The 258,124-nt window shown below is 35.7% G+C and overlaps 6 protein-coding genes across 11 annotated transcripts; 3 read left to right on the top strand and 3 right to left on the bottom strand.

Annotated features, from left to right (window-relative positions):
• Positions 1 to 27,629: 27,629 nt before the first annotated feature.
• LOC126969333 (uncharacterized) lies at positions 27,630 to 30,877 on the bottom strand. The gene is made up of 4 exons (XM_050814689.1): positions 30,872 to 30,877; positions 30,214 to 30,499; positions 29,956 to 30,066; positions 27,630 to 27,652 (listed from the first exon to the last, which is right to left on the bottom strand). Exons 1-4 carry the CDS (start codon positions 30,875 to 30,877, stop codon positions 27,630 to 27,632), a joined length of 426 nt encoding a protein of 141 aa, XP_050670646.1.
• A 28,236-nt stretch (positions 30,878 to 59,113) lies between these two features.
• On the top strand, positions 59,114 to 74,992 carry LOC126969427 (transmembrane protein 104 homolog). The gene is made up of 5 exons (XM_050814835.1): positions 59,114 to 59,728; positions 60,266 to 60,478; positions 62,570 to 62,829; positions 63,746 to 63,957; positions 73,175 to 74,992. Exons 1-5 carry the CDS (start codon positions 59,627 to 59,629, stop codon positions 73,933 to 73,935), a joined length of 1,548 nt encoding a protein of 515 aa, XP_050670792.1. The 5' UTR covers positions 59,114 to 59,626; the 3' UTR covers positions 73,936 to 74,992.
• Positions 74,993 to 76,184: 1,192 nt separating this feature from the next.
• On the bottom strand, positions 76,185 to 137,141 carry LOC126969408 ((E3-independent) E2 ubiquitin-conjugating enzyme). 3 transcript variants are annotated; one of them, XM_050814804.1, is made up of 25 exons: positions 136,819 to 137,141; positions 136,229 to 136,456; positions 134,782 to 135,024; positions 133,625 to 133,739; positions 131,901 to 132,032; positions 130,608 to 130,744; positions 129,331 to 129,500; positions 127,674 to 127,793; positions 125,108 to 125,315; positions 123,467 to 123,589; positions 122,351 to 122,451; positions 121,437 to 121,572; positions 120,382 to 120,468; positions 118,674 to 118,836; positions 116,743 to 116,915; positions 112,826 to 112,915; positions 102,235 to 102,444; positions 99,927 to 100,041; positions 94,554 to 94,656; positions 93,852 to 93,941; positions 89,058 to 89,161; positions 87,131 to 87,363; positions 84,949 to 85,146; positions 81,555 to 81,705; positions 76,185 to 79,283 (listed from the first exon to the last, which is right to left on the bottom strand). In XM_050814804.1, the coding sequence occupies exons 1-25, from the start codon at positions 137,041 to 137,043 to the stop codon at positions 78,955 to 78,957; spliced, it is 3,984 nt and encodes a 1,327-aa protein (XP_050670761.1). In that variant the 5' UTR covers positions 137,044 to 137,141; the 3' UTR covers positions 76,185 to 78,954. The 3 variants fall into 3 exon arrangements, with proteins under 3 accessions (XP_050670761.1, XP_050670763.1, XP_050670762.1); XM_050814806.1 differs by lacking the exon at positions 93,852 to 93,941; XM_050814805.1 differs by lacking the exon at positions 112,826 to 112,915.
• A 185-nt stretch (positions 137,142 to 137,326) lies between these two features.
• Positions 137,327 to 164,771, top strand: LOC126969417 (TBC1 domain family member 16). 2 transcript variants are annotated; one of them, XM_050814824.1, is made up of 7 exons: positions 137,327 to 137,404; positions 152,718 to 152,914; positions 154,699 to 155,200; positions 156,834 to 156,978; positions 158,005 to 158,111; positions 160,020 to 160,201; positions 161,121 to 164,771. In XM_050814824.1, exons 2-7 carry the CDS (start codon positions 152,740 to 152,742, stop codon positions 161,312 to 161,314), a joined length of 1,305 nt encoding a protein of 434 aa, XP_050670781.1. In that variant the 5' UTR covers positions 137,327 to 137,404; positions 152,718 to 152,739; the 3' UTR covers positions 161,315 to 164,771. The 2 variants fall into 2 exon arrangements, with proteins under 2 accessions (XP_050670781.1, XP_050670780.1); XM_050814823.1 differs by lacking the exon at positions 137,327 to 137,404 and adding an exon at positions 143,167 to 144,341.
• A 3,777-nt stretch (positions 164,772 to 168,548) lies between these two features.
• LOC126969441 (nudC domain-containing protein 3) lies at positions 168,549 to 175,682 on the bottom strand. Of its 2 annotated transcripts, XM_050814866.1 has the most exons (5): positions 175,432 to 175,682; positions 174,898 to 175,349; positions 173,415 to 173,600; positions 169,415 to 169,530; positions 168,549 to 168,871 (listed from the first exon to the last, which is right to left on the bottom strand). In XM_050814866.1, the coding sequence occupies exons 1-5, from the start codon at positions 175,542 to 175,544 to the stop codon at positions 168,716 to 168,718; spliced, it is 1,023 nt and encodes a 340-aa protein (XP_050670823.1). In that variant the 5' UTR covers positions 175,545 to 175,682; the 3' UTR covers positions 168,549 to 168,715. The 2 variants fall into 2 exon arrangements, with proteins under 2 accessions (XP_050670823.1, XP_050670824.1); XM_050814867.1 differs by having other exon boundaries at positions 174,898 to 175,573.
• Positions 175,683 to 178,201: 2,519 nt separating this feature from the next.
• Positions 178,202 to 253,168, top strand: LOC126969444 (uncharacterized). Of its 2 annotated transcripts, none has more exons than XM_050814875.1 (7): positions 178,202 to 178,598; positions 217,236 to 217,365; positions 245,802 to 245,907; positions 246,744 to 246,886; positions 249,068 to 249,165; positions 249,423 to 249,588; positions 252,913 to 253,168. In XM_050814875.1, the coding sequence occupies exons 1-7, from the start codon at positions 178,473 to 178,475 to the stop codon at positions 253,014 to 253,016; spliced, it is 873 nt and encodes a 290-aa protein (XP_050670832.1). In that variant the 5' UTR covers positions 178,202 to 178,472; the 3' UTR covers positions 253,017 to 253,168. The 2 variants fall into 2 exon arrangements, with proteins under 2 accessions (XP_050670832.1, XP_050670831.1); XM_050814874.1 differs by lacking the exon at positions 249,423 to 249,588 and adding an exon at positions 250,430 to 250,595 and having other exon boundaries at positions 178,203 to 178,598.
• The last annotated feature ends 4,956 nt before the right edge of the window (positions 253,169 to 258,124 follow it).

The following is a 258,124-nucleotide window of genomic DNA, read 5'->3' as shown; positions in this document are numbered from 1 at the left end:
CGCGCTGCTCTGCGTTGCACGCGGTCAAATGGATCGAGCTGATACTGGGGTGCGCCAGACCAGAGATGACAGCAATACTCCATGTGTGGCCGGACCTGCGCTTTGTACAGCGCTAGAATGTGGGCCGGCTTGAAGTATTGCCGTGCTCTATTAATGACGCCCAGTTTCTTTGAAGCCAATTTGGCTTTGCCCTCCAGATGGCCACGGAATTGGCAATCGCTCGAGATTTCGAGACCCAGTATTCCGATACTAGGCGAGGCTTTTAGGGAAGTGTTGTCCAAGAGCGGTGATGAGACAAATGGGGTTTTTTTAGTGGTAAACGCGCAAACTTGAGTCTTCTGGGGGTTAAATTGGACAAGGTTCAATTTACCCCATTCTGCGACCTTCTCAAGAGAGGACTCGATAGAAGACACAAGTTTCTCCTGGCACTGGTCGACGATTTCCCGAGAGAGACGTGCATGGCCCGTGTATACGGCATCACCAGTGCTGTCATCTGCATAGCAATGAATGTTGGAGGTGTCCAACATATCATTGATATGCAGAAGAAACAGCGTGGGAGACAGCACACAGCCTTGGGGCACTCCAGCATTCACGGGCTTCGGGTTCGAGCAATATCCGTCGACAACGACCTGTATCCTGCGCTCAGTGAGGAAGCTGGAGGTCCACTTGCACAAGCTCTCGGGAAGCCCAAATGATGGAAGTTTGCAGTGGAGCGCCTTATGCCATACACGATCAAAGGCCTTCGCTATATCCAGGCTAACTGCCAGGCCTTCCCCCTTGCTTTCAATAGCCGCAGCCCATCTATGTGTTAGGTATACCAGAAGATCACCTGCCGACCGACCATGGCGAAACCCGTATTGTCGGTCGTTGATCAACTGGTGACCCTCTAAGTATACCAAGAGCTGACGGCTAATTATGCTCTCCATGATTTTGGAGAGCAGGGAGGTAATAGCAATAGGCCTGTAGTTTGCCGGATCCGAACTGTCTCCTTTTTTTTTGGATCGGATGGACAAGGGCTGACTTCCATGAGTCAGGGACTACGCCTTTGGAATAAGAGTGCCGGAATAAACGCGTTAGCACCGGCGTCAACTCAGGGGCACACGTTCTAAGCACGATTGGAGAAATGCCATCCGGCCCGCTCGACTTCCTGACGTCCAACGAAAACAGAGCTCGCCTAACAGTTTTCTGTCTGAACTGTACTTCAGGCATAGAGCTCTGACACCGCAGGATGGTCGGCGGTGTTTTTCCGTTGTCGTCAAGAGTCGAGTTGGAGGCGAAAAGAGCGCACAGGAGATCGGCTTTCTCTTTTGCCGTATGGGCCAGGGTGTCATTCCTCATGTGCAACGGCGGCATGGACGGCTGGCTGAAGTTACCAAGAGCAGCTTTCGACAACGACCAGAACTTGCGTGTTCCGGTCGGGTAACTGGAAAGCTGCTCGCCGATTTTGACGACGTGTTTTGACTTTGCACGGGCGATTTGCCGCTTAAAAAATCTGGAAGCACGGTTGTATTTCCTCTTTAGAACTATGCAGTTCGGATCCTTTGTGCCCAGCGCCGCAACCCAAGTTCGATACGCCTGTAACGGCGCAGGCACTAGGATCATCCGAAGGGAAACAAACCCAGCTCCAAGGGTAGGATGCAAAAAAGGAACGCATCCTATCCCAATCTGCTGACTTGTAGTGCCAAACGCGGCGGGTCACTGGTGGTCTGCGACGTGGGCGTCGTATAGGCACTACACTCCTGACCAGGCAATGGTCGGACGTTCCGAGAGGGGCGTCGAAAATGACCTGGTAACCATCGGGATGTGTAGTCAGCAGAAGATCTAATAAGGACGGCATGTGGCTATCCACATCCGGGAGCCGTGTTGGCGACTCAACCAATTAGGACAGATCGTACGCCAATGCAAAATTATGCACAGATCGCCCTGCGTAGTCTGGTACGCAGTCCTGTGGTACGTGATCCAAGCCATTCAGCATTGTGCCCGTTGAAATCACCCAAGACTACGATTTCAGCGGAGGGGATCTGTGCAAGCACGTCGTCAATTGCCGCTTGAACGCAGCCCATGAGATGATTGGTTTCTGCGTTACCACTATGGGACCTGTAGACACACGCATAGATGCGGACGCGGTCCTCTAAATCTACGCGGAGCCAGAGAGTGGACAGGTCCCTACCCTCAAAATTGCCGAGACGGCGACAGCAGATATCCTCCCTAACGTACACACAGACCCCGGCATGAGGCGAAAAATTGTGCTCAATTTTGTACCCGGGGTACGTTAAATATGACGTATCGCTAGGTCGAGATATCTGCGTCTCCGTAAGGAAACACAAGGCCGGCTTCGCCGTCTCAAGGTGGTGGTGGACGGCGTTGAAGTTGAATGAATTCCCCTGATATTGCAAAAGTCCACGTTGAGTGTGGAGCGGGGTGCCGTGGTGTTACTGCCTCGTTTGTCCTTAGTCATGCGCGGTACTGTGCCCTCCCCAGAATACGAAGGGCAGCCGAAGGGATTCTCCGACTCTGGTAGAGCCGGTACCCTCCTGGGGTACTATCTCTTTAGGGACCGCTTTCATAATCTTTGTTGGGGATGGGGGGGGGGGGGCTATGCGAAACATAGCGGCACTAGGCCGCTACTTCACGCCGGTATTCTGTGCGAGTGTGGTAATTAACCCGGACGAGTCTAGCCCGATTGTGCTGACGTCAAAAGACGGCTACGTGACTCTCCCACTTCTATAAATATAGACTTTGCGTGTTTATGTGGCTTGGACCGAAAAGTGTGGACTTTATTTATTTATTTACAGTTAGGTACAATAACAGATAATAGGATAAAACGAAAAATGTGATCCTGAGATCCAATTAAAGTTGTATGCAGCATTCACCAAATACAGAAAAAAAATATAGGAAAGTTGACACGACAGAAATTACATATGTAATAAAATTTAACTTTAACGTGAAATTATTTAACGTAAACTACTTAATTTTATAAAGAGTATTTTTGAAATATCAAAATCAGCACAAACTTCGTTAAATTCCTCTACAAATTCTCATAATCGGAATGTTATGCGATAAATTATTACTTGAGGAATTGATCGAAAATAGGCATGGAATACGCACAGTATTACGTATTACGTATATTCTAACGATCCAAAAATCGTTGAAGTTCAGAAGTCGTCCTATTGAAACTTGGTCCAAAATTGGTATTCACGTACTAATTCGATAGGACGACAACTCAATAGGACTGAAACTCAGCGACTTATCGACGACTTGCGATAGGACATTGCCAGTCTAAATCTACTATTCCTTTATTTTCTACCACATTCTTTTAAATATGTTTATTATGGTATCACAGTCTTTTCCTCAGTTACTAGTACTCAACCTAACAATATTAGAAGCCGTAGAGTAGTAAAAAAGTAATGTATAATTAATTTTATACAGAAAATAATAGGCTGAAAATGAAAAGTCGTACCCAAACGATTGTAATAAAAAAAACCGCCGTACATCAAAGTCAAACTGGATTTTCGCCCTAGTGTAGGTACCTAACTCTTTCTCGTCTCGTTTTGTTCAATTAAACAAAATGAGCTCGAAGAAGATTGTAAGCGTGCGTCACCTTGAATTACTTACTTAGCTATTTTAGTTTTTTCATAAAAGCTGTAATAAGTACCTATAATATTTAATAAATAATTAAGAAGGTAAAGGTAAACAAATACCTTCTCTTTATTTTATCTCTTCCATCCTGAGTAAGAGGAAAATAAATATGTTTTTTGAATAACTCAACATCATTGAGTGCTTTAGTCATCTGCCGCACTGCTCTAGACACTGTAGGTTGAGATACCTACTGAGTTGAAATTACTCTGACCAACAATGGTTTGGTAAGATCCTGTAGCATAAAATGCTAGTGCTATTAATACTTATAATGTAAAAAAGCACATGATTTTATAATTTATTTAATTAAAGTCTTAAATATAGTAAATATCTAGTCAGATAAGTAGGTAGGAAACTACTAAGAGATCTTTCTTATACCAAGCTAAATATGAAACTAAGTATAGTATTGGAATAAAATAAATTAATTTACCATAAATATCATTAACGGAGAGAATATCACTCCTACGCTCTCATGGAATTAGAAGAACGAGGTCTTTAATAAGAACGAGGACTAAATCCTTGGTAAAGCGAAATATTTTCACGAACTATCTGTCATTTCGAAAGCAAAATATTTGTTGATACTCATATTATTTCGGCGTCGAAGTTCTGTTCACCGGTCTTCCCTCTGGGAACGATCCAAAAGTAGTCAAGACAAGCTGATATTCATGTTTATGAAAAAACTTTCAACAGCCAACAACTGCAAATTACTAACTTCAGTTCAGCGACTTCTCAGACGTTCGATTTGACATTAAATCGTTGGTAACCGATTGTAAAAAGATAGCAGAATACCACTGACACAACGATTGAAGTCCGTCTAGATGACGTGAATACGCTTTAGCGATATTTGGATAGGATCGTTTCTCGAACGTGCGATTTAAATCACGTGAATACGAATCGTAGGTGAACGACAGATGTCGCTGCGATATCGCTCATATAAAATTACGTGAATCGGGCCGCAGATCGCGTGGGCACTTTTCACTATTCACAATGTTATGTAAAACGCACATATCAGATACCCACCTTCGCTTATCAAGACTATGCAAGTTAAAACGTAAGTGCTCGTGTGAGTAATCGGAAATTTTCCGCCGAACACCCAACCTGGTTCAAAGAACTCTTACAAACCGCCGCTGAATTGAATCTATTCTATCACGGTGTACATTATAAATTGTAGACCAAATCACTGAGAATGGAGGACCAAATACTCCAGGATACTTCTCACTAAGCCATTGTATAATAATATCCAAGAGCCTATCAATCTTTATAACAAAGCTGTTCATCTTATTTGCCTTTAGACAAATATAATGATAATGGCTTTTAAAGGATAAGTCCGAGTCAAAGATGACGCCGAAGTCCCTTATCACATTCACACGATCTAGAACATTGCATGAACATGACTTTTCTTGCGAGTGAATCAGTTGACACTTTTTTATATTCAGCAACATGTGGTTATTTTCACACCACTGCCAAATAGTGTATACGTCCGTTTGGAGTAATGAGCAGTCTTCTAGTCCATTTTTATCACGACATCGGATTTTGGATAATAAATCATTTATAAATGCCAAAAAAACAGAGGCGCAAGATTTGAGCCTTGAGGCACCCCAGACCTAGCAAGAATCGGAACTGACTCGAAGCCACTCAACGCAACTAGTTGCGTACGATTAGATACATAAGATGTGAACCGTCTGTGAGAATTACCATGAATTCCCAGGTGATGTAGCTTCATTAAAAGCACTGAATGATGAACGTAGTCAAAAGCTTTCGCAAAATCTTTATATATCGAATCAACCTGATTGTTATCGTTAAATTGTGTCACATAAGAAAGAAGTATATAAAAGTAAGTTTGAATCAGTTGAACGGCCAGCAAAGAAACCGTGCTGACATGAGCTTAAGATGGGCTTCAGATAGTAAAAAACATGTGTGTGTGTGTGTGTACGCACAAAGCCTTTCAAATATTTTGGCAAACCAACTTAGAATTGTTATCGGGCGGTAGTTTGCGACACCTGTTTTGTTACCTTAGCAATCTTCCATAAAGCAGGAAAGATTCCATTTTGTAGTGACTGTTGTAAATTAGAACGAGGGGTTTGGCGGGACTCACAGCGCGCATACGAATAAAAATGGGTCGTATACAATCTGGTCCAGATTTTTTTGAAAAATCAATGGTTTTTTTTTTTGTATGGAATAGGAGGACAAACGAGCTGTTAGGATGGACGCGCTGGTGGCCTTTTTAAAAAAAACACTTTTTGACTCCCGAATTATTTTAATTTCCACACACAATTTTATACAGAACTTACTCACAAGACCGAGTGTAGCCAACTCTCGGCACCGCGTGGCGGCTATCGCTTTTATATAAAACTAATATGTTAACTCGGCAATTTACCTCATATGACAATTGTTCATAACATCTCCCCCCTAAAAGACGGAGATATATCTAAGAGATAATCGAAGTCTCCATGAAACAAAATAAAATTCATTAAACAAAATCAATGTTGAATAATTACTATATCTGAAAACTTAATCTTTGACCAAAGCTCATGGAGTCTTAAATTTAAGTAAATTATCTTATTTAAAAATCAAAAATAAAATTACAAATAATTAGTATCTATATCAAAGTAATCAAATTATTAAAATCTACCCAAACCTCAAAAATAAATTTATAAACTAAGTTACTTCTAATACAAACTTATAGTTGTATGTTTGGTTAAGCCTAGAAATAGAAATAAAATGTTATCATAAATTTAAAATAGAATGAAAATAAAAATCAACTGAATTAGAAACTATCTAAGTTTCTATGTGATCTAAAATGAACTTTATGCTTTTTAATTTCTATTTCAGGAAGGCTTTTAATCGAATCCTTGTCACATTCATCTGAAATGTCTGTCAATTCAATCGCAGTGGAAGTTGACGTTATTGTCCTTTGGACTTTCTTATTATTGCATTGATTATATATTTGAATGCAACAAGCAGACGAGTTATTGTTACATTTCAACCATTTCTTAAATAATTTGTATGCTAAATATAATAAAATAAAAGTAATTATAATATATGTAAATATGGAATAGTAATTTCCATATTTTATTATGTGAGGCTGGTTTTCAGCTTTATTAATATCATTCTCCAAATGATCTAACTTATGAGAGGCAAATTTTAAAGATTCTAAATCAATATTCGTTAAGCTAATTGGAGACAATAATTTTAAACTTTCATTGTAAATATTGGGCTTACAACAATCATCTTCAATAATGTTAAAGTCCAGTGATAACTGGCTTGGTAAAATTGTTTTTAAGTTGATGCTAGAATAAAAAGTTAAAGTCTGAAAATATGCAATACAATTCTCTTCAAGTTTCAGGATTCCTGTACCTTGTAAAGTATAATCTTTAATATTATTATAACATTTAATAGTTAATTTATTAGGCTTAGACTGTACATAAATATATTGTCCATTATTTAACTTTTGCCATAAGTTAATATTGCCATAAATTACCTTAGAAACACAAATATCAGGTAGCGACAAAGTCACCTCGCTTAATAGCTTAGATTCACAAGATGGATTATTTATAGTAGACAAGATTGCAGGCTGAGGACAAATCATGTATTCAAAATTAACATTTTTACACTTACCTAAATCATCAAATAATGCATAATACAATCTATCATCAGTTACAGCAATGTAAGACTTAGAAGGTTGAATAAGAACATAAGTTTGGTAATGCTCAATTTCATGAGGTGTAGGCAATGGAAGGCTTTTATAAATATCAAACTTAGTCAAACTGATCAATGGTATCTTAAGTACAAATATCAACCTATTATTATAAAAATATGAATTTAACTCAGACAAATCAATAAGAGTATGTATATTTTGTAAAGTTAAAATTAATGGAAATTCAACATTTCTTTTTAAAGAAAATTTACTGTTTGAAAGTTCATCATAAAGCTTGCTAGGCGATAAAACATAAGGATGCAAAATGTTCGCTTTTGCAAACAAAATAGAGTTTAAAATTGCATCTAAAATATTCGTTACAGATAATAAGGAACCTTCAATAATATTCAAAATTGAATTAATCTTTTCTATATTAATAATCTTAGAATTTATCTTACTTTGATCATGAAATATAAAATTTAATTTCTCGATGCGGTTATTTAATTTTATCTCGTTATTATTTAATTTTATAATAGACTCATTAAAATTTCCTATAGTTGATTTCATTATGTGAATGTTATTTTTCATTAAAGTGTAGATTTCTTTCTCACTTTCTTGACATATTGAAATAGCTTCGTCGTATTTTCTCGCATCGTCGGCGTCTAGAGTACCGAAAAAAGAATTTTAAAACTTCACCACCGAACTCGAGGGCTCTTTTTGTTCGATTTTCGGGGTTCTCAGAAATAAGATGTGATAAAGAGTCATATTTAAGAAAACTAGCATTTATTAAAATTTCTAGGGGATTAATGGAATCCTTACAGTCTATACTAATGACCGCTAGGTTTTGAACCTTTTCACAAAAATCATTTAAATTGATTATAGACCTTTCAATTTTCAATAAATATGGTCGTAACCTTAAAATATCAATATGAGTAACGACGTTCCAGAAGTCATCATAAAAGTAAGCTTCTGAAGTGGGGTCAAAATAAATTCCTGGGCTATTTGAAATTGGATGAATTGGTTCCGTAGAACATGAATTGAAGAATAATCTGAAACAACAATAATTTATACTGGTTTTATTTCATCAATATGATGTTTAATGTGTTTGCGATTTATTAAAAGGGTAACATTATTTTTTCCGTTAACCTTTATTATTTTATAAGGCCCTTTCCACACTGGGGAGAGCGCTTTTCTTAATCTATGGTGCTGTTTTAAATAAACCATGTCACCTACTTTATACGACTTTGAGGAAGAAGAAGAGTCATAATAACGTTTTGATGTTTCTTTGCTTTTATTTATATTTTCAAGTGCTCTTTCTCTACTAAATCGCATACGATATTGAAGAGCTCGTATATACTCATCATAAGTATTATTGTCGTTTGTTTCGTAAACACTACTAGGTATAGTCGGCTTATAACCGTATAAAAGTTCAAATGGTGTATAAAGAGTTGTAGAGTGCGGCGTTGTATTATAAGATAATATTGCCGTCGCTAGATAGCAATGCCAATCATTTTGATTTTCGTTAACAAACGATTTTAAGTATTCCTTTAATGTTGCATGAGAACGTTCAAGGGCACCGTTAGTTTGGGGATGATAAGGAGAAGAATACAAATTTTTAATTTTAAGAATGTTGGTTAATTGCTTAAATAACTCTGAAGTAAAACATGTGCCTTGATCCGTAAGGATCATTTTAGGAAACCCGAACAAAGATATAAAATGTATAAGGCTTCTAGCAACCTCATCAGTAGTGCTCGTCACCATAGGGTATGCACATGAAAACTTTGTAAGGTCATCTTGAAGTGTCAAAATATATTTAAATTTCTGAAAACCTGCTTCAGGTAAAATTCCAACAATATCTAAAGCCAATCTTTCAAAGGGCTTAGTACTTGATGAAGTAATAACCATGGGAGCTTTATTTGATGCTCGTAAGGGTTTATTAATTTGACACATTTTACATTCTTTAACAAATCGTTCTATGTCTGAACGCATACTCTTCCAATAGAAGGATTGTTTTATCCTACTGTACATCCGTTTAATACCTGGGTGTCCAGCTATTGTAGTTCCATGATTTTCTTTAAGTATATTTGGGACTTCCGCAGGAGTCGGATAATATATTTTATCTTTATAAATATGTACATTTATATTAGTACCGTGAAAAATATAAGAAATAATATTGTAAATTTTGGTATAGTTTAATTTCGTAAAAGGGTCTGAAAAATCAGAAATAGCTATATCACTCTCGGTAGCATTTTTGCTAATAATTAAATCTCTTAATTTTAATAATAAATTGTATATAGTTCTATAATTCGTTTCCTCATAATGATGAACCTTAGTGTATAAAAAGTAAATGGTTCTATCACTTGTATCGACTGACTGTACAGTCTCGGATTCACGTTCTAATTCTAAGAAATCAGCGGGACTACTCAACATAGATAACAATTGCTCACAATGTGGCATAGAGTAATCAAAATCTAAAGATATCGGACAAATTATTATTTTATGTTTAGTTAAATGAAGACTTTCATTTAGTTCTTCAATTTTAGTATCACTGGAAACAGATTTAGTAAATTGATCTTTAAAGTATTGTTCATAAGTAGAATGCTTTAAATTTGAATGAACAACAGCGTTAACCGGGTTACGAGACAGAGCGTCAGCGTTTGAATTTATTCGACCGGGCTTATAAATAATCTCGTAGTCGTATTCTTCTAACTTTAACCGCCATCTTAATAATCGACTACCAGGATCTTTAGCATTAAATAACCAAACTAAAGGACGATGGTCAGTGACAATTTTAAATTTGTAACCATAAATATATGGACGGAATGTATTCACACCAAATAGAATTGCTAGAAGTTCTTTTTCTGTGGTTGAATAATTACCTTCTGCTTTATTTAAAGTGCGAGACGCATAAGCGATTGGTTTATCCATACCAATTTCACCTTGTGATAAAACTGCGCCAACTGCGTAGTTTGATGCGTCAGTGGTTACTATAAAAGTTTTAGAGAAATCAGGGTATTGAAGTAATGGTGCACTTATAAGTTTTTGTTTCAGTATATTAAACGCTTGTTCTTGTTCAAAAGACCAACTGAAAATAACATCCTTTTTTAATAGAGATGTAAGAGGTTTTGTAATATGTGAATAATTTTCAATAAAACGGCGATAATAACCAGTTAAACCAAGAAACGATTTAATATCTCGTGGATTTTTGGGCACTGGAAAATTAGAAATTGCTTTAACTTTTTCAGGATTTGGCGAAACACCGTTGTCAGTAATGACATGACCAAGATAAGCGACTTCACGTCGAAGGAATTCACACTTATCCGGCTGTAGTTTTAAATTAGCTTCTCTAAGCTTAGAAAATACAAGTTCTAACTTATTTATGTGTGATTCAAGGTCGTGGGAATAGATAATACAATCATCAAGGTATATATAGCAATGAAGACCTTGAAGACCAGTGAGGACAATATTCATCAAACGTTGAAACGTTGATGGAGCATTTTTTAAACCAAATGGCATTCTGGTAAATTCAAAGTGTCCAGATATACCATTTGTTGATACACTGAAGCCAGTTTTGGCAACGTCACTGGGATTTAATTTTAATTGATGGAAGCCAGACGCCAAATCAAGAGTTGAAAAGTACTTGGAATGACCTAATTGGTCTAATATGTCGGTTATTAGGGGTAGAGGATATACCTCGGAAACAGTCACATCGTTTAACCGACGGTAATCAATAACAATACGCCATTTTTGCTTACCAGAGGCATCTATTTTTTTGGGAACTACCCAGACAGGGGCATTCCACGGGGAAGTAGATGGTTGGATGATTTTTTGTTCAAGCATTTTCTTTACTTGTTTTTCAACCTCATCTTTGTGAACTTCGGGAAAGCGATAGGATTTTACATGGATCGGTGCCGAATCACCGGTATTGATAGAGTGCTGAATTACATCTGTACACGATAAAGGTTCGCCTTCAAGATGAAATATATCAGTATAATTTGATACGCAATTTAATAACTTTTTCTTCTCTTGAGGATTTAAATGTGAACAGCGTATTTGTTCAAGAACCTGATTGATCCTATCCTTTTTAAAATTATTAATATGATTTATTAATTCAACGGGCTGTGCATTTAAAGAGGAGGGTATCTCTTTTTTCAAATTCAAAAATTCAAAAGGTGTAACAGTCACCATAAAGTCATTAATCTCAATTTGAGAATCAGTACTATTCAAAATAGTAACATTCACTCTTTTATTATCCTTTATTCGGACTATGCAGTTTGCAAGATAAACTCCTTCTCTAATAGTTTGGTCTAAAACCAAAGCTTCTTTTAAATGATGCACTTCATCTAAATTTGCAACTTGACACTCGATCACGCTTTCTGAACGTGCCGGTATCGCATAAGAACTTTTTGTAAAACTTATTGGTATAGAATAACCTTGCACTGTAAGAGAGTTCGTAGAATATTGAACATCAATATTGAAGTGTTTAATAAAATCACTTCCTATAATTCCATCGAATTCTAAATTTGTTGTGTCGTTGATGGAGTGAAAAGTATAATTAATACGCATCTTACTTTTTGTTGAAAACTTATATTCAAGGTTTAATAAAATAGAGCCAAGTGATTCACAGTATGAATTACTATCATTGAGACCTTGAATTTTCACAGTATGTGAATTAAGCACTGGATGATTTGATAAACTCGAATATTTAATAATCGATATTGAAGCACCAGTGTCGATTAAAAAGCTGAGAGGTTTCTCGCTATTATTAACTATAAAATAAACATGTGGCAATGATATTTTATCGATTCTATTAACCACAAACTGATCCGTATTTATTAATTGTTTGGAATTATTATTTTTTTTATAATTTTTCTTTCCATTAGGTTTACCCTTTTTATTAACCTGTGCTAATAAGAACGGCTCAGAGACACAGGGAGAAGGTTTAATCTTATTTAATTTATTCTGATTATATTTATTTCTCTGTGGTACACTACTCTGTGCAACCGTGAATTGACCACAGGGCAGGTGTCCTTGAGAATCAGAAGATTCAGTTTGTTTAAACCTATAAGAAGACTGAGTTTTATAAAATAATTTCCGATTATTATTTACTCTATGAGGAACATTACTCTGTGCAACTATGGATTGACCACAGGGCAAATGTCCTTCAAAATCAGAACGCTCAGTATTACAATTAAACCTTTTATAATGACTTTTGCCATTATTTAATGTTGACCGTGATTTATAAAATTTAGAAACACGGGGAAAAGTAGAACCATTAGAAACATAATTTTGTTTCGTGTCATTTCTAATATGACAAGGCTTCGATAGACACGGAACCGAAGCCCTTTTTAGTTTAAATGGTCTTGATTATCATTACATCCATCTACATCAATAATATTCACATGGGAATTATTACCTTTCGGTGCGAATGCGGTCCGATTCGGTGCATGGGAAAGTTTCGAATTTCGCTGGGCATTCTTATGCTTGAGCGTGTGACACTCACCGATCAAGTGACCGCGCTTCTTACAATAAACGCATACTTTGTTACCGTTGTAAGAATTATTCTTTGAAAAGTTATTATAACTTTGATTATAATTAGAAGGATGCGAGTTATAATTATTAACTTTATGAGACTTTGTATGTCTATTCTTATTTTTATAGCACTCAGATATTGAATGACCATTTTTATTACATAAAGTACAATATTTAGAAGATTTCTGTGATAATTTATTTAAGTTAAATAACTTCTCCTCTTCTATCGCGTGAGTTATCGCGTCAGAGAGAGTTTTGGGGTTTCTACAGCGCACAATGTGTGAAAAGTTTGAATTCATGCCTAATAAAAATGTGTTGAGAGCTAAGTCTTCCATTGCAGCAATTCTACCGATGAGTTCTTTATCACTCTCACAACTATAATGTATATCAGATTGAAGCCGTGTGAGACAGGATTCAATCCTCAATGAATATTGCGTCACATCTTCATTGGGAAGTTGTTTGCAGTTCTGCAGATCAAGTAATAAATGAGTTGAGTGTTTCTTTTCTCCGAAAGTTGATTTTAAAAACTGTTTAATTTCGGGCCAACTTCCAAATTTCTTTAGACAACAAGCTAATTGAGCTTTCCCCTCAAGTTGTGACACGATATATTTAAAAAGAACGTTCTGTTGTTCTGTACTTGCTAAAGAAATTGCATTTTCACAATTCGTTAAAAATGCAGGAAGTGATTCGCGATCCCCATTGTATGGTTTGATGAACTTCGTCAAAAATGAGAGTGTGAGTTTTTCACTCATTTTAATTTTTGGCTTTTGGGGTGTCGCTTCTGAAAGAGAACTGTCTGAGTCGCTATTTGAATCGACTTCTACAGACTGTTCCGGTTTAATAGTTTTAGGCATTAGTTATTAATAAAATAACAAAAGCGTACAGAGCATCAGAACACACAGACAAAATTATAAACACACAATAAAATTTAAAATATAAGCTGTATAAAATAGTAACAATTGTAAAAAGTAAGATCTTTTTACTTTCAAAATCACATTTAAAATTATAAAATCAAATTATAAATAAAGTTCTAAATCTTAAAAATAAATCTTGAGAAATAAAATAGAAATTCACCATTCACTTTGAAATTCACTGAGTGATTCATTCACTTTAGGACTCTTAGTAAAGATTAGAAATAACTCACAGAATTAATAAAATCTTCATACTCGTCCAATGACCTGATGTTCTCCGTGGGACGGTCACGGGGAGGATGGCTCCAGGTGACCCTCTGGTCACTGGTCGGAGGTCTGATGTGGTGGAACTAGCAGGTGATGCGGGCTCACGCTTGATAGCGGAGGCTTATCGTCGATCAACTGTTAGGAGGTGTTTAAGAGATGCTGGCTTGCAACTACAAGGCTAAGACTTAATAGCTATCTCTTACAGGATCCAGGCGTAGCTCTTTATCCTTGACTCCGGGTCTTCCCTAACTATAGGCCTTCCCGAAATCCCACTTCTGACACCAATTTTGTTAGGATGGACGCGCTGGTGGCCTTTTTCACAAGACCGAGTGTAGCCAACTCTCGGCACCGCGTGGCGGCTATCGCTTTTATATAAAACTAATATGTTAACTCGGCAATTTACCTCATATGACAATTGTTCATAACAGAGCGTACGGGTCACCTGGTGTTAAGTGATCACCGCCGCCCACATTCTCTTGCAATACCAGAGGAATCACAAGAGCGTTGCCGGCTTTTAAGGAAGGTGTACGCGCTTTTTTTGAAGGTACCCATGTCGTATCATCCCGGAAAGACCGCACAAGGAAGCTCATTCCACAGCTTTGTAGTACGAGGGAGAAAGCTTTTTGAAAACCGCACTGTGGAGGACCGCCACACATCCAGATGGTGGGGATGATATCCTAACTTGTGGCGTGTCGTGCGATGGTGAAATTCGGCGGCAGGAATCAGGTTAAACAGCTCTTCGGAACACTCCCCGTGATAAATGCGGTAGAAGACACACAATGAAGCGACGTCTCTACGCAACGCCAAGTGATCCAGCCGTTCACAGAGCACTGAGTCCCCGACAATTCGAGCTGCTCTACGTTGCACGCGGTCAAATGGATCGAGCAGATACTGGGGTGCACCAGACCAGAGATGACAGCAATACTCCATGTGTGGCCGGACCTGCGCTTTGTAGAGCGCTAGAATGTGGGCCGGCTTGAAGTATTGTCGTGCTCTATTGATGACGCCCAGCTTCTTCGAAGCCAATTTGGCTTTGCCCTCCAGATGGCCACGGAATCGGCAATCGATCGAGATTTTTAAGCTAACCGAGGAAAGTCAAGAATATAGTTCACATTACTATTAGCATTCATATAGTAGACCGACGAGAAATGATCAGCAAACAGGTTTAAAATGCCAGGACCATCATTAGCTTTCCGGTTATTAATAACACATCTGTCTTGGGTAGGCATCGGTGACTATCTTATTTTTAGTGTAGCGCCAAAAAGCTTTCACGTTTATAGTCAGATTAGACTCTATGCGATTTATATATTATATACAAAAACATTAATCAAAAATTAAATTGCAAAAGTATCATAACGATTATGTCGTTAATCGTAGATTACCGTAAGTTTTAAATTTGAAATGAAATTTAAATTTTGATTTTAGCAATTATACTGGCCCAGCAGAGAACCAAAAGGGATAAGTTTTTTTGCGTACTTTGGTTTTGGGTGTACACTCTTCAATTATTGTATCCAAAGTGTTATAAAAGCAATGAACGAACTCAACACAATGAAGTTTATGCAACTTTTGCTAACTGCTCCTAATCGAAGTCTTGAATTCCCTATCTAATACAGCTCTTGGTCTAAGAGCTCGTGGAACCCAGACCTACATTATTTTATAAAAGCTGAAAGTTTGTCAGCGCATGCTCACAATACAGGTAAGAAAGATGGACGATTATGGAGTTTGGGTAACAGTGGCCTTGGCAGGTAAACGGTACTAAAGGTGTGTAAAATACCGATCTAAATATATCAAAGATAAAAGTGCGATTTTTCGGTATTAACTTCAGAATATTAATTAAAATCACGTTATTCCATTGCCAGACACTTAACATCGTGGCATCCCCTTGCCAGACACCCTTAATGTTTATGAAATTTTTATATATAATACTTGGGTAATAAGTAGATGTTTCCTCACTAGCCAGACACTTTTGATAGTTCCAACCCCTTATTTTAGATATTATTAGCTGACCCTCCCTTTGAGCTTACCCTACCGTACATAATAATTGTAGTAACTGGTGACGTAATCGACTTGCCGATGTAATTGGTGATGTTAGACATTTCTACCTTTACCCACATCTACAGGATGATTTTAAGTTCCTTCAGGCGTTAACTGACGTGTTTCATGTGCTCAAAAAGTTTATACCATATCTCAAAAGAAAATAGTTGATTAGCGTCATTTTGAAATTTTAAGATATAGGTACTTGCCAAATAATTCTAAAAATCATTACACCAGAAGAATGTGTGTAAAGCTAGTAGATACTTAGGTGTAAAAGTTTGTGAATTCTCAATAATAATATTACATAATCTTATATATTGCTTAACAAAGTATATTCCTTCAAATATTTCCACACTTGCATCGTTTGTGACAATTGTTTAATGCAAGAGTTCTAGTATTCCTGAGGGACGTCTTGAATCATTCAAGGGGCCTCTTGAAACATATTCAACGACTCTCTTCAGGGATTTTAAATAGACTACCTCTTAGCAATCTTCCCTTTTCGGAAATAAAAAAAAGGTGTGAGGTCAAGGCGATATGGTGGTCGTGACATCAGTTCAAAATTTTCGGCCCTCAAAGCCTCATTACCTTACATTACGTTGACGACTTTGTCGCGAAAACGTTTTTCGGATTTTTTTTCAAAATTTCTACGTAAGCAAGCATTTAAATAGCAATCTGCAGTAACTGTTCATTCATTTTCAAGCGTAGGTACGTGTAATGTGTGTTATCTGTTAAAGCTTGCGGTGTCCGTCGAGTGCAACTACAAGCTACCGAATCTCCATGAGTACTTACATGCATTTTTTTTTCAACTTGACTGACTCATACCAATTCCTAAAACATTCTTATTTATATTTAACTGAAAATCAATCAGTTCGATTGGAATTCAGCCGAAAAGTTCTACGGACAGTTATACACGACCGCACCTGTTACCAACAAGGCTGAAGACCCAAGAGCCAAATTAACCCGACACTATACCGAAGATATCCCAGACGTCAGCATGTACGAGATTAGTATGGCCCTAAAAAAGGTTAAAACAACAAGGCGCCGGGTGATGATGGAATTACAGCTGAGCTTCTGAGAGCTGGTGGTACCCCTGTAGACCCCTTAAGACCCTCCAGAAACTGTTCATTCCCTTCATCCTCGAGGGCAAAACGCCGCAAGCATGGCACAGAAGTATAGTGGTGCTGTTCTTCAAAAAGGGCGATAAAATGCTTTTTAAGAACTGTAGGCCCATATCACTTCTGAGCCATGTATATAAGCTGTTTTCTAGGGTTATCACGAATCGTCTCTTGCGCAGGCTCGACGACTTCCAGCCTCCCGAACAAGCCGGATTCTGAAAAGGCTTTAGCACCATAGACCACATACATACATACGCTACGGCAGGTTATACAAAAGACAGATGAGTATAACCAGCCACTATGCTTGGCGTCCGTGGACTATTAGAAAGGCTTTGATTCGATCGAGACCTGGGCGGTGCTTCAGTCTCTCCACAGGTGCCACATTGATTACCGATATATCGAAGCGTTGGAGTGTTTGTATAGAAACGCCACCATGTCAATCCGTCTCCAGGATCAGATCTCGAATCCGTCTGCAGCGGGGAGTCAGACAAGGCGATGTCATATCGTCCAAGCTGTTCACCGCTGCGTTAGAAGATGTTTTTAAGCTTCTGGACTAGAAGGGACTGGGCATCAACATCAACGTCGAATACATCACTCACCTTCGATTCGCAGACGATATCGTAATCATGGCAGAGACCATGGAAGGCTTAAGCCATATGCTCGATGGTCTCAATACAGTTTCCCAAGCAGTAGGGCTCAAAATGAACATGGATCGTCGTGGAAATTTTTGGGGGAGGCCTTTGTCCAGCAGTGGACGTTTTCCGGCTGATGATGATGACACAGTGAAACTTTCACTGCTAACCCCAGAAAGGGAAAAAATTGCAGTGCGGCATTTCGTAAACGTCTAGACGTAATTGCGGACACACACGTAGCGCATAATTTTTTTCCCAGACACGATTCCCAGCGTAAAATCAGATGACAGTCACACAAACTTCAATGTTCTTCTTCCAAATGAAACCTGCCCAATTGAAACTAAACTGTTCACATACCGGTATATGTAGCACTAGTGGCAGTGACTTTTATGTACTGAACCATGTCGAATTGATGTGAAATTTTGTTAAAGTTATGCCTATGCATTCTTCGTCAAACAAAGCGCACCGGGCACCAGCTAGTGTGTTTCAGCACCCAATGTGTTAAAAGATATATATAATTGTATACTTGTTTCAGGTATAATAAGAAATTAAAAAAGGTGTTCATCTGGTCATCCATCATTACCTGAAAAAAAATTTAATTCGTAACACAGATCAAATAACACACACTAAGCTTGGTGGTCTAGTGAAATATGACATCGGCTGAATTGTGGTGCCCCTTCCACAAGAGCCACAGTAGAAAGAATAGAATAATTTTACTTGTAATTTGGAGGATATCCAAAAGTAATACCTGTGTAATAATAATAATTTGAACAAGTATTAGGATAATTGTTAGGTACCAAATTAGTTTTTACTGTAGTAATTTTGAAAAATTCAGTATTTTCCAGCAAACAGCTTATCTCCAAATTGCTCATGAATCAAATCAAAGAGAATATAATCACTATATTCTAATCAAATATTATATACCTAATTTGTAAATAAACCGCCCTATAAATTGACATAATTACCAACAATCCAAGATATGGACAAGGACTAAGCCGCCGGCATAAACTACAGAGACGTTTCACGATTTTTTATTTTTCAATTACCATCAGGTGCGTATGTAGTATGTACCACATATTACAATTGAAGGCGATATTAATATGAAGTCGCAAGCCTTGGACATAATAACTTATCACACTTGTTCAACAATCACATTAAAATTAAAAAGGATATGAAATAAAACGACTGATTTTTATTTTTTTTTTATTTTTTTTACAATTAATCAGATAACATACATATCAAACCAGCCGAAGTATGGCTAAACCCATTTATTATCTAAACTTAGAACAATACAAGAAATTGATACATCTCAAATTCACTTAGTTTAAATATATAGATATATTATATAATAATATGCATCCACTCTACATAAAATCTACAACCTACTTATTCATAATCTAAGTTTGCATAAATTCAAAGTAAATATGCCCAAAAGAAATATTGTTGAACTATTAATATACATATATAACTTTTTGGCAATTAATTGAGTATCATTTCTGTGCATAGCAAAAATTAATTTTCTTTAACATGTAACTTAGATCTTATTTATAAAGAGGCCACAAATATAACATACGTTTCTGTCGTCAGTTCGATTACATAGGGACTTTTGTTTAACATTATTGCCTATATCTATAAAAGTTACTCTTATGAAAGGTAAGAAAAAATATCCTTACTCGTAACTGAATTAGCCTAGCAGCGCTGTGCAATGAGTCGAGGCTGTACGGCGTACGTGCCGTTTGTACGTGCACGGGCACGCCTAACATTACAATACCTACCAGACACCATCCGAGTACAACAAACACATCACATAATGATCAAAACAACTATTTGTCATCTACATAAAATTTTCTCCAAATGTTTTATATTAAAATATTTCTACTTATTGTAACCTCTAATTAGTGACAGCCAACTTTACAAATAATTGATACATTAGACTCTCAAATAGATCTCTACTAACTATTATTAATGGTAAAAAATAAAGAATAAAATACTTCTAAACATTGCATTTCAATCACATAAGGTTTAGTTATAATTATACAATAATAACATCTTTTTAAAACCCGAACATAAACAAGTATTACAAGAACATTGATATCGTTGAGTTCTGGAATGGAAAATAGCACACTTAAATTCACTAACTGTTACACTTACATAATAATTATTGTTCTTCTGCATTGTTTTGTAAAATACATTGCTTCTAGGTAGTCTCAGAAAAATAACAATAAAAATATATCAACTATGTTAAAACGCTGATATAGGTTCAGGATATTATAATAATCGTATGATAGCTTAATTAAAAATAACTTAAAAACGTAATGTTAATACCGTTAAGGTGGGTGTACCAAATAACAGTGCAGTGCGTTCAGTAAGTACGACAGGGAGATACGATACGTGAGTTAAATAATATAAATATGTAAGTGAGGTTATCGAATGAGGTAATAGATGAACGTGAAACTGCCGAGCGCTGTCGCTCTTATTTGGTACGCGAGGAAGCGAGATAGCCGACCGCAGTAACACGACCGGCGCACACTAACTAACAAACGACACTGCTGCGTGCGGAGTGCGGACCGCTCTACGACGCCGAGATTTACAGAGATTGACAATTAGTAAACGAGTTCACAAATAAATGCCGATTAATTAATTTAAAGAACAAAAAGGAACACTACAGCAGCAATCAAATTGCGAATACATTTGTACTACAATAAAAAACTTAATACACAACCATTTGCGCGAAAAGAGACTGAAAAAGTTCAACTTTTTGTCACAATGAAACAGGTAACGTGTACCGAGCGTAAAATGAGCTCCCGCGCCTTTGAGAGACTGCCCTTATTAAAATATTTTAAAACTCTATAACCAACATTACATCTATCTAACGCGCGAGATATTGCATCGTACCTGTTTCATCATTATTTAATACTAGATCTTTAGAATTAATTTCTCATCACAGAGATTTTGCACAAAAAATCATCTAAGTATAGCCTATTGATATTCAATTATGAAAAACAATTTTATACTTGTCTCTATACAATTAAGGTCCAATACGAGTACGAATATTATAGGTTGGGTTACACGAGACGAGACAGCTTACAAACTATACTAAAATTATTATTATTATTCTGATATTGTTACAATTACGACATCGAAACACGCTTTATATAAAACTACGTTGTACTTTAAAAACAAAGGTGGTACCGAAAAATATACTTTATTATAAAAAACACAACAACGCCAAAACAGTTTTAGTACACTTCACATACATGCCGATCATCAAACGAATTATCAACAAATTGAATACTTTCTAAAAAATACCGAACAAAAAGTTATAGCGGGTATCGTGGATTTGAAATTAAATGATTTACGGCCGTTTTCGATAACGTATCTCTAGTTACGGATACATTGCTATCACCGTTTAGTGACAAGATCTTATCTATCCATAGTTATGTACAATATACGGCCGTATCTATAGTTACGGATACATTGGGTACGATTGGATGGATATGATTTTTAGGGGTGCGGATTCCAGTTCCGACGAATCGAAACAACCATGGATCGTTTCGAAGAGTTTAATCCTACCGGTAATGGACGACAACGTTTTAACACCTTCCAAGGATACGGCGACATATTTCTATCAAGCAATCGAGGAATGTCTTCTTCCGATAAACTCCCTCGCTTCTACACTCTCATCTATCCAACGTTTTCGATGATAACAGAGTTTGTAAGTACCAGCTCAAAACGGACTACAAGGCAATCGCCCAGATATGTTACGCGTTATAAAAGGAAATATGATGTCGGTCTGAGCTTCGTTCCAGCTTAGCGCATTGGAGCCGACTAATTAGAAGGAAAACTAGAAAACCCGTCCGGTTATAATAGACGTAAAATGAAATAGGCTTGAAGCCTCAACCAACAAAATAAAATTTCTATCACCGTTTAATGACAACATCTCATTATCTATCCATAGTTATGTCCAATATAGTTACAGTCCAATGCTTATGACGATAGGTTATTGAAATGTATATAGATAGATTTGTCTACCTTAGTAAGTTAAACTAAGGATAGATAGATAGGTTATTGAAAACGGCCGAAAGTTATAGTCCAATGCTATCTGTCGATAGGTTATTGAAATGTTAGTAAGCCTAAAGGATAGATTTGTCTAACTCTATTAAGTAAAACTAAGGATAGATAAGTTATTTAAAACGGCCGTAAATTGAGAGATATCGGACGATATGCGTCGTTCGTTTGATGTGATGAACGGATGTCGACAAAGGTCCTATATGACATCGGTGGTCTTGTTTTTTTGTGATACCTATCAGTAGTCTATCAGTCTCACATGTTGGATGTCATGCGGGTTTGGTTTGCTACGACGTCTCGTCCGTCAACGCACCGCGTGTCGCTGGCAGTAGGAATAAGGAAACCTCTAATTAAATAAATATTCTCATCCGACTCACTGGATAATATTAAAAATATCTTCTTAATCACAGCTATCAGTCTGTCAAAATTTAAATTAAGTATATTTTCAGAATTGAATTAGTCGCGCCTCAATTCAGCGGGTTCAAGTACAATCAAGGTACAAAAGTGACTAATATATATTATAGCAACGAGTATTGTACTCACACGATTACAAGCTCTTCACCTAACTATTGTGACAGTTGCACACCAGAGGGGCGAATTTTAAGAGACGAGCGCTCGAATCACGTTAGTTTTCGCTAGAACGCAATTAACAAGTTTTTATTATATACTGTAATACTGGTGAGAAACTAACAATATTTAAGCAGACTGCTCGTTACTCGATTCTCTTCTAATTAGGTACCTACTTAATTTTTGAACAATATCCCTATAAATTATAAGTGTGAACACATCACAGCACCTTTTCCTTAAATAAAGCGCAAGCCCCGACAGGTTCGCGTATCCGCCTTCCTACCCGCCCCGCGATTATGTTATCTTTGCATCCGTGAGGTGACCATGCGTTGCACACTAAAATTCACTGTTTATTTAGTAGTCAATTAATATTTATTTATAATTTTATTCTATTCCTTCATAATATGTCATCCAGAAATAGGGTCTCACCAGTCATGCTGTATAAATAAAAATGTTTTTTGTACTATAATAAGCACTTTTTGTAACATACTGTTATATTATTTATGATCATGTGACATTTAATCTCAAAACTGTCCGATTTCGCCCCCCTGGAATGGAAAATTAGGGAAGTTGGTCGTTGATGTAAGTAATGTCGTACGACACGAGACCGCAACACTTCTAGAATACGATTGAACATTGAATATAACTTCACACAGGTACAAGAGAGATCTAATGAATGAATAATACGAATATAACTAGGTTCTATATAAGGATATGCTTTAATTATATGCTCGATAACACAGGCTCATTACAAGCCATGTTCGAACACGATAGACTAGAGAAGCAGTGTGTCGAGTTAGCGAGCAGTACCGGAGTCTACTGCATCAATTAACTGGTTTTTTGTTGCGCGTTGTGCGTTGTGGGAAAGTCGGCCGTACCGAGCACGCAAGCGCTCGACAGTACTGCCCAGTGAACAGACGGACTAACTAAACCTTTACTTATGGATCTACGATAACTATTAGTATAGCAGTTTAAAAATATCTTCAGCGATCACAATTATATTACCACATAGAGAAATTTAGCTTAGTTCAAACATTTATCAATGGCCCGCTGTTTACACGTAAAGTCACTCAGTACATTTTTTTTTATATTTTGTATTAATCAGTTATTTGTGTTTATCAACACCCTTTCACTTACGACTATATACCAATAATACAAAAATCCATTTACTATAATTAGGGTAAATTTTAGATATTTAAACACTAAAATGTAATATATGAAACATCCTAAATAAACTCTGATATTCCAATTTTTAGGCATTAGCTCAATTAATTAAATATATTATCGAGTGACTATGACGAAAGAGAAATAAATGCAATACAATAATACTACCCAACCATTCCCTTGTCACAAATATAGTCTCCAAGCTGCTCAGGGGACCTAACTATCGACAGTCGATACTCGTATCGATACATCGACACCCCGCTACCACCACACTACGCGCTACTGTCATAGCGTCCGTAAGTATATATTTGGTATTCACTTAACGCACCACGAAACAAGACTAGAGGAATGATTGCCTCTTGTGCGGACCTCTACCATATCCCTCATAAGGAAGACTAGTTAATGTAGATATCACTCAACGTGCTGTTGTATTACGAGTAGGACGTCAACCTCAACGTACAAAAATATATATAAACAAAGATAACAAGCAAACTTTACCTTATCAAATTAAAAAGGCCTTGAATATTGTGCACATCACTATACGACTAATTACATCGACATTACACAAATAATTTAAAATTAATTAATTACACAATATAGTAGGTTACGTGAATGTTATGTCTTTTAGTATGCATCGGCGGTAAGCGTTGTGGACGTATTGGGCTCAAACAAGATTTCGTGAATACATTTGGTCCCTATTAGACTGAACCGTGAGAGCTACCTGAGATCGCTGTCTAAATGCTTAAAGCGCGTTTAACGTTCTTTAGACAACATACTATCGCCCTTATCCGAAGAGATCACAATATACTTTGAATATATGATTTAGATAAATAAATACACAACAAGGTGTTCAAATACTTCAAAATACAATAATATAGAAAATGTAAAAATTTAAATTCCATTCAATTGGAGACGGCAATCGATTTGTAGTTATACTAACAAAGAATTGGGATAGAAGTATTAAAATGTAACTTTTGAAATTATATAAAATTAGCGACGGCCTGGCTAGTTTTCTATTTGCATTAAAAAACGGAACGAACAAGAAACAACAAAGTTAAAATTATTAGATTGAATTTATTATGACGAATATTAATAGTAAAATTATAATGTAAAATTTTAACGAGTATTCGACTAATCCTGGCAACATTAGATAGGCTATACTCTAATATGGTCCTTTTTATATTAAATAAAACTTAAAATTGTAGACGGTAATTAACTTATAGTTTTACTCCTCTCACAGGGAAAATCAATAATAAAATAAGAATAAAATAACAATATTATGAGCAAACTAAATACTTGAGCTAATATATGATACACTGACCGGAGCAGCTTGGATACGAAGAAGGCCGTCTAGCAGCTATACAGATAGCAAAAGATGACTCCCGTTTGTACGATACAGTTTGTGATGTCACAGGTCTGCCCAGGAGAGCGGCTGACGTCATAGTGGCGCGACGACATCGACTTTGGCATTCACTATTATGGAATAATTTCAGAGGAGCTCGCAGTATACTCGCGAGCGAACGACCCCAATAGAAGCAATACGACGAATTAAACCATTCAATTCGTAACTTCATTACAACCGAAATAAATAGATAAAAATATTTACACATAGGTATATATAAAATGTTGATTGATGACATAACACTTATAAAAGTAAAACAGCTAAGCTCATTTATGATTACACAAGGCGTTGGCCCGGGCCCCGATGCACGAAGGCCTCGTATTGTCTACACCGGCCTGTCTGTCGAGAACCAGATCTCCATCTCCATCAACCACGGCCGGTGCCATTCAATAGTTAATTTCAATCAAAGAAAGAAAACAATTCGACCTACCATCGGTTACGGTAACGTACCACAGTTCATTGAGGCACAATCATTGGTTTTTTTTACTTTTTAATTTTTTGTTTTTTTTTAATTTTTTTTTGTTTTTTTTTTTATTATCTCTTACATTTAATATCTACGATAGTTATTATAATTACTTTTAGGTACGTAAATTTATTCTAGATAACAGAAACAAGTCACGAAATGTTAGAAGTGAAAGCGTGAAGCGTAAATCTTTTAAGAATAAAATTTCACAATATATACACATTAGAGCATGTATATATGTAAGGTATTAATATACAACAACATAATAATAACACAGACTAAATTGCACGCGGCGTAATTGTGTGCTGGATTTATTGACGCAGTCCTTGAATCGAGTGGAGATTCAGTTGGCGGGGAAGAGCCACTCTTCACAACCTCGTCGGCTACTATTGGGACGCGGGCCCAAACTGTGCGCTTATAACGGATACCAACGTACAATATTTATTAGTTGCTCAGAAAAAAAAATGCACTGAAATACGATCGTCACGCCCCCCACCAACAAGCGTACTCAAAGTATTCAACAATTGTTTGTTTTTATTTTTATGCATGATTCGTTCATAGCACTGTCATTGCATGGTACGCTAGGGGTTATGGCGGGCGGACTCTTGCAAACCCCACATCCCACCTCTTTTGTTAAAACATCATTGAATCGTCTTTCTTTTTTTACTAGCATTAATACAAGTTAACTGTTTGTTGAACGTACGCGCGTATAATTGATTCGATTGTCGACAGTTTGGCAGCCCGCGCCCAATCGCCGGACCCTAATACCACCACTACACCAAACACCTATATAACGTCACATTAAATAACTTTTATTGAATATTAAGTACTGTTTACATAACTAAGACTTTCAAGGCATGACTCAATCGTCTTTATTTCTATAGGGCACTGGTTCATTATACTTTCGTTAAATTGGCTCGTCTAAACTTTAAAAATTGAAAATATTTTTTTTTTATAAAAAATTAAGTTTTTTTTCTTTTACCACCGTTATTGCTGTAATAAATTCATAGTTTAACACCAGTAGCAATCGAGGCATTGTGTGAACGTGGACAGGAATACACCGGACATATTTAAAAAATAATGTAATTTCATTAAAACTATCAAATCGTTAAAAAGAAAGACCCTCACATAAAAATTGAGCTTTACAACAATAGAATTGACATTGGCCTACATTCGCTAGTGCTATTGTTGCGTAACAAATATGGTATAGGAACATCAGATCAATAACCCGTACCGCAAATCAATTTGGAAGATATGTCTAAGCTTAGATGCGACCAATTTTGTTTCAAAACACAGTTACATATCTTTGATACTCATTCTTTGGCACCTAACATATAAACATGGTCATTATGGCCCCTACATTAAATATTCGATTGTCCGTTGCATATTGCGCCTCGGTTGCGGGTACGTGTCAACGCATGCATTTGTCGACAGGCAACAAATAATATGCAACAGAGAAGATGGCCGCCGCAACAGAGCTGTCGCCTGTGCGATGTCTACGAGTATGAGAGAAGTGACGTCACTAAATGAACACATGCTACACCGGACATTCAACACGACATCATCGCGAACACAACACTATGATCACTCAACTTATTTCATAAATTTGTGAAGAGTCCCGAGCGCCGGGCTCGATAAGGTACAGCGAATACTTACAGCTAACTTAGCACTAGTCGTTATTTAAGATCACTGGAAGATGTTCAAAGTACAATTTAAATAAGGCCTATACAGGTAGTGTTACGCTTCATGATCGATGCCCGGAGGTGGGGCGTGGGTCACACATCCGTGTCACTGCCGCGGGACGGCGACGATCCATTTTATAGCCCTGCACGCCGCCCCTTCACCGGCAGTATCCCAGATCCCATCCCATACTGGTAATGATATATTTTGGCAGAGTATCTCTGTGGCACACCATCAATAAATTAAATAAAGTAAATAAAAATTGTAAATAAACTTTGATATATTAACGAACATTTACAAGTGCGATTGTTGCAGTAAATATCAATATTACGCTTAACGGAATTAAACCTATAGGACTTACGTTAGAGCTTACCTACTACGATGTAATACCGAGGCTACTACCGACTACAGGTATATTATTAACAGAATATCTAAAGCATATGTCACTTTGAATAACGTTCAAATTGAGCCTATAGAAAATACCACAAATCTTTTATTAAATAGATATGATATGGCTAAATTTAAGTTACAACTTTATCCTTACCTATACACAAAAGTGTAATATTTCAATTACGGTCAATTATTATAGTACTTTTATAACACTTTTCACAAATGTATGCAATATAAAATGATAAAACAATTTTTCAATTTAATATATTAGGTTACCCTTACAATAATCGTATAATCTAGATAATCGTTTTATATATTTATTTTAAACATAAAGTGGCACTTGAATCACAAATACTGGAAAAAATTTGGGCTAACGGCACCCGCGGCCTCCTCTCTCCAATACTCTCTACGTCAGGCAAGATACGACACAGGAGCCGGCCCATCAGACTATACGGCTTAAAGGAATTAATCGCTACTAGAATGCACTTCCAATCTCATCGATGTTTATATATCTTTAACATTTTGTATTACTTATCAAATTTACGAACTAATAATAAAACTCATCTCTCACACGGCCGAAATGCACTTCAATTTTATTGCTGAATAAAATATCACTACTGGAAAACGAGAGCTCGCCGCAAAGCGACAATTCGAAAACGGAATAAATAATAATTTAAACACAAGGTAAGCAATAAAAACGAGAAAAAAATAATAATAAAAACCACGAAAGAAACTCGGATCGAAACCGCCCGCGCGGCGAAACATCAACAGCCCGCGGGCGCAACAAAATAAATATGCTAACATAAGGCCACGGAGCGAGTGACTGAGGTAGCCCGCGACACGATACACTACGACCGGCATTGGAGGCCGATAAGACATACTACATGAACACTTACGATACAGTAGACAGGTGTGGACAGTTGGCTACAGCGAACGGGGAGCCGTTCGCACCACGTGACTAGGCGAAAATATTAAGCCGACCCCAGCTGGGGCCGGCGAAGCGTAATTACAACTAGACGGCGGGCGGGGCGGAGCTCTTAATACCGGTGCTTAGTTCACTAGACACCTCGCAGCGCTCCGCTCTGTGGAACACGCCCTCTTCGCTTACTGTGATGACTTCACAACGGGCTTGTCCGTCGTGAAGTCCGTTGCGGCGCAGCGTTTAGATGGACTCTCCGCCGAGTAGGTCCGGCGGCAGGAACGAGTTGAGCGACGATGGTGTGGACCGTTGCTCGTGTTGGTCGGGCCACAAACCAGGGAATCCACCCCAGCCATCCTGAAAGACAAAATTAAACTATATAGTATACTATTCCGAATTCCAAACCACAATCATGTCGAAATTGAGTTAAGAACACAAAACTGTTCACGTGATTCATATTAACGGACTGACAAAAAATGGGAGCCCTACTGTCACTCTTTAAATGACATCATGACTTAGTAGCCGAACCGACGTGTATGGAACACACTAATATTTATTCAACTTTAAACACAAATCCCTCAAAATGCGATGTTTGTGGCTTTGAACTTTTTCAAGAAATACGTCCAACTATTGTGTATATTATGAAGTTTCGAAAACGTAATCGATTTCAAGTGATCCATTAAAATATTGGCACACTTTTTACACAAATTATCTTGTCCCAAATTAGGCATATATTTAGCCTGTGTTATGGGCATTCACGACTCGTGGTCACACCAGTTTGTCACACCAGTGTGACTACGAGTAATTTTTATTCCTCGTGGTCACACCAAGGGTTTTACTACACCCTGTTGGTAACTGATATTATAAGTGATGTGTCAATTTCTATTCTCATGATATCGACATTCTCGATAGTTTAGATAACGAATGATTAAGGATAGAAATTGTTTTTTCCTCGTCTTCACACCACGGGTTTAACTACACTAATTTATTAAGATATAAAATTAGTTACAACGTTCGTTGTGTAATAAGTACCATATGTAGAAACAGGCAAAGATGTTTAACTTTTGTACATAGGTATATAATTAACGAAGTATTTCCATAAAATGGCCTAAAGAAATATTATTATTTATAGGTTTTTTTTTGGGTATTAATGATCAAATTATCTTTCTCAATTTGTCTCTTTTTCCTTCGGCTTTTTTCAATGACAATTTCCATATCCTCTTTTAAGACAGTTAATAATTTATTAACTGTCACATAATTTTTGTTAATTATTTTGTTAAGTGAAGAGTGCCAACTTTCGCAAACATTATTTGTTCGATGTGGTTCTCCGTAAACGTTCCATTCTGCAATGAAACTTTCATGTTTGAGCCAGTATTTCTTCATGTACTCTAAAAAATCTTTTACTTTGCCAACGGAGGCCCCCAAATCTTTGGCTTCATTTTTTATATAATCCCATCGTTCAGTGGTAAAATCTGGAGGCACGAGAGGTAACACTGTGCATAAACCAACAATTCGTCTGTGTAACTTTCCATTTATACCAATCGATTTTGCTTTGCGCCACAAACTGTTGCAGAAATGAAAGTAGCATTTTTTTATAACTACATCAGAGGAAATACTTTTTATAGCATTGGTGACGCTAATCTCAAAATCTGCGTAGAATTTTTTAGGACACCAAGTGGGAAAAATGCTTTTGATGATGTCGAACAACGTTATATAAGACTCCTCATTTTTATTACTCATAAGCATATGAATCAACGGCACTACATGAGTCTTTTTGGATGTGGTCCCGAAATCACCGTGGATTGAAAATAATTGAGCGAAAGGAGGTGGGGGGACACTCTTAAAAGTAGCATCGCAAAAATACTCGCCTATAGTTTTCATTTTTGATTTGGCATCATTTGTCGCAAATATGATTATCCTACTATCGCCATTTTGATAATCTGCTAGCAAAAAGTCTTCAAAAGTGGCGGGTATCTCCACTTCAGCCACTTCTTTATAGATAGTTTTCTCAACTTTGAGTTTCGTTTTACGTGCAGTATAAAGACTACATTTAACGCTGTCAAAAGATGGTAGTGCTATGCCCTGCTTTTCTGCTCTCTTTTTTTTGTTCTCTGTAGATTGTTGGCATAGACTCGGCTGAAGTAGCTGCCACCTCTTTCAGTTCATTTACTGATAAAGCACCTTTATTTTTAGATTTATCTTGTTTGTAGTCAGACTTATGCTCAACTTCTTTAAAGACCTTTTTATCCTAGAATAGAAATTTCAATCAAAACAGAATGCATCTAAGAGATAACCAAAAATAACTAAAAATTTATTTCTAGTCAAATAACTAGAATTTCAATTATATACGTACTTGAATTGTTATAGTACCAGTAAATATCATATTAGTACGGCGGTTACGACACTACCAGATTTGTGACAGGTTTTTATAAACTTTTTGTTTGTAATATTGACGTTCATTATACAACAAAACCTCGTCTCGCTTTCTTTTAATTATATAAATTTCCATAATTATCCCAGCAGTATAAAATATTGCAACAAGATTGCACTGCAAAACGTGACATCGACAATGACTGACACATAAAAAAATCAAATAGGTCATATTAAATAGATTTAAAATGACCTAAGAGGATTTATAAGTGTTGTTATTTAGTATTTTTGTGAATATGTGGATATCCCTCACAAGGGATATTATGTGGACTAAATTAATAAATAAATAATAAATAAATTAATAATAAATAAGTTAATAAATTATTAACTGCCTTAAAAGAGGATATGGAAATTGTCATTGAAAAAAGCCCACGAAAAAAGAGACAAATTGAGAAAGATAATTTGATCATTAATACCCAAAAAAAAAACTATAAATAATAATATTTCTGTAGGCCATTTTATGGAAATACTTCTTTAATTATATACCTATGTACAAAAGTTAAACATCTTTGCCTGTTTCTACATATGGTACTTATTACACAACGAACGTTTTAACTAATTTTATATCTTAATAAAATAGTGTAGTTAAACCCGTGGTGTGAAGACGAGGAAAAAACAATTTCTATCCTTAATCATTCGTTATCTAAACTATCGAGAATGTCGATATCATGAGAATAGAAATTGACACATTACTTATAATATCAATTACCAACAGGGTGTAGTAAAACCCTTGGTGTGACCACAAGCCGTGAATGGTTATGGGTGGCAAGACAATGATATATTTAATACCATATACCTACTTAAACATATAAACATACATAAATACATTTAAACATCCATGACTCGGAAACAAACATCCATATTCATTATATAAATGCTTGCACCTACCGGGAATCGAACCCGGGACCTCTACCTTAGTAGGTATGATCACTAACCACTCGGCTATACAGAGGGCCTACGATCAACTTTTAATAAGCGATGCGAATCCGATGCAGTTCAGTTTAAGTACCCAAACTGAATCACTAAAATTCGTACCATGAAGTGCCTTTTACTGGATGGCGTTTGGATCGCTTATGAAGAATGAACGAAATAAAATTGCGTTTCGAAATCTAAAATGATATGATTTTAGCGGTTTGTTTGCGTAGAAAATACTAAAAATACATTTTAAATTTGCGCAATTGCGTCAAATTATAAACCATTAAGTCCTTTTTGCGATTTAATCAGTTGATTTGACGTCAACCTAAATTAAATAGCTCTAATCACGTCGTGGTACGAAATAGCAAAGCAGTTCATTTTAGGTTGTCAATTGAATCGCAATAAGAGTTCATGGTAGGCCCGCAGGTCGTCTATCCATTACAACATATAAGTTGTCGTGTGGTCACCTTGGCGGCGGTGGCGGGCGGCGCTCGCCAGCCTGCTCCTCCGCCGGAGCCCAGGTGCTGCAGTATGAGCTGCACCTCCGACTCGGCGGGAGACTCCGCGAATATCGTCGTGTTGCTCAGCACGCAGTTGTTCAACGCCATCTGCGCCTGCACACAAGCAATAGCTGGAAGTGTTTGTTTCGTTTCTCACTTGTCATGAGCATTAAAAAACAGAAAAAGACACTGCCACAAAACTATAACTATAATGAATTATATTCAAATATTTTTATTCAAAATAGGATGTGACATCACTTATTGAAAGTCAAAAAAACCACCCATTCCATAACGAATGCCTCAGACCTGAGAAGAACGGGCGCAACAAACTCAGCGGCCTTTATTTTTCATCGAAAAAATATGTTTACAAAGTAATATTGTACAATTAAACTATTATTTAATAGCCTGAGGGCGGTCACTCCACACTCTATCTGTGGTATCATTAAGAAAGTCATTTATGTTATTGTAACCTTTACCACACAAACGTTTTTTAACAATTCTTGTGAATAACGTGATACTTTTATTTGTAACATTTTCTGGCATCTTGTTGTAAACGCACTTAGCCGAGTAGTAGGCGTTATAAGTTCTATGACTGTTCCTGGTGTTGACATTATGGTTATGACAGTTTCTAGCAAATTCACTTATGTGACTATGAACATACATTACATTATAAAGAATATATTGAGAAGCAACATTCAAGATGTTTTAAGAATGCTTTGTATTTATTCCGGATTTTATATTAATTGAAATATTAAAGAGAAAAAAATCAAACAAAACTCTTGTATTACCTTAGCTGCCTCCTCCCTGGTAGAGTAACGCGCCAGAGCCAGCCCCTGATTTAGGTACAGATGGAAGTTCTGAAGTGGTCCGTGTTGGACGCACAGCGTTTTTAATGTGGATCCATCAATCTATAACAATAATTAAACTTTGCAAATTACATTCACATATCAAACACTCTTTGTGTTTTATTTCGTACATTAATAATTATTGATTCAACTAATGAAAATAATATATATATCATCTGACAGAACAAAGTTATTTTTCAGAAACATTCACAAAAAGTTTTCTAATAGTATGCATTTTTTTTTTTGTGTTATCATTTATCCTGAGCTAAGCAAAGAGTGTGGGCAGCGGTGGATTTACACTAGGGGCAGTTGCGGCAAGTGCCCAGGGCGGCAAAATTTTGAAAGTGTAAAAAATCTTTTTAGTCTCATCAAGATTGCTCAATATAATTAATTAATTCTGTTTAAAAGAAGGCAGACGTGTTACGTATATAAGTCACCCTTAGTGCCAAATTTATAATTGTTAGAAAAAACAAATATTTATTCATGTTTTTAGAATATATAACATATAATAATGTTTGTCAGTATTGGGGCGGATTTTTTTCCGGTGCCCAGGGGCGGCATTTAGTTTAAATCCGGCCCTGAGTGTGGGTGTAGATAAATAAGTAATTGAGATATATTCTATGTTAGATAAGCATAAGTTGAGCTCATAGTTTATTTTAAAATCTCGTTGGGCGATAGCTTTCCTTGCCTAATAATCATTGCTTGTTTAAGCCAGTTACATTGCTTGTGTCATAAGCCCACCACTATTTTAGTCTTACAACATTTCTCTTCTTGTACATTTGTTCCATATCATATCACATTTTTCAAAGTCAAAGTTTTTATTTGCATAAACATGTTAGATTGATGTTACATAAATATTATAAAGTAGATGTTTGCCACATTTATGACATGCAAATTTTATAAAATACATTTCTAAATCATTTGTAACAATAATATCAATTTAACAAAAGATTAGTAGCAGTATTATATAGTATATAGTCAAGTTTTTAGTTGAAAATATTCGTCTAATGAATATAAGCAGTTTAAGGTATATTTTCAATTTAGATGAGAAATTCCTATTTGACGATACCTGTCTTATTATTTTTGAAATGTGATTATAGATTTTTATGCACATACAAAAACAGTTTCTCTGAAATAATGTAGTTCTACAGCAAGGTACTTGTAGTTTGGTGGGGTCTCTGGATGGGAAAAGCGAAGTATTTTCCTGTTTACTGTATTCGCTAAAAAATTTTCGAACAAACATACAGCACTCAAATATGTATAATTCAACAATTGTTAATAAGTTATATTTTTTTATATATTTTTTTAAATATACTTTACCAATTTAGTTTGTGTAGTAATGCTTATTATAGAGCATCTGTTAGGTGAGTGTTAGTGAACCTTTATTACACTACATCTATGTCTGGATTTGTAAGCTAATAAGCTAGGATAAGAGACTGGTTCTGACAATTATTTTCAGGTTTGAGTATTCACTTTAAAATATCCCCTGAACAGAAAAGTACTGTATCCAAGTTTATTTATTTTTCTGTATACTCCATGTGTATGTATATATTGCTCTGAAATAGTGTTTAATTGTCCGCACCGTTTCCTCGTGCTCGTAAATGAGTGCAGCGAAAGAGCTGGTCTCAGGATGAACACCTCAAAGACTCATGGTCATATCTAAGAAAGAAATTGATGACTTTGACATTACAGTAGCAGGCCAAAAACTAGAAAGAGTGCGCAAATACAAATATCTAGGTACGTGGTTAAATGACAACTGGAATAGCGACCAAGAAATTAAGACCAGAATTGAAGTGGCTCGAAGCACCTTTAGTAAAATGAAAAAAGTACTGTGCAACCGTGGTCTTAAGATTTCCTTGCGCACTCGTTTACTGCACTGTTACATCTGGCCCATACTTCTATACGGATGTGAGGCGTGGACTATAAAAGAAGACCTCAGAAAACGCATAGAAGCTTTTGTGGGCATATAGACGTATGTTGGCCCGTATAAGTTGGACCCACAAAGTCACAAATGTGGAAGTTCTGCGCCACGTTAATCAAAAACGCGAACTCATGCAAACTATCAAGATGAGGAAAGTCGCATATTTGGGGCACGTGCTTAGGCACGAGAGGTACAAACTCCTACAACACATCATGATGGGAAAAGTTGCCGGAAAAAGAGGCGTAGGTCGCAGAAAAAAGTCTTGGCTGCGCAACATTCGAGAGTGGACTGGCATTGCGAGTGCGGCAGAACTATTTCGCCTCGCGAAGGACAAACAATTGAAACTACAAAGCTGACCGCCAACCTTCGCTAGTCGGAAAGGCACGCGAGGAAGAAGAAGACCGTTTCCTCAAGACTTGCCCACTGCCACTGTGTCCCATTTGTAAAAAAGGGCCTATATGTTAAGACCTAATTTCCTACCACCTAGATAGATAAACTGGGTTAATTACAATTGTGTATTTTTTACTGGATTTTACAAACAAGCTTGATGAGGTTGTGTGATAACAAGAAGTATTTTTAATTATTGACATTGACAAATTTACTTAATTTCTTGTAAATAAATAATGTGTACCTGTGCTGTAAGATTCTTCAGCAATAGCCAAGTGGATGTCTGCCAAGACGGCACTGAACGGGAGTTATTAGCGTGATGTTGAGGCCACTTGTTGAGACTGGGTGGTGCCACACGTCCCTTGTTGCCCCACGTGTCACTTTTCAATCCTCCAGAGTTAGTGACTGGTGGTGCATAGCTCCATGTTGAGGATGAGAGGCTTCGCTCCCCGCCGGGTGGTGAAGTCTTGCCTCCCAACATGTCAGTGTCTTTGATAGCTGTGAGTGAAAGCGGAGATCGCACGACTGACCCGGGAGTCATAGCCGGATCATCCTCTACGTTCTTCATTTGATTACCCTGTGTCAGTAATCATAACTTGTAATATATTTTTTGAGGATCCTTTTTTTTTTATATGTTATGTACATGTGGTTGCTAATATATATAATAAGGATTCAACAACCCCCCCAAATAAAGAATAATAGTGACTGATAAATAACTAAAAAGGCTTGGAAAATCCAAACCCCATAATTACTTTTTCCATTATATTCTAAGGTGAGGAAAAAAAATACAATAAAAAACTAAAGTAAAATGTAAGTCACAATAAAAACAAACAGCTGTATCTCAGTTTTTTGTATATAATAATTTAATTGAATTGAACGCTAATATTAATAAAGAAAGACCACAGTGTGTTACAATAAATAATAAAAGTAAATTATTCTGTTACGATAGTAATTCGACCAATTTCCCTGCCACATACCATAAACACACACACACAGACATCCAGAAAAGAATATTTTCAATGTTATTATTTACTACGTTAATACAGAATATTTGACAGTATACTTGATATAAGTGCACTCATGTTAACCTGTACATGCAATATAATAGTTATTTATGCAACTGTTGTGTAATAAAGGCTATTAAAACACGAATGTGGGTTTAACTCTCGAGGCGAAGCCGAGTGTGATAATAGTATCACAAGAGTGTTTTAATACCTAATTATTAACAGTTGCATACAAGACTTTATCTACACCCAGATTATAAATCCTCTAAAAGATTCTGAAATAGTTAGCTTACCTCTAACATTAAAACAGCCAGTCCTACTAGTAACCTAATATCATCCATTACTGATTATATACAAATAAACTATTTATTTTTGTAGTAATTTACATTTTTTATAGTGTAATAATTAAAATTCACTTAAATATTATGTTATTTTGCAACGTTTAAAATGAATCACTAATTTTTTAACAAAACAATAAAAATATCGAAGAAAATGGCGGGGATTCGAATAACCTGCTTTCTTTTTCGGCGCGCGACGTTCTGGTAGTGTGGAACGCGCGTAAACGAAAATGTTCTTTTTTTGAAATTCATACAGATACTTCGCATCATACAAATTCAGTACAACATTACAACAGTCGTTTGGATGATGTAATGGTTATTAGAACATTGGGTGTTTTAATGTTAGTAATAAGCTAACTGTTTCAGAATCTTTAATAGAGGATTTAAGGCATGGGTGTAGATAAAGAAATAAAAACAATTTCAGTTTCAAGAAAACTGCTTTTTGACATGTCTAGAGTAGAGCATTACCTAATAACCTACATTAATACATAACAATACAGCTGAAGATTTAACTTTTCTCTCTTCTCATTTATATGAGAAAAAAACTTGCATTTTGTGCCCATGCTACAGTTGGATAAACAAATGAACTTTTTGTCAAGCAATTATTTTATTAAAATTATACTGACCTTCCAAGGTTTACCGGGTTCAAACTCCGGTACAAGATCATAGACAGGCTGGTGGGTGTGTGCTGGCCAGTCCTTGCCGTCTGCCACATCTCCACTGTCACCCCATTCTGAGCGACCCCATGTCCTAAAAGTCACATAATTGTTACTGATGATTTTTTTATGAGAAAGGAGGACAAACGAGCGGGTCACCTGGTGTTAAGTGATCACCGCCGGCCACATTCTCTTGCAACACCAGAGGTATCACAAGAGTGTTGCAGGCCTTTAAGGAATACCAATATTTACATAATTCAATTATTTCATCCTTCTTCTCCATTCTTGCCATATAATATTATGAAAGCAAATTAGCTTAAATTAACAGAGAAGTAAAATATGAATGCATCTCTATACATGAATGTGGTTATTTTTATGAACCTGAAAATCATGCTTCCAAACACACAACAATATATATCACTATCTATAACAACCTATATAACATCCTAGAGGACACATCATTATTTTTTTATTCACAATAATTTGAAGAAAATGGCAGAAGAGAACTTATGATTCTTCATAACCTGAATGGGGTCAAATACGACCCACATGAGTAATTAAGTAAAGGTACAATGTGGAATTGAAAAGTAGTAGTTGTTTTTTATAATGGATTTTACGGTTCAGCCTTGTATTGTTTTACTGGATTGCATTATTTTTAAAATATACATGTTTAAACTTTTGTATAATTAACATGTATTTGAATTGAATTTTTTGAGTGACGTTGACAAGCAATTTTTTGATTTTATGTCAATAAAATATTTTTACTTTGACCTTGACTGATGAATTAAAATTTATTGCTTAAAGAAATAAATAAAGTACTTACGAATCAGGTTGCAGTCCAATCTGGTTGAGCTGCGGGCTGGTCGCAGACTTAGCAGTACCGGGCGCGCGGCTAAAGTCAGTTCCCTCACTCTCTTTGTCCACAGATGGGAGCTTCCACTGCGTCAGCCGGGACTGTTGGTTTCCACTGCCACTGTATGCCTGTAACAGTTGCTATTTAATACCAAAGCAGAATACATCAAAACAAACTATAAGTTATATTATACTATACAGTTTCGGAAAACTAATCATATCAAAAAGGGTAACGATGATAGATAAAAAATATCAATTGGATGTTTATTGTAAGCAATACGGTTATTCCTTCTCATTGTTATTTTCCACTAAGTCACATCACTTAGATCCTTAAACTACGCCTAAACGTGTAGGATATAATGATTTTCTTATATAAAATATATATAGCTACACTAACACTCTGTGGGTCCTTGCCAATGGTCATTTCAGCAAAATTATTGGGCAGCTGGGACATTGGATCGTGGCTCTGCTTGAAGAGATCCGCACCTCCGGCCTGCTGTTTCATATACAGAGCCTGTTGGGTTGCTATCTGCGTCTGTTTAAAAGTAACAAAATTGAAATTAATTAAATAAAAAGTACAGTCATCATTAATAATTTATAAACATTTATCATCAAAACTTACTTGCAGAGCAGTAATCTGTTGTTTAGTCTTGTTGATTTGCATCTGGTATTGCAATGCTAGTGTAGAATTTGCCTTAGAAATTGCCAGTGTGTGCTGCTGTACAAACTGCTGCAGAACTTTAATCTGTGTAATAATAATATCATTGTAAAATTATTTATATTGTGTTTAGTTTGTTTTATTTGTATGCCAAATACACTATTGAATACCCAAATTTTAATGTGATGTACATCACTTCTGGGATTAGTTATACATATAAAAATTGAAACAAAAATTTATGAACGATGCCGGACTCAAACCCGTAAACTTGGTTCATAAATCTTGGTATGTCATGTTCAACTCTCAGGATGTCAGCGCTCGGATGGAACCCGAGAGGTCATGGGTCTCGCATCGTATATAAATTTCGGTTACAAATTTAATTTGTACAACATCCCTGTAGTGTTCATTACTGTTATCACTATAGGGGAAACTCCATCATACCTATATAAGCTATTCTTTCTTAAAAGCAGATAAACGTTGAAGACATAGGACCCTTACACACTAGTGGTTAAAATGTTAGGTTGTCAATCACTAGTTCATGGAGCTAAACAATTTGTTTTTATTAAGTATTTAGTGAAACCTTTACCACTAGAAGAATCATTATGTAGAAGTGAATTTTGGCCCAAAAAGAGATGATCTATTCCTGAATAAAGATTACATTATAATAATTATGTACTTGTATAAAAGTATTCAATGTCGTAATTTTTTAATTAACTTGTCACCAATTTCAAATGCTATTGAAGTCAGTATGTATATTTTTCTTTTTTGGAATCTTAAAATAATTTTGTGTGCTATAATTATTCATAAAATAAATATCAAAGCATGACCAAAGGAACAACAACGGCACCATAGGCCCTGATCAAAATGTATAATTATTCGTAAGACTGACACAAAGTACAGAGTTTACTAAATAAAAACAATCATTTTATTGCTTAAAAACATTAAAACAAGTGAGTGTGTCAATCACCTAGAGTATAGAAACACAAAAAGGTGTATTATTCAAATATAGTGTTTCACAATGCATATTGCAAGTTAGCAATTTGCATACAATAGCGCTGTGGCGTCTATCGTAAAGACCATCATTACATCTAATACAACTCTTAAATCATTCGCCGTAATTGATAATAATTATTTTAGCCCTAATCAAACACCGAATATAACAACTGATAGTCTGATTTTCTGCATTCGGAAACTTAATGTTTTCAGTTCAGCAATTGAATAAGGGGTCCGTTTACAAACCTAACACTTAGCACTTAAATGGTAAACGAAATTTTTTTATAATATATATGCTAATTTTTATATATTTATAGCTTTTTAATTTTTTTATAATATATATGCTAATTTATTTGAAAACTGCTTTCTTGTAGGTAGCGACAGGAATTATTGGTGTAGAAATTTTTAAATGTATCAAATACCTTCATTCTTTGAAGACAAGATGGAAACAAACTTTTTCTCATTCGTTCTGTTTTTTAAATGTAAACTTTTTAATGTCATCATAACCAGCCAGATAAAAGTAGTACATACAAAGAGATTTTATTGCAAGTTTGTACATAATATACATGAAAATACTTTTTCCCAGACCTGTTGTGTAGGGTATACTATAATGCAAGTTTGAATTAACTGTAACTCTGGCTCAATGTCCTGACTATTAATATGTTAAGATATGTTCTTAATTTATGTTCTTTAGTAGTTTAGAGTAAGAAACCCTATTTAATTTTAATTAAGTATTTCCTTAAAGATTTAGCTAGTATTATAGAATTCTTGTTGTATTTTACTTCTAAGTTACTGTATATTACGATAATTGCTCTTTTTAATACATATAAGTGAAAACTGTATTGGTGTAAGCTGTAAGTTTTCCAAATAAGATAAAATACTTGAAATAAGTACTTCTGGGTTGAAATTATACTAGAAGCAAATAGTTTTAAACATCAAGACTTACTTGTTGCAATAACTGGTTCAAGAGAACCAGTGTCTGTGGGGCCAGCGGCTGGTTTAATATCTGATGGTTGAGATAACCCGCAGAAACTGCCATCTGAATTTGTTGCACGAGCATGCGTAGCTGAGCCGTGCTTGGCTGACTGCTGTTGCTGCTTCCACTAGAGCAAAACACAGAAACATGAATATTTGTATTGTAACACCTAAAACCTGATCAAATCTTATTTTTATTCTAATTCTTTTCATTCTAAAAATTAACTGAAGAGAACTTAGAAATAATTCTCCCCATTCTATAGAAATTTAGACTATATATCTAATTTAATTAATATTTATCATGGCACGTGTGTATAATAGCTAATACATATAAATATTTTTTACAAGAAAATGTGACGAGGCGTGCAAGAAGTGTACTTAATTGTTGATACGCTTGTCACATCTAATGTGTTGCACGCAAAATGGACCCAACTTAGTGTTTTAATTGCGGAAACAGGAGCCCCTATACCACATCTAATGTCTCGTTATTCAATATACCTCAGTTCCAAAGAATGGGTCCAGGGATGTGTTGCCGACTATACTGAGGTTTAATAATTGCTCTCAGCTGATAAAATCCAAGTTGAGTAACAGTTCTAAAATACTATAGTTGGCAATTCCAAGGCAATCGGTTTTCGTATGCGTGGATAGTGAGAGAAACGTGGTGTAATTGATATTTCACATAGTATAAGTAGCATAACAAGAACTTTTAGGTTAGGTAAAAGTCATTTAGTGGGTAACTTACGCGTTATGGTTGTAAGAAGGATGGTGTTGCACGGCATGTGGGGGCGGTTGGTTCAGTAACTTCTGGACCACGGCAGGTGATACCGACGGTACGGTGGGCTGCGGTTGGAACGGTCCATGGTGGAAGTGATCATCTCGCCTCCAGCCGTCACCTCGCGCCGCTGCGAGCATCTCCGCAGCTTCATCCAGATTCATATCGCGGCTACGCAGTGCCGCTTCGGCCTCTTCCTTCTTGTATCCCATCTCCACCAGATATCTATACAATAAAAAAAAAAACCTTGAATTAAACCTGTGACTAACACTTAATAATTATTTCAGTTAAGTAAAATATTTATATCATAAGATAAGTATTTTATAATATTTAACAGCATACGGCTTTCAAAGCTTTTTTGAAAAAGATAATCAATATGCCATGTAGTTTTATGCTGTTTATGTTGGACTAATATTATAAAAGTTGTTCTTCTCTTAACAAAATATGGTACCTGAATGGTTTGCTGTTCCACAACATCTCCTTTGGTAACTGCTTGCCAATAGGTCCACCTTGCGGTGGTTTCGGTCCGCCCCACTCGCCGATATCATCCGGCCATCCTCCAGAGGGTCCGGCTGGTTTTGGTTTGGGTACAGGCCAAAGTCCCGGTGCAGACGCGTCAGGCCAAGCTGGTACATCCCGATCGGGCCAGCCAGTTGGTGGTTCCTCCCACGAGCCGTTGCGTTGAGAATGTCCCCAGACACCATCCGGCTTGGTGGGTGTTGGAGGGATGCGTTGAGAAGCTGGTGGCCCTTGAGGCCCGCCGCGAGCTATACCGGCCATGCCACGTTGCGCCCACAAAGAAGTTCCATCATCGAAGCCACCGGCCGCTCGTCGGGAGGCGGGCGGAGAAGGTTCTTCCCACCCGCTACTTTTCATACCATCCTTTGTATTCTGCGAAAATTGTAACCGTCTTAGAACGACAACACCAAGATAAAATTTATCTCAAATACCTAAAACGAACATTCACTTTAAACATCCTATTATGGATATTTTTTTTTAAAATTAATAATTATAGTTAAATAAAAAAAATATGCTTACTTGGGCACCCCATTGGTTAACACCACTACTAGGCATCATCTTATTAGGAACAGCTGTGTGCTGGTGATGTTGGTTCCACATATCGCCATTAAGACGGCCAGAAATTCCTCCGCGCAAGTCTGGCGGCTGCTGTCGCGGATCAGGCGTGCGGTGCGGGTCAATTCTTGGATCTGAAGGCCTGTGGGGTTCGCCCCAAGCATTCCAGTCATCTTTCTTTGCCCATTGTTGAGAGTGTGCTGGCGGTCCACCAGCCCACTGTTGGGGTTGTGGAGGTCCGGTCCAGACATTAGCCGAATCCGCGGCATCATCATCTTCTCCCCAAGTTCCACCAATGTTAGTTGTTGGAGTATGACCCCATGGGGTTTTAGAAGCTGGCTGTGGAGGTGGCTGACCACCATTGCGTAGATTGGCTTCCCAGAGATCAGTTCCAAGAAAAGCTCCGTTGTTTAAATTAGGTTTCCAAGCTGGCGGGCCGGCAGCCGCAGGTTCGACCTTGGATCCAGGTTCTGGTGAACCAGGAACTTCCCAATTTGTATCTTGGTTAACGTGTTGCTAAAAAACACAAAAGATTAAAAAGTGTTCAGGCAACACATAACAACAAGGCAACTATTATCATCAGCAATGGTGATGGATGAAAGTGTCATTTAAAAATTTGTTAAATAAAAAAAACTTAAAATGAAATATAGTAAAAATTTATTTAATTAGTTCAGTGTACTTACACCACCCCAGCCATCTTGACTGAATAAAGCTTCCCTCATTGAATTCAGCTGTTCTATTTTTGCTGACGAATTGTTTGCATTATTGCCATTCGCGCCATTCGGTGAGGGGCCATTCGCGTTTCCATTCGTATTCGGCATATTGTTTCCATTATTTCCGTTACCATTGTTTGAACCTTAAAAAACATATCACATAACTATAGGGGCTGTCACATGCAAACGCCAGCATAATATAATTTTACAAAATTTATACAACAATCAAAATGAATGCATGAATAAATTAGTAAATATTATGATATTTAATTATTTAGCTACCAGTGGTCGACGATGCACCGCTGTTTGGTTGAGGATTTGGCATGTTTGGGGGGGCGCTTTGCCAACTTTGAGACGCCACATTGGTCGGCGGAATTTGATTACCCTTGTTGCTGTTCACTGCAAGAAATATTACAGCTCGTAAACAAGTCTCGGCCCAGAAACAATGTGACAATCAGCAATTTACGAGAAGCATTAACATATTTACGGAGAACTAACAATCAGCTTGCGATGTAGGCGGACGCTGTGAGTTATTCCACTGTTGAGTATTTGTCCCGTTATTGGTTTGGCCACTAGTATTACCACCCCAACTTCCAGCTGCCAAAAATAAATTTGGTATTCTTAGAAGGATTCTTATTTTGGCTAAGGAAACAAAAACATTCACAATAAGACTTAATATGTACCATTATTGCTTGATGGAGGGCTACCCCATCCAGCAGCATTGAGAGAACTCTCTCCGCCGCCGTGGAGACGCAGACGTCGAGGCACTCCCCAACTGTCAGATTTTTCCCTCTTCCTAATATCTTTTAAGATTCTTTGTTCGTTCTCCACCAATTCCAGCATCGCATCGAATGTCATTTCCCCATTCGTAAACGACTTCAACACCGGCGCTTCAGTCGGAGGTGTTATACCAACATCCAATTCCCTATTGTCATGGCATTTTGTCGACATATCGTAAGTAATCATTCGAGCTTTATCATTGCACATCATGTCATGAGCTGACCTCAGTGTCTTCATGCAAATTTCATCTCGTATAATACAAACTGAGAATTTAAAAGCGTAATCAGACTTGTTCATATACTCTGGCGCTCGTAACGCCATCTTATAGTTAAAGTTAAAGCTACTGAAATACGGGTCACTGTATGAGATACCCTGGACTGTTATGGCGTTAATCAAAGGAATGCAGTAGTTAGGCGTACCGCCAATCATTTGGTTTTGTTGGATACTATCAACAAATTCTACATTATAAATATTATTATTATTATCTAACATTTTTATGCTAACTCTCTGACATTCATTCTTCCCTTCGACTCGCTTAAAAGCACCAATTATATTTGTGATCACCACCGACATTGAGGTGGAGTAATTACATTGCATTGGTTCGGTAACAGTATCAATATTAGAGTAACAGTTATCCTTAAATAGACATGGAACACATAATATTACAGAAACATTAGACATCAGACAGTAATTATAAATAGAATAATTCTCTACAATATCCAGTTAAATTTTTACTTATTTTCACAGATTGCATATTGTTTCAATTAAAGACTAAGTAACAATGGTTTGTAGTGATGCAGTCAATAAGCAGGTAGCAGTGTTTAATGCCTCTGAGACAGAGACAGGCGAGATCACCAATATGCTGCTGCGGAAACGCCTCTTGCCCAAGTGGCCCAGCCCTGAAACAATATAACATACTCAATATCCACAAAACTCAGGCAACTTTGGCACAGCATTCGTTCATGGTTGTTCAATAATCAAACTTAGGAATATAATTATGAGAAACTTATGAGAATTCATGGAGCAGGTGCAAAGTGTATCATGGGGCAGTGTGAGACAAAATTAAGTCAAATATGTAGTAGTATACTTGTAAATCAAACAAAATTCAAAAACGCACACATGATGTGTCAAAAGCTGGAAGAAGAAATGGACTGGACTTATTCTGAGGGAAAAGAACAGAATCGAATAAAGACTGTGACAGAAAGGACGGGAAACGAAGGAAAGGTAGACAGAAGACGCCTTTGTCAATATACAAATAACTAGTTAATTTAAGTTTTTATGAATAAGAAAAAAATTATGTTAGTAGCTTATTTAATAAAATAGAAAGAAAACCAGTTTAGTTTAGAAATTAATTTTCAGTAAACATAAAAACGGGTGTAGTAGTGAATGAAATAAATGTACCTAGTGTGATAGTGTAACAAAAAATATATATTTTATTGCTATGATAATGTTGAAGTAAAAAAAAAACGATTCCGATATTGATAAGTAAGTGTTCACCCGGGCCGGTCTTTGGCACAAAGGCACTACCAAGTATCAGACTTAAAAAAATCGCTTATTCCCAAAGATCCTGGTAAGAAAAATGGGGCAGACTATATAAATTATTAAATTGACATCAGCTTTTGACCAGTGTGCAAAGTTTTAAATTAATCAGACAATTTGAAGGAAAATCATGTTTAAAGATTCCATTACATACACTACCAAACTAATAACAGTGGGACAGACTGTTTAAATTATTGTATTGTCATTAGTTCTTGATATGTGTAAGTTTCAATTCAATCTGGCATTTTAAAGTGAGATTTCCCTTGATACTTGACGGCCTCAACTTCAACTACAAGAACAGCTTCTCAAGGAGTAGGTCTCAAAATGAACATGGACAAGAAAAAGTTCTTGTCTAATGTCCATGTCGCAACTACTCCCATAACAGATGGGACCTGTACTCTCAAAATTATTGACGAGTATGTCTACATTGGACATTTTTTTTTTATGAAAATAAGAGACGGGTCGAGCAGGACGTTCAGCTGATTGTAATTGATACGCCCTGCCCATTACAGTGCAGTGTCGCTCAGGATTCTAGATAAACCCCAAAAATTCTGAGCGGCACTACAACTGCGCTCGTCACCTTGAGACATAAGATGTTAAGTCTCATTTGCCCAGTAATTTCACTAGCTACGGTGCCCTTCAGACCAAAACACAGTAATGCTTAGACATTACTGCTTCACGGCAGTAATAGGCGCCGTTGTGGTACCCATAATCTAGCCAGCATCCTGTGCAAAGGAGCCTCCCACTGGTAGGTAGGTAATCCAGTCCATTCATGTTTCTTATAATATGGATTTCTCATTCAAATTTTAAGGTAGACAATAGCTACAAGATTATATTATTGAATTTAATAGTGTATTCTCAAAGGTAGTATTGACAAAATGATCTTCTATTAAACAGTAAACAGTACACAACAAAATGTTCCATCCAACGATTACAAAATGCATGCGCCCGATTCTGCTGGAATATTCCGCCCAGGCAGCACATTATTCCATACTTAAAACACGTCAATATACTTAACATGGAAGGTCGGAGGTGTCTGCATTTAGCAATGTTGCTTTTCGGTATCATACACACTAAAGTACCCCTAAAGTGCTAATAATATAAAGACCAGATCTGCCTCGCAGATATTAGTGGTGCCCCGGCAACATTCAACAGCATTCAGGGGTAGTTTTCGATACAGTGCTACTAAGTGCTGGAATAATTTACCGCCACCATTAAGACTTAAAAAATGTCCAAAATTTTAGATTGAAATATAAAAAAAACTATTTTAGTATCTTATAAATTAACACAATTCTGTATTTTTATCATTATTTAATGTTCACCAATATATTCATATCTCATTTATAGTACCTAATGCCACCTTTATTATATACAGTTACATACAGTTTATAGTATGATTTAATATTTATTATTATTACAATTATTTACTTATTTTTATTTTATTACACTACTTACTTTCATACCTACGCAAATTAATTTGCAATGGGAAGACTAAAGGAACTTTCTACTTCAAATGTCACGAGGTGCTGCTGAAAACCAGTGTTGTGTTGGTGTTTCTGCACTGACACAACAATATACTGAGTCAGCTCCTTTTAGCAGGGAAACACGCTCACACTGTTATTTTTATTTATTTATTTTTAATTTTTTATAATATTTGTTACGTTATTTAATTTAGTATTTTAAGATTTTAATTAATATTGTAAATTATTGTTTTTTGTGTGAGTGTTTTTTATTGCTAACAAAGTGTGTTTCTATTTCTATTCAAAAAAAGTGGTAAGTATATATTAGAACATACATAGTAGATTCCAATCAACATACTTATGAATGGTGAGAGATTAGAACTGGACAGTAGTGACCAGTGACACATTAACTAACACTAGTGACAGTATTTTGTTTTTCAAATTTTATTTGTGTATTAATCCTAGAAGTGAGGGTTATCACTTAATAAAACATAACATATTGTTTAGATTTACAAGAGCAACATCTCAAGTCAATTTCCTAATATGCAAATATTAGGGTTGAGCAGGTTATCAACTGTAAAGTGGATCCTGTAGATGAAGCCACAACCTGAGAGTTGAACAAAGCAAACAGAATTTTCTAACGAGGTGGTACTCGAACGGTTAGCTCAGTAGGTTAGAGCACCGGCACGGAACGCCAGAGGTCATGGGTTCGAGTCCTCATCGTTTTTTTTTAATTTTGTTTTTCAAATTTTATTTGAGTAGTGACTTCTCCCTAGCTCTTGTGGAGTTCAAATATTGTCTGGAGTTCTGCTGCATATGCCATTAGAAGGATTAAAAAGTACACTAATGTTACTAATGCCAGGTCAGACACATGCTTGCTATGCTATGGTGGTTATGTGGCTAACATATATTAATAGGGTGTTCATTTTTTTGTTATGAAAATAAGAGATGAGAAGAGCAGCAGGTTCAGCAGATGGTAATTGATACAAACTAACCATTACAATGCAGTGCCACTCAGGATTCTTGGAAAACCCAACAATTCTGAGTGGCACTACAATTGCGCTTGTCATTTTGAGACATAAGATATTAAATCCTATTTTTCCCAGTAATTTCACTAGCCATGGTGGTCTTTAGACCGAAACAATAATGTTTACACATTACTGCTTCACAGCAGAAATAGGTGCCATTGTGGTACCCATAATCTAGCTGGCATCCTGTGCAAAGGAGCCTCCCATTTCATCATGCCATTAGCTGGGTCACTCAAAGAAAAATATAAATAAATATTATGATTGTTCATTGCCAGCACATATTTATGAATATAATATATTTTCTTGATAAATTGTTATATTTTTTTCTTCTTAAAGAGTGATTTTCATTAATGCATACAAAATGACTTTAAGGGTTAATATAATTATTAACATATTGGCTATTTAAAGTATGGAACTAGAAGATGGGCCTTATTGTAGTGGTTTGGGATCAGCACTACCAATTGTCCCTTTCAACACCAGACAATGTATCACCACTACCTTTGTATGATATCATTTTCCAAGCACAATTCTTGATAATGTAATGTATGTTCATAGGCACATAAGTGAATTTGCCAGAAACTGTCATAACCATTATGTTAACACCAGGAACAGACATAAGCTTATAATGCCTACTACTCGACTAAGTCGAGTTAACAAGTCTTTTGTGGGGCAATGTATATGCTTTTACAACAGGATCCCAGAGAATGTTCAAAACAAAAGTATTACATTATTCAAAAGAATTGTTAAAAAATGTTTGTGTGGTAAAGGTTACTATAACATAAATGACTTTCTTAATGATACCACAGATTGGGAATGGAGTGACCGCCCTCAGGCTATTAAATAATAAGTTTAATTGTACAATGTTACTTTGTAAATGTTACTTTAATAGTAAAACATATTTTTGATGAAAAAAAAAGACCGCTGAGTTTGTTGCTCCCATTCTTCTCCGGCCTGAGGCATTCATTTTGGAATGGGTGGTAGTTTTTTGAAGTGATTTCACATCCTATTTTGAATAAAAATATTTGAATTTGAATAGAATATAAACAAGAACAAATCCTCTCCATTATTTTAATACAAACTCTGTATATCAGACTTAATTAATAAATTAGCACAAATGCAGACTTAGCTGGTGTAATTGGCAGTGTAAATGCTGGCATCATGTCAACAGTTAAGGGGGAATGATATGCTATTGAACTGAGACCTTATTTCAAATGTGAGATCTAAAACTAACATCTATTCCATTATGTTTCATGAACTATAACTAAAGAAAACCAACTTGAATAGAGCAAAAATGAGAAAATTTATAAATTGATGTAGTCAAATGAGCAAATCAATACAGAACTTGACATACATAATATAAATTTAACCACTTTTAGGTGTATGAATTTTAAAATCAGAAGCCAGCCATCAGTATACTAATTATTTTAATATTGTTTTAGGGGGATCACATACTTCCAGATTTCTATTATAGAATAAAATATTATCGTACTTTTCAATCAAAAAATTATGTTTAATTATAAGTTTGCCTAATTTGACAACCTGGAGCTATTATTTAACGTTATGTTTTCCAGTTGGATAAAAATAGATAGGGACATACCTTTTAGGACGGACGAGAGGCTGAGCTGTATATCACAGATAATGAGGGCTCGGCAGATCCTTTATTGCAGCTTTGTAGGCTCGTGTCGTTTCACTTATCTGCGTATACAAAATATTCATTTTTATTTTTTGCAGAACAAATGTGGCACAACACAAGTCCGACACAAATTTAGTGAGGTTATACTAAAGGCTTTAGTACAAGTTTGTGATACAATCTTTTATTATTTATAAAATCAAAAGCAAATATGATCTGGAAATTGATTTGTTTTTTGTATAAAACATATTGCGTCGCAGACGTGATAAGCGCATATCAAATGGAGGCAGTGATTCGCGACATTTTCATTCGACGCTCAACAAAATCGCATTTACATTTTACAATGGTCCAGCTCATACATTGACAATCAAACAAACTTGACACTGTGCTTGATAATTTTCTTTTGTAATTTTGTTTACCAATAAATTAAATGTGAATTATTATCCATTTCGTGACAGGTAATAGGTAGGCTTGCGCCTTGTACTACGGCCTTGAGACTCGATGTTGAATATATCTATAGGACTACAGGCGCGTATATACACTTCTATTATAGGTATAATAATTATATTTATCTACTTTATCTATCTATCTACAGCTAGAGTGAAAGTTAGCACTACCTAATACACTTAATTATAAGCAGAAAACATCTAATAATTAGAGTTTCATATAAATAAACACTTCAAATTCACATAGGGCTCAAAAAGACACCAAATATCACATTTTGGCTTTACTAAATACAAAAAATCTTACGTGACACGAACGAGCACAACGGTGTTAAATTACTAGATAGAATGAGACGGAAGGCCCTGCGTTCTTGATATTCACCGCATATCAGAACGGGACAACAAATACCCCGACTCCCGAGAAAGCGATGCCATAAATGCTAAAAAGGTTTCATGACGCTTTACAAAAACTGTAAAAGTAAGTACGTATAGGGCCGTACCTCTATTTTGTATGATTATTGGCACAAACACTGGGCTTTAAATACAAAACTATAATTCCAAACCCCAAGAAAACTGCTTCAATGGCTGGATGGAATGATTTTGTCGTCGGGGTTCGCACGACAAACTGTAAACAAACTCAACCTATTGTAGAAGTACATCTTTTTCTGTAGGGTTGCCTAACTCCTATAAAACATTTTCTAATGGACGGGTAATAATGACCTGATATATATATACCTAGTAGATAATGTTATATATATTTTAACGCAATACTTGTATAGGTACTAGATAGGTACCTACTACTGACGAGATACATTGTAAAATTCCGATGCTGGATCGTAACTTGTAAACTGTACATAGGCACACATGTTACCATACAAACAATAGGTATCTAGCCTAGGCTAGTTCGTTGCTTAATTCGAGCAGTTACTGAGCAAGTGAGCAGGCATTAGACAATAAATAAAAATGATTAGTTAATGCTGAATTATTATTCTGAAATTCCCAATAGATATGTCAATATCAAAGAATATATAGGTAAATGTACAAGTTCGAGCACATGTGGTTGGTATACAATATTTATTCATTTTCAATTTGAAAGATTTTCATTGTGTGCATGTGCATTCCAACACATATCATATTTGAAATATATATTTAATTGAAAATTGAAATATCTCTTGATGTTTACGAAGCCAACTATGAATCAACACTACTAAATATTATATACATATATCATTAGTTTCGTGGAACGGAACATATTTCGTTTTGTTGTAATTAGTTACAGCTATTTAGATGATAAGGAATGGAAGATAGGGGCATGCTGTAAGTCTTACTACAGAAGTAGCGTCCTTAAGTGGTAACTTCATAACAAATAGAAAGGGCAAGCGATATACAACTAAGGCTGAGATAGAACGGGACAAAGCTATTGATCTTACATATCTATCGTAACCCCTGCAACTTCCCGCTAATTCCATACCTAAACTCTTCAAAATTGTACTTATGACGATTTTGAGCTCTTCGAGCTCAAATATATACTTAATTGGTTTTAGTTTGAGCTCTTGGAGCTCAAAGAGTTAGGTGTTCTATGTTTTTGAGCTCTTTGACATCAAAAATATAATTTGTATTAGTTTGAGCTCTTCGCGATCAACGAGTTAGCTGTTCTACGTTTTTGAGCTCTTAGAGCTCAAAAGTCTGATAAAGGTTTAATAATCCACTATTTTCAAACGGCATTGAAATATATATATGCACTATCTATATAAAAAGTCTTATAAGAAATAGTTTTCGATATGGAATAACGACCATGAGCTTTCTCATAAGGCCCATAGTTAGCGACAACGTCTGCGTACCGTAAGTCATCACTGGCAACACACACTGGTTGAAAACTTTCGTCTTCAGACACTGTGGTATTTGGGACGAGAAGATTTTACGGAGCTTCCCGAACGCTGCCCATCCGAGTTGGATTCTGGATAAAGGTCTTCCCAAAGATCGGTCCGCGCTGCCCTCAACGAACCTATTCCGGGCGATCTTGACTAGGATCATGGGTCCATAATATCTAGATAAATAATTATTTTGATAATTTAATAAAAATTGTTGAAATAATTAGTACTTACTTAAGAGTCTACATTTAACATGAAATTATAATTAGGCAAGAGGCCGATCAGTATTATTAGTTATATAAGCTGATTAGAGCCATCTATGCACTCATCGAAACGTGCGAGCCATTGTAATTCTACGTCAACACTGCGTGACTGCAAGTCGTCGGTCAGATTGAAGCCAATTTAGTCATGTGTGATCACGGGCTTCCAATCCCGCAGTTACAATTTTCCAGCAAAAGATTTTATGCAGATTGAATAATGTTATAAGTATTTAATCGACTGTCGAATTGTGGCATACTCTCCATAATTTTTAATGTCGACAAATCGATCGGACCGTCTATTTAATACATATTATTACATGAATTTAATTGAAAAACAGAGGCTGAATTTTGCTAAAATAATTATTTTAAGTAAACCAAAAAAGATTAACTACGCATATTTCGCAGTGAATTCGATTGCTTGATAGGTGTGGTAAGTGTTGGCGTCATTGTTGCCAGATGTAGGTGTTGCTTTACTCCACATTTACAGTTGCACATGTAGTTAAGCTATGGTGGAAAGCATTTCATGTTACGATTTAAGTACAATTTATTAATAATAACTTTAAAGTAATAAATATATTGATTCCCATACGACCCTGAGAGAGTAATAATTCCCTAATTCGTCCACCATAATATTAAAAAGACAGACAAACGCTCTATGAAAAAAACGATTCACTCGATTGTATGAAACATGCAGTCATTGATAGATATACAATAATCTTGTAATAAACGGAGACAGCCGAAATCCACTACGTTTTAAGAAGCTGTTCGCTTTGAAACTTGCCGGCTTATACTTCGTGGCCAATCGCCTTATTATTGTAATTACTACTTTTCAAATAACTGCACGTTTCATACAAAATTTCAATTTTTACTTAGGCAGTCCCGCCTCTTATTTACGTGGTATTTACATACTCTTTGCTGAAAGTGTTGCTATAAAACCAGGAGGAAATAAACTTTACATGAGTTGGAGTATCAATCCCGGTGCACTCTCGCCATAAACTTCGAATTTAAGAGCGTATAGACAAACAAAGAGTGCGGGAGAAGATCTCGCGGTAGACTAAGACAGAAAGGGAAAGTGAGTCTATTTTTGACATTTAGCTCCTCAGTGTTTTGCATGTTAAACCCAAGCTAAACCTCTAACCATATCGGGCTATACGCCATAACATCTTCACCTGGGGTATAAATATATTCTACTGATCTTATTCATAATGACTTATAGAAGGTTGACAATGTCTTTAATGTACGCTTGTTAAAAATGGTATTCGTATTCACATATAAATGCTAAAACATTCATTATTTCTTCGATAAATCTCATGTACCTAACATTATAGAATGAGGAAGAATAATCATTTATTCGCTACTTAGGTTTATCTATCTATCTATTCGTCCTTTTGTCATAGCCTACTTTTGGGGAATTGGCACCGCAATTAAGCCAATGATGTTAAGTTTAAGTAGACCACCAATATTTGAGTATATATTTGATCAGTGTTAACGAAATACGTGTTTACGTTTATGGTCGATGCCAAGATTTAACAAATTTTTATTTTCTTAATAAACCTGAAACAAGTACACATTCAGTTAGATTATAATTGACAAAAACAGATAATTTTCCTTAAATATATCTTTATTGATAATATTACTCAAACATTTATTCTGTTAGGCATAACATAATATTATTGTAAATATTTACAAAAAAAGTGAAAACTGGGCAGAGGAGGCTTCACTTAGGTCAAAATGACACATAAGAGTGTCAATGATTTTACTACCACTTCGGAAAAGCTAAGCTTAAATGTAACGTGCCAAGCTCAATTCTAATAATTTGTTTTATTAATTCTATATTAACAGTGTCAGCATTTTACATTACATTTTAAACTATGTAATATGTAAAGCTTAGAGTATTGACACTATAGAAGTAGTCTCCGCGTGCCCCTTTTAGTTAGCAATAGTTTTGACAGGAGTAGTCTTACCCCTCGTTTACACCAAGAAACATGTCAAAAACTTGTTTTATACAAAACTTGTAGCATACTTGTCAAAACATAGTTGTTTTAAACATGTATTGAAATTGTATGAAACATACTTTCGTTCACACTGTGTTGCAAACAAGTCTACATACAAGTTTAATACACATTTGCGTTCACATATAGATCTGAGATGTTTGATCTAGTCTGATACATTGACAGCGTTCACACCAACATAACGCATGCATGTTTTTGACAAGTATTGTTAATTTTATTGAAGTTTATGTATAATACATATTTAAAACAAATTTTATACTCTATCCTTGCTGTAGCTTGTTGGATAATGTTTTAAACATTTGCCAGACGAGCCACGTTTTTTTAAAAGATGAAAATAAAAAGATAAATGGAGTGGTCAAAAAACAAACTTTAGTAGCAATATTTATCTTATCTTACATTAGGATACTCTTTCGATAATTATATAATCGTTTCGCAAGTATCAGTTATGCATGGACTACTTTTTCCTTTGATATCCGATGCAAATACAATAAAGATGAATATTAATCACCAATGGCTAGAAATCTCAAACAAACAGCCAACAAAAAAAGCGCGTACACCTTCACTAAGAGCCGGCAACGCTCCTGTGATTCCTCTGTTGTTGCAATAGAATGTGTATGGTGGTGATCACGTATCACCAGGTGACTCGTAGGCTCGTTTGTCCTCCTTTTGCGTAAAAAAAATAATTGCTCTGCTGGAGTGATGGTCTGCTAAAAAATGTATGGAGCAACTTTTCGAAGCAATTTCTCAAAATTTAATGGTCTCATTCAATCCACTTCTGTCTTCTATTCTTAAATCATTAAAAAAGGAACGATAGGCCCCTTCTTGGTGTCGTCTCCTCAAAAAAGAATCGATACCAGTACTTGCGTGGTTTTCTTGAATTTCCTTAATTTTTTATGATGTACAAGTATACTGCACTCATGAAGCAAAGTTCCGCAGTACCTTCACTTTCTATTGTCTGTACCAGTAATCAATTGAACAGAAATGTTCATCAACTTCTGCACTGGCATGTCAAACAAGTTTAGCTACAAGCCTACAACAAGTATAAAACATGAGACCATACACATGTAGACAACTAGTAGGTGACAAACAATACCATCAGACAAGTTTCATACATATTTTGTCTACTACAAGTTTAATGTTTTTGTATTTTGAAAACATTGCACACAACTTATATTTAAAATTTGCATGCAACTTGTCAAATACGTGTATAATACCTTGGTGTAAACGAGGGGTCAATCCTTGTTTTATGTACCTATTTGGTTTTTAAAGTATATTTTGGTTATTTAATTAATTTTGTATTGTATGATTATTATATTAACTATACTTCTACTAAAAAGAGTACATGAAGCAACTGTTTATTCTTTCAATACTTTTTAATGAGTTTTATTAATCAGGAACTTTCAGAAGTTTCACTTAGCTACCTTGTAATTTTTAACAAATAATGAACTGAGTGGAAGTCAACACGAGTATAATATAATTATAATATGAAACAAATACGCAATCGAAACATAATTATTTAAGACAGATGTCAACACATAAAACATTTGACAATTATATCGTCCGTTTACCAAGAAGGTGCGTAGGCTAAAGGCTTATTAATTTAATTATAATTAGAGCATGGGTAATAAGACCATTAGCTCAAACCAATATACAATATAAGATAATATCGATAGTAAGAAAAACCGCTGTCAGGTTTATAGGCAACAGAAAAATTCTTGTTCTATATCAAGAATATGTTTTGCCGATAAACCTTTCGGTCGCGGTTGGACGTAGACCGCAAGACCTTAATATTTTTGGGATAAGAAGCAAGGGTACGGCGACATTCTGCAACGTTAGACAATAATAATCAGAGAAAAATTATTAAGACAACTTTTCCTATACCATTTTTGTATGAAGAAAATTTACTAACATAGTAGTTTAAATTTAATTGCCTTAGCAAAAATACCGGTTCCTTACCAATAAAAAGTTTATCGAGCTCTAACCCGCCTTAGAGAAGAGCGACGGACGGCACAACCTGATCGACGTCGAGCTGATATAAGATCGTGAATACGAATTTTAACAGCGCTAAGCTCGACGGTGAGTACAGCTACTAATGGTAACATTATATAATACCATAGCTATTTGGTTATATGAGTGATTACGATCGAATCCTGGTCGGACGGAATTAGAAAAATGTTTTTTAAAGTCGTGCAAAAATCATAAGGATCGTCGACCATACGAAAATTATTTATGTGTAAGTAGACCCATTACTTAAAAATTCAATAAATTATATTTTATTTCAGGCATTATGCTAACCTATTGAAGAAGCACATTTTACTAACCGTTTATTATAGAACTAAATTATTTATTTAGTTATAAACAGATTTAGCTTTTAATTTTGCCTTTTCGTGCTTCCACAAGAAAAAAACGTTTTTTTGTTTTGCGGTAATATTAATTTCAATTCCCACAGACAGCAGTAGTGAAAATATATAGATGAAAGCTGTTCAATGAGAGATGGAAAAATGATTGGATACCCTGTTCAACGAGAGACAGGAAAATGATTGGATACCCTACAAGACATCTGAAAAGAAAACTTCATTTCAAAAATGAAGATTTCTATTTACGCAAATACGATTTTGTTTAATGACATACTTAATTTCTTAAAAAACACACATCATTATTTTTTTGTGAGATGTATTGCTTAAGGCACGATGTACCACTGCTTATAAATGTTAATCAAGTTTGTAAACACTAGTATGCACCACAAAGCAAGAGACACCTAGCTTTACTCATCTCACCAGAAACTAAATATGTTTACGATTTTTCGGGGAACATAAATTCTATGCTCGTGATATAATTATTTCAAAGTTATATTCAGTGTTGTAATTAGGTTTTCTACATTTTTCTTTGTGGCAATATGGATTTGGTTTGTACGTTTTGTGTGCATTCTTTTGGTGATTTTTAATAAATATTCTAATGACTATTCATTAATAAAAAACATAATATTTTAAAATTATCTTACGTAATAATCAAAATTCATTATTTTCTTGTTTTATTCAGAACCTTCCCTTTGCGATAAAAAATACCGAATTTTACTTTTTTCTTTGCACAATATATAAATAAATATTGGTAGGTATAAGAAAAAACTCAAGACAAGTGGCGGAGATTCAATGACTGAGATCATATACAGACGCAGACATTGAATTAATTATTTTCAAGTTGTTCGTAAATTTTTGTCAACTCGTGCACTAAGGTTTGTTTGTTTTGAATTTGGAATCTGTCATTTTTAAATGATTGTTCATCAAGTTTTCTCATTTTGGCGTCAATACAATATACAATATTTTGCGATATTAAAATCGAGTGGGGTGATAAAGAGAACCGAATCGCTGTGATTGCATTACGTAAAGTAGGTATAGAGCTAAATGCAATTTTTAACTATGCGTGGTATTAGTAAAATGTTTGTGTACCGGGCTATTATGCTGCATTGCAAAAGGACAATCCCGATCCTTGTATGAAAATTGGGCTATTCTTGCGTCTTAACCAAATAATATAAAAACAACAACAATAAGAAATAATAATAAAACGAAATTCAGTGAGATATAAACAGGGAATTTGTAGTTATCTAATTTTTTTAATTTAAATTTACAACGAGCTTGTCAGTTTTAGTGTAGGATTGCTGGACTTGACGTTAAACTAAGTTGATTGATGACAATGTTATTATGACAAAACATACAGATATAGACGAAACCAGTCTATATATGTTTTACCCTAATTTCAACGGTGGCGACGGGTAACCTAGTAGAATCGTGTCAATGATTATTAGTATTATGAGACCACGGTATTATAGTATATATTGGAAATCATAGTATTTTATTAATGTTAAATGAATAGCTTTTAAGCCCGTATGAATTTTTAGTGATCTAGATGGTATGTATTATATTTTCTTCAAAATTAGATACGCGTTAAAAAATCAAACAACACGATACATGTATAAATAGTCCGTTGTAGTGGTAGAGTAAATACTCTGTGGCCTTGCTTGCTGCTGTTTGTCGCAGTTAAAATGTTCGGCGAAGCATACTTTGCTTTTCAATAAACAGTTCTGAAAAAAAGTTGAAGAAACATGAAGTGCAGATCTAATTGGCATACCAAAGCTACCAGTTAAAAAGATACCGATACCTATCCATATTCTATGTTTATATGAATACTGATATTATTTTTAATCATTGTGCAGTTTTTTAATATTCGGCCAACGGAACATATTAATATGATTTTATTAAATAATATTTCACCAGTGATGTGGGAAAAAGTTAGGTTTGTTACGGTTTTCATTCGATTTATTTTATATAATATATAGTTATCCTTGCTTTTCCCGTTCAAAAGGGAGTTCATAATATACTGGTATCATTCGGTGAGTGTTTTAATGACAGTGACGTTTCCGGCCTAATATGGCAGTTCCGCTTGTTTCGAGACGATTATTTACTTTCTATTCAAATAACTTTTAAACCCCTGTTCGCATCTGACTAAAATAAATATATGTGAAATTATAATTTAAAAGAAAATTTTGTATGCATACCTGGTTCAGACGCATGATAGTGAGCAAAATAGCCCATTTTCCGGCATTCTCCTTTAGTAGGCCTGCACATATTTAAAATTTAGTCATTATTTGTTAGTGTACTTCAGATTCACTAAAAATAAGAAAAAAACTAAAATAAAAACAATGGCGTGCGTACAAAGTACACATGTCAGAAATGAAACTTCTTTGGAAAACAAATTTTTAAATCTCGTTTGATCAATTATCCTAATCTGTCCCCTAAACCAATTGTTTTTTGTCAATATTAGAAATTATTATTCTACTTACTTCTGTAATATTCACTAAACAGTAAAAAAATAATTGCGTAAGTTTGACTTTGACAACAAACACATCAGCTGACAGCTGGCTTTGGCTGTTGTTGGATGTTACAAGAGTAAATACTAAATATTTATAAAGTAACACTAACTTAGTAACACACTTAGTAAGTACTAATGGTACAAACTACAAGAACAATTATTATTGTTTTTTAAATAAAGAAACTATGACATCAAAAAAGCATTTATAAATAAAATAAACTCAGAAAAACTTAAATAAAATACGTAGTAAGTGTTGAATTATTTGCATATTGCTATGAGTGTGGTGGATGGTGCATCCTCCATCCAATACTACCCACAAAGGAAATAAAATCAATACATTATATATAAAAATGCCGACCTTGGATTCTGGTGATCAATACTCAGTATGGGTAAGTTCGTAGAAAAGCGTTGTTTATGATCTTAAATTATTTTGAATTAATTCTTCATTCACTTCCTTAATTATCAGTATGTAAATATTGCAGTAAAATCATATATGTTCTAATTTAAATCAAAAGTTATGGAATATTAATGTATGCTACATTTAGTAGCTGGATAACCTTAATTTGATGACCCCTATAGCCCAGTGGTTAGTGACCCTGCCTACTAAGCTAAAAGTCCGGGGTTCGAATCCCAGTAGGTACAATAATTTATATGATGAATATGAATGTTTGTTTCCAAGTCATGGATGTTTATATGTATGTTTAAGTATGTATATTGTATTAAATATATTGTTGTCTTTGTACCCATAGTACAGGCTATGCCTCATTTGGGGCTAGATAATTTGTGTAAGAGTGTGTCAATATTATTATTATAATCTATTAATTTGAGCCACTAGACTATTTTGCCACTATTATGTAAAAAACTGAAATATCTGTTATCTTTAATTGGCATATTTTACATGATAGAAACATTAACTATTTTTTTAGGTGGGCTTAATATACATCTTCAATTTAATAGTTGGAACAGGAGCACTAACACTTCCAGCTGCATTTGCACGAGCCGGCTGGGGGCTGAGTACAATATCACTGGTATTCTTAGCCTTTATGAGTTTTATGAATGCAACATATGTCATAGAAACAATGGCCTGTGCTAATGCTGTGTATAAATGGAAAAGATTGCAGTTTATCAAGAGAAACAGTGTAAGATTTACTTATGTTTTGGAGCTCAGTTGTTACAGTCCACCAAAAATTTCATGTCTCAGAAATATGGCACAGCAGTATAATAGGGTTTTTGAATGTTTTTAGTATACCCACATTTATTACTATACCCAAAAAGTTATAATTTACATGTTTAGTAAGGTAAACATAATACATCTTACTATAGGTATATGCATATAAAATATTTAGTCACTTTCACATTATAATATGGTATAATATTATGGTGTAAAGCTGCTAATATTCATTAGATTTTTTTTAGTATGTATGTCATAAAAATATTTTTAACTTTAATGTTAGATATAAATACTTCCTATTGATATTCTATTATTACTGGCAATACACAATCATGAAAAAACTTTTGTAAATGTAAATAAAAGCAAAATGGTAAAATTTTAAGTAGAGGTGTTTATTGAGTGTTGTTGAATATATTTTAGATGAACATTCTTGTTTTTTGTTATTTGGTTGAGTTCTGAGTGGCAATGAGTTTCTTGCTACTTCATCTCATTAGCTCAACCCTTTACGAAGTAGCGGTAGATTCAATAAGAAATTTTGTTTTTTTTGACATTCATAAGTGTCATTTCCGTGACCTACGTGAATTAACTGATTTTGATTTAATTTAACATTGGCATAGTATTTGGTAGGAAATATGCTTCCCAACAATTTTTCTGGCAAAAATTGTCAGCTCTCTTCAACTTGAAGGACATTTAAGTGGGAAATTAGCACCAAGTGAAACAGCAAATATACACACATTTTGATACACATGATATATATTTTTTCTCTATCAGTTTCACCAGTCAACTGATAACATTTTAATTTACCAAAATAAAAATATAAACAAAAAATAATAAAATTCTTTTAATTATGGTATTAGGCCAATTCCAGAAACGGAAGAGCAGCATTTAAATTTTATTAAAACTAACCATATAGTCTGTTCAGGACTGAGAACTCCTGCATGACTCTGTGAGTGAGGCCATGTTGCCCAAATTCGACTTCATCAGCATCTTTAGTATTGAATTCTCATCAAAAGATGACCGTTTAAACAACCAAATATATAACCTTATATGTAAAATTATGAATTATGAGTGTGTGCTCCTATTGATAACTGCCTCAACATTTAAAGGACTGTATTGCAGCCAATGGAGATCACTTCAAATAAGCTTTTTATATTTAAAAAGTCATTTATATTTTTGTATTAAACTAACACACTGTAAAAGTAATTATTTGTAATAGAGAATCTATTTTTTCTTTATTTCAGTATTTATGGCAAGACTAGGTACATGTCAAAGCTTTTTAGCATCTTGATGAAATTAACCATTTTATGATTAAATTTGCCTGCTCGGCTTAGTGTAATATTTTTTAGTATAAGTAGTCAAAGTTAAGAGATGGTAAATTTAAAGCTCATTTATCAATGATATTTAGTTATTTTTTATTAAAAAACAATTGTTTCCAATTTATTTGATTTACCAACAACTAGTTTAGAACCTACAATTCAAAACTCCAAGTCATAATTCTGAAAAATTCCACTTTGGGTAGTATATTTTTAATTTTTCAATAAAATGGTTGGTACTCTTTTACTACTGTGTGTAGAACACTGATTTTTTACAAGCTCATCATAACAAGCCTTTTCCACCAATGTCAGGTTATCATTTCGTTCTGGCACTCACTGTATATTGGTTGGTACATATATATATTAATAAAATAATTTATGTTATAGTAACCATATAAAAGTTATTTTACAGTTCATTTGTTTTTTGGATAGTTACAATTAGTCTTTTTACAAGGGAGGCTCCTTTGAGCCTATTTCTGCCGTGAAGCAGAAATGTGTAAACATTACTGTGTTTCGGTCTGAAGCGCGCCGTAAATAGTGAAATTACTGGGCAAATGAAACTTAACATAAGTCTCAAGGTGACGAGAAGAATTTTTGGGTTTTTCAATAATCCTGAGCGGCACTGCATTGTAATGAGCAGGGCATATCAATTACCATCAGCTGAACGTCCTGCTCGTCTCGTCCCTTATTTGAATAAAAAAGGCAATGTTTTATAGTACTTATTAAAGTAATTTTAAAATTTTCAGATTCAAGAAGATGATAATTCTGATGAGGATGCACAAATTCAGATTAGTCAGTGTGAGCTGGAGGATCCACTTGTGTGTGGAGACACGATACCTTCACGCTATTACAGTCTAGACAGGCGGGTTGAGCTCGGAGAAATGGCTAATTTGTTTCTCTGCAAAATGGGCCGCTCTGTATTCTATTGCACACTATGTGTATATCTGTATGGAGACCTGTCTATATACTCTGCCGCAGTTGCAAACTCTATGATGGATGTATTATGGTAAATATTATGTTTAATATGGGATGAAGTATTAATTGGCTTTGCCATGCCCATACACCCAGAACGGACAAAAATCATGGTGACATGGCATTTTCACACATAATATTAAAAATGTTGTGGAATTCTTTATCACATATTAATGAGCTATTTGATCTTATTTAATTCTTTCTACAAATATATTCGTTATTTTATTTATTACTAGCTGAACCAGCAAATGTTGTATTGCCGATATTAAAATCGGGATACAAAAATAACTGTTGATCGTAGATGAGTGAAAATTTGAAGTTGTATATATTTTTTAATGCTGACTCATAGTCAAACGAAAAAAAATTAAAAAAAAAAATTGGCATGTTGTCCGATTCTCAGATCTACCCAATGCACTCAAAATTTCATGAGAATCGGTCAAGCCGTTTCGAAGGAGTTTAACTACAAACACTGCGACATGAGAATTTTATGTATTAGATTATTCCTAACAGTTTTTGTATATTGTGATTTCGTTAATGTGCGGTATTATTATTACTCATTTAGGTATATACTTGATCCAACATTTAAGTTATCTACAATTATTGTAGATAATTGTAATTGTAATAACACAATATGGTTGGATTTGGTACGGCCGGACCGGTTGAGCGGTGGGCGATTATCAATGATTGCTATAATCGAATGTCGTTACTAATTAGTATTACTAATCCTGTTGCAATAACTCGAATAAAGAGACTCGAAGTCGAGAGTCGCTGACGGCTGCTTGGCTTAAAGACAGAAACTGGCCTTGTGACCTTTATGGTATTTTTATAATCAATAGGTTGGATTTATTTATACTTAAACTTCACAGCGCTACACTAGCGCCACCTCTCCGACAACCGCTCCTCACTTCACTTTACTCGTTACAATATAAAAAAAATTTCAACATTTTCAGTTCAGCAGTACCAGCGAACTTCACCAATTCGTCAGACTGGGACACACTTCCCTGTTTCAACGTATCTTCGACAGACACTCATATATACACCAGATCAGATTGCTACCATGTAGCACTACTTACATTCTTCTCAGCTATGGGACCATTTGTCTTCTTCAATGTGCAAAAGACCAAGTATTTGCAGCTATTTACATCAGGAATGAGGTGGCTTGGTATGTTACTTTATAGACTCCATATTAGTATTTCTAATTTTTAGTATCTGTTCGAAGTAATTCCATCGAACAGCATTATATTACAAATATTGCTTAGTAGATAATATTAATTACTTATAACCATGTGTTGCCTTTGGTAAGGCAGTACGCGAGTAAACATTTTTTTTTTTTTTTTTATGGAATAGGAGTCACCTGGTGTTAAGTGATCACCGCCGCCCACACTCTCCTGCAACACCAGAGGAATCACAAGAGCGTTGCCGGCCTTTAAGGAAGGTGTACGCGCTTTTCTTGAAGGTACCCATGTCGTATCGTCCCGGAAACACCGCACAAGGAAGCTCATTCCACAGCTTCGTGGTACGAGGAAGAAAGCTCCTTGAAAACCGCACTATGGAGGACCGCCACACATCCAGATGGTGGGGATGATATCGTAACTTGTGGCGTGTCGTGCGAAGGTGAAATTCGGCGGCAGGAATCAGGTTGAACAGCTCTTCGGAACACTCCCCGTGATAAATGCGGTAGAAGACACACAATGAAGCGACGTCTCTACGCAACGCCAAGTGATCCAGCCGTTCACAGAGTACTGGGTCCCCGACAATTCGAATTCTCTGCGTTGCACGCGGTCAAATGGATCGAGCTGATACTGGGGTGCGCCAGACCAGAGATGACAGCAATACTCCATGTGAGGCCGGACCTGCGCTTTGTAGAGCGCTAGAATGTGGGCCGGCTTGAAGTATTGCCGTGCTCTATTTATGACACCCAGTTTCTTTGAAGCCAGTTTGGCTTTGCCCTCCAGATGGCCACGGAATTGGCAATTGCTCGAGATTTCGAGACCCAGTATTCCGATACTAGGCGAGGCTTTAAGGGAAGTGTTCTCGAAGAGCGGTGATACGGCAAATGGGGTTTTTTTAGTGGTAAACGCGCAAACTTGAGTCTTCTGGGGGTTAAATTGGACAAGGTTCAACTTACCCCATTCCGCGACCTTCTCGAGAGAGGACTCGATAGAAGACACAAGTTTCACCCGGCACTGGTCGACGTTTTCCCGAGAGAGACCTGCATGGCCCGTGTATACGGCATCACCAGTGCTGTCGTCTGCATAGCAATGCATGTTGGCGGTGTCCAACATATCATTGATATGCAGAAGAAACAGCGTGGGAGATAGCACACAGCCTTGGGGCACTCCAGCGTTTACGGGCTTGGGATTCGAGCAATAACCGTCGATAACGGCCTGTATGCTGCGCCCAGTGAGGAAGCTGGAGGTCCACTTGCATAAGCTCTCGGGAAGCCCAAATGATGGAAGTTTTGCGAGGAGCGCCTTGTGCCATACACGATCAAAGGCCTTCGCTATATCCAGACCAACTGCCAGGCCTTCCCCCTTGCTTTCAATAGCCGCCGCCCATCTGTGTGTTAGGTATACCAGAAGATCGCCAGTCGACCGACCATGGCGAAAGCCGTACTGCCGGTCGTTGATCAACTGGTGACCCTCAAGGTATACCAAGAGCTGGCGGTTAATTATGCTCTCCATAATTTTGGAGAGTAGGGAGGTAATAGCAATAGGCCTGTAGTTTGCCGGATCCGAACTGTCTCCTTTTTTTGGGATCGGATGGACAAGGGCTGACTTCCATGAATCAGGGACTACGCCTTTTGAATAAGAGTGCCGGAATAAACGCGTTAGCACCGGCGTCAACTCAGGGGCACACGTTCTAAGCACGATTGGAGAAATGCCATCCGGCCCGCTCGACTTCCTGACGTCCAACGAAAACAGAGCTCGCCTAACAGTTTTCTGTCGGAACTGTACTTCAGGCATGGAGCTCTGACACCGCGGGATGGTCGGCGGTGTTTTTCCGTTGTCGTCAATAGTCGAGTTGGAGGAAAAAAGAGTGCACAGGAGATCGGCCTTTTCTTTTGCCGTATGGGCCAGGGTGTCATTCCTCATGTGCAACGGCGGCATTGACGGCTGGTTGAAGTTACCAAGAGCAGCTTTCGACAACGACCAGAACTTGCGTGTTCCGGTCGGGTAACTGGAAAGCTGCTCGCCAATTTTGACGACGTGCTTCGATTTCGCACGGGCGATTTGCCGCTTAAAAAATCTGGAGGCACGGTTATATTTCCTCTTCAGAACTTTGCAGTTCGGATCCTTTGAGCCCAGCGCCGCAACCCAAGTTCGATACGCCTGTTTTTTGCAGTCAGATGCTGCTTTAACTGACGCATCGAACCAGGGCTGTGATCTGCCACCGATCGGTACTACAGAGCTTGGTATAAAAATATCCATGCCCTGCAGTATCACATCGGCTACTGCAACGGCGCAGGCACTAGGATCATCCGAAAGGAAACAAACCCTGCCCCAAGGGTAGGATGCAAAAAAGGAACGCATCCTATCCCAATCTGCTGACTTGTAGTGCCAAACGCGGCGGGTCGCTGGTGGTCTGCGACGTTGGCGTCGGATAGGCACTACACTCCTGACCAGGCAATGGTCGGACGTTCCGAGAGGGGCGTCGACAGAGACCTGGTAACCATCGGGATGTGTAGTCAGCAGAAGATCTAATAAGGACGGCATGTGGCTATCCACATCCGGGAGCCGCGTCGGCGACTCAACCAATTGGGACAGACCATACGCCAATGCAAAATTATGCACAGATCGCCCTGCGTAGTCTGTGGTACGTGATCCAAGCCATTCGGCATTGTGCCCGTTGAAATCACCCAAGACTACGATTTCAGCGGAGGGGATCTGAGCAAGCACGTCATCAAATGCCGCTTGAACGCAGCCCATGAGGTGATCCGTTTCTGCGTTACCATTATGGGACCTGTAGACACACGCATAGATGCGGACGCGGTCATCTAAATCTACGCGGAGCCAGAGAGTAGACAGGCCCCTACCCTCAAAATTGCCGAGACGGCGACAGCAGATATCCTCCCTAACGTACACACATACCCCGGCATGAGGCATGAAATTATGCTCAATTTTGTACCCGGGGTACGTTAAATATGACGTATCGCTAGGTCGAGATATCTGCGTCTCCGTAAGGAAACACAAGGCCGGCTGCGCCGTCTCAAGGTGGTGGTGGACGGCGTTTAAGTTGGAGTGAATTCCCCGGATGTTACAAAAGTCCACATTAAGCGTGGAGCGGGGTGCCGTGGTGTTGCTGCCCGGTTTGTCCTGTGACATACGCGGTACTGTGCCCTCCCCAGAATACGAGGGGCAGCCCGCGAATGCTCGGGGAGGGATTCTCCGGCTCTTCAAGAGCCGGTACCCTCCTGGGGTAATTTATTTTTTAGGACCGCTCTCATATTTTGTTGGGGGGGGGGGGGGAAGGACGGGGGGGGGGGGAATGGCCTCCGGTCCTCGACACTAACCTATGCGAAACATAGCGGCACTAGGCCGCTACTTCACGCCGGTATTCTGTGCGAGTGTGGTAAGTAACCCGGACGAGTCTGGCCCGATTGTGCTGACGTCATAAGACAGCAGCGTGACTCTCCCACTTTCAAAAAGCCCGTAGTCGCCTCTTACGACACCCTTGGACCTGGGACTACCCTATTCTTTTTACGCCCCGAGGCAGCACAGGGCAAAGGCAGCACATTGATCGGTCCGGTCCTAGTTACCATTAACCATTTGTCTATAACCATTACAGGACTGGTCCGAGTAACCATTTTAACCAATTAATAGTAGAAATCCGCGTACAAACAATTAGAACCATTTTTTTTTAATTAGGACAAGCAAACAACAACAACTTACAAAGTAGATACATAAAGAAATAACATATAAGTCTAATAAAATTGTAGTCAGATACGCTATCCACATCTTACTATGAAAAACTTTGAGGTATTCAATGTTAGGTACAAAAAGAAATGTTTATACAATACTAATTGAAACCAAAGAGAAATAAACAATGTTCTTAATACTTAATGTATTTTGGCTAGTTGGAGTAAATTAAATTTATAAAAATCAAACAATTAATAAACACAAAAAGGAAAACAAAAGAAATAATTATCTACACAAATGTACACTAAATTATGACTCTATTTACAATGACATTAACCTAAAGTACTTATGATGTTCAGTAGGTATTTAAAAGAATGTATGTAAATAAATCAGATATTATCCAGTATTTTTTTAATTTGGCACTTGTACTGGCTCTCGGATAAATGGAAAATATCAACACTAACGAATTCTTTGTTGTAATTGTCAACTAATTGATGCAGAGGTGATCTTATTCCTGCATTAGTACGAAATTTACCAGTTGCAAAAAGTTTACGATTACACAGTCCTCGGATATGGGCTGATCTAGGAATAACATAATTTAATTTGTTGGTCAAATCTGTACAATCAAATTTGTTATGTATAATGCCGTGCAATAGTTATATAACAAGTGTCATAGATTAATTTAGTATCTTAAGTAAATAAATACTTTTACCATAAAAACAATATATATATCTACCCCTAAGTGCACCCCTTTTCATGGTCCTTCGAGAATAGTTCGGTTCGCGAGTGTTAAGAGGTATTTTCGTGAATTCGAAGCAAACCAGTGACATAGCAAACAGTCTTCTGAGTGTAGCTGAAGTTGTCCAAGAGCTGTCGTAAGGAGTTTATAAGATCAGATCAATCCATTTTACTTAACTTTTTGTTTATTTTAATTATGAGCACCATGGAAAATATTTTATGAACCAAACAGAGATATTTGACACTTTAACCAAATTATTAACTAACATTAAGAAAGATGGGTCCGGTAGAAAAAACTTAGACTACTGTAAAAGACGTTTGGTAATGTTAGATAATTATTGGAGTGATTACCAGGATAACCACAGAGAAATGAACGATTTGGGTCAGTTGGAGCATGTTTATTTCACCAAAAACTGTTTTGAAACAGCTGAAGAGCTGTACCTTACCATAAAAGATTTAATTAATAAGACCATTGAGCAGTTGCGTAAAACAAGTAAACCAGAAATTATGACACAGCCAGGCAGTAGCCGCCTGAGACCAGCGGTTGAAGCAGTACAGCGATCTCCTTTGGCCGAAAACGAGAGTAGCTGGACGAAATGATAAGAAAGCAAACCATAAACTTTAGAGCTTTCATGAGAACAGTAGGGAATATTGAAATATACCAGATACAGAGTAAGTGGGAATTTGATGATGCCTTTAAGTCGTTGCAATCTCGATGGAGTATTATTGATAATCTTCATTGGGGAGAGGAGAGGGAGAAAAGGGGAGAATGGGGAAGATATTTGGTACCAAAATGAATTTAATAGGTATGAAAAAATATATAATGATATGAAAAAGACCATAAGCACTAAAATGTGGTCGGAGTCGTATCGGGAAAGATCGACGCCACAAATGAAGATCGCAACATTTAATGGAAATTACCAAGACTGGGTCGCATTTAAAGATTTGTTTACCGAAGCTATTCACAAAAATGCTTCCATATCTAGTGCGCAAAAAATGCAATTTTTAAAAAGTAAGGTGACAGGAGAAGCAGAACGTTATGTCTTATACACCATTTAAGTATTAGTTCGGATAATTATAAGGTATGCTGGGATATTCTTAACCATCGATTTAATAATAACAAACTTATATTTACATCTCACATGAACATACTTTTCGGTCTACCAAATATGCAACATAGAGTGTCTTAATTCTATTAAAAACTTGGAGTGGATATAACAACTTGGGATCCGCTTCTAGTTCATCTGTTAGCCCAAAAATTAGACAGTGAATCGTTTGCAGAGTATATTAGTTCTGTGAAAAAACCCCGGGAATTACCCATACTTCAAGAATTTTTGGATTATTTAGAAGCAAAGTTTACTACGTTAGAAGCATCATCACGTCGTAAGCAAGACCAGACCAGTCATCGAATGATAGTACAACCCCTCTCACAAAATAACCATTTCCGGTCATGCCAAAAATTCTCAATTAGAAATAATAATATTAAGTCCAACGGCAATATTTTACACGTGTCGAGGTCATCGACTTGCATATTATGTAATGCTGAACATGCAATGCATTTCACAACATGCCTGACGACAAGTTGGAAACAATTAGCAAACATCGGTATTGTTCAAATTGTTTAATTGACCATTTTAATAAACCATGTTATTCGGAAAAACGCTGTCGCATATGTTTAAAGAAACACAATAGTTTGTTACACACTGCTATAATGAAACCGTGTCAAAATTTGTCAGCAAGTTCATCGACCAGGCCATAGTTCCAGAACAAATGACAGAGGTTCCGGATCCAACTGTGTGTGGACACGTGACCAGAGATTATTGGTCAGAGATACTTTTGGCCACCGCTTTGGTAAAGGTTACAGGAACCGATGGCACGCAACATACTATTCGAGCTTTGATTGATCAGGGATCACAGATTTCATTAATAAACGAAAAAACCGCTCATATATTAGGATTGAAACGCAGTCAATGTAAAGGAAAAATTTTCGGAGTAGGTGAAAAAGAAAATAACTGCAAAGGGATGATAAATATTGGGATCAAGTCCTTATACAATGAATTTAATATCAGAACGAACGTATTAACCATGAATAATTTAATTAAAAAATTGCCTAATAATACTTTTACTAAAGCATCATGGTCTCACATACAAAATATACCATTAGCCGACCCTGAGTTTTATGTAAATCGTCCTGTTGATTTACTTCTTGGGGCGGATGTTTATTCAAAGATTGCATTGGAAGGCATTATAAAGAGCGAAAACTTACCTATCGCTCAGCAAACACAGTTTGGCTGGCTGCTCTGTGGCAGCATGAATCCGTTTTACAGATGTAATGTTGTACTACACATCGAGCAGACTGAAGACTTGCGTGAGTTGTGGGAGGTAGAAGATATATCTCAACCAAATGAAATGACCAGTGAAGACCAAGATTGTATAAATTATTTTATAAGGACCACAAAAAGATTGGCAAATGGGAGATACGAAATCCGCCTTCAATTTAAAAAAGATTTTAAAGAAAAGTTGGGTTCAACCAAACCTTTAGCCTTAGCCCAATTTCGTAGCTTAGAGAGAAAATTTAATAAGAATTTAGAATATAAGATGGAATACCATAAGTTTATTAATAATTATATAAACCTAAAACATATGAAACCATGCACTACGTCTACTAAATCAGATTATTATCTACCACACCATGGTGTTATCCGATCGGAATCCACCACCACGGTATTTAGGGTAGTATTTAATGCATCCATCCGTTCTTCGTCAGGTTACAGCCTCAGTGATATCCTGTGTCGCGGTCCTAATCTACAACAAGACCTTTCCGAATTAATATTGAAATGGCGACAGTATAAATATGCTTACAGTGCCGACATCAAGAAAATGTACCGGCAGATTGAGTTAAGTATTAATGACCAAAATTACCAAAAAATATTATGGAGGGATAGACCTAACCAAAAAATTAAAACCTATCAATTAACCACCGTTGCTTATAGAACCAAACCAGCACCATTTCTGGCAATGATGTGCTTAAAGAAGTTGGCAGAAGATGAAAGAGTGAATTATTCTGAAGCTTCCCATGCACGAGAAAATCATTTCCATATGTACGATTACTGCGGGGGTAGTTTTACACTAGGAAAATAAAATCAACCAAAGCATTGGGACTAGGGTGGAATCCTCTACAGGATAGTTTTATTTTTGAAGTTAAATAGAATCAACTTCACTATAATACCAAAAGATCTAGATAGCTACGGCAATTCTATTTTAACGTTGTTTTCACCAACTTATGGGTTGTTTAAAACACAGGAAATGAACCCAAGAACCAAAGTATTTATTCCGATCCAATATTTAAGTTACAGCTCATCAGAGACAAATGGACATTGATTGTATATTATGATATGGATGATATATTGGGCAGGTATAGAAACCTATAATAAAATTACGAATTATTTAGATAAATTATGCAATTCCCGTAATAACACATACAGTAATTGTGACCTTATTACTCACCAGTTACGTCATGATTACAAGGACACTTTAGTGTGACAATTGTATTTTAAATTTATTGCAGTTTTAGTATAATTAGTTTTATTTAAGTATATTTTGTACATGCGTTTTTTCTTACATTATTACTATTATTGTTGTTTAAAATAAGCAATAGTTTTATAATTTAGAGATATTTTCATATAACCTGCTATTGTTAATTTTTCTTTTGTGCTCGGGAGTATGTTTAACATTGATCGGTCCGGTCCTAGTTACCATTAACCATTTGCCTATAACCATTACAGGACTGGTCCGAATAACCATTTTAACCAATTAATAGTAGAAATCCGCATACTCACAAATTTACCAAGTGTCATAGATTAATTTAGTATCTTAAGTAAATAAATACTTTTACGATAAAACCAGTATAGATATCTACCCCTAAGTGCACCCCTTTTCAGTATCTATAGGGAGAAAAAGCTTTGAATTTCCTGATTTTCACTTGTGTTTTACTGGCAGTAATTGAAATGTAATTATTTTGCAAAATGATTTAAAACGTCAAGTTAGTACAACAATATTGTTATTTTAAAGGGGCACTTACCTGAAATACGACACTCCATCTTTTTTATGTTTGGATATTATGCTGGAGATGCAGGTTTTCACTGAACTTTCTTTGTCATTGCGTGGCGTTGCTATTCAAAGCGCGGTCGTAACACAACTGAAAGAAAATTCTGCCTCTCAAACTCTCTCTGAGTTTTGTATCAGACAATTTTTGAGCGTGAGACTATTTGTTTATTGTACGTGAATATTACGTACCTATATTCAATTAAATTTCCTAACAGGTATTTATGCCTTGCATTATTAACAGTGTTAGTTATCACCTCTCTCAGAGTGTATGTATTGTTTTTTTTATGAAAAGGGACGAGACGAGCAGGACGTTCAGCTGATGGTAATTGACACCCATGCCCATTATAATGCAGCGCTGCTCAAGATTATTGAAAACCCAAAAATTCTGAGAGTCACTATAACTGCGCTCGTCACCTTAAGACATAAGATATTAAGTCTCATTTTGCCCAGTAATTTCATTAGCTATAGCGCCTCTCAGACCGAAACACAGTAGTGCTTACACATTTCTGCTTTACAGCAGAAATAGGCGCCGTTGTGGTATCCATAATCTAGCCGGCATCCTGTGCAAAGGAGCCTCCCACTAGTAAATATTAATAGCAGTAACCTCAACTTTACAATGAAAAAGAGGCCATTGAAATAATTTTACTAATATAATTTAAATTGTTTTTTTTCCAGCATTTATTATAATGATATCAATGGCAATACATCTCTTGATACATAACGGGCCTCAAGGAAGACCACCAGCATTTGATTTCACCGGCTTGCCAACATTATTCGGAGCCTGTGTCTATTCCTTCATGTGTCACCATTCACTGCCAGGCCTCATAAGCCCAATAAGAAGAAAATCATACCTAGGGCTCCATATCTCTCTAGATTACATGTTAATTACCATATTCTATCTCCTCTTGGCATTTACAGGGGCTTTTGCATTTGCAAACTTAAGCGATCTCTACACTCTTAATTTTATACCAAAGAATAATGAGAATATATTTCTAGAGATTGTTGAGTACTTTCTGGCTTTATTTCCTGTATTTACACTCTCTACCAGTTTCCCCATCATAGCTATTACTCTGAGAAATAATTTACAAAGTCTTTTCTTAGACACAAGTCGCCTAGACACATATAATATAATATTAAGGAGATTATTGTTCCCAGTTCTAGCTGTTGTTCCGCCATTGTTACTAACGTATTTCCTGGAAGATATAAGTATACTTATTAAGTTTACTGGTTCGTACGCAGGGACTGGGATTCAGTATTTCATTCCCACATTTCTAGTGATCTCAGCGAGGCGACACTGTAAGAACTTGTTGGGTCTTGGTGTTGTAAATAAGTATAAGAGCCCATTTTCGAACATCGCGTGGGCAATATTCGTGCTACTGTGGTCATTAATGTGCATTATTCTTGTTACAGTAAATATGTTTCAGAAGCATTCATGACATAAAAGTTAGTATATAGCTGATGTATTTTAAACTTACCCTTTTACTGTGTTACCAGCAACTAATATAATTATTATTAATATGTTTAAAACTCGATATAATAACAGATATTTTCTATAGAATAATCAAAAGAAAGCTGCTATTTATTTACTTTTAAAATAACTCCTGTTTGTATTTCGATTATAACGGTTAAGTTCAGTTTAGAAGTGGTATTTCACATCAAAAATATAAAATTTTATACAGGTATAATAGGCCTAGCTATTTCTGCGTATATTATTATCTATTAGTTATAATTGTAAACCTGTAATGCTGTCCATTTAGCGCAAATCTTTATTTATCAAGTATACTTCATAGACAAATTAGAATATTAGTTAAAATTATACATGTACTGCTTCCATAAATAAAACCATATTTTTATGTCTTCTTATACTTAAGATGTTGTTAGGGCGTAATTCATATGTGCATTGTTCTTAATGTAACTATGATAACGTTTGTAACAAGAATATTATATATTATATGTATGTGTAACGAAATATTGTTTAAATTTGTGTAACGATAGTCGAGAATATTAAATTATAGGCAATAGTATTCTTTTGAACGTTTGATTCCATTAAAAGAATACTTTTTATGCTTTGTCTATACACGAAGTACAATTAAAAGCATGTGGGTACTTAGCTATATTTATTAATTATTAAAGACAATATACTGCCGAATTTAGTAACGCATTTATGTATAAGTTATACTTAAGGCAACACACACTGATTCCGTCGCCATATTAAAAAATCTTGGAGTATGTTTGGGTATATCTCTCTTATGAATTGTATATGTGACAGGCTGTCACATGTTTTGTGGGATGCCTTGAGTCAAACTTAGTATTGCCAAATAATGCGTTTATAATAATTTTTCTATGTAATTATTGAAATAAATATAAGTATTGTTATATTTCTGTGATAGAGCAACCATTTATAATTAATTAGCGTATATAATATAATATATCGGCAGACTTGCTATTAATTTATATGAAGAGTTTTTATACAATAAAATTATTTTGAAGTTTTTTTTGTGTTTATATGACCGTCTGATGTACCTACCTCTCAACTGCCATGACACGCCCAGGATTTAAGTTTAGTTTTTAACTGACTTCAAAAAACGAGGAAGTTATCAATTCGTCGGTATTTTTTCTAGTCTAAGCATTAGTTCAATCGGCTCTGCATATATACTAATTTTGTGAAGAGGAAAGACTTTGTCCAGAAGTTGCGAATTCGCGTCGATTTTGCACGTTAGTGAAATAAAAGGGGCCAAAACATCGCGTCCACAAGCATTGCACGAAATTAAATTACGCGCGTAAACCGCGTGTACTCCGCCAGACTCTCGACTCGCGCGGAATAATGTACGGAAATAATTAATGCTCGCGCGTTGGTACTGGGGTCGCCCCTAATGGACAAGCTCAAATTTTTTTCATTAAAAATTTGTTTTTTTTTATGTATTTTCAGTAGAAATTAATAAATTTTAAAAGTAGCACATCCTCGTGCCCCGTTCAAGGACAAATTGTCTACTCCCTGGCCGTCACCGCAGGATTTCTAATATTTTACATATTATAAAGGAAATGCGAATTATAAATCTCAAAAGCTTCTACCATTTAGAACCACTTCGGGAAAGGATGAGTTCTAAAGTGAATTGGGATGAAACTCATTGCCACTCTTTTCTTCATAGTTTTTTTTAATTATCTACAAGATATTATGTACCTATGTGTATGATTACAGTGAGTGTGTAGGATATGTGAAATGATGCAATGAACATACACAAACGTCAAATACCTACTCCAAAGCCTTACACGATTATTGAGTACAGGAGGTGAATTAATCTACACACACTATTGATAAATAATTAGGTACTACAAATTATAGTAATAAATTTATGCTTTCATTAATAAATTTTTAAGTGGGAGGTTCCTTTGCACAGGATGGCGGCTAGATTATGGGTACCACAATGGCGCCATTATTTGCCGTAAAGAAGCAATGTATAAGCATGAATGTAATAGGCAAACGAGACTTAACATCTTATGTCTCAAGGAGACGAGCGCAATTGTGATGCAGACCAATTTTTTTTGGAATTTCAAGAATCCTGAGGTACTACATTGTAATGGGCAGGGCGTATCAATTACCATCAGCTGAACGTCCTGCTCATCTCGTCCCTTATTGTCATATATAAAAACAGTCGAGAACTCGTTACAATAAAAAAAACACCAGTATTGAAGAATTACTTTATTTCAAAACTGTCACTTATTGAGTACACAAGTGACGTAAGCTGTTCATAGCTCAATTGACTTTGGCATGAAAAGTACAGAGTTATTATTTTACGCACATAATGACGAGGCAACCGCGCGGCTACACTCGCGAAATATATACTCCAAAGGATATAATATAATATATATACGTTGAATAATTATGAATCAACACAGATCGCAGGCTGAGCAGTAATTTATTTAGATTTCATTTCATTTTTATAAGCATTTTCTATTTATTATTTTAAATAAAAATATTGGTATTATTTATTTTCTAGTAAACACATAAAATAGGTATCTATAAATTAAATTTCATTCACATCTTTCCCTGATGGAAAAATTACAAAAAAGTGTGTATTATATTGTAGATGTTTTTTAATCTTAACGAGGAAACATTAGGTACCTACAAATTTGAAATTTACCATTCGTTTTCTATGAAACTTAACAACTCGAGTGCTTTTTAAGTCATTACACTAATAATTAATTTGATTAATTTCTTTTTTGTAGCTTTAAGTCTATAATTTTCGAATAGAACCCCAAAATATTTTTAGGAATGCATATTCCTCTAATAACTTATAAAAAGTAAAGCCTGTAGTAATAAATAAAATAAAAACAAAAATTATAATTAGATAAAAATCAGTGCACTTTATTATACACACATAAACAACACGAACCGCATTTCATAACAACATAAATTATAACGCAAGGGAAATTCGAAATATAAAAAAATACACATTTTGAAATATATTTTTAAAATTATTATTTCATGAAATTATATACATATATTATATTCATGGCTGCATAATATACAATGTCCGGGAAACTGATGAGTTCCATTACACGAAATAAAGCTAATATTTTAATAAATGTTTAATTGACATGTACTAAAAATTTAATTTAGAATAACTGGTTGTTAGAAAACCTTAGCATTTACTGATGGTATTATAAGTATTTTTCTAACATGACAGTTGATGACATAACAAAAAGAGTATGTACACATTCTACAAACTCATCGTTAATCCGTCAAACTTGTGACTGCTGTCATAATTGAAAGCCGCCATTTTGAGTACCTACAAACAAGGCCAGCTTCCCGGTACATTAAATAATATATTATACATTAATAATACAATATATTTATCTTATCGAAAGCATGCAATGTAGCCGGTATTACCGTATATATTTACTGTTCGCAGCAGTTCAGAACAAATAGTGTAAATATAGACCAACACACAATACACACGCATATGTAGAACGCACTTCATGAAACGACTTCCAGTTTCACACATCTGTCTGCAGGAAAGTGTACCGTCAAAGACTAACTACAAAAATACAGATAAGACATAGAGAGTCTGATACGGTCCTGCCAATATCATCTGTCATTCTTGAAATGTCTGCGAAGTAAGAGCACTACGGTATGGTAGGTAAGGTGCGTGCAAGTCACACGCATGTATATTGTCGTCGTATAAGAACGTAAACCGGTGAACAATAAACGTAACAAAATGAAAAAAAAATTATAATTATTATAGGCGTGAAATCGAAGTAATATTATTTAAATTATAATATCATTATTAGATTATCACTGAATAAAAATCAACTGTTTGTCTCATATCGCCGTCGAATATGAACAAAAGTTGGGCATGCTCGCTAAGGGTGAGTACACACTGGACAACAATTACATCTGCAAGTTACAACAGTGCCACTGCCAATTTTAAATTGCCTCTATTAGTGCGACGAATTACAAATCAAATCTACAAAGAACATCCACGAATCACTAACGTCAATGAACATGCGCCACCCAATCCGTTCAAATGGATTTAACTAAATTTGTGCGACAAAAATAACAAAACCACAATTCATGCAAGCTTGTTCACCCTACAAGTGCAATATGCATCGGCATCCAGTGTAAACCCACCCTACCTACCACTAGAGATTAATCGTATTGGAATATAAATTTGGTAATACAACATAACGCCGGCCGGTTATGACTATTATCTAAATCGAATTATAATAAATAATATTAAAACTAAGTGCTCGATGACAGGAGCTCAGTATCACTTGAAATACTTGGGTCTATGCCTTGAAGGTATGCCTGATGAGGCCGATTAATTACATTAGCTGCTAAACCGGGTAATGATTCAGATCAAAACTATTTAACAACAATTGTTTACCCAATTGATACACATTCACATAAATATGGACCAACATACGTGTTATTTCAGTCAACACTTGTATTTTCATTCAGGTTGACATAAGGTTTAACGAATATTGATCGAAATATGCCCCATATTTCTCAATATCAAGTTATCTGTGAATATTGTTGGAAAATATTTTAAAAATTCATACAAACCCAAGACCATATTTGAGTACCACCTTTTTTCACCTTATATAAATTGGATAGGCAGTTCTAGATGATCATGTCTTTGGATAAGTATGTAAATTTTAGTAATTTAACCCGACTGTGAAATTTATATAATTCAAAGCATAGAAAATTAAGGGTTTTAGAGCGTATAACGAACTTACTTTTAAATCAGACGTTTTTGTTATGGGGATATGAGTAAAATATAATTCACTTGGTTCTAAATGGTAGTATCTGCCCATAAACAGTAACAACACATTATAGTCACTATCTTACGTGCTTGTAATAATTTGAGCTAGAGTAGATCAAGTGTACCTTCAAAAGGCGCAGACCCCCCAATTAGTTCCTAGTGCTATCTATTGGTAGGCGTGGTGTTTGGCTATAAAGTGGAGTCGGGAACGGGCACGTTACTGCGGCGTAGGGCCGCGCGGAAAGATTGGAGCGAAGAGCAGAGCGTGAGGCAGAACCCTCGGGACGCTGGCACCAGGGGATAGTCCGGAGGCTGCACATCGGTCTGCTGGCCGTTGGAGAGCGCCACCAGCCCCTCGAGCCGGCGACACAGGCCGGCCGCGGTGGCGTTGAGGTGCTGAAGGATCTCCTCGCGGAACGGCTCGGGCGGGTTCTGCGTCATCCGCGTCATGGACTGCACCAGCTTCAGCAGTACCATCTCATTGTACATGCGGGAGTTCTCCTTGCCTTGTTGGGTACCTGACAATTTGAATTGTAACAACATAAACATATTGAAGAAAACCAAAGTAGATTCGCACGACACGCCACAAGTTAGGATATCATCCCCACCATCTCGATGTGTTTTTCCTCCACAGTGCGGTTTTCAAGGAGCTTTCTCCCTCGTACTACAAAGCTGTGGAATGAACTCCCTTGATTGGTGTTTCCGGGATGATACGACATGGGTACCTTCAAAAAAAGCGCGTATACCCTCCTTAAAGGCCGGAAACGCTCTTGTGATTCCTCTGGTGTAGCAAGAGAATGTGGGCAGCGTTGACACTTAACACCAGTTGACCCGTACGCTCGTTTGTCTTCCTAATCCATAAAAAAAGTTATTATTTGGAAACTATCAACAGGGTATTCTCGATCTCTTGCAAACATCTATACAGGATGTCCCAAAGTTATGGGACATGAAGGGAAAGTACCTTAAATATCGTATTTTACTGAAAGAACACTTTATGCTATTTTTAAAAGTTAGTAATTCTGCATTCAAATATTTTCTAAAAATTACTTGCCTCGTCTGGGACTCGAACCGACTTTAATGTAAATAAAAACACCCCTATTTTTATGATGCCAATTGAATGAATGGCTAAAAACTAATAACTCTTCTTAAAAAACATAATATTTTAAAAGAAAGGAGCAACGTAAAATGTTTGAGTCAAATTTCAAGAAAGTTATTTATTGCCGACGACGACGTTCGATGAGTAGAGATACTATCATTCCATAGATAGCATTGATTATTCGTAAATAAGTACACACTTCATAATTAAAATACTTTATAGCATAGTTTTTTTTAGTTTAAAAGCTATACGAGAATGTGGGCGAGTTACAAACAGAATTGTGCCATATCATATCGAGTATTCACCACAAAATGCAGCGGACCCATTTGAAGATTGGCGATTTGCGTAAGACAGGAGGGATCACATTTTGGGCATTTAATTAATTAATTTACAAAAAAATACTCACTTAATTGACTACTTTCTAATATGTACATATCATAAAAGTAGGGGCGTTTTTTTTTACATTTAAGTCGGTTAGATTACCAGACGAGGCAAGTAATTTTTTGAAAATCTTTGAATGCAGAATTACTAACTTTTAAAAATAATAAAGTCTACTTTCAGTACAATACCCTACAATATTTAAGGTACTTTCCCTTCATGTCCCATAACTTTGGGACACCCTGTATATATAAAATAATATTTGAAATCACCGCATTACTAAATCATAGCAGCGTGTTCTTCTTTACTACAATAGTATCGTTTACGCACAAGCGTTTCAGTTTGTAAAGCGCCGCAAACTAGTGAAATTAATGGAATTGGACGGGTGTATATCTTAACACCCATTCATTGCTCGACTCGTCACTTCTTATTATTACAAAAAAAAATCGGAATCAGGCTGAGTTTCCAACAGAGATGTCGAAGGTAGATGAGCGGTGCGAAGATACATAAACGACGTTGTGCAGATGATATGCGTGTGTGACATCCCTCGAACACACCCTTGATAAAACCTCGGTCCTCTCTACATTCTACTTGAAAGATAAATAAAGTGATTCTATAGGTTCTTCACACATATATCTCTGATGAAAATGCAGCTTCTTAATGGCTCTGGCTCACACGGAAGGGGGCGTTGAGCATGTATAATATGTGTGGCAGCATATGCCGAGCTTTTTTTTTTTTATATGAGAGGGGCAAACGGGCAAGAGGCTCACGGGATGGGGAGAGGTGAGGGAACCGCCCATGGACATCCGCAACAACAGGTGTGTCAAGAAATGCGTTGCCGGCCTTTAAGGTGGGAGTATACTCTTTTCTTGAAGGTCCCCAAGTCGTATCTGCTCGGGAAGACCGCTGCCGGTAGTTGATTCCACAAAGTGGCTGTGCGAGGCAAGAAATTTCGGTCAAAACGCGCGGTTGTGGAATGCCACACGTCTACGTGATGCGGATGGTACTTTGCACGTAATGTCCGGTGGTGGAATTCGGCCGCTGGAATCAACCCGAACAGCTCCTCTGAGCACTCCCCGTGATAAATGCGGTAGAAGATGCAGTGAGAACCCACATCTCTACGCAATGCTAGAGAAACAAGCCGATTGGAGATGACTTGATCGTCGATGCTTGAGCATATTTACGGCAAATGTGTACCAAGTCTTTTATAATATGTATGTTATGTTTTAGTTTAATATATGTATATTTTTTAATTTTTGTGCTTTTTTAGCTGCAAATAAAATACATCATTATTTTTTTTTATAATGGTATATACCCTTCTGCTTCTCGTAGCCAGCCTCGTTGAAGTAGGGCTCGTCGTTTAGGATGAGTCCCTGCAGCGACACGATCACCTGGAGCAGCGAGCTGTCCTTGCCCCAGACCTCCACGCCGCGACCAGACCACGTGCCCAGCAGCGACACACAAACCTGGCCATCATCAAACACCACACTTGTACTTCAATATTTCAGACAGATTATTGGGTTGCTGATATTCAGACACTCGAAAGTGAATAGACGGGGTGTCTTTTCACTTTTGAGTGTCACTGTACTTGTATGGGTTAGATAGTATAGGAGTAGGCGACTAATCTTGCCATCTTATCACCTATGACGAGGTGTTTCAAGTAAATACATCGAACAATATTATCTAATACTAGCTGACCCAGCAAACGTTGTATTCCCGATATCAAAAGCGCGATACAAAAGTAACTGTTGATCGTAGATGGGTGAAAATTTGAAGTTGTATGTATTTTTTAATGCTGACTCATAATCAAATGTAAAAAAAAATGGCGTGGGTCACACATTTAGGGGGATGAAAAATAAATTTTGTCCGATTCTCAGACCTACCCAATATGCACTCAATATTTCATGAGAATCGGTCAAGCAGTTTCGAAGGAGTTTAACTACAATCACCGCGACATGAGAATTTTATATATTAGATATCAAATTCTCGGTGTCGCGGTGCTTGTAACCAAACTCCACCGAAACGGCTGTGCATATTGGGTAGGTCTGAGAATCGGCCAACATGTATTTTTCATACCAAAATATTTTTAAATGCTATTTTTTTTATTCATTTATATGGCAATACAAGGTGTGCTGGGCCAGCTAGTATTATATAATATTCTTATATTGATTAGTAGATATAAAATTAATTACTTACTCCATGTGCTGTATTGCCGGTCCCAGTTACTAGTAATCATTTGTCTATAACAATTGACAGGGCCGGCTCGAGAAACCATTAATAATTGTGAATAAAGTGAATCACGCGAACAAGATACAAGTGGAATAATTCAGAGAAAAAGTTAAAAACTTTAATAAAACTATTACAGGATCGACCAGTGACCTCATTCGGCACAAGCCAACTTTGTTTATTATGATTAGGAAATATGATTGCATGATCAAGATGTTCAATGGTAAGTGTTGTCTGACTTGTACATTAATGCAATTCCTCTCACTTTTCTTGGAGGTCAAAAACTAAAAAACTCGTGGAAAAGGGCGCACTTAGGGATATATATATATTCATTTTTATGTCAATTATTAGTTATTTATGCAACTGTTGTGTTATAAGGGGTATTAAAACACGAATGTGGATTTATCTCACGAGGCGAAGCCGAGTGTGATAATAGTAATATCACACGAGTGTTTTAATACCCCATAATAGTTGCATACAAGACTTTATCTACACCTAGAATATGAATCCTCTAAAAGATACTGAAACAGTTAGCTTACTGCTAACATTAAAACAGCCAGTCCTAGTTGTAACCTAATATCATCCATTACTACAAATAAACTAAGTACTTATTAATGAAAGAATTATTTATTTTAGTAGTAATTTACATTAATTGTATAGTGCAATAATTAAAATTCACTCGAATATAATGTTCTTTTGCAACGTTTAAAATGAACGGCTCATTTTTTGTAAACAAAACAATATAAATATCGAAGAAAAATGGCGGGGATTCGAATAGCCTACATTTTTTTTACGGCGCCCGACGTTCTGGTAGTGTGGAACGCGCGTAAACGAAAATGTTCTTTTTTTAAATTCATATAGATACTTCGCATCGAGCAATAAGAAAGTGGCTGTCTGTTGGAACTCTTTGCTCATGAAGGGATCGAAAAAAAACATAGGAGTGTTGTTATGAAATTCAGTACAACATTACAACACTCGTTTGGATGATGTAATGGTTGTTAGAACATTAGGTGTTTTAATGTTGGTAATAAGCTAACTGATTCAGAATCTTTAATAGAGTATTTAAAACATGGGTGTAGATAAAATTATTAAATGTATTAAACTAGACTATTACACTTGTGTGCGGTTTTCAAGGAAGTTTCTTCCACATACTACATAGCTGTGGAATGAGCTTCCTTGTGCGGTGTTTCCGGGACGATACGACATGAGTACCTTCAAATAAAAGCGCGCGCAACCTTCACTACGGGCCGGCAACGCTCTTGTGATTCCTTTGGTGTTGCAAGAGAATGTGGGCGGCGGTGATCACTTAACACCAGGTCACCTGTACGCTCATTTGTCCTCCCTTTCCATAAAAAAATTAGGGACACATAATGCGATGTATTTTTTGACATTCATAATGTTAACACGAGGAACAAACATACCGAGTAGTAGGCAAGTCTTTTGTTGGGCGATGTATATGCTTCTACAATATGATCCCAGAAAAATGTACAAAACAAATGTGTTACGAAATTTAAAAGAATTGTTGAAAAACGTTTGTGTGGGAAAGGTTACTATAGCATAAACGATTTTCTTAATGACACCACGGACTGGGAATAAAGCGAACACCCTCAGGTTCTTTAATTATAAATGTTTATTGTACGATAACACATTGTAATCCATATTTTATATTAAAAAAAAATATTTCAAGAGGGCTGATTTCAAATAGGGATAAAGTCAGGGGATTGATTGAGTCAAGCAGCACACAGCGTACAATGATTAGTTCAGGCATTTATTTTGATACTAAAATACAAAAAAATAATTATTTGCAATCCCTTTCTATGATTAACGTTATTCACAGATGTCCTCCTGAAAACGTGCTCTAGAAAGGTCACGAAACGTCGGGTTAGTTAAAATAATAATAAAAATGTAACTTTTATGCAAAATCTAATGTAAAAACAGTGTGATGACTCCCATAGCCCAGTGGTTAGTGACCCTGCCTACTGAGCTATAGGTCCCGGGTTCGAATCCCTTTAGGTGCAATCATTTATATGATGAATATGGATGTTTATATGTATGTATTTAAGTGTTCGAATCCCTTTAGGTGCAATCATTTATATGATGAATATGGATGTTTATATGTATGTATTTAAGTATGTTTAAGTAAGTATATTGTATTAAATATATCGTTATCTTGTACCCATAGTAGAGGATATGCCTAGTTTGGGGCAAAATAATTTGTGCAAAAGTGTGTCGGTATTATTTATTAAGAAAATATACACAAATAAAATTTGAAAAAACAAAATTTTATGAACGATGCGGTATTCGAACCTACGACCTCTGGCGTTCCGTGCCAGTGCTCTAACCAACTGAGCTAACCGTTCGAGGAACGTCAGAGGTCGTGGGTTCGAGTCCCGCATCGTTCATAAAATTTTATTTGGGTATTAATCCTATTTTAAAAACATAAATTGTTTAAAAAAAAAATTATATAAATTATGCCGTGTTACCTTGCCGTCTTCATACAGGTTGGGGTTGAGTCTGTCGCTGCAGTACGAGTGGTAGTGACACAGGGGGGGCGCACGGGGATACTCGCCCCCCAGTTGCACGTCGAATATGAACAGTCCCCCCTCGTAGGGCGTGCGCTCGGGGCCCGCGATCATCACAGACAGCAGGTCAATACGGTCTTCGTAGCCACGTACCCACACCTGAAATAGTTCTTCTTAAAACAGTTCCTCAAAAAGTTGCGTGTGGCAGGGACAGGGGATGTGGGCTATTTTACATACTCGAGCTATTTCTTTACCTTTACCGAACTCATGCGTTCTCTTTCCCAACTGTCAAAATAATGTCTATTAAAAAGAAAAAAAAACAACCACGAAGTTTGAACAAAAAAAAATTCATAGAACTTTTTATCATTCATACAAATATTTCTAAAAAGGAGCTACTAATTTACTCAATGATTTAAAATTTTCTTTGGTGTTAATTCCGCCAATATTTGATTTTTTTTAAACAATTCGACACGTGTTTCGCCTCTACACGAGGCATCCTCAGGGCGTGTTGTCTCGCCAAAATCTGGCACGAGACTCAGTACGTGTACTCATCCTCAGGACGTGTAGTCTCGTGCCAGATTTTGGCGAGAATATTGGCGGAATTAACAATAAAGAAAACTTAAATCATTTGTATAATTATGGATTTCCGCAAAGTAACGCCTACTTCAGTAAATTAGTAGCTGATTCAATGAGTTAGTTTAGGTTTCATTTCTTATAACTTTTATAAGAATGGTAAGTTACTTGAGTTTATTGTTTTTTATTATTCTATTAAATTACTTCAGTTTTTCGCAACTGTATTAAAAAAATTGTTCAGTACACGTGCGAACAGGCTTTCCGCACTCGTAATGAAATATACTATTATACAACTGTTGTGTAATAAGGGGTATTAAAACAGGAATGTGGGTTAGATAATAGTATCACTTGAGTGTTTTAATACCTAATTATCAACAGTTGCATACAAGACTTTATCTACACCCATAATATGAATCCTCTATAAAAGATTCTGAAACAGTTAGCTTACTGCTAACATTAAAAAAGCCAGTCCTAGTAACCATAATATCACCCAATGGAATGTTATTATGAAAACAAATGATGTAATGTTGTACTGAATTGCATTACAACACTTGTTTGGATGATGTTATGGTTACAAGGCCATTGGGTGTTTTAATGTTGGCAATAAGCTAACTGTTTTAGAATCTATAATAGAGGATTTAAAGCAGGGGTGACCTGACAGTGGTGAGGTTAAATAAACACACGGGTAGAACTACTTAACCATAATAAAAAAAAAATTCACAAATGAAATACCAAAATAAATAAATTTTCCATAATATCATTACGAAACAACCTGTAAGAAATCTAGTAGCCGCGCGCTAGCGTAGGCACAGGAGCCCTATTACCAAAATCGAAATACGAAATTTCGGTTGACGGATCGTGTTTCGGATCCGAAGATCGATACGAAGTTCGCGATTAGAAATTTTGACATTCATTTTTTCGTTGTTTCACCTCACTGTTTATGGTTATGTCTATGGTTCCGAAACGAAATCCGTCCGTACTATTCGGATCCGAAAAACAATGGTAATAGGATTTAATTCGAAGTTCGGAATTTTAAAGTATTTTTGTAGGCTATTTGAATAAATACTTAAAAACTACTAATAGTATACTGTGAAATATAGTAAAACTGATATTATATCCTATTTAACTTGATTTACTTTGTCTCATATATGTACAATAGAAATTATTATAATAATCTCTTTGAATGATATGAAAGTCATGGTAACCATCGGGGTGAAGCTATGGTCACCCTACTCGTGTCCAACGTAGACCAGTGCGAGGCTCCTTTGCACCGGATGCCGGCTAGATTATGGGTACCATAATGGCGCCTATTTCTGCCGTGAAGCAGTAATGTGTAACCATTATTGTGTTTCGGTCTGCAGGGCGCCGCAGCTAGTGAAATTACTAGGCAAATAAGACAACATCCTATGTCTCAACTTGACGAGTGAAATAATTGTAGTGCCGCTCAGAATTTTTGGGTTTTTCTAGAATCCCGAGCGACACTGCATTGTAATGGGAAGGGCGAATCAATAACCATCAGCTGAACGTCCTGCTCGTCTCGTCCCTTAGTGTCTTAAAAAAAAAGACTAACCCCAGCCGGTAAATCGCTCTTGAGCAGCTTGATCTCCCGCTTGACCGCGCTGTAGAAGGTTCTGGGCTCACTGGGCTGCAGCATCGACAGTCGGAAGCGGTGGTTGGGCGGCGCCGACTCCAGCACGCAGAACCCTTCACCAACGTGTTCCTCTTCGGCCACTTCTGGGGGAGGCTCTGTCTCTATATCGCCCTCGGCAGTTGCTAGCGGCGCGGACTCGATGGGATTGGCATCTGAAATAGACAGACAGGTTACGCATAAAAAAATAAAATACGCATACTGCACATCACTGACCTCTACTATACAGGTGCCCCAAAGTTATGGGACATGAAGGGGAAGTACCTTAAATATCGTAGATAGGGTATTTTACTGAAAGAAGACTTTTATGTTATTTTTAAAAGTTAGTAATTCTGCATTCAAAGATTTTCTAAAAATTACTTGCCTCGCCTGGGACTCGAACCGACTTAAATGTACAAAAAAAACATCCCTACTTTTTATCATCCTTACTTGATGCCAATTGAAAGAATGGCCAAAAACTAATAACTCTCCTTAAGTTACATAGTATTTTAAAAGAAAGAAGCAACGTAAAATGTTTGAGTCAAATTTCAAGAAAGTTATTTATTGCCGACGACGATGTTCGAAAAGTAGAGATATTATCATTCCATAAATAGCATTGATTATTCGTAAGTACCCACTTCATTATCAAATTACTTTAAAGCATAGTTTTTTTTTAGTTTAAAAGCGATACGAGTATGTGGGCAAGTTACAAACACAATTGTGCCATATCATATCGAGTACGAGATAGAATGATAAAAAAATCAAAAGGCAGCGGACTCATTGCTTCGATTTGCGTCAGACAGGAGGGACCACATTTTGAGCATTTAATTAATTAATTTACAAAAAAATGCCCACTTAATTGACTACTTTCTCATATCTTCATATCATAAAAGTATGGGTGTTTTTTTACATTTAAGTCGGTTCAATTCCCAGACAGGTTACGTAATTTTTAGAAAATCTTTGAATGCAGAATTACTAACTTTTAAAAATAACATAAAGTCTTCTTTCAGTAAAATACCCTATCTATGATATTTAAGGTACTTTCCCTTCACGTCCCATAACTTTGGGACACCTGTATACCACTGGACTGGCGGCTGTCAAAGTGCTTTCGTTCCCGTTTGATATTCGCCATTTTGACGCTGTTGGCAATGTAGCGAGTCTGCGGTACAGGACGGTAAAATTGTATACTTTATTATGTTGATTCTTGAAGTATAAATAACACGGAAAACGAACAAAATTATTTTTAAAATGCAAAAATAATTCAGAGTATTGAACGTAAGGAACGTTTGTGTTATACGTCAAAGTTAGTTCTTTAAATAGGCACAAAAAAATCGTTGTCACACATATGGAATAGCCTGTCTAGTGTTGATTGGCCAAATTCTTGCTCTCAAGAAGGCTAAAACGAAATTAGGATAATCATGGATTTCTGCGGAAGTTTCTTTCCGCTCCTATCAGGCCGCGCCGCCCCGCAGCCGCTGTGTCAACGATTTTGGCAGACAATATTTTATAAAGAGAAATAAAATCATCTGCTTATAACAGTAATTCATATCGCCAGCCAATATCAAACCTTAGATAATTCGTCTAGGTAGAGCCTTTTGCTGCTGGACAACCGATGAAAACAGGCCAGGTTTAATACTTTAGTGTGTGTGACAAGCTACGTCTTACACTCGCGATTTGTATGACACTTTGTGTCAGAGTGCGTGCATTGCTCAAGGTAGAGGTTAACTCTAAACTCAAACTCAAATTTTTTCGACGTGTTCACAGCTGTTATAGTCTATCTAGGCGTATAAATGATCTAAGTATCATAATTAAAATATCACAGTAGCCAGACTCCAATAGAGAATGACGGTAGACTGAAAATAAAATTCACCTTTTTCATCAGCCTTGTCTGCAGGCTGATCTTCATTTGTTTGCTCTTTCTTTGATTCTTCTTTCTCCTGGTCTGCCAGACCAACCACCAGGGCTCCATACTGACTGAAATGACAGTAACCGACATTAAATAACTAACTATTCATTAAATTCAATGTCGTATATAATGTTAAATGTTAACATACTCCAACTCTATTGCAAATACGAAGTAACATTTACGCGTCTTTAAAACTTATTGTTATATTCAAATAAACATATGTTTACAGTAGAAAAGCATTACTTAAGAATTCTTTTATTTCGTTATAAAACAAAATCGACTAAGGAATTATCAACTGAATGTTCTAAAAGAGGGGGCTCTCATTTTGTCCGTTTTTCTCATATCTTGTTTGTTTTTTTACAGAATTTATCCGGCAAATTGTGAAACTATTTTAATGAGTAGGATTTGTCTAGATGCTGTTCCTTAAATGGATTTTATTGAGAGAATAATATCTGTGAGGGAAACGGTCTGTCGTAATTTGCATACAGGAACAAATTAACATGAATTAAATCTTCTTACTAACTTCTTTTGAAAACTGAATGATAAAAAAAAAGTGGTTGACTAAAACTCCGTACTTAGAATAGAGAAAATATAACATTTCTTAAAAACTTCATCGGAAATCTAATTTGATTGTACTGCTTGCTAGCTAGAAAATTTTACAAGTGTGTCACACAGAGTGCGACATAACACAGGGGTAGAACTACTTAACCGTAACAAAAAAAAATTTAAATACATAATTCACCTAAATAAACCAATTTTGTATAAAATAATTTCGGAACAACCTGTAAGTAAACTAATAGCCGCGAGCTAGCTTAGACATTAACACTTCTTCCACGCTACGCCGTAGCAGTCAGAACTCGTAGGCGAATAGCGGCTACGTATGGGTGATTAAAATTTTGTTTTCTAAATATATAATTACTTTTGTTAGAAAATTTCAAATCATCATCATCAGCCTGAAGATGCCCACTGCTGGACAAAAGCCTCCCCCAAAGATTTCCACGACAATCAGTCCTGCGCTGCCCTCATCCAACATATTCCGGCGATTTTGACCAGATCGTCAGTGCATCTTGTTGGGGGCCTACCAACACTGCATCATGCGGTACGTAGTCGCCATTCGAGGACATTACTGCTCCCACGGCCACTTCACTTTCGCAATCATTTGGGTAATGTCGGTAGCTTTGGATCTTAATTTCAAATATTTTTTTTAGATTTTAAAATTATTTTTTTATGATTACAGTTATTGATTAGTAGCTGTTTTCATAAGGCGCTACGCTGTATATTCAAACTGAGATGTACTGACAGTAAAAGGACACCGAACACTCTAACACAACTTAAGACATACGCGATCTATTAGGAAAGGAAACCGTTAAATCCTAGGAATGTTCCAACCAAATATACATACTGTGGCAACTATACGGTTATAACGATTTGGGGCTAATATGACATGTATTTTCTCAAAATTGATTACTTTAGAATTCGTTTTGATGTCATTTCTAATATACTAGATACTACTACCGTTTCGGAAACAAATGGCGCTCTGAGGGGGAAGAAGCGGCGCAAGAAATTCTTCCAGCATTCTTTTTTTTGCGCTGTTTATAATAAAATATACAATATTGTACTGTCACTGCTTTTGCTATAAAATAATCATAATCTAGTCACAGGCTGTCAGCTGTGGAGTACTAGGATTAACGACAGAGCGATTGTTTAATAAAACATTAAAATTTATTTACAGATAATGCCTGAACAATGACTGTGACATTTTTATAAAAGTGTATACATTTACACTTGAAGCTATAATGTATCTTATAATTATTATGATTTCATCAATTCAAAATGTTAGAACAAATCGACACGCTGTGCAGGATGAAACGTACGACCTCACTAAATATAAGATATAATTTAGAGAAATTATAATACCACTTTACTAGATTATCAGCAAAACTACTAAAATTATTGCATCTAAAAATAATAAATATCTAATTTTGTTAACATAACTTGATGTGCGGATATACAAATTAATAACAGTGCAAAAATACAATCAAAGTTTATAAGTAAAAATTCTTCTATTTAGGTCGAAAACGACACATTCATAATGTTTAAGTTATACATTTTACTATTAACCAACTTTTCAGAATAGTTGAACTTTCATGAGAAGTGGCATTAAACTTATAAATCAATATTTACAACATCATTCAACTTATTTAGGTTAAAAAAATTAAATCTAAAGTAGATTAATTTAGATTTCAATATAGACCAATCTATACACACTATTAATAAATGAAGGTATTAAGCGAATATTTAATAAACATTTAAAATTTTTTTTTCGGGCAATATATTACTTAAATAAAACACTTTTAAAGGATTAAAACGCGTGTAATTGTTACGATTTTACATTAGGTGTTTGCGTGAAAGTTACATACATTACATTTACATTTTTACATTTTTATTTGTATGACTGCAGGTAGCACTACATCTGCAGTCCCCCTGAAACCGAGATCTGGAAAGGTCTTGAAACGTCGGATTAACTAAAATAAAAATGTAACTTTTACGCAAACACCTAATGTAAAACCGTTACAATTACACGCGTTTTAATCCTTTAAGTGTTTTATTTAAATGTGTAACACTCCCGCTAATCAAAGAAAATAACCAGTCCTTGATCACAGGAAGACAACTATATACTTATACAAAGAAAACTACACAAAAGCGGCAATATAATACAAACAACAAAAGACATTCAATAGCGTATGAAATAGACGAGTCCATTAATTACGGTGGGTGTTTTATTAATTTGAAAAAACTACCCTCGGTGTGATCTTACGCTTTTGCTAATAAATAACTTTATAATTAACATTTCAGTAGCCTTTGAATTATAATTCGATCACTCGCAATTAATGGACACTTACCTTTCGTCACAAAGCAAATAAATTTTCAGTCATTGAACGAGTCATTTTTACAACATATTCATTGACTCATACATTTTTTGCCCAGGCAACAAAAATTCCTCGGTTGTGATTGGCATTAAGGTAACAGTACGAAAATTTTTGTGATTTGTTACTTACTACGAAAATCGTCCAAAATTCGTCCACGGCATAACTGCCACCACGCCTATTTAAAGGCACATTTTATGTTACGGACGAGGAGTACAAACATGTGACCTGATGGTTATTGATCATAGCCGCCATACTCCCTTGGATCACAGGAGTGTACAAGTTTTTCACGAAGGTACCCATGTCGTATCGTCCTGGAAATACTGCGTAAGGAAGCTCATTGCCGTTTCCATCATTACCAGTGATAGGCTCCTTTGAACAGGATACCGGCTAGATTATGGGTACTACAACGGCGCCTATTTCTGCCGTGAAGCAGTAAAGTGTAAACATTGCTGTATTTCGGTCTGAAGGGCGCCGTAGCTAGTGAAATATATGGGCAAATGATAATTAATATCTTATGTCTCAAGGAGACGAGCGCAACTGTTGTGCCTCTCAGAATTTTTGTATATTTCAAGAATCCTGAGGGGCACTGCATTTTAATGGGCAGGGCATATCAATTACCATCAGTATTACGTCCTGCTCGTCTCGTCCCTTACTGACATAAAAAAACCATAGTTTGGTTGTAAGCGGACAAAATTTTCCTTAAAAACCGCACGAACGCCACAAATCCAGCACATGAACGGTGATGAGTCATTCCAGATTTAAGGTTTAGGCGCGGTATGATCGGACCCCATGTTCCTAATGTATTGCCAATATATGTACGTAGGAATATGTATTGTGTGATATGTAAGTATTATGTATAAAGAGATATGCATTTTATGAACTAGGGACCCGACATACTTTCATGGTTAGAGCCATAGACTTTATACTAGTCTATAAACGACCTGACAGGCCAATAATTCTTGACCAATTTTGATTTGTCAATGTTCGTTAGGAGCTAATGCCAAGCGTGGCTGACTATTAACGACTTGTCAATCAAAATCAGTTACAGTAACAACAGATTCGCTTTCTAAGTCTATGGTTAGAACACGTACGGGAAATAAATCGATTTTCGTAGTAATCTCGTACGGTCTTATTAATAAACGCAGTCTAAAGTTAAAGTCCATATTACGAAAAGTTCCAAAGACAAAAAGTTTTTCATACAGACACTAAGCTGTTCCCGCCCGCTTCGCAGGGCAAATTTAAAAAGGAATGAACGTTGGAATTCGAAAAATAAGTAGCCATAAACCATCTAGGATAAATTTTTCGCATCCATTTTCATTATATATATATATATATATATACACAGACGTTGTTCTGTACATAATACAATACTGAATTTTTCAATAATATTTCATAACATCAAGAATTATTTCGTAAAATATGGTCCCTGTTGTTAAAATGAAAATGTTTCACAGCAGAACTGTCAAACCGTGCGTCAATAAATTCTCTCATAGAAAATATGTCCATACGAAACAAATTATGGAAATAAAAATAATTATGAGTCCCAAATCGAAATAAAAACTATCCAATCTCTCAAGTTGGACTAAACTGCACTCCATGAACTTATCCCTATTAAAATCAGTTCATTAGTTTAGGAGTCCATAGCGGACAAACAACGTGTCACGTAATTTATATAATATATTAAGATATTTACAGATAGATAGATTGATATGTCTGCTTGGCACTTATTGCCACCTCGCCTGTTAAGCGTGGAGTAACTTTACACTGCGTTTATTATTAAGACAAATAGAGTATATGACGTGAAGCAACATAAAATAAATAAGCTCACACAGAAAAGTGGTAGGGTAACTTCTCCTCAGTCGACGATCTCATTTGCATTAAGTCGTTAAGGAACTCGGCCAACGCTTGCGGCCTTCGTCTGTGGGCAAAATACACCACCCAGCTGATTAGTTATATTATATACAAAATTGTTGAAGTAGGCGTTAATTAGCGGAAATCCATAATTATCCAAAAGTTTTGAGTTTTTTTTTGTGTTAATTCCGCCAATATTTGTCTTTAAACAATTCTACACGTGTTTCGCCTCTACACGAGGCATCCTCTGGAGATGTTGACTCGCCAAGCTGAACTTGAAACCAGACATTGAATCTTATAAAGAGGAAAAGATTTTGTGCGTCATACCAACTTTACAACTTTAGCCCGTAAAAGAAACACTAGGTGACACTGCACGCACAAACCAGATGGGAGATACGATGTCGCTAGCATCGAGAACACTTGAAAAGAAAGGCTTTGACTCAATATGGATTCCTGATATCTCAGAAAAAATAATAGGTAAGTTTTATTGTTTGTTAAAACTCTCTATTCTTACTAACCAGTGGGAGGCTCCTTTGCACAGGATGCCGGCTAGATTATGGGTACCACAACGGCGCCTATTTCTGCTGTGAAGCAGTAATGTGTAAACATTACTGCTTCGGGATGATGTCTAGAAAAATGTATAATGATAAGTGTAAAAGTGTAACAGTGAGGAACAAACCGGCTGACTTCCGCATGGGCTTTGAGCAACTGTGCGTGTATGAGCGAGCACAGCTTGTAGCACACGTTGCGGGGCCCGTCTGTATCTGATGACTTCGTAGACGCTGTAATGTTAAATTTAAATAAATTTGAAAGAAAGAAAAAAGAAAAACATTTATTTCACAAAACACTCACAGAAATGTGCCACTGACTCAGGATTATCTGTGACACGGCCGTGGCAATGAAACAGCACTGATTCTCAGCGGTGACCGTTTAACTTTGGAAATACAGTGCACTCGACATATAATAAATAATTCCTAATATACACCTAAATATCAATACAAAAAAGTCGATAATAATATATTTAGATGTTTTAAAATAAAAAGAAACATATATCTATAATGGACTAAACCTATTTTCATCACCAATGTTCCCAAAGATTTTTGTAGTATATTTTTTTTTGGGCTGATATTTTAGACTGTCTATTTGTTTTCGCCAATCTCCGATACTAATGGACACTTCAAACATTAGTACTGTTTTGCAAGATCATATATTTTGGTTGTCATGTTTTAAATTTTTTTCATCGCTGCTATATGTAAATTTTTGAAAGTAGTAAAATACTTGTATACTTTTATATGGGGTTTAAGTTCATGAAATTTAATGATGGCAAATATTTCGTACACATAACACAGCAAACAATTGTACAATGATTTTGAGTTTTTTTTTTAAATTAATAATAATAATATAGACAGGGTAAGAGATAGTGTCAATTATTATTTAAAAAAGAATTGATACTGATGTCATACGCAGATGTTAATATGACAAGCTTCCATAACTGTTTCAATCTGCGGGATTATACCATCTATTTGAGTTAGGTTACGACTTAGATTATATTGTCACTTGCAACTCATGATAGCGCTTTTCATTCATTATGCAAAAAATGAATGATAATGACATGTTCTTTATTATTATTGCGGGATTATACATCTGTTTGAGTTGGGTTACGACTTAGATTATATTGTCACTTGCAGCTCATGATAGCGCTTTTCATTCATTATGCAAAAAATGAATGATAATGACATGTTCTTTATTATTATTGCGGGATTATACATCTGTTTGAGTTGGGTTACGACTTAGATTATATTGTCACTTGCAGCTCATGATAGCGCTTTTCATTCATTATGCAAAAAATGAATGATAATGACATGTTCTTTATTATTATTGCGGGATTATACATCTGTTTGAGTTGGGTTACGACTTAGATTATATTGTCACTTGCAGCTCATGATAGCGCTTTTCATTCATTATGCAAAAAATGAATGATAATGACATGTTCTTTATTATTATTGCGGGATTATACATCTGTTTGAGTTGGGTTACGACTTAGATTATATTGTCACTTGCAGCTCATGATAGCGCTTTTCATTCATTATGCAAAAAATGAATGATAATGACATGTTCTTTATTATTATTGCGGGATTATACATCTGTTTGAGTTGGGTTACGACTTAGATTATATTGTCACTTGCAGCTCATGATAGCGCTTTTCATTCATTATGCAAAAAATGAATGATAATGACATGTTCTTTATTATTATTGCGGGATTATACATCTGTTTGAGTTGGGTTACGACTTAGATTATATTGTCACTTGCAGCTCATGATAGCGCTTTTCATTCATTATGCAAAAAATGAATGATAATGACATGTTCTTTATTATTATTGCGGGATTATACATCTGTTTGAGTTGGGTTACGACTTAGATTATATTGTCACTTGCAGCTCATGATAGCGCTTTTCATTCATTATGCAAAAAATGAATGATAATGACATGTTCTTTATTATTATTGCGGGATTATACATCTGTTTGAGTTGGGTTACGACTTAGATTATATTGTCACTTGCAGCTCATGATAGCGCTTTTCATTCATTATGCAAAAAATGAATGATAATGACATGTTCTTTATTATTATTGCGGGATTATACATCTGTTTGAGTTGGGTTACGACTTAGATTATATTGTCACTTGCAGCTCATGATAGCGCTTTTCATTCATTATGCAAAAAATGAATGATAATGACATGTTCTTTATTATTATTGCGGGATTATACATCTGTTTGAGTTGGGTTACGACTTAGATTATATTGTCACTTGCAGCTCATGATAGCGCTTTTCATTCATTATGCAAAAAATGAATGATAATGACATGTACTTTATTATTATTGCGGGATTATACATCTGTTTGAGTTGGGTTACGACTTAGATTATATTGTCACTTGCAGCTCATGATAGCGCTTTTCATTCATTATGCAAAAAATGAATGATAATGACATGTTCTTTATTATTATTGCGGGATTATACATCTGTTTGAGTTGGGTTACGACTTAGATTATATTGTCACTTGCAGCTCATGATAGCGCTTTTCATTCATTATGCAAAAAATGAATGATAATGACATGTTCTTTATTATTATTGCGGGATTATACATCTGTTTGAGTTGGGTTACGACTTAGATTATATTGTCACTTGCAGCTCATGATAGCGCTTTTCATTCATTACGCAAAAAATGAATGATAATGACATGTACTTTATTATTATTGCGGGATTATACATCTGTTTGAGTTGGGTTACGACTTAGATTATATTGTCACTTGCAGCTCATGATAGCGCTTTTCATTCATTATGCAAAAAATGAATGATAATGACATGTACTTTATTATTATTGCGGGATTATACATCTGTTTGAGTTGGGTTACGACTTAGATTATATCGTCACTTGCAGCTCATGATAGCGCTTTTCATTCATTACGCAAAAAATGAATGATAATGACATGTACTTTATTATTATTGCGGGATTATACATCTGTTTGAGTTGGGTTACGACTTAGATTATATTGTCACTTGCAGCTCATGATAGCGCTTTTCATTCATTATGCAAAAAATGAATGATAATGACATGTTCTTTATTATTATTGCGGGATTATACATCTGTTTGAGTTGGGTTACGACTTAGATTATATTGTCACTTGCAGCTCATGATAGCGCTTTTCATTCATTATGCAAAAAATGAATGATAATGACATGTACTTTATTATTATTGCGGGATTATACATCTGTTTGAGTTGGGTTACGACTTAGATTATATTGTCACTTGCAGCTCATGATAGCGCTTTTCATTCATTATGCAAAAAATGAATGATAATGACATGTTCTTTATTATTATTGCGGGATTATACATCTGTTTGAGTTGGGTTACGACTTAGATTATATTGTCACTTGCAGCTCATGATAGCGCTTTTCATTCATTACGCAAAAAATGAATGATAATGACATGTACTTTATTATTATTGCGGGATTATACATCTGTTTGAGTTGGGTTACGACTTAGATTATATTGTCACTTGCAGCTCATGATAGCGCTTTTCATTCATTATGCAAAAAATGAATGATAATGACATGTACTTTATTATTATTGCGGGATTATACATCTGTTTGAGTTGGGTTACGACTTAGATTATATCGTCACTTGCAGCTCATGATAGCGCTTTTCATTCATTACGCAAAAAATGAATGATAATGACATGTACTTTATTATTATTGCGGGATTATACATCTGTTTGAGTTGGGTTACGACTTAGATTATATTGTCACTTGCAGCTCATGATAGCGCTTTTCATTCATTATGCAAAAAATGAATGATAATGACATGTACTTTATTATTATTGCGGGATTATACATCTGTTTGAGTTGGGTTACGACTTAGATTATATTGTCACTTGCAGCTCATGATAGCGCTTTTCATTCATTATGCAAAAAATGAATGATAATGACATGTACTATATTATTATTGCGGGATTATACATCTGTTTGAGTTGGGTTACGACTTAGATTATATTGTCACTTGCAGCTCATGATAGCGCTTTTCATTCATTACGCAAAAAATGAATGATAATGACATGTACTTTATTATTATTGCGGGATTATACATCTGTTTGAGTTGGGTTACGACTTAGATTATATTGTCACTTGCAGCTCATGATAGCGCTTTTCATTCATTATGCAAAAAATGAATGATAATGACATGTACTTTATTATTATTGCGGGATTATACATCTGTTTGAGTTGGGTTACGACTTAGATTATATCGTCACTTGCAGCTCATGATAGCGCTTTTCATTCATTACGCAAAAAATGAATGATAATGACATGTACTTTATTATTATTGCGGGATTATACATCTGTTTGAGTTGGGTTACGACTTAGATTATATTGTCACTTGCAGCTCATGATAGCGCTTTTCATTCATTATGCAAAAAATGAATGATAATGACATGTACTTTATTATTATTGCGGGATTATACATCTGTTTGAGTTGGGTTACGACTTAGATTATATTGTCACTTGCAGCTCATGATAGCGCTTTTCATTCATTATGCAAAAAATGAATGATAATGACATGTACTATATTATTATTGCGGGATTATACATCTGTTTGAGTTGGGTTACGACTTAGATTATATTGTCACTTGCAGCTCATGATAGCGCTTTTCATTCATTATGCAAAAAATGAATGATAATGACATGTACTTTATTATTATTGCGGGATTATACATCTGTTTGAGTTGGGTTACGACTTAGATTATGTTGTCACTTGCAGCTCATGATAGCGCTTTTCATTCATTATGCAAAAAATGAATGATAATGACATGTACTTTATTATTATTGCGGGATTATACATCTGTTTGAGTTGGGTTACGACTTAGATTATATTTTCACTTGCAGCTCATGATAGCGCTTTTCATTCATTATGCAAAAAATGAATGATAATGACATGTACTTTATTATTATTGCGGGATTATACATCTGTTTGAGTTGGGTTACGACTTAGATTATATTGTCACTTGCAGCTCATGATAGCGCTTTTCATTCATTATGCAAAAAATGAATGATAATGACATGTACTTTATTATTATTGCGGGATTATACATCTGTTTGAGTTGGGTTACGACTTAGATTATATTGTCACTTGCAGCTCATGATAGCGCTTTTCATTCATTATGCAAAAAATGAATGATAATGACATGTACTTTATTATTATTGCGGGATTATACATCTGTTTGAGTTGGGTTACGACTTAGATTATATTGTCACTTGCAGCTCATGATAGCGCTTTTCATTCATTATGCGAAAAATGAATGATATAGACTTGTACTTTATTATTATTGCGGGATTATACATCTGTTTGAGTTGGGTTACGACTTAGATTATATTGTCACTTGCAGCTCATGATAGCGCTTTTCATTCATTATGCAAAATATTGATGATATAGATACATTTAGATAACTTTATTATTATTATAAATTTAATTTGATAACGTAATATCATGGATATCTTACGCTGTTCGCTCAGCGATTTAGCCGCATCGTCGGTTTGAAGGGTAGTGTCGGAGCTTGACGCTTGACCCAGCTCCAAATTCAAGTGGAGAGGTTTCTTTGGACAGCTGACGTCCACCTGGAAACACATTAAACATGCATCTTATATCTGATAATAAGCTTGTATAGAGATAATAGAATAATGCTCTTCGGGTGTATAAGTGTATTATTCTTATTGGGAAATGCGGATTAGAGGTCAGATTTTTACTGGCGCCTTTTTCGTATTTATTTTTATACGCTTATTATTCTACTTAATAAACTAATTACTAAAAATAAAAAACAAAGATTATATTTTTGTAAAGTATGTATTTTTTTTGAAAAATTGTCATATTATTCACTTCAAAATCATAATATATTCGTTATTACATAGTCTTAGATTTCATTTGAATAGATTAAGTATAAATTGTCATTAGATTTGCCAATTCTGACATGTTACTTTCAGGCGGCGGATTTTTAATTTATGATTCTGATAATATATTTTTTTGTATCCAAATTATTGACTACTAAGTTAAGCATATAGCGTTAGTAAGATAAATGGACTTCCAGAGTGGCGATGATCACACATACGAATGATCCCTATGTGATCTTTAAAAGCCCGCTACTGGGGCTCTTCCTTCATCAAGTCCCGAAGAAGCCAACCTGCAGCCCGGTTATAGCCCCAGTATAAATGTTTCTAAATCATAAAGACCACAGCGATAAATTTTAAGTATTATCGTTCCATATGAACCAGCTCTTAGTCTAATTAGTCACAATCAGGGGCGTGCATATTATATAGGCAATTAGGCAGTGCCTACTTCGTTATAAACCTAAATAAATATAGCAAACTTCCATTGAACACTCCACTCATAAATTTTTTCCTTACGATAGATACTAAATACATACGATAAGCAATCTTTGCTTATCCCAAAGCTCAACTACGACAATTTAGATCCACAGTGCCTACCTTGCTAGAAAACCAATGCACGCCCCAGGTCGCAATAATCTAAGTATATTGTAAACTAGGTATCACAAGAAGCTACACCAATTTTATGTTTCTTTTCATTCTACTGTATAAAATTTTAACTTCTAAATTGTTTTATTTAGATCTGCCTGAACTTTATTATTACTACACGTAAGTTGTGTGTGTCTCTTACCTACCTAAGAGAACACAATTCATTGGCGCCCAACGTCTCTATCTACCCTAACTATTGAAGACACTTCATTGTATTTAATTAGTACTAATATAACTGAAGAAAAGCCAATTTCTCACCAAGGTGATGTTGTATACAAACCATAATAGAATCTTTAAAGATGTTCTACATAAAGTGAGAGATTACTTGTAATATATTGAACAGTCAGTGAACTCCTGAGCTATATCCTAAACAAAGAGAAACTTAGGAGTTAGAGCTCAGACATATATATTCATAGATTGTTGTCATAATATTGACTACACACCTACTTTCAAGCATGAACAAAACATCTATCGGTATATTTTACCAGCGTAATCAACCAACAGACATAAATCTGTTTCACATAAATCCACTACTATATATACTATGAGCCTAGTTTAACTTAGAATTCCTTGCAATATCAACATCGGACCTCTATCTCTAGATGCACCTAACTTACTTAAATATCTACTTATTAATTACGGTGAAGTAATTTATCTAGATTGCTTCTTAATTTTTGTACCTAGTATTTGTGATAATGATATGTTGCAGTAGGTATTATAAGATTGTAGTAACTTCTACATGGTTTTGTTGTATACTACGTTTTTATTAGGCAAAATAAACTATTTGTATGAAGCTTTGATAATTTATATGTCTAGGTAGTCTCTAGCTTTTAGACAACTGATAAAACAGACCAGGTTTATATTTTAGTGTGGGTGACAGGCTACTTCTTACACTCGCGATTTGTATGACAATAAGGGACGAGACGAGCAGGACGTTCAACTCATGGTAATTGATACGCCCACTAGCGGCACTACAACTGCGCCCGTCACCTTGAGACATAAGATATTAAGTCTCATTTGCCCAGTAATTTCACTAGCTACGGCGACCTTGAGACCGAAACACAGTCATGCTTTCACATTACTGTTTCACCGCAGAAATAGGCGCCGTTATGGTACCCATAATCTTGCCGTCACCCTGTGCAAAGGTGCCTCCCACTTGTATAAGTGTCATTGCATTGCTCAAATAGAGGTCAACTCTAAACTTAATTTTTTTCGACGTTTTCTATCTACAGTCTATCTAGACGTATAAATGATCTATAGGTATAATGATATAAAACTAACCTCCATTGATTCCACGGTGACGTTGGCAGCGACAATCGGCGTGATGGTGATAGGAGTATCTTCTGTTACTACGACACACTTCATTTCCGGTTCGCAGACGGAGTCAGTCTCCGACTCGGTGGCGAACAGCCGGGCCAGTTGCTCGTGGACACGTCTCTCGCCCGCACACGGCGTACTCGCCCCGCGTTCCTTCACGCGCTCTATTAATCCCTGTCATAACAAGTCATATTCATTGATTTCAGACGTCCACTGCTGGTTCTCGGTCCCCAAGAGAAGGTCACCTTCGATGAAGGCTTAGAGGGCACCTGCCCAAAGCCAACTGCAGGTGGTGTTTAGTGGGTGGGCACCTAGTAGAGATACGTGAGAACGTGAATCCCACATAACCAACGCAGACTTCGGCTGCGTTGGTATGCATGAGCATTCACCACCTCCATCCCGTCGTTATCCCGGAGGGTAGCCCTTTCGCTTGTTTGGGCGCAAAAAAAAAAAACACTGCTGGACAAAGGCCTCCCCCAGTGATCGCCATGACGATCGTCAGTCCATCTGGGCCAATTCATAATTAAACACTTTATTCATGTAGGTCACGGAAATGACACATATGAATGTAAAAAAAAAAAAATCTTATTGAATCTACCGCCACTTCGTAAAGGGTTGAGCTAATGAGAAAAAGTAGCAAGAAACTCATTGCCACTCTTTTATATCAAGATTTACATTTACATCGATTTACAAATCATTTCAATTACAATATCATATATAAAATGATGCAACAAACACACTCGAACGTCAAATAGTCAATGTCTTACACGAGTAAGTCAAAAAAGTAAATGTAAATTAATACAAAAGTTATTGAGTACAGTAGCTGCATTATCCACATACACCATAAATAATCATCAACCTCATATCGTCAGTGATCATAGTCGCCTCCATCCGCCACTACTATCCATTCTGACGGCGAGAACAAATGTGTCGGCAAAATCGCCTTTAACTAGAGCACTTCGCCATATAAATGAACTCCATTCCGCTTGCTCAATATAAAAAGACGATACTTAATTTACACATGTGACTTAGAATGCTTGTTTTCATATTTTCATTTTTATTTTAAATTATATATTACAATATTTTTAGATTTTAGTTTATAAATTGTTAAAACTACTGTCCTATAAGCGTAGTAAAAATTATGAATGCTGTGGTAGCTTATAAGTGAATTAACTCTTATCCATTTTATAATTATATTTTAAGTTTAAGCATGTAAAGAGTGTAATTTGTTAGTTGCCCAAATATAATAAATAAATAAACTCCACAACAAAGTGGACATTTTTGGGTGTATGTCGAGTGAACTACCAAGAGTATTGTTATATGTATTATGTTATGGCAAATAGTTATATGTTTTAGTTGTTTGTATTTTCTGGTGTGATGTATTTTATCTAACGTAATGTTCGGATTATTAATTATTGCTATTGTATGATAAATTTTAGATTGATTCGTTTGTTGTTTACATATATATGTTATTCTTTTTTTTTATGGAATAGGAGGACAAACGAGCGTACGGGTCACCTGGTGTTAAGTGATCACCGCCGCCCACATTCTCTTGCAACACCAGAGGAATCACAAGAGCGTTGCCGGCCTTTAAGGAAGGTGTACGCGCTTTTTTTGAAGGTGTCGTTTTGGAATGTCGTATTGTCCCGGAAACACCGCACAAGGAAGCTCATTCCATAGCTTTGTAGTACGAGGGAGAAAGCTCCTTGAAAACCGCACTGTGGAGGACCGCCACACATCCAGATGGTAGGGATGAAATCCTAACTTGTGGCGTGTCGTGCGAAGGTGGAATTCGGCGGCAGGAATGAGGTTAAACAGCTCTTCGGAACACTCCCCGTGATAAATGCGGTAGAAGACACACAATGATGCGACGTCTCTACGCAACGCCAAGAGATCCAGCCGTTCACAGAGCACTGAGTCCCCGACAATTCGAGCTGCTCTACGTTGCACGCAGTTACATGGATCGAGCAGATACTGGGGTGCGCCAGACCAGAGATGACAGCAATACTCCATGTGTGGTCGGACCTGCGCTTTGTAGAGCGCTAGAATGTGGGCCGGCTTGAAGTATTGCCGTGCTCTATTGATGACGCCCAGCTTCTTCGAAGCCAATTTGGCTTTGCATTCCAGATGGCCACGGAATTGTCAATCGCTCGAGATTTCGAGACCCAGTATTCCGATACTAGGCGCGGCTTTAAGGGAAGTGTTCTCGAAGAGCGGTGATACGACAAATGGGGTTTTTTTAAGTGGTAAACGCGCAAACTTGAGTCTTCTGGGGGTTAAATTGGACAAGATTCAATTTACCCCATTCCGCGACCTTCTCGAGAGAGGACTCGATAGAAGACACAAGTTTCTCCCGGCACTGGTCGGCGATTTCCCGAGAGAGACCTGCATGGCCCGTGTATACGGCATCATCAGTGCTGTCGTCCGCATATCAATGTATGTTGGAGGTGTCCAACATATCATTGATATGCAGAAGAAACAGCGTAGGAGATAGCACACAGCCTTGGGGCACTCCAGCATTCACGGGCTTCGGGTTCGAGCAATATCCGTCGACAACGACCTGTATCCTACGCCCAGTGAGGAAGCTGGAGGTCCACTTGCACAAGCTCTCGGGAAGCCCAAATGATGGAAGTTTTGAGAGAAGCGCCTTGTGCCATACACGATCAAAGGCCTTCGCTATATCCAGGCTAACTGCCAGGCCTTCCCCCTTGCTTTCAATAGCCGCCGCCCCTCTATGTGTTAGGTATACCAGAAGATCACCTGCCGACCGTCCATGGCGAAAGCCGTACTGTCGGTCGTTGATCAACTGGTGACCCTCTAGGTAGGTATTTATTTATTTATTTATAGGTATACTAAAAGCTGGCGGCTAATTATGCTCTCCATGATTTTAGAGACCCGGGAGGTGATAGCAATAGGCCTGTAGTTCGCCGGAACCGAACTGTCTCCTTTTTTTTGGATCGGATGGACAAGGGCTGACTTCCATGAGTCAGGGACTACGCCTTTGGAATAAGAGTGCCCTGAATAAACGCGTTAGCACCGGCGTCAACTCAGGGGCACACGTTCTAAGCACGATTGGAGAAATGCCATCCGGCCCGCTCGACTTCGTGATATCCAACGAAAACAGAGCTCGCCTAACAGTTTTCTGTCTGAACTGTACTTCAGGCATAGAGCTCTGACACCGCGGGATGGTCGGCGGTGTTTTTCCGTTGTCGTCAAGTGTCGAGTTGGAGGCGAAAAGAGCGCACAGGAGCTCGGCTTTCTCTTTTGCCGTATGGGCCAGGGTGTCATTCCTCATGTGCAACGGCGGCATGGACGGCTGGTTGAAGTTACCAAGAGCAGCTTTCGACAACGACCAGAACTTGCGTGTTCCGGTCGGGTAACTGGAAAGCTGCTCGCCGATTTTGACGACGTGCTTAGATTTCGCACGGGCGATTTCCCGCTTAAAAAATCTGGAGGCACGGTTATATTTCCTCTTAAGAACTTTGCAGTTCGATACGCCTGTTTTTTGCAGTCAGATGCTGCTTTAACTGACGCATCAAACCAGGGCTGTGATCTGCCACCGATCGGTACTACAGAGCTTGGTATAAAAATATCCATGCCCTGCAGCATCACATCGGCTACTGCAACGGCGCAGGCACTAGGATCATCCGAAGGGAAACAAACCTTGCCCCAAGGGTAGGATGCAAAAAAGGAACGCATCCTATCCCAATCTGCTGACTTGTAGTGCCAAACGCGGCGGGTCGCTGGTGGTCTGCGACGTTGGCGTCGGATAGGCACTACACTCCTGACCAGGCAATGGTCGGACGTTCCGAGAGGGGCGTCGACAAAGACCTGGTGACCATCGGGATGTGTAGTCAGCAGAAGATCTAATAAGGACGGCATGTGGCTATCCACATCCGGGAGCCGCGTTGGCGACTCAACCAATTGGGACAGACCATACGCCAATGCAAAATTATGCACAGATCGCCCTGCGTAGTCTGTGGTACGTGATCCAAGCCATTCGGCATTGTGCCCGTTGAAATTTTTTGTTTGTAACTGTCGCATTAGGTAATGATTATCTCCTGTAATGATAGTTGCTATGTGTGGTAAATATATACCAACATTACGTCTTTCGGTACGTGGTAGCCATTCGAGGACTTTACTGCCCCAACGGACATCTATCCGTCGATCTATGTGCCCTGCCCACTGCCACTTCAGTTTCGAAATCATTTGGGCTATGTCGATGACTTTGGTTCTCTTACAGATCTCCTGATTTCTGATTCGATATCGCAGGGAAACTCCGAGCGCTCTCCAATTACATCTGAGCGACAATGAGCTTTCCTCATAAGGCCCATATTTCATTGATTTATTTGCGATTAAATAGGGTAGTAACGATGTACTATGTAGTCATACGATGGGAGAATAAACTGAAACAGATAGGAGGACCACTACGTACTAGAATTACAAGGGACCGGAAAGAATAGAAACCTTGAACGAGGCTTTTGTCGAAGGACAAACAGTTAACAGAAAGAGAATACACACTGTTTAAACTTTAAAACTGCAAATAATCTATAATAAACTTAATATAGTTACGTAAGTTAAGTTAATTTATTAAAATATACGTATTATTTTGTGTGTATTAGTTAGTAAGTAAATATTATGTTTTGTTAATAGTAATGTAATAAAGGCTTTATTATTATAATAATTATAAATACCGTGGTAAAAATTAGATATCACTTATAGTATAGAACGACATAAACTACCAATTAGAAAACGTATGCCTAAGACCCGAGAAGAATCGGCGCAAAAAATACAGCAGTTTCTGTTATAAAATTTAATTATAATCAAAATTATGATTTAAAATGCCTAGCGGTCGGTGCATTCCCAATCTATGGTATCATTATTAAGCTCTATTCAGACTGAGGCGAATAAAGCGCGAGAAGCGGAACGGAAGTCGCTCGCGCCGATTATGTCAGCTAACCTGTTCAAATTGACGCGAGTAGTCGCTCAAGTTGAAGCGATCTCACAATGCATGATGTTTCCCCAATGAAGAACTAAAAATGACACGCGGGAAGTCGCGTCAGTTTGAGAGGCTAAGGCTAGGGTTACTATGGATGCAAGTTCTGACGAGTACGTCCGAAATCCTCGTCAGAACAAGGCGTATACACTGTGCGCGTTTTCTGTTATTCTGATAGTCAGTTCGTTTCTGCCGTCCAGCGAAGATGGACGAACTTGATGAATTTGTTTTCTTGAAAGTCCATTATTTAAATTATTATTGTTGAATGGTGGAAAGACAGAGCATGTCAACGAGTTATTTTCTATAAGAGACGACAAAGGAGAGTTCCAAATGTAGAGTGTTGAGTTCTGTAGCAACTTTCTCCCACTTTTGCCGAGAAATATATCTGTTGTGATAATTTTTGTCTCTCATATCCCACAAACACCTGTTCTCGTACACGAGACTGATGAATTTATCGTTATCCATGGTGGAAACTAAATCACTCGAAATTCACAGACACAGGTCGTGCAAAAAAATCAAACTCGTTTGAACGCTCGAGTGGTTCTGAAGACGTCGTGCATGTTCTGACGCGTTCGTCGTTGCCAGTGTAAACAGTAAACACTGTCATTGGATACCAGGCGTTTGTTTCTTCTGACGAATCCGTCAGAACTCGTCACAACAAATTTTCGTCAGAACTCGCATCCATAGTAACCCTAGCCTAAGCGAGCGAGCGAATTACGCTAAAACGCGTCCCGCTTCCCGCGCGTTATTCGCCTCAGTTTGAACAGTGCTTTAAAGTTATGTAAAAGTAACCTTTCCAACATAACAGTCTTTTCAAAATTCTATTGAATTTCGTAATTTTATTCGTAACATTATGAAATTTCAAATTTTAATAAGTACAAATAGTTCTAAATTTTCACTTCAATTTTTTTTATTAATGTATTATCTAATATATAAAATTCTCATGTCGCGGTGTATGTAGTTAAACTCCTTCGAAACGGCTTGACCGATTCTCATGAAATTTTGAGTGCATATTGGGTAGGTCTGAGAATCGGACAACATCTATTTTTCAACACATTTTTTTTGTTAATGTTGTAGGTGGCACCAATTTTTTTTTATTAATTTTTTGACATTTTTTTTTAATTTGTTTGATTATGCAGCATTAAAAAATACATACAACTTCAAATTTTCACCCAAGTACGATCAACAGTTACTTTTGTATCGCGATTTTAATATCGGCAATACAACGTTTGCTGGGTCAGCTAGTATTGTATATATTATCATAAACTTAGTGTACTAGCGTAATAGACAAACACTCTCCTCATTACTGCGAGACTAAATTTAAAATGTTCATGTGTGCTAGTTTTACATATGTGTTAGTGAATTTGTGAAGTGTGTAGTATTTTGCTTTTAATTAATCCCTATGACAAACATTGAAAAACGACGTCATATTCACGGATAAAATATTTCTTTTTCTAACACGTATTTTTTATAATAATATAATCTTTAGAAAATTGAGTATTTACTGCGTATATAAAATGTAATACAAAATATTTTAATGAATATGTTCTACGAAAATTAGCACCACGAAAGTAGATCAGAAGAATCAGTATTTACTTGTGAAATGTTTCTTTATTTGGATTGTTGCTGTAAATAACAAAAAAGACGTGTGGCATTCGGGGACTGCTGCGGTAAAGCTATTGCATAGCATTTTTTATCAACTTATGCAACTATAATTATTTACTTATGCAGTATTTTTTTTGATAAAATTAATTTAAAAAAAAAGCAAACGGGAAGTGAGTAAAATTTTACTTGCAAGATTTGATTACAGACAGACAACGTCCGGGGATCTGGCCGGCCATCTAATCGGTCCATTCGTACCAATCCAAGTAGGAAAACATTCATTTTACGTTGTTCCTTTCTTTTAAAATACTATGTTACTTAAGAAGAGTTATTAGTTCTTGGCCATTCTTTCGATTGGCATCATAAGAGTAGGGGTGTTTTTTTTACATTTAAGTCGGTTCGATTCCCAGACGAGGCAAGTAATTTTTAGAAAATCTTTGAATGCAGAATTACTAACTTTTAAAAATAACATAAAGTCTTCTTTCAGTAAAATAGCCTATCTTAGATATTTAAGGTGCTTTCCCTTCATGTCCCATAACTTTGGTACGTCCTGTATATTAGCTGACAAGGCAAACGTTGTAATGCCTTATAAATTAATAAAAAAAATGCAATATTTTTTTGTGGTATAAAAGATAGATTACGACGGATTCTTAGACATACCAAATATAAATATAAAATTTCATAAAAATCGATCAAGCTCAAACTATCGTTTCGGAGGAGTACGGCAACTAACAGTGTGACAAGATAATTTTATATACATTTATATATTATAATATTGATATACGTAGTATTATTATTTATAATTAAATAACATGCCAAAAACCACGGAAGTTTCTTCAGCATGCTTTAAGGTTAAGCGTATGCTGACGACGTAGGTCCACGCAGCACAGGGCAGAGCAGATAATCCTACTAATATCTTCCCTTTCTTTGCGTGCGTTCGTACTGAATGGGATGTCGCTATGACAACTTAATGGCTGACAGGCTTGCCCTGCATGTTTCAGTATGACAACTCTCTCTGTTATCCCTCCTTAAACATTTTAAGCTATTGCATAGCTTCTATCGCAGGCCTTGAGCGTGGAGACCGAATCCAGAAATTCCGTAACGAAAATAACCTAACACTTACTTACTAGATGTATATAGATATTTCGCAACGGTCAACACAGTTGCCGTGGAACAGCGGTTATAACGTATGCTTTTTGTGCAGAAGGTCCCAGGTTCGAGGGGTACATCTAGATTTTTTTTTTAACAATTTTTTTAATTTTATTATTATGACAAACATTTTTGTTTAGTTTCACCTGTCCCGTTGTCTGTCTATAATCAAATCTTGCAAGTTAAATTTTACTCACTACCCGTTTCCTTGTTTTTAATTAATTTTATCAAAAAAAAAATACTGCATAAATAAATAATTATAATTGCATAAGTTGATAAAAAATGCTATGCAATAGCTTTACCACGGCAGTCCCCGAGTGCCACACATCTTTTTCATTGAGATATAACCTTTAGTTTCGAATGCAACGGGCAACTACTTGTGTAATATATATACGTACTAAGACCTACGTACGCTAAGGCGCAGCCACGTAAGACGCAGATATGCGTCTGTCCTGCTCTGCGTTTCGTTGTAGCGCCGGCACAGATTTCTGCGCGATGCGTGCATCGTTTTACCGCTAATTCTTAATTTTGATGCAATTACAGATCATTTAGTTGAATTAGTGCGTTGTGAACCTTATTTGAATGTTTCTAACCATCCATGATTGGTAATAGCTCCAATAAACTAAGCAGTGAAATAATTAAATTGGATATTACTGTTAACGCAATGAAACAAAGTATCATGAAATCATTTTTTGAAACCGTTGACTAAGCTGTAAACATTAATCCCCTTATTCATAATAGTCTGCTAACTTAAAGCATTGCTAATTCGCACTCTGTCTTCTTCTATTGACCTAAGTCAGAATGAGAAAAAGCACTCCTTAGCGGCTGTTTAAAGTTAGCGGACCATTATGAATAAGGGGGTAAGTGTGTTTATTATTAGATTATAATATTACATGAGTACTCTTTATAAGGTATTTATACAGGTCAGTGATCTCAAATAATAATAAGTCAACCAAACTTTTTAATGCGTTAGAAATCAGATCGTATTGACACTGTGAGGCCACGTTCACAAGATAATTAAAAACTCTTGGCATTAAATCACTAAACAAGAAAATGCGACAAAATACATTCAATCTATAATATCTACCCCCAGCCAGGTCTGGATGTGTTCTAGTTCAGTGTAGTGTTTTAAAAGCATTGACATATGTGATACCAATAAATATGTTTATCTACACCCATGCTTTAAATCCTTTATTAAAGATTCTGAAACAGTTAGCTTATTACCAACATTAAAACACCCAATGTCGTAATAACCATTTCATCATCCAAACAAGTGTTGTAATGTTGTACTGAATTTCATAACAACACTCATTGGTTTTTTTTCGATCCCTTCATGCGCAAAGAGTTTCAACAAACTGCCACATTCTTATTGCTCGATGCGTGGTATCTGTATGAATTTCAAAAAAAGAACATTTTCGTTTACGCGCGTTCCACACTACCAGAACGTGGCGTAAGTTGGTTAGAGCACAGGCACGGAACGCCGGAGGTCGTGGGTTCGAATACCGCATCGTTCATAAAATTTTGTTTTTCAAATTTTATTTGTGAACCACTATAAAGTTTACTCAAATTAAATTTGAAAACAAAATTTATGAACGATGCGGGACTCAAACGGTTGGCTCAGTGGAAGAGCGCTCGCACGGAATGCGAGAGGTCGCGTCTTATTAGGACATGTATGAAATTGAAATGTATTTAGGTCTATAGTTTATAAGGAAGCTACTCGGTTTTGTTAATATTCCGTACCCAAAGGATACCAACGGGATGCTATAACTACATATGCACTGTCTGTCTATCCGTTTGTCTCGGGGGTCTATAACTACTGCTTAAACCGCTACAGGTTGACCAGTCGAAATTTTCACAGAATTAAGAATATGATCTATTTCGAGATCCAAGGTGGCGCATGTTATTTTTTCAATAAAAACAATATGTGTATCATTTTCGAGGTTTTCGGGAGTGTCAATTTCAATAAAAACCACCTGGTTATCATTTTCGAGGTTTTAGGAAGTGACAATTCCGAATATGACATCTATTTTGAGATCCAATATGGCGGATGTAACTTTTTCAATAAAAACAATATGGGTATCATTTTCGAGAATTAAAAAATAAAATAATTATTCGGGTATACATTTTTACTATGATGTTTATTCGATAAAAATAAAAAACCTCGAAAATTATACCCATATTAATTTTATTGAAAAAGTCACATCCGCCATCTTGGATCTTAAAATAGATGTCAAATCCGTAATTTACACTGCCTAAAAAGCTCGAAAATGATACCCATATTGTTTTTAATGAAAAAAGTCACATGCGCCATCTTGGATCTCTAAATAGATGTCATATTGGAATTGTCACTTCCTAGAACCACGAAAATGATACCCAAATCTTTTAATCGCGCAAGTGGTCATTTTAGTTTTTTTTTTTGGTATTTAGTAAGTCGTGCGCACACAGCAAGGTCAAGATTTGCACTAAACGGGTCAGAGCGAGCGTGACGCCAGAACTTTTCGACGTTAACTCGCGCGCTTGTGTCCATCTAGACATGTATATAATCTAAGATTAAGTGGTTATTTTGTTTCTCCTAGTAAATGGTACAAAATTATGATTTTTTTTTTATGAAACGGGCAAGAGGCTCACGTGATGGGACAGAATGGTCAGACAGCCGCATATGGACATCCGCAACACCGAGAGATGCGTTACCGGCCTTTAAGTTAAAGCTCTAAGCTTCACGAAGGTCCCGAAGTCGTATCGGTTCGGGAAAACTACAGCCGGTAATTACGATATAAAATGACACGATATGATATAAAGTGATCTTACCAAGAAGTGATCTTCGTGAAAGAAGGTGGTGCCCATCAAACGGTCGAGGAACCGACAGTCTTTGTAGAGATTCAACAACTTTCGCATAACCTAGAAAAGATATTTATTTTTGAACATGTAAGATATAATTGTACTAAACAATTTACATATTTTTGTAATTGTTAAGCGTTTTAATATCTTACTTTCTAAGCCCTTTAATATCAGATTGTAATTATAATTATACATATGTTTTGATTATTTATATTACTATTATTGTTTACTTATTATTGTTTAATCTTGCATTAAATTCAGATGATTATTTGATATTTTTATATTCTTATCGTCGCTTCCTGTCGTTGTTCTTGCAACAAGTACACGCGATGATACCTAACGGCCTGGCCATGGGGAGTGCCGTTCGAATGGAACTGCAAATTCAAATAGTTGGCCTAGCCAGTACTTCGGAAGTAAAAGTATCACAGTTCTTTTTATTCGCGGCGAAAACAATTGAACTTGTTTAGTTTTTGTACTATTCGCCGCGTCCACCGCTCGCCTCTGTGGCTTGCGCCGTACTGATCCATGCATTTGTTTCAGTTGCCTGCCGCGCCTTTAACGGCTGTTCCCGATATACTATCTACAGATAGAGATAAATTACTACCTTCTACTGTCAGTAATTAGTTGTCAATAATCTGAAGCTGTCCCAATATACCCGATAAGTCATTCTTATCGCCTTATATTGGGACGCGTGAATTGCGATTTCCATGCAAACTTTTATCGCTGGTAAGCTATACGTCGTCCCATTGACAGACAATGGATAAGGTGAGATTTTTTTTATGGACAAACGAGCGTACGGGTCACCTGGTGGAGAAAAATTTAAACAAAATGGCAACCACGCGACGGAAAAAGGAAAGAGGGCAGACAAGTAATGATATGGGAAGATAATATTATAAAGAAAATAAGTGCTATTTCGACTAGACCAGCAAACGACAGGAAAAAATGGAAGAAACTTAAATAAAAAAACATAGAACCCAGCAATAAAAGCTTAGAAATTTTAATAAAAAAAAAGTATGCTACAGCATCGTGGTATTGGAACTTCCACTGAAAAATAAAGAGGAACGCTTGGAGACAACTCATTCCTACTCGCATTTTGAACTACTAGCACACAAAGTAGACCATCATGAGATTAAGTTGCATAGCTACCTTGTTCATACAAGTATTGAAAAGAAACATTCACTCAATAATGGCCATATTTGTTATCTACTTGCTCTTTCCGTCGTCATCACCAAAGAGGATGTAAATACGTTTTTTTTATTTTATGGAAAAAGGAGGACAAACGAGCGTACGGGTCACCTGGTGTTAAGTGATCACCGCCACCCACATTCTCTTGCAACACCAGAGGAATCACAGGAGCGTTGCCGGCCTTTATGGAAGGTGTACACGCTTTTTTTGAAGGTACCCATGTCGTATCGTCCCGGAAACACCGCACAAGAAAGCTCATTCCACAGCTTTGTAGTAGGTGAAAGACAGCCCCCTGAACAGCGCACAGTGGGGATGATATCCAAAATTGTGTATCAGGTGAAACAGTTCTTTGGAACACTCCCCGTGATAAATGCGGTAGAAGACGCACAATGAAGCGACGTCTCTACGCAACGCCAAATGATCCAGCATTTCACAGCGCACTGGTTCCCCGATAATTCAAGCTGATCTGTGTTGCTCGCGGTCAAATGGATCGAGCTGATACTGGGGTGCAACAGACGAATACTACATATGTGGTCGGACCTGCACTTTGTAGAGCGCTTAAATGTGGGCCGGCTTGAAGTATTGCCGTGCTCTATTTATGACGCCCAGCTTCTTCGAAGCCAATTTGGCTTTGCCCTCCAGATGACCGCGGGATTAGCAATCGCTCGAGACTTCGAGACCCAGTATTCCGATACTTAACTTTACGATAACGCGCAAATTTGAGTCTTCTGGGGGTTAAATAGGACAAGGTTCAATTTACCCCATTCCAAGACCTACTCGAGAAAGGAATCGATAGAAGACACAAGTTTCTCCCGGCTCAAGTCGACGATTTCCGGAGAGAGACCTGCATGGTCCGTGTATATATGCAGAAGCAGTCGGATATAGCAGACAGTCTTGGGGCACTACAGTGGTCACGGGTTTCGGGATCGAGCAATAACCATCGACAACGACTTGTCGGTCGTTGATCAACTTGTGACCATCTAGAGAGCAGGGAGGTAATAGCAATAGGCCTGTAGTTTGCCGGATCCGAACTGTCTCCTCTTTTTTGCATCGGATGGACAAGGGCAACTTCCATGAATCAGGCTTTGACTTTTAAATAAGTGTGCCGGAATAATCGGGTTTAGCACCGGCGTCAACTCAGGGGCACACGTTCTAAGCACGATTGGAGAAATGCCATCCGGCCCACTCGATTTCCTGACGTCCAACAAAAACACAGCTCGCCGAACAGTTTTCTGTCTGAACTGAACTTCGGGCATAGAGCTCTGACACCGCAGGATGGTCGGCGGTGTTTTTCCGCTGTCGTCAAGATGAGCGCAAGGAAGATCGGCTTTCTCTTTTGCCGTATGGGCCAGGGTGTCATTCATGTGCAACGGCTGGTTGAATTTACCAAGAGAAGCTTTCGACAACGACCAGAACTTACGTGTTCCAATCGGGTATATGCTTCGATTTCGCACGGGCGATTTGTCGCTTAAAGAATCTGGAGGCACGGTTGTATTTCCTCTTTAGAACTTTGCAGTTCGGATCCTTTGGAGGCCAGCGCCGCAACCCAAGTTCGATTTGCTGTTTTTTGCAGTCAGATGCTGCTTTAACTGACGCATCGAAACCAGGGCTGTGTTCAGACACCGATCGGTACTACAGAGCTTGGTATAAAAAATATCCATGCCCTGCAGTATCACATCGGCCACTGCAACGGCGCAGGCACTGGGATTGGACTTGCCCCAAAGGTTCGATGCTAAAAAAATGGAACGCATCGCAATCTGCTGACTTGTAGTGCCAAACGCGGGCGTTGTAAGAGGTGAGACTGTCTTAGTAAAAATTTAAATTTAGTATAGTATGAAACGCGCAGTCTTTGGCAAGAGTTTGAAATAGTAAGAACAATATTATAACGACGAAGTATAATCCGGTTAAGTTTGAAAGCGAACAGTTGCTTAAAACGTAGTTGATTCCAGCTATCTCCGTTTTTATGAAAATTATTGCCGTCATCTGCCAATCTACCAATGATTGCCACGTTTAATACAATCGCTTTTTTCTTAGAGTTTCGCTAGGCTGTTCATCACTAAATACTTTTCTTTCCAAAAGACACATCCATCAACGAGTATACTGCTTAATGTATATACGTGCTTGCTAAGTAGCATACTAATTCAGGCTTTATTTTGAGTCACAGCAGTTGTGTAATCTCACGGCGCCCGGAAACAATTAGTGCTTGCCACACTTACATAATAATTTAAATTCATTCATTTGCGTGATCATAAATTGCGTAATTTTATTTTTAACCATATTTCATTTCACTCTGAAGATTTACCAGTGAGAGACTTCTTTGCACAGGATGCCGGCTAGATTATGGGTACCACAACGACGCCTATTTCTGCCCCGAAGCAGTTACTTTAAAAATAAAGGTAAAGATTTGCAAACATTATTGGGTTTCGGTCTGAAGGGCGCCGTAGCTAGTGAAATTAGTGCGAAAATGAGACTTAACATCTTACATCTAAAGGTGACGAGCGCATTTGTAGTGCCGCTCAGAATTTTTGGGTGTTTCAAGAATCCTGAGCGGCAGTGCATTGTAATGGGCAGTGCGTATCAAATACTATCAGCTGAACGTCGTGCTCGTCTCGTCCCTCATTTTCATTAAAAAAAAATGCAAACGCCTATAGTAGTCGATATAGTAGCGGACAGAAACTTGTAGTCCGTATACCGTTACTTACCTCCTGGCTCTGCAGCGCTGGATGCTCGGCGAATATCTCCTCGAGTCGCTGCATGGCGACTCTGCCGCGTTCAATGTGCGCCGCCACCCGCGGCTGCAGCACGCGAGGCACCGCAGGACCAGCTCCGCTCGCTACCGGCGATGGTATCGTCGGCTCTACCACTCGGACAGAGTCTGCACACCAGACAAGTAACATACAAATTTTGCATAACGTGTGTATTAAAATTGGATGTAAACTTGTATCCTGCACTCGTTCTTGTAACGCGTAACTTCTACTTCTTTACTCCCATCCACATAATATACATAAGTCTAGCCATAAATGTTATAACAAGAATGTATATGATTTTATCTACACTCATGCTTTAAATCCTCTATTAAAGATTCTGAAACACTTAACTTATTGCCAACATTAAAACACCCAATGTTCTAATAACCATTACATCATCCAAAAGAGTGTTGTAATGTTGTACTGAATTTCATAACAACACTCCTATGGTTTTTTTTAGCCTTCATGCGCAAAGAGTTTCAACATACAGCTACATTCTTATTGCTCGATGCGTGGTATCTGTAAGAATTTCAAAAAAAGAACATTTTCGTTTAAGCGCTCTCCACACTCCCAGAACGTCGCACGCCGTAAAAAAAAGTAGGTTATTCGAATCCCCGCCATTTTTCTTCTATATTTTTATTGCTTTGTTTACAAAAAGTGAGCGATTCATTTTAAACGCTGCAAAAGAACATTATATACGAGTGAATTTTAATTATTGCACTATACAAAATGTAAATTACTACTAAAATAAATAATTGTTTCATTAATACTTAGTTTATTTGTTTATAATCAGTAATGAATGATATTAGGTAAGTAAGCTTACTGTTCCAGAATCTTTTAGAGGATTCATATTCTGGGTGTAGATAAAGTCTTGTATGCAACTGTTGATAATTAGGTATTAAAACACTCATGTGATACTATTATCAGTTGCATAAATAACTATTTTTCTATTGCATAAAATATTAGTTATTTATAACTGTTGTGTAATAAGGGGTATTAAAACACGAATGTGGGTTTATCATTATAATAGTATCACATGAGTGTCTTATTACCTAATTATAAACAGTTGCATACAAGACTTATATCTACACCCATAATATGAATCCCCTATAATAGATTCTGAAACAGTTAGCTTATTGCCACCATTAAAACATCCAATGTAGCCGTTGTGTAGATAAACAGATGTTAGTTTTTATTTCATAGAATAATTATTTAAAACATGAAGCTCATTCAGAATGATATCCACTGGCTTCAATACAATTATTATTTAAATGTTATAGATAACACAATTATCAGTAGAAACATGTAATTTCTCGATGGCAAATATTTTAATGCCAATCTTATGGATTCTTTTACGGACTCCAAATTATCATGGCGTTTAGAGCATGCCATCATCTCTAAAACTGACCATAAATCCTAATTCAGCCGATCAAGGTCTGCATGACGGCCAGTAATCAGCTCTGATGAAGTCAGAAACTTTCATTTCTAAACAGGATCCTGTGTAGATCAATCTGTATGACCTCGGTGTTGAATGGTGTTGCGAGAACCATTTTTGGTTATAGAAGGAAATGTTGTTATTCCTGAGAATAATATCACCTACAATGCCAATAACATTTTTTTTTAATATTCTACTAACTCCTACCTACTACGAACTCCTTGATAACTATCAACCCACCAAACAATCACTGAAGTCGGATAGACGCTTCTATAGAGGACGTGTAGGATATTGGCCTTCTTCTGCAGCATTTAATGTTGTTATAAGGAAGCGTGGACGGTTCTTAATCATTTTAAATATTTTTCGGGTTAACATCAGATCTCAATGGCCGTTTTTATCGCATAAAAACCGAAAAGATATCATAGATTATAAGAAGGTGTCATTTACTCACAGTGTGCTACGTTTGGACGCAGCTGATCCCCTAGATCTTCGGGCAGGTCATCAGGGGTGTGAGGTTCTTTATCGTGAGCTGAGCTCTGTGTCTCCCACGAGTCCTCGGAAGCCGTCCCATCCGATGCCCACATATCACCGTCTTCCGAATCGTATTCGCCCACCTGGTGGTACATTATACTATCATGAGCGTGGAGAAAAGTGCCTCAAAACAACTTTTAACAATTGTATTAAAAAATAATTCCATACAGTAACAAAAGACTCAAAATACAAACAAATTTAATTATTCCAATATTGTAACGTTTTGTATACTGTAATGAAGACTCATGTTCAGAAGTAAGATAAAAAATTCAGAATGGAAATAAACATGTCGACACTGAGGATTGTGCCAATACAGGCTCTTAAACTCAATGACAATGGGCAGAAAGCATTTTACGCATCACTTTTATTTTTTATTTATTTATCAAAAAAAGGGACGAGACGAGCAGGACGTTCAGCTGATGGTAATTTATACGTCCTGCCCATTACAATGCAGTGCCACTCTCAGGATAATTGAAAAAACCACAAAAAATCTGAGCAGCACTACAACTGCGCTCGTCACCTTGAGATATAAGATGTTAAGTCTCATTTGCCCAGTAATTTCACTAGCTACGGCGCCCTTCAGACCGATACACAGTAATGCTTACACATTACTGCTTCACGGCAGAAATAGGCGCCGTCGTGGTAGCCTGTTAATTTTATTTATATCAACATTTACTGGATGAAAAGAGATTCACTGCACGATTTATAGAGTGAATATGGCTGGTGTATAATTTTGAGAACCTTCAATAGTAGAAATAGATTTTACTGTGTTGTGTGCATATTTATTGCTTTTGTGTAAAGGTGTGTTCATCGATTGTCTTTTAAAATTTTTAATATCAAATCACCCCACAAAAATAAAGGTATTATAATTTTGAAATTTATTTTTATTTTTATATTAGTATGATTCAGCATTAAACAATACACACAACTTCAAATTTTCAACTATTTACGATCAACACCTATTTTTGTGTCACGATTTTAATATTATTCTATTCCATCCACAGTTACGCAATAGAGTTGCAAGATGGCAATCGAATATAATGGTTATTGTAGTACGATATATTTGGTAGGTCTGAGAATCAGTCGTCCTCTATGAAAAGGGGTGCACTTAGGGGTGATATATATAGATATATATATATAGGTTTTGTGGTAACAGTATTTATTTACTTAAGGTACTAAATTAATCTATGACACTTGTTATATAACTATAATTAATGGTTCTATTTGTGAGTACGCGGATTTCTACTATTAATTGGTTAAAATGGTTACTCGGACCAGTCCTGTAATGGTTATAGACAAATGGTTAATGGTAACTAGGACCGGACCGATCAATTGTTACTCGCGTACTGCCTTACTAAATGCAACACATGGTTATAAGTAATTAATATTATCTACGAAGCAATATTTGTAATATAATGCTGTTCGATGGATTTACTTCTAAGATTCTATTTTTTATACCCCAAAATTATCGATTTTTTTTATTACTTTATATGGCAATACAACGTTTGCTGGGTCAGCTAGTATATCATAATTATGTTGTGTCTTTGACCACAATAACTGTAATTTTTTGATCTAAGTGATACTAACAACATTCAACTGGATTTTATGTTCAACATAATATAATATACCTTGTAGAGATCCTGTGGCCAGCACATACTGGTGTGTCCATCCACCCACCACACCTTGACGCGGCCCGTCGGGAAGTTATCAATTACCTGGTGAACCAGCATGATATGATTTATAGGTCGGTAAATGTTTATTATGTTGTACAATTAAACAATAGTATCGCGAATGGTTGGTAAGAGTGCTCGGACGGAAACCGATAAATTATGGTTAGAAATTTAATTTGTATAATTAATCCCAGAAGTGAGAGATTGCTTTAAAATAGCAAATTGCTTAGATTTGAAAGAGCGACATCTCAAGTCAATTTCCTAATATGCAATAAATAGGGTTGAGCAGGTTATCAACTGTATCTAAAGTAAATCCTGTAGATGGAGCCAGTTTAAGTTTGACTCACTTCTGCTGCTCAAAATGGCTCATTTTAATGGACAAAAAAAAAGCAAATAGTTACAGACAGTTTTTCGGTATGTGCAAAAAAAACACAGTATGGTAAAAAGTGTTTAATAAGATTTTTTGGATAGTATTTGGTATAAAAATTGAACAACTCACATAAAATCACCTGTCCAGCGATTAAGGTAAATTGCAGGCACTGCCTTTTAATATGAGAAAATATTTTATTTAATTTGACAACTTTTGCTGCTCAAAATGACTAACTTTTTTGGACGACTCGCGAATGGTCAAAAAAAGCAAATCGGTTTCAGACAGTTTTATGTGTGTGCTCTGGATAGGAATTCCCCATACTGTCCCAGTAGAAAAAAATACACTATAGTAAAATGTCGTTAGTAGGATTTTTTGGTTCTGCATAGAAAACTATTTCACGAATTACCATACCCCTGGATAGAAAAAGAGAAAGGTGCGGTTACATATTCAATAACAGGAATATTCAAAGAAAGCGCTGCTGATTGGAGATCATCTGTGGATGATCAAAACATTTCTTGTAAAATATTTGTGGATATCCCACGGATGTTGGCCAAAAGTTTAAAGTATTCGTGGATATCCCATGGATGCCCATGTTGGCCAAAAGTCGAAAAAACAATTAACAACAGGAATAAACGGTAGTCACCTGTCCAGCAGTACAATTGGCATCCTCTCCGGTGAAGTTGGCGACCCTGATGACGACAGTGCCGGGCCGGTACTGGAAGTCGGGGTGGTCCTTCAGGTCATACACACTCATCTCGCTTTCATGTAACATTTGCGGTCTGAAACAAGATAATTTCTTTTTCACGTCTCCAGCACGAAAAGGGCGCTATTGCTACGTGAAAACTCGTGAAGTAAAGTGATATAATTTAAAACCCCATGTGACCATACATAATTTTTTACTCCATGAGGAATTACTCCGCGTTAAAAAAATAAACAAAGCGATCTGGTGCGTTCCGAAACTCATTTGAGCCTAGCGTATTATCACATTGTCACAAAAATCTATATGTTACTAATCGAAATTCAGATTTACAAATTTTTCAACTTGTGATTTTTTTATGAGGGTTTGATATTTATAATAAACATTGTTAAATATTATCTTAATTGTTTCTCTTACTAAATAACACTTTCTCGCTAGTCGAGGTGAAAAGTTATATGTTTCACACGAGAGCAATTTTTTTTTTGTCTCGTGCCTTTAAATCACTCAATACCTCAGTATGTACGCTCGTGATTTAATTCTAGACTACTTCGCCAATTCGTGATTTAAAGTCAACAAAAAATAACTTTGTTCACTTGTTGAACTAATAACTATTGTTCAATTTCGTCATTACTTCCCAGATTTTGATCTTTATTAGCGACAATATCGAACGGTGTAATAATACAATGTGTTTCTTTTTCAAAATCAACAGGTTCGATACCGGAATATTGATTGTGATGTAGTTCAAGATTGCTTTGAGTACTTTCCGCTTTTCCGCATAATTTTTGATATGGCCATCCATGTTTACTTCAAAAATTCATCCTGTGCACTGTATAGATGATGATGGTGATAATGAAACTCACATTGGTTCCTCAGCGTTGGTGTAGGTGCGGTACCAATTCACAATTGCAGTGCGCCCGTGATGATCCACTCGCTGTACTACGCCGTATTCTCGGTGCTTCAGCTGAAAGTAGTTTTTTTTTAAAGGAAAGCAAGCAAACGTGCGTAGATAGTTTGCTCCGAAAGAGATCGAGCGCACTTGTACTGGTTTCGGAGCCGGTGCATAATAATCTATACATATAAAAATGAAATGCTGTTCGTTAGTCTCGCTAAAACTCGAGAACGGCTGGACCGATTTGGCTAATATTGGTCTTTAATTATTTGTGGAAGTCCAGAGAATTCCAATTCTTATGAACGACAAATCTTAAGTTTTGTCATAAGAAATAAAGATTTTATAAGTACGTCATGTGTGTACGCGGACGAAGTCGCGGGTATCAGCTAGTAATAATAATGAGCTTATATGTTTTGCTAGCACTATTCCTAGCATGCAAATATTTAACAACAATATATCAGAATTTCATTTCCATATATTCCTTAACGCTATAAAAATTATAAGCATTTAGCCAACTATATAGCTTATTCTTAAATAATCTAGAATTTAAATTTTTAATGCTACTCGGCAACTTATTATAAACACGAACACAATTATATACACAACTTTTATTATATTTAGTAATTTTTGGAACATCATGTAGAATGCAATTACAGGTATAATATGAAAAAGTTCCATCTTCTGAAGGGCGCAAAGCGATGTTTTTGTTTCGTAATGTACCACCGCCTTAGTTGGTTTTGTGATGTGTTATACAAGGGTGCGTTTTCAAGTTCGCTAAATAGTGGGGACGGAGAGGGTTACGTATCTCCTGAGACTTCAATGTGTTCAGTGATTCAAAGACCGAGTTTACAGCAATCCACGTCTCAGTCTTTGAGCCTTCATCAGAAACACCACACGCTGATAAAGTTTCTTACCAAGAAAGGAAAAAACATCCCAACCTTTGTCTTATAAAGCCATAGTTTTAAACCATAACCATGAAATCCTCGCTAAATTAGAAAAATTTATATTGACAGCTGCTCGTCTTAAGAAATAACAACATGCAGCAATGGTTCGAAAAAATAACAATACCAATTAATTGCAATGCTACCTGATTATCTTCAACATTGGCGGCGCCGTTGATGACGAAGTCTCCGGGGAAACACTCCTGTCCATCCAGGTGATGAATGGGGTACAGCTGGGTGGACGGTATACCCATCTCTATGCTGCCGTCCTGTTACCAATTAAATAAAGTATACAGTTTATATCACAAGTGCGGTTCATTTTGGCCCTGGTGATTTCACCGAAACGAGCTTTACTATACCGAAAATAGGAAGCAATATTATATTTAGTGCTCTGTGTCTGCACCTCAGCATTGTACCTAGTCTGGCCAATAGATCTGTTTGTTTCAAATAATTTTTTTTATGAAATAGGAGGACAAACGAGCGTACGGGTCACCTGGTGTTAAGTGATCACCGCCGCCCACATTCTCTTGCAACACCAGAGGAATCACAAGAGCGTTGCCGGCCTTTAAGGAAGGTGTACGCGCTTTTTTTGAAGGTACCCATGTTGTATCGTCCCGGAAACAACGCACAAGGAAGCTCATTCTACAGCTTTGTAGTACGAGGAAGAAAGCTCCTTGAAAACCGCACTGTGGAGGACACATCCAGATGGTGGGGATGATATCCTAACATGTGGCGTGTCGTGCGAAGCGAAAATTATGGCTAGTTTGCTAGTTTTGTTTGTTTACTTGCAAATAATGTCGTAATATAGCTTCCATTAACAGTTATCACAACTGATGACGTATTCTTAGGTCACTTACGTGACCCAGATATCACTGGAAGAGAATACCAGGTGGAGTATATTATTATACCATGATATAGCGATAGTATAGATATAGAAATAGCGAGACCTGAGACAGAAAACAAAAGTAACAGACATACTTAATAAAATAGATCAGCAGAAGTGGAGATGGACTGCCAACATGTTGACTACACTAATTGGTATCCAAGATGTTGCTTACGGGAGACTTATGAAGCGGCAAAGTGTAGCCACGCAGGCGAATGTTGTCGCGACAAGATCCTTTGATGCGCGCCAGTTTACCTATATACAAGGTGTCCCAAAGTTATGGGACATGAAGGGAAATCACCTTAAATATCGAAGATAGGCTATTTTACTGAAAGAATACTTTATGCTATTTTTAAAAGTTAGTACTTCCGCATTCAAAGATTTTCTAAAAATGACTTGCCTCGTCTGGGAATCGAACCGACTGAAATGTAAAAAAAAAACACCCCTACTTTTATGATGCCAATCGAAAGAATGGCCAAAAACTAATAACTCTTCTTAAGTAACTATTTTAAAAGTCCCATAACTTTGGGACACCCTGTATATAGATGGCGTAGCTTTTCTGGCCCGCTAGTTCTTGACTACTAGGCATCGCTCATAATGGAGAAAATTGAGCACCACACGCTGGATAAAGTTCCTTACCAAGAAAGGAAAAAAAACGTCCCATTCCATACGGAAGAGATGTCCTTCGTCTACGGAGACTTTGGCATATAGATAGTATAATCTATTCAATCAAGGACGAGAATTTAAAACTATCGAGGTAAGCACACGTGAAATCCTCACTAAATTCGAAAAATTTATATTGACAGATGCTCGTTTTAAGATATAACAACATGCAGCAATGGTTTGTTAGCCCAGCCTTTGGGCTTGGAGCGTTTTTCGGGAACTACGTCCAAGTGTCAGTCACCTGCCACACGACGTTGGCCACGCTAGTGGTATGCAGTGTCTCGACCACGACTCGGTCCCGGCGACGCGGTGGCGGCGCGGGAGGAGCGCGACGTGGAGCACGCTTCAGTCGCTTGCCACGAAGCAGCCGCACGGCCAGCTGAGGAGACCGCTTCCCGCGCACCGACCCAGATGCGCCAGAAGAGCATCGCGACGACCAAGTAGCACCGCTGCACAACACGCATTCATATACAATGCATAGTTTCTCAACCTAATTTTGCTCACCGCCCACTTTGAGAAAATGTGTTTTTCTAGAGTATTTTCGTGTATTTTTTAATCTACCCACGGCCATCTGCGCCATCTCAATGCCCCCAAATTTTCTCTGGTTCTTCTACTGCCTCCCCGAAAGTCTCAAACGCCCACAAGGGGGCGTTATCGCCCACGTTGAGAACCTATGGATTATACATAGACGACCTGTATAGCCGAGTGGTTAGCGATCCTACCTACTAAGCTAAAGGTCCCGGGTTCGAATCCCGGTAGGTGCAAGCATTTATATAATGAATAATGAGGTTATATATGCTTAACTTTGGGCAAGATAATTTGTGTAAAAAGTGTTAATATTATTATTATATATTATTATATACATCACTGACCTGTACTAAGGGAATGCAATCTCGTTCTCGCGAGACCTCAGCCCTTTTTAGCGAGATTGATCTCGGACGAAAAAAAGACGAGATCTCGCGAGTTTAACGAGATTGCACTTAAGCATAAAAACGTCTTATTCGAAGCGCGGACTGACACGGACCGAGTTGCGATCTGTCGGTTTTTTTTTTTATTTATATTGAATTGATAATATCAGTTTAATAGTCAACTCAACTTATAGATAATAAGTTTCATTTTTTTGCCTTCTCGTTGTTTTCTTTGTTATAAAATAATTGTTTTATTACTAAAAAATTTTTGTTTTATATAAGAGAACCAGTCTTCAGTGGTTGTTTCTTTCATTTGTTATTAGATAGATACGTGTAGGTATGTCAAAGTTTACTACTTAGAAGTTTATTAGAAAATATAGACAGATAGGTCGAACAATGTTTGATGCATAAAAGTCTATCGAAAAAATTCGTGAAAATAAATTCTTACCTTATAATACTTATAATATTTATTTTTTTTTCCTAATTTTTCAAATATTGTGAGTATGTGCAATAAAAAAAAACTCACCAAAATGCTAATCTCGAAATTGGTGAGATCTCGCAGTATTGTTATTCATAAACTCGCGGGATCTCGATTGAGCCCCAATCTCGCGAGATTTGCATTCCCTATGTACTTAGGATGCCGCAGTCGCTCGTCGTACCGCTTCGCTGCGGCGTATATTTGAGCGAAGCGAGGTAAACTAACGGCCGTTCCCAATATTCAGTCTATCTCTCACTTGAGATAAAAATCGTAACTATCGTTGACTTTTCTGTACCAATAAACTTATCGACGGAAACACCATATTCGTACACGCTGTCCGTCAAAGGGACGACGTATAGCTTACCAGCGATAGAAGTTTGTATGAAAATTGCAATTCACGCGAATAACTTATCGGGTATATTGGGACAGCTTCAGATTATTGACACCTAAGGACTGATAGTAGAAGGTAGTTATATATCTCTATCTGTAGATAGTATTTTGGGAACGGCCGTAAGTCTGTGTACAAAAACAGATCAAAGGATAGCATTGTTACAATTAAAACTTATTGTGATTTGATCAATTGGCTCAATTTTTAAATAAATCATGTTTGTTTTTAATTACAATAATTGAATCTAGTCGAAATTCAAAATTCTTTCTCAACAATAACGTTATCGGGTTGTATATAATACATAAGTTTATACAGATAACACAAAACTTTAATTCAAATCAACACTTTATTTCGTGGCACTAAGGTTCAAAGTTTATTGTATACGCCCATTGAATTTGATTATGGTGCAAAAAAACGAATGCCAACACGAGGCAAGATCATTTTGTTTTATCAATTGAAATGGAATTATTTAGCAAAATGATTAAAACCGCCAAGTTAGTAACACAACCTGAAAAACGACACTCCATCCTTTTTAAGTATGGATATGCGGATAGTTTTGCACTGAACATTTTGTCGTTGCGTGGCGTTATATTTAAGTCGCGGTCGAAACACAGCTGCCTAATAGTCGCGTAGAGTTTTGCATGAGACAATTTTTCAGCGTGATTGTGAGGCGTGAGGCGTGAGCGTGGTTGTCATGTCAGAGAGCACGTTCGTAAGCAGGCAACGATATTACGTTAGCCGGCCTGCTAATTGCTGCTAACAACTGTCTAAATTGAAGGCGCCTTTACGCAAGCCGTATGTTGAGATGCAAGTAGAACAGCACAGAATAGCACATTCTTGCACTGTAGGCAGCCACAGGCCGCAAACTTACGCTGGCCCAAGTTAAATGACACAGATACTGTAAGGGGCACCTTCAATTTAGGTGACCTATACATTGGTTGATTTTATTCTTCCATGAAAACACTCGTCTTAGCTTAGTACCTTAGTGCAAAGAACAAGCGTGTCCGAGTTAACGGAGAAAATAAACTCAAACCTGTCAGTATCGCTGCCGTCGGTGCTCGTGTTCTCCCAATTGTCAGAGTCATCATCACTCTGGTGCACGGATATCCTGTCGCCATTCAACAAGCTGCCGTCTTCTTTCATTGGCTCTGGGCTATTTAGAAGAAATTGTTTTATTACACTTTCAACTCAATCTATATATTTAACCCGTCACTAGCTAAGCTCGCCCCAAAGCGCGTGGCGCACATGCCCGTCTTAAGCCGCCGCGCGTTACCGACGCCAATTTCAACGGGCTCGTGTTACAATAATATTTATTGCTTTTGAAGTGTTTCGGCTTGTTTATAAAAACGAGCGTCAGTGCTTTTGTTATTAAACAAACTAGCGCTTTGTTAGATTACAAAAACAATAGATACTGCGTAATTTAAACAAATTTCGTTTAGTAGGGCTATACGGCTGACCGCATTTTGACGGCTTGTCGTATTTACACAGATAAAGTTTCAAAATTAAATATTCTTACTTTTATAGTCTGTTAAATTACCTTTCTTGTGTATGTATATTTAACGAAAAAATATCTGCTACTGTTGTGTGCCAAGCAGACGTACGACGTCTGGTTTGGCACTCAACGGTAGTTTGGTAGCAGACGTCAGACGTCTGATTGGCCCCTCGCGGGTTAAAAGTGAATTGCTGTTCGTTAGTCTCGCTAAAACTCGAGAATGCCTGGACCATGAATTATTTGTGGAAGTCCACAGAAGGTTTAAAAGGTAATTAAATATGAAAATGCTCGGAATTAAATAAAAACAACAATTTTGATTCTCCTTTTATGTGTCCCCCGTAGTTTATTAATTATTTTAATTTAAAAAATATTTTAAAGCTAACTATACTTGGTAGATTAACCACAGTTGTTAACATAGGTTAGTTAACAGAGTTTTTCATTTGTGCGCATCATGGAAAAACTATTGGATATATTTTAATTATTAATTTTAAATTAACCTTTTTAGTTTTTTCCTTAGACACTAGGCCCTTATCTAGAAAAAAAAATATGGCGATATCTTCATTTAATATAAAGATACTAAAGTTTTAAGAATTAATAAAAATTTTAATAAGTACTATGTGCTTAGTCATGTGTGTACGCGGACGAAGTCGCGGGTATGACCATAATAGTAAAAATATACAACAAAATTGCGGTGCATTTTAACCATTGCTGCCGGGTTTGAAATAATTTGAAAATACGGCCTAGTCTGCTGTGATGATCAAAGTACTAGAAGTATTTATTGGGTTAAGTACAATTTAATAAGATTATTATGTCGGAGGAAATAATTGAATTATTTTTTCTTCAAGAGTGCGAAACTGCCGCCGCGAAATCTCTACAAGGAATCAGAGGTGATGTTTCAGAAGCTTTATGATACTATTTACTGATGTTTCTCACAAATTATCCTTCTAGAAGAGTTAATTGACCAAATTTTTAACTGGCCCCCACCGACTCTACTACTCAAAACATGTCACATTCAATAAGGCGCCCCCTAGCAAGTCCACTGGAAATTCGTATTTTTATTAATATTCGTGTATTTATGCAAGTATTGTTATATTTTCCCCCTTTTTTAAAAAAAAATTGTAAAAATTGATTATGAAGGTTCGATAACAATAAAAAGTTTTGCTGAATATACTTACAGGAAGTAAATTAATGAACTCACCTTATGCCAGAGTCATTCTTTTCCTCTGTGGTGTTCTCATCATGGCTGGCGATGGGCAGGGCGACATCACTGCTGGGTTCTATCCTAATGCTTGGACAATTTATGTCCACTTTCAACTCTTCATCTAGAGATTCGAGATTCTCCTCCACTATATCTACATCCATTTCAATCTGGAAAATAATCAGTCATAATTTAGTCTTGTTTAAGCATCTATCTAAATGTAAGGCTAATAATTGAGCTCCATGACAGTATTTAGTATTGAGTCTGTGTTCATTTATAAAATAAAAAAATAACTATAAAAATTAAATTTGTAACCAAAATTTATGAACGATGCGGGACTCGACTTCGCGACTTCTCGGGTTCCGGCCGAGTGCTCTTTTCAACCGTTCGAGCATGCATGGATCGTAAATATTGGCATATCTTGTTCATATTCCGGGGGTAATACGTAACAACGGCTGACCAATCACAGCGCGCCAACTCATATAAGATTGCGGTTTGCGGCTCATTCAATTCAGTCTCGTGCCAGAGTTTAGCGAGTCAACATCCCCTGAGGAGCCTCGTCTAAAGGCGAAACACGTGTAGAATTTTTTGAAGACAAATATTGGCGGAATTAACACTCAAGAAAACTCAAAACATTTGTATATACATATTTAAATAACTTTTTTGGTATCTTTATACTCTGGCTCGGGCAGTTACAGTACTTGTAAAACATATGTAAATGTAAATCTTGGCTTAAAAGGGTGGCAATGAGTTTCTTGCTACTTCTTCTCATTAGCTCAACCCTTTACGAAGTAGCGGTAAATTCAATAAGAAACAATTTTTTTTTTTTGACATTCATAAGTGTCATTTCCGTGACCTACATGAATAAAGTATTTCTGAATTTTGAATTTTATGAATTTTTATGAGGAGTTTGTTGTAATTTAAAACAAATACGAAAATAAGAGACAACCATACACAGACACACTAATTTTTTCGGAAATATTGACTAAATAAAAAAGTAAATGAATATGTACAAAATAAATGCAAGTTTACTATAACATAAATGGCTTTCCTATTGATACCCACCCAACCACACTCAGTCTATTAAAACAATAAAATTTATTGTGACGAAATTTTATTAAAAAATAAAGAAGACTGCCAAAAGAAAGAAGAAAGAAAGAAGACTGAAAGGCCAATCAATATAAACTACATATCAAAGTTATTTTCTTTTAACCACTCTAGGTTCTAAGTTAGAAATAATGTGTAGAACCCAGCTTTTCATTTCACTTTATACTTACATTCGACAATTTGAGTTTGCGATTTGAAGATGCCCTCTTTTTAGGTCTTGACGGCATGTGTTCAACCGCACTCGTATCACTTTTCGAAGACTTCTTTTTGGGACGGCTTTGTTTACGGAGATTCCTAAAGTATTTACCTGTTGATATATTAATAATAAATACCAGATAATTTTACATTTATGTCTTGATAATAGTTATTCATGAAATATTTCTACGGCCACGGAATATATAAAAAAAAACATTGCGTGCGTACAAAGTACACATGTCAGAAATGAAACCTGCATGGTGCATGAACCTCTAAACTGCATATGAATTCCTGGTACGTGTTGCTAGGATGACACATGATTTCAACCGCTATGAAAGACATTCCTACCACCACTAATATATATAATATTGTGTTCTACTGGTGTCTATGTAGTAATACGTCGTGCGCTTGGAGTCAGGATATATTAATGTATACTCGCGCCATACTTAAGACAATCTCTTCTTTAACTCTGATCGCCTGGTACCAGAACATTGTATTTAGCTTCCTATCTCATTATCTCCCATGTTTAATTATGAATAGATGTGACTGCTCTTTTTACTGTCGCTTTATCTTTTCATCGACTTTCAAATCACATTTCACTTCAATAGTATGCATATTTCTGTCCCATTCTTTGCCGGCTTCATCCTACACATTTTTGTATTTGTCTTTCTTACCTGTCGTTTTTTCCGTTGCATCCGGTTTCAAATCACAACGATTCTAAAGAAGTTTCACTTCAATATATTTATTTAAGTGCGCACTAAAGTGTGTGTGTTTTTTATGACATTAAGAGACGAGCGGGACGTCCAGCTGATAGTAATTTATACGCCCCGCCCATTGCTAAATCAAAGCCGCACAGGATTCTTGAAACACTCAAAAATTCTGAGCGGTGATACTATATTTGCGCTCGTCACCTTGAGCGATAAGATGTTAATAGTCTCATTTGCCCAGTAATTTCTCTAGGTGCCGCGCCAATATATATATAGTAAGGTTCATATGACCATGAAATATATAGAAATATATTTATTTCAGTGCGGATTAAAGTTAATATTGGCGAATGGCGGGCGCTTCTTTTTTTAAATAAAATAAAATTTGTTCATCGCCAATGCCATGAAACTATTTAAAAAGTTTTCATTGCAGCACAGTTGACTCGTCCGAAATAATCATTACCAAATGATGTGTAGTAAAAAGTATGGTTTTAAATAGATTTGAGGGTTTATATCGAGTAAATAACGAATAAAAGTAGATGTAATATAATTCTATTTACTAACTCTGTTCTTTTCTCCATTGTTTTTTGCTTATAAAGGTGTCTTCTGGTCCAATTGTTAAAAAGTTCCTATCACCCACTTGCAGTGTGCAAGGTTCAAATACATTGAGCAGTTTCAGTCTTTTCAAATCTTCCCCTGTGAAAATATAAGCTATTATTAACCAGTATAATTCTGCAAATATTTTATTATACATCACATAAGCCAGTAATAAACTCCTTGCTAGGTGTAATTCACACTATTATTGATCACCAGTAATACACTAGTATTCACTTTATCGCTCCGTTACTTAAGGCGACACTAAATGCCAGCGACCTTGAGCGATATGAGTTCATGGCTGCCCGCCCGCCATCTATGTAACAAAGCCAATATTTTCAAAATTATTGGGTGGAAAACAGTTTATATGCTTATAATCATCGTTATTCACCACTAATCTGAATAAATGAAACTACACAAAAAAGTACAAGCTATAAGAATAACTTTTCTGTGAGAAGTACCAAAAAAATGCGTCACGCCATGCCAAAAAACTTGTTTAACTTCAAAGAAAAATGATAGTTCAAAAAGGCTCAGCAGTGTTAACTAACCTAATAATAACCAACAGCAAGCATTGGCAACCTACAAATAAGACTTAAGGATATGTGTAACAGGATTAAGTAGTGTTCATAGCTCGAAATGCTATACTTTCACCACAAAACTTGTCTAAAAACACCATGTTTGCGTGTTTTCTGCTTACTCTTCGCCTTAATGAGCCAACCTCAGGGTCGTGCATTGGTTTTCTAGCAAAATAGGCACTATAGATCTAACTTAGTTTGAGGTCAAACTATTGAAGTTGTTTGTGCTTCATATATAGTTTCCGGCCCATTTATTCAACCAAGTAGGTACCCAACAATATAATCGTTAGAAATTTATATATTGCACACATAACGCGAAGAGGTTGACGTAACCTCGCGAGGCAATGGTATTTACAAGGCACTTAGCGTAAGGTTAAGCTAACTGATTGGGTATTCCATAGAAGTCTGATAATAAACTAACGAAACTAAGTGAACTTTAATACTAGTCGTATATAGATTCTTATTAAGGTAGGCATTGCCCAATTGCCTATATGGAATCCACGCCCCTGGCCAACCTGTAAGGATTATTCTCGAATGATATCGAACAGTGTAGGTAATAGGTAGTAAAAAGAACAAACAACTTTTTCTGTAACCATGTTTATAAAACAGTTAGAAATGTCAAGGTCGAGTTTTCTTTACGCGAAAAAATTACCTTCGTAGCAATTATATTCTATTGATTAGGATGACACAACCAGATATTGTGGCCTGTTGGCTTATTAAGCTGACCCCGTCAATATGCACTGGAGTACATATGGTGGGAATGATGTACATACATTACAATTATAATATATATTTATGAAAATAAGGGACGAGACGAGCAGGACGTTCAGCTGATGGTAATTGATATACCTTTACGATTGCAATGCAGTGCCGCTCAGGATTTTTTAAAAACCCAAAAATCCTCAGCGGCACTACAATTGTGCTCATGACCTTGAGACATAAGATGTTAAGTCCCATTTGCCCAGTAATTTCACTAGCTACGGAGCCCTTCAGACCGAAATACAGTAATATAAACACATTACTGCTTCACGGCATAAATAGGCACCGTTGCGGTCTCCCACTGCCTCCCACTGGTAAAATATGTTATAGTTTGAATATAGCAATAAATATTAAGATTACCTTCAACAAGGAACTTGGGAGGCTGCGGCTGTGCAGTATCGGCTGTGTTAGTGCACAGAGCCCGGCATTGCCAATGAACACTAAGACTTTCTGTAGTGACCGACTCCACTGTGAACTGTAAATAGTACGCTATGCTTAAAAATTCATTTATCCTTAATATTACAACTTTGTGTGAGTTTGTAAGTTACGCTTTCACGCCAACTTCTTATTAAACCTTGATCTACCCAATACTAAGTAAAGATCTCTTCCATTTTAGACCATTTTGTGCGGTCCTGAGTTTTCCGCATCCAGTCCTTCCCAGTCGCTCGCACCAAATCGTCCGTCCATCTAACTGGCTGTGTCCCAACATTCCTAACCCTGACCAAACAACTTTTTGTCCCATCTTCCATCGGACTTACGACAAATATAGCCCGCCCACTTCCCGTTCTCTTGCGGATTTGAGTGTTCCGCACGTGATCGCGTAGAGAAATTCCCAACATAGCTCTATGGAAGATTTGTAACTACTCCACCGATAAACAGGAAATGCACACACGTTGAAAGAGGTTGAGGTTCATTATCCCTGACAAAGCCTATATCGTTATCTAAGGTACATATTACGCGTAATACGAATTTATAATACGAAGGTAGTTTTAAATTAATTCATATTTTGTGCTAATCTGTGATACGCAGCTCTCGAAATTGTGAATTTTTTGACACATTGATAAGTGGACCTATGGACAAACTATTTCACTTGTGGCTGGATGAACCCAGAAGAACATTACTTCATGGAAGCATGCGCAACAATATAACAATCGCGGAAACTGACATGAAAATACTAAAAATATTCCGATCCAACATGAATACTGAATAGGCGTGATCAAAAAACTGATTGATTGTTTCTGTACTTGAAATTTCATTACTTTTGTCAGGTTGTATCAATCATTCGACATCTTGTGATTTTGCGAAAAATCATTGCTAATGAAATTTTAATTCAAGGTGGTTTCTTTTAACTACATCATATAAGCATGAATTAAAAGAAGCTGATAATATCTCGAGTGCTATTTTGAACCATCTATGGAAAATACAAAAAATAAAATAATAATAATAAAAACAGCAGTATTTTAATACACATATTTTTTCGTTAACAATTTAATGTCACACAATATAAATATAAATACCTTGTGATCATTCATCTTGTGTTTCTTAGCAGCTTTCATTTCCTTAGTCATGTGGAGCCAATTCGCATTATCAAGGGCTGCAAGTGGTCCGAACACAACTTGTCCAGGGTAGAATTCAGATGAAGAATATGGAGTGGCACGGCGGCGACGATTTGAATAATCTTCTAGTGCGCAAGAATCCAGGTCTGGAAACTCTAGCCGTGACCCGTCCGATGATACTAAACGGAGTTTGCTATGTACCGACTGTGAAAATTAGTGGGCTTGATTACATTTATCCATATTGATTGATTAAAAAGAGCTCTACTTTTTCTGAAAATATGATAGATTCAGTAATTTAAAAGAAATATTTAGTGACGATTGAAAAGCCGTTAGTTTAAGCATCATTGAATGAAGTTTATTTGACTTTGACTACTCGAGAAAAGTATAGATGTGGATAAATTTTTCATTATATATTTAAATTCAAATATTTTTATTCAAAATATGATTTAAAATCACTGATTGAACATCAAAAATTACCCAGTCGAACCTGAAAGAAAGGGCGCAAGAAACTCAGCGGGTTATTTTTTATGAATAAAATTGTGTTACAATATAATATATTGCAAAAAAAAAATAATTATTAATATGTCTGAGGGTGGTCCCATTAATTTGTAGTATCACTAAGAATGGTATTTATGTTATACCTTTACCACACAAAAGTTACCACACAAAACAGCAAATGAAATTACTGAGGAAATGAGACTTAACATCTTATGTCTCAAGGTGACAAGCTCAATAATTGTAGTGCCACTCAGATTTTTTGGGATTTTCAAGAACCCTAAGTGGCACTGCCTTGTAATGGGTAGGGTGTATCAATTACCATCAGCTCAGATAAAAAACATCAAATAATCAGGTCACATCAAACTACCAAGGAATGAGCAACATAGTTTAATTTCAGCATACCCACAATACCAACAATAAACCTCTTTACTTTTAAAATTCAATGGAAATAAGTATATTAATTGTTAGATCCATGCTGAAAGTCAAATTAAAAAAATACTCTAATTTTCCATTTACTTTAAAATTGAATGAAAATAAGTATACTGATTGTTAGTTGAACATTGGAAGTTATTTACACATTACCGCTGCCCACATTCTCTTGCAGGAAGAGGAATCACAGGAGCATTGCTTTTTGAAGGTACCCATTTCATATCACATCAATTGCATATGTAACAAGTTAAGTCAATTTCTCGCAAATATAAATCATCCTGTTCTTTTCAAAATAAAATTTATTTTATAAAACAGCTTCACACAAACTTATTACATAGTATATGATATTTCTGAAAGTTTAGTGATGTGATAACATCAATATCTTCATTATTAATATACATAATTAAAATAGCTATAGTACATAAGCTTACACGATCAATTAATACAATTCATTATATCAGATAAAAATAAAAGTACCCACCTTTGATGTGCCTACCCAAGATTCTAGACAAACAGCCAGATCAGGTGTGAACTCCTCTAACGGCTGCAGTCTCTCACTTGCAACATTTTGAATGACATGTTTTGTTCCCACTATTTGCAATGCAGCTGTCATCTCAATATCTCGACAGTAGCCCCTTTGAGTATCTTTACCAGCAATAAGTCTTCGCACAACATCACCTGGCATCAAAGAACGATCCGCTAATCCTACCTGCAAGTACATGTATACAAATTAAATGCCTCCATTTATTGAAGAATTTAATTTATCTTCAAGTATATATTGGAATAAGTCAGAGAGATACATATATATTTAAATAATTTAATCAAATGAATCTGAGAAGAATTTTTACATTATACCTGCATTTTTTTTAAAGTTTTATTAATTAATCATAATATAATAGAGTTATCTTGTAATAAATGTGATAAGTTTAATAAAAAAATTATGTTTCTGCGTATTTTATGAACGAAATAAAGGAAAATATTCTAGATTTTTTTTCCAACATTGGGTATTTTTCTACACCTACCTTGCCGTCGGATGTGCTGTAATAACGAATATCAGCTTTTTCAACTTACCGATTTCTCGGAAACTACACGTTCAGTGCCTGAAGGATGCCACACAACTCGAATTTCACCTTTTTGAATCGGAGTTTCTATGTCACTCTCTGGATCGCTAGAACTTGCTTCGAAGTTCTCGAGCACCAAGCCGAAAACAACCTGTCCGCGATTGTTGATTTTATACACCTCATCTTCATAGAAATATTGGAAATCGGTTGGTGATCCTGGATTTTGCCCCGCCATATTGACGGGAATTATTAAGGACACAATTAATTTTGTTTTTTACGTAAATAAATTCTTTCTGACAGCTGATATATTTCTGTAGCGCATGCGTCAAATCAAATGCAAAATTACAGTGTTGCCTGCACGGTGCACCTGCAGGCTGCAAGTTGCAAATAGAATAGTAATCATACTTGGACTAAGTATGTACCTGGATATGTCAAGCAAATGACAATGTCAGGTTACAAAATTACATACAAAAATTTTGAGCAATAGAAGGGAGAAATCAATAGTTCATATTTTTCAGTTTCATTTGATAATATCTTTAAAATAAGTGAGAAACTGTCACTTGGGACCAACACGTCGCGTCGCATCGGTTGTGAACGTAATGTATATAATTATAAATTATATTGCCGGCAATGTGGTGTGGTCGTTGTTGGACTTTTGTATTGCTTCATGCTTTGTAAAAAGATTGATATTAATCTTTTATTGCTCGTATTATAAAATGTGCGCAATAACTCATTTAATGCAGATGTGATAAAGAATTCCAACATTATAAATAATGTGTTAATTGTTAATGAAATCATCTCATATATTATACCTCATTGAAAATTTTTCACATTCACAAACAATCAGTATTTATGTTCAGTAATTTAGTTTGTGACAAAACTTAAGATTTATCAATCTACATAAAAATAATCTGATAGATAGTTAACAACTCTAGTTAATATACCAAGTATAGTTACCTAAAATTAAGTTTATTTTTTTACCTCCTAGTTTTCAGTAGTAGGGAAAGTTAGAAAGATATAAAAATACTAATAAGTTATTCATATTAAACTATTATTTTAATTTGATTTCTGAACGACAGGGGACACATCATAGGAAAATCAAATCGTTGTTTTTATTTAATTCTGAGGATTTTCATATTTATTCCCCTTTTAACCCTACTCTGGACTTCCTCAAATAATTCAAGACCAAAAATTAGCCAGATCGGTCCAGCCGTTCTCGAGATTTAGCGAGACTGCAGACACAAAACAGCGCCCCCCGCCTTAAAATGTTCGCCTCAGTTCGGCGTGCGTTCGGCGCTCGCGCAGCGTTCTCCCCGTGCGTATTATTTTACGTGTAGTAATAAAATGCTTATAACTAGGGTGATTTGAGTGACTGTCACTGAAAGCTATTGAAACAAGCTATAAGACTATGTTTAAATTATTCATATTGTGTTTTTATTTTATTTCACACAGACTTTTCTTTCGATAATAAGTGTAAAAATAGGTATATTTAGAATAAATAATGATAATTACTTGTTCTATTTACTAACTTTTATGTATTTGTAATAAGCATTATATGTTCTTTATAATATAAAACCAAAATATAGATGCCTTTTTAGAGACTGAGCGTTTGGAGATTAAATAAAACAACTGCTTGACTGTGAGGAATATGCGGAAGAAGATATTTATTACTTGTTATTTGTTATTATTTGTTACTTAAAAAATATTTACAAGTTTAGAAAATACACACCAATACTAAAGCTTACATTTTGACCAATAGTAAAACGTTTCATTCAATAAGAATTGAGAATAATATTATGTGTTCTATCTCGCTCTAAAACTAATGCTATCTCAGTAAACCGGCCAGCGAGCGCGCGCTTGTGTAAACTCGCGTCGAATCTCGATCATCCGATGTCAATGAGCATTTAGCACCTACTCTGTCGCTCATTGATTAAAATTGAATGAATAGTGATCGACGCCCCGACGCATCAGTCGAGTACGCTCGGCCTTGCTGAGAGCTTGTGTAACGCGGAGCATATGACTGATCACGTGAGTATATCTGCGGTCTTCGATAGAACGTGACGATGCTAATACTTCGATGAGTACTGGTGATCTGCATGATTCTATGACTAGATGTACAGCATTATGAAATGGTTCTTATCAGAACTAATATTAGGGTATATAAAATAAAATGTTCTTTTCAGAACGAATCTTTCGGCATACGCTTATTACAGTTAATATGCACGATTAATATTTCTATGATCTATAATGCTACGAAGGTATTACATTATAAGTTAGATATTAGACATTTGTATTAATTGATATTATTGGTTGTAGGTACAGCTACACCTTCATAGTAATATTTTGATATATTCCTGCAGAAACATACCCACGAAAATGATGATCAACAGAAATTGCTCGCGTTAGGAGCTAAACGAGGTTTTTCCAAAACGATTTTATAAATAGATATTTAGCTTCTAGACTTTTATTTATATACCATTCGGTAGGAAATTTAATCTAGATTTTTTTTAATAATACTAGATCAGATTATTTATAAAGTCCAATACTGTTTGAAGCAAAAATTAGAATGGGGTAAGAAATTCATTATAAAATTCTTAGATTTTTAGCCTGTAGAATTTGTCATGATAATTTATGTTTTCTGTTCATACAACATCTATCAAAATGGCAATGAAAAGACCTTTTCAGCAATATATAAAACATGTACACCATAAAACAAAAACTATTGAAAAAAGGTATATGAAACTGGCTGTCGTGGACACAAAACCATTACACACACACATGCTTACACAAATGCTTACGTGTATTTACGTTATTATTACACGGGTGCTCTAATTCGCACTGCTTGAGAATTCTGAATTTCTTAGCATTTGCCTTTCTTGTGGTATATTGTGTAGCTTGTCTTACTCAGTGTATATTTAACGAAAAAAATAAATCCGCCTCCCCCCCGCGAGCAGACATAATATGTCTGCTTGCCACTCAACGGTAGTGTTTTATACAGACATAATACGTCTGCTTGCCACCTCGGGAGCAAGCAGACAAAGCAATTGTAGATTCTTAGGTATAACTCCACAAAGAACAATCTTCGTGCGCTGACTTGTAAAGATAAGACGTCGAATGTCGGTGGCTTTGTATCGTAACGAATCAAAATCTGTATCGGATTTCATTCGTTTATAATTGCATAGGTAAATAGACCATCTTGTACACGTAATAAGCGCTAAAACTGGGTGAGGTAAAACAGTGCAATACGGCACTACCGATCTTGCGTGTTTGTAAAATCAAGTGCCCATTGGCACTGTCCGATGTGGAAAGGAAAATGTGGAAATCCGTCCTCTCTCAATGTTTTACCAATGATAGCACAAAAAATTATTATAATTATCGTTTCTTTGAACATTTGATCAATCTGTTGTTAACTTATTGCCTTACTAAGTCAATTAATTGCAAAATAATTTGTCTACTCTAAGAGTTGCTCTTTATGAAATGAATATTACTATATTTTAGCTATAGGCGTTATATATCTTTAGTCATGCTTGGCCTGTAGTATAAATAAAAAAAAGGCGGATTTATGGCGCCAAATTCAAATATTGGGCACGCTTTTAAGAATTAGGGATGTCCGATTCTAGGAATATTGAATTATCGAAATCGATATTTTACCTAACCGTTGGAACTAAGCATACGGATATATCCGGAACTACTACAACGCTTATACCATAAAGGAATTTAAATGAAAGATGCTGTTTTATTGGTTATGAAATATTCCATTTCCTGATATTTTTTGTAGTTGCATAGTATTATAAACATAGCTTTCAGTATCAAATTAAACAAGGTTCATTTTATTCTCAAAGATGTACATCTACAGTTTTCTTATTTCCAATTGCTGCTTCCCATTGCCTGCAACTGAAAATATAAAAAAAATATATTTACTCAAGACGCTGCCCTACTTGTGTATCAGGGATCGGAGAAAATTGCAACACCCAATCCCACTCAGTAACTTGTAGTTTGTAATTCTATACAAACTTACTGTGGCATGCCAAGTTGTACTACTGCCAGGAATTAACTTGGTACTCTTGGCATAGAAATTCAGAAGCAAAACCACCAGAGAATAGTAGTTTTCATACATCCAGATAAACTTTCTTAAAAAAATTACGTTGAGTTATAAATTTATCGATACTTGAATAGTAGTAGTAGCAGCACTACTGTTTATCTTTAGGTATATAATATTTAGAAAAAATTATATTAGAATATAATTGTAATTATTAAAAAAAAAATTAAATTTGTTCTCACCGAGCTTAATCGATTAGCCATGAATTCTCTTTTTCGTCTCTACTGGTTTCTAACCGGCATATTTCACAAGAGACTTTGTTCATATTTAAGTAATATTTTTACTGTGTTACACTTACTTTGTCACTAATTAGTTACCACAAATGAAATGATTCAGGGATATAAACAAGTTTGAACTAATTTACACATACAAAACATAAAATATACAAAGAGCACTGGAGCTTTTTCTATTCGACATAAGTTTGAAATAGTAAATACAATATGGCGACGAAGTATAATCCGGTTAAGTTTGAAAGCTAACAGTTGCTTAATACGTAGTGGATTTCGGCTATCTCCGTTTTAAAAGAATTATAGCCGCCATATAAAATCACTGCATGTTTCATAGAATCACTATATTCTTGGCTGTATTTTAGCTTCAAAGGAATCATTAGAATCGTATTAACTGTGAAACTGACACCGGATATGAACTGAAATGAATATATAAAAAAACAAGATAAGAGTACCTCCACGCGATGGGCGTTATTAGTTTTAATGGATAAAAGCCCAACTCATTCAGTAATATAATTAAAAAAATTACGGTAATTTTAAAAACTAAAAACCTGCCCAAGTCTGCCTTCTAGTCAATGCAATGTAGGTAATATAGGATTCACTCTCACTTTAATATGCCTCCATTTCTAGAATGGGTCCCGACAGGTACAAGGTTAACTTACTAAGATAAATGGAATCGCGTATGACGATTTTCTTATTTTAAGGTTTCGAAACGCAGTCGGGTTTTTAGTTTTTAAAGTAAGCCTTTTTTATAAATATTGTAATTTGTATTAATCAGTTAAATCTCTTGGGGCACTGCCGAACTCTGTGTGTTCGTAATTTCAAAGATTCAATAAACTTGCCTAATGTCAAATTAAAAAAAGACAGAATGTCAAAACTGTCATTTGGATTATTCTTACAATAGGTATCTTTAGGGTATATCCGGTTAGGTTGACGAGTCTATTTACAAAACCATCAAATCCTTTACAAACACACGTCACAGTTTTCAAAGAGGATGCAAAACTACGTAAGTTGGGACTGCCTAAGTAAAAATTGGAACTTAGTTTAGTAAGTAACGTGCAGTGATTTGACATAAGTTTGAAATAGTAGTAATTACAGTATGGCAATTGGCGAAGAACTATAATCCGGCTAAGTTTGAAAGAAAACAGCTTAAAATGTAGTGAATTTCAGCTGTCTCCGTTTTTTACAATATTAAAGCCGTCATCTATCAATTTATAAAATTTTAATGACTGCACGTTTCATACAATCGAGTGAATCGCTTTTTTGTTAGAGAGTTTCACTAGGCTGACGGTTTTTATTAAAAATTTCAAATTTGAGTTGATACAGAAGCGTGTTAAAATGCAATATTTGGTATGGTTTTCTGACGAAACGAGTTCTTGAAACTACCGAGGATAAACTCAAGCCCAGTGAAGTGTGAGTTTATATACCTTATTTCAAATACCATGTTTAGCTCAGATTTTTAAGGCTCAGGTTTGCCACTATTTGCTGTGCTCTTTTAACCTCGGATTACGCTCACAAATGATTTTAGGTTGTGCCTTTTTTTTAATATATTCTTAGATTTTTCAGTTTGAAAAAATAATGCGTGCGAGGTATTCGCACCGATCACCTAGATAAAATAGATTTTTTTTTTTTTAATTATGCAACATTAATGTATCCCGAGGTTAGTTGATATTAAAATTAATATCGTCGCGGGTGATTCATCGTCATAATATTAATTAGTTTCCAAGCTCGTTAAAAAAGCCAGGTTTCAGTGTAGAATTCTGTAATGTTATACTTATGTTGCGACTATACGTCATTGTGGGCCAATCCATGGCCAATCCACGGTGCGGTCCCTAAATAGGCGCTTTTCACTTTAAATAGGCGCGTAATTTAGCCCTTGTCTTACCCTCTGTTGTTGCAAGCTAGTGTGGGCGGTATATCACAACAACACCAGTTCAGTTATAATCTAATTTGCCCTTTTTATCTATAAAATATTATGTATATAAAATATGCATACTGATAATAATTATCGATTTATTTGCTTTGTTTTCAGGTAAATCTAATCAGAATGTTCCAATTGCGAAATGCAATCAAAATAAAATAGTTTATTACATTCCTGTACATTTTTTATAATATAATAGATATAAATAAGGAAGCGTGGGGAATTGTTCTTTCTTCAATAAGGCCAAATACTCGACACTCGGCTCGCAGCTGGTACGACTGGCCGCGAACTGTGAGTCGATCAATACGAGCGTTTGACGTTATCATAATAGCTATGTAGTGTTTGCATGCGCGATGGTCGATACGGAGACAGTATACACATAGCGTTCAAATGAACACGCCGCGTATACCACGGAAACGAGTGTATGATCCGTGAAATGTGAAAACAATGCCGCTACCTGAACTCATTAAGAGAGCGTCCAGTTATTTCCTCGGCCTAGAGTTCGACGAGGAGCCGCCCGATTACGTCGACAATGAGATCCTCTTTTGCAAGAATAACGTGTGCGTTCATCCGCCAACCATAGCAAGACATGAATTGGATATTGTCCACCATCCAGGCTATTTAACAATAACCACCAAAGTATTTACAGATCAACACAACAACTCGAAACGGCCAACGTTATTCCTTAACTGGATACCAAATACAACGTTGCGGAAATGTCCGTCAGCTGTCGAAACAGGCTCGAGTGAAGACTTGGCTAGCGGAATCAATAAACCGTCCCATCCGAAAGATATACCGCAGCTGCCAAGCGGGACGAAAACTCGAAAATACGACAACGCTTTTTCGGATTCATCCGACACGATCAGTTTAAATTCTAACTCAGATAGGCACAGCGTTAAATCCAGTGATACAAGATACACACAAAATTATTCGACTCAAGATCGGTCTTCAAAGCAAACTGTTAAATCCACAGATTCAACAAGGGATATAAGTTTAAAGAAAGAGGAATCTCAGCAGATATTAGATTACGATAGGCACGTTCGATCGCAGTCTATGACATCAGTGAACATTACAATTGCGAATCCGAATATCGAGAACGTCGACCTGACCCCTGACTCTGTCACTGGAGGTTGTGTCCGGTCATTATCGATGAGTTCGTGCGACGAGTGTAACCCTAATTGGATGAGTACACCGGAGTTTCTTGCACTAAAACATAATCTAGTGTTTCCTGACAGTGTTCACAGCTCTCCGGCTCCACAAAGACGGGCTCCGTTAAAATGCCGAAGGTAAGGGTGTGTTTACTTTGGCAATGCTTAGCCCAATGACAGACAGACAAAAATTGTTAAAAATGTTATTTTGATGTATACCGTATATATGTGTGTGTGAAAAATGGTAATTTCAATATTACATACAGGCTCTCAAATTTTATTTATGTATATCTATACATGTAAATTCTAAGATGATTAATGGATTGAACTTTTAACTGACGGAAATAATGTTATGAATATTTAGTCCTAATTTCTCTAAGTTTTGTTAGTTTACATGCAGAAAGCACAGACTCTCTTCAGGAGTTCGGAGTCATCGGCTCTTGAGATGCCTCGTGTATAGGCGAAACATGTGTCGAATTATCACATTATAACCCGGTTATTCTTCTTCCGGTGATTCTTCGGTGGAGGATGCGGTTAATCTTTCACATCTTGGGCCGCACGGCGGGCGGGTGTTTATCTATATATATAAAAATGAATTGCAGTTCGTTAGTCTCGCTAAAACTTGAGAACGGCTGGACCGATTTGGCTAATTTTGGTCTATAATTAATTGTGGATGTCCAGAGAAGATTTAAAAAGTATAATATGAAAAGGCTGAACCGGTTTGTATGAAATTTTGTCACCCATCTTTGATCAACACCTATTTTTGTATCGATATTTATATTATTCTGTCCTCAGAACCATCCACAGAAATACGGTTGCAAGATGGCAATCGAATATAATAATTATTGTTGTTTTATGTACGATTTAATAACATTTGGTAGGTCTCAAAATCGGTCGTCATCTATTTTGTATACCACAAAAATTTTAATCATTGTTTTTTTCTCTTATTACTTTATATGGTAATACAACGTTTGCTGGGTCAGCTAGTTCATAATATTTAAATGTAAATTCTATGTAATTGATCGTTTCCTGGCACGAAATTAGTATAAAAGAGGCAGTAGTTGCCAGCTTCTAGATAATTTGTGAGTAAAGTTTGTGAATTAGTATTATATAATTTAGTGTAAATTTATTTTAGTAGAATCTCTCCTTTTTCTATTCCCTTACACCTAGTAGGCTAATCTCACAAGGTTTAACATTTAATTAACATTAAAAAATATTTTATTCATATAGAGACCGTAATCGAACCCACATCTATGCAACGATAGGCCATCAAGCCAAAAAAATTAAGAAGCAAAAGTAAATAGCTGTCTAACTATTGCAGTTTATGAGAGCCTGATGACAGACATGTGGACGGAAGGACGGACAAAAAGCAGAATCTTACTAAGGAACCTGTTGTTATCATTGTTAGGTACGGATCCTAAAGCTCCTAAAACATGTTCTAAACAATCATTAACAATAAAATTTAAAGAAATAATTATCATGACTTTTGCCTCTCAATATATTCTTGATAATGTTATATGTACGTACATAAGTGAATTTGCTAGAAACTGTCGTAGCCATAATGTTAACACCAGGAACAAATATATACTTATAATGCCTACTACTCGACTAAGTAAGTCTTTTGTGGGGCGATGTATATGCTTTTACAACAAGATCCCAGAAAATGTTCAAAACAAAAGTATTACGATAACGTAATACTTATTTATTTGAATAATCAAAAGAATTGTTAAAAAACGTTTGTGTAGTTAAGGTTACTATAACATAAATGATTTTCTTAATGACGGCACTGATTGGGACCGCCCACAAGCTATGAAATAATAAATTTTATTGTACGATTTTACATTGTTTTATAGTTTTATATAAAAAAGAAGCCCGCTGAGTTCGTTGCGCCCGTTCTTCTCAGGTATGAGGCATACCTTTTGAAATGGGTAGTTTTTGACTTTCAATAAGTGATTTTATATCCTATTTTGAATAAAAATATTTGAATTTGATCTCTGAAAAGTTTAATGTTATAGGCGTATAGACGACCTAAAAGCCTAATTATACGTTGACTTATTTAATTGATAAGTCAATTTGTGCTTCAGCTAGTGGTTTGCTAGTTTAATATTTAAAATACTAAGCTGATGCCAAACGCGACTGATTGTTTACGACCTGTCAATCAAAATCGGTTACACTTACATTATATTCGCTTTCCTTTTCCATCTTGCTATATCCCCATTAGATATGTTCTTCTCTCTTGCACTATTGCATGCCTTGTTTTAAAATTTTGTTGTTTTAAACCAGTGGGAGGCACCTTTGCACAGGATGCTAGATTATGGGTACCACAACGGCGACTATTTCAGCCGTAAAGCAGTAATGTGTAAGCATTATTGTGTGTCGGCGCCGTAGCTAGTGAAATTGCTGGGCAAATGAGACTTAACATCTTATGTCTCAAAATGACGAGCGCAGTTGGAATCGCCGCTAAGAATTATTGGGATTTTCAAAAATTCTGAGCGGCACTGCATTGTTTTATCATATCGATTACGTCCTGCTGGTCTTGTCCCTTATTCTCATAAAAAAATAAGATCAACACAGCTTTAGATATGTCGCTTGAAGTGATAATGTAAATGTGTCATGCGTAATCAGTTTTTAATTATTAATACCCAGTTATATTCAGTTAAACAAATTGTCTTTTATAACAACATAATATAGGTCGAGCCAATAATATTGTTATTTACTAATAGATACTACTACTATTACTTATATTTAATACGTAAGTATCCATCAATACTCCATTTGGAACTGGAAATGTTTTTTTTTTACGAAAATAAGTGACGGGACGCGCAGGACGTTCAGCTGATGGTTGACCCCGGCCATTACATTGCAGTTCCGCTCAGGATTCTTTAAAATCCCCAAAAATTCTGAGCGGCACTGCAATTGCGCTCGTCACCTTGAGACATAAGATGTTAGGTCTCATTTGCCCAGTGATTTCATTAGCTACGGCGCCCTTCAGACCGAAACACAATGTTTACACATTATTGCTTCACGGCAGAACCAACTGGTAAAATCGAGTACTTAATTAACCTATCTTCACTTATATTATAAATAGGTTTGTATGAGAATTTGTGTTTTTGTATGTTTGTTTGTAAATTTTGTAATATTTTCACACAAAAACTACTGGACCGATGTCAAAAATTCTTTCACCATTAGAAAGCTGCATCTTCAGTGAGTTACATAGGCTATATTAGATTAAAAAAATAGGGATCCCTAATAAAAATGCAATAATACAACCCAATGTGTCAAAATATTATCATAAAAATCAGAATCAGTCAGAAACTATTGATGATACAACAAAAAAATGTTCTACAGTATTATAGAAAGTATTAATATCTACAAAAAAGTCCGAGATACTATATGTCCAATTACTGTAGTTATGTTACTATAACTACTTTTTTACATTATAAAAGTTGATAAAAGTACCTACAATAATCAAACCACATTATTCATACCTCTTCCCTTACCATAATCCTTATCCCATTAATTATAAAAACTAAGTGAAATAAAACTTTTATGTTAGCAAAAATAAATCTATAGTGCTTAGTAGACTTTCCACTACCACGAGATCACTATATACGCTATTGCAACCGCGGGATATTGCTAGTTAAATATAATATACTTCATGCCTTTTATAATATTTATTAGTGACCCGGTCGTCTCTCGCGTGTGTCCTGCCCGCGTATGCCTAGTTGGCACGTCATAGTGAACAAACCTCACTTACAATGTAACTGAATGGGAAATGTTCGATACCGACCACCTAGAAACCCAAACTCAACCATCAAAAAAGTCTTGAAAGTAGTATACTCCGTAAACCGTAGGATGCTGTAGAATTTGGTTTATAATTAAAAACATTTTCCAAAAATTTTCACCTACATGTAATTTTTCATCTAAAAATACATTTTATCTTTCAGTGCTCTCTGAACAGACTTAGGCACCGTTAAGAATCGTCAAACACTAAATCTTAATGCTAAGTATCGGCAAACACTGGTTAGAGTCCAGATATAATATTATGTAATAACTGCGTCATGCTCTTGAACGGGCGCTACTTGTGGTGGCTGGTGATCTTGTTATCGAGAACTTTGCATTGAGATTGCATGCAAGGAGATTGACCATATTATTATATTATTGGCGAGACAATAATATATTTTATAATTTAGTTACATTTTTACATTCAGTTTGGGTCTAAAAATAAAGTGCTAATCACTTAACAACAGGTGACTTAACAACAGGTATGCTATTCACACATTTTTTCCTCTTATAATTTTTATATTTCTTTATTCTATTATGAGAGAAATAGTTGAAATGCGGTGTAACCTTGTACCAGAAACTATATCAACCTATTTAAGTATTTTCTGTGTGAGCTTGAAAACGCTCATCGTAGTACGGATAGGCGGCCGAGCGCTTTATTCTGTTAAGTTAATAGAGTTATGAACTGTTTTTAGTGAAATTAAGGTTGAGGTATAAATTAATATTAAAATTCATATATATTTCTTCCCCCTTATAAATGACTCCCCCCGGTAGTCATTTAAGAAAGGGGCGAGAAATTTCATTACGATATATTTTTTAAATAGGCTGAGGGCCGGTCGCTTCATTTTTTTATGGAAGAGAAGGTCAAACAATCGAACGAGTCACGGTGTTGTTAAGTGATCACCGCCGCCCACATTCTCTTGCGACACTAGAGCAGTAACAGGAGCCGGCCATTTAGAAGCCACTCCCATGGTGTCAAGAAAGTCATATGTATATGTTTTATTAACCTTTACCAATTCTTTTGAATTTCGTAACACACATTTGTTTTGTACATTTTTTGGTATCATGTTGTAAAAGGCATAATTATACATCGCCCAATGGATATATTATTTAAATATCAGTACTTTATATGTATATACTTAAGCCATATGTAACCAACTTACCTATATACCTACCTAAAAAACACTTTTATTCCCACCTCGATGAAAAATTGTCTTTTAGTCCTTGGTACGAGGGACAAAAGTGGCCGATTCGCTCCCGGCAGGATGACTTTTCGTCCCTCGTATAAGGGACTAAAAGCGAACTTTTCATCCAGGTGGAAAAAAAATCGTATACGCAACATGTGATATAAGTAGGACATTTCCACCCGCGATTGTCTTATTTATCCGCGTGTGTGAATGACCTACTTTTCTCCCTGGGTGCGTAATATACTATTAGAGACGCAGCCACGCAAAATCTTAACTTATCAGGATGGAACTATGGTCTATGACCATCTGATATGGAATGTTTCATAAATGGTTACCTTTATGTTTTAAATGAATACGAAGCAACTTTTTTAATACGCAGAAAAATTCGTGTGGTATCCAGGACGTTGGTTCTGATGAGTTATTTTTCATTAGTTACTGCTCGAGCTGACTTACGCGTAGATACTATAAAGGAATAAAAATTGTATGCATCTCGCATCACAACAGCCTATATGCTGTCCCGACCTCTTGTTAATACGACTTACTTGACTTGACTTAAGTTCGTGTATCCCCTAGCTGGGGCAGAGGGCATCTAGAGAGCAACTCCATCGCGATCGGTTCTGAGCATCTCTCTAAATTTCACTCTAAATCTTTCCGATGTCTTTTGCTTCATCAATGATAGTGCGCCGCCATGTTTGCTTTGGACGGCCACGTTTGCGTTTTTCTTGAGGGTTCCAGTCTAGGGCTTGCCTCGGTATATGGTTGGGATCCCTCCGGAGTGTGCGGCCTGTCCAGCTCTATTTGCGGCGTATTATCTGTTGGCAGATTGGGATTTTGTCGGGCCAGTGAATACCGAGGATATTTCGAAGGTATCGTTAACGAAAACCTAAAGTTGGTGAGAGATGGGCTTGGTGACCTTCCACGTCTCACAGCCATGCATCAATTTGATCTTCACGTTTGACCGGAATATTTTGAGCTTAACTGTGTCATTTTCCGTGATTGCCATACGGATAGGAGCCGTGCGAACGTTGGTCGTGCTTTGGCGATCCGTGAAGTGATTAGCTCTTCAGTCCCTCCAGTCTCTGACAATACAATTTCTTATTAATATAAAATTAAATTAAATCTATGTTTGCATTTCGCCCTGACATGGGTACATGCAGACAAACGGATAAGGAGAGAAACAGTTGATAAAAATTCTAAAAATTGTTTTTTTTGATTCGGGAACAGTACAAACTGTTGTAGAACACACAGCAAATATATTCTTTTTAATGTTCAACGTAAAGTTTTTACATACTTACGGCCGTTCCCAATATATTATCTACAGATAGAGATAAATTACTACCTTCTACTGTCAATAATCTGAAGCTGTCCCAATATACCCGATAAGTCATTCTTATCGCCTTATATTGGGATGAGTGAATAGCAATTTCTATACAAAATTTATATCGCTGGTAAGCTATACGTCGTCCCATTGACAGACAGCGTGCACGGATAACACGAGTTACCGTCGATAAGTTTATTGGGACAGAAAACTCAACGATAGTTACGATTTTTATCTCAATTAGGCCACAACCGGAGATAGACTGAATATTGGGAACGGCCCTTAACGCATATAATATAATATAGCTGTATAGTTTATCGGTGACAAAGAATAAGTCCGTGAGATGTCATGTTTATAGTATGTATTAGCAATGTGATATTCTAGGTCGTTGGTTCACTTCAGGTCATTGTTACAATCACGACAGTTAAAACAAGTGGAAGTTCCCATAAAATTTCTTAGTATGGGAACAAAATTTTTTTTTATTTTTTTATTTAACTAATAAAACCCCTATCGTTACAGAGTGACCTATTGCGATACAATACAGAGTAGTTTTGTCATATTGGCATACAACTGTTATAAATTACCACCTAATAAAGAATGATTTCCACTTCTCAAAGTCACAGGACGTAACTAAATTGATCAACTCTAGCATGCCAATGAGTTTGAATAAGATAACACATGCAACTGTTGTCTATTCTCCAAATAAATGTAATATTTTGTTCGCTAAGGCAAGACTTCATGTTATAGAAAGTAGCATCTCGCAACTTAGGCTAGTTAACAAAGTCAAAAATGTCTTAATTCTTGAGAATGCTCCTAAAAATATGAGCTATGGCTCGTCCAATTTGGAATGGCGCCTTAAAAATGTATAGAATACATATTGTATTAGCAATTAGCCATTGGCGTACAATAAACAACTAGACTAGCAAAACTCTGCCTACGTGTTTATTAGACAGGTGTGTTTCGGCCACGCTCTGAATATAACGCCACGCAACGACAAAGTGTACCGGGAAAAACTGTCCAGATAACAGCATGTCCAAACATAAAAAGGGTGGAATGTCGTATTTCAGGTAAACAAAACTATGTAAACTAACTTGACGTTTTTAATTATTTTCCTAAATAGTTCCATTTCAATTGCTAAAACAAAATATATTTCGCACCATAATCAATGAGCTTTTTATGAGCGCATACAATACTTAGACTTTGAAAATTACTGACACGAAATAAGGTGTTAATTTTAATGTAATATTATGTTTAATGTTATGAATATTTTAATGTTATCTGTATAAGTTAATGTATACGTATACGCCGCTCGGACATTTTTGACGACCTTTATTAGGCGATTGTGTGTCTAGTTTGTATAGTAAGTACATCAATTCATTTAGCACAATAAATTGTAACAAACTAGTAAAAATACTGGGCAAATGAGACCTAACATATTCAATTGCGCAATTGTAGTGCTGTTCAGAATTTTTGGGGTTTTTCAAGAAACCTGAGCGGCATTGCATTGTAATGGGCAGGGCGTATCAATAACCATCAACTGAACGTCATGTTCGTCTTCTCTTATTTTCATAAAAAAAAGAAATGGAAAAAGGATGGCATTTGGTTTTTCGTTAATAACTCAAATACAAAGGAATAATAATATTTAAGTAAATTTGAAAAAAGATTATTATTGATAAAATGCAAAAATTCAATAAATTAGCTATGGGTATGGCCGCTAAAAGACGGTGTACCACATAAAATATTTTTTTTAGCAACAAATATTAATAAAAAAAAAATAATAAATTATGGTACCATCCAGACACTTGTAAGAATTAATCCCCATAGAGAAATAATTTAAGTTTTGAATTAACTATTTTTTCCGATCTCTGTTAACTTAAATGACCACATAAAAGCTCACATAATATTATCTATAATTTTTTTTTGTATACACATTGGTACTTTGCAAAATCACGAGATAAAGTTAATTAATGTTTATTATTTAGTATATAATAATTTTTTAAAGTTAACAAAAATAAGTTTTTTTTTGGTTTCCTTTTCAGAAACGGCTTAACCGATTTGAATGCAATTTTCACTAATGTATTGTTTTCCTCGTACGATTTGGTGTTTGTTACAATCCATTCGGATATCACAACCCAAAAATTATATTAACCCCGACAAATGTTTACACATTACTACTTTCGCGGGCACCTCATCATCAGGTCAACCTTAATTATTGGTTTGTTCCAGATTTTCAGTGGATCTAAGTCAAATGCGTTCGCTGAGGTTATTCTTCAACGATGACAGCTGCACCTGCGGGCAGCTGGTAGTAGCCTCCAGGGAGTCGCAGTACAAGATACTGCACTTCCATCATGGCGGACTTGATCATTTGGCTCAAGTGCTGCACCGGTGGCATTCTATACTGCACAATATTAAGTTAACTCCAGGCAAGTACAAGACTATGTAGATTATTCTCAATAATATTCTCCTCAGTACTTCGATTGAATCGATTGAATACAACGAAAAGCAGCTTGAATCGTCGACGATCAAGTTACCTCCGATCAACTCTATTCTTGCGTAGGGATGTGGGCTGTTCCTGCAAATTGTACCGCACATATAACGGGGAGTGAAGAGTCGAGGTTGCGAGAATTTTTTTGCCTCTCACAGAAACTTTCTAAAAACAATTACCGGCGGCAGTTTTCCCGAACCAATCCACTAGATTATGGGTACAACAACGGCGCCTATTTGCTGTGAAGTAGTAATGTGTAAACATTACTGTGTTTCGGTCTAAAGGCCGCCGTAGGCAAATGAGACTTAACATCTTATGTCTCAATGTGACGAGCGCAATTGTAGTTCCGCTCAGAATTTTTGGGTTTTTCATAATCCTGAGCGGCACTGCATTGTAATGGGCAGGGCGTATCAAGTACCATCAGCTAAACGTCCTGCTCGTCTCGTCCCTTATTTTCACTAAAAAAATCCTAACTATATTGGACATAACTATGGATAGATATGATCTTGTCATTAAAGGGTGATAGCGATGTATCCGTAACTAGAGATACGTTATAACGTCCATTAATTAGCCACGACAGTTGTCTGTCGGTTGAACATGATACTCGAGATTACTTGAACTTTTCATCATAATTTAACTTTGAACTTGTTGGCACACTCCCAATAGCTGACTTCTAGCTATCGATGACATGATGTTTTAGAAGAGTCCGTTCTTTGAAGGCGGAGGCTTTGCAGTGCGGATATTTGTAGTGATGATTGGGGGGTGACCACCAACCAACAACTGAGTCCTATGCCTCAGAGTAGATAATAAAACTACGTACCTTTGCTCTATCATCAACGCCGGAACATTAATTCGACGAGTGTCACTCACTAATTAGTCATCATTCAGGCAATAAAGTAATAAACTTGAGTTGCAATAAACAATGCAGAGAAATACGTAAGGGTTACTTAAGAGTGAGAAGATCATATTCATACCCTTTCGTATGGCTTTTGGTAATAGTAGCTTAGATCATTTATAAGTTTCCATCTAAACTCTTGCTGTTAGACAACGCTACGACAACAGGCCAGGTTTATTTAGTGTGCATAACAGCTATGTCTTACACTCATGACACGTCAGTCAATTTGTTTTAGTGTACGTGTGTTGCTGAAAATTGATAGAAATAGAGGCTAACAATTCGCCAGTATTTTTTTCGAGGTGTTCTAGCTTTTGAGTTTATCTAGACGGATAAATTAAACAGTCAAAGACAAATAAATTTTATTCAAATAGGCTTAAACTAAGCACTTTAGAATCGTCATTATAATTACTTAATTTAAATTACATATCTACTAAATTTACCATATGTTCGGAAAAAGTAGAGCTCGTGAGAAGAACATACAAGATAGAAACTTAAACTAGAAAAGACATCAATCTCTATAATACATTAGTAACACAGTAAATTATTGGAAAAGACAAAACACAAATTAATATGCATTAAAATGAATATAAGGGACATTTTAAATAATAATTTATACACAAATAAAATTTGAAAAACAAAATTTTATGAACGATGCGGGATTCGAACCCACGACCTCCGGCGTTCCGTGCCGGTGCTCTAACCAATAAAATAATTCATAAAATTTTGTTTTTCAAATTTTATTTGCTTATTAATCCTAGAAGTGAGGGTTATCACTTTAAAAACATAACATATTGTTTATAATAATTTATATTTAATTTCGTTTTCAGGTTCGGAGGAGCCAAACCTACCCTATAGACATTTTATGGTATGCAGACCAGAAGTACAAAAGTCTGAACAGCATCCAGAGGAAGGCAAGCTGCCAAAAATCACACCAGAATTATTTTACGGCAAAATGATGAACAGCAAAGGAGTTATAGAAGACGATCTGTTTCTACGAAAATGTGTTTTCTTTGGTGGATTAGATAAGGAGTTAAGGAGAGAAGTCTGGCCATTCCTTTTACATTGCTATCCATATAATTCTACGTATGACGAAAGAGAAATAATTCTCCAGATAAGGACGAGGGAATATGAGGATATAACCAAGCGACGCCTGGAGAGGATGACTCCAGAACAACACGCCAACTTCTGGAGAACAGTTCAGAGTGTAATTGAGAAGGATGTGGTGAGAACGGATCGTGGCAATCCATTTTTTGCTGGAGAGAATAATTATAATGTGGAAATAATGAAAAACATTCTACTGAATTATGCTGTTTACAATCCAGTACTGAGGTAAGGTTGAATTTAATCTGTTTTCTAACGTTAAGCAACTTTTCTTCAATAATTTTAAATTTTAATATATAAGAGGAATAGGGGCCAAAATGGGGAAAGGAAAAGTCATCCAATTTAAATGTAGATATACTTAATCCGATTTTTGTGTACAAACAACATCCAAATCGTCTTTTACTTCTCTTCTTCGCTCTTTTCTTTTGTCCAAATTATAAAGATGCAGTAATAAAATTTGTGAAATAAATTATCGTTTTTTTGATGTGGCCAGGCACTTCGTCGTAGATCGAAAACGAAGTTTCATCTTACAAAGCGAACATTCACGTACAAGTGTAGCCGTAGCATTTGAGATGTGTAGGCGGATTTGAAGTCTTATCGGTTTAGAAATATTGAAGACAGCGTTTCTCATGCAATATGTAATTTAGCAATATGATTTGGGAAAACATAGTCATATTCTTGAATTGTTAAAATCATTTTTATATTTTGACGATACATTTTGGAATATAAGCCTGTTCTTACGTCACTCAAGTAATCAGTCACTCAGAAAACTTATTATTCCTAAGGTCGTTTGAGCCTTAGCAGCTATGATAACATAAATAGATAAGAATAAGTAACACTTATTTCCTTCACCACCACACAGCATTTATCGCTAAAAAGCCTCACTGAGTTTCTTGCACCCGCTACAAATTTCATTTTTCACCATTTCATTTGAAATGAGTGCTAGATTTTGATATTCAATAAGTGCGCAAATAAAATTTTAAAACAAGACCTCTCGAGTTCCGTGCGAGTGCACTTCCAACTGTGCCAACCGTTCGAGTGACGTATTGATATGTTGATAAAATCTTGTATGCTTTGTTCAACTCTCAGGTTGTGGCTTCATCTACAGGATCTACTTTACAGTTGATAACCTGCTCAACCCCAATATTATCATTTAAAAAACATATCAAATTATTCAATAAGTGATTTAAAAACTTGTAGCCACGTTGGCTTTCACAGAGCTGGTATTGGTCCTCAAGCTTACGATGATGAATGATGGATGATAAAGAAGAATGAAAGTAGAATAATTGAAGTACAGTAAGACAGTTTGAGAAAAAATGTAATAAAAGAACGGTGTTCGATTTTTTGACGTCATGGAAAAGGAAATATTGAGGTGGTTTGGTCCTATTAGGAAGTGCATGAAAGTAGGTTTGTTGCTCAAATTCATAGAACTAATTTGGATGGCGTTGTATAGTGTGTGTACATATATGACGTGGACTGGTAGTAAGACTAATAAATACTAAAAGCAAACTTGTAAAGAATGGCGAATCCCTACGGTATATTCAGGTACCTGTCTATTTTTTTTTGTGAAAATAAGGGATGATACGAGCAGGACGTTCATCTGATGGTAATTGATAAGCCCTGCCGATCATCTTAATGTTAAGTCTCATTTGCCCAGTAATTTCACTAGCTACGGCGCCCTTCAGACCGAAACACAGTAGGCAATGTTTACACATTACTGCGTCACGGCAAAAAAAGGCGCCGTTGCGGTACCCATTATCTAGCCGGTATCCTGTGCAAAGGAGCCTTCCACTGGTAAATATATATATTCGGTAGGTGTACTTGAATGTTTTTTTATATTAAAACTTACTATTGTTTGCAGCTACACTCAAGGAATGAGCGATCTATTGGCACCGGTCCTGTGTGAAATAAAATGCGAAGCCGAGGCGTTCTGGTGTTTCGTTGGTCTCATGCAGAGAGCCATATTTGTTTGCACCCCCACCGATAACGACATGGATAATAACTTGGTAAATGTTCATAAAATGTCAATAATTTTAACAAGATATATGAAAGACGGAGTGTTGGTAGGCAACTCATAAGATGGACCGACGATCTGGTCAAGATATCCGGAATGCGTTGGATGAGGGCACCGCAGAACCGATCGTCGTGGAAATCTTTGGGGGAGGCCTTTGTCCAGCAGTGGACGTCTTCCGGCTGATGATGATATGAAAGACAATAATTAATACCAGAAACAAAAACATACTGGTAACACTATCATGCTGAGTTATAAGATAAATAATTAACGGTCATTACGTTCAATTTTATAATAAGCCTTTATAAAACATACTGGAAATGTCGCTCAATAAGTTCAAAGCTTATACAAAAATCCTATTACAACAACGTAATGGATTACTTAAAATTTAAATGAGGAACTGTACTTAATGGTAGGCTTCGTCGTGCTCGCTCAAATGTCATTCCTTGTGGCGGCGTTGTTGGTTGGATTGTTCTCTTCCCTAAAATGTGGTAGGGGTAGGCGATGGCTGGTACATATAATATGTAATGCACGTGAACGGGCGCTACTTGTGGTGGCTGGATGTTCCAGAACTTTACTTCACACTTAAAAACAATGAAGCCGTGTCAGGCATCTTCAAAAATTGTAGATAATTATTGAACGAATATTTTCCTTCGAAAGATTCATTTTCGTACGTAACCTGACAGATTACAATCGACGCTGTGACTAAACAATAGCATTAATCCTAATACTTTCAACTGTTTTGAGATTCAAAATTTAAACACATTCGAATATAGAACAGTTCAAAATTCAAAATTGCCGGGAAATATGGAAACGAAAAAACTTAAAAGACATACCTCGTATCCCTCACTTCTCAGATTTTATTTGTACCAAAAATTTATTGATGATTAATGGCGCGGGACTGCAACCCCCGCTATGTCCTCTCAGTTCCCGTCCGAGCGCTATTACCAGAGTGTGTGTTTTGTGTATACAAATTTATTTTAATGACGTAAACTTAATGTACCTAATGTTTTGCTTACAGAGTTATCTTCGCGAGTTAATAAGGATAATGTTGCCACACTTTTACAAACACTTGGAGAAACATATCGACGCTATGGAATTGTTGTTCTGTCACCGCTGGATACTGCTGTGAGTTTGAAAGTTAATATACAGAAAAATTCATTTCTAAACCGGCGTTACTCTTACAGCAATACGTGGCTCTGATACTTCTCACTATAACCCAAAAAAACTATGGGCGGGTTCTCCCCAGTACCTACCAGCTTCTTCCATTTAACCGCATACAACGAAGAGCGGCTCGAATCATTGACGATCAAGTCATCTCCGATCGGCTTGATTCTTTGGTATTGCTTAAAGATGTGGGTTCTCTCTGCATATTCTACCGCATTTATCACGGGGAGTGCCTGAGAGGAGCTGTTCGGGTTGATTCTAGCGGCCTAATTCCACCGTCGCACCGCACCGGACATTACGTGAAAATGCCAAGTACCACTCGCATCACGTTGACGTCTGACATTCTATAACCGCGCATTTTGCAAGAAATTCCCCGAACCGATACGACTTTTTTCCTTCAAGAAAAGAGCATACTCCCTCCTTAAAGGCTGGCAACACACCTCTTGAACACTGGTGTTGCGGATATCCATGGGCGGTTGCCTCACCACTCACCATTCCGTGAACCCCTTGCCCGTTTGTCTTATATTAAAAAAAAACAAACACAATACCATTTTACTGGATGTAATTATTAGGTGCATTTGTAATTTCTCAATACCACAATACCACATACCCTCTCATAGTGGCCAATTTCCAAAATTATGTATAGGTACCTAATGACTATTTAATCACACGTTCGTATTTTAAATGAAAAATTTGACTTTTGTTTCAAAGTTTTCCTAAATTTAATTACAGCATACGTGCCATTTTGTTTGATGACTTTTTGCCAACTTGTAGGCAGTGACATGATCTCATTGCTGTAGAAATTTTGAAACTTCTGATAAAAGAAAGTGATAAATAGTTTCGACAATCGTCTAGTTTTTAACCACTGCATAAATAATTCTGAAGAGACCGAAATAGCTGGAAATCTGAAGGTGCACGGTTAGGGCTATAATATGACGGACGCATAAACACCTCCCAGCCAAACTCTCTTTACTTTTGCTGAGTTACTAAAGATACCTAAAATATGTGGTCGAACGTTGTCTTTTTTTCTTTCTTTATTAAATTCTGGCCGTTTTTTCTCAACTTCTTGCTTTAACCTCGTCAGCTGTTGTCAGTAGAGATCCGAATCGATGGTTCTGTCCTTCCAACCCACCATACACACACCATCACCTTATTGCGATTTAACACGGGTTTTGCCAGTCTGTGAAGTGTGATCAACCTTTGACAAAGACCTTTTTTGGACTTTCTTGTCGCATGTGATCCACTTCCAGTGTTGTAGATAAAATTTTATACAGAGATAGTTGGTGATAGTAAGGAATTAAAAGTGTGTTAGAGATATAAAACTTAGTAAATATAAATAATAATTACACCTACCTACTTTTAGTGAGAAACCAGAAACATCGCTCCAGCATGGTTGTAATTTAGAAAAAAAATATATAAAAAACGTGAAGTTACTGTGTGCTTTGATTTTAAAATTTGTTTATAAACAACGTCGGCACTTAACGTTTTACTTATGTCTTGTCCATATAGGTATTATAAAGACCATAAACCAAAGGTCTCTCTTCTCTTTCCCGTTATGTATATCTTGCATTTAAACCTTCCGTGCAAAAATATTGCCTCGCTTCTGTAGTGCATCGGGGATGATTGCGACGGCGCGAGTAGATTGTTTTGAGGCAACTATGCGCAAAAGATGTAATTATCTGGTACGCAGAATGAGGGGCAGCACCAACGGTTAGACTGAAAATTGTTGCTCTATCTCTAATGGAATGGAGAAATAATGACTCAAATAATAGTAATAAGTAGTTAGTTTAGTTTTTTAAGTCTAAGTAACATGATTTGGAGTCTGCAGCTACTTGAAAATAAAGTTTTATTATTATTATTACATAAAAGGTGCTTCAAACGGGAGTTCACGGAAGCGGTTGCGCTACGCATGTGGGAGGCCTGTTGGGCCAACTACCAGACTGACTACTTCCACCTGTTCCTCTGTCTGGCCATTGTCGCGGTCTACGCCGATGACGTCATCGCACAAGATCTTAACACTGACGAAATGTTGCTGCACTTCAGCTCTTTGGGTACGTTTATATATACAGTCGCATTTAGAGAAACCAAATTACACTATTTTGTTGTCTTACTTAATCGTCATGTAAATTCAATGACATATATAGAAATTTTGCTTTGGAAATCTACTGTCTATCTAGTCACTGAATGTTTTAATACGCAGTTATAACAGGTTTATTAGCCAGAGCTGAGTAAATTTCTAATAGCCATTGTTCGCATACTTTCCTGACTTCTTTTTTCGTGTGAATTCTTTCGTGCAATTCTTAGGGCTGTTGACTTGGTCTCTACATTTCCTTTCCAACCTCAAAAACATGTTAATGAGTGCTCGGAGGAGCTGTTCAGGTTTATATCAACAGCTGAATTCCACCACTACATCGCGTGAAATATGTAAGACAAATATGAAATTTCACCTGCATCAAGTTGATATCTGGCATTACCCAACCACGCGTTTTGCAAGATACTCTTTACCTTGAACAGCCAGTTTGAGATTTCATCTGCCAGCTTCTGTATTCCCAAACCGATACAACTACTAAGACCCCTTTAACGTTTTTTCGTACCATAGTTTTTTTTGTAAACATACTTTCATATTATCTCGTCTACGCCACTAACTGACCAAAGTGACAAATTTATTAATTACTAGCTGACCCGACAGACGTTGTTCTTTTCATAATAAAAAAAAAACTCTTGTGGGTGGAATTTCGTAAAATCCGTTCTGAGCTGACCTCTACTCGGCGAATGGAATATTCCTACCAAATTTCAAGTCTCTACGGCTTATGGTTCCAGAGATATCGTGATGAGTGACTATATACGTGGAAATCTCTTATATATATATAGATATAGATAATCCCATCATTTGAAGCATATGAAATTTAAATGATATTTTTAACAATAAAATTCTGAAATAATAAAATAATTAATTGTGCACCGTTTCAGCTATGTACATGGATGGACGACTAATACTCCGAAAAGCTCGAGGTCTTCTTTATCAATTTCGCCAATTAGTCCGAATTCCTTGCACTTTAGTGGGAATGTGCCAACGATGTGGCCCAGGAATATGGGACTCGACTCACCAGCCTAGCGTAGAATGTACCGGTGAACATGATTTTTGTGAATATGCTGTGCAATAACGTACTTAAGAGCGCAGGTTAAAAACGGCGGTTTGTCTGGTATCGGTCTTATTATATACAGATACAAAATGTTTCATAGACAGGGCTTTTGAAACTTTTGTAAAATTATTTATAATAAAGCTTTAAAATATTTGTTTATTTTCTATAGCGCTGTAAAAAACAGGAGATCTCTACAAAGTTGGTTTAATTTTCTTAAGGAAGAAATTACAACCGAGGTTGTAATATAAAAATCTATTATTTTGTATCGACCTAATTAGAAATGAATGAGGTGGTCACCTCATAATGAGTAGTTACTGTAGCCCATGTTCCCTTACATAACTCTCTTATACCAGAGAATGGTAAAGGTGAGTTTCAGAATGTCATGAATTAACTTGTTATCACGTCTGGGATTAAAAAATATACATTTAATTTGTACCAAAATTTATGGACGATGTGGAACTCGAACCCGCGCTTCTTGGGTACTCTTCCGAGCGCTCTACCAACTGAGCCAACCGTTGTAAGAGCGATCCTAATATGCAATTATAAGAGTTGAGCAGGTTATCAACTGTAAAGTAGATCCTGTAGATGGAGCCTCAATCGGAGGGTTGAACAAGACATACCAGGATTTACGGTCGATGCGACTCAAGATACATAACATGAAAAAAATTACAATACAATATTATTATAATATTACCATGATGTTATTTTTAAATATCTGTTTTATATTAGAATAAACAACAGCGAATATTAATTATCTATCTATTAGGTTTTTAACTGTTGATTTGTTGTAATTGTACTTAAATACGATTTTCGAATGTGTAACACTGATCTAACATTTCACAGTCATATCAAACATACTGTGTTCAAAGAAATAAGAATTCAATACTTTTGAAATACATAAGCATAATTTTGTAGTTAGGTAAACATTAAGTATGCCGAGTGCGTATTTTTGCCCATATTTATGCACGAAAATAGGGAAATGTTTTTGTATTTTTAATATAAAATTATATATATATATATTGTTATAAGAAGGCGTTAATACAGGCGCATGAACATCCACTTTTAAAGGTCATGGTGATTTTAAAGGTACGCTATGCTATGGGTCGTTTTATGATGACGTGTTACGACTCAGATCATATCTCACTGTTATGGGAGTACTAGTTACATTATTTACTCACATAAAAAATGGTTTTCAATAAAATTTGAACTGAAAAACACTTCTTACTAGGTTCCAATAACTACAAGATCTCCAATAACACATATCGACAGTTGTATTCCTTCTTATAATCACACTGAACATTCTCAAGGAATGCTCAGAAACTGATGAAGCATACGATATACCTACCTCACGACTCATTAATAGCTCTAAGGATTGTTCTCGAATGATGTCGAACAATTCAGTTAATAATATACAATAAACAAGTAAACAGGTTGTTTATGTAACAACAAGTTATCTCATACTCGACCGTAATATCCGAGATACGGTCGAGATTCCCTGAAGCCAGTGGGTACGTCGAACTATAGTATCGACCTGTAACAGTAGGTAATAATCATTTTCAAAATACATACCTAACATACAATTTTGCGAATTTAAATTAAAACATAGTATACGTTTACATATTCATATATAACAGGTCTTATTCTAATTAAAAATTACACCTGTACCTTAAGACCTAGGTATCATATAAATATCGTATCGCTTTGTTTTTTTATTTATTTTTGTTATACCTAAGTATTATAAAATGTTCAAATCAATTTTAGGATGAGTCTGTCTGTGTTGCTGTAGGTAGCTCGATAAGTATTCGTATTTATGTACAAATTTAAATGACACTAATATGGTGATAAGATAATATATGTGTAAAAGTATAATGGAATACCAAATTGACTATGTTATTGTTGTTTAATATGTCGCCAAAGCTCGGGGCACATGTGGAAATAAGATTTCTTTTAAATGTATATAGAATATATTTAATTAAATTTGTTTATACACTGAACTCTCCAAGTAAGGAATGCAAGCGCGAGCGATAACACGATATTGACAATTCAGCTTCCGCGTTTTACAACGTTTTTAACGAGTTTAAGCGTTTTTTTAAAAGCAGCGTGGAATAACATTAATATTCAGTTTATATATTGTGATGATGACAAAATATGTATAGTGAATATAATGTATTAGATAAGGAGTAAAATATTTAAATCAGCGCGGTATTTGTACCTGTTAATTATTATAATAAACGAATTGTAAAATAGTTTTATCTATAGTTGCATTAAACGTATTCATATCAAAACAGGAACTCTTCTTAGGAGGGATTATTATTATAGGTATTCATTTACAACTGTATGATATCATAATTCAAATATGAATTTAAATATCTACTAGTTTACAAAATAAACAAATTATGAAATTTTATGTAAGAACAATACAATGATCGATTTTTACTTTATATTTGCGCAGCTTAAAGTAAAGATCTTTTTAACACAAAAATATGTTCCATAAGATGACAGAATTCGTAAATTAGAGAATTCAATAGTAATTTAAAGAAAAATCTTTGCCTTTAGATATGCTGTATTATATTGTAAGCAGCGTTTATAGTCATCTTAGTTTATGAAGTCTTATATTATTTTGCCTGGGAATTTCCACATTAAGTTTTCTGTGATACAATTGACTTGCTTGTAGACTTTGCTAAATATTTATTTAGTATAATTATTATTTAGGGCTCAATTAGTGCTTTCATTAGGTTCAAAATAGTCAGTCATCTTTTTTTAATAATTATTACATAAGTTATAAATACCTATTAAAATTTTATATTAGATATTATTTCGATCGCGCACATACGTACCAGTATTTGTAACCGTACGTACCATGAGTAGCAATTTGATCGTTTTATGTATCGAGCCTCGAAGTCTCCAATAAGTGAAGGAATGTTCATACAAAAAATATTTATTACATTTAAATCTTAACAGTAGCTCCGAGTGACCAGTAGTGCAGATAATGCGCGCTCATTCGCACCACGCCCCATTTAGTAAGGGGAGCTTCGGCACCTAGTTACTTAACATATTACCTGATTAATCAGTCTAAACAACCAATTTGTATAACCAGAATTGAGCTGTATTATATAGGTATTATTTGTTCTACTCTAGCGTGTTGAATAAAAGATTGAAACTGCTTTACGAATTAGCTATACATTTAAAAAATTTTAAATCGAACCAGTAACGAAAGAATGATATTTTTAGTTTACAGTTCAGTCTAGTCAACGTTTGATTGTTCTAGATTTATTATAATATTTAAATACAGATCTTTCAAGAACATTTTAAACTGTTTCGATGACGAAACGTTGTAAATAACATGTGCATATCAGTCAATTGTCTGTTCTGTGTCGTGGGTCATTTGTATTATGGTGTTGTTGTTAATGTTGTGTTCCATATTAGTTTATTTAGGCCATATATAATCATTATTATTGAAGTAAATGTTTTGAGCATGTGTACTTGTATGATTTCACCATCTGTAGACCAGATTCTTTTTAGAAAAGAGATAAGAGAGTGAATCTACTCAGACAACGGACTTAAAACAGTTATATATGGTAAGGGTTTGTCACACCAATTGTTCTCTTTATGGAAATAAGGGACGAGACGAGCAGGACGTTCAGCTGATGCTAATTGATACGGCCTGCCAATTACAATGGAGTGCCGCTCAGAATTCTTGAAAAACCCCAAAAACTCTGAGCAGCACTACAACTGCGCTCGTCACCTTAAGTCTCATTTGCCCAGTAATTTCACTAGCTACGGCGCCCTTCAGACCGAAACACAGTAATGCTTACACATTACTGCTTCACGGCAGAAATAGGCGCTTAGAATATACTATTTTACCAGTTGGACGTTTCTTTGCACAGCGCCTTTTTTTGCCGTCAAGGAGTAATGCAAGCATTATTGTGTTTCGGTTAGAAACCGTAGCTAGTGGCATTACTAATAGGAGCTAACATCTTATCTCTCAAAGTGATGACGTCATAAAACCGTCGAAACAGAATTGTTGTTTTTTCAAGAATCATGAGCTCTGCGTTTTTATAGGCACATTATAGATTCTATTCTCTAGACACGTGGTCGATTTTGAAAATTGTCTTTCAAGATTTTTGCAACTTTACATCCTCAAGGATAGGATTGAAACATTTAATAAAAGTGGCAAAAGTCGAATATAAAAGTGTTATATTTCTTTTAGTAGAGGACAAAGAAGCGTTTATACGGGGGTCCACCTCACTGCTTTCTGTTTTGACAGCGATTTTTGGATCATTGTGTATTACACTGCCGCTAATAGAAGAGCCAAATAAGGGGTAAAATGAGAATTATATTCTAATTTTACCCCTTTTTTATTTTTTATGGAAGTAAAGGATAAATGAGCATACATAATATCACTTGATGGTAAGTGATCACCTACTCTTTTACACCACCAGAGGAATTACAAGAGCGCTGAACGACCTTATGAAGCAAATAAAGGTATGGGCGAGGATCGAACCTGAATTAGGCTGTGATCTATAGAGAGTACTAAGACTTAACTTAAAACGCGAACTAGACTTTTGCATTGGGCTGTCATAGCTTAAGCTCAGCATAATTTCAGCTGTCAAATTACTATAAAAACGAAGATTGTGACGGTGATGAACTTTTGTGTTTTTATTTAATAACTAGCCGACCCGGCAAATGTTGTTTTGCCTTATAAATTATTTTTAAGAGTTAGACCGTTAGTTTGTTAGTTCTTGGACATTGCAACATTACTTTATTTTTCCAAAATAAAAGTAGGCTAAGTAACTCCTTATTACATCAGCTACCTGCCAATAAAAGTCCCGTCAAAATATGGTCATTTCAGAGATTAGCCGGCACAAACAGTGAGACTGACAGATAAAAATTGTAATAATGTTATTTTGGTGTATGTACCGTATATATATTCATATACATGTAGTACAAAAACGGATATTTCAATATTAGAAACAGACACTCCAATTTTATTTATATGTATAGATGTAAAGATTTATATTTATTTTAATTACTCGTGTATGGCATGCAGTATTAGATGTCTAAGTGTTACTATTAGGATTATTTAGATTATTATATTAAGGATACTTATATTAAGGATATTAAGGATACTATTATAAGGAGTTCCAGAAATGCGTTAAAAAGCCAAAAAAAATGTGGAATTTGATCAACGATCTTAGTAAAAACAATCTTAAAACTGTGATAACTCCCTCAAAGCTTGTCATCAACTCTAAATTAATAACGGATTCTATAGAAATTTGTGAAGAATTTAACAAATACTTTTCAACAATCGGCACAATTCTGGCAAATAAAATTCCATCTCACTCTCATTACACGCAAAAAAACACTACGTCTTGCTCAAGTGCAGACACCACAAAGCCATCACTTTTCTCCCTAGAGCCTTGTAGTGTAGATGAAGTCATCCAAATAATTGATCAGCTTGACCCAAATTGTAGTACTGGTGTAGATGGTCTTACTACAAAAATGCTAAAATGCATCAAATCGCTCGTAGCCCAACCACTAGTTAAATGTTTTAATCATCTCATGCTTATCGGCATCTTTCCTGATAGTCTGAAAATTGCGAAAGTTTGTCCTATCTATAAATCTGGCTCAAAATCGGAACCGGGAAATTATCGACCTATATCTGTTCTGCCCGTACTATCTAAAATATTAGAAAGAATACTCCATAAACGATTACAAAACTATCTTAACTCAATAGACTTTCTCTCCAAACATCAATATGGTTTCAGATCACAATCCAGTACAGTATCTGCTGCTATAGATTTAGTTACTAAAATAAAAACAAACATTGACCAAAAAAATATAGCTCTAGGGATTTTCATCGACTTAAAAAAAAGCATTTGATACTGTCAGCCACACACTTTTACTACAGAAATTAGCAAATCTGGGTATCACAGGAATAGCTCTAAAAAATTTTAAATCATATTTGAGTCAACGACAGCAAATTGTCAAAATAAATAATCATCAAAGTAAGCCTTTATCACCTTTATACGGGGTGCCTCAAGACTCAATCTTAGGACCCCTTTTATACTTAATTTATGTCAACAACATTCATGAAATAGGTTTGGACGGACAGATTACGCTTTATGCTGATGACACTTGCCTTTTTACTTTGGAAAATCAATTAATGAACTTGTTTCTTTGGCACAGGCCGATCTTAATACTATTTTTCAATACTTTCAAAGTAACCTTTTAACTATAAACATATCTAAAACCTCGTACATCATCTTTAAAGCAAAAAACAAAACTATTCCGCCTTTCACACATTTAAGAATAAATAATCAACAAATCGAAGAAAAAAGATAAGAGAAATATCTAGGCCTCATTTTGGACAGTGATATGGCATGGATTCCACATATCGATAAAGTAAGAACAAAATTATCATCTCTAATTGGTATGTTGCGAAACATTGTCAGATCTATTCCACGCCGTGTCCGATTTACAATTTACAACTCACTAGTTAAACCACACCTATTGTATCTCATAGAAATATGGGGCTGTACTGCAAAGTCGAAATTAGTTAAACTACAGACAACACAAAATAAACTAGTAAAGCTACTGTTTCATTATCCCTACTTAACTTCAACTGAAAAAATCTATACAGAAACAAAAATTATGACAATCAGACAATTATACACACACACTACATGCGTACTCATTTACAAGGTTTTAAATAAAAAAATTCACACTAACACATCCCTCTTTAAAAAAAGGAATTTAACCAGAACTGTTACACGAAGGGCTAGTCATATTGAGCTGCCAATGGTGAGAAGTAATTATGGAAAACAGACAATAACCTTTGAGGGAGTTCAGATATATAACAACCTGCCCACAGAAATAAGAAATGCCAAAACATTGACTTCTTTTAAAGCGAGCCTTCAAAGGCACATACTCAATAATTATGAAATGTTTCAATAACATATGTAGGTTGTTCTATGTCTTATCTGTTTGCCTAACATTGAATTGCATTCTGTACCCACCATAATCATTGTTTTACTTTACTTTGTAAAATATTATTTTCTCATGTAAGTGACAATAGGTCTTAATGAGAATAAAGTTATTTAAACCTAAGTGTCTTGTTGCATCACTTTACATATTTCTTTAGTTGAAGCTGTAAATGTCGATTTGAAAGATTGGTAACGAGTTTCTTGCCACTTCTTCACATTAAGACTCAACCTATTCCTAGGTGGTGGTAAATAGTAAAATTAAAGAAAAATTTTGACAATCATAAGTGTAATTACATTGACTTATACCTATGATACATTTTTACTGCCATCAAGCAAATTGCTAAGATGTCTTGGAATAAACATGTTAATATAAATAGAAGTATAAATTATATATTATTTCAGATATAGGTAATATCAGCGTTGCCAAATAATTACATTATTGTTTATAAACAACACTTGGATCAAACTCTTTGCCTTGAAACGGAGATCCAGGGCTGTTCCAGGCTTTCTTTAAAACTTCGATATTCCGTATGTCGTCACTAGTGGGAAGTCCTTTCCTCTTCTGGTCCTGATTCCATGTAAGTTCTCTGACCTGAAAATAAATGAAATTATTGAAAAAAAAAAGTGTGTGTGACTTCTTTGGCCTGACAAAGCAAAAATCCTTAAAATTATTTATTCCTAGTGTTATTCTACGTTTGTAGAAAGAACAATATTGTAAAAATCTTGCAACGATGGCTTTGACAGTTAATTATTAAATAACGAATACGGCTGCACGGTCTTGAACCCTTTGCCTGTCCTAATAATGGACGAAGAAACCAAAAAAAAAACTGATGTCGCAAACGCCAACTTCACCCTGTTACTTTTGTGTCATAGTGATGCGATCGCATCTTAAAATTTCACTCTCATATTTTTTTCATAACGCGCCTAAAGAAGTACTATAACCTCAAAAATTCACAATTATCAACAAAGTCACTTTTTCATTCACAAATATTGAATGTATTAACCGCCGATACGTCACTCCAACGGTTCGAAGAGCGCTCGCACGGACAGCGAGAAGTCGCGGGTTCGAGTCCCGCATCGTTCATTTTGTTTTCAAATTTTAAACATTTCAATGTTTAAAAACCTTAGTGATTACCTTTTCAATATGGTCTTCCGGCAACTCGGCAAGCGGTCTGGAGCAGTCAAGTTTATCCAAATCAAGTTCTTCTTCTCCATTCAATAATTTGTTCCACCAACGCTCTTGGCCTTTTTCTGTAATAATATAATACTATTAAATATTGAGACTTCTGTATATGATAAAAAGATCTAAGAATTATATGTATATTTTTCCATACCACATTAGTCTAAATTCGAACTGCATCAATACATTTAAGGGTATTTTAATCAAAACTAATGATAATAAGTATTATAATAGAACTATGTATGTATGCTACTATGGATGCAAATCAAAAAATGGTTGCTTAAAAGAACTTTTAATTAATTAATTTGCGGGTAGGTAAGTAAAAATACAACCATCCTATAATATATTTATACCTACTACTACTCCACAGCTGAATATCTAAGTGATCCGACAGCCTGGGACTAGATTATGATTATTTTATAGCAATGACAGTATTATATTCTATTAAGCCCTTTATATTCTGAGTTAGAGTATATCTCTTAAGTCAGTATGCCGCTTGGCAATGGCCTCCTCTAGCTCTTTCCATTGAAGTCTGTCATGGGTCACTGTCACTCTTCTCCAGTTCGGGCCCGCTGTGAGTTTGAGTTCATCCTCCCATCTTGTTCGAGGTCTCCTCTGGCTCTGTGTGCATCCTCTTGGATACCAATCTGTGACAATTCTGCTCCATTTCTCCCGGCCATCCCTCAACATGTGGCCTGCCAATCTCCACTTCAGCTGATCTATTTTATTAAGTATGTCGGTTACTTTAGTTTTTTGTCTCAGGTCTTCATTTCTAATTTTGTCTAGTCTATGTGTTCCCGTCATACTTCTTTCCATAGATCTTTGGCAATACTTAAGCCTGTCTCGGTTCTCATTGATGCGTGCCCATATCTCACATCCATGTGTAATGCAGGGTAGGATACATGTGTTAAATACCTTTCTTGTTATGGTAATGCTGAGATTGGTGGACTTCATGGCTTCCTTCATAGACCAATATTTTTTCCAACCATTGGTTATTCTTGTATTTATTTCTTAGACAGTATTGTATATATGTTTAAAAAGAGCGCAAAAAAAAGAATGCTGGGAGTTTCTTGCACCGCTTCTTCTCTCTCAGACCGCCATTTGTTTCCGAAGCGGTAGTAGTGTCAAGTATATTAGAAATGATATCCAAAAGGATTAGGAATCAATTTGGAGAAAAATAAATGCCTTTTATGCCTTCTTAAACTGGCAACGGTTCTGTGATTCCTCTGGTACTACAGGAGGATGTGGGCGGTGGTGATCACATCACCAGGTGACCCGTACTCTTGTTTGTCCTCCTCTTCAATAAGAATTATATTATAGATAGTTAATTATGCGAATGTTACACATTTTAATAAAATACTATTTAATGTGGTCCGGTTAAATAATTAACGTAAAAAATACAGTTACAATTACAATAACAATAACATTTTAGAATATATTTATTTATAAATGTGTGAGATTCGATTGTTCCTTGAATTAAAATGATTCTGTAATTCAATATTTGTATCGTATCATTTACAGATGATAACCTGCATTTATCTACTTTACAGTTGATAACCTGCTCAAATATGCAAATATTGGGGTTGAGCAGGTTATCAACTGTAAAGTAGATCCTGTAGATGAAGTCACAATCTGAGATTTGAACATACAAATTTTATCAACAATACGTCACTCGAACGGTTGGCTCAGTTGGAAGAGCGCTCGCACGGAACGTGAGAGGTTGCGGGTTCGAGTCCCGCATCGTTCAAAAATTTCTGTAATTAATCCCAGAAGTGAGGGTTATCACTTTAATGGGTACTTTTTGCCAAACAAACCTTAGTGCACGTGTTGACAAAAATATACGAACAACTACAAAACAATTCTTTACAGACTCAGTAATTGGATCTACGTCACTTGTCTTACCAATGCTTATTATAAAGTGAAAAAAAATTGAATTCAGTATTTTTAATGGCAAAGGTCAGATACTGAATAAAACACGAAAATAATTCATTTTGAATAATATTTAAGATAATTAAGTAACTAAAATTATAATAAACATCTATTATTTTCTATAAATATTTTTCTATAGTTATCTTCAATTCAATATATTTAATTAATATTTATTATTTTCATTACAAATAGGTACTTTTAAATTGTAATTAATTTGCTCGCATTTTTCTATGTACTATTTAATTGTGGAAACTTTTATTGGTCAGTGATTTATATTTTAAGTGTATTAAGTTGTACTGTTTGTTTCCCGAATAAAATAAAATAAATAAATAAATAATTTTTGTTACATTTGAATGAATTGTCACCAGAATATTTATTAAAAATGAGTTTGAGCAATGAGTTTCTTGCCAATTCCTCTCATTAAAGCTCAACCCTTTCCGAAGTGGCGGTACATTTAAAAAGAAAACTTTCGACATTCATAAGTGTCATTTTCTTGACCTACGTGAATAAAGTGATTTTGATTTGATTCGATTTTGATTTATCTCTCTCTAATTGAATAACTTCCATCCATAAATATTTAGACAATAATTAGTTAAATGGTAAATGTTTTTTTTTTAATGATAATAAGGGACGAGAAGAGCAAAAGGTTCAGCTGATGGTAATTGATACGCCATGCCCATTACAATGCAGTGCCGCTCAGGATTCTCAAAAAACCCAAAAATTTTGAGCGGCACTACAATTGCGCTCGTTACCTTGAGACATAAGATGTTAAGCCTCATTTGCCCAGTAATTTCACTAGCTACGGCGCCCTTCAGACCGAAACACAATAATGCTTACACATTACTGCTTCACAGCAGACAAGTAGACATTTTGTTTCTTCATCATTGAATAGCTATTGTGTTATATACTTTGATATGCATTTTCCATAGAAACAAGTTAGAACCATTGTTATCCTATATATAAAATTCTCGTGTCACAATGTTCGTTCCCGTACCCCTCCGAAACGGCTTGACCGATTCTCATAAAATTTTGTGAGCATATTGAGTAAGTCTGAGAATCGGCCAACATCTATTTTTCATCCCCCTAAATATTAAGGGTGGTCCACACGATTTTTTTTTAATTTTTTTGACTTTTTTTTTAATTTGTGTGAGTAAGTGAGTAAATGAGTCAGCATTAAAAAATACATACAACTTCAAATTTTCACCCATCTACGATCAACAGTTACTTTTGTATCGCGATTTTAATATCGGCAATACAACGTTTGCTGGGTCAGCTAGTAAGTACATATTTTCGAATGAAATAAGGAATATTGAGATATATTATTTGTGATTAAGTACCCACAATTGAAAAGGGCATGCCTTTTGAATTTTTTGGCAAGACTATATGGTTTGCAAAAACAGGTTGCTTACTGCTAAAAATACTTAAAAACAACAGAGTCGTTGTACGAAGCTATCTATCAGACAAGGATGCATTAAATAGAAACTGAAAACTTGCATTCTATACAGTTAAAAAAGTTCACGTTTTTTGTTCATTATTTAATAATAAATTGTAGTTAATTCAAATAAAATTAAGGATTGTATTTAGTATTGTGTCTCAGTTGACATGTAAATAATATTAAAGCTGGTAAAGGTATTGTATCTGTCAACATAATGCTACCATTCTCATCAAAAAGTAATGCAACAATCACCAAAAACGATTGACAGAGATAAATGATTCAAGTGGCATTTGGGAGTCGAATATTGATAGCCAATATTTAGAATTCAATGACAAGCGGTCAAGTTAAATTGTCATATAAAATCATCCTTGTAGACACATAAATAAAAACTTATAATTTGGTTCAAATGAAACATTGATGTGTGTATTAAATATTGATCACTCGAGAATTGAAGGATACCATTTTCGACATATGGGAGTTGTACCAGGTAAGAGAGGGCATCTCTCTCCCTTCCCCGCTCACCCCCCCCCTCCGCTTGGAAAAAAAAATACTAAATTGTTACCGAAATTAATGCAGATAATAGGAGCTCACCTAAATGAATAAGTAGCCTCCCCTCGCTCAAACTCCAAACACTTTCAAATGCCTTAATCTTAAACGGAAAAGAGTCATTGATGATAATTTCGCCACTGCGTGTTGCCACACAGATGTCAGCTGATTGTATCTTCACTTTTAAATCTTTTGATGATTTAACATGGGAGGGTAGTTTTATAATTATATCTGTAAAAAGAATTTTAATTTATGGATGAAGTTGACAATTAAGTTCATAGTCTCATGATCATAATCTTAGGTACTTCTTATCTACATTTCATATCATATCTACATATAAACATCTCAAGGAAGGAAGCTCATTTCATAGTTTGCCTTTATGTGGAAGAAAGGTTCATATTTGAGGAACATCACATTACCAATTTTAAGTAACTACTTCATAAACTGTTTGGAGAATATTGTGACTACTAAACTCTTAAGCAGTGGCGGATTTACAGATTTGCCGCCCGCAGGCTATTAAATTTTTGCCACCTTAAAATTTTGATATCTTAGTCCACAAAATCATATCAATTTTCTATCAATAAATTTCCAACCTTATGATTTGTGCTCCATCATCCTCATTACATCAAACTTTTCCCGTATGATTAGTATCATTGAGAACTATGGTTCCGTGTTAGATCATTAATTTTTAGAATAACGCAATAGCGATTCGATATATTTCAGGGTTAACACATTTCTCGTTGTCATACATAGACTCATATCGGATTTAATGAGAAATTGTTATTTTAATTAAAAAATATTTTAATTAATTTAGCAATTGTTTATGTAGAGATATTTATTATTTAGCATTGTTTATAGGACTATGTTTCGATTTTTGTGAATTATTTTTATTTCTCTCCAATTTTCGCAAATCGTATTTGTGTGTGTATAATTATTTTTTACAATTTGTAAATCGAAATAAAAAAATTATGTACTAAATTTGCCGCTCCTTAAAATTTGCCACCCTAGGCTCCAGCCTACTCAGCCTGCTGGTAAATCCGCCACTGCTGTTAAGTTACTGTTGCTTAGTTATTTCACTTCATATTATTTTGATTCTAGATTTCTAGATGTATGGACAAGGGCCCAGGTCATAGGGCTATTCTCTTTCCTTAAAGATAGTCATCGTAAAAATGGCTGGCACATGTGCTTGATAAGTTTTTAAAATTATTTCATTGGTTGAAACAAAGTTAGTATGTTATTAGCATCAATGTGTAGAGATTATATACAATCATAAAATACTCAAGCTATAAAAACTTAATAAATACTCAAAAAAATTAAGTTTACATTCACTCAAACAATAAAAATAATATATCTAGAGTAAAACAAACCAGCTTTAAAAAAAAGATCATAACTATGCAACATATTACTTAATACATTTCAAATATTTTGTGTAATGATCACTTTAATTTTGTAGTTTCTGGGAAAAATTAATATTATGTGACATATTTTGCTGCTTATTGAAAACAATAAAAAGTCTGTTTTTAATTACCCAAGTCCATAATAGACTGTGACCATGTATACTTTTCTCTTACAGCTCCATTATATGATTCACTATTTTGTAATGGAATAATGGCTGGTGGCCCAACTGGTATATTGTCAAATCTCCCAGCTGGTTTAACAGGTGGTGTCTTATAGTTTTTCGGGAGATTCGATTTATCACTTTTAATAGAGTCTTTTTTATCTTCGTCTTGAGAGGAGTGTTGGCACATATCAGTGGTAGACGTAGGTATGCTGTGACTAGAACTTTCATCTACAATTTCTACCTCCTGGGCCACGGTTGAACACATGATCTCATCATTAATATCATCGGCTTTCGAATCACTTAGTTTCCATGTTTTGGGGTCGCATTTTCTTAAGACTTTTACAACTAGTTCTTCAGCTACACCAGGCGGAAAGCCCATATTTTCATTTGGATCTTTAGGTACATAATAAAAGTCAGTTCTGAAACATACATAAATGGAGTGAGTTAATATTTTAGAAAGCAATAATTAGTTACCAGTTTAATTCTAATCGTAGTAGTAACCGTCTCGCTAGAAAGGAAAATATGGTGGACAGAAATCCAAGAATCGATTTTTCATTTTCTAAGATGGAAACAAGGGCTTGGTCATACTGATCCTTGTTAGAGGAATCACCCATTTTATTATGATAAAAATATTTCGAATTTCAGTCAAAAAACGCTTTGATTGGTTATTCGACTCAAATTTTGGAACAATAAAAATCTTAGTTAAAAAAACGTTAAATATAAACATATACAGACACAAATTTTGACATAAGTAATCTGTATAGTGTATTTCAATAATAATTTGACAGTGACTATTGACAAATGACAGTTGACTCGTGAATGCTGCCATTTTACTTACACTGTATATTCTACAATTAATTTATATTTGTAGAATTTAGATGACATGCAAAACTTTTCGAACGAAAAAGCGAAGGATACTGGAATTGGCATAGTATGAATTTCGAACGTTATATTTTTTGTAACGGTATAGCCTTCTTGGTATTAAAAAAAACAATTGGCGGCAAATCATTTGTCAATTGTGTTTTACCACACATCAAAGCTCTACGTACGCAACGAAAATGGAATTAAGTCGAAAAGATTTTAGAGCGATGATTTTTTTATGATTTTAAAAGTTCTCTCTCTCCGCAACACTGTAGCGCTCGTCTTCAAAATGCTTTTGGGAGAGAAGCAATGTGTTAATTTGAGTAGTTTGAAAGAGTCCAAAAAGTTGTATGCTCCCACATATCTAAAATTCAATGTAATCAAAGAAATTTCAGACAAATATCATGGATGGTACCTTGTTTACCGATGGATCCAAAAATGTCAAAGATGGTAATGGTGCAGCTTTTTATGATCCTCTTGTAGCTGACTATCCCGAAAATTGTTTTAAGGTGAATACTAATGTATCAATCATGTCTTCGAACTCATTGCAATCTCTGAAGCACTAAGATATGTACAAAATCTGCCATATAAAAAGGTCTCAATCTGAACTTAGTAAGAGTGCATTACAGCATATAGCTCGATGCGCCTCTGGCCGCAGAGGTGTCTCGATAGCTTAAGTAACACTCTCAAAGATTTTGGATGTTATTAGAAAAAAAAGAACTAATATTGCAATGGGTTCTATCGCATATTGGTAGGGCAATGAGGAGGCTGACAGACTGGCCAAAGAAGCAACACTGAAGGGTAAAAAGATGTATATTTAACCGGATTTTACTGAATTCTTACCAAAATATAAAAGTAAATGTCAGGATTTATGGGGTTTGATCGTAAATCTATAGAAAAAGGAATTTGGAATAGAACTTTGCAGGCTCAGCCTCCTCATATACCAAGGTTTTTGAATGTAAAGATTAAAAGGAGGTTGATTATTAGTGCTCACAGACTGAGATCCAGACACATGCCTTTGAATAAGTTAAAATTTTAGATGAAAATTATGGAGTCACCTCATGTGATTCGTGTGGGATAATTGAGGATGTTGAACACTTATTATATTAATGTGTCCGATTTCAGTTTAGTAGAGACGAAATTGTAGGACTTATGGGTTTGAACAGATTTGATACGAGCATGTTTATAACTAAAGTATATTTCTGCCCGTCCTGCATCTAAGGATGCCACAAGCCTGTTTTATATTATAACTTGCATTTCCTTTTATTAAGCTTTTTTAGTTTGTTTAGTTAAGAATTTTGTTTTTCTTTTGTTTTAGTGTTAATGTACTTAGATTATAATGGAGCTGACATGTACATACATATAAAAGCCTCTAAAAAAAAAGAAGTACGACCACATTCTAATGCTGTTTATGACATTGTCACAGGAGACGAAACGGGGATTTATTGTTTTGAACCCGAAAAAAAAACAGCAATCTTGTGAATGGGTGTTTGAAAATGAGAACAGGCCAACAAAAATGAGGCAGGTGAGAAGCGTCGGAAAAAAATCGCATTTTTTTCTCAGCTACTGGTCCTATCTGCACAATTCCACTTGAAGATCAAAAGAGTGTTAATGCCGAGTGGTATTCTACCATTCGTTTACCCAGGGTGTTAAAAAAAGTTCGCGAAACACGACCAAAAACCTGCGTTCTCCTACATCATGACAACGTTTCTTCACACACGGCCAACAAAATTAAGTCATTTTTATGTTCCGTAAAAGTACAACTTTTTTTCACCCCAAAATCAAAGATTTGATGAGAGGTTTCACTTTTACGAATTCTGAAGAGGCAGTGATGGCGTTCAATCAGCACGTAGAAAACATGCCTTCAGATCTGTGGTCCTCCTTTTTTAAAAAATGGTTCGATAGCATGAAAAAATGTTTCAAATGTAAAGGAGAGTATTTCGCAAAGCAATAAGCATTATATTTTGGTTACATGTTGTTCTTATAAGTTATGCAAAACTGTGTGACCTACGTTCATAATTAAGGTGTGAACCTATTAAGTACATGACTGAAAGCTTCATTTAAATTATTTAATATATGATGGTGAGGAATTTTTTGTAAGTGGAGTAAGTTATGTTTCTTGAGAGTTATATATAATATTTTAGTATAGTATGCTGTTACAAAATAAATATTGAAAGTAATTTAATCTACTTTAATGTATTTAGCTTTTGTAATAGCGTGTTAGTTTTACTACGTGTTCAGTTTTACCTAATTTGGAAACGTTTGTGTCAATAGCGTCAATTATCATTGTAAAGAAATATAAGAAATGTTTCTGTACATATATAGTAGAAAATTGTTACACTGGCAACACAAAAACATGTTTTTTAATTAGCATTCCCGCCACTTGAAGGCGTTTCGGGCGCTTTCGAAAGTTTCACATCCGCAAGAGAGCGGCAAGGCAAGACGAAGTAAAGGAGGCAGTGTCGCGCGCGGACACAGTACTGAGTACTCTGCTCATCTGCTGGCGATGACTTGTTTCGAATAAAGTTTTTATAATTTGTGAGAGTGCTCCCGTGAATCCCGTACGATAAGTGTTTTGTAAAAATGCTGTATAGGTGAACTATTTGCAGAAAGAATTGTGTTGTGATAGTGTCTACCAACCTCCTTTTCTTTTATCTTGTATTCTCTTGAAGGTTGTAAAAATGCCTTGCTCTGCAGTAACTTTGTCTATAGCGACTATTACAGCAATCGTGGCCGCTGCTTTAATGGCAATAGCGTTTTCGACAGATAACTGGTTGTATATTGAAGTACGACGTAACAACATACAGGTAAGGTTTACTTAACTTGAGCTAACTTAACTATAAGAAATTGTTATAAGGATTTCACTACCACTAACCCATTTTAATAAGCTTAACTAATTACTGAAACACGGCGATGCTGTGCTCTAAAATATATAAACTAAACCATATTTTATGACTGATTTAAAAAAATATTTGTCGCTACCTTAAGTACTAAGTAGGTATGTGTTTTATATTTTTTATACTATTGAATTAAGACAATCATTGCACTTATAAAATGAACATATAAAAGTATATATTAGACATAATCCTTCGTTACGTAGGAGTACAGCCTGAAGCCAATTTGATCCCGCTTGATGTCCATATGGAACTTAAATTATATCGAAATTGGCATAGTCGTTTCGGAACTACACCTTAATTTAAATAACATTTCGGATGCCCTAGTAAACAGGTTCTGTTACAAAAATGAGTTGTTCGATCCCTATCGTGTTTGCGATATACCGTTACGAAGTCACGCTACGCATAAATATTCAGAAAGGTACCTAATAGTACGGACATGTGTGGGTAACTGTACTACACAGTACACATTGCACCTTATATTAAGGCGAAGAGTAAGCAGAAAACACGCAAACATGGTGTTTTTAGACAAGTTTTGTGGTGAAAGTATAGCATTTGGAGCTATGAACACTACTTAATCCTGTTACACATATCCTTAAGTCTTAATTGTAGGTTGCTAATGCTTGCTGTTGGTTATAGTTAACACTGTCGAGCCTTTTTGAACTACCACTTTTCTTTGAAGTTAAACAAGTTTTTTGGCATGGCGTGACGCCTTTTTTTGGTACTTCTCTCAGAAAAGTTATTCTTAGATCTTGTACTTTTTTGTGTAGGTTCATTTATTCAGATTAGTAGTGAATAACGAGGATTGTGAGCATATAAACTGTTTTCCACCCAAGAATTTTGAAAATATTGGCTTTGTTACATAGATGGCGGGCCGGCAGCCGTGAACTCATATCGCTGAAGGTCGCTGGCATTTTGTGTCGCCTTAATATGTAGGTACTTGGAGAATTAGAGATTCACACAACAGTCTAGCAAAGAGGATGTAAATACTTCGTAATAAGAGGCGGGATTGCCGTAAATATTGAAATTTAGTTTTGTATGAAACGGGCAGTGATTTGACATAAGTTTGAAATAGTAATTACCTTATTAAAGCGACGAAGTATAATCCGATTAAGTTTAGCGAATAGTTGCTTAAAACGTAGTGGATTTCGGATATCTCCGGTTTTTTTTACAAGATTATAGCCGTCATCTGGCAATCTCAATGACTTTTTATTGAAGTAGGCGTTACTTTGCGGAAATCCAAAATTATACAATGATATAGTATGATAAAAGGTATCATTGTAATTATACAAATGATTTAAGTTTTCTTTAGTGTTAATTCCGCCAATATTTGTCTTTAAACAATTCGACACGTGTTTCGACTCAAAATTGAGTCTCGTGCCAGATTTTGGCGACACAACACGCCCTGAGGATGCCTCGTGTAGAGGCGAAACACGTGTCGAATTGTTTAAAGACAAACATTGGCGGAATTAATGATCTAATGATGCTTTGCTTGTAAACCTTGTGTATGTACTTACTTAAGTTTTTTCTGATCTTATTTTAATTATCATTGCGAACTCAACTCATGTTAGCAAACCGGACAAATCTTCGTGATTTTTGGTTGCTGCTTTATTTATATAAATATGTAAAGTTTTAAATAAATATATTAAAAAAAAAAAAAAAAAAAATTAACACTAAAGAAATTCAAATCATTTGTATAATCTCAATGACTGCATGTTTCGTACAATCCCATTTTTCTTAGAGAATTCGCTAGTCTGCAGTCTAGTTTGGACGATGTAAAATGATGATAATCAAAACCATTTATTCAATTAGATGAAAATGGACACATAACCTAATAATAACATGAAATGAAAACTTAAGCCTTAGATAATTTATACGTCTAGATAGAGCCTCTTGGTGCTAGACAACCGATGAAAACAGACCAGGTTTATTACTTTAGTGTGCGTTACAAGCTACGTTATATAGTCGCGATATGTATGTCAACCGTATGGCGACGAATTAAATTTGTATTCAAATCTGTTTCCTCTATCATACGTTCTAAAAAAAGAAAAACATGGCCATTTTGGATTTTCATTTGACATTATAGTGGCGACCTGTATAGCCGAGTGGCTAGCGATCCTACCTACTAAGCTAGAGGTCCCGGGTTCGAATCCCGGTAGGTGCAAGCATTTATATGATGAATATGGATGTTTGTTTCCGAGTCATGGATGTTTATATGTATTTATGTATGTTTATATGAATTTATGTATGTTAAAGCAAGTATATTGTATTAAATATATCATTGTCTTGTAACCCATAACACATGCTATATATGCTAAACTTGGGGCAAGATAATTTGTGTGAAAAGTGTGTCAATATTATTATTATAACAACGATGTACCTATGCTGTATGAAAAGACAGAATCAAAGTTACCTAACAAAATAATATTCACAACTGCGAGACAATTTATAAATAGGCACTGTACCAAATTCCAATAGAACCAGTTATAGCTAATAGGCTAAATCGATTAAGGCCAACTAGAACATTATCTTACATAGCTGTACCTACTGCTAATATTATTCAATTTCTTTTTTTTTTAATATCTCCAATTATCACATAAAAACCTCAACCTAAGTATGAACGTATTCTATTTTGACTATTCTATATGATTTATGACGAAACTGTTCGAAATTTAAACGGTTCTAGCAGGGTGTTCTAACACAAAGTGTCACACAAATCGCGAGTGTAAGACGTAGATTGTGGATCACGCCATCTGGATGTGTGGCGGTCCTCCACAGTGCGGTTTTCAAGGAGCTTTCTTCCTCGTACTACAAAGCTGTGGAATGAGCTTCCTTGTGCGGTGTTTCCGGGACGATACGACATGGGTACTTTCAAAAAAAGCGCGTACACCTTCCTTAAAGGCCGGCAACGCTCTTGTGATTCCTCTGGTGTTGCAAGAGAATGTGGGCGACGGTGATCACTTAACACAGATCACTTAAAAAAAAGATTGTTACACACACTAAACTAATATCCCTGGCCTGTTTTTATCGGTTGTCTAACAGCAAGAGACTCTATCTAGACGTATAATTAATCTAAGGATTTACAATATTCCAAAAGACTCTTAAAGTATACACAATGGTCTTCTTACCTTTGAATAGTATCTACCTGTTCCTTAATTTGACTGAGGATGATTCTTGGAATTTAACAATGCCTTATGCATTTATTGCAAAACATTATAGTACCTATTATGAATCATTACAATATTATGAGTGTGATAATATTTTCCTTGAATTATTACGTATTTACCTCAATGCTAATTAATTGTTTTGCTAAGTGGGTGCTTTATTTAATTATTCTATAATCTTAATATATATAAATTACGTGACACGTTGTTTGTCCGCGATGGACTCCTAAGCTAATGTACGGATTTAAATGGGGATTACTTCATGGAGTGCAGTTAAGTCCAACTTGAGAGATAGTATAGTTTTCATTTCGATTTGGGACCCATAATTATTTTTATTTCCAATATTTGTTTTGTATGGACATATTTTCTATGAGAGAATTTATTGACGCACGCTTTGACAGTTTTGCTGTAAAAACAATTTCATTACAATAACGGTATTTTATTTATTATGTACAGTACAACGTCTGTCGGGTCAGCTAGTATAAATATAAGTATTTAAATGTAGTTCGTTAATGTTGTAATATATATATATAATCTTAATTGGCAAAATTTATGTTATTGTCAAATTATTACACAATCTATGTTGCAGGAAATGGGATAAAATGGATTTTTATTTCTCATCATGGCTTCGAACTTGTCAATTTGACTAAATTGACGCTTTTTATGTTTTGAAGCAGTAATCATATTAACATACATAGGTTTAAGGGTAAATGTATGTATACACTTATAAAGTCCCAGCCACTGTTCAGGAATTATCTATAAATACATTTTTAAATGTTTTATAAAAAAAATGGCTCTGTCGTAAATCCTACTACTCCACAGCTGAATATCTAAGTGATCCGACAGTCTCGTACCTACTAGATTATGATTATTTTATAGCAATAGCAATGACAATACAATATTGTATATTTGAATAAAAAGAGCGCAAATAAACGCTGGGAGAGTTTCTTGCGACGCGTCTTCTCTCTCAGAGCCTCATTTGTTTCCGAAGCGGTAGTAGTGTCTAACTGTCTAGTATATTAGAAATGACATCAAAAAGAATTCTAAAGGAATCAATTTTGAGAAAATAAATGCCTTTTATGCTTTTACTATAAGGAAATAGATTTTAAAGTGGATTCTAGAAATGTAAAGCAATTTATAGAAATTTTATAATATTTTATGACTATTTTGTTTCAGTTCAAACTAGTCCTATCCTTTCTGTGACTTATACAGACCGTATTACAATCTTAGAAGTAACTTTCAACTTTAAGAATTTTTGACAGGTGCCAAGTACAATATTATGACAGACGTTGTTCTGTATATAATAAAAAAAAACCTCTTGCCTGTGAAACCGTTCTTAGGTAGGTAGTTGCGTAGCACAGGGAGTTTCGGCTATTGACCCTTCGCCTAATAATAAAACTATTCTTATGAAAAATTAAAAAAAATGAAAACGCATTTTTTATACTTTGAAGCACTCACCATAACTTTGAATGACTTATTAAGCATGTATGGGTGTCTAAGATAGCGTGGAAAGTTTGTGAAAGTGACGAAATCTATGTGAAATTCTCTCAGCTGTGAACACGCTCTGTCGACGTACACGTAGACTATTTTAATATTATGTAATATTTGTTATAACTTATGCGGTGTTTCCGCGACGATACGACATGGGTTCCTTAAAAAAAAGCGTATACTCCTTCCGTAAGGGCAACGCTCCTGTGATTCCTCTGGTGTTGCAAGAGATTGTGGGCGGCGGTGATCACTTAACACGCGGTGACCCGTGCGCTCGTTTGTCCTCCTATTCCATAAAAAAAAGGTTTGGTATTAAAGTACCGACTTCGAATGTTTGAACTTCTTTAACGCAAAATCTACTGAATAGATTTTGATGAAACTTTACAATAATATAGCTTACATACCAGAATAACAAATAGGCTACAATTTATAAAACTATAGTGCATACAAAATATAAAAGTGTGATTGTTACTAATGAATACAACTAGCGCCATCTCTTATCAACTAGCAAGGAAAACATCAATACAATTTATATGGCAAAACAACGTTTGCCGGGTCAGCTAGTAATAATATATTTTTACAACTACCTAAGTATAAAACATTAAGTTTTAGTATAGAAGTGAACTGCTAATTCTAACATCAAAATATTATCACCAAATATTTCTTTTTTATGTAAATTGACTTGTTCAAAAATGACTGACTACTGAGATAGCAAAAAAACAATCTTAAAAATAGGCAAGACTCGATAACCCTCCGTTTTAAAGTCGGTTTTAAAACTATTGAGCTTGTCTGCTTTGAAATAATAATTACTTATTTAATCCTGTGTCATAATTTATCTATTAAAAACTCAGTTCCCAGTTACTTTTGCACAGGATGCCGGCTAGATTATGGGTACCACAACAGCGCCTATTTCTACCGTGAAGCAATAATGTGTAAGCATTATTGTGCTTCGGTCTGAAGGGTGCCGTAGCTAGTGAAATTATTGGGCAAATGGGACTTAACATCCTGTCGCAAGGTGACGAGCGCAATTAGTGCCGCTCAGAGTTTTTGGGGTTTTTCAAAAATCCTGAGCTGCACTCATTGTAATGGGCAGGGCGTATAAATCACCATCAGCTGAACTTCCTGCTCGATTCATCCCTTATTTTCATAAATAAATATTAAAAACTCAAAATCCTAAGATATTCCATAAGACAAAATTGTAAGTCTGGCAGACATTTTGCTTATCGATATTTTCATCACATAAAAACTAAACATGTTCTCATAGCTTTAAACTTACCAGACCTCGGCACGTTGAAAATAAACAGATGCAAAATAAATTGTTTCAGCCCAAAAAAATCTCCAAGAGGGACTCGTTGCATTCAAGTGTTGGTTAATCTTCTTGCCTTCAAAATAAACAAAACATGGATACGTTTGCTATGCAATTACTGGAGGTCTATTCCGAATCGAAATCCGAAGTTTCCGTCCGAAACGAAAGAACGTCGATCTTCGAATTCAATCCTATTACCAAAGCACTTCGGACCCGAATATAGTGGACGGATTTCGTTTCGGAACCATGGACCATAAAAAGTGAAGTAGTTACGATCATATTTTTTTTTATGGAATAGGAGGACAAACGAGCGTACGGGTCACCTGGTGTTAAGTGATCATCGCCGCCCACATTCTCTTGCAACACCAGAGGAATCACAAGAGCGTTGCCGGTCTTTAAGGAAGGTGTACGCGCTTTTTTTGAAGGTACCCATGTCGTATCGTCCCGAAAACACCGCACAAGGAATCTCATTCCACAGCTTCCTAGTACGAGGAAGACAACCTCCTTGAAAACCGCACTGTGGAGGACCGCCACACATCCAGATGGTGGGGATGATTTCCTAACTTCGAATATAATAATAATAATGTCAAACAACGAAAAAGATAAGATAAACGAATGACAAAATGTCTAATCGCGAACTTCGTATCGACCTTCTGTTCCGAAACACTTTCGTAATAGGAAAATGTACGATCCGTCAACCGAAACTTCGTATTTCGATTTTGGTAATAGGGTGCCTGAAGTATTTGTCGTTTATATGATTCTTTACGACAAACCTTTTATTGTAACAAAAAAGAGAATCGACAAAATTACAGTCAGTTTAAAGCCCTACATTATTATGGTATTGCTAGTGGAGTGGAAGTACACTGTCAATAAACATAACAAGTAATTAGTGGGAGGTTCCTTTGCACTGGATGCCGGCTAGATTATGGGTACCACAACGGTGCTTATTTGTACTGTGAAGCAATAATGTGAAAGCATTAGTGTTTCGGTCTGAAGGGCGCCGTAGCTAGTGAAATTACTGAGCAAATGAGACTTGACATCTTATGTCTCAAGGTGACGAGCGCAATTGTACTGCCGCTTAGAATTTTTGTGTTTTTCTAGAATCCTGAGCGGCACTGCATTATAATGGGATGATGGACTGAATCAATTACCATCAGCTGAACGTCCTGCTCGTCTCGTCCCTTATAAAAAAATAGCTTGGCAGACTGATTTAGCTGAAATTAGTTTTTTTTTTACAATTTTTAACTACGTCGGTACTACATACAATAGCGATTTTTCTGCTATAATACTTTCGGTGTTTTTATGGAACAAATGTGAAACTTGTTACACAAGACAGTATACGCGTAAGCTGCGTTGCTGACCCTATAAAGCGTCAAAACAGACGCTGACAGACGATGATGAAACCGAGACACCATATGTATTTCCCCACCGAAACTTCTTTTAAGTCTCCTTCTGGTCCCCCTATAGACTTCGCATGCATGTTCGAAATATTTGTCGTTTCATCCGTCTCAATGTTTGAAAAGAAAGGCAAAGTAAAAGAAATAGCGAACACTCAGTTGGCATAGTAACAACTGCACCAAAGAACGAAGAAAATTTCGAGGTTGATTAACATTTAAAAGTTTGTAAAACAAATGTTTCGGAATCTCCGTTTATATTTGAGAGGTTTCTATGACGGTGTTTTATTTACTTCTACAATTTATGAATACATTATGAAAGGCCAAAGTTCAGGTTAATTTTTTGCAAAAAGCAATCTGAGCCTGAGATCTATAGAGCCTACTTATACTTTGCTCAGACTTTGCTTACGTAAAGCTTGTACTTTTTGCTTTTATAAAAACTTAATAGCTACTTAATACACGTATAAGTTAAAATAATAAATGACGACACATACCGCCGAATGGTTAATGACCCTGACTTCTGAGCTAGAGGTCCCGGGTTCGAATCCCGGTAGGTGCAATCATTTATATGAAGAATATAGATGTTTGTTTCCGAGTCATGGTGTGTATATATATGTATATTTTAATAAAGATATTTTATTAAATATATCGTTGTCTTGTACCCATAGTACAGGCTTTCCTTAGTTTGGGGCAAGATAATTTGTGTAAAAGTGTGTCAATATTATTATTTTAAAGAAAGACGTCTTAAGAAGTGAAAACGTATAATTACGTTATACGTTTTAACGTTTTATGTGTATGAGCGTTTGTATGAAGTAAGAAAGGTTGGACGTCTTCCCTCTCGTCTTTTTAAAAATAAACTGAAATAAGAATATACTAACCGTAGCATTTGTGAGAAGAAAAGTTTTACTTGCCTATGTGAGTGAAATGTAAGTTTTGTGCTACCTGAATATTTATTAACCTATTACTTAATGTGGGTGAAAATGCAGCTAGAACTGGTGGCCACTTAAACTTAAAAGTAAAATAAATGCGTACATAATTACTCATTCATAATATGAGCTCGTGGGGTATAAACGAAACAAAATAATTGAGTTTCTCACTAAGTACACACCAACAGTGGGAGACTCCTTTGCACAGAATGCAAGCTAGATAATATAATAGGGTTCCACAACGGCGCCTATTTCTGCCGAGAAGCAGTAATGTGTAAGCATTACTGTGTTTCGACCTGAAGGGCGTCGTAGCTAGTGAAATTACTGGGCAACTTAACATCTTATGTGTCAAGGTGACGAGCGCAATTGTAGTACAGAATTTTTGGGGTTTTTCAAGAATCCTGATCGGCACTGCATTGTAATAGGCAACGCGTATCAATTACCATAAGCTAACAGTCCTGCTCGTCTCGTCCCTATTTTTCAAAAAAAAACCGAAAGCCTAGAAATGTTATTTAAAAATGGTTACGACACAGAAAAAAGGGTCGAAAGTTAAGCAGGAAACTGCTATTAATATTCTACCTGAATCGTGCTTGATACCGGATGTTAACATCGGTACATATTATTTTTTGTAATTCGTAAAAAATGCTTTTGTAAGATATTACACAGAAACAAAATTGTTATACGAGCTTTTATGTTTAACATTTCGTATTGTTTTACGAAATTTATTTGTTTTGTTATTTTACAACAATTTTTTGCTCGACTTCAATGACGTTCTATATATATGACGTTCTATAGAACGTCATTGCTTGACTTACATAAATCGGACTCTCCTAATACCTATTTGTGACATGGAAAATGATAAAAAAAATCTATTTGACCTTAGTGTATCACCAAATACATAGTTTATTGTGACTATACAGTAAATATTTTATTTTTATTATCATAATATCGAGAAGACTAATTTGATTGACTAAGATTAATGACTAAAGATAGATTCCTTGTCGGTTGTCTTTATTGGGGTTGCATTATGAGTTAAATTAATTAGATAGTCTTCTTCTTTTTCTTCGCGTGCCTCTCCGACTAGCGAAGGTTGGCAGTCAGTTTTGTAATTTTAACTTTTTGTTCTTCACGAGGCGATATACTTCTGCCGCACTCGAGATTCCTGTCCAGTCTCGGATATTGCGCAGCCAAGACTTTTTTCTGCGACGACCCTGCGGCAACTTTTCCAATTATGATGAGTTGTAGGAGTTCGTACCTCTCGTGGCTAAGCACGTGCCCCAAATATGCGACTTTCCTCAATGGTTTGCATGAGTTTCGTTTTTGATTAACGCGGCGCAGAACTTCCACATTCGTGGCCTTGTGAGTCCAACTAATGGCCAACATACGTCTATATGCCCACATTTCAAAAGCTTCTATACGTTTCCTGTGGTCTTCTTTAATAGTCCACGCCTCACATCCGTATAGATGTATGAGCCAGATGTAACAGCGCAGTAAACGAGTGCACAAGGAAATCTTAATACTGCGGTTGCAAAGTACTTTTTTCATTTTTCGCTATTCAGGTTCTCTGGCGCTGAGACTTGGACACTGAAAGCTGCAGACCGCAAACGCATTGACGCCTTTGAGATGTGGTGCTGGAGAAAGATGCTCCGTATCCCCTGGACAGCATTTCGGTCTAATCTCTCCATACTGCGGGAACTCAGGTCATCCAAATGTCGGCGCAGAGTTTTAGAATACTTCGGTCACATCGCAAGGGAGGACGCTAGAAACCTTGAGAGGCCCATGGTGGTCGGCAAAATAGATGGGAAGAGGTCTCATGGACGCAGTCCAACACGATGGTCCAACTAGATCAGCTCCGCTTCACAATTCCCTTCACACAGCCAGAGACAGGAATAGATGGAGAATGATCGTACGAGAGAAAGTGATACAGAAGGGTGGTCACAACCCTCAGTACTGAGGTCTACGACGCAGGGAGAATTCCAGTTCTCATTTAACCACGTACCTAAATATTTGTATTTGCGCACTCTTTCTAGTTTTTGGCCTGCTACTGTAATGTCAAAGTCGCCAATTTTATTCTTAGATATGACTTCGATATTAGATAGTAATCGCAATAGTAGATTTTACAACGAGTGCACAAAACGAACCATTTTTAATCCGTGACTTTTAGCACATAGTAATGTCGAGGATAAAATGGTTTTGTGGACGAGTTATAAACTCTGCTTTTCGTTTCGATTGCGAGGAAATAAAACAGTAGTATGACATGGACATTTTTAACAATTTTAGCAAATTTGAAGAAATTAATAAACACGCGAAAAAACAAGACCTGTTTCCCGCCGCTTTTTTTAAATCTTACGACATTGATATTAGGCTTGGGCTCCAGACCTATACAGCCTACTATTAAATTAATTTTGTAATATATATATTTTTTTAATTAATTAAATAACCTACTGTATTTTAATTAAAACTTTAATATCTTTTATGTCTTAAAAACATGAGGCAAATAAATTAAAGTATATATAAATTAACAAATTCTATCTCTGAACTTTTTATTGTGTTTGGCTGTATGGCTCATTTTCTTTGCCTTAATATAGGCACATATATGAGTAGTTACTTTTATGCACTTGTGCACAAAAATCGATTTTGTGCAGCCTATATCGTGCCCAAATAAGCAATTTTAGAGAATGAGAAGTGAAAAATATATTTTCCAGTCTGGACCGCGAAGGTATCTATTGAAATAGGTTTCGCCTACTTAAGATAACCTCACGTTTGCCAATAGATATTAAATCGAAGTAAGATAGTAGATTTATAAATCTAACCAAATAAACACTCAGTGAACGGAACGGATGGCCGCTTTCGCCTATTGTAAAACAATTTAATCGCATCAAATAATTTGAAATTTCGCTTCGCAATATTTCTATTACAAAAAGTGACAATGAGACTGTGTTACCCTTGAACTTAGAAACGCATTTTTTTTTATGATAATAAGGGATGAGGCGAGCACTACGTTCAGCTGATGGTAATTTATATGCCCTGCCCATTGCAATGCAGTGCCGCTCAGGATACTTGAAAAACCCAAAAATTCTGAGCGTCACTATAATTGCGTTCGTCACCTTCAGACATAAGATGTTAAGTCTCATTTGCCTAGTAATTTCACTAGCTACGACGCCCTTCAGACCGAAACACTGTTATATATACACATTACTGCTTCACGGCAGAAATAGGCGCCGTTGTCACGCATGATCTTGCTGGCATCCTACTCAAAGGAGTTTCCCACTGGTAATGATTCCTTACTGCTAATTGTCTTATGATTCCATTTATTTCAGTTAATGATAATATCTAAATCTTATAAGTTATCTTATAAGTGTTAATTCCACGAAGATTTGTTGGTCCACATGCATTGAACATCTAAAACCCAACCGCACGGCGTAGAGTTAAGGGCCCTCATTCTAGATTTCCTAGAACAAGAGTCTATCGAGATACTCTCGTTCCAAAATTCGGCGAGTCAACATTTCCTCAGGATGCCTCAAGTAGAAGCGAAACACGTGTCGTATTGGTCGAAGCAGAGTTTTTTTTTAATCACACTCCTATAATTATGAGAAGGTTTAAAAGGTGAATAAATAGGAAAATGCTGCTAAATTAAATAAAAACAACAAATTTGTTTTTCCTTTGATGTGTCTATACATAATTTCTATTAGAAAATTTATTGACGGCACGGTTTGACAGTTCTGCTGTGAAACATTTTCATTACGACAGCAGGGTGCATATTTTACGAAATAATTTTTGATGTTATGATATAATTATTGACAAATTCATATAAAACATTATTTTATTTATTATATACAGAACAACGTCTGTCGGGTCAGCTAGTTTTTTTTATAAAAATATCATAGTAATGCTTGTTTTGCACATCGTAACAAAGCCAAAGAGGATGTAAATACTACGTAATAAGAGGCGGCACTACCTAAGTAAAAATTGAAATTTAGTTTTGTATGAAATATGCAGTCATTGACATAAGTTTGAAATAGGGGTTAAAAAGGGGGTAAATATTACCAGTGGGAGGCTCCTTTGAGTATCCTACTCAGCAAGATCATGGGTGACAACGACACCTATTTCTACCGTTAAGCAGTAATGTGTAAGCATTACTGTGTTTCGGTCTGAAGGGCGCCGTAGCTAGTGAAATTACTGGGCAAATGAGACGCAACATCTTATGTGTCCAGGTGACGAGCGCAGTTGTAGTGCCGCTCAGAATTTTTGGGTTTTTCAATAATCCTGAGCGGCACTGCATTGTAATGGGCAGGGCGTATCAATTACCATCAGCTGAACGTCCTGCTCGTCACGTCCCTTATTTACCTAAAAAAAAACCTGTAGTGTGTCGATTGGCCAAGAAGTATAATCCGGCTAAGTTTGAAAGCGAACAGTTGCTTACCGCTATCTCCGTTTTTTACAAGATTATAGCCGTCATCTGTCAATCTATCAATGACTGCACGTTTCATACAATCGAGTGAATCGCTATTTTTTACCCCCTTATTCATAATGGTCCGCGAACTTTAAACAGCCGCTGTGGAGTGTCTTTTCTCATTCTGACTTAGATCAATAGAAGAAGACAGAGTGCGAATTAGCAATGCCTTAGTTAGCAGACTATTATGAATAAGGGGGTTAGAGTTTCGCTAGGCTGCGGAACAGAAAAAACAAAAAGCGACGATGTGACGTCATCGAAGCAACCGGGTAGTATGTATATGTAATTATGTCAGTTTGAAATACATTTGATTGAATTATGCCTCGTGTAACGGTGCACGCAATACATGGATGTTTCAGCACCACTGCACTGAGCAACGCCCGTAGTGTAACTCACCTCATTTCTCATAAATTAATACATTTGCCTTTTACGATGCACGTGGGTATTCAGCTACGGCGCTGATTTTATGGTGCTTGAACATTGCACACCTCGATGTAGACGATCCGAGACTACTAACTTATATTTACGCTTTTTTTTAATGAAAAAACACTATTCCAAAACAATAGATATAATGTGCACTAACAAGTAATAAAAATAATTGCGTATTTTTATACAATCAAATTAATTAATTAAATTCTAGTTACGATATTTGTTATTTATGGAATCATAATCCTAATCAGAACCTTACTAAACTATCTTTGAAGTATATGCTTTCCAATAAAAAAAAAATCATCGAAATCGGTTCACCCAGTCGAAAGTTTTGAGGTAACAAACATAAAAAAAACCGACGAATTGAGAACCTCCTCCTTTTTTGAAGTCGGTTAAAAATAAGGGACCAGACGCGCAGGACATTCAGCTGATGGTAATCGATACGCCCTGTAATGGGCAGGACTACCACTGCGCTCGTCACCTTGAGACATAAGTTGTCAAGTCTCATTTGCTCAGTAATTTCACTAGCTACGGTTCCCTTCAGACCGAAACACAGTAATGCATACACATAACTGCTTCACGGCAGAAATAGGCGCTGTTGTGGTACCCATAATCTAGCCGGCGTCCTGCACTGGAGCCTCCCACTGGTATACACGGCACGCTTAACCTGGCATCGTCGTCAGAAAGGGTAGAATGCCAAGTAGCAAGGTCCTTATATACTTTTTTTTACTTAGTGGCGTGATGTTTGCGTTGTCACACTGTTTGCGTTCCAATACTTTTGCAGATTGCTTGCATTCACTTGAATCAAAAAAGATAAAGGTTATTGTAACTTAAATGATACTACAGATTGGAAATGGAGCGACCGCTAAACTTAAGAATAAATTTTATTGTAAGTACGTTATTATATTGGAACGAAATTTTATCAAAATAAAATTGAGTTTTGTTGCACCCGTTCTTCTCAGGTCTAAGGCATACTTTTTCGAATAGGTTTTAGCTTTTGAATTTAATAAAAGATTTCAGACAAGTCAAGAAAGTCCGTCAGTTAACTTTTGGAATGGCTGAAAATTTGTAATTTATTCCCCAATATCACTGTTGGAACCTAGATAGGTATTCATTTTATTTCAGGTTCCGCAGAAAGTTCGCCCAACTTGTTATTTATGCAAGAGTAATGAATATTAATGATGCCAATCCAATTGTTGTCCGTACAACAAAAGCTTTGAGAATTATACCTACATATTGTATATCTTAATATATAAAATTCTCGTGTCACAATGTTAGTTGCCTTACTCCTCCGAAACGCCTTAACTGATTTTACCAAATTTTATATGCATATTCAGTAGGTCTGAGAATCGGCTACTATCTATTTTTCATCCCCCTAAATGTTAAGGGTGGGTCACACCAATTTTTTTTTTGGACGTAAATTTTTGTTTTTATTTTTATATGATACAACATTTAAAAATACATACAACCCTAAATTTTCAACCCTCTACGATCAACCCCTATTTTTGTATCCCGATTTTTATATTATTCTGTTCCATCCACAAATCCTCTATAGGGTAGCAAGATGGCAATGGATCAATACATACAATAATTGTAGTACGATAAATTTGGTAGGTTTGAGAATCCGTTGCATCTACTTTTTACACCCCAAATTTATTTTTATTACTATATATAGCAATACAGTCAGCTAGTATTTATATAATATATTTTAAGCAAGTGGTCATAAACTATGTTATTCATTAAATATCGCATGATGCAATCTTTTACGGTGCATTACAATTACGGTACAGGACAGATAATTTTGTATTTAATTGTAAGGTCGTTGATGGTTTTAAATTGAAAGACAAAATGATAATAAAACATTACAGTTAGTCCACAGATCACAGTCGTTACGACACGAATACCATAAAAATGTTTGTGAAATAGAATTTATAAGAAATTATACTTCTTTATCATAGCAAAACAAAAATCACTCCAACTCCAAATATAATATATATGTAATATACGGAACCAACGCTGGTCGTTGGTTTTCAAACCAGCAAACATGCTGAGTTGGGACCATATTTGTTTTTTTTTTTTTAATGAAAATAAGGGTCGAGACGGGCAGGACGTCCAGCTGATGGTAATTGGTACGCCCTGCCCATTACAATGCAGTGCTGCTCAGGATTCTTGAAAAACCCCAAAAATTCTGAGCGGCACTACAACTGCGCTCGTCACCTTGAGACATAAGATGTTAATTGCCCAGTAATTTCACTAGCTACGGCGCCCTTCAGACCGAAACACAGTAATGCTTACACATTACTGCTTCACGGTAGAAATAGGCGCCGTTGTGGTACCCATAATCTAGCCGGCATCCTGTGCAAAGGAGTCACCCACTGGTATTTGTTGTAATTTGTAACGTATAGGTAGTATGAATGTTTTAGATTTTGTTTGTTTTTTCTTTGTCTCCTTTATAAGTTTTTTTGAGTTATTTATATATTTATGTGTACTATACGTTTCAAATAAACATTCTTCATTTTCATATAACGAACTGCTTACCCCCCCCGTAACTACAAATCTTCTTTTTATCGCGACAATATGGCCGCACCATAAAAAGTAACGAAGTAAGAATTAACGTAACTAAGAAGTAAAGTATTTTGAATACAAAACCTCTGTACTACTGGCGTCTGGTACAACAACCAATAAGCATTGACAGTGTCAATTACTAGATAAATCTCTTGTTATCTGTAACACTTCACTCTATACTAGGAGATTTATGAACAACTTCCTCTTCGTAAATAATCAACATCTTAGTTTTTTTCTTAATTGCCCCGAATTGAGGTTAAACTTCGTGACAGGTACACCTTAAAAGGCTGTCGTCGCTCTTGTGATTCAACTGGTGTTTCTGGAGATTTTTTTAGACTAGACAAAGGAAATAGGGCTGTGGGATAACGCAGGGAGGGAGGTGGTGAATGCTCACGCATACCAACGCAGACGGCTGCGTTTTTTATGTGGGACTCACAAAAACCTACGTGCCTACCCACTAAACACCACCTGATGGCTTTGGGCAGGTGCCCGCTAAGCCTTCATCGGAGGCCACCTCTCTTGGCGCGAAAAAAAGCGCAATATGTCGGAGAATGTGAACAGCGGTGATAAACCAATGGAAACATAAAGATATCAGCATGCAATGTACCTAACATTCAGACAATTTTATGTTTAGTGGGTTTAGTTTACACAGCGTAAAGATAGGATGCCGGCTAGATTGTGGGTACCACAACGGCGCCTATTTCTGCCGTGAAGCAGTAATGTGTAAGCATTACTGTGTTTCGGTCTGAAGGGCGCCGTAGCTAGTAAAATTACTGGGCAAATGAGACTTAACATCTTATGTCTCAAGGTTTTTCAATAATCCTAAGCGGCATTGCATTGTAATGAGCAGGGCTCATCAGTTACCATCAACTGAACGGTCCTGCTGGTCTTGTCCCTTATTGTCATAAAAAAAAATACAGTGTTTGAGTCTGAAGGGAGCCGTAGATAGTGAAATTACTGGGCAAATGAGACTTAACATCGAATGTCTCAAGGCAGCGCAGTTGTAGTGCCGCTCCGAATTTTTGAGGTTTTTCCAGAAACCTGAGCGGCACTGCATTGTAAAAAGACAGTATTATACAAATACGCCAATGGATTAAATGGAACAGAATGTAACATTACAGCTATCTGTCGGCTTGCAATGGTTTCTAGTTTCAACTGATTGCAGGTTGTTGCACAATAATGCTATGTAAGTGTTGACCGGCGGCCAATAGTATTAATTATTGAGTGAAAGCCCGGAAAATTTGTCTGCGTAAGCGAACGTGAAAGGCGATCGTTTATAGCAATGATCCGCAAGATTAGAAACACTTTCCAATAACCATGTTTGTTTTTATGGTTCAACTATATTTTAATGGTTTTATGAGCCTATTGCTGTAGTGGATTAGCTTTCGATGAGTTTAATTTGTTTGGTTACGGTAGATTTTATGGCATCAACTTTATCCTTGAGTAATTGTGGTATATTATAGATATGTACAGGTTTACCCCCTTATTCATAATGGTCCGTTAACTTTAAACAGCCGCTTAGGAGTGTTTTTTCTTATTCTGACTTAGGTCAATAGAAGAAGACAGAGTGAGAATTACCAATGCTTTAAGTTAGACTATTATAAATAAGGGGGTAAATATTTAACGTATTCATACCAATAGTGCATCTTCCGGTACGTGGTCGCCATTCGAGGACTTACTGCCACAACGGCCATCTGTCCGTCGTACTATGTGCCACTTCAATTTCGCAATCATGGAAACTGAAGCGATGACCTTGGCTAAATTAAAAAAAAAAGAAAAATATCCATACTACTGTATCTCATTTTTTTTAAATGGGTCGATTAGGGTAACAAGTCCTGAACATGTTTTCAATAAACATATACAAAAAATAAACATAACATGCTAGATAAATGAACAGGATGTAATATTAGAAAGAATGTACAGTTCAAAAAATTTGCTTTGTAAAGCCGACAACTGGAGTATGTTCACGGTATTCAGTGTGTTCTAATTTTCTGAGAACGCTAGTCTTAAGAACTCGTAAAAAACAAAGGTGTCTTAAGACGCGCCCGCACGAAATAATTTTTCACATCCTTTCTGTGCTCTAAAGAAAATTTCTTTGAGGATGTTGCGGTCTGTGTTTATATATGCATGAAATTTCTTTATTCATTTAGGTACAAATTGTACAGGAAAGTTAATTTTGTTGCCATTGGTTCAAGACTACCAGGAGGCCTTGTTGTACCGAGAAGAATCGGCAAGAAACTCAGCAAGTTTTGTCCTCCCTTTACAGATTTTCATTGTATCCATACATTTTTATCGTCTATATATTCCTGATAATATATACGCTTACCAAAGAGTATATACTCTAGCTATCTCTAAATAGATCTATTTTTCTACTCTCCACTGTCCGTGAATCTGTTTCTTACTAGTCTGTATATCATAAATGTTGAGACACTTTAACTTGAAAAGTCTTTCTGTTCGACGACAAATGCTAGATCTAATATTTTTATACAAAATAATTAGAAATCAGCTCGACAGTCCATCACTCGTGCACTCCGTCAGCTTACGAGTTCCCCGCCGAGTACCAAGGCGAAGTAGATATTTATAAAGATTCTTTACCTGCGCTTAAAAAAAAATATTACGAGATTGTTAGGCGCCAAATGATTAATATTGTTCTTCTTTTTTTTTTCTTCTTTTCAAATTCGTATCTTGATTTTATAAATTTGCTTTATTTTTTATTTTATTGTTTTCTTGGTGTCACGGAAGCAAAGACTGTGTATGTTGTGACACCTTAATTTGTTGTACATTCAACTCATTATTTGTTAATATTTGATATATTTTAAGCATATTAGAATGAAACAACTACTGGTTGTTCTATAAATAAATAAATGGCATGTAGCATTACTAGGCATCGCACCATATTATTATTGTTACCGTCCGGACAGTTCAGAGTACGACGCCGGACCGTTCGATGGTCCTTTCGTACCGAATTCGACAATGTGTTTAGGGTATTATAGCGACTATTTGATCTTTAAAAGTATGAGTACAAATCTTATACCCTTCGTGGGCAAGTCCGACTCACATTCTATCGTTTTTTTTAATTTAAAACATCACCATTATTGTTAGTAGGTTAAAAATATATACTCTCAATTTTCCAAGAGCGATTTCTCTCATGAGAAAGGCCAGCTGACAATCAAGATACGAACAGTAGTGTGATGCCTGATGGCCATCAAAAGTGAAATGTAATGATATACTACAATATAAGATTCTCATACAGTTTAATGTTACGAATACCCTTATTGAGTAGCGGTTCAAATTCACTCGACCGATGAAATTTCATCTTGGTCTGTGACAGTTGGGCATTTTACTAGAGCATCTGTTAAAAATATATGCTGCTTGAACTGTTAGATTATAGTTTCTCAACCTTATTTTGCTCACCGCCCACTTTGAGAATATGTTTTTTCTAGAGTATTTTCGTGTATTTTTTTGCCTTTTTAGACTTTATTTTTTAATCTACCCACGCCCCATCTGCGCCATCTCTATGTCCCCTAATTTTTTCTGGTTCTTCTACTGCCCCCCGAAAGTCTCAAACGCCCACAAGGGGGCGTTATCGCCCACTTTGAGAACCTATGTGTTAGATGGTCTGGTATTTTGGTATCCTTTGTGATACATCTTTCGCAGCATTATAAACGATAACTAATAACGCAGTCTTATAAATAAACGCAGTGGAAAATTAACTCCAAGCTTAAAATTACTTCTTCTTCATCATCATCAGCCGGAAGACGTCCACTGCTGGACAAAGGTCTCTTTTTTCGACGTATTCATACATACATACATAAAATCACGCCTCTTTCCCGTAGGGGTAGGCAGAGACCGCTTATTTCCACATGCCACGATCCTTACATACTTGTTTCCCTTCGTCCACTTTCATTATTCCTTTCATACATGCTCTCCGGTTTAGGGTACTCTTGACCTGGCCTTTTTTCACGTCCGCCTTAGTCTACCCCTTCTAACATTTTCATTTACACTGGCCTTATACACTTTCTTCGTCAATCGTTCTTCATTCATTCTCTCGACATGTCACAGCTGTTATATACACGTATAAATGATCTAAGGTAAATTATATGTTTACAACAAATCATAATTAAACTTGGATATAATTTTTCATAAAATTTGTGATCTTAGAGGTTTTATTGTGATAGAATCATAATAATTGATTTAGACTATTCAATTAATTCTAAATAATGTGTCTATAATAGACTCATAGGATATGTACCACACTAAGGATGCCTTGACATTGAATTTTGAACTATATCTTTATGTGTCGTATAGCTTGTATTTAATTGTGTTGGGATGAGCCTGTTTCGTCGGGCGGCATTGCAAGGTCAACCAGATAGTCCTGTTGGTTACGCTGCGCCGCGCCCGACCTTCACAAATACCACCTTAATATGCTTGAAGGTACCTGGATGAAACTGGTTTAATAACGCTTTGAATTCTTTGATATAAGTAAAATAACATTTAGGTTTACACATTCTAGTATGAACTATAAATCTACGTATTAAAAGTATGATTCGAATTGAGTTTAACTGTCTTTTAAAATTCTTATTTACAGATTAAAAATATTCACTGATACAATAAGGGGCATAGTAAAAATTTAAAAAAAAAATCCGTTTTTAGTAAAAAATATTTGTAAAGTAAGAAGAAAGCTCAATAATGCCTTTTGCGGTAGAACTCTGGGGATTTGGACACAATGCACTCTGAAGGCATTTTGTATTGCTACTTGAGAAATAAATTACTCTATGTTAAAATTGTCCAAATCGCGGGAAAAATGGAAGTCTGTTGGGGGAGGTCTGGCGAGTACGAAGGATGGTGGAGGGTTTCTGCATGAATCTTGTGCAACTGTTTAGTCTTTGAGGTCTTGAGTTGTCATAGAGCAATTATGATGATCATTAGTTAAAGTTCAGTACAATAACATCTTGCTGTAAGGAAGCTGTAGTAAATTATACTATGAATTGACCATGACACAGTGACCCAAAATTTTCTATGGGTTAACTTCGCTTTAAGGCATATTGTTTCGACGTTTAATCTGAAATATTACCATGAAAACACTTTACATCACGCATAACAACTCGCTCTAAAATCATCGATGAAACTAAGAACTGCGAATGCTGAGCAGAGTCAATCACATTCAGAAAATATGTATGTTCATCATTACACAATCACACCTGACTATCGTGAAAGGCGAAAATTAAGGATTTCCCCTTGTCACGCTTAATAACAATTGGCCTAGCTTATTCCACTCATATCGATCCTTTCTTACAGCCTCCTCCTCCATTTCTATTACTCCTAACCCTCTTTTCAGTACACCCTTCGCCTAATCATAGAAGAACGCCTATATTGCCTCCATCCGTCCTCCTCTTTATAAATTTGTGCAGTTAATCTACTTCCACGCATCCTCTTTATACAATCAAGTTACGAAAAATATGGATTGGTATCCGGCTCGAAGGACCATGAAAAGGGGTGCACTTAGGGGTAGATATTTTTATATTATTTTTTATGGTAATAATATTTATTTACCTCATGTACTGAACTAATCTATGACATTTGTTAAATAACTATAATTAATGGTTCTAATGAGTAATACGTGGATTTATAATGGTTACTCGGACCGCCCCTGCAATGTTTATAGACGAATGGTTAAATGGTAACTGGCGTTATCAATGGCGTACTGCATTACTGAAGGCATCGTGATAAATAATTAATTTTATCTACTCAGCAATATTTTTAATATAATGCTGTTTGATGAATTTACTTCAAACACTTATTAATCCAGGTTACAAAAATAACAAATTAAATACGCTGTGACCAAATTGTCAACGGAGTGTTAACGATTCTTCGCTCCGATTTGCGATAGTTTGTACAATCTGACCATTTGAAGCACTTATATTGTATACAAGTATGTTTTTTTTACCGGAAATCGAAATATATGTATTGTGAAAGTCAGTATTTTTTGCATTTAAGCTTACAGCTTGTCACTGATATGGGCAATAATCTCATAACAAAACTAACTTCACCGTCGCAATCAACATAAAAAAATTATGAAGAGTTGCGTACGGAACAATGTGTCGCGTTGTAGTTGATAATGTTGTTTTTTTTTAAATATGTTCCTCTGTTTGTGTAATAAATACAAAGGCAATGTTCAGCGCGAGAAATCGTATACTGCCTAAACTTTTACGAAGCTGTTTCGAAATTTGGAAAAATTAAAAAATTGGTTTATATTTAGGGATAGAAAAAATTGCATGTGTCTCCATAGGCATCTCGTTTGAGTTAGGCTTTCATCCATATATATGTTCCACTTATATGCATCCAGCCTTTCACTACAATGAATACCTTTTGTAGTAATACTTTTGGTAAGTCTTCAAACTTTGCCTGAGTCCTTTTCATCTTGTGGTTAGTATTGCCTTATTTTTAAACGGTAACAATATTTCCTACCTGTCCTGATGTCTATTTCAGTGCTAGTTCATCATATCGATAGATAAAATATATTAATACCTGATGATGTTATTAACGTATAGCTACAAAGCTGAAAGCAATCATACAAAAGACATCAACGAGCTTTCCCATCCATCAGAACCGTTTTAATATCATTGTCAGATATTGTGACTCGTATATAAATATATAGATTATTAAAATCTTGTTCGTATAGTCATTAAATGTTGTGTAAAAAATTCAATAAATCGGTTTAGAACTTTAGGAGATTTGCGCTTTTATGTGTATATACCCTGTATACATCATATATACACTAGATAGAATAGATATTGAGCGATGTCATTGAGTATGTAAATCTATTAGGTCTCTTTGGCAGAAGGACGGGGGACACACTCAATTGTACAAATGCGTACGCAATACTGTCTCAACTCTAAATTTACATATTATGACTGTATTCCTGAACACACTAACCATAACTGGAATAATAGAGAAAATGCTTGTTGGAATTGAAATATATATATCTAAACAGTAATAATATATTCAATTCAATTAAACAACTAACAGACATTCAATTTACTTAAAATTCCTTCTCATAACATGATCAAATACGTTAGACGATAGTGTGAGAAAGTGGAGCGGTGAATCTTAACTGATCTTACGAGAAATACGCATAGTCATTACTGAGGGAATTTATAATTTGAGTGTGATACAATGATTGGTCTGATGACTTCGTAAAACATTTTCCAGATCTGTGTATAGATAATGTAGTAAGTGGTAATTACGGGCACATTAGAATCCCATCTTCAGTCTCAAGGTACGGTCCTATGTGATCGTGGCTAGATTACGTTGGTACTACTATGATGTTGCCGCGTAAAACAGGTAGAATACCTGCGCGTTACTTAATACTTAATACAATAATTAGAAAAAAAACAATAACGGTATAACCTAGGTAATTTTGAAGCTGAGAGAAAAAGCCAATTCGCTGAATTGGTCTTTCCTGCCGATGATTTGCCAAGTGACAAAATTGAAAGAAAATTTTAAACATTGGTCAGAAAATGGTTGCTGCTTTTTTTCATCAGATTGAAAAATTACACTACATTTGATTTTGAAATCCAAAAGATACAGACACACACAGATACTACAGATAAGTATGAATAGTTTGCGATACAAGTCCAAGCAGCAAATTCATCCTTCACCACAACTACGCATCCTAACTTTCTGTTAAGGTAAAGATTGAGTTTTTGAAGGCCTCAAATACAAAATGGGGATAATCCACCATACAGACTTTGTGTTTTTTTATTTCTCAAAATGAAAGATAAGCTAAGAGTTATACGATTAATAAGCCCTGAAGAGGCGGAGAAGGCCATTCAACACGTTAGAACGACTGGAACACCTGCTCTATACAATGGTTCTAAAGAATGCAAGAGTGTGTAAATAGTGAAGTAATATATACTTGAAAAACAAAAAATATATCAAACCTGATATATGGTATTATTAATGAGATAATAGTTATTTATGCAACTGTTGTGTAATAAGGGGTATTAAAACACGAATGTGGTATTATCTCACGAGGCGAAGCCGAGTGTGATAATAGTATCACATGAGTGTTTTAATACCTAATTATCAACAGTTGCATACAAGACTTTATCTACACCCAAAATATGAATCCTCTAAAAGGTTCTGAAACAGTTAGCTTAGTGCTAATATTAAAACAGCCAGTCCTAGTAGTAACCTAATATCGTCCATTACTGATTATATACAAATAAACTAAGTATTAATGAAATAATTATTTGTTTTAGTAGTAATTTACATTTTGTATAGTGCAATAATTAAAATTCACTTGAATTCTTTTGGAAATTAATCGCTCATTTTTTATAAACAAAACAATAAAAATATCGAAGAAAATTGGCGGGGATTCGAATAACCTACTTTTTTTTACGGCGCGCGACGTTCTGGTAGTGTGGAACGCGCGTAAACCAAAATGTTCTTATTTTGAAATTCATACAGATGCCACGCATCGAGCAATAAGAGTGTGGCTGTCTGTTAAAACTCTTTGAGCATGAAGGGAATGAAAAAAAAAAAATAGGAGTGTTGTTATGAAATTCAGTACAACATTACAACACTCTATTGGATGATGTAATGGTTATTAGAACATTGGGTGTTTTAATGTTGGCAATTAGCTAACTGTTTTAGAATCTTTATAGAGGATTTAAAGCATGTGTGTAGATAAAGAAACTTACATTTTTGAATTTTTGATGCAATGTATCACATAATTATCTCAATAATTGGACAATCTACACATTTCGTTACTATCGAGAATTATCATTAAAATCCCGCTCTAATCTTTCAAATTTCAGATCACTAGTAAAATTTATTAATAATAAACGTATTAATTGATAAAATTACGAACAAAGTTATTTAAGTTGCGAATTATCGGGTTAATAAGATAACGTTAAATATAGCAGTATATCTGTACAAAAACATTAGCGTAACAAATCGCTGAGCGGTGTTCTTTGATCAATCAATCAATGACAACTGCAGTTACCAGCAGATGCGTTCTCAATTTCATGACTATTACTTTGAACGCAGCTTTCCTTGGCTTTCCCAAGGATTATCGTTATGAGTTACTTAATTTAGAATATATTTTTGAAGCGAAATCTTCCTGTACTTTATCTGAGATATTACGCTCATTTTCATGACAAACGAATACACTTTAACTTAAAAACAATGTTACTGTTTACTTATATTATAATAAAAAGGTTGCTCATCTGAGGTGCCTGGTTGATCTTGTCATAGGGAACTTTGCTTTTTGGTAAAATAATGCTTTAAGTTATATTTTTCTTTTTAATTATTTTAATTGATAATAAATGCTCTTATTATACCTTTATTTATTTGCAGTGTGTGTTTCTTTGGTTGCAACATTTTAGCACATGTTTTAAATACTTTGTAAGAAGCTGAATAATTATTGAACAAAATCGCAATGATTTTCTTGCCCAATGAGTTCTTATTAAAGCTCAAATTTCGGAAGTGTAATACTTTTACTGCAATGAATTAAAGATACACTTATTATCCCTATATCGCGGTGCCTTATAACGCGTTTTTATATCAGGCGATTTCCATCTCCCGTATAACACTGGCATTCGAACGTGTAATGCGGGAATTTCCCACATACATATTTCTATACTCTGAAATTTACAATGATTTGTACAGTTCATTATTAGTTTCGCGTTCCTTTACGCGTGCATCAATTGGGTTATCACAAAATTAAATTAATTATTTTTCAAACCTTAATAAAATAGTAAAACTAGGCAATACTTGTTACGAATTGTGATTAATTATTATTACGAATTACGAGGTCGTAAAAACGCGTTATACCCCTATATATACGCGTAATAACCCTACAAACCGTCTTCATATAACCCGGAACCGCGTTATACGGAAGATTTATTACCTATATTTGAATCTGGGTCTCAGATTGACTCAGAATTGGTCTAAATCAAAGTTGTAAATAGACCTATTCTTTGTACTGAGTTCAAGAGACGTCTCGCATCACCGCTTCACAGTTTGTTTTGATATTTTTTGTCACAGTTAACACAAATTAGTGGTCGTGGGAAATGAAATTCGTGTCATATCGCTGTAAAAAATGTTATGTAATGTATACGTGGCTTCACGGACTAGTAAAAAAAGGAGGAATCCGCGCAGTGATATTAGCAAGTGAAGCACCTTTTCGCTAGTGTGTGTGCGGTTACGGGGTATACCAGTTACACAGTTTTTCTCCCTTATATAATCATATATCCACAAATGCTATTATAGTATTGTTGTAACACTTTTTCACAACGCACAACGGCATTTTTAAAATATTTTATTGCGACGCAAATTGATCTGTCACAGACGATGGCAAATCTCATAATGGTGGCCGATCGGCTTGTATTTGTGTAAGTGCGTGGGGCTCACTGTTATATAAGGTGACACGGAGTCCTTCTTTTTTTACTCGTCCGTGCGTGGCTTATGTAATTAAGATGTTCGGTTTGATTGTTTGAGGGTAACAGCTGTAGTAATTAGCCATAAATATGGGGATGAATCAACATCAATGTTATGTGAAATTCCTTGACGTGGAAGATAATGCATTTGTAGAATGAACCTGGTTTAAATCTCCAATGAAAAGTGAAACTGTATTTAGAGAATTTATGACGGGCAGGCCGATACTTCCTCCATCTACGTTATTCGACTAAGAAATTACATGAAAAATAGCTTTTAATTATTTTCAAATACTGCGTAGTTTATATGCATTGATGTATTTTTTTATGGAGGAAATATATTCTAATGGTTTTAGCTCTTGTAAAAAAATAGAATAAAAATATGAGTATTTATTATTAAAGTAATATTTCATAAATTTCATGAATGTCAACAGATGACATATTGAAAAATATGTGCTTCTTTAAATCAAGACTTCCAATGCCGGCTCGTGCGTATGATACCCGCGAGATACACAGAGTGGACAGGCCGCCATGACAGTTACGTGAGGACACTTCAAAAATCACCACAGTACCGTTTGCGAACTAACAAGTGCTTGCAAACGTTACTGTGACAAGGTTCTAGTAGAGATTCACCACGAAGTTTTTATTTTATACAAACCTGGAGCCAAACTTTGATTGAGAAGCAACTATGGTCAACGGCTACACGACGCTACAACTATGTTCAGTGCAGGTAGTCGCCCTTTTCTTGTTAGACAAAAGTGGAGCCGATCACATTTCACGAAACACTAATAGTAGGACCAATCATGCCACTCAATGGTTTGGACCAGTAGGTAGAAAAAATGACGGCAGACCGTATTGCCGGTGAGCTGATAATACAGACTGGATGACCGCAGCTGCAGGTAGAATAATGTGAAAGAAATTGGTGGCCTTAACCAAAAAAGGCATTCAAATCTTAAAATTTGAAGGAACTGTATTTTTATTTTAGAAGAATGGAAATCAACTAATACTACTATATTTATTGAAGTAGGCGTTACTTTGCGGAAATCCATAATTATACAAATGATTTGCCAAAATCTGGCACGAGACTGATAGTGTCAGATTTTGAGACAGACGTCAGTCATGTCAGACAGAGACAACACGTCCTGAGGATGCCTCGTGTAGAGGCGAAACACGTGTCGAATTGCTTAAAGACAAATATTGGCGGAATTAACACTAAAGAAAACTCAAATCATTTGTATAACTAATACTACTCACAAGTGGGCGTACTCGAGCCAGTCTCGAAGAATGTGTGACGTTGACGTGCCACATGTTCTGTTAAACTTTGCTAATAATTGAAACTAAAAAGACGGGTTGCTTAGTAAAACTTTCTAAAAATAATACTACAAGAAATAAAGAAAGACACTGGGATCACATATCGTCAGAGAGTATTTTGTATTTTATTAATTTCAATGTGAAATAACATCAAGCGTATGTTACAAAGTTTGAAAGATGCCATTGAGTGTCAAGATGCCACGCACACAAGCATCTAATAGTTGCCGTAATAAAAAAGCTATTCTTAGGTAGTGCGGTATCTAGTTGGAGCGCAGCAGAGACCAATCGGTTATCTAAGTAGGCATTATCATTTATATGAATATTACAAATTGTGACCCACCTTAATGTCATTTACACATATTTACCGTACAATCATAATAAACAAGTAGGTTGAAATTCGCTTGAACATATATCTCGTTACTGTTATCAGTTTATTAGACACTGACAGTCCACCAATTGTCATACATTATTTTTCACGCAAATATGAACCTAACTGTTTTTATGATTTTAAAAAAATTATCGAAGCTAAAAAAAAGTTATCTAAGTCGAGTTAGCAAGTCTTTTGTGGGGCGATGTATATGCTTTTACAACAGGATCCCAGAAAATTTTCAAAACAAAAGTATTACGTTATTCAAAAGAATTGTTTTGTGTGGTAAAGGTTACTATAACATAAATAACTTTCTTAATGATACCACAGATTGGGAATGAGCGATCGCCCTCAGGCTATTAAATAATAAGTTTAATTGTACAATGTTACTTTGTTACTTTAATTGTAAAACATATTTTTGATGAAAAAAAAAATAAAGCCCGCTGAGTTTGTTGCGCCCATTCTTCTCAGGCCTGAGGCATTCATTTTGGAATGGGTGGTAGTTTTTGACTTTCAATAAGTGATATCGCATCCTATTTTGAATAAAAATATTTGAATTTGAATATCAGCAAAGTAGACCATGAACCAATTTTGTCGATGGTAGGTACTTCTCGCTTAGCCTTTTTAGATAAACCTGCCTACATATTAGGTAGTAAATAAATACACTTTAAAAAAAATTATTGAAGTAAGCGTTACGTTGCGGAAATCCATATTTATACAAATGATTTGAGTTTTCTTTAGTGTTAATTCCGCCAATATTTGTCTTTAAACAATTCGACACGTGTTTCGCCTCTACACGAGGCATCCTCAGGACGTGTTGTCTAACCAAAGTCTCGTGCCAGATTTTGGCGATGCCTCGTGTAGAGGCGAAACACGTGTCGAATTGTTTCAAGACAAATATTGGCGGAATTAACACTAAAGAAAACTGAAAACATTTATATAAATATACTTTACTACCACAACTAAGTGATGCTCCATCAAGCAATATCATAAAATATTTTCTCATCAGCTGTATAAAATAATTATTTTATTTCTTCACATATTCCGCGTAAAAAAAAAAAACTAATCATTCAGATCTAATCAATTGTGGCTTTTCTGTGAGAATCGCAACTCTTTCATAAAATTGTGTTGTAATAGTCGGGTTATGTCATGTTATAATTAACAATCTAGAAATATTACTCAAGTGCTACATTCACGAATCATGCATTAACTGGAATTCCAACGAAATATAATAACTTGAAACATTTACATATAAAATAATGGACTGTATAATGTATTATATAAAGTTATTTACTATATACTTAACTAGCGGCTATTGTATTACACTTATATAATAAATACGTGTAGATAGAGTCTCTTGCTGTTAGACAACAGATACAAACATGCCAGGAATATTACTTTAGTGTGCGTGACAAGCTACGTTTTACACTCGCGATTTGTATGACACTTTCTGCCTTATTCATAATAAAACGCTTTTCGAAGGTATAAAGCTATATTAGTTAAAACGTGTTTAAAGCCTATCGAACGTTCGATAAAATTCCTTATTTCATATTCGTTAGATAAATCTAATATAATGAGGAACTGTCAATGGAAACAGACATCTTTCAAGTGTCAATGGTTTGTCAGTTTTCAAAAGTCATTGTCAAAATAATTTCAAACTTCAAAAATCAAAGTTTAGAAGTCTGTCGGTTGTCAATCTATGACGGATATCCAACAACTTTGAGCGGGAACCTATAAAATACATTATTTAACGAACAGCTGATCGATGTCGGCCATGTTTTTTGCGTTAGAGTGCTTAAAATAGGTTTATAGAAGGGTCCTAGCTACGAGCGTTTTAGGTCTAATATGCGATTATGAATACCATTTTTTAACAAGCGTATATTAGAGATGTTTGTGTTAGTGTAGGTACGTGAATTGCACAAAATAGAAGTTAGTTCTAAGCTCAATTTTTTTCACGTTTTGACAGCTGTCATAGTCTATCTAGACGTATAAATGATCCAAGATATCTTATATTTTTAGCTACCTACCTAAAACTGAATTATATACAGTTTTTTGACGAATTATTTTCAGTATTTCAACCGCACAAGGTCACAAGAACTTTAAGATTTAAAAAAAAATAAAGTATTTAAAATTGGAGTTCTTTTCGTACATTTCTAATGAACTTTTAAATTAAAATATTCAATAAAAAGTCCATGTCACTTTTTTGAGCCTCAAAAAACACTGTGTATAATACAAGTATTCCATTTACCAGTGGGAGGCTTCTTTGCACAGGATGCCGGCTAGATTATGGGTACCACAACGGCGCCTATTTCTACCGTGAAACAGTAATGTGTAAGCATTACTGTGTTTCGGTCTGAAGGGCGCCGTAGCTAGTGAAATAACTGGGCCAACGAGACTTAACATCTTATGTCTCAAGGTGACGAGCGCAATTGTAGTGCCACTCAGAATTTTTGGTCTTTTCAAGAATCCTGAGCGGCACTACATTGCATTGTCCTGCTCGTACCGTCCCGTATTTTCATAAAAACAAAAAAAAAATTCAAGTACCTATATGCATGTGTAATTATAAAATCTTTTCCAGTCTTTACTATAGCGTTCAATCGTGGAACACCTCATAGGTTTAATAGGCTAGTTTTTGTGGTAGACATTATCAGGTGCACGTGGAACGATTCATATTTTTTCAGCATCACGATTTTATAATAAAAAGTGCATTCTAGCAAGCTTTATATTTTTTATTTATAATGTTCTTTGTTAGATGGCCGTTCGTAGATACCAATGTACTATATGTAATGTGTCTTCTAATATATAAAATTCTCATGTCGCGGTGTTTGTAGTTAAACTCCTTCGTAACGGCTTGACCGATTCTCATGAAATTTTGAGTGCATATTGGGTAGGTCTGAGAATCGGACAACATCTATTTTTCATCCCCCTTAATGTTAAGGGTGATCCACACCAATTTTTTTTTTAATTTTTTGACTTCTTTTTTTAATTTGTTTGATTGTGAGTCAACATTAAAAAATACATACAACTTCAAATTTTCACCCATCTACGATCAACAGTTACTTTTGTATCGCGATTTAAATATCGGCAATACAACGTTTCCTGGTCAGCTAGTAATTTCTTTTGTGCGTCTGTTGTAACTGAACTCCTCCTAAACGGCTGGTCCGATTTTAATGAAACTTTCTGTGTATCTTCAGGTGGATTCGAGAATGGTTTAGATTCACAGTTGAACTACCTTCTAAACGGCTGGACCGATTTTGATGATATTTTTGTGTGTTCCAGTGAATTTGAGATTGGTTTAGATTCTCAATTCCGTCCATATAATATAATTCTCCAGGTCATGTGTATGTTAGTGAACTCCTCCTAACGGCTGGACCGATTTTTCAAATTTAAGACGTGTGTACAGGACAACGTCTGTCGGGTCCACTAGTAATTTTATGAATTTTTGTGTTCTATATAACAAACCTTTTTTTGAGTTTGTCCGCGTGGATTTCGGTTATATCACAGTTTGTACAGGGTGTTGTTAATTCCTATTTTCATATTTTTCATAATTCAGCTACCATTATACATCTACCAGTTACAAGAAACTCATATTATGTCGACTGAACAACAAAAAATGGCCGAGAATTAAATAAATTTCAATATATTGTATAAAAATAAAGTGGGAGGCTCCTTTGCACAGGATGCCGGCTAGATTATGTGTACCACAATGGCGCCTATTTCTGCCGTGAAGCAGTAATGTGTAAACATAACTGTGTTTCGGTTTGAAGGGCGCCGTAGCTAGTGAAATTACTGGGCAAGTGAGACTTGACATCTAACGTATCAAGACGAGCGCAATTGTAGTGCCGCTCAGAATTATTGGGTTTTTCAAGAATCAGAAATCTGCTGAACGTCCTGCTCGTCTTGTCCCTTATTTTGATATTAAAATAGAAACAATACATTTGCAATACAAATAATTCAGTCAATGACATTTAATTTAATATGACAATTCATACAATGAACGGGTACTTAATTAATAAATGGGTAAACAATGTTTGCAGCACTTTTATCTATTTAAATTAACGTTATTAATTAACTATATTATGCGGTATTATTGGCTGTATGTTTTAACCTTCTTTGTAACAATACTGTTCTTTCTTCAAACGTATTTTTGTTTTGTTACGCCAAAGAAGTAAAGCTTTTTTAATCTATACTAATATTATAAAGCTGCAGTGTTTGTTTGTTTGTTTGAACGCGCTAATCTCTGGTACTACTGGTCCGATTTGAATGATTCTTTCAGTGTTGGGTAGTCCATTTATGGAGGAATGCTATAGGCTATGTTTTTTTTTTTTCAAAATTAGGGATCCGTAATAAAATTGCTATTTTGTAACACAAGGTGTAAAATCGAAAACCTATTTTTGCGTGCGCTGCAAAAACTATTGACAATAGAACAAAATGATGTACAGGCTATAATATAGGCAATATTTTATTACTTATAAAACTATCGCGTGAATTATACTTTATATGGCAAAACAACGTTTGCCGGGTCAGCTAGTGTTATGTATAGGGCATAGGATTTCGTTCTGAAACTTGAATAGACGTCTTCTATACTCCCTTCATTCCACGTTCAATGAACTGTAACACACCTTACACGTCCCAGAGGGATCTTCACCGCCCCCCCTCCCTCCCCCCCCCCCAGGCACCCCGCATCACATCAAGCCTCCTCAACCGGTTCTCAACAGCCTTTGTCTTGTGCGTGCCACATCAAGGCCGATGCCCGGTAACTTCACTTTTTGTCCGGTCTACTTCTTGATTATCAGCCAATCAACGGTAGGTACGGATTTTAAAATATTTTATCGTGTTATTATTTGTATTGTCATCACTATAAGACCGATCGCCAGCTGTTACATTTGATTTCCGCTGCAGTTTAAAACAATTCGATTTTTAAAGTGAAAAGAATTTATTCAATAATTCATTTGTTTATTTGTTTCAATTATAAATTAGGCACTTAATGCTTAACGGCCGTTTTCAATAACCTATATCCTTAGTTTAAGTTACTAGAGGTAGACAAATCTATCCATTTACGTTAACTTACATTTCAATAACCTATCGACATAAAGCATTCGACTATAACTATATTGGACATAACTATGGAACGATAAGATCTTGTCATTACGGCCGTTCCCAATATTCAGTCTATCCCTTACTTGAGATGAAAATCGTAACTATCGTTTACTCTTCTGTCCCAATAAACTTATCGACGGGAACTCACCTTATCCGTACACGCTGTCTGTCAATGGGAGGACGTATAGCTTACCAGCGATAGAAGTTTGTATGGAAATTGCAATTCACGCATCCGAATATAAGGCGATAAGAATGACTTATCGAGAATATTGGGACAGTCTCAGATTATTGGTAGTAATTTATCTCTATCTGTAGATAGTACATTGGGGACGGGCGTAAACGGTGATATCAATGTTTCCGTAACTAGAGATACATTATTGAAAACGGCGGTAAATCTATTCTAATATTATAAAGAGGTGATGTTTGTGAGATTGTAGGGGGAAATCTCTAGATTTAATGAACCGATTTTGAAAATTCTGTTACCAATTGAAAGCCTCAGTACATATTTGTGAGTGTCATAGGCTATATATTAACCTAAATCTTTTTTAATTTTTCTGGTCATTTCGTGGTGGTCAGATTTGCAAAGTATGCCGGAGAAAAAACTATGGAACAGAAACGTTTCTTAGGATCGATACATCAACTATGAGAGATATATTATTGTTTTGTATATATTCATTTGGCAGAACACCAACCAATATGGATATTCTGGTAAATGCGGACGAAGTCGCGCGAAACCGCTACTTTATAAAATGGCCACTATTCTAGACCATTCGACTTTTAAATTCGAGCACTCGAAACTGAAAAATCGTCTCACAGACCTCTAAAACTCTTATAAGTATGCATAAAGTAATAAGCCACCTATAATTGATGGATGGCTATTCTAAGCAAGGCAGGTATGCGAGAATGTTCGCAATTGTTAACAATTAAATAATGTATGCAAGCTGATCTAACCGCTAGTTTTAAATATGCATCATCAAGGCCACTATTCTAAACTATTCGAGTTTTAAATTCGAGCACTCGAAACTGAAAAAGTGCCTCACAGATCTGGATTTTTTTATAAGTATGCATGAAGTTATAAGCCAGTCTATCTATTATTGATGGATCACTATTCTAAGCATGACATACCTGTGAGAAGGCTTGCAATTGTTCACTATTGAATAATGTATGCAAACTGAGCTACCTGACACCGGCTACTTTCCTTTCTACGTATTCATTAGCATACTTACAACCGTTTGAAATTGTGACACTTAATTTAATTTGAATATCGAAAATATTAATTCGTATATGGAAAGTTTGAGAACGTTATGCACGTGAAAGTCATACATAATTTCGTCTTTGATTTTGATAAAAACGCAAACTGTTAGACATTGCATATTGTATACAGTCTTAAAAAGTGTGTTTTTACTTATACGAGAGTAGAATATTCTTAATACACTATATGACGAATTGTTTGTTAAGACAATTGGCGACGATACAAGTTAGTCGCCTTCTCGCTACAATATGGCCGCAGCATAGGCAGAGATATATTTACTATCTTCATGGTGTCGGAAATTCGTGACGCTGTATGCTCGCAATGCAATAAATACTTAGTTTAATATCATAAATAGCTTAACAATTAATAAAATGCTGAAATTACGAACAAAGTATAGCATTTAACAAGAAAATAATAACTACTGGGCTTTTCTGTTCTATACTGACTAAATATAATTTTTCCATAGATATATAATTGTAATTATTTAAATTCAGTAGCTTGTGAGATCAAATAGCTTCCTTCCGCGGTCTTCCCAGGATTATACGATATAGGCTTTCAAAAAAGAACACACCTCGCTAATAGGTCGGCACCGCTCCTCTGAATCCTCTAGTATTGCAGGTGAGTGAGGACAGCGGTGATCACTTGATTACCATTACATGAACCGTACGCTAGTTTCTCCGCCTCGTTGATAAAACCAACATTTAAAATGTATAATAATCTTCTCAGAAGTCGAAGTCGTAATGAAACTAACTCAACGTATTGGACGGAGACATAATCTGCTATCAAGTGAGCCCTAACCTCGGCCATTGTTACCTATAATCAGAAACACTACGTCAAAAGTAGGACGTCACGAACACTTTATCCGAGGCAAGTACCATATTATAAATTCAAATTCCATCAATAGTCCCTAAGTGATGCTACTAAATTTAATGCTGACCAGAATCAATTTGATCTTATTTTATAACTACTAATCGCACCGATTCGTTCAATCTTAATTTATTAGTATAAAAATAATGAAGCAAGTAACATTTAAGCAATTTACGTAGGGATCTCAATTAAAAAAACAACTCATTTACTCATTAATTATGCATACCATTTTTTTTTAAATCTTTTAAAGTAAAAGTAGTTACATAAAAAATACAAATCTCTCCTCTTTTTGACCGACTTCAAAAAAGGAGGAGGTTCTCAATTCGTCGGTATGGTTTGGAGTCGGTGTCAGCCAGGGTAGGTTTCTAACTACATACATAGGTGTTATATGTGAGATGCGCTTGAGTCGCACGCGCGACCTGAGGACTGATGAGGCGGACAATAATCGCAACTAGAATTAGATCAATTAATTAGATTATATAAAAATACGCATTTATTTTTATACTTTTTAGCGCATATAATATTGATTGTTTTATGCGCATATTATATTATTGATTTTTTTATTAATATTAGTATTAATATTTAAAAAAAAATATAAGATATGTGGGTAAGTTGGTACCCTCTACCTACCTACACTACACTACACAATATTTTTATTTATTTTCTATTATTAATTTATTACGCATTATGTTTTTTCGTCTGTTCCTAGAATAGTATTATCTCATTAAGTGAATTTTGTAATTATTTTTAAGATAAATAAAGTTTCTGAAACCTTAACAAGAGGAGAGATAATATTAGTAGGAATATAATATTTTAGCGAAAACGTATATGTCTATCTATTATATTTCCATATTCGAAGACAATACAAAATGCGTAAACCAGAGGAAGAGATTATGTTCTCTCACAATGTACAAGAGAAATGCCATTGTTACGTCTCAAGAAAAACTAGGAACCGAAATAATGAGACACACTAGCACATAATGACTTGTTCCACTTGTTGTGTGACTCAGTTCGTTCTAAACTTGTTTGGTTGCTTGAATTGTTTTCTATTTAGGTCACTAATAACTTTACATCTGTGGTTTGACAATGTCAATCTTGCAACCAGTTTACTAGCGGCAACATGGCTACCTCATTGGCGCATTTTTCAATCAAACAACAGAGTACAAGCAATATTCGAGTTGAGTTTGAAGGGGCCATAGCTATTTAAATATATATAATCAATAATATTAAATTAAACTGTTCATTGTAGATAATGGCATAGCTAAAATAATATTCGATATCAATTTCTACAGATAACTGAAGTTAGAGTATGGCGGGACAAAATTGGAATGTGACCGGTTCTCCTAAATCTACTGCGTAGGATGAATGTCTATTGATTCATTCTACATTCCTCGAAGGGATTTCAAAGAGGGAACTATTACATAAATCAGACGCTCGGTTGGTGTTTGAATCGAGTTAACAATTATATTAACCTTAATCGCTGCTATATCCATTTCTAATACGATATCGTTAATTAGTGCCTGATTTTTTTTTTGGATGGTACAAGGACCATCCATCTTATTTTGAAAATCTATGACACATTAACCTTAATATCTGCTATATCCATTTCTAATACGATATCGTTAATTAGTGCCTGATCTTTTGGTTTGGATGGTATAAGGACCATCCATATTATTTTGAAAATCTATGACACATTAACCTTAATATCTGCTTTATCCATTTCTAATACGATGTCGTTAATTAGTGCCTGATCTTTTTTTGGATGGTCTTTGTAATCCATAATATTTTGTGTACCTCGTGTTCCCTTTTAAATGCTAGATATTTTTTTGTTTTTTAAGAAATATTTGTTAAATCTATGACGTAGGTATTATCCTAAATTGCTGCTTTGTCCATTCCTTATATACTATCTTCAATCAGTGCATGCTCTTTTAGTCAGGTTGGACCTTCTACTATCTCCTATTAAATGCTGATATTTTTTGTATTTTAAGGAATATTAGTAATTTTTTTGAAATATTAACATTAATTGCTGTTATGTCCATTTCTAATACACTTTCTTTAATCTGTGCCTGCTTGTTGCAGTCCTTGCGCTGTTCTCTCTTAAATGTCGTATATTTTATGCAACCTAAGGTACAATAGTTAAAACTATGACGTACTATATTACGATCATAATGGTTATTTGATTGCCAAGATTATGTAAGAAGGCCAACGAAGTGCTTAAATTGTAATATCTGTGCTATTAGTGGTCTTGATAAAAATAAATTGCCAAAAACGTAAATCTAATTTATAGAATGACCTTTAATTCCATTTTAAATGTGTAATATTCGTAAAACCTATTTTAAATTGATGGACACTTTATCTTATGAATGAATAGACAACATATTTTTAGCAGGTAATCAAAGAGAACAGGGCTGTTGTCACCTCTCAGTTGTTGGCGACAATCATCCTGCAATGCGTATACCATCACAAATATTTTTTTAAATTAGTGTTAAAAGTTTTGACTTATTTGAGATGCAACACATGCGAATTAATTATCTCTAATCTAATCTATTTTTCGTTGATTTAATGTGCTAGCTGCCTAAAATAGGGAGTAAACTCCAAGTATTTTGTCTGCTTCGAGAAAATTAATTTCTCACGAATGCAATGTTTATGAATATTGACTGAATGTGTTTTACCTAATTGAATTTTATTCCTTACGTAAATATCTGTTTGTCTATTACTTTTCCTCTGAAACGCCTCTTCCAACTTCATCACTCTTTTCTATCTTTGGCTATCCTAGAAAATGTCTTGCCTCTTATCGTCCTTAGTTCATGATCAAATTCTGCATGCTCTTATCGCTTTTTTTTTGATTTCTGGGATACCAGTCGTATGATAGATATATTTAGTGACATTAGTTACTGTTAATTTCTCTCTTCTATCCATGTTTCCCATTCTATTTGTTTTATAATATTCAGCTTATAATCTGTGTTTGCATAGACGACCAAGTCTGACAACCGTATGCCAATTCAGGAAGCACACAAGTATAATAAAGTTTTATTTTTATGTTGTGCTGTACGCATTTCCTATTCTTGTGTCAATTGTTTTGCCTTGATCTTTTAGTGATAAAACTTGTCCTAGATAAGTCTTGATGTACATAATATTTGATCTCGTTCTTATTAAATATAACTGGTTCTACTGTTCTGTTTATCATGGCTTTGATTTTTGATAGATTCAGCTTTGGTTTTTGATAGATTCAGACCCACTAGTCGTTTTTCGAGGTCATGTATCATTTTCAATAGTTGAAATTTAAATTAAAATATTCTCATTGTAAATAGGATTTATAATTACTTATTGGACGTCAAAAACTACCAATTCCAAATCAGATGTGTCAAAATCTATTAAGTCAGCCGCAAAACTAAGATAACTTAATTTTAATTCCATTAATGTTTGAAATTGTACTTATTACTGAATAAAATAAATCTAAATCTCAGTTTATTCTCGTCTTTCCAGACATACGTGACGGAGAACACCGATATCAACTCTCAAGCCATTCTCGAGAGCCTGAACACCAAGTACTTCTTCTACACGAGGACGCGGGGCTTGTTCCGCATCTGCTACCCCAAGGAACGACCACCAACTGGTAAGATTTAGACCTACTTTATAAACATTTAGTATTTTGAAAGTATAGGTGTTTTTGTTTGATCACCTTTACATATTCCATAGTATAACAGTAGTATCTCTCTCCCTTTTCGCTCACAAAGCTGATCATCTAGATGGTATAGAATATTATCGACGATTTACCACTTATGATGATCTCTGGCTTCATGTATGGCTATACTATCTTTTGAGCCAAAATGTCCGCTAAATTATCATTAGTATTTTTTGCTACGACCTGAGGATTTCTTTCATTTAACCAATGAGCTTCTCTTTGGCCAGTTTCCGTGCGATATACCCGAAATACTGTAGTACTCTCGTCAGACATCCGGCGGAGATCTGAAGTCCAAGAGATGCATTACTTGCACCGCCAGCACGTCATTTGAAATGAGTCAAGGCGTCTCCTACAGGGTCAATACTCTACGCCAAATAGAAAGATACAAAATATACTTAGTCTGGCCATAAATACAGTAAAAAACCCTCACTTATCTTGTATATTATTGTAATTAATCTTGTTATCAGTTTTAGAGAGTACATCATTCTCAAAGTGCCATTATAATTTGGTGTCTCACAACAATCCAAAAGATTGGCACTAGAAAATTTTCCCATGGACAAATGGGAAAATATCTACTGCGTGTTTTAATTGATAACTGACCTCAAAGTTTAAATAGTTGTATTAAGGCCAATGGTAATTATTAATGAGCTAAATATTTTGTTAATAATATATTAACGGACACTTCAGTAATAAGTGCTTTATGTATTACAAAAAATGTATTCCTTGTTACAATATTTATGGCAAGATTAGGTGTATACAACACTGACCTGTATAAATACCACTGGACCGACTGTTCAATATGTTTAACAGCAAATTTTTTGTGCCTATTTGAAGCGCCACTCGCGAGCGTCCAGAGAACTAATTTTGACGTATAATACAAATGGCTGCGAAAGAACGCACAATACTCTGAAGTTTTTTTACATTTTGAATTAATTTCGTTCGTTTTCCGAATTATTTATACTTCAACGTAATAAAGTATACATTTTTTTTTGTAAATAGTTTCCCACCATCTATGTTGTCCTCTAGGTTGTCCTCACCAGTTTTAGTACCGCAGACTCTCGCTACATGGCCAACAGCGCCAAAATGGCGAATATCAAACAGGCATGACAGCACTTTGACAGCCGCCAGTCCAGTGGTTTAAATAGTAGAGGTCAGTGGTATACAATCACACCTGGTATACCTTACAGTGGTACACCTTACAGTGGTAAGGCTGCCATTAACTCCAATTATCCATTTGCCATGTTCCTGACATCCTGTATTTCACATTTCTTTCGCACAAAGACTTATTCTTGTTATTAACTCGATCTTTTCAGCATCAACCCGACCTGAGCGAGGAATGTACTATTAGTTACTAGGTCTATCTTTCTATACATTGTCATTCGATTTCGCTTTATAAATTTGTGCAGTCTTTCTACTTTCATTTATTTTCTTTACCAAACTACCACATTTTGTTTGATGCTATTTCTATATTAACTCACTAGGAATGATTATATCTACTTTATTTATATACGCTAAGCGGTTTTTGTATACTTTTTTCAAGTTAATAATATTTACAAGACGGCAGCGAAGCGTCAAGAACCATTCGAAGCTTTAATGACGTAACGTCAGTATTTTTTGAGGAATTATTCATAAGCTTCTTTGTTTACAAACTTGTTTGAACGTATTCCGGGTATTGCTATAAATGTCTCAATAATAAATTCTGATTAGGCAGTGAAATACTATTCACAAACGTAAGGGTCTATGAAGTCCGGAAGACAGTTACCCCTGAGCGATAGAACGGTTATGGAACCTTGTCATATTAACGTATGTGTAATGTCAATATGCAAATGATTGTATTGATTGGTGATTATTGAAGTGGACACGACGTCACTATGACGTCACAAATATGGCGGCCTGACCCATTTTCAACATGCGGGAGCTGTACTCGAAGTAATAAGCCCTACCAACAAGATGTTCTCTGGTGTGTCAGATAAGAAGTATTGCTATTAAATTGCTAGACACATCTACCGGTTCGGATGAAAAAAAAAAGATAATTGTTATGTTTAATTACACATTCATTTCATGGCAATGATTTGGAGGCTATTGGAGCGAGGAGCGGCATTCAAAGAAGTATCATCTTAATGACTTCGTAATATAATTGCTATTTGCTTGATGAAGTTGTAACGTACGGTACTATACAATTCTTGAGGATAGATTGTAAGGAATACATTGTAACGAATCATCGTGGTATTTATAAAATACATCGACACTAACCCCCTTATTCATAATGGTCCGCTAACTTTAAACAGCCGCTTAGGAGTGTTTTTTCTCATTCTGACTTAGGTCAATAGAAGAAGACAGAGTGAGAATTAGCAATGCTTTAAGTTAGCAGACTATTATGAATAAGGGGGTAAGTGTTCACTTGTTAATTAGTGACAACCTTCGTACATTCTGTTAGTGATACTAAAAGTGTCTACTGTGTGGTGATACATTACCAGTTTTAGAAGTAAAAATTTCTTTAGACGCGATCGGCTCTAAAAAAAAAACGGCTTAAGTCGGCTAGGGAGCGCGACATTTTGCATATCAGAGCCATTTCTGGACGGTGGTTCAATGGGCCTTGGAGTTTATATTTTCTGTGACCCCTCCATTAAAACACGATATAGAGATTATTGTACGATTTAACTTTAGTATTTTTATTTAAATGTTAAAAATCCATATTTTTACCAGTGGGAGGCTCCTTTCCACAGGACGGCTAGATTATAGGTACCACAACGGCGCCTATTTCTGCTGTGAAGCAGAAATGTGTAAACAATATTGTGTTTCGGTCTGTAGCGCGCTGTAGCTAGTGAAATTACTGGGTACAAGAGACTTAACATCTTATGTATCAAGGTGACGTGCAATTTTAGAGCCGCTCAGAATTTTTGAGTTTTTCAAGAATCCTGAGCGGCACTGCATTGTAATGGGCAGGTTGTATCAATTATCATCAGCTGAACGTCCCGCTCGTCTCGACCCTTATTTTTTCATTTAAAAAAATGTGTGGGTTTTTTGAAACTTGCTCCTTTAACTATTACTCATATCTCGGCCTTATTTGCATACATGCTTCCTCAATTTAATGTTAATTTTAATAACTTGACGGAATTTCTCCTCAAAACCGGTACGTAAGGCCAACAGTCAAGAGTCAAGACCTTTGCTACAGCTATAAACTCAATAACTGCAGGAAATTGACAATGAGGTCAAACCGATGGACAGACAAGTCAAAGATGGCGAGTAACCTTCTTTTTATGAATAAAAAATAAAAAAAAAAACAATATCTCTTTAATTCGGATTGGTATACTCGTAAAAGCAAGTTTTAGCCCAAGGTAGATTGTAGATACGACTGCCGCTAATGCTTAAAAAAGTGTTTCTACATTCTAATGTAATTTTCCAGTGGGAGGCTCCTTTGCACAGGATGCCGGCTAGTTTATGGCAACCACAACGGCGCCTATTTCTGCCGTGAAGCAGTAATGTGTAACCTTTATTGTGTTTCGGCCTGAAAGGCGTCGTAGCAAGTGAAATTACTGGGCAAATGAGACTTAACATCTTATGTCTCAATGTGACGAGCGCAATTGTAGTGCCGCTCAGAATTTTTGTGTTTTTCAAGAATCCTGTAATGGGCAGGGCGTATTAATCACCATCAGTCAAACGTCCTGCTCGTCTCGTCTCTTACTGTCGTAAAAAACATAATCATACCTAATGTAAGAATTTTGCTTTAATAATATTAATTAATTTCTAATTTTGTAAAAATGTATTGCGTTAACCGATTATAGTCCTACAGTCAACACAATAAAGACGAAAGTGGCATGCAAATGTGTAATACTAATATACATTCTTTGTAAGAATTCAGTTAGTGTTCCAGTGTATGACACAATGTAACATGTTGCTCTCTATTAAGATTAAGAATGCTTTATATGAACTTATTTGTTTTTTAATGAAAATACGGGACGAGCAGGACTTTCAGCTGATGGTAATCTATAAGCTCTGCCCATTACAATGCACTGCCGCTCAGGATTCTTAAAAAACCCCAAAAATTCTGAGCGGCACTACAATTACTGCGCTAGTCACCTTGAGACATAAGATGTTAAGTGTCATTTACCCAATAATTTCACTAGCTACGGCCGAAACCGAAACACATTACTGCTTCAGGGCAGAAATCGGTGCCGTTGTGGTGCCCATAATCTAGCCGGCATCCTGTGCAAAGGAGCCGCCCACTGGTAATCTACACATGAACAAAGATAATCAATGTGTGTTTACAAGAATGAATTGGGTTAACCGATTGTAGTCCTATGTGGAAATAGAGTTAACACTATCGAGTCCAAGAATGTCATAGCCAATGAATAAATGTAGGTGGCTAATGTTATAAGAAATATCATGTTCACCCGATTATGCTCCTATGTCCAACACGATAAGAATGAAAGTGGCATTCCAATGTGTGACAACATGCAATCTTACTCGACTTCCGCTAGGTCACGGCGTTGGAAAGTTGAGGCTAAAAGAATGATTTTATTCAGTGCGTGTGTTCTTTAGCAGGAAGGTCATGTCGCTTTACAATGCTATAATCTAGGTTATTTCGAGATTCAGCACATTTATAGAATCTTATATTTAGTTTAATAAGTCTGGATTCCATTCCTATTGAAAAAATTACAAAATTTTCCAAGACTCCGGATGCTACAAATGTTGGAATATCATGTAGATATATTGGCATTGTTATACACAAAAATTCCCGTAAAAGCCTCAATATATTCTTGATAATGTAATGTATGTAGAAACTGTCATAACCATAATGTTAACACCAAAAACAGACATGTGGGGCGATGTATATGCTTTTACAACAAGATCCCAGAAAATGTACAAAACAAAAGTATTACGTTACACAAAATAATTGTTAAAAAACGTTTGTGTGGTAAAGGCTACTATAACATACATTATTTTCTTAATGATACCACAGATTGGGAATGGAGCGACCTCAGGCTATTAAATTATAAGTTTAATTGTACAATATTACTTTGTAAACATAATTTTTTCGATGAAAAAAAGCCCGCTGAGTTTGTTGCGCCCGTTTTTCTCAGGTCTGAGGCATACCTTTTGGAATGGGTGGTAGTTTTTGACTTTCAATAAGTAATAAACAGCTTTTACATTACCGCTTTATAATTGCCAATTTCTTATCTTTAAGAGATAGACATGTACCATCGCGGACTTTTCTGTAGGCCTATTTTAAATTCACCATACATTATTTTGTTGTATCTCAAAGGGTTTATACAGCGTTTTCGTTGAAAGCCCCCAGACGGCTTATTTTTTCCGACACCTCCAACAAATTTCTTTAATGTATACAAAAATTTAACAAATGATATTATACTAACACCTTACTTGCAAAACACGCTTACATTTGTGATAACAGCATGAAAATCGTTGCAGTAGTATTTGAGTTTATCGTGAACAGACAGACAGACATAGCGGAGGACATTGTTTTATAATATGTAGTGATACATATACGTGTTAAATTGACTTCTTCAGTTATCTTTATCAATGATCGCTGTACGACTGCAGTCTATTCGTACATGGTCTATCTTCATCGATAGAGCCTCGTGATATGGCACGCACGTTTCACTCTACATATTATACTAAGAACTAAAACAAAATTAAGAGCGCAAAATTACGCATATTGCCTCCAATATTTCATTTGGACAATGATAGAAACATATAATATAGAATGGAAATGGTCTTTGTTTGAGGCTCAATCATTCTGATCCTATCGACATGAAATTACCACCATTTGATGCGAAATTTACCCTAGATAGTTTACGGCTAATATAATATATAATGGAAATGGTCTTTGTTTGAGGCTCAATCATTCTGATCCTATCGACATGAAATTACCACCATCGATGCGAAATTTACCCTAGATAGTTTACGGCTAATATAATATATAATGGAAATGGTCTTTGTTTGAGGCTCAATCATTCTGATCCTATCGACATGAAATTACCACCATCGATGCGAAATTTACCCTAGATAGTTTACGGCTACATATTATTTTATTGTATTTGTTATAAGCTGAATAAAATTTAATTTATTTAATTTTAAAATTCGCCCAGCGAAGCGGGCGGGAACGGCTAGTAAATGCATAAGTGTAGATTATTAATGTGCCTTTGGAAACGCTTACTCGTACCTCGTTTGTCTTCCTATTCCATAAAAAAAAATAACAGCCTAAGGAAAATACACACATGTAAAGAAATTTGGAGGTGGTGGGTGAAATTGACCAACTCACATTAAGGTTAAAACACCTATGCTTGCCCAGTGTTTTCATGCAAAATAGGCGCACTGTGACGTCAAGTTACGGAAAACAGCTTATTAACTATTACCTTAGATTATAAATGTGTTTTGTTGGAATTACGTTCATATCTAGCCTGGCCATAAGTTCTGTTAAAAATAAACAATAATTGAAGTCTCAGCAATATATAACCAGCAAAGCAATCACTGAAATTCTGTTTTCTTTATTCTGTTTTTTATCACATTACATTATTGTGATTTAATATTACCCTTCGAAAAAATAATCATGGCCAGTCTATATATTATATTCACATATTTTTCATTTTTTTTGAATAAGACTGGTTTGTGAGTAATCATACTTCTACGAATACGTCTTCTATGGTATCCGTTTCGAATCTCGTTTTCAAATTGGTATTGTTTTCAAAATCACTGTAAGCCATAGAGTTATATAGCGATTTTCGGTTTTTGGCAGTTCTTACTAATATTATAAACTAGCTGACCCGGCAAACGTTGTTTTGCCATATAAATTATTTTAAGAGTTAGACCTTTTCTTAGACATTGTAACATTACTATATTTTTCTAAAATAAAAGATTTTCTCTAAAATAAACGTAGCCTAGTTATTCCTTAGTACATCAGCTACCTGCCAATAAATTCCCGTCAAAATCGGTCCAGCCATTTCAGAGATTAGCCGGAACAAAGAGACAGACAGACAGATAATTGTTTTTAAATGTGTTATTTTGGTGTATGGTGTATTGTACCGTATATTCATTACATGTAATATTGTTATTTCAATATTACAAACAGATACTCTAATTTTATTTATATGTAAAGATGTGTATATGGGTTTGTCTAGCTGTTTCTTTGTTACGCTTTCATGCCTTTACTACTCAACCGATATTCATCAAAATTCGTCAAAATCATAACGAATCCAAAATATTATACTTTTTATCTCAAATCTTTTAAAAGTTCTCGAGAGAGTTTTTCTTCCCGAATTATTTCGGGTCCACATTTGTATATGTTTCCGATGAGAGGAGATTTTATTATTCAAGTTCCAATGAGATTGCTTTCCATAATTTTTAAAACTTAAAAATAAACTCATTGAAGCCATAATGGTTGTACTTACATAATATGACAGTGTGAAAGTTGTTTTAAAACTATAGTAGGTATATCTATTGAACCTATTGTAGTTTAGGACACAATTTTCGTGCAGTTAAGTTGGTCAGCCGCTTGGTGAAATCGCAGCAATTATTCGTACAGGCCTGTGGCAATTTAGACTGTGCCATTGATAACCTATTCTCTCATTTACTAACCATCAAAAGCGCGTAGAACAAGCTCTTCATGACAATTTGAATCTATAATATCAATTAAATACAGATCTGCTTCATATTTTTTTAGTGTCTGGTAGATCATAGTCGCAGAAACCTTCCGAATACGGTAGTAGAATGAAAGCCACCTTATGGTAGTATACATAAGATATATGTTTTATATACGTTATAAGCTACCTACTCTTTGTTTAATATGGACATAAGAGCGTGAGAACATTAGTCGTACATTTCTCGAGGACGCCTCTCACATATCGCTTGAATAATCGCTATTTTATTGTCACTTGAACATTGTAAACTTTTGCCGTTCAATACTTTTGTTTCTAGCTCGCGGAGATTTAGCAACTAAGGCTAAAATGTTGTCTATATTATCACTCATTCAAAAAGATATGCCTCGGAATTAATAAAACATTCCTTATAAAAAGGTTATTAAGTAAATTAAAGGAGACGCAGAAGACGTTCATTTTATGATACTTAACATTGCATTGTAATGTTTACAATGCCGCAAGGATTCCTGATTGAACCCAAAATTCTGTGCAGCATCACAATACTTGAGCTCGTCACATAAGATGTTAAGTGTCATTAAGCCAGTAACTTCTAGCGAAATAACTTGGCACAAGGATGGCACCTTCCAAACCAAAACACAAAAATGTTTGCAAATTACTATTTCACGCCTCTCACTGGTCGGTTTAAGTGTTTCTGAAATAAGATCAAACGTACAGAAAAATAGAAAACAATTCTAAACAACATTTTCAACGATTTTTTTTATAGTAAAAATAACCAAGTACTAGTTACAGGATTACTTACGGTCGCTTTCAATAACCTATCTACCCTTAGTTTAACTTACGGATACATTGCTGTCACCGTTTAATGACAAGATCTTATCTATCCATAGTTATAGTCCAATGCTATTTGTTAATAGGTTATTAAAATGTAAGTAAGCGTAAAAGGATAGATTTGTCTACGTCTAGTAAGTTAAACTAAGGATAGATAGGCTATTGAAAACGGCCGTTAATTATGAAACTACACAAATACTTAGTTGTGGAGATGGATAGAGCTAAAAATTTGCTCTAAAGTGTCAATAGATAATTAATTATGTTAGAGGCGTTATTATAAACAAAGCACAATGGAACTGTTTAGTTATGGTGAGCTAAGGCTGTCAATCGAGGCCGAATCCGAACCTTGACCTCGGTGTTTGCAGTTTTAACAATAACGTAACAATTATCTCTGCCACTATGTAGGCGAAATGTTTATTGTTTTAAATACTTACACAGACCTATATACCGTAAGGTTTAAAAAAAGTATCTACTACCTACTTGAAAAAAAACCATGATTAATATATATTGTAGCTTTGTTTATGATTGAATTAAATGCATTTATTTCTCAAAATTGATTCCATTAGAATTGTTGTTGATGTCATTACAAACACTATCACCGCTTAGGAAACAAATGGCCCTCTGTGAGAGATGAAGCGGCGCAAGAATTTCTCCCAGAATTCCGTCGCAGTAATCGGTGTCTACGATGGAATCATCCAAGTCATTAGTTTTCAATTACTATTTATTATTGATTCTATCTCACAAAGTCTAGTAATATCAATACGTTGTTAGAGCTCGGAAGGTTTTTCAGATTTATCTTTATTGTTGTATATTTTCTACTAGTTTTATTTGTAGTTGAAAGCATTTTGTTAAATGACATCCATAAATTACCTGGCAACAGTCTCTTGTCCTCTTATATGATAATATTATTACCTATGAAAGTATTTTAAAGGACTGTCTCAGATCTGTAGAACAGAAGAATTTAAGCTATCGATCAATCGAGATAATCGTCCAACAAATCTCTATCAACTCGATACTTTCTCGATGTATTCACGTTTAGCATCGCCCGGGCACAGGTGAAATCATCGTGCTACAAACCTTAGCACGACCGGTTCTGTTGCATTTAAAGTAATGAAATGTAGATGGACAGATTTTCCACTCAGCTTAGCTCGAAAGCCATCTAGAAAGTATGTAGATAATTACATAAGACTCGGAGAAAGATGATGCTGATTTCAATGACAATTAGAATGTTATAGAGCGATTGTTGCACGGCGTGGGATTTGGACATATGTTAAGCGAAATTTAACAAAACTTATATGATTGAAATCTTAGAAACTATTTTTGAAGAGATAACATAGTCGCACTACGCACTTTAAAATGTGGGTATTTTGAGACTGACTGGGTAAAGTCAACTCGAGTTTTGCAAAAGGAGCGGGATCGATTGATGAAGTTGTAAGATAATGTGGAGTGATTAAGTGGCACTGAGATTATTCCCACTTTTTTTATTTAAGCTTTTACGAATTGGTGTTAATTGGTAAAATGAAAAACTGACATAAGTGTCATTTCCTTGAACTAGATGAATGAAGTGATTTTGATTTGATTTGATCAGCCAGAGCAAAGTATATTAGAGTAATTAAAATTCAGTTATAATTATATTTACTGTAAATGTTATTGCTTTATGAATGTAGGCCAAAAAAATTATGTTGTTAACATTTGGTTTAATTAACCTTGTCGTGATGACGTTTTCAATTCGGTCGTAGTCTTAAACAGATACAGATCTTTATTTTCCATCCTATCGCAGGCATCGGCAATGTTGCAACCAGGGACATTCGAATCCTTAAAATTTCTACTGTACAACTTATTATGTATGCATTATTTATTCAGGAATTTATAACAAGAAGCCCTCATGCTTGTCTTTTAGAGTAGTAATCAGAGATAGATAGACAGAGAGACACGGATCTTGATTTGCCACGGTCCTGTCCTATTTTATATTCTGGACTCTTTCATACAAGCTCTCTTATACTTTGAACTTTTGACTTGGCCCCTTTGTTGGATATAAAACTTTGATTGAAAGATTAAATTTTGTCTGTTTTGTCAGTTATGCTATGACTGATGGCAAGTTCTTTTCGTGAGCACCATGTACTTAATATAAAATATCATTCCATTATTGATTGACCTTGTGAAATCGTACCTAATAAACTAGTTACCAAAACGTGAACATTTTTTTATTAGAGAGGCAAACGGGAAAGTGGGTCACCTGATGACAAGTAAAAACCAGCCGCCAATGGACGTATTCGGGAGGTTACCGTCTTTTAAGGTGGGAGTGAAGAGTTGTAAATGATGCCTTACTCGAATAGCTCAAGGAATCCATCGTATTTGTGTCACGCACGCCCATACCACAGAGAATGGTAATCACATGGACAGAGATTAATGAACCGCCAAGGTGCTGTTAGGTGCCACACTTGTTCAAAACCACTTAATACTGAGTCCACGAAGGAGTATAATGTATAAGCTATAGACATGAATACCAACGTAGAATCGTGTTGATATATTTATTATAATAAAGTTATGTCTTCGCTTTTACACTATACAGACTAACAGGGATCATATTCTCCCAAATAATGTAAAATATATTACCACTAAACTAGAAAAACAATATAGATGAAACACTTCGCGCGGCTGTAATTCGCAAAAAAATTGTGAATAAACTATTGATAGTAGAATTTCGTTATGAACAATGTTTGCAGCTGAGTTTTACGTACATAATACGTACAAAGTTTGGAAAAGATGAGCGAAAAGACTCCGTTCATACAACTGTTCATGAAACATCGACATTATTTTGTAAAAGTAATATGCAGAAAAGAACATATTGTGATAGGAACTAAATATGTCATAATGATAAAATAAAATATTACGATTTTTTTCCAGATAACGATGACTATTTATTGAATAAACATTTATTTTCTAATGAAGATTTTGTATTTAATAATACAAAAATTTACGAATTTATTTCAAATCGTGACTACTTAATTCGTTTAATCAGTGATTTCGGTAATAGTTATATTCGATGTTGCCTCTGACGCGTCGCCACGGCATGCGTCGCCACGCCAGAAATCGGTTTTACGTGCGGCTATAGATGTTTCACATCAATAAAAGTGTACCTAAACAACGTACCGCATTTTTTAAGTCTTAATGAAAGAAATTGGTACATATATGCGCAGAACTTTCGTTAGAATTCAAGCAGAACTGCAATTATTATATAGATCTGTTAAGATTTTAGCTTAAGTACCTAACAATATTTTTTTCTGCAACTTGGTTGCAAAATACTGTTTTTTTCTTTTTACATTAAAGATTATTTAGGTTTTATAATATATTTTAATTCCTTAAAAACGCTTTTGGTATTGTTGGTAGTTCAGGCGTAGAAATCATTTTTGTTATGAATTATTGTGTATTGGGACAGTTTTTGGTGTTACTAAATAATGTACAAAATCTAAATGTGTCGAACTAAAATGTCTTTATGTACATCTTGGATAATATGATATCCATCAATAATCCTTTAGAGTTGATCTAATGATAACACTAGGTCCCGCAAGGTCGTGGCATCATAGCAGGTTGAAGCTAATTGGTGTGATGTTGACAGGGTGATGTCATGATCATTGTTTCTTTCCATTCTTTATCCATTCCTCACAAATGGTAAATCATATTTTATGTGTGTTTACTGTAGACAAATGTTAACCAGGCTTAAAATATTTACTAGATAAAACTGCTATAAAATTTTAAACAAGTTATGAATCTTTAAAAATAAACTTAATTCATGTCAAATTGAATAAAATTAATCCTAAAAGTAGACTTTCATACTTAATTATAATATTCACTTTTCACGGTATATTTTCAGGAATTACGTACTGCTTGAAATATCTTTTGTCTTTCATAAAGATTGTTTTATAATCATATATCTATAAATAAGACGAATAAAGCGTCGATTAGAGAAGAACATCTGTAACGGAGATACAGCAAGATGAAAAGGAAAGCGAATCTATTGTTACTATATCGAATTTTAATTGACAATTCGTAAACTCCACTAGCTGACGGACACATTGACAAATCAAAATTATTGGTTACACATTATCGCACGCACTGATGTCTAAAACCTAGTAAATTTAAGTCTTTGAACTACACTGACATCTCAATATGTCTCAAAAACTTACGCCACACATACATATTTGACCGTAATCTTTAGGTATATCTCAAGAATTCAGTTACCAATTCAAACAGCTGCGATATCAAGCAGCTAATTAAAACAGTAGGTGTTTAGATTTCGCAAGTGGCTGAGCGGTCGGCCATGGCAATTTTCAAGCCCGGCCATATTTTGTAACCATCCGACAGGCTTCAGCGTAGCGTGAAAGAATGTTCATCGTATGTGTTTACATTTAGAATGGACATATTGTATATTTATAAACTTAATATAATATTTGTAAATCAATATTTAATAATAGATAATAATAATAAAACTTTATAGTCAAGTAACTACTGACTCAAAATCATGTTAGTGAATCTCAAAGAACTACGTTAGTACTAAAACATTAACCTTAACTAAGTATTATTACTATTATTTGAGTCACTGTGTCTCCATTCCATTAGAGATAGGGCAAAAGTGACTTATATATGTATTTGCAGTCTAACCTGCTACCATCTTCAGGATACCGTTGGTGCTGCCCCTCATTCTGCGCACTAGGAACCACATCTTTTGCACATACTTGCGTAAAATAATCTATCATCAATCGATGCACTACAGAAGCGAGGCAACCCCAGTAGCACCTTGAAGGCATTGTTATATTGGACGCGGAGGGCGCTGTAGGGTCTTTGCGTGTACCTGGCTCATAGACTGCAAAACTCGTGCAATATGCTCGAAACAACGTTATTTTAACGCTGTTTAAGCAACGCGCAAACCTGCGAGCGAGCATATTCGCCCTCACAGACATTAACATAGAGTTAAAAGTTACGTTACTTATCTGATTTCAAAAGAACTTTTACTAAATATGATGATTGTCCCTGATGTTACGGATATAGATATTCTATCCCGTTTCAACAAGATTCAAAGCAAAAAATGTGTAAGCATCGTTAAGTGTTGACTAGCCGAACTTTTGCTTTTGTAAACACGGTATGGTTACTTGGAGGTTGTCTTTGGACCTTATAGTTGACCAGCTATGCCTTAACAAGTATATAGATATTTATTTAACAAATGGGACATTTTTCTACTCGATTTTCATTAAGAATTTATGATTTAAGCCTAATTTTCATCAATAACAAATTTCCGGATAAGAAATGTTGTGAAAATTCAAATATTACTTTTACTTCGATGGTTATTACATTGATTCTGATAAAAATAAAATTATTAATTTTATTATTTGAAATCACATTTTTTTGTGACATCATGTAGGACTTTTGAATGAAAACCCTGGGCAATTTAAAAATACAAAAGTAAACAAAATGTAATGTACATCTATTACAGATGGAAGTAGGGAGGCAGTAGAAATAGTGAAGGTAATGAATGATACAAAGAAAGTGGTTGTTCTAGAATTAAGATGAATACAAGAAGTCATTTGTGTAAAAACAATAGTCGCAAAACAAAAGTATGAGAGTATTATATTCATACATCTGTCGCAAACTTATTGTTCTTTTGTATGGGAAATGCTTTGGTAATTGTTTTTGTCGACGACCTTCTGTACCTATACTGAAATGATGTTTTATATTATATATATAATATAAAATTCAATTATGTATAATATCAATAAGGTCTTAGATTTTAATATTATATAGCATCTTTTACACTGGAGTAACACGCCTACCATTGAATTTTTTCGGTACACTACTGTTTCGACACTTACATTAAAACGCCTGTCATTTTTGCGATTCTCAAAATTCAACAGTTGAATTTTCCTGTAGTATTATTTCTTTTCCTTATTCTATGATCTAGGTCTTTTATATTACAGAATTTGCCTCGGCATTCTACTGAATATACAGTATCTACTCAAACTACACACACCAATTTTTTTATTTCTAATGGACAATTGGTTATTGCTACTGTTTGTTACGGAAGCATTAACACCTCCACGACACTAACGAAAATCACGAATTGACACTTAAATGAATAACGCAGTATTCGTGACACGTAAGTAAGGCTCACGCACCGCGCGGGCGCTTCAGGGTCAGTTACAAAACCACGATTCGATTGTTTCTTATCGAGTGTCTCTGTTTTATTGATGAGATTACACTGTGCCGTGACTAATGACTATTATTTTGACCGTGTTCTTGATTTTAGTAGTGCTTAGCCATTTGGAGGTTCGACATCAACTCACATAATATCTATTCACGCAGAGTACGACTAGTTACTTAATTTCATCGTTGTCTCTTAAGCATGATCACTTTTGAAGCTAAATTTGTATGTTTATTCATTGAATTTGACTGTAGCAGTTTTTTACCATTGCTGAGAAGGTTATATGTGCTTATTTGTTTGTAATACCTTAGAGAGTATCTATATAGTTGTTTATCAGGTGTACATAAGAAATTTAAATAATATTTAAATGCTATAGGAAACAAATATACTTCTTGAACTCTAATGTCAACCTACCATTTATATAAATAAGAAATGAAGTGGTCCAAGTACAAACCCCTGTGGAACCCTGGTCTTGATTTTGAACTAGCTTAACATGTGTAATGTTTAGATACTTGTATTGCATAGAACATACTTGCATTAAGATTCTTTCACACAAGTTACCAAATACGATTTGGCTTATAACGGCAGTGAAAGTGGAATCTAGATAGCTTATTGTCGGGAAAGTGAGGTGTGCCAAGCCTACATTTTCTGTCTTGATATTCTTGACTTTTAATAGAGATGTTAAGCACTCTGGAAGCTAATTACTAAAGATATTGCCTTTTTTGTTGCCTTTGTACAATTCCAAACTTACAATTTTTTACATTTTTGTTATAGCGCCCTCTCTTTTTTTGTAACTAAATTCTTTAAATAGTACACGGTGTTATACCTCTTGCTTAGTTGTTTTCTTGCTTTCTTGTTTTAGGTACGTCACACTTACAACAGATTTAAAATAAGCGATATTTTCAAGTCTAGATTAAATTAGGATTCTTTAAATTACTTTATTTCTCGACTTCATAATTGTTTACACTATTGAACTATTTTCCCGTCATTTTTTGTATTTCTTCCGTGACCATAATCCATCTAGGTGGATTGAAATATCGGCCACAAGTATATCCCATATTTAGTCGTTAACTATACTCAGGAGATTATTGCGTAAATGTATATTATATATTAAATAATTTTAAACTGATATCGCGACAACCTTACTCAATGTAGTCACTCTATCTATCTGTATAATACCGGCAACGATTCCTCCGGTGTGGCATGAGACTAAAGCTGATATTTAATGAGCGTACTTTGACTTTGCTCAGACTTTACTTACGTAAAACTTAGCTGAGTGTGATAAAACGTGAAATCGACTCTTGCATTGGACTGTCTTAGTTTAATCTCAGCATAATTTCAGCTGTCTAATGACTATTAAAACGATTTCAAAGATTATGCTCAGCTTAGTTTGTCGAAGTAAAGTTTGAACATAGACTTAGTACGTAGACATCGGCCTAAGATCGTACCGCGAATCCTTTTCACGAAAGAAGCCTCGCAGACGCGGCGCTGTCATGCAAAGAAATAATGCCCTCCTCGTGACTATATACTCTGTGGTGTCTACAGATTTTGACTCTACTAAAATTTCAATATGTGATCCAATTTTGTATTCAATATGTGTAAGAATTAGTTTTTATTGTTTTATAAATTTAGATATTTTAAAATAATTCAAATTCAAATTTAAATATTTTTATTCAAAATAGGATGTGACATCACTTATTGAAAGTCAAAAAACTACCACCCAATCCAAAATGAATGCCTCAGACCTGAGAAGAATGGGCGCAACGAACTCGGCGGGCTTTTTTTTTTCATCGAATAAATATGTTAACAAAGTAATGTTGTACAATTAAACTTATTATTTAATAGCCTGAGGGCGGTCACTTCATTCCCAATCTGTGGTATCATTAAGAAAGTCATTTATGTTATAGTAACCTTTACCACACAAACGTTTTTTAACAATTCCTTTGAATAACGTTATACTTTTGTTTTGTACATCTTCTGGGATCTTGTTGTAAAAGCATATACATCGCCCCACAAAAGACTTACTAACTCGACTTAGCCGAGTAGTAGGCATCATAAGTTTATGTCTGTTCCTGGTGTTAACATTATGGTTATGACAGTTTCTAGCAAATTCACTTATGTGCCTATGAACATACATTACATTATCAAGAATATATTGAGAAGCAACAGTCAAGATGTTAATTTCTTTGAATTTTGCTCTCAATGATTCTTTAGGACCTAGGTTATAAATAGCGCGAATAGCCCTCTTCTGTAGCACAAATATTGTATTAATATCGGCAGCGTTGCCACATAGCAATATACCATAGGACATAATACTATGGAAATAAAGTATACTAGTCGCGCCGTATCTATGTCACTTAATTGTCTAATCTTTTTAACCGCGTATGCTGCAGAACTAAGTCTGTTCGCCAATCCTTCAATATGGGGGCCCCATTGTAATTTGGAATTTAGAGTTATGCCAATAAATATAGCAGATTCCACCTGTTCTATCACCTCTAATACATAATTAGCTCCAATTAATATAGCGGGACTTCGTTCGTGATACCGACTCCACTCTTTTCTCCTCCTCTTATCTGATTTTGCGTACACGTTGCAATAAAAAAACTACGATCTGCGGTGATAAAAGTTTAAAATCACTTTTCCAGTTCATATATTTCATTAGTTTATAAACTTAATAATATAATAATATGTTTAATTGCATTACGATGTAAGTTGCTCGATCGTATAAAATGTGAAACTAGGAAGTAATTATTGTTGTTTCCTCGAGTGTAAAATTTCTCAGTTGTTTGCTTATTACTAGGAATAATTGTGAGAATCGTTACATGGAATCTTGAATAAATATGAATAGACTCGTGTGTGACCTCGTTGCTGTAAATGCAGTATCATCTGTCTAGCACCAACAGAGAGTATGTAACCCAACGGAGACGCTATCCGCGTATAGCCTTATCGATTCCTTAAAAAATCGGTGAAGTGTGAATCTGACTTGTGCATTGCATGGAACCCCATGCGAACTTAAGTGCAGTTTGCTTTCCCATAAAAATATCACACCGACACAGAAAACATTACGTACCATACATCGATATGCAAATATATCAAACACACAACTGTAAAATTGAATTTTTATATCTATTAAAATAAAACTGTAATTCTAAGTGTTCTGTTATAACGAGATATTTGAAATCAACTTCTAATTGAAAAATATGCGTTTCTTTGGAATGGTGTTTGACAGATAGACAGACATTTCAGAAGGAAGAATAATAATTTATTCAATTAGGTCAAAATGACGCTTATGAATGCCAAAGATCTTGCCAGTGGGAGGCACCTTGGCACAAGATGCCGCCTAGATTATGGGTACCACAACGGCGCCTATTTCTGCCGTGAAGTAGTAATGTGTAAGCATTATTGTGTTTCGGTCTGAAGGGCGCCGTAGCTAGTGAAATTACTGGGCAAATGATACTTAACATCTTATGTCTCAAGGCAGTTGCGCTCACGAGCATAGTTGTAGTGCCGCTCAGAATTGGGCAGGGCGTATCAAATATGAATTTCCATCAACTGAACGTGGTGCTCGTGTCGTCCTAATTATCATTAAAAAAAACTTAAAAAAAAGAAGTGATTGATCATAAATAAAACTCAAAATAGTAACGAGTAGATGTTTTCGAGGTTTTATCCTTTACTAACATAGTAATAAAACCTGTGTGTGAGTGTGTGTGTGTGTTTGCGTAACACATAGAATAGAAATATATTGTATGCGTGTAATCACCGGACGTTGAGGCAGGCCGACATCTCAGTGACGTCAGATTCAGGTAGGCCTTCAAAAATCACCAATAAAAAGTTTCCTCTAAAATTCTGACGACTAGCTAAAGTCACAGAGATTAATGTGAATGCTTCCATCCCTATTTCAACTCGCAGGGTGTTATAAATTTGTTAAACATTAAAAACTGAACAGAATTCATGTCAACTGCCATCTCCGGCATGTTGATACTCTAAAATTACCGATGTATTGATGATACGTTGACTAGACGGTATTTTGCATAGTTTTTGTTTTGTTATTATTGCACGAATGGACTTTGGTTTCAGTAAAGCATAACGCGGACATGTACAATTTAATTCATTGAATAAATAAAGTTTATATTATACTAGCTGACCCAGCAAACGTTGTATTGCTATATAAAGTAATAAAAATTTTTTTGGGGTGTAAAAAGTAGATGCAACCGATTCTCAGACCTACCAAATTTATCGTACTACAATTATTGTAAGTATTGATCCATTGATCCATTGCTATCTTGCAACCCTATAGCGGATTTGTTCGTGGAACAGAATAATATAAAAATCGCGATACAAAAATAGGGGTTGAACATTTAGGGTTGTATGTATTTTTAATGCTTCATCATAAAAAAATAAAAACAAAAAATTACGTCCAAAAAAAAATAAAAAAAAAATTGGGGTGGATCACCCTTAACATTTAGGGTGATGAAAATCGATAGTAGCCGATTCTCAGACCTACTGAATATTCATATAAAATTTGGTAAAAATCAGTAAAGCCGTTTCGGAGAAGTACGATAACTAACATTGTGGCACGAGAATTTTATATACAATACTAGCTGACCCAGCAAACGTTGTATTGCCGATATTAAAATCGCGATACAAAAGTAACTGTTGATCGGAGATGGGTGAAAATTTGTAGTTGAATGTATTTTTTAATGCTGACTCATAATCAAAAAAAATTAAAAAAAAATGTCAAAAAATTAAAAAAAAAAATCGTGTGGACCTTATCTTATCTTATATATAAAATTCTCGTGTCACAATGTTCGTTCCCGTACTCCTCCGAAACGGCTTGACCGGTTCTCATGAAATTTTGTGAGCATATTGAGTAGGTCTGAGAATCGGCCAACATCTATTTTTCATCCCCCTAAATGTTAAGGGCGGTGGCCGTTTCGGAGGAGTACGGGAACGAACATTGTGACACGAGAATTTTATATATAAGATAAGATACCCAGCAAACGTCGTATTGCCAATTAAAGTACCTAATAAAAAAATTCAATAATTAAAATTTTTGCAGTATAAAAAATAGATGACGACCGATTCTCAGACCTACCAAATATATCGTATATAAAATTTATAGTACTACAATAATCATTATATTCGATTGCCATATTGCGTATCTGTGAATGGAATAGAATAATATTAAAATCTCGATACAAAAATAGGTGTTTATCGTAGACGGGTGAAAATGTTAAGTTATGTTTAATGCTGAATCATAATAAAATAAAAATAAAATAAATTATCAAAAAAAAAAAGTTTGGGGTCAAAGACCCTTATCATTTAGGGGTATGAAAAATAGATGTTGGTCGATTCTCAGACTTACCCAATATACACACAAATTTTCAAACAAATTGTTTTAGCCGTTTCGGAGGAGTTTGGTAACAAACACACGAATTTTATATATAAGTCTAGCTGACCCAGCAAACGTTGTATTGCCGATATTAAAATCGCGATACAAAAGTAACTGTTGATCGTATATGGGGGAAAATTTGAAGTTGTTTGTATTTTTCAACGCTGACTCATAATCAAACAAATTTAAAAAAAATGTCAAAAAAATAAAAAATAAAATTGTCGTGGCCCACCCTTAACACTTAGGGGATGAAAAATAGATTTTGTCCGACTCAAAATGTCATGAGAATCGGTCAAGCCGTTTCGAAGGAGTTTAACTACAAACACCTCGACATGAGAATTTTATATATTAGATTATCTAATGTTTCTTGTCGATAATAGGCAAATAATAAATATGATTAAATTCGTAGATTTACGATTAACATAACTTGCGAAACATATTACAGCTGTTAAGTGATTTCTACAATTATATAATAATGCTTACTGCTGCCCGTGACTTCATCTGCGTTGATTTGAAAATTTTGCTTCTGTCGATTGGTCATTTTTGAGTTAATCAAAATGAATATAAAATATCTCAAAAGGTTAATACACATAACATGTTAAATCTCATTTGCCCAGTAATTTCACTACCTGAAAAAGGACGTTCAGCTGATGGTAATTGATACGCCCTACCCATTACAATGCAGTGGCCCCTCAGGATTATTGAAAAATCCAAAAAGTCTGAGCGTCAATACAATTGCGCTCGTCACCTTGAGACATAAGATGTTAAGTCATTTGCCCAGTAATTTCACTAGCTACCGCGCCCTACAGAACGAAACACAGTAATGTTTACACATTACTGCTTCACGGCAGAAATAGGCGCCGTTGTGGTACCCGTAATCTAGCCGGCATCCTGTGCAAAGGAGCCTCCCACTGCTGTTGGAGCGTCAATCAATAATCTAGATCGGCACTGCATTGTAATGGGCAGGCTATTTCATAAGTGGCTTTGGCAGTTTCTATGTTTTTTCAAACTTTTCCCTTTTCAAGAGTTTCTCACTCTTACTACAGGAAGCATAAGCATGATCCATGCAAGTAGATCAAAATATGTTCTCGTTAATATAATCATGAGTACTCGTTGATATCTATTCTATAAACTAATCAAATAAATAGCTACTTATCACATACTACTTACACATCTACATATTTTATCTTTCGAAAGGATTAAAATGCGTCTACATTGACAATAAAGTGAAAATAAAAGAAATATTAAAATTCAGTTATAATTACGTACTCTTTAATCGTAAAAAGAAGTATTTTAAATAAACAAATGTTTACAGTAACGAACGATCATTATAAATATCTGTACAAAGCTGTGATTTATTCAAGAAAACTAACACTAAATGTAATTAAAGATATCATTAGAAATGTTAGATAAAAAGTAGATGTAATAGCCAGTATTTACACGTAAATCGACCATTAATTATGCGACGAGTGTCCAACGATTAACGGAATCCACACCTGTTGGTAAGAAGGACGCTATACTTTCTCCGCGGCACGAGCTACTCGAAATGTCATCTAGACCCGATTATGTGTTTGCGAACCTACTTATCGTGTTTGGTTTGGGAAACGTGACTGGTAAATGTATTGGTTTTCACATTGGTGGAGTCAACACGACAATTTTACTTAGCATAATATGCTAAGTAAAATTTTCATATTAGGTCCTTACATATGAAATTGGCGTATTTCGTACTACCCACTTTAATCACGATGTTCTCCTCTTTGGTAAGGAATTCCAAATTCAAATTTGTACAGCCATTTACTCATGTATTTGTGCTTCGATGACCGTCATTCATTTGTTTTTTTCTGTTTGCGTCACTCATTTTACAAAATGGAAAACTTAAAGTATTGCATTATTTACGAGTACGAGTTCCGCCGTGGCACTAGTGCTGCGGAAACGACTCGAAGGGTGAATGATGTGTCATGTTGCAAAAGAAAACACAGTTCGTTTTTGGTTCCATCGTTTTCGTTCTGGAAATTTCGACCTGCAGAACAAGCCCCGTGGACGGCCTGAGACCCAAGTTGATAATGAAGTATTGAAGGATATTAGGCTGCGGTGTTAGTGATAAAACTGTTCTAATTCACTTGAAGCAAATTGGGAAGATTAAAAAGCTGTAAAGGTGGGTACCTCACGAATTGACTGAAGCATACCGGCAAACGCGCGTCGACTGCTGCGTTACATTACTGAACCGGCACAATAATGAAGGTATTTTAAACTGAATCATTACCTGTGATGAAAAATGGATTCTTTACGATAATCGGAAGCGCTCAGCGCAATGATTGGATCCCGGCCAGCCAGCCAAATCCTGCCCCAAGCGAAAATTAACCCCTAAAAAGTTACTTGTAAGCGTTTGGTGGACTAGTGCCGGTATTGTTCATTGCAGTTTTCTCAAATCTGGCCAGACTATTACGGCTGATGTCTATTGTCAGCAATTGCAAACCATGATGGAAAAGCTAGCGGCTAAACAACCTAGGCTGGTCAATCGCTCCACGCCACTGCTACTTCACGACAACGCTAGACCACACACTGCACAACAGACGACTACCAAATTAGAAGAGCTTCAATTGGAATGTCTAAGACATCCTCCGTACTCCCCGGACCTTGCTCCAACAAATTACCATTTTTTTCAAAATTTGGACAACTTCTTGCAAGGGAAAAAATTTAACTCTGATGCTCTGGGCAGTCCAAATCGCCTTCACAGATTTTATTGATTCCCGTCCGACTGGTTTTTTTAGTAAAGGGATCAATGAACTACCTATGAGATGGCAAAAGTGCATAGAAAACAATGGTTCATACTTTGAATAATTAAATATATAATATTTAAAAATATTCGACTTTTTGTTCCTCCTATACAAAACGCCAATTGCATATGTAAGGACCTAATAATATGAAAACGAAATGAAAAAATTTTATTTACGGAAACTTACAAAAATCATCTGTAAATAGTCATAAAATGTTCACAAGTGCGCAAAAGCATCAAAAAGTAAATTACGTAAGTAATTAAAAATACGTCAGTGGATGCTACAGGGTCGCAGAGACTTGCGATATGCATGATACCGTACTCCAAACTTCTTTATCCTCAATATATTCCTTAATTATAGTAACCTTTTCCCATTAAAACAGTTTTTATATATGTCTTGAATGTTTTGTCAGGCAATTCTGTTATGGTCGTGGGGAGCTTATTATAATATAATCTAACAGAATTTCCCCAAAAATGACTTATTTGCCTTAGTGGTTCTAAAACTGGGTATAGCAATTTTATATTTATGTCTGGTATTAAAGTTATGCTGTTCACACTTTTTAAGATGCCTAGGTCCATAATGCAAGATAATAAAGGAAAGCGAAATCTTTTGTTACTTTAATCTATTTCCTTTGACAAGTCGTAAATAGGCAGCCACGATTGGAATGATTTCCTTAGTATTTTGAATATTAGGCACTAGCTAATGCACACATTGACAATTCAAAATTGGTCACGCACACTGACCTGTAAATACCACTGGACAGTTATGGAACTGTTAGACAACAATTTTTTTTGTTCCTATTGGAAGCGCCACTCGCGAGCGTCCAGAGAATTAATTTTCACGTATACTACAAATGGCTGCGAGAGAAACGTACAATACTCTGAAGTATTTTTGCATTTGGAATTAATTTCGGCCGTGTTATTTATACTTCAGGAATAAACGTAATAAAGTACATATTTTTTTTTGTAAATAGTAACTGTGTTTGGCTTTGTGTCATTTAAGCTTGCATAGTCCGGTAGTAAGGATGGAACCGGTGAGCGTTCGTTAGAGACTCCAGTTCAAGTTCTTACATAACTTTGTATGTACTGCAATTGTAGCTATCTAAGACCAGCTAAACTTGCCCAAATATCGAGAGCTGATCGATCAAGATTAGCTTATTTACAAATTAGGTAATTGCAATAGATTTGCTGCTTCGTGGATTTCTTGTTTCTTCAAGAGCAGGGATTTAGTATTCTCCATCACCAGTTTGGTTTCAGGTCGAGCAGGGCGTTGCCGTCCTTATTAAAGCGTCGAATAAACTGTCGGTATGTCCGAGAATAAGACAAAAATTACTAAATAGTTTTAATTCAAATTCTGCATGAATATTAACAAGATGTCGGGACAACATATAGGCTGTATATTATTACGCTGTGGATGTAGAAATAGTATTTTCTGCTTATATTGTCCTCGCGGACGACGTCGCGGCCATCAACTAGTAGGAGAATATATTGAATATGACGTAATTCTGTAATTACATTTACATTCACTTAATTATGAATAATAAATTGATTGGAAAAGCAACGATACCTTTCACTGCCTCCATATAAATCATTATTAATTTCTAAAACGTGTTGGGTTGATTTAATAGCTCTCTAGTTAATATATATTTTGTAATAAACTGAAAATAATGTTTGTTTTTAACTTTATACTCTTGTGTATACCTAATACTTAAATAAATAACAAATAATACTTAAAAAAATAAAAACAGAATTTTATAACGAGGCGGTACTCGAACGGTTAGCTCAGTTGGTTAGAGCACCGGCACGGAACGCCGGAGGTCGTGGGTTTGAATCTCGCATCGTTCATAAAATTTTGTTTTACAAATTTTATTTGTGTAAATAAATAGTAGTTAAAAAAAACTAAAAAAACACGCTTTTTATAGAAAATTTAACTAAAAAATAGAAAATATTTCCTACTTTTTAGTTTGGTTTATTTATTGCTTTTTATTATTTAAGTATTTCTATTGTTGAATTAAAAATTCTCTTTGGTATTCGAAAATTTCCTAATATTAGTTAAATCGGTTAAGATAATGGTAGAAATTTAAAATTAACATCAATTCCTGTCTTATAGATGATACATGAAAATTATATAAATTAACAAAAATCTTATTTTGCAAATTGAATAATGGAATAATTTTATCAAATTAATGTATTTATATCGGTCTTCGATAATTCTTAAAGTGGGTCAAAATCGCGCCCAAATGAGTCTGTTACAAACAAACATACATACAGGTGCAGCTATTAAAAAGTGTCAGTGGAACAATAGTTGTTCTACCTATTATAAATTGTTAACCTACATTAAATAGAGTACCTGTGCACTATACATAAAAAGTTCTTTATTTGCCTGGTCCGAAATATGCCGAGAATACAAATTTTTCGCGAATATGGAATGGTAATTTAGAATTATAGGGTATGCGTTCCTAGGAGACCAAATAAAAACAAATATATATAAAAAATCAATTTAATTTAAATTTCTCACCATATTGATTAATTATATCTTCAGGCTTTGGATATGGCTTAAACAATTTTGTAATTTTTTCTTGCTTAGCAGTTTTAAAAGACTCCTTCAATAAGGTCAATTTTTTTTATTAGTTGTTGTACATTTTGTTATTGGGTTGGATACCTTTTGGAATCCATTTTATTAATATATCTGTACCGATGTACCGGTTAGATCCGTAATTAAGAAATCTCGAGCGATCATCTGGATGGCTAAGCCATATTGGCTTCGAAGAAGCTGGGCTTCATACATAGAGCACGGCAATACTTAAAGCTGGCATTGGCCAAGTGTTATGAAGAGGTCTTTAAGTGATTCCCGCCGAAATCCACCTTCGCATGACAAGCCACAAATTAGGATATCATCCCCACCATCTGGATTTGTGGCGTTCCTCCAAAGTGTGGTTTTCAAGGAACTTTCTTCCACGTACTACAAAGCTGTGGAATGCGCTTCCTTGTGCGGTGTTTCCGCAAAGATACGACATTTTTACCTTCAAATAAGCTCGAACACCTTCCTTAAAGGCCGGAAACGCTCCTGGATTCCTCTGATGTCGCAGGAATGTGGGTGGCGGTGGCGATCATTTAACACCGGTGACCCGTACGCTCGTTTGTCTATACATTACTGTTACATAAATGTTATTAATACCCAATGTTATTATGAAATACAAATGAAGAAATTCTCTCAATAGTTTTAAGGTTCTTTCCGTTGATAACTTTTATTCATATCTTCTAATATGATATAGGCATCGTTTGTATTTTTTTCATCGCAAATTTTCATACAGATTAATAAATTATTTTTCTGTGAGTTCATCTGATGTTAAACACTTACTGGGATTGTTTGCTTGTTTATTGTTGTAAAGAATTATTATTGTTTTCCGTATGAGTAGAACAATGATTTACAATTTTCATTATATTATACTCATGTTTGTATATTGGTTGTGCATTCTTTATTGAATATTCATCATGCGAATATATGCGAAATAGCATTGCTCATAGCCATGACGTGTCCTTTAGGTTGTATGACGTTAGTATGACGCAGCATCTCAATTTGAAATAATGAAGAAGTATGGGCTCCAGCAATGGGAATTGAATGACTTAAGGCGACACTAATTGCCAGCGACCTTGAGTGATATTAGTTCACGGCTATCGGCCCGCCATCTATGTAACAAAGCCAATATTTTAAAAATTATTGCGTGGAAATATGCTTACAATCCTAATTATTGTTTACTAATCTGAATAAATGTACCTACATAAAAAAAGTACACGCTATAAGAATAACTTTCTTGAGAGTAGCAAGCACTAAACAAATGTGTCATTCCGAGAAAAAAGGATAAAGTAGTGTTCATAGCTCCAAATTCTATATTTTCACGACAAAACTTGTCTAAATACACCTTGTTTGCGTGCTTTCTGCTTACATTTCGCCTTAACTCGTGCAGAACATTGATTGTACGTTGGTTGATACTTGATAGGCGCCCCTTGCACCCCGCGCCATTATGACAACTACTAGCCTTTACTAGCTACGGCATCCCTTCAAAGCCATACATAATAATATTACTGCTTGATGGTAAATAATACTTCACTGTAGTGTCCACTTAGCTGGTATCCTCTGCAAAGAAGCTTCCACTAAAACCGTCCTCCTTCAACAGCGTGTATAATGTACTTACTTTTTTAGTATTCGGTAGCCAAATAGCAAAAAACGGAACCCTTATGGTTTCGTCATGTCTGTCTGTCTGTCCGTCCGTCCGTATGTCACAGACACACCACTTTTTTCCGAAACTATAAGAACTATACTGTTGAAACTTGGTAACTATTCTGTGAACCGGATTAAGATTTTCAAACAGAAATAGAAAAAAAGACAGTAAATTTTTTCGTCAAACCCATACGGGAGGTGTCTATAGAAAGGTCTTCAAAAATGATATTGAGGTTTCAAATATCATTTTTTTTTCTAAACTGAATTGTTTGCGCGAGAGACACTTTCAAGGTGGTAAAATGTCCCCCCCCCTCCCTTTGTAACTTCTACAATAAGAGAATGATAAAACTAAAAAAAAATCGTAAAACGCAATTTCTTCTTCTCCTTCATTCAACCAACTCAAATATTATTATTATTAACGAACTTTTATATTATGTTACTTGCTGCTACGGAACCCTTCATGGGCTCTGCGCTCAAGACTCCGCATATAAAGATTATAGTTACACTCTTTAATATTTTATCATATATATATATATATATATATATGATATCATATATATATATATGATATCATATATATGGTTACCTGTTTGCCTGTTGAGCAGCAGGCTTACAACTTACAATAAGAATATATTCACGAGTCACAGTCACGGACGAGTAAAGAAAGAAAGACTCCGCGCCGTGATATTAGCAAGTGAAGCACCGTTATGCTAGTGTGTGTGCGGTTACGGGGGATACTAGTTACAAATTTTTTCTCCCTTAAATAATCATATATGGACACAAATACTTATATAGTATCGTTTTTATACTTTTTCACAACGCACGACGGCATTTTTAAAATATTTTATTGAAACGCAAACTGATCTGTCACAGACGATGACAATTCTCATAATGGCCGCCTATCAGCCTGTAGTAGTGTAAGTGTGTGCGTGGGGTTATGTATTTACACGTTAATCGGCTTGTTTTGTTGCTACACTGTTATGTAAAGTGACACGGAGTCCTTATTTTTTTACTAGTCCGTGGTCACAGTAATACTAATTTATTATAATAACTTTCTACCGGCGTACATGGCGCATAAACCGAGTGACGTTCAGTTCCGTGGTCACTTGGAAGACAAGGCCTAATTAGTCTCTAAAAAGCTTCGTATACTCAGTAAGGGGAGATAGTACTTACAACTGCCTGCAACTATATAAGTAGTAGTAGTAGTAAGCAAACTGTAAAAATGGTAAAAAACCTATGTACCTATAAATATAATGAAATTATTTACAAACTGATTAAATTCGTAAACAATAAAAACATAATATAGCTACTTAATTGTATTTTTTTCTTAATTTCAGTTGAGATTTATCTGTCACCGGTGGAAACTCACTGCAGCAATGTCGACTATTTCATCCCAGACGAGAACAACGAGACCAAGGGCCTTTCCGATGATGCTATGAACAGGTACAAGTTGCAAATCATAAATTTTTACACGACCAATAATAATATTGAATAGATATGTTATATTCTGTGATTACAACAACAAGTGTTCGATGCGTCATATTAGCAAAAGATATAATAAAAATATTAAAAAAAAAAAACTAAAAAACATGCTTCGGTTGGAAGATAATGTCTGAAATTTAAAATCAATATCAATTCCTGCCTTATCGACGATACATAATTACATAAAATAACAAAAATTTTATTTTGTAAATTGAAAAATGGAATAATTTTATCAAAGTAATGTATTGTCATCGGTCCTCGATAAATCTACGAAGTTTGAAGGAAATCTGGCCGTTTAAAGTGGGTCAAAATCGCGCCCAAATGAGTCGGTTGCAAACAAACACACATACAGGTGAAGCTAATAAAAAGCGTGTTAAAAGGAAGGTGTGATTAAAACAATAAGAAGGAAGAACAGTAGTGTTTGATGCTTACGAGAAAGTGTAAAGAAACGTTACTTCACTGCCAAAATTTGTCCTATTCAGGAGTCCTTTTCAAATCTCGTGATTCGCGCTCACGTCATGTCTGTTGGTAACACTTTCGAATGGGTGATAGTTTTTGACGTTTCAAATCATTATTTTATTCACGCATTATTTTTTCAAATCTACATTTTTCAAAATTTATTCAATTTATATTACAGAGACAATACAAGTTCACATATAGGGGCAGCTGGTGCGTTTTTGTGCAAATTTTTTTCGTATTTTTTATAATATTTCAATATACTTCTTTTTCTGTGTTATTCCGTGTTATATGTAATTCAAAGTTCTCGTATCAATAATAGTTTCTCGATGCTGTTCCAGGCTACATATGGCGCGTTCCACCGTCGCCCTATTCATCGTGGCTTTCCTGTCTCTCTTCATCGCCTTCTGGACTGGAGTGGTCGGCTGCTGGAAGCGAAGCCCTGGCAACATCACCGCTACTGCGATCCTAATGCTTGTTACATGTGGGTAAACATTATTTAAAGGCTCCCAAAATCGTATGATACGTACTACTTCACCAGAGATCATGTGTGTATGTGTAGTCTCTTATGACATTCAGACAAATATAATTTAATATTTATTACAATTATTTATATATAATAATATTAAAGTGAAACTTTTATTACATCAAATTTTCAAAAAAACCATCTATCGCATTACAACCGGCTGCTTGTAAGAGGGTTGAAGGTGTTTCATTAATTTCAACTACTGTTTACAAGTCAGTTTGGCCACGCGGTCCAAGGTGTCAGATTTAAGCTCTGGTTCCTGAGAGGGAAAGTAGGTTCGAACCTCAACCTCATAAAGGTTGTTTTTATTACATTCTATTTTTATTTTATGAATATGTAAAGTATAATATATGAATTTTGGTTTTTTATGCTCATATTAACATGTTATTTTGTGAGAAAAAGTTTCACTTGCAGCGTGGTTTCATATAACCACACATTTGCCTTTTTATTATATTTAGAAAATACGACAAAATCAACATAGTATAATATTAATTCATGTCCTTTGATACACAAATTAATTACAATGAGAAGATTACAGCAATTGTCAACTTCAAGTATGGCGAGGTTGTGTTGGTGTCGTCTGCACTAACACAACAACTGAGCTATATCAGCTGAGATTTTAGCAGGAAATCAGGCGCCGAACAGTTATTTTTTTATATTTTAGTAATTTTTGTTACCATAATTAAGATTTTAATGAATATTATAATTTGAAGGTGTTGTGTGTTTTTCGTTCCTTATAAAGAGTTTTTTAAATATAACGACGATTCAAAGGGCGTTGATAAGAATCCAGAGATGTATATGAGTGTCTGGGAGACTGCAGACCGGTGCAATAAATTGTATTGTTAAGTATAGCTATGTCTACAACTCATGAATAAATATTACCATAACCATAACGACAATAACAAACAACTAAATTTATATTTTCATTTTGTTAAACTGCTTAAAAATATTCGAAAAATGTACTTATTATAAAATAAATGTTAAGTTTATTTTATACTAGCTGACCCGGCAAACGTTGTTTTGCTATATAAAGTATAATTCACGCGATAGTTTTATAAGTAATAAAATATTGCCTATATTATAGCCTGTACATCATTTTGTTCTATTGTTTTTGCAGCGCACGCAAAATAGGTTTTCGATTTTACACATTGTGTTACAAAATAGCAATTTTATAACGGATCCCTAATTTTGAAAATAAAAAACATAGCCTATAGCCTTCCTCGATAAATGGACTCCCAACACTGAAAGAATTATTCAAATCGGACCAGTAGTACCAGAGATTAGCGCGTTCAAACACTGCAGCTTTATAATATATTTATTTTATATTCTTTGGCAATAAAGAATTTTTTTAGAAATTTTACTTAATTAGATTAGGCGTTATTTTGCGGAAATCCATAATAATTATTGTTCTGAATTAATAGTTCATGAGCACATTGCCAAAACAAAATGGTCACGCATTATCGGTCTGTCAGATCGTATATACGCTATAGTAGTGTATACGATCTACGAAACGAGCTACAAAGTGTATGGTCTCTCTCATCTTGCGTAATGTATATACATATCTATTATTATATTATAACTAGCTGACCCGACAGACGTTCTGTGCATAATAAATAAAATACTGATTGTTTATGAATTTGTCAATAATATTTCATAACACCAAGAATTAGTTTGTAAAATATGCTCCCTGTGAATGACGTTCTATATTATGAACGTCATTGCTCCCTGTTGTTAACTATAATGAAATTGTTTCACAGCAGAACTGTCAAACGCTGCGTCAATAAATTCTCTGATAGGTACAAAATATGTCCACACAAAACAAATATTAATTAAAAATAATTATGGGTCACAAATCGAAATAAAAACTATCCTATCTCTCAAGTAGGACTAAACTGCACTCGATGAAGTAATCCCCATTAAAATCCGTTCATTAGTTTAGGAGTCCATTGCGGACAAACAACGTGTGACGTAATTTATATATATTAAAATTAAGATAGGCTAGGCCTCTTTACACCTATCTTAATCAACAGTCCAATGACTGAACGAATTGCCTTATTACTAAGTATGGCATGCTATTTTTAGCCAATAATTTTAATCACTATAATTTGGTATCCTGTATAGATACGTAACTGATTACAGGTTTATTGGCTGCCGGTGCGATGGCGTTATGGCATGGTGTGGAGTTCTACGAAAAAGAGAAAGTTGTCGGCGAAGAATTTTACCAGCAGTGGCCTAACGTAAGTGTGTCTATTTTATATTGTTAAATTTAGTGTAACATTTAAATAGATATATAAAATAAGCAAACATTTTCGTATTCCGAAGACTACAAATACTGCAGATATCAGTAATTTAAACAAAAATGAAAAAAAAAAACATTCACAATTTGGGAATATTTTTATAACATGTAAACAAGGGATATTGTTGAAGTACTTTTATTTGAACTGTTTATAGTTATAAGCAGGTGTAATTTAACTGTAAGTTTGTAAAACAACAGGTATTAAAAGACAACTCATCGATTTGGTACGATTGGTCGTACATACTAGCCTGGTTGTCAGTCGGAGTTGCGTTTGGAAGCTCTGTTATATTCTTCTCAGCTGCCATTTGTTTGAGCAAAGAGAAGCGGCGTGAGCAACAAAATAACGTGCAGTACATAATGCCAGGTTAGACCGCCATCTTGTGTTGGCCGCCATTTTGTGGTGGCGGCCATTTTGTGAGGTATAAGATTAACGCTTGGCGGTTTTGGATGGATGGTGTGTTTAGGTTGTAAATTTGTTTAGATAGTTTTTATTTATGTATTGTTTAATATTTTAATTTATTTATATTTAATATCTATAATAATTAATATTTAATAGGAATATCTACTTACTTACTTAAACTATAACTTATAAGTATTTATTATTTATACTTACACATATTATTATGACGTAACTATGTATTGAATATTTTTTTTTGTAACATATAGGTAATAGTCTTAACTATTTTTTGACGAAATACTAACAAAAATGCTTTCTTTCTTTTCATGTTTCTCGCGAAACGTGTTAACTGGCGCTACGGCGACTTACATGCGACTTTACAAATCTCTTAATATCTGGTTTACGCCAACTAACATGCTTTTAACACGGGATTGTACATAATTACGATACCTTATTTACGCTACATGTTTTAAAATTCTGCATACCCACATAAATAACTTTTTTGCAATTTACGTATACTCGCAATTTACTCACTTATATTATATTATATGTCTCATGTTGAAAATAATAAAAAAAACAACAAAAATTTTCGTCCGCATTTTGGATTGGAACACTTTTCTGCGTAACACGAACTCATAATACAAATACACGTTTATTTTAACGAAATTATTCAAAATTCATATAAAAATAATTTTCCATTGTTCTTGTCTTATATTACTTTCAAAATACTCACAATTTTAATACAAATCATTCATCGAAAATTATTTTAAAACACATTTACACTAACATTACACATGGTATAAACCAGATATTACGTGACAACAGTCGCGTTTGGTACGACTGGTCGTACATGGTCGCTTGGTGTGGCGTCGGTCTGTCACTGCTGTCCGCCATTTTGTTTTCGTCGGCGGCCATTTGCTTGCGTGGTGAACGTGAGCGGGAAGAGGCGCTTAACATGCAGTACCTCATGCCCGGTAATGCTTCATTCATTCTAACACAAACATTATCATTCACACTTGCAGACAAGCCCTTTCAAGCTGATTAGCTTAGAAAACATAGGATACATAATATATTTTTCAACACACATCCTCGTAAAGTGAGACTTATTACACTGTTCTAGGGCCATAAACCGAGCTAGTTCACTAACACACTAGTTCATATAAGAATTATCCCTACAAAGTCGTAATCCCTAAAAAAAATTAGTACCTAACTGCATATTGTATGAGAGTAAACAGAACATTTTAAATTTAACCGGTTATTACAGTCTTTTTTGTAACAACAAAGAGGTTTAATGCCGCTGAAAATCCATTTAAATTTTTTGGAATAAATAAATGTGTCCCTCATTATCAAATTATTTATAATTCGCAATAATTTATTATAAAATATATGCATTTTATCACTCATAATTCATAATTTTGAAGTAGGCTGAATGGCTAAAAAATTTGATTGTAAATTTATACAACACATGTTTGTTTATTCCTCGCAAGTGTGTTGAAAAAGTGCGTATTAAACTAGTGAGCAACTTGTTCACTAGACACTCGGCTGATTTACGCCCTCGCCCACGGTTCGGGCTGCAACCCACAGCCTCGTGTATAATATACTATTACCGAAAATCAAAGTAAATTAAGATATCGATATCATTAGAATAAATATTCATTATTAGTATATTGCGAGTACAGATTTTTTCTCCAATCAATCAAAATAGGATGTGACATCACTTATTGAAAGTCAAAAACTACCACCCATTCCAAAAAGAATGCCTCAGACCTGAGAAGAATGGGCACAACAAACTCAGCGGGCTTTTTTTTCATCCAAAAATATGTTTACAAAGTAATATTGTACAATTAAACTTATTATTTAATAGCCTGAGGGCGGTCGCTCCATTCGCAATCTGTGGAATCAGTAAAAAAGTCATTTATGTTATAACCTTTACCACACAAACGTTTTTTAACAATTCTTTTGAATATCGTAATACTTTTGTTTTGAACATTTTCTGGGATATTGTTGGTAAAAATATACATCATTAATTAAAACAATGAATTCTTAACAATTACTCAAACGATAGCAAAAGCTAAATTCATTACAGCTAACAACACTTACATTTAAAGGGGATATAGGTTGGACTTATTGCACTGACCTCTACTATATATACCATTGGACTAGCGGCTGTCAAAGTACTTTTGTGCCTGTTTTATATTCGCCATTTTGGCGCTGTTGGCCATGTAGCGAGTGTCTGCGATACTAAAACTAGTGATGACAACCTTAGCAAACATCGATAGATAGTGGGAAACTGTGTAAAAAAAAATTGTACTTTATAACTGATGATATAATTATCACGGAAAACAAACGAATTTAATTAAAAATGCAAAAATACTTCAGAGTATCGTACGTCCCTTCGTAGCCATTTGTATTATAGGTCAAAATTTGATCTCTGGACACTCGCTAGTGGCACTTCAAATAGGCACAAACATATGGTACAGCCTGTCCAGTGGTATTTATACAGGCCAGTGACCTATTGTAAATATTAATTTATAAAGCATATGGGTGCATGAAGGTATTGTATAACGATTTCTTTTGTGTGTGATATATTAACTCCAATAAGGTTTTTGTTGTTATGGGTAAATTTATATTGAAACATAAATATTAAGTGCCGTAACATTTTTTGTTGTAAATCAGCTCAATTCAATTTACCTCTCAATATTCTAGTGGACCTTTTTGATGAAAATTATACAAAATTAAAAAATGGCGTGACATAATTATTGATACATTATTATGATTAAAAAAAAATGTATTCAATGAATTGATCTGCAACTTGTCCTTTATAATTAATTTATCACTTTGACTGGTTGTACGGCCTAGCGAAACTCTCCAAGAAAAAAGCGATTGACTCGATTGTATGAATCGTGCAGTCATTGATAGATAAATCTTGTAAAAGACGGAGACAGCCGAAATACACTACGTTTTAAGCAACTGTTCGCTTTCAAACTTAGCCGGATTATACTTCGTTGCCAATCGCGATACTGTAATTACTACTATTTCAAACGTATGTCAAATCACTGCATGTTTCATACTAAACTAAATTTAAATTTTAACTTAGGCAGTTCCGCCTCTTATTACGTCCTATTTACATCCTCTTTGTGGTCGTATGTCAAAACGTTCACTAGTTTAATCATATTTTTAGGATTTAGTTACCTTTCATGTCATCTCATTGTTAATAATTTTCATTTCACTAATTATTAAATCATTTTATTAAGGAATTCAACGGCTAATTCTAATTTTATAATTTCACAGTGTATCCCCAGAAGCAACAATACGCTTACGCAGGCTATCCCCCACCCCAGGCGTACCCCGGACCGTACTACCACGGCTCCCAGTACGGGCCCTACAACTACTGAGCAAGCGACCAGATGAGGGACGTAGCGGCGGCTCACTTCGCCAACCCCCCTGCCCCGCAGGCCCCCGCCAGGAACCCCCTGAAACACCAACCATCCACATCCTCTATGGACACGTTCAACTCACACTCCCGAGTCAAACGACCCAAACTCGGCGATAAAAAAGTCTACAGACCCGTCCGAAGACACACCTTATCTCGTATCGACGAGACTCCCCCGGACACATTACGACCGAGGTCCAGAAGCCTCCAGATCTCCGACTTCTCGTCGACCAGACCGATGAGACTGAGATCCCGGTCCAATATATCCGCGGACACGAGTCGTAGCGTCGCGGTCTGCAATCAGAGTTCAGAGTTTTCCAACCAATTGGAAAGCAGTAGTCCACAATACGCAGACCCAAAAGGCTACGACTCCAGTTCCTCGTATGATGATAGGCCGGCTTCGATGACCGACCTGCCCATAATGGTACCGCTGGACCCCGTAACGGGAGCCTATATCCCCTACCCGGAGTACGCGTACTATCAAGACGATAACAGTAGACTGAATAGGTTGAAAATGAGGTGTAAGAAGAGGCAAGCGAAAAACAATTTGTTTTTAGCGTTTATGTATTAAATACCGGGGACCTGCATACATTGAACAATATGGTTATGAGTTTCGAACGAATGCCGTTACAGTGTATGACGCCACACCCATAAATATTTCGTTTTTAATTCTAGACTCAATCAATCATACACAGCTTTTCTCATGGGTGGCCCGAATCTGGTGAAGCGATTGATCTTCTACTATAGGCACTGTTTATATGACTGACGTTTGCACTTCAGTCTTTGCGCACGGCTTTGCGAAACTCTACACCACTGCGAAATTTCGTCGAAGATTTCATTTCCGAACAATATTTCCGAACCGAATTTAATTAATTATTATTACTTCTCCAGTCGTAATTAATAATTTGCTTTAACAAGAAGTTTTGGATTGCCGCGATTTGGTAATTTGATGATGTAAATACAACACTATGTCTTGGCTGAGCACATTATTAGATACGACATATGGGGGATTTTATCGCGAAAGTATCGAGATACCAAATGAATAAAATCTGTTTAAGATTAGACTGAGTTAAAGAAAATTTGAAAATATAAATGACGAAATTATTGGTAATATTTGGTGCGATATTTCGCGATAAAATCACAATAGAAGAGAACAGGAGAAGAAGAAGAGAACTCCGCCATAAGTGTTACGTAACAAAATTGTAGGTTAAGTATAACGTCACAAGGTTGAAAGTTGTATACTTCGGAACAAATGCTCATAATAATTATTGTGTATTTAGAATAGACATATCGTAAGCTTTTATAGATCATTATACATCACCTATATTATAAAAGTAGGGTAGTTATGTAATATTTTGTATTATATATTTTATCCTCTAAAATTGGATTTTAAGGAATTTGACTGAACAATTCTATTTGTCCGTCCCTAATGATTTCTGATTTTTTTTTTATTTCAATTATATTTTGTATTTAATTAATAGTCAATACATAAGATAGGACACGCTGTATATTGATCAATTAGAATACTTTATCGGTGAAATATTAGGCCTTGATTAATTTGTACTTAAAATTTTAATTAAATCTGATGATAATTAAAAATAACTTGTTTTATTATTATTGATCTCACCACACCAAAAACAGTCACTTAATATACAGTTATGATGACTGTTATAATATTTTAAAATATATAAAAAATTACAGCTTACTTGGGCTTATTGACACCTTGATCAAAATAGCTACCAGCGCTTGGGTTTCTAACGGCCGTTCCCAATATTCAGCCTCTCTCCAGTTGTGGCCTACTTGAGATAAAAATCGTAACTATCGTTGACTTTTGTGTCCCAATAAACTTATCGACGGTAACTCACCTTATCCGTACACGCTGTCTGTCAATGGGAAGATCTATTGCTTACCAGCGAAAGAAATTTGTATGGAAATTGCAATTCACGCGTCCCAATATAAGGCGATAAGAATGACTTATCGGGTATATAGGGACAGCTTCAGATTATTGACACCTAATTTCTGACAGTAGAAGGTAATAATTTATCTCTATCTGTAGATAGTATATTGGGAACGGCCGTAAGGCTGCTATTGACGCGCGTAGATAGTACTTGGTAGATTCTCCGCGCTCCTGGGCCCCACGAGCCTAGTTTCTTGATTCCAAACCGCAATGTAGAGACTGATATATTTTTGATGTTCGACGTGTGCTGTCTTCGGCAGTCGAAGCAGCATCCCCAGCACCAACCGAAGCATCTTGGACATGAGAAAGAGCCAGAGTGTCGACGCAAGCCACATCTCACACTAACGCCCTTTCCCGTGCCTAGGCCACCAGTGATTGTCATCATAGTAAGACCATGTAATGACTATTTGATTCGAAATATATTTCCATAAATCGACAAAAATATATATGTCTTCTACATACATTATAACTCTTTGGCAGTTTTGCTACTTCTTCTACCTGCGTTTGGAATAAAAGTGATTACCACGCGGGATACCAAGTCTTTGCGCACCATTCTTATATTACTTAATGTCGTTCGTCAGGGTCGCTCAGCTAGTGATCTTCTTACATACCTCACCCACAAATAGGCGCAAGCGGTTGAGTTGAAGGGAGAGGCGTTGGCGGTGAGTTTGGACATAGCGAAAGCCTTCGATCGGGCGTGGCATAAAGCACTGATAGCGAAACTGTCATCCTATGGGCTTCCCGAGAGGTTGTGCAAATAGGTCACTAGCTTTTTCGTCAATCGGAGCATCAAATTTGTTATCAACGGTGCATATTCCGACTTAAAACCTATAAACGCTTGTGTCCCGCAAGGCTGCGTGCTATCCCCTACAATGTTTCTTCTGCATATCAATCATATGCTGCAAATCAACAGTATTCATTGCTATGCACACGACAGCACAGGCTATGCTTCCTACACCGGCCGTGCCAACATGTCCCGGGAAAGCGTCGACGAGAACCGGAACAAACTTATCTGAAATCGAGACTATGCTTTGCAAGGTCTTGTAATGGGGCCGACAAAAATTAAGTCCAATTCAACCCCAAGAAGAATTACTAACTTACGGTAAATATTATTTAAGAAACAGAAAGGATTCTAAAACCGAATCTTGAGAAATTCCTATTTTAACAAGTCAAGCCCATCCATTTAAGGAAAATAAAAGATTCTAAAACCGAACCCTGATAAATTCCTATTTTGGCAAGTCCTTTCCCCAGGAGAAATTCTTATTTTTTCAAGTCAAGCGCATTAAAGATTTATGGAAAAGTTAGGGTTCCAAAACCGTACCCCGACAAATTCCTATTATAACAAGTCAAGCGCATCGCGGGACTTAATATGTTATGTATTAATTTCAAACTAAAAAGGTTTTGGTCGGGGTTTCCAAAAGTTTCTTATATCTGTTTTGAATATATTGTTTGTTTTATCGAACCCGACGTGCCCTAAACCAATTTTCGGATGACTAACAAAATCTGTTTTGGGAGCTGTGCTCGACCCACTTGTAAGTACTCAAGGTTGAATTATATTGCAGTAAATATCTTTCGAAAATAAAAGATCTCAGATATAATGTATGAATTTATTTGTACAATTTTACACTATATGGCGGATGAGTACAAAAATCACAAGAAATAATGAGTCAATATCACACAGTTGATTCAATATAAAAGTATAAAATTAAATTGTTAAAACGTGCACACACTAAGCCGTGACCAAAACATTATAATTAGGTTATTCATTGACACAATGTGAAATTTACAACCATATTTCTCAGTATCTTTTACAGCATATCACGGGAGTGTTCATAAGAATAGACATGATGACTGATATTGGATTCCTATCGCATTTGTTTGTAGTACAGGCCAGGATGCTGATAGTGCTCAGAGAGCAGAGGACACTGGGAATCTGACGAAGATGTACAAAGCCACACTGACAAACGAAGCTGAAAGAGAAAACCTTTAAATAGAAGAGAATGTCAACATATTGGGAATTAGGACTCAGTTTCAGCCCTCGTTCTTAGCACCTTGAAATCATCCGCATCCTCGATGACCCCTCAAGCAACATCTCGCCTTACGAAATCTTGAAATTGACTGTTTGCCATCGACTGGTTATGCAGTATTGCACGCCGACTGGCACACCCAAAAGTGGGATAGACCAGGCGTTGATCTCATTACTGCAGAGGCAGATGTGGTATCATCCGCTAATGCCCTAACGCTTGCAAACCGATAAACTACCGTAAAAGGAGATCTCAGTCAATGCAACCACTGCAGAGGCTTTTGAGGGTCATCGATTCCCTCATTTGTAACGAGCAAGCAGGTTTACGACATAATTGACCATGAAGGGGCATGTAATGGCAAAGGGATATTTCCGTTTACGTTTGTGGATTTTGAAAAATCCATTGATACGAGTACATTGGAGTTGGCAATTGGCATTCCTGAGAAAATACTAAGTATCATCAAAGCCTTATACAAAAACTATGTTTGTAAAGTGACACATAACTGTCATCTCGGACGATCTACGACAGGATCAGACTACTCTCACCTCTTTCTTTTTCTGGTCGCTCTTGACGAATAGAATAGGGTATATACCCAACACTATCGATTATTTAGATTATTCCGAAGATATGCACAATCACACACATAAGCTAAATTGAGCGAACTACGTGAGCAAGCTATGAAAAAAAAGGGGCTTAAGTTTATAATCGGTAAACTCAAGGAAAGAGATGCGGGGCAACAGTACATTGGTCATCAGCACAATGGTAGTTGAACGTGTCCACAAAATTTTATCACTGAAGCTGCGTGTCAGAGAATGAGGGACGGATTAAATTCGCGGATTACACGGATTCGACCCTTGTATACATAAGCTGAAAATATTCTGGTCCAACTTGAAGATCTAATTGCTGTATGGATGTGAAAGGTCACCAAGTTCATATCGCATACAGGCCTGTGTTAAGTTTTTTAGAGGGAGCAAATGGGCAAGAGGCTCTCGTGATTGAAAGTGGTAAGGCAAACGCCCATGGAGATATACAATACCAGGGATTGACCGCTGACCAGGTGTCGCGGATGGAGATGCGTTGCTGGCCTTT

Source organism: Leptidea sinapis, chromosome 18 (genome assembly GCF_905404315.1).
Source record: "Leptidea sinapis chromosome 18, ilLepSina1.1, whole genome shotgun sequence".
NCBI lineage: Eukaryota > Metazoa > Arthropoda > Insecta > Lepidoptera > Pieridae > Leptidea > Leptidea sinapis.
Note: the sequence above shows the minus strand (reverse complement) of the source record. Positions and strands in the feature narration are given on the sequence as shown.

Coding starts and splice junctions, on each gene's coding strand:
- LOC126969417 (XM_050814823.1), top strand. CDS start 143,503: ATGCCGCTACCTGAACTCATTAAGAGAGCGTCCAGTTATTTCCTCGGC. Junction 152,915..154,698: donor CAATATTAAGTTAACTCCAG/GCAAGTACAAGA, acceptor TTTCGTTTTCAG/GTTCGGAGGAGCCAAACCTA. Junction 160,202..161,120: donor GCTGCACTTCAGCTCTTTGG/GTACGTTTATAT, acceptor GCACCGTTTCAG/CTATGTACATGGATGGACGA.
- LOC126969441 (XM_050814866.1), bottom strand. CDS start 175,544: ATGGGTGATTCCTCTAACAAGGATCAGTATGACCAAGCCCTTGTTTCC. Junction 175,350..175,431: donor TTTTCCTTTCTAGCGAGACG/GTTACTACTACG, acceptor TGTATGTTTCAG/AACTGACTTTTATTATGTAC. Junction 173,601..174,897: donor ACAGTCTATTATGGACTTGG/GTAATTAAAAAC, acceptor TTCTTTTTACAG/ATATAATTATAAAACTACCC.
- LOC126969444 (XM_050814875.1), top strand. CDS start 178,473: ATGCCTTGCTCTGCAGTAACTTTGTCTATAGCGACTATTACAGCAATC. Junction 178,599..217,235: donor TACGACGTAACAACATACAG/GTAAGGTTTACT, acceptor TCGTCTTTCCAG/ACATACGTGACGGAGAACAC. Junction 249,589..252,912: donor CGTGCAGTACATAATGCCAG/GTTAGACCGCCA, acceptor ATAATTTCACAG/TGTATCCCCAGAAGCAACAA.
- LOC126969427 (XM_050814835.1), top strand. CDS start 59,627: ATGGTGCATCCTCCATCCAATACTACCCACAAAGGAAATAAAATCAAT. Junction 60,479..62,569: donor AGTTTATCAAGAGAAACAGT/GTAAGATTTACT, acceptor TAAAATTTTCAG/ATTCAAGAAGATGATAATTC. Junction 62,830..63,745: donor TCTATGATGGATGTATTATG/GTAAATATTATG, acceptor CAACATTTTCAG/TTCAGCAGTACCAGCGAACT.
- LOC126969408 (XM_050814804.1), bottom strand. CDS start 137,043: ATGGCGGGGCAAAATCCAGGATCACCAACCGATTTCCAATATTTCTAT. Junction 102,445..112,825: donor TTCACGAAGATCACTTCTTG/GTAAGATCACTT, acceptor TTGTTATGACAG/GGATTAATAGAGCGCGTGAA. Junction 89,162..93,851: donor TTACCCTACCACTTTTCTGT/GTGAGCTTATTT, acceptor CTGTCATTTCAG/TCAGTATGGAGCCCTGGTGG.
- LOC126969333 (XM_050814689.1), bottom strand. Junction 30,067..30,213: donor TCAATTATTTTCAATCCACG/GTGATTTCGGGA, acceptor AATTCTACGCAG/ATTTTGAGATTAGCGTCACC. Junction 27,653..29,955: donor GCGCAAAGCAAAATCGATTG/GTATAAATGGAA, acceptor TTTTGTGTATAG/GTAAGGATAAAGTTGTAACT.